Source organism: Corapipo altera, unplaced genomic scaffold (genome assembly GCF_003945725.1).
Source record: "Corapipo altera isolate COAL_440 unplaced genomic scaffold, ASM394572v1 52b, whole genome shotgun sequence".
Classification (NCBI taxonomy): domain Eukaryota; kingdom Metazoa; phylum Chordata; class Aves; order Passeriformes; family Pipridae; genus Corapipo; species Corapipo altera.
In genome coordinates this window covers 2,565,968-2,854,325 of record NW_020884922.1, presented here as the reverse complement: position 1 = coordinate 2,854,325, position 288,358 = coordinate 2,565,968, and the positions used below count along the sequence as shown (strand labels likewise).

General features: G+C 43.5%; 2 protein-coding genes and 1 long non-coding RNA gene across 11 annotated transcripts; 1 reads left to right on the top strand and 2 right to left on the bottom strand.

Moving 5' to 3' along the window:
* The first annotated feature begins 81,258 nt into the window (after nucleotides 1-81,258).
* On the top strand, nucleotides 81,259-139,864 carry NCALD (neurocalcin delta). Of its 2 annotated transcripts, XR_003529964.1 has the most exons (5): nucleotides 81,259-81,422; nucleotides 122,225-122,621; nucleotides 129,352-129,457; nucleotides 129,693-131,869; nucleotides 131,974-139,864. XR_003529964.1 is itself a non-coding variant. In XM_027657004.1 (4 exons), exons 2-4 carry the CDS (start codon nucleotides 122,244-122,246, stop codon nucleotides 129,788-129,790), a joined length of 582 nt encoding a protein of 193 aa, XP_027512805.1. In that variant the 5' UTR covers nucleotides 81,259-81,422; nucleotides 122,225-122,243; the 3' UTR covers nucleotides 129,791-139,864. The 2 variants fall into 2 exon arrangements, 1 of the variants encoding a protein (XP_027512805.1); XM_027657004.1 differs by having other exon boundaries at nucleotides 129,693-139,864.
* Nucleotides 139,865-144,385: 4,521 nt separating this feature from the next.
* GRHL2 (grainyhead like transcription factor 2) lies at nucleotides 144,386-209,230 on the bottom strand. 8 transcript variants are annotated; one of them, XM_027657086.1, is made up of 16 exons: nucleotides 208,875-209,230; nucleotides 196,143-196,332; nucleotides 193,084-193,151; nucleotides 191,139-191,523; nucleotides 188,574-188,626; nucleotides 184,959-185,115; nucleotides 182,358-182,469; nucleotides 177,155-177,249; nucleotides 168,278-168,436; nucleotides 162,837-162,924; nucleotides 162,615-162,751; nucleotides 160,589-160,620; nucleotides 159,056-159,150; nucleotides 153,525-153,610; nucleotides 147,909-147,973; nucleotides 144,386-146,712 (listed from the first exon to the last, which is right to left on the bottom strand). In XM_027657086.1, exons 1-16 carry the CDS (start codon nucleotides 208,892-208,894, stop codon nucleotides 146,598-146,600), a joined length of 1,857 nt encoding a protein of 618 aa, XP_027512887.1. In that variant the 5' UTR covers nucleotides 208,895-209,230; the 3' UTR covers nucleotides 144,386-146,597. The 8 variants fall into 8 exon arrangements, with proteins under 8 accessions (XP_027512887.1, XP_027512883.1, XP_027512885.1 ...); XM_027657082.1 differs by lacking the exon at nucleotides 208,875-209,230 and adding an exon at nucleotides 206,322-207,610; XM_027657084.1 differs by lacking the exon at nucleotides 208,875-209,230 and adding an exon at nucleotides 206,322-207,610 and having other exon boundaries at nucleotides 159,056-159,147.
* A 53,850-nt stretch (nucleotides 209,231-263,080) lies between these two features.
* On the bottom strand, nucleotides 263,081-268,340 carry LOC113953627. The gene is made up of 3 exons (XR_003529955.1): nucleotides 268,222-268,340; nucleotides 263,681-263,809; nucleotides 263,081-263,284 (listed from the first exon to the last, which is right to left on the bottom strand). It is a non-coding gene; the product is annotated as an uncharacterized LOC113953627 (long non-coding RNA).
* Nucleotides 268,341-288,358: the final 20,018 nt, after the last annotated feature.

The window sequence follows — 288,358 nt, the reverse complement described above, 5'->3', positions numbered from 1 at the left end:
ATGAAATAGTCAGAAATGGAATAATCTGTTCACTGAGAAGGAATCTTTCTAGCTGCCATAACTTGGCAAGGACTTATGCCCTTAAGCTTGAAGCTTTATTGAGGTGCATGTGCAAAGAGCTGGAGAAAATTGTCTTGCCTTTGACAAGGCTACAATTTTACAATCAGGCAGAGAGAGTACAATCTCATGTCTGGCCAAAGAGGCTCACTAATATTGAAAGAGATTATTATTAGTGAATCTATGAGCACTTCTTCACTGTTAGCCTGCTGCAAACCTGCAGCATTTAATGGACTTTGGAGATGGATTTCCATGCTATTTGATCAGTCTGCCATTTTTTAGCATGTTGCTCTCTGCCTGCTCTCCTTTCTGCCTGCTACCCTTCTCCAGGCAGAGCAGCTTCATTTCCCCACACCTCATCTTTGTGCCTCACTCATGCTCTGCAACCTTTTTCCTTTACATCGTCCTCTGTGTTTTTTTCTAGTTGCTACCAGACCCATCTCATTTTTTGAAATTTACCCTTTTTCCCTTTCATTGAGGCAAACTCTGAGGAATAAAGGAACATCTGATGTGATGGTGCAGTGTTGTAACAGCTGAGGAGACGTGAACAGTGTAAATGATCAGACATGAAAGAGGAAGAGAAGCCGTTGGCCTTATTTTCTTGCTTTCATCAAGATTGCACAGTGTCTTTGACTTTGTATTTTCCTTGGGAATTGTGTAGAGAAATGTTAGCAGCATGAGTGAAGTTACAGTTCTTCTGTATAAACCAAGAGCTACTGGAAGTAAAATTAATGTTTCTTGCATCAAATATTTCACTGGAGGGTCATTAATTCACAATTCTTAATTTTTTATTTTAATCCTAAAGAAATGTAAGCACAAGGCATACTCTAAGTAGCAACCGTCATGATGCAGGAATAATACAATTCCCTGTGTCTTCAGAGATGGTCAATATGTTGTTCATTGCAGGTTGCCATAGAGATACAGTATTATTTTCTTAGCTGAGTGATGTGCACTGAATTCTAATACTTTTACAGAAGTGGCATAAGTTAATAAAATTCTTTATGGTTCAAAAAAAGCTCTTCTTTCTCGTCCTTCAAATAACATTTCAAATCAAGGGTTTGTCTAATGCCCAGTTTCCTTCAGTTTGACTGAAGTGTGGTGACAGAGTAACGTAATTATGCCTATGCAGCTGTGTTTAAATGTTCTGACACACATTTTGATTTTGTTTGTGAGGAATGATGTTGCACAAGGGTGCAGTGGATTCACTATAATGGGAGCAAGGGGAAAGGAAGCAACAGAGAAAACAAACCAATAGCTTCCCAGAACAAAAATGCTTCCAGTTCCTTCCACGTGGCCTAAGACTACATATGACCAACCACTTTCCAAAAGATTGTGAACAACATTCAGTTATCTGTATGAGTCTCAGCACTCCTCATTATAGAATCATAGAATCATAGAACAGTTTGGGTTGGAAGGGGCCTGAAAGATAATTTATTTCTAACCCATCTGCCATGGGCAGGCACACCTTCCACTGGACCAGGTTTCTCAGAGTCCCATCCAGCCTGGCCTTAAACATTTCCAGGGATGGGGCATCCACAGTCTGTTCCAGTGGCTCACCACCTTCAGAGTATAGAATTTCTTCCTAACATCTAATCTAAACCCGCCCTCTCAGTTTAAAACCATTACCCCTTTGCCTGCCACTATCTGCCCATAGAAAAAGTCCCTTTTTATAAGCCCCTTTTGGCATTGGAAGGCAGCAGTAAGGTCTCCCCAGAGCCTTCTTTTTTCCAGGCTGAACAACTGCAGCTCTTTCAGCCTGTGTTCATAGGAGAGGTAGTTCAGCCCTCTGATGATCTTCCTGGCCCTCCTCTGGACACTCTCTAACAGGTCCACACCTTTCTTGTGTTGTGGACTCCAGATCTGGATGCAGTACTCCAGATGGGATCAGTCTCATGAGGGCAGAGTACAGGGGGAGAATCACCTCCCTTGACCTGCTGGCCATTCCTTGTTTGTTGTAGCCCAGGATGCAGTTGACCTTCTGGGACGCAAGTGCACATCGCTGGCTCATGTCCAGCTTTTCATCCATGAGAACCCTCAAGTTCTTCTCCACAGGGTTGCTCTCAGTGGCTTCTTTTTCCACTCCATACTCATGTCTGGGACTGCCCAGACCCAGGTGTAGCACACTGAACTTGGACTTGTTGAACTTTGTGAGGTTCTCATGGGTTCACTTCTCATGGGTTCACTTCTCAAGTTTGTCCAGGTTGCCCTGAATGGTATCCCTTACTTCTGTTGTGTCAGCTGCACTGCTCAACTTCATGTCATCTGCAAGCATGCTTGAAGATACACTCAGTTTCACTGTCTGAAGATATTGAACTGGCTGAAGATATTGATACTGGCTGATGAAGATATTGAAGAGCACTGGTCCCAAGACAGAGACCTGAGGAACAGGCGCTGGTCCCAAGACAGAGACCTGAGGAACAGGCCTCCACCTAGACATAAAGTCATTGACCACAACTCCGGCTGCATCCATCCGTCCAATTCCTTATCCACTGAATAGTCTATCAACCAAATTCTTGTCTATCCACTTTGAAAATAAAGATGTCATGTGGGACCGTATTGAAGGCATTACTGAAGTCTAGATAGATGATATCTGTCAGTCTTCCCTTGTTGACTGTTGCCATCACTCCGTCACAGAAGGCCACCAGATTGGTCAGGCATGATTTGCCCCTAGTAAAGCCATGCTGGCTGCCTCGGTTTACCTCATAGTCTTTTATATGCCTTAGCATATCTTCTAGGAGGATCTGGTCCATGATCTTTGCAGGCACAGAGGTGAGGCTCACCAGTCTGTAGTCCCCCAGATCTTCCTTACTCCCCTTTTTAAAAACAGGAGCAAGGTTTCCCTTTTTTTTTCCAGTCACCGGGGGCTTTGTCTGAATTCCATGACTTTTCAAAGATGATGGAAAGATGCTTGGCACCAACATCAGCCAGTTCCCTCAGGACCCTGGGATGCATGTCATCAGGTCTCATAGACTTGTGGCTGTTCAGCTTCATCAAGTAGCCCCAAATCTGCTCTTCGTTTACACTGGAAGGGATCATTAGATGTTTTGGGTGCCAGCTTTGAAACTGTTTCGAGAAATTATGAGTTAGTGTAAATAAAATCTGCTACTGCTGGAATGGAGGGTCCAGGAGCAGGCACAGCATTGTGGCTGGGACCCCCTGGTGGCACATACAATATGGCAGCCAGCAGGGATGAGGCGAAGATACAAAACTCCACTGTGACTGAAGATGTCAAGCCCTGTACCCTTACCTCAATAAATAAGGAAGGTAGGAAAGGCTTTTGGTTTGTCAGAGCCAGAGCTGTGGTTTAGATACGTTTCTGGTAACTAAAGTGAGCGAGAGGAAGGTGCAGAAAGCTCAGGCTGCTGCAGGCAACTCTCTGTCTGGTTTTGTTTGGTTGGTGGGGAAGATAAGTTTTGTTTGCTGAAATGAAGCAAACTGGCTGAACATTAAGAGGCTACAGGTAGCTGTTGCTGAACGTATGAGTTTCCCATCTGCTCAGCGCTCCTGGAGAAGTTGCTCATGGAAGTTCTCTGGACCATTTTGCACGACAGCCACGATGGTTACCTGTATCTGCAGCTGCCTGGGGCAGCAGACCTTGAGCTAAACAGTATTAAATACCAATATTTAATTTGCCAAGAGTAATTTGAAGAGGAATCAAATGAGTTTTTAGATAACATCAAAGTGACTGCCAGAGCTGGAAATGCCAAAACATTTCTTGGCAAGAAAAATCTGTACATCACCAAGAAATATTTTACTCATAAAATCATCAGTTAGAGGTTGTTGGCCCATTTCCTGTGTTCTGCAGGGGTGGAGGATGCTGCAGGGAAAGGCATGCAAGGGCTGCCACAGGGTAGGGAGCACACACACACCTGACCAGTGTCCTCACTCCATCCTGCACGCCCTGGGGACAGAGGGGACAGATGAGTGCAGCGAGGGATGTGCCAGCACAGGAGTAAGCCGAATTCTCCCTTTGGATCCTGTGAAGTGGAAGGCTGCTGGCATCTCATAATGGCTAATGTTCCAGGGGAAGGCTAGTGCATGTTGGTGTTTATAAGGCAACTAAATGGCTCTGGCTGAGCCTTTCTTGAAAGGCTATCATGGCTGACCTCCCTGCTAAAAGGCAACATAAAGGAGGGAGATTTCAGAGGGAGATTCTTTGTTGAGTTCCAGGTTTATCATTTTAAAATTGGCATACCCTGGATAAGCACTATCCACCCTCTAAATTCCAATTGTTAAAGTTTCCAGAAGGTGTTTCCCAGAACGGTGTTTTCAAGTTTTACAAGTTTAGCCTTCAGCTGTTCCCTCCAGTTGCCAGCTTTCTGTGAGAAAGGCCTGTTTGTGGCTGCTGCCAGGTGCCAGGGGAGCAGCCTACCCTCACTGCCTTCCCTGAGGATCCTAGGGTACCTTACCATCCATCTTCTGGTCTTCTGGGGAATGCTGCTCTGTGACCCTGTTCACATGAGTGTTTGATGTGCAATACCATCATGCCTGACCTTCCCTCCCCTGACATGTGTCCAGGACAATGGTGCCTTGAGCCCTGAGTACTCAGCTAGTTGGGAGAACTACGGAGGATACAGCTGAGGGGGGAGGATGCCGGGGACTGCGGTTGGATGGAGGTTCTTCATTGGAGATACAGATTTACCCCAAGTTAGGAAAGAATGTACTCCTCCTCTGGCCATTTTCATTACAGTTCACAGACAGAAATTGCTTCAGCAGAGCACTGCCTCTTTTGTTAGCAGTGGGTGTATCAGGAGCCTTAACATGTGAGAGGCAAACAGCCAGAATACAAAGGTGAAGCACCCTGCTGAGGGGCATGCTGTTGTATTGCATGATGGTGAGCAGGCTGAGGGGTGCACCACCAAGCCAACCTAGCAAAGAGCTTTCAGCCCTTTCAGCCCTGCAGGGAAGCAGCACCTACACGTGGTGGTAACATCAGGGCAGGTGTCTGATCTGGAGTCCAGAGCTTATCCCTTGAAGGCTCTCTGAAACTCATGCTCTGCGCAGTTTTTATTGTAATTAGAGTAAGATAGAAAAGTTAGATACAACCCAGTGTAGCAGATATGGAATTTCCTATATGTGGTTAATAAATGCCTCTACCATGGAGTACGATGCTCTGCATGCTTTGGGAAGACTGGGAGTGTCCCACATAAGACTGTACCACAACTGGCTGTTGCTACAGGCCATGGGCTTTAAGTGCTTTGCCTTGCTCTTACATATCTCTGTAAAGCCACCTGTGCCATGTGTGCCAGACAGCAAGCAAAGGTGACTATCACACTGTTCAGCTTCATTTGTGTGAGACTAGACATTATCCATGACAGGCTTTCCTTCTTCCAGGATAAAACAGTGCAGAGCGCTAAGTTCTCACTTCCTCTGAAACTGAGATATGTTAACAATATTTCAGGATAGTTTTTTATATGAATAAGTGATTTAAATTTGGTAACTATTTGATTTAATACTGAATGACTGATGACATCAGAACTGGACCACACTAGCTGCTGTACAACTGCCTGGGTAAGAGTCAGGTCATTCACTGCAGGTTAAAGACAGCTGGTCCAAAAAGAGGAGAAAGTAAGTGTATTTTATTCAAGGTCACACAAATGTTTTGGATATTGTACCTCCTTCTCCTGTGTGCCAGCCTAGTGCTCTCTTTCCTGAGCCAAAGTTTCTTTCAACAGATGAGCAGACACAGTCTGTGCCCTTATCTGAAGTTCGGATATATGATGCAAAGAAAATCTCTAGTCCTATCTGCAATAGGATATCAGTGGAGAAGTTGGGGCTGGTTTTAGTATCTAAGTCTTCTTGTCACTGTATTAGAATTGCTGACATTTGTTTAAGTGTTTACATGCTGACTTACAATTCTCCTGGTATTTATTGGGGCTTAATCTAGAGACTAGACTATAAATGTAGATACGATGGTAGGCTTCCTGTTTCTTTAAAAAGCCTTAATTTGTAACAGCTCATTTGACTTCCTTTACAGATAATACCAGCCCACTACTTTTTACATAGGGAGTGAAATATTGGCAATGCCTGGACACCAGTATTACTTCCTACAGGGTTGCAGAATTTGTTTACATTTTCTCTTGTGAAACCATATGCTAGGAGGATTCTTGACCTTTTTTCGGTAGTAATCTAACTCAAAATTATGGGGCTTCACAAATATGAAACCCCAAGGTGATAGTGTGTCTTTGTTACAGGGAGTTAAATTCAATCGTTCTCCAAAGGTTTATTAAAATTGAAGTATTTTAGGAATGCAAACTCAGGCTTACAAGCCCCACATGATCTAGCTATGTGTTTTTCTCCTTTGCATAAGTCAGAGCATCTGAAACATCCAGCAGCAGATAGGTAAGCACAAGGCATGCTGTTTCTGAGGAGCTTTAATATGGAAAGAGGTCCCTGGTGAAGGGCAGCCCACGGGTAGGACACCCCCATTCACTCTTGGACACATAATCCCCATGGACCAATTTGATTTTATTTTTCAAATGAGCCTTGCTTTGTCACTCTTCTTTTGCTCTACTGAGTGCCTTCAGTTCTCACTCACACTGAAAGCCCTGGGCAGGTTACAACCTGGGGTCTGTGCCAGGCACAGGGACCCACAGTTTGCCCCTGGCTTCTGTGCAGTGGGGCTAATGAAGCCCAGCAAGGTCTGTGCTGCTGGGAGCTTTCTGCAGGCTGCAGGGATCACTGACAGAAGCTTAGCTCTGACTTTTTTAAGCTGACTTAGCAGCATTTGCTTCACTTTCCACCGCACGTCAATAAAATCAGTCAGGCCTTGTATCTGACCCAAATCTGTGTGACTGCTCCAGAACTGGTACCTGCTTGCATCAAACGAGGGCTTGCACTGCTGCATCCAGTGGAAAGGTCTCAGATCAGCTAAGAAGCCCAAGCACTTGGCACTTTGGGTGCCTGTGGATAGGATACAGAAAGCTTAAATCCTGGCATGGTTGAAACTTGGCACCTCAGCCGCAGAGAGAGACCTGACTTCCTACTCTCCCAGTCTGTGTCCCCTTCTGCAAACCCTTTCCTGCAACATCCTCAGGTTGCACACCTACAGATGTCCATTCTGGCCCAGGGGTGCCCACACTGGGGAGGTGGGCAGCTCTCCCACCTGAGGTTTCATTGCTGCTGGGCAGGTGTGATCTGAGCTGTGGTTAAGCCAAGTGGGGAAATCCAGATGAGTTTAGGCACATCTGTCTTTTGCCAATGGATTCAACGGGTAGCGCAACAACCCAGGGAACAGAAAGCCTGGGTTTTACATTCAAAAGTCTTAATGAGACAAAAAGCCTTGCCAGTAGATGAGCAGGATAAGATCTCTGTAATTGCATTCCTCCTTGTAGATCCAGCCACACATACACTGCAAAACAAGACTAACCTTCCCCAGTCCTAGGGCAAAACTGACAAATTCACGTCAGTAATCTGGGTGGCTGTTTTGAAACACAACTAAACTCTGGGTTGGCCTGTAGGTTTGCATCCCAAACCACAGAGCAACAGAGCCGAGACTATTGTGGGGTCTTAAAATTGCCTAACACTTTCCACTAAAGCATCATAGTTTCTCTTTCTTTTAACTTTGCCAGTTTTCAATTGTTCAGGCCAAAATTTTGCATACCAGGTGTTTCCCTCGGGCTTAGAAAATCTGGATAATTTCAGCCAAAAGGATGTGTTCATTTTGTGCAGGGATGAAGTAGTGGGAGCATTCGGGTAAGCTGCCCATCCAAGAAACCCTGGAAAGGTCTTCTCTGTGTGGTTCCTAGATCCTGGTTCTAGGATCCAGGTCTCTATCTCTGCCATCCCACTATGTGTCAGGGAGTAGCTTTCTGCCTTCCCCAGGACTCAAATGAGAACCAGTCTGTGCACACACACTGATTCCAGTAGTTGAAATAGCTGAGATTTCCAAAGTATGGTGGAAACCTGCCTAATTCTGGGGCTGGACAGTGATTGAATATGTGCTGTCCTGGGCACCCCCAGTACCCTGAAACAAAGAAGGAGAAGTTGCTTTTCCCTTCCTGGCCATGATGCAGTGCCAGAAGGAAAGCACTGATCTTGGAGGAGGTGCAGGAGATGGCAAGCTGTGGGTCAGACCAGCACATTGATTTTGCTTTGAGGACTGCCAGAAAAAACGCTACTGTTCCTTGTCCTGTCCTTTGCACCTGGGGCAGAATGGGCTGTACCCCTCAAAGGAGAAATCAGAAAGTGCAGACAGTGCAACTCGAGTTGCTACTGCCCAGTTGTGCCCCACCAGCCGTATCCAGCCCATGTCCTGCTTGACTCTTCACTCCAGTCACTGCCCTCTCACTTCCCTCTATACTGGAGAAGGTGGATAACTGCTTCCAGGTGGCAGCAAGGTGACAGCTTTAAGCCTTCAGATGCTAGAGAGTAGAACAGGTAGCATGCAGCCACACTCACACCTCCTTCCATATTGTGACCAGCTGACCTGCCCCTTGCCCATGCACCCCATTTGCAGTAACCCTGCTCAGTGTGGGCAATTACCCAGAGCAGTGCTGGGGATGTGGGAGAGAATTATTTCCTAATATAGATTAAAAATATAATTATCAAGTCAAATGGACAGTCTGCCAGCATGGCAGTGAGCTTTGTCTTTTCTTTCTATTTTTCTTTCCTGTTTCCCCATGACTATATCTTGGCTGGCAGAGTATGTCTCCAGGATGAAGGACCACCGCCTCCCTAAGATCTTGCTTTATTGTGAACTTGCCACTGGCTGCTGCAAGAGAAGAGCCCCAAAGAAAAGATACAAGGACTCCCTGAAACAACATCTCAGCCTTGGCCATATTGATCAACAAAACTGGTCTACTCTGGCCTCCAGTCGGGAGGCCTGGAGACACACCATCTATAACGCTGCGGATGCCTTTGAGAACACACGCAGGATCACCCTTGAGGAGAAAAGACAACGCAGAAAGAATCATGCCTTGCAGAATATACCACCTAAGGAGTCTTTCTGCTGTGCCTTTGGCAACCACACATGTCTATCTCGTATTGGCCTTTTTAGCCACCAACGCGCTTGTAACAAATGTGGGTAGAGCCCTTCCCAAATTTTTGTTCACGAAGCCCAGCCATGCTGATGATGATCTTGGCTGAAATCCTGCATGGTGGGTTTTGGAAAACTCCAGTACTGCATCCAGCCAGAAACAGATGCAGATATGACTGTGGCAGTTATGTGCATCAAGGGTTCCACCCAAATGCCTCCCACCAGAAAGTGGCAAAGATGCAGATTGCATCAGAGGATACTGAGAAGATGCAGCACCAATGAAAAATTGATGTCTTATTCTCTGTGTAGACACATGCACCCCTGAACGTTCTTCTGATTCCTTCTACTTTATGTAAGGGTGCTGAGTGCTGTGTCAAACCCAGCTGGGGAAAAAACAGAAGGAGGGATCATTGGAGTGCCCAAGGGCTTGTTCTCAAGGCTGTATGTGCTCTTGCCTTCTCTGTATCTTTTTGATCTCTTGTCAGCTTCTTAGGCTGTGCTGTCGGTCCAACCTTACTCATTCACGCTTTCATAGTTTATCCAATTACTGCATTACTGGCAGTGAGGAAGTGCAATAGCCTCTTTTCTGCCCACTGCTAAGAGAGAATGCCAGGGAAAAGTGTGTGAGTGAGTGTGTGTGTGTGTGTGTGTGTGTGTGTGTGTGTGTGAATATAGATTGCTCAGAACATTCTCTAGAGCTATATGGTAAATTAAAGAATATGTTGAGTAGGTAAGAGTGGGTAGGAAGGGTTTCTTGCTAGAAGGACTATATTTAGGGAAAGTAAGTTGCATTAATAAAAACACATTCATAATTTTTTGTTGTTTTTTTCTGGCTGAGTTCCTTACACTTTCTAACTTGTTTCTACTCCTGCAGAATGACTCTCCATCCTGGAAAACTTTCCTGATCAACTAATTTTTTTCACAGAATCACAGAATATGCCGAGCTGGAAGGGACCCTCAAAGATCATTGAGTCCAACTCTTATCCCTGCACAGGACCATCCCCAAGAGTCACACCATGTGCCTGAGAGCATCATCCAAACACTTCTTGAACGCCGTCAGGCTTGGTGTTGTGACCACTTCCCTCGGGAACCTGTTCCACTGCCCAACCACTCTCTGGGTAAAGAACCTTTTTCTAATATCCAACCTAAACCTCCCCTTACACAACTTCAGGCCATTCTCTCAGGTCCTGTCACTCGTCACCACAGAGAAGAGAACAGTGCCTGCCCCTCCTCTCCCTCTCATTAGGAAGTTGTAACTGCAATGAGGTCTCCCCTCAGTCTCCTCTTCTCCAGGTTGAACAGACCAAGTGACCTCAGCCGCTCCTCATATGGCTTCCCCTCAAGGCCCTTCCCCATATCTGTTGCCGTTCTTTGGATACTCTCTGATGGCTTTATATAGTTCCTATATTGTGGTGCCCAAAACTGCACTCAATATTCAAGGTGAGGCCGCACCAGTGCAGAGCAGAGCAGGACAATCCCCTCCCTCGACCGGCTGGGGATGCTTTGCCTGATGCCCCCCAGGACATGGTTGGTCCTCCTGGTTGCCAGGGCACTGCTCACTCATATTCAACTTGCCATCAACCAGGACTCCCAGGTCCCTTTTCAAGTGCTGCTTTCCAGCACCTCATTCCCCAGTCTGTCTGTATATCCAGGGTTGCCCCATGCCAGGTGCAGAATTCAGCACTTTCCCTCGTGGAACTTCATGTGGTTGGTGATTGTCCAGTCCTTTAATTTGTCTAGGTCTCTCTGCAGGTCCTCCCTGCCTCTGAGGGAGTCAACATCTCCTGTGAGTTTTGTATCATCTGCAAACTTGCTCCGTATCTCTTCCAGTCCTGCATCCAAGTCTTTTATGAAGATGTTGAAGAGAACAGGGCAGAGAGATCCTGGAGAATTCCTGGTACAATCCCGTCATTTTTCTAGTGCTGACCACACTTCAGAGCTGAGGTATCATCCCTCATGCCCCACTGTAACACTCACCTGCCTCAGCACTCTCTCCCATTTGCTCTTTACACCACTATGACCCTTGATTTTGGGTCCAAAAGGTATTAGGGAATGGTAAAAAATAAAGAAGCTCACTGATTTCTTGACTGCACTTTGATAGCAGTGCTGAACACCAGATCTGAAATCACTTTACAAACACAATTTCTCTGCTATGTATTGGCCATTGCTGTTGATGGGCCAGTGGAGTGTCACACAGCACTGACTCTGAAATTTAAGCCTTTGTAGCGACCTTTGGTTTGAATCAGTTTCTAAATTGTTTCACTTTTAGGTCTTGGGGCTCTGTTCTCACCTGTGCTGTGCTATTAACAGTGGCTGCTTGGGGCTGGAGGAGGTTTTGATCACCACCACATTCACATAATGACAAAGAGAGCTGAGGAGGTGCAAAGTAACAAACACTGGGGCTGCATCTCCTTCCCTGGGGCTTTCTCCTGTCCTGCTGCCTCTGCCTTGCTCTTCTCCAGCACCACTCATCTGGTCAAACCCTGCAGCTGAGGTGCCCTTGTGCTTCCCCAGTGCCATCTCCAGAGGTAAATCTGCATCCCCTCTGTGTTCTGCCACTGCAGAAACTACAGCTCCTTTGAAACTGTCCACAAAGACACGCTCCTTCTGTGCCCACCGCTACACCACCTTACATGGGATTGATGAAATCCATCTCCTCGAGCACATTTTTCGCAGGGTTGGGATTTTTTATGTTAGTAGCTGATGACTGGAAGAGTTAACATGCACATCTGGGGCTCTGTTGCCTTCTCAGCTCAGATCACAGGCTCCTTATGCTGCTCTCTTTTGACCTCAGAGGCATTTTACCAGCCTCGCAGCTTGGGAAGTTTGACACTGCACTGACCAAAGTTGTAGGGTCAGGGAACTGGAATAGGTGCTTGGTGGTTTCTCCTACCCATTTGATTGTAAGTCTTCCCGGAAACACATTAAAGACAAAGGTCAGCTAGATGAGATGTCCAGATCTTTCAAATGTGTAAGAGTCAAATCCTGGCAGGATTTTCCAGTGATTCTTTTTAAGATCTCTTTCTGAGCACACCCTTGCACTTGTGTTTTTGGAGGGAGCACCCTTGGGGTGACTGAGGGACAAAGTGAGGAGATGGAACATTTTCTTGTTTGCAGTATAGAGGTAGTATAACCTGTGGTGTGATGTGAGCAGGCAAAGGGGAAGATGACCTTTTGGTTTTGTTTTTCTTCCAGCTGCCTGCAGTGACTATTTTTCATTTCCATCTTACAGTGTGCTCACTTCTATCTTACGGTCTGCTCACTTCTATCTGAAAAGAAAAACATATAACTGAAGAGCTGACTGCTAGCTAGGTGAAGTCTTTATGCCTGTCACCTCAAAAGAAATAACTCATCTTAAAAAACTAAACCTGAAATGCTCTGTGACAAATTATATTGCTGAAAAAAAAATATTTTTATAGGAACCATTTTTTTATAACAGGGAGTTAAAAATAATTTTTATTAAAAGTATTTTATTAAAAATAATTTAGATGTTGGCCTGATTTGTGAGTGACAGTGAGAATTTGCAGCTGTGGGAATTAAATACCACGGGCCAAAAATGATACTCGCCAAAAACCTAATCTAAAGAAATGATGTATATAAGGAGGCCAGAATAAGGCTGGGATGAAAACCAGATTTCATATCTGATGACATTTTTAAGCTTCTGTCTTTTTCAGTAGAGAATAGACCAACGAGGGCAGTAACAACTGGTAGCTCTCTCCTGGAAGTTTTAAAGTACTGTCGAGCTCTGAAGCTCTTAAACGAGATTTATTGCATCTACCAGAGTAAGGTACAGTGGATCCTCTGGATCCTCTGCTAAGGCTTTACATGTCTGTGGTTTTCAGTAAAATATTTCTTCAGTTACAAGGTCATCAAATTGTTAATAGAGACAAAATGATACCCAGTCAGAAGCAAACACAAACTATCTTAGCTATTGTTGAAAGAATTGTTTGAAAACATGTAATTTATCAGTTAAGGACTATTTTCTTTTGGGTGATTTAAAATGCACAGCATGGTTCCTGATTCAGCAGAAAGATCAGTATCAGGATGTCATTTTGGAAAATAGATCAGGTGAAAGCAGCAGGCTTCACTTTTAAGTAGAAATTGCAAATATGGGGTACAGGTTATGTGACCAAGTACTGGACACTGCTATAAAAATAAGGAATTCGGGCTAAAGTTGTGTCTTGTCAGAGCTTTGGGATACACTGAAAAAATAATGTTGTTGTTCAAGACTTGTAAAATACTTACCAGACAAATGTTGAGAGGGTCTTGTTAAACTCTCATAATTTCCAACACTGAATCTGTAAATTGCAGGGGTGAAATTGCCTTCCATCTGATGAGCTTCATTTGATCTAAAAATAGCCTGTCTAGGGCCTCAGGTACCCATCACCATGCTGCTGCATCTCCTGTTGTAGATAGATGCTGGAAGGGAAAGATACATATCAGTGCTGGGGGGAGGAGACCCCTTTTCCCACTTGTGAAGCAGACACCACCAACCTGTGGCTCCGCCCTTCTGCCCTCCATCAGGTTTAGGTTGCAACAGCAGTTGGTGTCAGAAGGCATTTTTCGTGGTATTGCAAGATCCCAGCAGCATGTCATGAACAGTCACTTCCCAAAAGAGTCCTAGGGTCAGAACAGAAATACTGTCTTCTGAAATGGTTTTCTGATGTGAACAGATAGGGCTGAGGTTGAGCCTTCTCACTGTAAGGCTTCCCGAGAATCCCCCATGGGAGTGCTAGGCTGTGCATTCAGCAGCAACAGGTCCCACAGACATCACACTGTCCTCTTCTTGGCCGCTGGGAATAGGAACAAGTGGAAGCTACCACAGGACATGAGAAATGTGCCTTCATGGATGTCTGGAGTCAGAGTAAGGTCTCACACTGCATCTCAGCTCTGTGCCATTAGGAGCCGTGTGCATGAAACTTGCATCATTTTCCATTACTAATTTGTGAGGGAGACAGCTTCTGGGCAAGACTGGATTTGACCTTGTGCTGAAACCTTGTTCCATTGATTATTCTTTGCCATCTAGAAAATACCGGAGAGCTTCCTTAATGATTTCTTTGGTTATTCTGTGTTTTGTGACAGGTCATTGTTTCCAGCTTCAAACCAGGTCACAGGTCTGTGACCTCAGAGCAGCTGGACCACAAGTCCTGCACTTTTTTCCTGTAGGTAAAATACCTGTATTTATTTCCACTATATGCCTTGTTCTGACAAGGAGATTTCCATGGCTATTGAGCTGTCCTGTGGCTGGCTTTTTTTTTTTAGCACATCTGATTTTGTTCTCATAGGACTGTTGAAGTTGTTGTTGGTGATGGAATTTGCGTTAAAGCAATTTGCAAAGAACACCAGCCCAGCCATGAGTCAGCATGTGGGTGCCAGGGCATTTATTTCTGATGCAGTCCTGCTGTGTGAGACTGGTGCTTGGGACTGTATTTTCTAACACCTGTGAATGTTGTTTTTCTTGACATCTTCAGTAAATGGACTGGAACACTCTTAGACTTAGGAAGAGGAAATCTGTATGAAGTAATTTTCCTTCAACACTGCTGCAAAAGGATCCTTCCCCCTTCTGCCAGTTTTACTCAAAGCTCTGGCATGAGAAAACTTTGCTATTGTTCCTTAGATGGCAGCTGCTAATGCTGAAATAAAATTATCAAAACCAAAAGCTGTATTTGCTAATTTGGTGCATAGGAGTTATGATAGCAGCCCATTTTTGAGTGTGTGCCCTTAGCTGAATGGCACAGTACTGCACCAGTGCTCTTTCCTCTATTTCATCACTGTGAAGTCCTCAAAGGTTTTTTCTTCAACCTTTTTGTAAATTAAGATGCCAATAATTTTTTTTTCTCTAGTCAAGTGTGTCCTTTTTACTTCTGCCAGTATTTCTGTCAAGACACACTTACAAGCTGGTAGATCTGCATTCCATCCCTGATAGCTGCTTGACAGTTGCCTGTGTATGGGAGTTCAGTCCCTGTGCCCTCTACTAAATGTTAGGCACATCTAAACAATTGCTTTTGGAACCAGGATGTTTACCTGTTGAGAGGTTTACATCAGTGTTCATAATTATGGTGTACTAAGTGCTCATTTTCAATAAATTTTTTTTTAATATCACAGTTTTGATTGTTTAAGATGCAATGCTTGGAACAGAAAAACAGACTTTTTTTACATATATTTGGATTTCCCCAGTTTATTAAATACGTTCATTGCAGTTGATATCATTGAATCACCTTTGCTTTAGGCCTTGCCTTTTAAAAAGAGCAAACACATCAAGCATTAACTAAACATGAAATACTTTGTCCCAAAGATGGATCATCACTGATAAAGATTAAATAGAACCAAAGCTCTACAACAAAAATGTTCAACACCATAATTGTCATTAATGCCGCATAATACCTTCTTTTGGCTTAGGACTCTATTAATGCAGACTAGGCTGGGGCCAGTGGCATTTCTGTGCCTGACCCTCCTGGCAGAGCCAAATTTGTGTCTCGTCACTGAGTTACCTGCTCCGCAGCGGCTCTGAAGAAGTAGGTCTATAGGGTCTATTTGCACTTTGAATCAGAAAGCCACAACCTGCTGTGCCTTGTGTGAACACCCATAGCAGGAGCAGGCTCCTGTGTGATCCACCAGCATGCAGATCCCACCGAACAGTGAGTCTATAGACTGGCTTCATGTGAACATTATTTAACCAATTTATTGTGTTTGCATGGATACATAAGTCTTGACGGGAGAGATGTGAGACCCTTCATCACTTCTGTTTGACTTGATGCAGTAGCAAAGAGCTGCAGCAGTTATCTCCAAGCTGAGATGATTGACTAGAAGTGATTTTTCACCAGGTGACATTTGCAATAATTACATGGTGCTTTGCTTGCCTGGGAGGAAATAATCAGCACGACCTTCAAAAAGCTCTGCGGAAAGCGGCTCTTGTAAAAACAATTATTTGAACCTCCTACTATGACGGCTCCCGGTACAGTGAGGAAATGAGGGGAGTGTACTGTGCATACAGGAGCTGCTGATGGCTGCTGGAAAGACAAGAGCCAGGCGGGAGAAGAGGTAAACTCAAGGGAAATCAGATTGCCTTCTGAAATCCTGCATCTTTTCAACCTTTGCTTCTCTCTGAAAGGCTGCAGGTGGTGGAAAAATCAAAGTGAGTGGCTGGGGGATCTGGTTTATTACAGAGGCTGGAGCAAGGCTGTGGATCTGATTCCCTGCTACAGCCTATAGAAGAAAGTTTTTTGAGTACCCACTTATCCCAGATTTACAGTAGAATGTGGGACAAGTAGTTACCTCACATGCTTTCTGCCCTGAGGACAGGATTTTCCCCATATTCCTCTCATGCTGCCTCTCTGAAAAACGACTCATTTGTACCATGGTGAAACTGAGGAGCTTTCAGGGGATCTAGGGGTGGGTGATTAGTGTGTGGCCAGCATCCCCCTTTATGTTCTGGGACACACCCTGGTCACATGTGTGCAGCATCCCTGCTCCAGCCTGCAGTAATATGTCGGACCCAGTGCATGTTTCCTCCCTTCTCCCATGCCAGTGACTCTGAGGGGTGTTTTATCCCCTGGGTGCCATGGGGCAGCCAACATTTCCAGCAGGTGAAGGGATTGTGGCAGGAGGAGGACACCTGGGACATCCCCTGAAGCCTGCAGCCTCACAGTGCAGCTCAGGACCCTCCTGCCGCCCCTATGGGTGCCTGGTGTGCCTGGCATGGGGTGAGTTGCTTCTACATGCAGTGTGTGGCAGGCACCCTCCTGCCACCGCACACTCCTAATGCTGGGCCAGCAGGGCCATTGCCATGGCTTGAACAGGGCAACCATCGTTTTCCCTAGCACAATGTTAATGCCTGGTACTTCAGTGCAGCATCAAAACCTTTGCCTTGCAAGGCAGCTGCTATGTGACTGCTTTCCTACAGCCCTAATGGCTTTTTCAACCCTGGACAATGGAGCTTTGCTCCAGCAGAGCTACAGGATGAAGCCTCAAGTGCATCTCCTCTCCCCATGGCTATGATGATGGTCCTAGCCGAAAACTCAGCCTGGGTTGTCTGTCAGGGTGCCATCCTTCCAGGTCACTTGGTTGGGATTTCAACAGGCATTGCCTGCCTAAACACTATGTAAAGAAAGAAAGGGTCCTAGGTGGCTTTTAAACCTCTCCGTTTATCCTGACCACTGTCCCTGTGTGTGCCATGAAAAGCATCCCCACACTGGGGGCCTGTCTCCTGTAACTCCAACCTATGGACAGAGATGTTGGTTGCAAGTGCTGTGTCTGAAGACACCTGCTTTAAACAGGGCAAAGCTACAGCATGTGCCAGCCCAGGTTTCACTTTTCTGAACTCAGACCTCTTTTAAACAGAGTAATGCCAACTGAAAATAGCAACCTATGGCTAAGTGATTTATTGAACCACCCAGCAGAAACAGCTAGCGATGAAGTTACCCAATATAAATAATTTTTCTGACATTTCCACACCTACCTTCTTGCTGTCAAGCTGAGACCAGCTTGGACTATTTAAAATGGGATTTTTTCTTTTCTTAAGTGAAAGTATGCTTATTATGTTTTAATTAAAAAAACCCAAAAAACCAACAAAAAAACCCCACACCAAAACCCAGCAAGACCAAACAACAACAAAAATCTGAACAGACTTTAGATAAACAAACGTATAAATAATCATTCTCAAACTGAAAGACGGGAAAATTGCTCATTTTTGTTAATCCTGAAAAGGAAGCCAGAAGTCCTGCATCCTGTTCCAGCCAGTAAAACATGCTGTCTCATCAGAGAAATCTAATTAGCTTTTTGTTTAAAAGGGGGTTGTTAGACATATGATGTCAAGGCACCAGGGCAGCCTGCTGTTGTCCATGGCCCTCCTCACCTCCTGAGACCAGTCCCTGCCTCAGTCTCCTAGAAGAGGTGCCAGGAAGCAGCCCATGGTGGACCACTCGATGGAGAGGGGATGTGGGTTTGGCCTGTCAGCTGTTTGAAAGAAAGCAGAGGCCTGCCTTGGCCTCCCCTCAGTTTCACGAATCCCGTAGAAATCCCTGGTGCTGGCTTCAAGTCTGTGCGGTGCAGCAGGAGCTGCCGCTGGGTTACTGAGCCATGTCAGCACCTCATTTTGCCAGACCTGGCCGTACCACCAAGTCACCCTGGCTAAGGGCAGCTGAGAGATGATGAGTTAGAGATTCAGCTTGAGGTTCTGCATTATTTCCACAGCATCTATCCCTGGAGGCACTCTTCCCATTGGTACGGCTGCTGGCTGTCAGAGAGCCATCCCTCAGATGAGGGATTTTAGCCACATTTCTGAATTCACTTGTCTTCTCGGCAGCACTGGCTGCACAGTGCTGGAGGTCTCTCTGCTCAGCTCTTTGGAGAGCACTGGTTGTGTTTACTTATAGCTGCCCTGTGCAAAAGCTGGCTGCACTCCAGTGGGAGTCCCCGAGCTCAGCCCAGTATGTGCCCTCTCTGCTGCCTGGGAATTCCTCTCTTCCTTAGGACTGTGCAGACTTTCTTCCACCTTAGGCTCTGCTTCAGTGCACAGATCCTGAGGGCTAGAAGAACTGCTTTTACCTGCTCTGCAAGTAATGCAGAGCCCATGTTGGTGCCCCCTAATACCAACTCTCTGTTAGTGAGACTACTGTTTATCGTTTTCTGAGGAGCACACCCTTGTAAGGCAATGGATGAGGTCTCCGAGTGTGCCAATGCTTGGAATTAAACGTCCCACACCTTCTGAACTGGAGCCCAACCATCTGCTGTACATCTGTGGATTGGTCAGAAAACTGCTGGTGACTCAGTAGAGGAAGCCAAGGCATGGGCGGTCTATTTTTAGCTGTCAGTAAATGTACTAAAGTGGCTTACTGCTGAGTTGAAGAAAGGACAGACAATCCCTGCTTGCCCTATTTAGGGAATAAATGTGAAATACTTGCATCCATTTCTAAAGCCTAAATTATAGGTGCTGCTGGGGAGAGGTGTGCTGGGGAGGACAAATCTCTGGCCATCCTGCTGCGTGGCTTGGGGTAGGCTTTGCTTCATGCTGCAGCAACAATCCGCAAGGCATCCATCACTTTCACAGGAAGAAAAGTGGAGGAGGAATGTGGGCAGTCACCTGTAAGTGTACTGCAGCTACCTGGCAGTGCTCAAGCCAGTGCTCAATCTTCAGTCCTTCTTGAAAAGGATGTAAATAAGTGATGGGTAGCAATGAGCCCAGGGGGACTGTGAAGCTTTTCTTTTACAAAGGGGAACAGTAAGAAATAAAATTATAAAACAAATTTTATACACATATATATCTCAAATAAAATATAATAAACATATATAAAATGATAATAGTAGAATCATAGAGTATCCTGGGTTGGAAGGGACCCACAAGGATCATCAAAGTCCAGCTTCTGGCCCTGGCCCAAGAATCACACTATGCATATATATATATATATATATATATATATATGTAAAAAAGCTTTTGTTCACCTTGTATCAGAATATGAGAAGATGTTTGGGAAACTAAGAGCTTGTAGATTTGCAGCCAACAACCATGTTTTGCTCATCTAGCAGAGAATTGGCCCATAGATACAGTAAACTTCAAGAGTATAGAAAGGCTGCAAGAAAGATGAGCTATTAGTGTTCATGAAAGGACACATAGAGATGTTAGTAAATTTTAACAAATCCCATTTTTCCTGAAATTTCTTGTGTGACTATCCACACTAATTCTGACTTTGAAAACGAGAAGAAGGAAGTCACTTTTCTTTGTATGTGGCCTTGCCTGTGCCATGTTGCCACAGTTCCTTCTCTGGTCTTTGTTTTCAAGGCTTTCACACAACAGATGACTGAGAAGCTTTTCAGATGGAATAAGAGCTGACATCCCGGGGCAGATATTGGCTAGGATAAAGCGTCATCCCTACAACTCTCATAAATCTGCTTTGGAAAATGGGCTCGCCACGGTTGTTACCTGGATAAGATGCCACAAAGGAGTGACTGGACCAGTATGGGAAATGAGACAAATGATAAGGAGGACAGCAAATAGGGCTCAGCAGGGCACTAGCATGTGGGTGTCTGGGGATGGACCAGAATCTTCCTTCAGAAGGGGTTTATCTGATGGGAACTGAGGCATAAACTGGGGGAGACACTTGGGGTTTGTTCTGCAGATTGTTGTTGCCATTGCATCAGTTTTCTAAAAAGAGACCAGGAAAGCATATTCCATCTCCATCTGTCAGTGGCAGCGGGAAAGGCTGCTCTGCCACAGGCACTGCTGCTCTTCAAAAGCTTCCAAATGCTCCTCTGCTGAAATGTTGTTGAGTTTTATTTCCTTGCAGTGGCTGTGGTCACAGAGTGATGTGATGGGCTCACAGTGGTAGGAGGTAGACCATCTGAAATGAAACAACTTCAGAACTGTAAAATTATTCAATACACCTGAAGAAAAAAAGCTGGTAGGGAATAGAAAGGAGCAATGACCCCTAAAATGGAAGAGGTAGAGAATAAACAGCCTCTTGGGTTTTTTAAGCATTAGCAGCAAGTAATGGAGGTCTAGGGGGATCTGTGCAGTACAGATCAATACTCTAGGGGAAAGGTTAATTAAAGAAATGTATTTTCTCTTTGGTGCCATTATATGCTGGAGCTGTAGGAATGGCCTGTTGGCTCTCCAATGCTATTCACACACTGTTGCTTGCAAAGCTTATAGCTTTGCCCAGCAGGTGCCTGTGACCCACACCTGACAGTGTCCTCACAGAAGCTGAAGTGGATGTGTAAAGAGCTTGTGCCTGAACCAGCCATGTCCAACCCCATGCTGTGCTCCTGGGACTTGCACGGCTGATAATTCAGCATGGCATGTGCCTGTTCTTCATCCTCACCTGCCTTCCTCCCATCACTTATGTATCTGGAAGAGCAGGGCTTCTTTGTCTGCTTTGGCAGAGGAAGACACAGGAGCTATGGAAAAATAGCACTTTGAGTTTTCCATATTGTATTATTGGTGTAAACATTGGTTAGACACCAAAGATTGAATGTTTACAAGCATAGGAGGTATTAGAGCCTACATGGGTTTGGTGGTTGAACCACCCCACAATAATCTCTTTGACTTCATGGGCCAGGATAAGAGTCACATCTCTAGGAATGCCACATCATAAAAAATCAATTTTAAAGTCAGTATTCTTAAGTCTTCCCTGCAGAGAGCCTGCCTGGGTTTTCACTTCCTCACAGTTGGTCTTTATGTGCAAGATGTTCCTCACAGAGAGCTGCAGCTTCTGTTTGCTGTGTGTTCCCAAAGCTCCAGCCCAAGGCTGGTGAGGCAAGACACCAGCGTTAAGAAATCTTGTGCTGCTGTGAAATATGACATTTATACCAGTTCCTTCTTTTCAAAAGCAGTCTTTGCAATCCTTTTCTCTCTGTGTTTGTAAAAGAGATCGTGCTGGGTGTGAGCAGGCTCACCATGCCCAACTGTCATGGCCATATCCCAGACATAGCTCACTTCCCTCAGGTACATTCAGGCATTTGGGCCTTATAGGGCTACTCTGCAGCAGAGCTGTGATTGGGTGGCTATACAAAACAGGAGAGCTTGAATGTTTGCATTTTTTAGAGAATGATTTTAATGTTCAGCTCTGACCACCTATACTCTTTATTCCTCGTGGGATCCTGAATTAGAAAGGTTTTTCTTGTCATTTTGCATTGGAAGAAATTGAGCACTGGTAAAAGCACCAATTCTGGTCAGCAGAGGTGAAGGAGATGGTCTCTCCTCTCCCCTTGCTGCATCTTTCCTGGCTTCCCTCCAGTTTCCATCTGTGCAAAATCAGGGGGAAGACTGTGAAACACTTCAGCATACAGTGGTGAAAATATCTTCCTCTCTGAGGCTTTGTCAATTTTGAATAGAAATGGGTTATTCCAGTGCTGGACATTGCACAGCCCAGCCTTATCTCTGCTGATGCTTCAGTTCCTGTCTTAGACCCAGCAAGATCATCGAACTTCACATTGCCCCTGGGACCTGTCATTAGGGGTATTTTTGACTTTGAATCACTCAGTCTCATAACTTGGCTCTTCTCTTGCACTTATCATAAAGTTGCATAGTCTGGGATCTCTTGCACTGGGATCTTTTCACTGATGTTTTCCTTTAGCTTACTTTTGTGAAGTTTTATTTATCAAATCCTTCATGAAGCTTCCTGTTACTGCAGACAATAATTATTCTTATGTGTACAGATGCTGTGCTAAAAAAATTTCCATTAGCTCTGAACATAGCATCAAAATGCAGATTTTGGCAATTGTCTTGTAATGGTCTCTGCTGCAGAGAAGGTATCAATCAGTCCTCTGACCACTGACTTTATAGTCAATATGTTCATCTCTTAGACCCAAGTGTTCTGTTGCTTGTTTACCATTGCCACTACTCCTCCATCTTTAGACATTCATTTCCTTCTATAGCTCTGAAGAGTAATGTTTTATTTAATTATTTTTCTTCTGTTATGTGGACAAAAACTTTTTTGTTGTTTTGGCCACTTGCACTTTGAAACCTTTTGCCTTGTTTTCATTGTTTTGTTATGTCTTGGCTGAACCAGTGTAGTTCATCAGCTTTAATTGGAGAGAAAGCACAGGGTGTGTTTGCCTTTCCCTGAAAACCATTTTCTGCTTCATAACAAATTTGGAAGGCTTATAAAATGCAGTAATAGCCTTCCCAAATGCAGCTGGTGCTGAAGAGAGCAGGGGGAAGTGCAGCCTTCCCCATCACAGGGCAGCAGGGAGTCCACCATCCTCCTCCCACTCTCTGAAGCCACCATGTGTCTTTTGGGGCTGGAAATACTCTAGGAGTAACTCAGTGAGCAGCTGAACCTTTGCAAATCAGTGGGATTTCTGTTTGGAAAGGGAGATAGAGTACTTTTCCTCTGGCAGCCCCTTTGCAGCTCCCACCGCAGGACTGGGGGACCAGCATAACTGAGGGGAGCAGCCAGGGAGGCTGGCAGTGAGACAGTATGATTTCAGTCCTCCTTGGGGATAAGGGAGTAGAATATGCCTTTTTTAAAATTTGGCTGTAGCAGAGCCTGTGATGCTGCCAGTTGTACCTGTCCTGCATCCAGACAGACACCAACTGCTTATGAAAACTGCACAGTGGGAGATGGCAGCTTTGCTCCTTGCGCCATCGAGGTTTCCTCTTTCCCACACTACTGCAGTCCCACAAGCCCCACAAGTCTGCTCAGGTTGGTTCTGGACCGAGTTGTGCTGCCCACTGCCTGCTGCACAATGGGACAGAAATCAGGCATGGTGGGGCAGGAGGAAGAAATGCCTCCTGCACAGAAAGCTGCCATCTGCCTTGTAGTAGGTCCAGTGCCGGTTTTTTGGGTCTCTCTGCTGAAGACACAAGGATTTCCTTCTGAATTAGAGCTTAAAATAGGAGGGGGATGGCCTAGGTGCGGCAGAACTGAATATGGACATGTACTTCGGGAGGAGATCAGCTGCGAATTCCTGAGCTGTTCCTCACATGTTCCTTGCAGGAGGACAGGTCCACCTAAGGATGTCATGGCTGGTGTCTGGTCTACACCTCATACTGCAAGGTGCTCATTGCACCTTCAGCTCTTGTGCTGCTCAAAGACCAGGCGAGCAGTAGCTCTGCACACATGTGGGTTAAGTGGCAGCCGCAATTAACGCACCTCTGTGCAATTACAGCACAGCACCTGGCCATGCCTATGAGGCTTGGGTAGCAGCCAAGAAGTGTGGGTGGAGGGTTTCCCCAGAGGTCCTGGCAAACGTGGGGCCAGGCAATGGATTGATTACAACTGTGTGTGAGGGGGTTTAAAAATAGCTCTCCAGCTTTCCAGAGGAATGTATTTGTTATGGAGTCACTGAAAGGCTATAGTAAGAGATCCAGGAGCAGCCTCTGGGAGCAAGCCAAGAGACAGAGCTTCTTCTGGGCACGGTGCTCCCTGGAAAGCCAGACTTGGGCTGCTGAGCAAGGAACCTGCTTCTGTTTGTTTGCTCTCTGTGTTCAGGGAAACAAGACTCTGTGTATGTTTCATATGATAAATAAACACTGCTGCACCAAGGAAATGTTTGACGTATCATTCCTTGTATTGAAGTGGAAACAATCTGACAAGACCTCGCACTATTGGCTAATCCTCAGGCCAGATGGAGGTAACAATATGTTTCAAATGTTAATTAACTACTTCATTACGTGTCTGATTTTCTGTTTTTAAACAAATTGTTAAGAAGGCTTGTTTAACAAATATATTTACTGCTGCATCCTGGTTCACTCTTCAAACCCACAAGATCTCAGCCTTAACAGCAAAATTGTTAGCTTGGGTGTAACAGCAGTGCTAATCACTAACACATGCGGAGCGCAGAACCAAAAATCTGCAAACGGACAAGGAGCATGGCAGGGAAGTGAAATAAGGGACACACATTATGCTACTCTGCAAGAGGAAGGTTTCCATCTTTTAGAAACATACTGATCATAATTAACTCTTCATGATGGGTATGCATTAGGATGAGAACAGCTCCCATGAGTGTGAGATTAATGCACATATTCAGGCGAATGTTTTCCCAAAGAAGTTCTCTAAAACCTATCCAGCGTACACACTGGGATGGAAGAGCAGGAAGCAGTGACATTCAGGTTGGTTAGGGCAGAAAACCTATATGGCTTCAGTGAAAAGGATAGTCGCCCCCGAAGAAGGGGTGAACTAGAAGCAATGGGAGAGGCAAAAAAAAGGAATGGAACTGTTGTGCAGGGCGGGGGGAGATCACAGAGGCCGGGCTGGAGGGGATGCACCATGGAGCTGCAGGGTTTTGTAATCTCAGGGCTTTGATAAACTCCAGTGGAGTGTAGACTTGACAACATAGTGGAGCAGAGACATCAGCTGTGTGTGCAATGAAAGGTCGGTTAGTCCTATTAGGAGTGAGAGCTTGCTGAGAGAGAGGGGAGTTGATTTAGATCTGTGGTTTACCCTACATAAATCTGTGGAGTCACATCAGTGTGTGTGAAAGATCTGTTTGGGTATTGGAAATGTATGTTACAGGAGAAGTTGTTTTTTTATTTCAGGGATACGTTTTTGGGCATGGTCATGAGGAAAATAACTTTAATTGGAAGCAGCAGGGACTTGCCTGGGTGTCTCTGAGAGACAAGAGCTCTCACAGTGCTCTTGAACATGGTTTTGCAGATGATAACCTCAACCTTTGGCCAAAGCATGCTGGGAGTTTACCTGCAGAGCTACATCTGCTCAGGGCATGACAGCCATGCTCCCTCATGGAGATCTCTCTCTCTCTCTCTGTAGTTATATAGAGAGAGATATCTCACTGTATTGACTAGGTGCAGGCAAGACATCAGGTTCTCTGAAGGCTTTGTGCCTGCCTTTCAGGACACTCCACTAGTGGAAAAATTCTTCCTATTGGTGTATCTTACACGCCAGAAGCTGACTCAGAAACCCATGTCAGAAAAATATCCACGCTGGAAACTGCATCCTTCCAGCAACAGTAGCCTAGAACTTTTATTTAGTCTCACATCTCGGGCAGTAATTTGCCTACTGCAAGGAGTCACAGGGAGGAAAGGTTTCTCATATTTATGATAAGATGGTGTTCATCAAACAGCTTCCAGACCTGTTGTAAGGAGGAGTCATTTTGGAAGACAGAAGGAACAAAATTAGGTTATATCCTTCCAAAGAAGAAGCGATTTTTGAGTCTTGTATGATCAGGTAGTACAGAAACGTGACTGTTTCTTCTCAGGTTGAGCCTTGACTTCTGTTTCCTGCAATAAGTGCATTCATGGAGGTCTGAGTGTTCCCAACCAGATGACATCATCATTTAGGCTATAAATCAGGATTTTCGTGAGCACTGCATCAGCTTTGATTTGAGAAGAGTCTGTGAGCTGTCTCAGAGCTGCACAAATATGGCAGAATCATTATTTTGTTTTTCTTATTTAAAAAAGACACTTCTAAACATTTGTTACATCAAAATCATTCAAAATTTGAGACTTCAAACCAGAAATATTTCTCTCTCTATGGCTTTCTCCATAGCATGAACACAAACTTGGGTCTGATTTTTCCCATGAGCCTGCCAAGATCCCAGCACCACTGGGTCAGCAAGAACCCCTGGAACATGTCCTCACTGCCTGTCCCTCCTCTCCTCATCCTTGAGCACCCAAGGAAAGGAATATGTTGGAAGCATACACAGGTGCATAGAGAAGTAAAATAGTGCAAGATATAATTTTAAGACATGGGTTAGGCAGTCCCAGGGCAGCTAAACCACACTGTGTTTTCATATGCAATGGCACTTGTGCCTGTTGGTCAGACACCTGGCTTATTGGGCAGCAGAACTATATCTAACCTGAAAACAGTGGTGACAACAGGTCAAAAAGAGCAGGAAGGACAAATAGCAAGTTTTGTTTGGTGTGTCAGTGACTGGGCATGGCATGTTTTGGAAATATTGCAGCAAGGTGAGCTTTGAAAAGGAATTTGCAGGCAAATATGGCAGCTGCAGGTTGTGTTTTTCTGGAGTCGCTTTCATCTTATTCTTTTTTTAGGTGGAAAAAAAGGTAAAAATGGAGATAAAAATAGAGATTTTATGTTGGCTAAGCAGCCCTTAAAAGGGCTGGAAGAGAAAAACCCAAACAGCAGAAGTATTGCTTAAAAAAACAATTGCATGATATTTCACAAAATCTGAATTTTTTCCGTTGCTGCCTTTAGTTACATAAAGACCTTTCATATACCCAGGTCTGTTATCTCTTATAAAACTGCACAAAGGAGGCAGCTCTTTAACTCTCGTTCTACACTGAGCATGTTTTGATGTGCAGATCGCTGACAGCACAAAAAATCCTTTCTGGCTGTGTGTGCAGGGATAATAGCAGTATTGACAGCGTGTACCTGCTGCAGGCAAAACACAGAGGATCCTCCGTCTCCTCGGCATTTCATCTTAGGAGTAATGACCAGGGAACGTGAAGAGTGATTGTGGAGTTGAACCTAATACAAAGCTCCTGTACTTGAATGCCAGTTACAGTGTCTCAAGTCAGACTCTTAAAATGAACACAGTTTTAAAAATTCCTGCCATTACCAGCTAGTTATTGATTAAAATAATGATACCTTTTGTTTTTATAGAGGTTTTCAAGCTCTCTTGTGTGCAGAAGGCTTCTCAAACATCTAAAAATTCTAGGCATGAACAGTTTATTCAAACATTTAGCTTGCAACACTGGAGATTACAAACAAAGCACTGTTGTGTTAGTATAGGGAGGTAGAGAGCAAAACTAATCCACATGCTTCAGTTAACTAAACTGGTTGGAATTAAACAGCATAAGTAAGAAGAAAGTTACATTTAACGGATAATGTTTTAACTAGAGGATGTTAAACATCAAAGCTGGTATCTTTTAAAAGAGAAATTGTTGGCAGCACTCCTAAGTGTGTGCATGATGGGCATGCAAGTTTGTGGTTGTGCTTTGATTTCTTTCTTTCTGCTTCAAAATCTTGTAGGATCACAGAGAGAAGTAAAATGGCTACATTAGAGTTAAATGCTGGTGTTCACTGATGGAACAAAGATAAAAAGCAAACAACAAATACATTGCTATGATGACTTGGTGCTTCCTTCTCTTTCTCTAAACTAGGAGAAGATGGTTTCAGGCCCATTTAAGGTGGGATCAGTTTGTGTCTGTTAATAAAAACATGCTGGCTCTGTGGTGGGGTGCAGAGATAGAGAGGCTGTGCAGTTTTGGGGTGGCTGTTGCTGAGACAGAGCTAATCCACCACACCAGAGCTGCTGGGACAGCAGAGACCATGGTCTACCCTTCCCTCTCACCTGCATTGCCATGTACCCAAGTCTCAGTTAGTACCTGTCCTAGTACCCTGTGTGCTGACAGGCACAGTGAGGCACACCTGCAGGCAGTGACCCTGGGAAGGTAACGCCCATAGCAGGGAGGTGGTGATTGCACAGGGACCTTCCCTGGTCCCTGACAATCACAGAGTCATGCTGGTGGCACAGCTCTCCAAGCACAGGATGGGAGCAAGCTGCTTTTTTCCTGCTCACAGCCCTTGCTGATGCCCAGGTACTCACTCCAGTCTGGCACAGCCCCACTGTGACCATGGCGCTGTGGAGATAAACAGTCACGGTCTGCATCTGTGCTTCCCACAATTCCAGCTTTATTGGTCCAAGAAATTTTTTTCCCTCCATGAGTGGCAGCTGAAATTAAACCTGAGGAAAATTCAAGTTTAATGTCAAATGTCACTGTATCATTACGTACATTTTTCAGAGCTGCAGCCAAATCAGTCCAGTGCTGCTTAACTGCTTAATACAATAAATCATGGATTTTGCCAGCTGCTTGCCTAATTATGTATTTTATTAGTTGTAAACATCAGCTCTGAGATGATGGAAGGGAGGCCGCACAGAGTTTCCACAGCCAATCTGATGGGCTGGAGTACAGCAGCCATTTCTGAAGCTTTATTTATCTTCCTCTCAGCACGTGACTGACATGGACCTCCAAGAAGTTATCTTTTGTACTCCACTCTTCAAAATGAGGACTCTCTTTGTCATTTCTTCAGGGAAGCTGTGTTTCTGAATCTGTTATAAAAGGTTATTCATCTTATCTCCCAAGGACTTGCATATTTTCACAAAATATAATTTGGTCTTTTGACATGTTTTCAGTTCAGAGTGTCAGAGGCCAGTCCTGCTTTGGTTAAGAACTGGTAGGCTCCTTTGTGTCTTAACTCCTGCTGCATCACACTTTGATTCATCATACCAAGATTTGTTGGGGTTTTTTTGAGTTTGTTTTTTTTTGTGGATTTTACTCAGAGCCAAGCAATTCTGACAAACTGGAAAAATTTTGTTTCTGAAGCCACTAAAATTTGAATTTCGAGTCTGACCAAATTTAGCTTTTTTAAGCTGTAAATGAAGGGACAGATTGAAGGTGGCAAGCACATGATGGTGCTGTGCAGCCCAGAAGGGCATCAGCACTCTCCCCTTGAGAGCTCACAACCTGATGGATGTGAGCAGAGGGACACTGCCTGTGACTGGTTCTCTGAAGGAAGGGGCAGGGCACTAACTGGGGTAGATGTGACCTCAGCCCACCACCAAACCCACTCCTCTTGTCAGGGTGGCTGCTGTGGAGAAGCACTGGTGGAAGAGGCAGGGCACTAACTGGGGTAGATGTGGCCTCAGCCCACCACCAAACCCACTCCTCTTGTCAGGGTGGCTGCTGTGGAGAAGCACTGGTGGAAGAGGCAGGACCAAGTGTGTCCCCACCACCACCTAGCCACAGGGTTTTGCTTACACCACTGCAAAAACACACCTATCCAGCAGTGCCTCATGAACACAATACAGCTTTCATCTATAGAAATTCCACCGAGGTTCATGCATATTAGTGCTCATATACTGACTGTTCCTTCTGATCTGCTTTAATCCAAAGATAAGCTGAATTTCTTATTTTGTTCTGCAGTAGTAATTGAATTTGAAGCAGTACATTTTCCTGCTGTGTTCCAACTACATTTGAATTAAACTTGGTCATAGTGGTGAAGAAAGCACCAACCTCTACATAAAATCCATTTGTACCAAGGGAGGTGTATAATGCTGTACTTTAAAGTGATGATCATTAGAAATAACTATTTGGGACATTATAGCTGAGGATAAAAGCATACAAGTCATCTGTATTAGCACAGTGAAATATAAATGTCTGTGTCTCATTTATCAACTGCTGAAAATGAAAGATGTTTAACTACATAGGATTTAACATCAGTTTTCGGTCTGGTAGTGCACAAGATGAACCTTGCTTGTTTGAATTTTGAGAACACAGTTCCCCTCTTGCAGATACACTATACTTTATTCAGAGAAAGCAGATCAGAGGAATGGAGACCAGAGGTCCACTTACAAAGGTATGTATATAAAATGTGAGTATAACTGCAGAAATGACTATTAGAGTCACACGTGACAGCTGAACAACGCTGCACACAATTAGGATAAAAGGGCAGTTACCCCTGGCCAGCAACTGCACGATGGATAGCTGCAGCTCCCTGCACTGCAGCTGCACAGGCACCCCTGGTATCCATTTTATGCACATTTATTTCATCTGAATGGAGGCCACGCTTCCTGTGCTGAAAAGTACTTTAAAATATATTTCCATAGAAATTCCAAAAGTTATTAAATTTATTCTTGCATTTTGTGAGCAACGTCTATGTGCTTCCTGGCTTTTTTCTTCTTTCCTCTCTTTGTCCCTTTTTCTGGAGGAGATGAATAATTCATCATAGAAGTAGGCACATGGATTTTCATTTTTTGTTTTCGTAAAACAGTACTTCAAAGCAAGCACTGTCAGAGGTTTGCTCATTGTGACTCACAGTGGAAAAGGCACTGCAATGTCTCTGGGATCTCGTTTTAGCATGGCCATATTTGTAGCGTACTCTCAGTCTTATGTTTTCTCAATATCATCTTGAAAAAATATCCTCAGATTTAAAAAAATCCTCAGATTTTGTCACTAAAATCTCTGTATATTTTGACTGAAAAACACCTTAAGATTATGGATTTTTATTCTCTGATAGCAGCAGAAATTTTTAAAATGAACAAAGCTATGTGCTGTAGATCCATACCTTTTCTCTTTTATGTGTGCCTGTGTGTGTTAATCTCATGCTGAATAACTTAAAAAGTTTCATCAAAATAATCTGAGAACTCTTCAGGAGACCTTCCTAGCAATAAAACTGCCATTGCATCCCTTTTCCATATTTGCCATGTCTTTTACCATTTTAAAGCCTTATTCTGTGTTCTGAAGGCCAGAAGTATTGGTCTTCAATTGTCCAAAGATACTTTCAGCTGTGATCTTTCATCTGGTTCAGAAGATCCTTTCAGAATCTTCTTGCAGCCAGAAAATCTTATTAAGACCTTGATAAGCTATAAGTGAAGTTAGGAACAGTTCTCAAGGCTCTTGTAACTTCCTAGATGAGTCTGGATTGATTTGTACAAGTTTCTTGCAATTCTGTGATCCCTGAAATCCTCTAGTTGACCTCTGTCCTTCTCAGAAAATAGGTAACTGTGTGGAAGACAAGGAGTGAGAATGTGTATCTGTGTGGCTAAGGAAAGCCCACTCATATGAAGTCATCAGTATCCTCAAGAGTCCCAGGGGTTTGGAGTCTTTTCCATAACAACAAAGACAGCTCTTGGGAGGCAGCAGCATCTGTGCCTTTCCCCAAGGCTGTGGGCTGCTGGCCCCCATAACCTGCAAATCTCCCAAACTGTTGCAACTGTCCATTACAGATCTACATGCTGGACTCTACAGCTCTGGGTTTGGTTTGCTGAATGCCTCAAGGGCAGCAGATTTTTCATCCAAAAGGTTTTCTACTCGTCTAATGGTGTCTCATTTACCAAACTGATCACTACCAGTAGTCCATCTCTAATCTCTCTGGGCCAGCGCCCTGCACATCACAGGTAGTCAGCCCACCTGTGCTGACTGAGCAGCAGTCCCCCCCATCACTGGCATTTCCATCTCATCTGATAGCCTGGAGAGTTGGGGCATGGCTGTACCATGTAGGTGCAATCCAAGTTGTGGGAGGTAGTGCAGTTCTCGCCCCCTGCGTGTCACGCTTCCAACTGCTTGTCCATGGGAACTAAGGTGTGTGGAGAAGGCAAGGTGGGAAGCCATGTACAGACAAGGCCATCTGGTAAATTGAAGCACTTGAGAAATATCTGTGCTGTTTGAACACACCATATTTTCACAGTGACTCAGGATGACACAGGGCTGTCAGCAACTACCTGGAGTGTGGTCACCCCACCCTGTGAACACCATGCCCTGAGCAGCTCTGGATTCACAGAATACAAGCAATTAGCAATTATTTGCTTGCTCCTGAATGGCAGCAGGGTCTTAATCCAGCCTTTCATTAGAAGTTTCTCTCCTGTTTGCCCATGCCACAGTCTAGTCCTTTTCTTAATACATTCACAAATTAGATCACACTCTTAGTGTCCGTGTAGTGTAGCTCTTCAAGACAAAGTGCCAGACCCATTGAGAGGTCAGAAACAATGTCTCTGCAGTATTTAAAAAATATTCCTTCTACCCTTGCAGCCTAAGAGCTGTGAGATGTCAAGCACAGGACATACTTTTGGTAGGGAGAGGCTGTCACACAGGCTTCTCCAGATCCCTCACAGTGTCTTGGCATAGCTAAATCTGATGGGGACCAGTTCAGAGGCTCAGAGGTAGATTTGTTTGGTTTTTGGCTCTGCTGTTGTCGGGCAAGTACAACGCACACTTAGGTACTCATTGCACACCTTAGGTACCCCTTCTTTTTTGAGTATTTGCCTTTTAAAGCTCACTGTTTAAATACCTATTTTTTTCCTAAAAGGTTAGCAAATCCTGCTTGCCTCCTGTCTCTTTGGGCATCACTGGCATTTGTCAGGGAATGTGACAGACTTGAGTGCTTTGCTCTTCAAGGTGCAGAGATTCAGCTCTCCATTGAGAGCTATTATTTAGGGCTCAATTAATCTTTTGTTCATTTTCGCCTTCAGCAGCTGAGCAAAGCCCCTCACAGCGCTCGCTGTGCCGTGTGGTGGATTGTACTGGCCTTTGTCTGACACACTAGCTTGTCTCACTCTCTCCTGGATTATCTTCTGGCTCTGTAGTTCTTATCCAGCCATAGCTGTCCTCAGGATTTCTCAGAGCCAGCAGTGCATATGGTGTTTATATATGCTCAGAGGGAAACCCTCTGTTGCGAGTGTGTGGGGGTTGACAGGGCCCTTTGTGTCCTCCTTATGCTTTGCATGTGGATTTTGTATTGTTTCCAGACAAAGTGAGACTCGGTTGTGTGTGGTGTCTGGAGCCCAATACATTTTTTCTTTTCTTTCTCTTGGAATTACAAACTTGACAAATGGTGTTATGCTCTTTTTAGAAGAAACTGAGCTCATCTATCTGACTTCAGCAGCAGTTACGTGGGCGGTGAATGGAGCCCCTTGTGCTTGCAGAGAAGTGCAGGGTTCAGCGCAGGGCTGCAGGCTCAAGCCAAAGCCCAACTGTGACTAACCCTGATTTTTCTCACCCAAACTCTCCAGCTACATCAGCTGAGGATGTTTTTTTAATGGAAAACTGCATTTTTTAAATGACAATTCAGTGGTACATTTGAGGGATGGATCTTACCTCCTTAAGGAAGAAAGGAACTGAAGCACATTTTCAAGCACATACACCTCAGCAAAGTGCCCACAATACTGCAATGAGGGAAGATGCTTCAGAAAATCCCAATTTGGATTGTTAAACTTTTGTTCGTTGTGGCTCTTACTTTAAGACTTACGAAGAAATCAAGGCTATGTGAGTGGTGTTAAAAAATGTCTTTCAGTAACATTTAAAGCCTTTTGAATTTTTTCTAGTAAAAGCAGATCCCTCATTTTCCTACAGGCTGGAGTGGAAGCAGGATTACCCCAAGCTATGCATGGCAGCTGGACAAGTCTCTGACGCTTGTCATTTGGCACCAGAAGTGCAGCTCAGTGCATTCCTTCTCAGGTGCGTGGGGTTCGTGCTCACCTCTTGCATAAGCAATCAATTAAATATTTAATCTTTGTGACTGTGACAACCTCTTGAGTTGTTTGTGATCTCATGTTTCTTTTCTGACCAATTTATGCATGTATTATGCAACAGAGAGCAGAAGTGGTTTGATGTGACAGAGACAAGTGCAGTTCCTCATGCAGCATCCACTTGTGCCTGAGCCAATTACCTCCTCCTTTAAATGCTGTCAGCCTTCTCTACAGAAATAAATGTCCAAGAGAGGAGGGAGACAGGGGACAGGAAGTATTTAGGTGTGGATATACATGTAGAAATGTTTAGAAGTGCCTTCAAGGCAGGGAAACATAAAATTTTTGACTACCATTTCCTCTACTCCCTTGCTTGGGGCTTGTTTCCTCCTACTTATGTGAAGTGCAGAGCCTAAGCTGTAGACTGAAAGCAACGGAATGGGACAGAGAAGCCAAAAATCTAGGTGAAATTTAGTCCAGCTTGTCGTGCCCTTGGGAAATCAATACGATGGGAAAACCAGTTCTTTCCCTGCTCTAATTGCAAATGTTGGCCTCATGCTTCACATTCTTTGTTCTCAGTTTGCTTGATGGACAAAAGAGCAAGTGAATTTCATTGGGTCATTATATCATAATAGCACTAACAAAGATAAAATAAACAGATCCATACATCCTCACCATCATTCAGATGAGTTAGTGGTTGGGTGAGTAAATGTTTGAGCCTCCAAGTGTGTCTCTTTTTTGCTAAGAAGTCCTTGAATTCTGGTAGATTATTTTAAATGTTCTGATTTATTCCTCATAAGTTCATAAAAGTAATCTGAAAGATATTTACCAGTTAAGTTTTGTATTTGTTCTCTGTGACTGGTCTGGATTCTGACATCAGGATACATTTGTGTGGGCGGTCTAAGGCCTTCTCTGCAGCCAACTTTTGCCATTATCCATGCAAGGGAAAATGCTCTGAGAAGCCTTTCCTGATAAATCAAAAAAACATTTATACTTCCAAAATGGCCTTTTCAGTTCCAAGAGAGAGTAATAACTATTTTAGCTACATGCTCCATTAGCCTAGTTATGGTTATTAACCACTCTAAGGCTAACAGCTTCAGCTAATAAGATGCAAAGTTTGAGCCTCAGGAACATTTCTAGTAGTGAAGAAAATATGAATATTTATCAGGGGCTAAAATTAGCTCTCTCTAAAAAAAAAAAAGAGACAAAAAGAAAACAAAAAAAACCCCCCAACTAATCATGTACCTAAGCTAAAATACTGACCTAAATGTCTAAGTTTTTACCCTGAACCTTTTGCCTTTTGTTTCCTTTACCCAAACAATAACATATAAGGAGGATGCTAAATGCAGGGCTGCACATGAGGTTTTCACAGTGCTCTGTAGTATCATAAGTCAGGCTCCTGCCCCTCTGCTCTACCTGCACCAGGAAGGTGGACTTTGCCTGATGAAGAGCACAGCACTACCAGCCTCTTTTGAGGCCAGAAGAGAGGTGTTTATTGCTAAAAATACTGCCCTTTAAACTAGCTGTGAAAGGCTGAGTATGGACAGGGAAGAGTTTTAGAAAGTTGTGGAGCAGATGAGCATATTTCTGCTTTCTCCCCTATGACATCTGGTAGCATTTTTTTTCCATCCCCATATCAGATATGCCAGCGGGTTAATAAACTCAGGTGCAGGGCAGCAGATTGCCTGATGAAAATGAGTAATTACATTTCAGTTTCCCTGACCAGAATTTTGATTGCCACTGACATGATTAATAAGATTTTCCAACCACTGCATAAAGCAAGCTGTAACCCCTAGGAAATCTTTTAGTATATGGGAACTGTAAACAGGCTTTAAACCATCAGCAAAGATGAGGGATGAATAGTGAGTGACTGAGGGAGCGGTAGCATGAGAGGCAGTCTGCTATTTTATAAATGTCTCGGTGAATAAGCTGTTGAGGAAGGACACAAACAGCCCAGTGACAAACTGGACACGCAACATTGCATCAGGTGAAGCTGCAAGACATGGAGATCATTCAGAGGAAGGTGGGAGGACTGGGAAATAAAATCAGCCTTGCAATATCTTGGAGAAAGTAATACCACTCCTCCTTTTAAAGGGTTTGGGGAAGAGAGAGATGTTCATGTTCATTTATCAAATAACTTTATTACAACAATAAAATACAGTTGAATAAAGTGTAGCTGAGTGTCAGTATGCCAAGCATGAAGGAATTGCACTGCATTCTCAGAAAGCACTTTTTAAAAATAAGCCTTTTGTCTTCTTCATGTTCAAAATTTCTAACACTCAGTTTTGAACTAGAACTGTGGAAAAAAACAGAAATCAAGGGTAAAAGTCCTGAGGACCATGGTTTCCATTGATATATGCAGCTGTGCAGTTTTCCTGGACATGACATGCTGCATGTGAGGAAGTCTGTCTTAGCCCACACAATTCCACTGGCACTGGAGCTATTCAAGCTTGGGTTTTGGGGAAGTTGGGTCTTAACCACTTGATTTTGGTAAGCAGGAAAAGGCTAGCTTTGGCAGGAGCTTCCTCTGCACTGGGGTTGCCCATAGGAACCCTGGAATCCTGAATCATTGGAAGATCTCCTGCAGGGACCTTCTGTACTTGGGCAGGCAAGGAGCTCTGCCTGGCTGGCTGCTAGCTCAGACCTCCCACCTGTGTTAGAGCATTTGACCTCCCTTCACCCTCCCTCCAATAAATTTACTTTAGTGCATCTGCAGTCATGCTTTCAATACTCCTTTCTCAAACAGCATCTTCTCCCTATCTCTGGGCCAGGCAGATGAGGAGCTGTGGGTCAGTGTAATCAGTGCCCTGCTTTCTTGTTCTTGGCAGGGGAGATTTCTCTTTACAACACGAAGAAAGTCCAGGAGTTGCATTTCAGGAGCTTTTATTCTTTTATCTCCTTCTCTTTCACTATATATTTGGGTGATTCTTTGTCACCAAAACAGCTTTTGATAGGCTTTCTGCTTGTATTTTATTATTTTGGAGATTCTGCATTCCTCCACTCAGACCATTTACTCATTTGCTCTCTGAAAGCCTTCCAAAGGGGAATCCTTCCACCAGCTTCAGTGAGATCTCATACTATGTCTACACTTTCCCACTCACTGCATTCCACTCCTGCTTTCGCCATGGTAGTCTTTCCTCCTCAATCTGCCTCTCCCACCACCTCTCTCTGACACCCAAACTTCCTCTTCAGCCTGCTCATCTCCTTTGCAGTCCCCACTTCCATCCCCTTTCCTGTATCCCAAGTGTTGCAGGATCCCCTTTCACCCCCTGAAGCAAATGGGTCACGCCCTCTCCTGCCCCACCCTGCCACTCCCTTCATCTGACACATCCTCCAGCCCTGGCACTTGTTCCTCCTCAGCAGCACCCAGACAGGTCCCTCCTTCAGGAGCTTTCAGGTGATTGAAAGGACATGGCAAAGAGATTCCTTGTTCCCATTTTCAGCACTTGACTTCCCAGAGGGCTTGTCTGTTCCTGAAACGCCTACTTCCTCAGGGCATGTGGAAGTACTCTCAAGAGTGGTCACCAACATCTGCATCTGGCCAGGACGGGAAGGAGACATGCACCCAACTAGGAGAGACTCCTGGAAAAACTTTAGTTGTTGAGACCTTGCAGCTTTTTTTAAGATTGTACAAGTGTGGTTTTTCAGCTAGCCAGGATTTTGAGCTCTGCATAGGTGGGAGGCAGCCCAGAGCTGATAGGGTTGGTGCTGGTACCTCCAGATGGGTCACATGTCCAGCCAGAAGGGCAGGAGGGACAAGAGTCTTACAGGAGAAATTACTTGAAATTTCAATGTTGGGAAACAGTTTTGTTGTAGTCTTGCTTGTGTCAAAACAGCAAGAGCAGCTTGGATTTATTTTTCCTAAAAAAAAACTAAAATAAAAAATTCAGCCTGTAATAGCTGAAATGGGAATTTGCAGCTGAATGGATGGGAACTGCCATTCATTCAAACATCTCACTGTGGCACCTCATAATGAGAATTCTTGGCAGTGTTAACAACATCAAATGTACTTGGGCAACCTGTCAGAGAGATTGGATGTCAGCTGTATAGCAAAATACCACTCCAGCCTAGTTATGGGCCTTCAGGAGGAGCCTCATGATTATGTATAAAAAGTTAGAAATGCCCTATGACACCCAGTTAGTTCTTCAAAATGTTAATAATTGTGCAGCCATGATGAAGACTGATAAATTGTATGATTACTTGGAAAAGGGTGTCGCTGTTGTGAATGTCCAAACTGAGTTAGGCACATAACAGGATATGAGAGGGTTTCCTACTTGATAATAACATTCTTCTTCCAACTTCAGTTACAGTGGCTCCATGATGCCTCCAAGACATTTGTCTAAATTTCCTGGGCCAGATAAAACATTGCTGATTAAATATTGAACTGTGTGTGGGTGCACTTTAAAAATATCTGTATAAGACCAGAAACAAAATACTTCAGTAAAGAAAAGTATTTTCTTTACCATTTATCACTGGATGGAGGTAGATGGCAGGGAGTGTGCAGGGATGTGTGAAGGGCAATGGAAATGATTGGGGGAGCTGGAACAGTTACAAAGAGGTTTGGAAAAGATGCAATTAAAAATCAGTTTCATTTCTGCAACCTTTATATGCTCCCACTGCTCCATCCGACAACCTCTTGTCACTACACTCTTCCCAGTTGATGACCTTGTCTTCTTGACTGGCATATTCTGGAAATATAGAACTCCCTTGACATGTAGGATGTATGCAGGAAGCAATCACAGGCATCACCCTCCAAAGATATGCTGCAACACTCCTGCAGTACTTTATTATTCTGAAGACATGGGCCCCAACTTGGTATTAATATACATCTTAAAGATTTTTTTGTGTATCCTGTTAAGTTACCGAAATGCAGAAGTGAGGAACAAATAGATAAAAATTCTGATAAGCAATTCTACAACACAGTCAAATGTACTAAAATATTCTCAGCTGAAATTCATCATCCAAAATTCCTGTCAGTTTGAATTCTGCTAAATGACCTTTGTAGTGATTTTTTTTTAATCATTCCTTGCATGTTATGCTACAAATTGATAGTTTTCTGGAACAATCATGCAAACCTCACACTAAAGGTAATATACTGGTGTGACAAACAGCTCAGAAAACACAATGCAATTTGCCTGGATTTGAAGGATAACTCTTGCAATCCAGCTTTTGAGGGGAGGTTTGTGAATTTCTGCTTGTTATTTTGGATCACATACTACTCCACTTCTCTGAGGACCTTTGGTGGGAATACAGTAGGTTGCATTTGGCTTTTCACAAGTGGGACTAAAGTGTTTAAGATGTTGCTCTGAATGACGTGTGCTTGCCACACTAGACATCCAGGGTTTTTAACTTAATGACTCAGGAGTGAGGAGCATGCCACAGCTCTCTAGAATCTGCCCATCAGTCTGTGCCAGTTGTGGAAACAACAACCCAAAGGGCTGTAGGTTGTGGGCTGTGCACATCAGTGCACAGATAAGCCATTGAAGGCTATGAAAAAAGATGTTTGTGCTACAAATGTACTTATGTCCTTTGGTTTTAGTGCATTTTATCTGGCTCTTTTGAAACACAGTCCTGGAGCTACATAGGAGGCAGGAAGGCTTGTTCATCTTCTCAGAAACAATGTGAATTCTTGCATACAGAGAACAGCTGATACAGAGAGAAGCAATCAGTTTTTTCGGCACGCTTGAAAGTAGGTGGTTCCTGTTATGAATACCAGATGTGCCACCAAGTGTTTGTACATAAAACCATCCGGCAGTTCAGGGCCATGTCACCACTTTCCCTTGGCAAACAGATTTACATCTGTTGGGTCTGTCTGGTTGCATCTTGTGCTGTCTGAATTTGGAAGACAGAAAGGGGAAAAATCTCAACTGTAAAGGGACTAAAAGAATTTCTGCCTTGTTCTGGACCATTTTACTCCTCTAGCCCCCTTCCCAAACCCTTTTCCTGTGCAAATATCCAAATGGATTTGATCAAGTCCATTTATTGAATTTTCTGTATTCCCTTGCCTGCCTTTGAAGAGAAGACCACGTCTGTGTGGAGCTTAGATGGAGGAAAGAAGGGAGTTGTCTTGCAGGTACTACCAGAGAACAACATGTATGATGCATGAAGAACCCCCTCCTGACCCCCATCGCCTACTCAGGTGCCCTTACAGAATAGTTACTAGGGCTCTGGATCTAGATGGTCAGACAGATGATACTTGAGAGAAAAATCTGTCTGGAGGGTCTCCCAGTTCCACTCTGGCTACCAGACAGATCACAACATCAGGTATTAAGAAGAAAAGAAGGGTAGTTGTAGTAGGTGACTCCCTTCTGAGGGGAACTCAGGGCCCTGTATGCCAACCAGACCCATCCCACAGGGAAGTCTGTGGCCTCTCTGGGGCCTGGGTAAGGGATATTACGAAGAGACTCCCTGAACTAACTTAGCCCATTGATGAGGTTGATAAGAGGGGTATCAGGGTAATTAAAAAGGAGTTCAAGGCTCTGGGTCGATTGGCTGATGGGACAGGAGAGCAGGTGGTGTTCTGCTCAGTTCCTGCAGTAGCAGGGATGAATGACGAAAGGAACAGGAAAACCCATGCTATTAATAAGTGGTTTAAGGACTAGTGCCATCAGCAGAATTTTGGGGTTTTTTTATCATGGAGCAATTTTGATTACACCAGGCCTGCTAGAGTCAGATAGGCTTCATCTCTCTAGCAAGGGAAAAAGGATTCTAGCCCATGAGTTGGCAGGGCCAGTTAAGAGGGCTTTAAACTAGGTTCAAAGGGGAAAGAAGGGACCTAGGGGTACTGACTGACAGCAGACTGAACATGAACCAGCAGTGTGCCCAGGTGGTCAAGAAGGTCAATGACATTCTGGTCTGTATCAGGAATAGTGTGGCCAGCAGCACCAGGGAAGTGATTCTTCCCCTGTACTTGGCATTGGTGAGGCTGCACTTCAAGTGCTGTGTCCAGTGTCTGGCCTCTGAATTTAGGAAAGATGTTGAGGTGCTGGAGCAGATCCAAAGAAGGGCAATGAGGCTGGTGAAGGGTCTGGAGCATAAGTCCTATGAGGAGTGGCTGAGGGAGCTGGCACTGTTTAGCCTGGAGAAGAGGAGGGTCAGGGGTGACCTCTCTACAACTGCCTGAAAGGAGGTTGTAGCCAGGTGGGGGATGGTCTTTTCTCCCAGGCAACCAGTAACAGGACAAGACGACACAGCCTTAAGCTGCACCAGGGGAGGTTTAGCTTAGATGTTAGGAAGTTCTTCACAGAAAGAGTGATTGGGCATTAGAATGGGCTGCCCAGGGAGGTGGTGGAGTCACCACCCCTGGAGGTGTTTAAGAAGAGATTTGATGAGGCACTTAATGCCGTGGTCTAGTCAACATGGTGGTGTTCAGTCACAGGTTGGACTCAATGATCTCAGAAGTCTTTTCCAAACTAGTTGATTCTGTGTGATTCTGTGTGATTTTGTGTATGGCTTGGACCAGGCTGGCCCAATAAGTTCCAATAAGTCAGTTATGGTAATTCAGAGTTTGTTACTAGCGTTAGTTTCATTAGCTAGTGAGAATATGGGATTGTGGTTGGCAAGCACCTAAAAATGCCTCCTCTTCTTTTTTGTGGTACATGGGGACAATTGCCTTCTTGCAACCCCAAGAAATAATGCACCCAGTCTATATCACATTTTGTGAATCAAAAATGCGGCCAGAACCTAGACTAGAGAGAAATGCATCTGCCATCTCATTGGGAAGTGAAGAGAGTGCACAAGACAGATTTTTCTATAGGCCCTCATTCTCTCTGATCCTGTTGTAGGGTTTTCCCTACGTTAGCATCCTCTGAGTTGGCTGTACCATTAGATCAATCTCCCATTCCCCTTTTCTCTCTATATAGTGGAAGAGACTCTTTGTTTCCTTGGAAAAGGAGCTGTCTTTCTGCTGATGGTTGCGTAATTCCCAAATTTGGGTTCTTGAGCTTTTCTCTACCCAGACTCACAGGCTCTGTGGTATTTAGAAGGGTGGCCCTGGAAATTACAGAAATGGTTGTGTCCTTGCTCCTGATATGTGACTCATGCAGACTGATTTCCTGGCACAGTGCATTTGGGTACTCAGGGTACAGTGCATCCGGTTGGTGTCTGCCAGCATGAGTCTGATTTTGAAGGTGACTTTTCCCCCTTGTGTTTGGTGGAGATGCAATGACTCCAGGGACCAGTGCTGAGTGACATAATTTGGATGGATTTCATCCTGGGAAGTTTTTTTTCCCATGACTGGTATATGCAAATCTGCATTTCTTCTTCAAATCTGCTTGCTCTAATAGTAGTAGTATCTCCCCTCTAGCCATCAACAAAAATTCAAGATGCCTAAAATACAGATCTTGTTCTCCTCCCTAGACTGCACATTTCTCAGGTCTTGGGCAAACACCTTCATCCTTGCATTTACAGTCAGGTTGGATGCCTCTGAAGGTCCTCACAACCAAGCAATGCCCACATCTTGCGGAGTCTTTCAGTGTGACTTCTGCTCATTCCTGTCTATCTATTCTCCATCCTAAAATTGTTATCTGGATTTTCAAATGTCTCAATTATTGCAAGGTTATTGTCCACCCAGATCCTGCTAGGAAGTTTATTTTCCTAGCTTGATATTTTGAACACCTATCTACCCTACCATCAGCTTCCCTCCTCTCTTGCAGTTATATTCCATTCCTTCCCTGGGCTTCATCTCTCTTTTACTTTCAAAACATCCGTGCCTGCCCCAGCAGGATTGCCTCCCACCCTCTCTCCCACTGTCACTCGCATGTTCAGTTTTGTTACAAGCATTTATATGTTGTTTGTGCTGGAAGAAACTCCCTGCAGTCATCCAAAATATTTCTTTCTCAATCCCTGAAAACTTTCTGAGCAACCTCTTTTGCTCTGTCTTCCATAACCAGCTTAGAACAGGAGAGTGGCTGGGATATGGAGGGGAGAGAGCACTCCCCTTGTATTGATCAACATTTTTGGGATGCTTCCCTGTATTTATCTTTTTTTTAATAGATGTTAGAGTGTATGAACTGACCTTTTGTGCCAATAGGTCACTTAGAGCAGTGCTTAATTCTCCTAGGCACAGTGTTAATACCAATGAGGAGAACAAAAGCTCTCCAAATGCACCCCTTCTCTGACACATTTTAAGAACTGCCCATTGCTTTCCTCCAGCCCTTGGTGGCAGTCTGAACTTTTCCCTGCAGATATGTGCTTTGTGAGGCAGCATCCTCTGGCTCAGAAAGCCTTCAGTTGGGATTTTGGCTGCTTACCACTCCAGGTGTACTAGCTCAGCATAGAAGCAGAAGGCAGTGGGAAGGAGAGGTGTGCATGTGCACACCACAAGGCAGCTGCCCCTCTCCTCTTCTGTTAGCACTGACCACAATGTGTCCTCTTGTGTCCCACGGTGGGGCAGTGGGACTGCAGTCCCCAAACCAGACAGTCCTCTTCCACTCCCTTAGTCATCTATGGCTTCCCTCAGCCTTGCATACAGGGGGGACAAAACAGTTGTAAAGGACCTCTAAAGTCATCAAGTCCAACAATTTACCAAGCACCACCATGTTCACCAATAAACCATATCCCCAAGAACCACATCAACATGCCTTTTGAGCACTTCCAGGGATGGTGATCTCCAAGGTTAGAGGATCCAACCAAAGACTTTCTAAAGTACTTTAGCTGTGGAAATAAAAAAGACCATGACTAGATAGAAAAAGTAGTCTCCTTTCCTTTTAAATATTCACCCTTCTAAAAAAAAGTTAATGTTTGTTAATATTAATAGTATGAATTAATAAATATCCAAGTGTTGAATGCTTGAATAAAGTGTCTCTAAGAACATGCCGCTGTAGACCTTCATTTCAAAAACTTTTTAAAATACTACTTTAGTTCATGTCTGCATAGCTCATAGTATATTATTACATCTGGGTCATTTCCCAAGTCATCAGAAGCCCACTTGAAGCACCAGCAACTGTCACACTGTGCTACTGCTCTAAAGGTCCATGTGAACCCTCAGACAGAGCTATGCAGACCTGTCTATTCCATTCTTCACAGTAACTGTTCTAAAATACCTCTTTCCCCAGGGTTAAAGCAGTTCCTATTTTCAAGGCTGCCAGGGAAGGTGATACCCTTGGAACAAAGTCGCATGCCTGACTCCTCTGAGTCATCATGGTCATAGGTCCCATGGCTGAGCAGTGACTGAAGCCACGGCTCTCTGGAGCCCCAGTCGTGAGATCTCAGTACTGGTTTGAGCACCCTGGCTCAGATATTTGCTCCCTGTGGTGTCCTGCAGTGCTCTTTAATGCTCCACATGAGATAGATGAAATCACAGTTAGCAAATGGCACACTAATCACGTAAATGGCTTCATTATCTTGATTAGACCCAACCACAAGCATAACCCAGCTTACCCTGCAGTACCTGGCAGTGCTGCGAGGCAGGTCTGGGTCAGATGGCAGGGGACAGGGTGTAAGGGCTGACCTCCACACTAAATATGGATCAAGCCCTCTGCTCCGTGAAGGAGTTTGTATCAGACATATATAGAGTGAGAGGTAAATGTGGTGGAGGTGTCCCTGGGAGGATGGACTGAGCCAATCTGGGCTCATCAGTTTGCAAATGGGATGACAGGGGAGCCTGCGATGCTACATGATCCTCTGGTGAACCGCATGAAGGAAGCGGATGGAAAGAGACCACTCACCTTTAAAACACTTGAGTCAAATTTTCATGGGCAACACGTTAAAAACAAACAAAAATACTTTTCTCTCATACTCTCACTTAAGCCAAAGATCCCACTGCCACAGAGACTTCCAGACATCCGCTGATACTGCCTTTAGCACGGCTTCAGAGAAATGCATTCAGGAAAGGTCTATAGAGGGCCATTTGACACAACGGGCCAGCTGTTCTTATGCACTGACAGAGTCAGATGTGGCTTAAAAACTGATGTTAGTGACATCTCAGTGCCTTTGGGACCATACCCTTGGTGTCAGGTCCTTCTGTCTTCTACAGTTCCTTGAAAATCCAGGAGAAAAAAAAAGTACATGAGAACTTAGAAAGCAAGAACTAAGAGTTCTAATTCTTGAAATATATTGTACATTTCTGCTTTATTCTGTAAAGTTTAGAACAACTCCTGCTTAGGTAATGTTTAAACAACAAAGCTCATCAAATATCTGATAATTTAGGCACTAAATGATCATATATTTGTTAATGGGTTTGAATTCGGTATGGGATCACATGCTAATTCATCCTCCTGCTTCCATTCTGCAGGCAGGATTGATGACTTTAGGAGGGATTTCTCCTTTCACATTCTAAAAGTATAATTTGGAAAGATAAGTAATGTCTCTTTTAAGGGAATATTTTGGGAGGCAATGGAGCTTGATAAAACAAGACAGAATGTATGTCTTGTGTTGGGATATTTTTTATATGAATACAGAGAGATTTTGTTGCTACTTTGCCCTCCTACAGCACAGGAATCCCTATTGCTGTGCTGGCCCACACACATTCCATTACCTCAGGAAATCAGATACACAGCAGGTTTTGATGAGTTTTGTCTTGTAATGGAGATTTATTCCTAGAATGAATCATTCTTCCAGTTTAAAGGTAGTAAAAGTTGGTCCTGAATTTTTGGACCTCCTTCAGTGCTAACAGACGCGTGAACTTCGAATATATTGCTATATGAATTACAGTCTCATATTGTACTTTTTGGCAATTGATACATTAAGGAGAGAGAACACAGCCTAATACAAATGTAAAAATTGCTTTATATAGCCTAAAGTTCTGTTTCATTTTTAACTTCACATCAGCTATCTCCAAATATAGACTGCAGTGAAATGCAGACAGGGGAGAGAGAAATGAGCTTTCCTGCCCCTGTGACACGTTGGTGCAGCTGGGAGTGAGGCACCTGTCCTGCTGCTCCTCTCATTGACATCCCACACGCTCCTCTCCTTCACAAAAAACAAGGAGCGGATCTTGGACCTACCCTGCACTGGGCCCATTTCTCCCATTCTGCACCCATTTGCAGGAAGTTGCAATGCAGTGCGGATGCCAGTGGGGTCGGGAGGAGTGTGTGGCACAGGAGTGGTGATATTTCGGCAAAAAAGGCAGCAAGTCAGACACGCAGTGAGATGTAATACTCCTCCAGTCCAGGCACCCTGCTTCCCACAGAGCCTGAGGGGGATGGTGTCACCCTGAACGACTTCACAGGCAGCAACAGATTTGGACTTTGACTTCAATTGTATCAACCTTCACTCTTCCCAGGGACAGACCAGCCGCTTGCAAGCTCCCCCGCTTTCTCTTGCCTCGTCTCCCCAGTAGCTTGTCTCATCACCTAGCCCTGCAGCCACAGCCACTTCCATGCATTTCCCTCACACCTTACAGCCCTACGAGTGGGACCTGCAGGTACAGCCCTTGGGACTGAGGCCCGTCTACACCCCTGACCCTGCCCAGCAGGAAGGAGCACATGGCTTGTCTGCAGATTGGAGTGGGATGTGCTCCTCGGGAGGAGGGATGGGACCCCAGGAGGAAGGTGCTTTGGCCATACAATGATGAGGGGGGAAACTCATGTGTGGGTTTCTTCACCATAGGACACAGATTCAATCAGAACACTGGAGAGCATTTCTTCTACTTTGCTTGTCCATAAACTGGTGCTGGACACTTTTTTGAGAAATGAGTTTTCAGCCTTTCCATCCACCTGGCTTTTGAACAAGAAGGGATGGATAAAAGCTGCCTGGGGAGGTGGCAGCCTGTGTCCCTGCTGTGGGTGAGCAGAGACACTGCGCTGGATGGGCATGAGCCTGATGGGCAAGTATTGAACCCTGGGCTTCAATACTTGCTCTGGTACAGCTACTACAGGGCCTTGAAATTGACTTTCCTTCAGCCTCATAATCATCTGTCCATGCAATATCATAGCCTGCTCCTCTCGCTCAGTTTTGTCTCTGCTTTGTGCTGGGAGCACTGTGCAGGCTTGTGAACCAGCTCACCTGAAAAGCAGAGGCCTGTAAACTGCGATCCCTGGTCTGGCTTGGGAGCAGCAGGCAGCACTGCTGTGTGGCATGCTGAGACATGGCTGCCAGTTCCATCAGATGTGGGTGGGAGGCACAGGAGAACCAAATTCTGCTGGGAGAATCAGAAGGGGAGGACTCTTCTTATTATTAGCCATGTCACCCGATGACAGCCGCACCTCAGACGTCCACCCACATCACTTCCTACTCCTCTGAACCAGCTGCTCGGCTTGGCTCCGTGGGGAAATGCTCAGCCAGAAGCTCATAATCCATATCTGACTCCTCAGTGTAAAATTAAACCACTCCACCGTCAGAGCAAGGAGGAAGGCACAGCTGGTGCTCAGCTTGGTGGGGTGATGGAGAAGAAGGGCTCCTCATGACCAGGACCAAAGGGCTTGAGGGAAGTCAGTGGAGCAGTGATGTCTGTGGACACCCATTACAGCAAAGTCATCACTGAACTCCTTGTCTCTTTGCTGCTCTGACTTCAGCTCACTTATTTTTGCTTTTTTTGCCTCTCCTACATTAAAGCTTCTGTTAAGCCTTGCACTTACCTCTAGGAATTCCTCAGCATTTGGGATGACAACCAGGATAGCTCTCTTTGTATGTAAATTGACTTAGTCACCTCTCAAGTTCTTAGCATAGGTGCTATGCACTACCTGGCAATGTTAAATCGTACATGGGTTCTTCCAGGGGAATTAGAAATAGATGAGAAGTTGGACATATTACAGGAACTCTCCACACAGAAAGCCTGGGGGACCATCATGACTATCAAGTCTAGTAAGGATTCCCCAGTGGCCCAGTAACACAGATTTTTTAAAAACAATTCATAATTAAGCTTTCTTTATCCTCCCCTTGTAATGGTGCTGGTGCTCCTAACACTGTAGGCAGGTATCTCTAAGGGAACTTGTATTTCTTAAAAACTCAGCTCTGCATGACATCTCACTCTTCTGGAAATCTCTGGGGCAGAGGGTATGGCAATCCAGGGGCATGAGATAATACAGGTATTTCCAACCATCTGTGGATAAAAGGGACCTGATCTTAGCCTGATCCCAGAAAACACCCCAGGATGTGGACTCATGAACTGCACCTACGCTGCTAAGTACAGAGGAGATGGGACAGCGAAAGTCCCTTCCTCCATTCTTCTGTCCCTTGTATTAAACCTGCTCAGCAGCCTGTTTAAATGCTAATCATTACCACAGAGCTGTTTGTTTGTCATTATGTGTGCCACATTCCCAAAGGATCACAGCAGTGTCTCACTCACAAGCAGGGTGGTCTTGGGGTTGTCCTCCCGTGAAGGTCAATGTGTGGTTTGTAACTGCTCTCCTTGCGGTGACTCTGCTGCTCTCCTGGCTCCTGGGGCAAATGGTGTTTTCACCCTGAGAAGGGCTTAGCAACCCCACCTGGGCTTAATGAGTGAACTTTTATAACATATTAAGTATTTTATAGATTTTACAGTATTTTAATTTTATGAGGTAAGTCTGTGCAAGATAAAGAACTCCATCATCCAAATTCAGCTGCCCTGGGGTTTTGTTGGCAGGTGAGAGGTGGCATTGATTCAGCTCTTTGGAGCAAGAGGAAGGATACTGACTGAGCATCAGTCTCAGGTTAAGCTGCTACTGAGGGGTAGGCAGGGGAAAGCGGTCCCTTCAATAGCCCTCTCCTTAAACCTCCCTTCAAGGTGAGCCTCCTGTGGAGAGAGAGGCTTACTTAGCTGCTGGTGAGTTACAGCGAAGACTTAAGAGATTTTAAAATGATCCCTGCCACTGTCTGGCTGCCTCATCTGAGCAGGATGTAAATTTTCCTAATTGCTATTAACAGTTTGTCACTTGGCATGCAAAGTCTAACTGTGAGTTCAAATCCCTGTGTATAGTCTGGATCTCGACCTGACCACTTCGAGCTCTGTAATTTTTATAAATTTTTAAAGTTTTGTTACTGGGCTATTTTATGCTATGCTATGTTCTTCTAGGTGTTGTGACTGGTTGTGACTTTGCATCCTGGGCAGTGCTGCGGGCCCTGGGTGGAAGGCAAGATGGGCATCCTGTGCTTAACACAGCAAAGGTGCCTGACACCTCTTCTGCAGGGCTTCAGGGCAGCAGAGGTGTTTTCCTCCTAATGCAAGGGTCTATACCAGGCTTTATGGCTTTATTTTAACCATATGCATTCCCAGTTGCAGGAGCTGTTCAGCACAGGATGTGTCTTCAAGCATGAAGGTGAAGGTGGTGGTAGGTGAATGGGAGCCCTCAGCACGCTGATGGCTGGGGCTGAGGATGGATCACCCCAGTGCATGATGAGGATGCCTCAGCTGGCAGAGGAAAAAGCAAAGTACCTGGTGTGCCTCATCCCAGTCTTAGCTTGACCTGGTTCAAATAAATCCTCTGCCAGGGATTGTCTTCGCTGCTGACTTTAAATAGCAATATCTCCATTAACTTAAGCCTTCTCTTGAGCTTTGTGGCTGCTCTGTCTGCTGAGCCTTTTCTGTTACTCCTATCTCAGACTGACAGACCAATCCTTCCTGTGCCTGCGCTGGTGTTAAAGACTACAGGCTCAGGGAGATGGTTTAAAGTCCTGGAGTGTGGTCCATGGGCAGCTGAGATTTGCACTAGAAGAATTTCTCCAGCAGTCTTCACAGAGCAGCAAGCATCTCTGCAAACCAAGCATCACAGAAGCACAGATGCTCTATTTTTCCTTCCTTCCTTCTTTCCTTCCTCTGGATCCCTTTCCCCACCCACGATGTGGGGCTGCCCAGTTCTAGTTCCGTTTCCATCTGATGAACCATTCTGATGCCTTGAAGGATGGGGAAAGGGAACTCCACAGGTTTCTTCAGGGGTCTCTTCTGGCCCTGAGCCTGGAGGGGAGAGGTGCTCCCCCCTCCTCCCCCGCATGTGGCCCCATGGCCAGCACGGAGACAGGACACCAGGCGTGGAGAGGAGGCAAGAGCAGGTTTATTGTGGGGGATGTTACATTTATAGGGTTTAGGAGGATTCACAAGAGTAACCAGTTAGAAGTCTCAAGGGGCTTACAGGAACACCCAATCACAGGAAGGGGTTAACAAGGACCAATGAAAAACACCTCAGGACACCTTCCCAGGACATTCCTGAGATAACACCACCGTGGGGGGTGTTGGGAAGAAGAAGAATGTGTTTGCAAAGAGACCACAAAAAGCCATTTTAAGACATGTTTAAACAACAGTTTTCCCATATAATGCAGGTTTAGTGCCACACCTTCCTTTCTTCCTTCCTTCCTTCCTTTCTTCCTTCCTTCCTTCCTTCCTTCCTTCCCTTCTCCTCACTCTTACTAGTCTCCTCTTTTATCCTAACCCATAAGGTCCCAACTTGCTCATCATCCACCCCAGGACAGAGCTCAAAATCCCATCATTATAGGTGTGATTTCCCTGGGACAAGGATAGGCAGTTGTACTGCCACTGGGTTTTGTAAAGCCATAGCCATTTTCAGTGTTAAGAACTGCAGTGGGAGACAGCCCCACCCCACCCACTGGGGTTTTTGGGAAGGGAGGGAAATAATCCTCAACCTTGCATGCACAAGTACATTAGTCAACTCAGGCAGACAGAAATATGGAGCCATGAACCACACTGACCATCTCCACATGACCTCTGAAGAGGGTCATGAAACCATCCCAGAACCAAAAGAAGCTAGGATGACCTTCAGGGAACGCACTGAGAGGGATGAACCCTACAGCTCCCTTAACTGTGAAGGAGAAACCAGACTTCAGCACAATGACAATTCACATCCACTTAGAGATCTGATCTGTAGTGTTTGTATCTCTGATAAACTGCCAAATAACCTCTCAGCATAGTGGCTGTGGAGTACAGATTCACCTGCTGAGATGGGTAAGTGCTGTAAAAATGGAATAATTTAAATTCTCTGTTTGCCAGAGTGAAGCAAAGTAACAAAACCCCCATTCATTCTTTTTTGTAATCAATATGGGTCAGATCTCTTTTACACAACACAAGGCTCTAATTCAGCTGAGTAAGAAGTGTAAAGTAATTTTGAGAATCTATAAATGCTCTAAATGTGATGCATTTAATAACATCTATCCTGGCTAACTAGGCAGCAGAAAAGTTACTTCTGTGACCATTAGAGATTCAGTTTACTAATCCAGAGCAAACACCAGTAATTTTATCTCCCATATGCTGGAAAATCCAGTGCCTTCCAACAGTGTGAAACACATGTTCCTTAACCCTTTACTGTGTTGAAACAGCCATTTAAAAACAACTTTTGAGTCAAGGAGTGATCTGATCCTTTCCATTCTTCTTCAAACGCATTCACACCCAGCACTGCTTGGTAGGCTAACTTTATCTGGAACAAAAATTTCGCAGTTATCAAAAGCTCAGTTTCAAGACTGGAAAGAGTTTCACTCCTAAAGCATAGCAAATCAGCTGGGAGAGAATGGAAGTGACTCTGGGCAATCTTCCTTTTGCAGGGTAATTTACTTTCAAATAAGCAGAGAGAGGTGTTTATAGAATCCCTGCCATCACCACTGGCTCTGTGACAGGCCCTTGGTCCTCCGAAGCCCTAGCCAACAATTTATTCTCTTCCAAGGACTGTTCAAACAGGATGGAGGGTGGGGAGTACTGCCACTCTGGGCAACCCCCCACAGCTAGCTATGGTTGAGTCTGCTTCTCCCTGCAACTTCCTTCCACATGTCACACGCAGGACAACTGCAGCACCCTGTGAACTTGCAAATCCTGGAGATAACCCAACTTAGTGTATTCCCCAGAATTGCTACACTATTGGGTTTTGCAAACAAAAAGCGGCTCAATTCCCCAGCTGAATCCAAGCTGTAGTTTGTCTTGTCTTTCTTGCGCTCAATCACGGCTGCAGAAATGGAGATAAACTGTAGAGTTGCTCTCAGGGCAGGAGTGTCACCACCAGCACTGCAGAGATAGGCCAGTAAAGAGGCTAAAGCATTTTCCTACACACCTTAGAGTAGACTTCATAATTTAATTCTCTTTCCTTTACAGTTATGCACATAGCTAAGAAAGTCTCCTGACACAGGCAGGGCTGCCAAGCAGCCCCTGTGTAACTAAACAGCTGCTCAGCACTGTTGGCAGTACCTACCTGTGGCTGCCGGCCCATTGGACACAGCATCTTGCCCAGTGGGTGAGTGACAGCTTATTGTGAGCACTTTGCTAAGTGGAGGTAATTAATGGCTTGAGAATGACATTTAAATAAGTGTTTGATACTTTCTCCTGGAATTAGGACAGAATTACACTACTTTGCATTCTGATTAATTCTTTTAGCCTGCAACTGACTTCAAATTTGCATAAGCAGTGTAGTTCATGCTTTCTGCTACCAAAAGCCTAAAGCAGGCTACTTTTCAGCTATTATTTTGTTTTCAGTATTTCACATTCATTTCCACAGAGCATTTGTCTTTGTTCAAGCATTGTCAGTTCTGTCATTAATGCCCTCTCAATAGTGTCAGAACAATGATGACATCTTGCTTGCATGAATTCCAGATTTTCTGATTAAAATAAAAAATTCTCAGCCCTATGTGTAATTTTTTTCTGACCCTGTATGTTACCCTCTGCCCTAAGGACCATCTGCTTAAGCCTGTGAATGGATTCCCCCACCATGGGTGGAGACTCTCAGACCCGAGCACATTGCTGGTACATTTGGTGCTCACAGTTTTAAAATTGTTTATCCAAACAGAAGCTAGCAGCTGCCTTAATAAAAACCATCACAACATTACAGTGAGAGGTTTCAAGGTGAAGTTCATGCTCTCTGCAGGCTCCCATGAGATGCTCTGGGGTATGTACATCTGGCAGTCACTGCCTGTCAGCTAAGCAAGGTAAAAACAAAAGCACAGGCAAATTAACTAGGGAAAAGGAAGATCCACTTTCTGTCCTCTAACTGAAGGTTCTTAGCTAGAAGAAAGGACCTCTTTCATTTACCCCAACTCCTAGTTCATTAAGTGCTTCTCCTTTCTGCCCCATGACACACACCCTATTCTTCATTATTCTGTTACCCTCCAGTAAATCCCCAGAAGAGAGGATATTTTCTTCATTTGGGAAGTGTAATGAAATGGCCTTGATTTAAAGTCACATTTCCATACGAATCTTTTATGCTTGTAACAAGTAGCCCCTTCATCCAGGCATGCCACTAAGCCTTTACCTGCCAGGAAGGAAACAGGGAAGCATTCCATGTTTTTCTGCTGGAGGACAAACACTTCCCTGTAAAGAGCATTGGGCACTCAAGCACAGAACCCTGCTGTTCAGACTGTTGCTTGTCTGTGAGTATGACAGGATGACCTTGTGTTTTGGGATGTTGTAGTTGGTATTTCAGTACCAGTTGAAATGCCACTGCTCAGGGGCAGTCCCCCGCCCCTTCATGCTGGCTGTCAGGATCATGCCATCAGTGTGGGACTCATGAGGGAGATAAGGCATTTCCTGTTGTGGTGGGGGGAAACAGTTTTCCCCCTGCAGTTATAAAATGATAAAACCCCAGGGGGTGGTGACCCTTGAAGTTTTGAAGTTTTACCCAATGAGCGCTTCTGCAAAATATAAACATATCACAACCAGAACGGAAGAGAAGGTAGTTGTAGTTGGTGTTAGAAGAGGTAGCCATGTTGTGAAGCCATGAGCAGAGAGGCAAGAGCCCCTCTGGGGGGGCTCTGGCCCCCCAGCCCCAGCTACAGAGACTTGGAACAGTGTTAAACTGGACTATGTGTCTGTACCTATAAGCCGGGAGATGTTTCTCCACTGTGAGTAGCAACAAGAGATACTGAAAACAGCAGCAGACCAGCACTGACTGGAGAAACGGTGGCACAGAGCCAGAAGAGATAAGACGAAGCAGCAAACAGCATGCAGCCAGGAAGACACAGGGTTGTCCGAGAGAACGAGAGCCAGCAGCTGAGAGACAGAGTTTTGGGGGTAAGAACTGAACCAGACCCCCCAAAACCCTTTTGAGACCCCTCTTAAGTTGGGGTGGTGGACTCCTACTGGATGGAAGCCCTAAAATGCAACATGCAGCACCAGAGAGAGAGGAGTTGAGAAGCTCAAAGCGTCCTGGAAAGTTGGACCGGGCTGGAGAAGGAATGCAAGTTGGCAGCCTGAGACAGAGCACAGGAGCTTTGGTAGAACTCTCGAGGCAAAGGCTTTCAACTGAAAGCTGCCCAAGACGTTCTGACTCAGGGGTGAATCCCCTGAGGAAGGGACTTTCATGAAGATGCCCCTGCACTTTGTGATATGACCGTGGTGACGCGAGCTTGTCCCTGCTACGCAGTCCACAGAGAAGACCCTCGCTTGAAGACGAGTGGCCAAGGGGGCTTGGATTTCCCCCTGTGTGTACTGGCAGAGATCCAGTCACGGCTGCTGCATGCATGAGAAGAGGATAGATGATTGCTGCCTTAGAGAAACATTGCTCTGAAGAAGGATCTTTCCTTCTTCCCTTCTGGACTTTTATTTGGAGGGGAGAAGAGATTCGATCCATTGTAAATATTTATGTCATGGTAGAGATAATTAAGATTGTATATAATGTATTGTAGTATTTATTTGTACAGTCATTGTAATATATTCCCTTTCCCCCATTTTGAGTCTCATGTGGTTGTCTGGAAAACACATCTTACACTAGGTTTAGATGTGGGAGAGGGCTTGGACCAGGGAATTGAATTTTTGGAGCTCTCAAACCATGACACCTGGTTTTCCCATATGTTACAGATTGAGAGAGATGCTCCAACTGCAGGCTCCCACAACTGGTGACAGTGACTAACCTCCCTGTTTGCCCAGACAGGTATATGAAAAGTAGAATCATAGAGTAGTTTGGGTTGGAAAATGCCTTAAAGACCATCTAATTCCAATCACCTGCTATGGGCAGGAACATCTTCCACTAGACTTGGCTGCTCAAAGCCCAGTCCAAAGTGGCCTTGAACACTTTCAGGGATGGGGCAACCACAACTTCTCTGGGCAGCCTGTTCCATTGCCTCACCACCCTCACAGTGATGAATTTCTTCCTCACATCTCATCTAAACCTACTGTCTTGCAGTTTGAACCCACTAGGAATCAGTAGAAAAGGATGCTGCTTTGAGGCATTGAACAGAAAGGGAAAAGTGAAGAACAGAGTTGAAACAGCAGCCACATGAAATTCCTTCTCAAAAACCAGAGCTCTCTCTGAACTCAGGGTATGTACTGACTAAACAGACCAGATCCTCTCTGCTTGGGAGGTGTTGCTATGGCACTGCAGTTTTGCTGGCTGTATGCTCAGTGTGGATGCTCAAGTTCACACTGGTGCAGTCATGATGTTACAAGTCAAACACCTCTTTTGTTGGGCTGCAAGTCACCTGGCAGACCCAAACACCAAACCATCCTTACTGCCTCTGTATAAGTTTAGACACAGCAAACATGGAAGAAGCCCCAGCGAAGTTTTATACAGAAGTTCACACTGACATTTTTATCCCATTACAGTCACACACACACACGAAGAGCCCAAACATATCCGGTCAAAGGGCATCACAAGAATTCAGACAGTTTTGGTCTCTTCTGCAACTGCTCAGCCATGTTATATCTCAGTGTTAGTCCTCATAGAATATTCAAGCTACAAATTCAGACACAAAATCTGTTCCTTCCCTTTCCTCCCTTGATTAAGCTGTGTGGCCAGATTGAGCCTGTGCATGAATGTTGTAATTTCCATGAGTTAATGTCAACCTTTCCTGAAGAGCAGTGGAAAGCTGCTGGGCTGTCCTCAGCCAACTTGTTGGGCTCTGAATTTATGGTATCGTTTATCAGATTTCTCAATATTTACACTCAGTTCCCATTCCAGTAAACAGATGACTTATTATATGATACTACTGTTCAAAAACCCCAAGGAAATGAAAACCAGAAACTCTCTGCAGCAGAAACCCACAAATTCAAAATACATTGAATTTAGGTTCCTACCAATACCTTTTTCTCTGTCCATTGTTTATAGATAACATGCAGTTCATATGTATATAGAGCAGGCCTGAGCACTGCTGGCAGATAGGCATTGCTTGACTGGTTCAGACTCTCGGTATTTTTAACTCAGAACCTCTCTCCAACAGTGACAATTTCCAGATGCTTTAGAAGAAAGATTTCTGTAAGGAATGATAATAGGAACGTCAGCCCCTAAATCAAATTCTTCTTTACTGAAGGAACTTGGTTTGTGACAAGGAGCATGAGGAATTTTTTTTGAGCTCAGTTGAGTGGAGGATGAGAAAATGTCCCTCTTTGTACATCACTGCTTGGCCCTGTCTGAATTGTGCCTGGTTCTGGCATGCTCCAACCTTCCTGGGCACTGAGTTGCCCAGGTGAGTGCCTTTCTATGAATGTGCTTGGTATTTTTCTTCTTTTACCAGAGTATGGTACCAGCAGTGCCTTTCATTTTTCTTCATATCTTTTTTTTCAGTATTTTGTTTATCTCTGTTGGCAGACAAACCTTCAGAGCTTGGCAATGCCATTGCATATCAGCTGTCCATTGGCTTGTCCACCTGCTGCACAGGAAAGCCTTTTGGTAAGAGTGTAAGATAAAACCTCTCTCTTACAGGGTATTTTGTCTGCACTTTAAAAGCAAGGAGGACAGTTCATGAAATAAGGTAGTATTTCCAAATCTGTGCTGCCTCCTTGTTTTAACTGCAGATTCCCCACAAGGCTGCCGAGTCTGGGCGGTAGACCCAGCCTTGCCCTGGAATGGACCAAGGGAGGGTCTGTGAACCACACAAGATAATGCTGGTGAGAACAGCTTCAGAGGAGCCAGGCACTGAGAAAGTCCCTGACTGAGGCAGGCCCATAGTATGTGGCTTTTGCCCCAAAAGGAGAAAATGCCTCTTGCTTAATTGCAGGAAAGCTGTTGTTACTTCCATATTGCACTTTTCTGTCCTTAATTAAATTGAATAGTTTTACATAATAAATTGAGCAGTGCATCTGCACTATGCAATGTAGGTTTGGCAAAATGTTAATTTTAATTATTCTAAGTTTATTCAACCATGTTAATGCCAATATCTCCATCTGGTTGGAGCACCAAGCATGGTTTAGCATTTGTTTCCAGGTATATAAAGCTTTGGTTTCTGTAAACTGAAAGGAGATGAACCATTGAAGGGAATTAGACGGCAATGTTTGCTTTAGCAGAATAATCCTAAGTTTCAAGAAAATTATAATGGCAAGTAATGTTGTATCAGCTTCATCTGCATCAGAGTTATAGGGCAACATTTCCAGCATATAAATTAGCTTAATAGAGCAAAAGTTTTGGCAATGGCTCTAATTCATCAAAGAGTTAAAGAAATGAGGGGATTTTAAGCATTATATTTGATTGAATAGTAGTGTGGTACTTTATTATAATAAAGAATAGCTGCTAAGGTGTGACAATTCTCTTTCAGGTTTCTTAGTTTGTATCCATTTAGTTTTTGTTAAGAACAGAAGTTTTCTTCTTTTCTGATACGCAGAGGAAAACAAACCACTCAAAGACAAACACATTTTCAGAGATGACAGAGCTGTTGTTACGAGCTCATTCATTCCGTATCTGGACTTTGAAGCATCTGCACAGCTACGAGGACCCTATATGAAAGCGCTGTGTGCTACTTTTTAAGGGAATAAACAAATGTACCACCTCATTAACATGAGTTACTGTTGTTAAATAGCCAGGAGATATGGAAAGCAGCAGCAAGTTGGCAGGCCCTTGTGGTTCATGTGCCAAATGAGCATGGAATTGAAGAGGTTACCATGAAAAAGAGACTTGCATAGTGATTTACAGTGCAAGTGTCTAAACATAAACCAGAAATACTTAGGGTCTAGGAAATACTGAGATTTAATATGTATTTCTGTGATGATAAAAAAATTCTTCCTTTTTTAATAGCATCTTCTGTAAATCTTCTTTTTAAAGAGGTTGGTCCACTAGATACACAGCAGATATGAAGATATATGGGATATGAAGAGCTCAGCTTCCTAAAAGCCATTGCAGATGCAGGCCCTAGTCCTGGTATCTGTGGCTAATCTCACAAGTATTTATACAGACTGTGACCAAAATACAAGATTTACAATATACACTATAATACAAAATGGTCTCTTTATCAGCTTGAGGTTTGCCTAAGTAATACGAAGAGTTACAATGCTTTTTTCTCAGCTGATTTTGTGGAAAACAGAAGACCCAGGCACTCCTGGCCTTCAGGTTCAGTGTATTTCACCACAAAGCTTTTACTCTTTCATTAGAGAACCCCAGTGCAAAAGAAGGAAGAGCTGAATTGCTTATCATATATGGGACCATTGCTGCAAGCAAACAAATCCCCTCCGGTGACCAGGGCGAGGTGTTATTCAAACTTGTGCCGGACAGGACTGCTCTGTTTCAAGGAACTCAGTAGACTTGGGAAATTAAAAATATGAGGTAACTGCAAAGAAATGGTAAACAGAGGCGTGTGTAAATAGCATTGCCAGTGCTGGACTGGGCTCAGCTTCACTGCAAAATTATATCCCTAATGGAGATGTCACTATGAAGGGAAATGGTAGAAAAATAATTAATGTTAATGGCAGCTCACTAAATTAAACTTGCAGACTCAATTACTTGGTACTCCCATGTTTGTAGGTGCTGTGAGGATCTCTGCTATGATAGATAAATGGGTCTTGATCATGCAATCACCAGCTGATGTTTGAATTGAAAGGTGAGGACGACGTAAAAATGGAGACACAAGTCCCACCATTGTAGCAAACATGGCGTCCTTTAAACATGTGTTTTGGATACTAGCTTGTGGGCCAGTGTGGTGAGTTGATCCTGGCTGGAGCAGGTGCCAACCAAAGCCATTCTATCACTCGCCTCCTCACCTGGACAGAGGAGAGAAAATATAACAAAAGGCTCATGGGTTGAGATAAGGATAGGGAGAGATCACTCAGCAATTAGTGTCATGGGCAAAACAGAACCTACTCGAGAAAATTAATTTATCCTCACTCAAAATCAGAGTAGGGTAATGAGCAAATAAAAAGTCCTAAATCTTAAAACACTCTTCCCCCATCCTTCCCTTCTTTTCAGGCTCAACTCAATCTCGAGTTGTCTGCCTCCTTCAATAGCACAGGGGCACAGGGAATGGAGGCTGTAGTCAGTTCATCACATGTTGTCTCTGTCGCTCCTTTCCCCTGAGGGGGAGGACTCCTTACACTCTTCCCCTGCTCCAGTGTGGGTTCCCTCTCATGGAGACGTCCTCCATGAACTTCTCCAATGTGAGTCCTATCCACAGGCTACAGTTCTTCACAAACTGCTCCAGTGTTGGTCCCTTCCACAGGGCGCAGTTCTTCAGAAACAAACTGCTCCAGCATGGGTTTCCACAGGGTCAAAAGTCCTGCCAGCAAGCCTGCTCCAATGTAAGCTCCTCTCTCCATGGGTCCACAGGCCCTGCCAGGATCCTGCTCCAGGTGGATCCTGATCCACCCCCCTTCCTGTGGGGTCACATTCTCCTCCAGCATGGGATCTTCCAGGGGCTGCAGGAGGATCTCTGCTCCACTGTGGACATCCGTGGGCTGCAGGGGGACAACCTGCCTCTCCATGGTCTTCGCCAGGGCTGCAGGGGTATCTCTGCTCCAGTGCCTCGAGGATCTCTTCCTCCTCCTTCTTCCCTTAACTTGGTGTCTGCAGAGTTTTTTCTCTCACATATTCTCACTCCTCTCTTCCAGCTACTCTTGCACTGCCATTTTTTCCCCCTTCTTAAATACGTTATCTCAGAGGTGTCACCACCAGAGCTGATGGACTTGGCCTTGGCCAGTGGCAGGTCCGTTTTGGAGCCTGCTGGCACTGACTCAGTCGGACAGAGGGGAAGCTTCTAGCAGATTCTCACAGAAGCCACTCCTATAGTCCCTCCACTATCAAAACCTTGCTACACAAACCCAAACCCAATACATTCAGGGACCAGGGAGAGAGTTTCTCATCCCATGATGTATCTCTGAAGGAGCACAGAAGGATGAAGGATGATGCAGAGGCTGACCTTCATCTCTGAATTGGGATTGGGATGCAGTGCCATAAGAGACAGAGGGAGTACCATGCAGATCACTCTCTGTCATTGAAGACGGTAGACTGTCCGTCTTCAGCAGAGCATGAAGCACATGCTGGAAAAAATCTTGAAAAGGAGGAAGGGGTCTGTTTTGGATCATTGCTATGGCAAAGTCTGCAGAATAGGACTGACATTGTGGTGGAGGACAAAAAATAATAAAGCTCTGTTTGTTGGCCCCTGCAGAGCTTAGAGAGGCAGTGGGAGCTGGGCTGCTGCCCGGGCCTAGCATGCCCCTGCAGTGGCCTGCATCTCAGGTCATCCTGGAGAGGACAAGAACTTTCCCATCCACCCAGGGTGGTGGCCATGCCAATGTGCTCTGAGGAACATAGCAGCCCTGGCAGGGCAAGCAGGACAGTGGGGCAAGGGACACCCAGGACAGAGAGCTTCTGGTTTTATTAACTTTTGTGTGGATGGTGATTTCCATCATGAGACCTCTGTCCCCTGTTGGAGAGAGTATTCCTGTCTGTGCCCTGCAGCTGTCTGTGCGGTGCACGACAGGCGCTGCAGCTCAGCCAGCAGCAGCCCTGACCCCAGCAGCAGCCCTGACCCCAGCAGCAGCTGTGCTCCCTGGCCAGGGGCCCCTCCTGCTAGGACAGGGATGGTGCCCTCACAGCCACTCAGGGATGTTGTGCCCCCTCACGCAATACATGTTTTCCAGAGCAGCTTTATTTATAGGCAAAGATGCAAAAAGGGGGAAGATGAGTATTTCTGATGGCATTGGGCCGTCTACTAAGACATTCTCCTGTACCTCAGTGCTTATTTTTGTTTAATATATTGTCCTTCTGTGTTTATTTTGCAGGTGTTTATTTTGGAAAGGGCTCTGCTTACATTTCTGTTTTTACACAGAGTGCACATATGGTGATATTTGCTTTGCTGGGACTTGGCATTCCTCCTCCTCCTCTCCCATCCAGCCCTCACTTTGGCTGAGCCGCCAGTTACAGCTGGCAAGTTAAAAGCTCTTTTGCTTTCCAGCCCGGCTCTCACCCACCAGGCCTCAACCTCCTCACTCATGTAGCTCTGACAAAGCATGTTCATGCTACAAAGTCCTTCCAAGTGTGGCTGTTATCAGGACTCCACAACCTCTCCATCTCTTGGTGTACCAGAGGAGGACAGACATGACATTCTTCACACGTAAAGCATCTGAATTACGTCACTGCAGAAGGCCTTTCTCTGTCTTCAATCCTTCCTCGCTCAAAGATCTGGGCTCAGCAAGAGCCTCATGTCCTCCCTGGGCCATGCCTGAGCAAACTCAGCTGTAGTTTTTCCACTGGTTTGTGCTGAGGTGGTGGAAAAGCTGATAGATCAGATCTTTCCCATCCAGCCCATGAAGTTAGGCAGGTGACGCTTAACTATTTCTTCAGAGGGAAGCAAGCCACCGAATACCTTGCACATGAGGTTTCCCTGTCCATGCCAGCTGAAAAAACAGAATGAGGATGTGCTACACACCAACCAAGCTCTCACTCATATTGTTTTTCCCACCAAAAACCATGGCTGAAGTTTCTAGGAAATGGGGAATAACATTCATTCAGCCTTCATTTGTGGTTGAGTTCACTTCTTTTCTGCAGCAGGGTCCCATCAGTGGTACCACTGTTTCACTGGCAGCTGCTTCACATTTCTTTTGTTAGAAGTTTCAGGTTCTTGACCTCTTGCCTGATGTGTGGGCTTTGCTCTGACACCATGCCACCATTCTTGTCCTTTTACAGTGATCCTTACCAGGTGCACCAGAGCTCTGAAGATGGGAAACCCAGCTGGTCACTTGAGGGCATTGCAGACCTCTTCAGAGCAAACCCTTGGAGCTGAGGAAGGGCTTTGTGAAGTTTGCAGCACAACAGATGAATACACAGTGACTCTGCTGGAAGAAAATCCACGACACCTTTATAACTCTTATAGGTGGATGTTGAGGTGTGACAATTAAATAAAAACTAGTGACCTCTTGTCTATTTTTGTGAGTTTATGTAATTCAGGAGTAAGAGCTGTGTATGGGTTACATGGACTCAAAAAGTCATTCAAACGAATGTGCATCTGTCCTACAAATAGTGTGCATGTGCATTTAAAACTACTTGAGCTAGCAGAGTCTCAGTCTCACTTTAGTCTATTTCCTCTATAGTACAGCTGATTAACAAAAAAATGAAATTATGATGGGAGAATTGCCTTCTGAAAACCTCCTCTGGCCAGACAGGACAATGTCCTAGACCTCAGGTCTGTACAGAGCCCACAGCTCCTCACACTGATGGTGGCAGAGGACACCAGTCACCCCCTAAGAGTGACCTCCTATCCTTCAGGTGCACCAGGAATAGCTCAGGTAAAGGAAATTTGTGTTTCCAATTAGAGTAAGACTGAGGAACAGTTATAAACACTCTGGTCTGTCTCATGAAGAGTCCTTGGAAAAGATAGTGCAGGCCCGATCTGCTTTAGCTCTTCCAGAGACACCTTTCCTCACGTTTTTTAGCATCTGTCGGGTGCCTGCAACCAGGATACTCACAGGAAGATAAGAAGTGAGGAGCCACTTTGGAGTGGTTCTTGCAAGAGACAAGGATGAATTTGGGTGAAGGAAGAAGGATGACTTTCTGAATCTGGAAATACCTATAGCATGAGGCCAAAGTTTGGGTTTGTGTGCTTTAGGGACATGCAGAAGTGACAAACTGAGGACAGATGGATTCTCTCTGGGAACAAGGAGAGTCTTGGACCTTAAAGGAGGAAGACTCAGTCATTGTCTCACTAGCACTGGTTTCCTTATGCTCTCTCTAGGGCTGAATTTCTCTTGTTAAAACCAAGGTCCAAACCTATAAGAAGAATTAGACATTTCAAATGGTCCCTAGCCGGGAAGCTTTCACTTATGAACCCTCAACACCAAGTCCAGAAAATGTATAAAATACATAATAACTCAACTGTATAGATAATTTATGTATTTTACGCCCAGTTGATCTTTAAGTATCCTAGATCACGGAAATCCTTGAAATGGCTATTTGCAGGGGTCTGTCTGTATGTTTGTTGACCAGCATTTTAAAATTCTTTGTTTATTTTGTGACTGAGCTTATGGAAAAAGCAGGAGGAGATTTGCATTCACCTCCCTCCTGTCCCTGTCTGCTCAGAAGTACAGGAATGTCAGCTTCTAGGAAATATGAGAATAGCCAGATTGGGACTTGAAAATTATATGGTAGTTTGTAAATGAGAGCTAAAGATGCAATTCCTAATGTGTTCATGCAGCTTCACACTGTTATTGTACTCTTATTTCCTTGGGAAGGGTTCATAGGTCTCCGCTGCCCAGTGAGATACTGCTGACAACCTCATGGAGTGCTCACAGTGTAAGTCAGAGCCCTAAAAATGGTCCCCAGAGGCTTTCAGACTGTAGTGTCAGCAGAGAAGCAAAGCGGGGAATGCACTGAATGCAGAAGACATGGTGCCCACTCAGTCATACAGACCCAGTGAAAACACAGAAATAGTCTACAATCTTTTATGAAAACACATGAATTAGAAAATTGCCATTTCCTTGTGAAGCATGAAGTCTGGTGCAAAGGCAAGCTACTGACCTGTATCCTGTGGCTCCTTCACATGGTGCTGTGCATCCTGCTAGAGCGGGTGTCCCTCTGCCCAGCCCGCAGCCCCCTCAGCCCCCACAGGAGCCCTCAGCTTCCACCCTGCTGGTCCAGCCACCTCCCTGCTACTCTGCACAAGTGCTGTTTGGGAGGACACCCCTGTCTTCTGGGAAATCCTGCATCTTGGGAATCCTGCCGGGCCTCAGCAATGCAGGGATGACTCCTGCTTTGTTCCAGCCCTCATTTCCCCTGCAACCACCAGACCCCTCGATTTGCTACTCAGCAGCAAACAGATGGTTATGCTCATTGTAAGGGGACAGGGGGTCACTCTGAAGACTCTGGCGACCTTGTACTGTTTTCTGTGTGTTTTGTGACATACATGAGGCACAGATGAAGTCAAAATACCTTTAACTTCACTGGGAAGGGACAAACCACTCTCTGCAAGCACCTTTCCTCTATGACTATAACAGAGGTTGAAGCAACCTGCTTAGGATCATGCTTAGCCTTAATATAGGAGCTTTAGGGGTTGTGATTAAGCATATTGTATATAGTTACATGGTTATATACATATATACATATACAGAGTAATATGAGCCCTTCCCAAATCTTCGTTCACGAAGACTAGCCATGATGACATGGTTATATAATTAAAACTAATTTCAGATCATTATTGGTGAGCTCTGGCACCTGAAGATCTCGAAAAAAGTTATATTGGTTCTAGACTGAAGGAATGTCAAATTCAGGATTTTTAATAGGATTTCTCATTACACATTCTATGACCTCATGGAGCATCTACTGTGTTCAAAATAATTGATTTCTTTGTATTTGAATTTATTTGCAGTAATACTTGCTTCTCTGTCTCTGCATACCTCACCCGTATTCAGATAAAATTTTTTGGCTCAGAAATGGGACAGTTTTGGTGCCCTTCTTACAGACTCAGCGTATTTGCAAAACAGTGACAATAGACATATTTTAAAGTTAATTACTGAATAGAGACTAAATAGGGGTTCTTCTCATATTCCTGCAAATATGCCCCACGCCTCTATTTCAAATATTGTTCTTGTTAGCCACTCAGGCCCTTCCAACAACTTTTAATATCAGTGGAAAGACTAATGCTGGCAGCAGAGACTGCTGGATTAGGCATTAGAGTGCAATAGCACTGACACTTGCAAGATTTTTTAAGCTGTTCTTTCTTACATTATTCTGAGATGTGGGGCTCATTATGTTCCCAGCATCATGTATAAGGGGCGGGGAGGGAGCTCAGGGAGGGATCCTGGTCACATGCTCCTCATTGCCATCCAGTTTTCCAGCTTCCCAATTTAAGGTAATTAAGAGGTTTGGTCCTCACTGCTCCAGCAGGGGCTGTTTCCAGTCAGCTAAACGATATAAACTAAGCAGACACAAGGCCAAGCATCTTGCAGGGCATCTGGCAGTGGCTGGAAAACCTTTGTAAAGGTTCCTCACGTCCCAAACACTCCTGTAAGTCAGCGATTAAGTGCTCAGATGGCAGATTAGGGGAGGCTCTGGGGACATCTCTCCTGAGCCACCACTGGCATCACCAGCAGAGGCGTGAACAGGCACAAGCAGCAGAATGTGTCTCCTGAAGGGTTGCAAATACGTGAAACCAAGTTCTCAAATCATCTTCTCAGTGCCTGAATATACCAGAGATGTTTTTGTGTGCCAACACAGGCTGGGTGAGAAGAAAACTGCAGCCAGGTCTTGAGCCAGCTTTTGAAAACCAACCCCAGCCAGGCACTCTCTCTGATGCCACCATCACCACTGGAGCAGAACTTTCCATAGCAAACTTGGATCACTCTCCTTCTCCTCCTTCTCCTTCTCCTGGCTGCCCATACGGGGCATCCCACCTCCCAGTTCTCACTCACAGCTCTCCATCCCCATTCCCAGAGACAGTTGATATTGGCCATACATCCCTGCTCCTGATAGTTATTAAACTGATATCAATTTAGAAAATGTTCTAGAATTTAACTGAATTTTTGACATTTTGCTTTTGAAGAGGACTTCATGTTCTGAAAGGCAGCTAAAAGGCCGTGCAGGCCCAGTTTTACAAAGGGACCGGTCCAGGATGCGGGACGAGGGTGCAGTAAGCCGTCCTTCATATTTGGGTGAAGGAACAGACTGGTCAGGAACCTGGCAGGAGCACTCACAAGGGCCATCATTTCCCATCACTGTGCTTGCAAGGATGTTGAGTGTCCCACATGTCCCTCAGCTGCATAGGCTACAAGTGCATGGATTGTCTCTCATCCTTCCTGACCTCCTGCTCCTGTGACAGCTGCTGACACCCTTCCTTTGTGGGATGTATTGATCAGGGGTGGTTTCTTGTTGAAAGGGATACAGTTTCACTTCTGTTTCGGGCTCAAAATAACAGTAATGCTCTGTCTAGGCAGAGGTTTAAAAGGCATGGTGGGAGGATTAGAAATAATAGAAACAGAAATAGAAAAAGAAATAGACATCTAATATTTTGCAATGTAGGTAAACTTTCAGTAGGGTCAAGGCCACTGGGAGGGGGATGCCAGACCTCCCTGTCCTACCACGCCTGTGATGTCTGTGGTGCTGGTCACACACATGCTGAAAACAAGTCCCAGTTTCCTGAACTTGTTAAGTATGACAGCACAGCAGAGTTGGACTGAAACACCTTTAACAGTCTGACTCTGGATACATTTCCACACTTCTTGGTCCAAACTCTAGCTATGGTGAACTAAGCATTATGTGCCTGAAAAAAACCAAATAGTTTCCAAATGTTTCAGGGTTGTTCATGTAAAGAAGTCTTTCATAAATATCACTGAGACTTTAGTACTAACCTCTGCTATAATTCATTTACTGAAATCTGGTTCTGACTTGCAGCTGTAGCTGTATTCCGAACCACTGTGGATGTACCTAGATGGAGCAACATCTTTTTCAGGTGTCTTGAAATGCTCTCTGAGGGTTTTTTTCATCTTTGAGTACCCATATGAGCACCTTCAGAAGGGCAGTGTGCTCTGCAACAGCTGCGTTGCTCTCCCACAGTCTTTCATCCCTCTGTTGATTACATGTGAACAAGCTTCACTGGGTAGGAAAACCCAGTAAGAGAAGGAATTAGCTCTGTGTGTTGAAGGATCTGGCAGAAGGTAGGATCTGAATTACAACTACATTGCATTTCTGTAACGGGGCCTCTGGTGGTACTACTAGTGAAAATAACTAGCCTATTTATTGCTTTGGTATATTTTCCCCTGTTCCACAGTAAAAGTCATGTATCATAACAATGTGGGGGGAGCAGGGACCTTTAGGCTGCCCAAAGTCTTCTGGTTTTGGTCCTGATCAGCCCGGGCTCCATGTGATGCAATAGGAATCTGTCCTGGATCCAGCTGCTTTTTGGTACTCCAGGGAACCTCCTGTAATCTGGGCAGAGTTAATCCTTGCTTACACCCACGTAAGTAGGAACAGGACTGCAGATCATATATTTACTTTTCTTTTTTTTTTTTTTTAAAGCTGACTGGGCAACAGAGAGAGAAACAGAGACAGATTTGGTGATAGTGAATACTAGACTTTTCCAGACTTCTGATGTGGTTTCCTTGCAAGCCCTAACTTCTGGAGTGTCACTAGACCTCCTGTTTAGTAGGATGTAGTGGGAGCTAATCTCAGCGCACAGGAAGGAATGCCCTCCAACCCAGGTCCTAGAGCTGGTGTTGATTTAGCTGAGCTACTGTCTAGGAGCGCTAGCTCTCAGTGCCAGGGAAGCAGATGAACAGGGGGTAGAGAGCTGTGACATCCATCTCAGCAGGTTTGCAGGTCTATTACCTGTGCTCTGACCCAATTACATTGGCTCGTACATTATTTAGAGAGAAAGTAGCAGGAACTGCTAAGCTTTACTTCAAGACTAAGAGGGTGGAGCAGCATCTGGCAGCTCAACACAAATTGAGCTCAATACAAGTTCCATGTGCATTGCCCAGAAGACCTTTGCACAGAAAAATCCCCTGAGAAGAGACACTTGAGCTGGAGATGAGAGTAGATACCAAAGTGAAGATCACTTGCCAAGAAAGCTGCAAAAATTACAAACAACTTTTCCATTTACGCTGCCTCTTGCCTCTTTTGGAGAGGGTTAAATGACCAGCTTGTGCAAGATGCCAAGGTGCTGTAGCTTTTCTTGACTGCATCAAAACCACCTGAAACTCTGGGACTTTGCCTTGAAGAGAGCTCCAGGCAACATGGGAAATTCTTCTCCATGGTTAATAGAGGCTTGAGGTACTCCCTGGGATTATGGTTCATGTCAGAGGATAGCCCAGGGACACACAGAAGACTGCATGCCCCAGTGGTGTCAGTCCCTTTTCCAGCATGGTTATACGGGGTCTGCCTGGGATGGAATTAACTTCCTTCAGTCAATCCGGCACAGCAATTATTAATGGGCTCTAGAGTCAGTATGCACAAGGGAGAAAATTAGGCCAATAGCTTTCCCAACATGCAGAGTATTCCAGGATGTAGAGTGCTCTTCTAAAAGGCTCTGCCTTTGTTGTAATGCACCGCTGTTGAAAATGATGTCCCTCACTGCAAGACTCAGTTTTTTCTTGCCAACTTGCCAGTTTCAGTAATTTTGACACCTTGTGGCTTGTTTCACAGAACCTTTGGATTGTTTGAGCTCCAGTAGGACTCCTAGTACAAGTAAAGCTGCATGAGAGGAGCATGCCCTGCTCCATTACCTTCTGCAAGAGCAGTATGCCAGTCTGGGAGCCACATCCAGGATCTGCTGTGCTATATATTAGCAGGAGCAGAAAATTGTTTCTTTTGCCCTATTTGCCAGCTGGGGCAAATAGGATTTCTTTGAATGTGCTGTCTCTCTGATCATGTCTTCATCTCTTGCCTCGCTGTCCCTCACAAGCAGCTTTCGAAAACACTGCACGAATCTAATCAGACTGTCAGAAGTCTCTCTTCTGGGGAAATCTGCCCTGAAAATACAAGTTCCTCTGTATTTTGTGAAAACTAATAGCTTATTAAAAGAAACTAAAATTAACAGTCTTCCACCCAAGGACATACAGAGAGACTTCAGGCCTTCTTTGTGCAGTTTAATCAGTTCAGACATACTGCTAAACCTGCTATGCAGCATGTAATAAAGTCCACCACTGCTACCAGCATCATATCTGGTGGAGCTAACATGTCCAAAAACATCAGTGTGGAGCAGCAGGGGGGCAGACAGAGCACAGCTGGCCTATGGGCCCTGGGGGTGAGCTGAGTGCCCCATGGATGTAGCTCAGAAACAGAATGGAAGAACTGGAAGGATTCTGGAGCTGCCTGCAGATGTGAAGGAGGCTTGGGAGCCTTGTAGTCAAGACTCATGCGGGGCATGGAGCAGGTCTGGAGTCACTGCAATGGGGTGCACAGGGGCTTTAAGACATGACTCTACAGGAAGCCAGATATTTGCTTCGCCCTCTTTCATAGCAAAATAGACTTATTTCAACCAGTAGTAGGAATCAGTTCCTACCTATCCTAGGAGCTTCCACTGTTGCCATTACTAGAATTATTTTAATTTTAGGTGTATTTCTAATGGCTTAATTTGCTGACTGTTTTAAAAGTCAAAGACAATCATCATGATAAGGCAAGGCAATGACTTTCCCCCTTCATTTTGGCCTACTCCCTTTCTTTTGATCAGATACCTTGATCTAGTCCTCTCCTGTCAGTGTCAGGGTGGCACCAACTTTCTCCATTGTGTAAATGCTGTTTACTGTGTAGCCCCAGTTTAACTGGCTTATGCTATGTTTATTGTTGCTAATCCACCAAAATCTACCTTAAAATCCTCTAAAAATTACCCCTTGGCAATGTGAAAATCTCCCTTATCCAATTCATCTTCCAACACAGAATTTCCAGGAGATAAATCCAGGCTTATTTTATATTGTTTCTGTTTTTGCATTGCCTAGTTATGAAATGTTGCGTGACAACAGTTCAAAACGGTGACTAACTACCAGCATAGTGGAACTTGCTTCTTTTGCCTTTTAGGAATGACTCCTGCCTTTTTTTCAGAACAGAAGTACCTTTGGGTAAAACAATTCAAAAGACACAAATATGCAGACAGTTAAGAGAAATCAAATGCTTGAACTGTTTCTCCCTTTTGTTGTGGACTGTAGCTTCAAGGAGTTGATGCTCTTTGCCAAACACGTATCTTGGAAAGGAAAGTTTTGAGTCAGGTCTAACCAACCCAGCAGTAGAGTGAAAGGGGAAATGTGTCATCACTTCCCTTGTATGCTCAGGGAAGTGCCTGTGGGACAAGCAGTGACTGGTGTGCTTAGAATCACTGATCGTCACTGCTCCATACTCTCAAGCCTTTTTGGAAAATGTGTTTTAGCTCATCCAGTCTGACCAGAGCCAAAGGGAACAGAACTAAGAGCTCTCTTTGTTTCCCCCAGCCAAGTAGGCTTCCCATTTCCCAGACATCTCTGTCCCTTCCTAGTTTGAGTTTGTCTGTCCATCCAACTCTCTTCCTCTGACACTGTGATCATCTTCCATGTAGGCAATGTCTTCATCACTGAATTTCACAAGCAAATATTGCTTTTTGTGCCACAATAAATTAGAGCACTCCCAAGTCCAGCCCTTGAGGAACTCTGCCATTGTCCTCTTGCGAGCACCTTCCAGGTTCAGGAAGTTGTTGCCCACAGTCCAGTTCCTCCTCACCTTACAATTCTTCTGTTAGCTTGCATAATCTCTGTTTTATCTAACAATAACCTGTGTTGGGTGGTTTAGCAGAGTTTAGGTAAATAACACATCCTTTGACCAGTAAAATCCTATTATCAAAAACAGATATTGGCTAATCTGAACACATCTGTTTGATAAAGATATGAGATGTATTATGTTTGTTCTTCTCTTAAAATTTGACTTTATGTTTTGCATGCTACACAGACCAGATAAAGGGGCCCATATTTGTGAGTATTACTTACAGTTCTTTGACTAGAGACAGCCTGAGATACAGTGAAGTAGAAATATTTGTTAGAAACACTTCCTGCCAGACTTACCATTTCATTTGCCAGCTCTTTCATTATTCTGTGGTTCTTAGATACAGATCATCTGGTCTTTTGATTCAAGAACATTAAAATTCTTCAAATTTTATTCCATTTCAGGATTGGTAATTTTCATCCATATATTCTGAGTCTAATTAGTTACCCTATCTTTGCCTCTCTGTTCATTGTCCTCTGGTAACACAAAGTGAGATGAAAGATTAAATTTGTTTTGGGACTATACCGAGATCATCTTTAATTTGGTTGTTACTCTCTCTCTATAATAACTCCTCTCCTTGTTCTTTTCTTACTGGAGTGGCTTACAGCACTTAAATACTTCGCTAAGTTTCTTTTGAAAAGTTTTGGGGCATCCCTTACTCAATGCATTTCAAAATTTTCAATGTCTTTTTTACCAGTTTTGGGTAACAGTTCATAAAATTCAGCATTAATAAAATTTCACTCTCCTACTTGAATCTTCCCGAAGCAGATGAAATATGCAGCTGTAACACCTTGCACAGCCCTGGAGAGGGGAGCACGGGGCTTTGCTCTCCGGCCCCATGATGAGGCTCCAGGGACCTGGGCAGGGAAAGAGGGAGGCTGCAAAGGAGCAGCCTGCAGCAAACAGGTGCCACTAGATCCCTTGGGGGCCTGTGAAGACCCGGGAGAGAGGATGAGCAGGACTAGGTCACAGCAGTGCTCAGACTCCATGAGTCAGAAGCAGAGGCTCTTGCATCTGTCCGTTTTTGTCTTCTCTTTGCATCTTAAAGAGTTAATGCGTTTATAGCCTAGAAGTCATCCTCAAACAACTGGGTGGCATTCACCTCCTGAATTAAAAAACAGGGTACATAAGCTGGAAAATGCTGCCCTTGACAGCACTGGTGAGGTGATGGAGGCGAGGGCTGGATCTGTAGCGTCCAGCCATGGTCTGTCATCTGGCTTGCTGAAGTCGTGTCCCTCTCGTTACAGTGACAGCTTCACATTTGCTCCAGTTTGTTTTGTTCTGATGAGTTCGGTTGCTGGGATTTAGCACAGCTGGGTAGCTCATGTTATCCCACTCAGAGATAACGTGGGAAAACAGCCTGAGCTTTCACTTTCTATGAGGAATCCAGGGACAACTGTTGTGGCTGGATAGGGTCATGTCTACAAAAGACAGGAAGGTACTTCACGCAATGAGGCCTTTACTCAAAGAATGACATCGTTCTTAGTTCCTGCTAAAGACAAATGACAGCATTAAATGCAGCAGTATTGGTAACTGAATCTTACAGAATTTGGCTGTTCCTAGGCTGGTTTTGTTTTATTCTTGGGATATTTCTACATGTTTCTGGCAGGCAGTTGTCGACTTTGTCTTACTTGTGCTCTACAGTAACCAAACATTGTCTGAGTGTGCCTACCCTCTTTATTTGGTTTTGGTGGATTTTTTTCCCATGTAAACCCTATTCACGGGGTTTCCAGTCAGTTCAAAATGGAGTGAGCTCATACCTGCCTGCAAAACACCGTGTGTTCATACCCACAGAGTCAACTAAGTCAACAGAAAGACTGATTGTGTTGATTTGTGGGAATCTGCCTTTACATTCTGTTTCACATAAAGTCCTGCCAGCAAATGTCTGCCTGTTTTTCTGTGGGATCCAGCTATGGAGCTGCCTTACATGAAGGATTGCTTTTATGGTAGAGCAAGCTCTAACACCAGGTCTGATTTCAGGATAGACACAAAACACCAACTGGAGCCTGAGAAGGTCTAAAACATTTGGCTTAGTGTCCAGAGTCCTAACGGACTCCATATTTGTCATCACCCATGGAGAAGGAGTGGAGGATGACTAGGGAGAGTCTGTTTTGCTCTCCTCTCCCCAGAGATTGACAGCTTTTGTTTTCATTGCTGCCACAGATGCCTGGCCATGCAGTAATCGCTCCTGCTGCTCTGTGCCCTCCTCTTGTTGCAGTTCCAGGCTGTGCCAGGGCTGCAGAGTCTGTGGTATGAAAACAACTCACGTGCTTGCCTTTGGGCAATTGCTGTGAGCTTGCACCTCAGGTATGTGCCTAACTGGTGTCCACACATCTGTCCTTCTCACAGCAAGGTTGGGAACACAGGCAGGTGCTGGCAGCAGGTGCCGGAAAATGCAAAAGTGAGAAGTGGGATGTCAGAGGGATGCAGTTGGCCACTGCTGGCAGAGCTGCTGCTCAGGCACAGCCACTGCTCAGGCACAGCCGGGTCCTTCCTCTCAACTTGGGCAGAGTAGGTGCTGAAGTAGCAGGGATAGTCCATGTCCCAACACAATAGCCTCTCTGGCTTCTACTCCTGTGTTTAGAAAATGGATGACAAATTTATCACCACTTATCTTTTGAGTATCAAAGAGAGAAAAGGGAAAAGTGTAGTGATCAAGGAAAGGCCAAAGACACTTGGTGTAAGGCAGAAAACAGATGCCAAAAATGCTTTCATTCCTATCTCTTCAGCAGTTACTGACACTAGGAAACCTTTCTGTATTATCTGTAGGAACAAGTTAAGGAAGTGCCTGCCAGAGATGCTGTATAACAACGTGTGCAAGGACAGCAAGTTCCATTCCCAAGAGCAAAACTCCAGAGCATTCTTCTGAACTAACCTTTCATTCCACTCTGACCCCTGGCTGCCCACCGATAAAAAGCCAGGCAAAGATGGCAATTTAGTCTTTACCTATCTATCATTGAGGAGCAGAGATTAGCTGCTGGAGAGGCACCAGGTGGTTGGGAAGGACACAGAGATGTCCTGATTGAGACTGGCAGGGAATTTAAGCAGAGTGAGTTGGTTATTGTGTCTCAATTCAACCCAGGTGAGATTTTCCCCATGGCCATATAATGTCTGGGTGGCAAGCTGGGGCTGGGTGGGGAGGGTGAGACAGTGACCAGAGCAACCCAAAGGCTCCACTCCCCCTGGTTCTTTTGGGGATGGTGTGTGAGCAATGGCTTCCTTTGCAGGGATGTACACACAGGCATCAGCTGGGCTCCTGGAGTGGGCTGCAAAACACCACTATCCTCTGATGGTATTGTTTTCCTCTCTGAACCTGAGAGGAAAACAGGTTTCCAATGCCAAGAGCTGACATGCCCCTGAGTGCCTCAGAGCCATGGGAAGTGCTGGTACCACTGTGTCTCCATGAAAGAAGGATAATGTCGCACTCTTGTTCCTGAGAGTGGGGCAGTGAAACACCAGGTTAAAGGTGTGCTGAAATTCAGTTTTTTATGAATCAGGCTGGTATATTTAACAGGAATGTGATATGTGAGATGTGAGACTGCAGGCTGGTGATTTGCTATTACAAATTAAATACTAGCAGCTACTCAGACAAGATAAACTACACATAAGTGGATAGCAACAACTCAAGGAAAGGGGGAGGAAAAAGAGGAAGTCAAAGCACAGGAAAAGAAAAATAAGAAAAAAGCAAAAACATTTGAAATTTGCCAAATGTGATTAACACTGCAAAGAGTTTTTGAAAAACTGGAAAGGTTCCTTTTTAATATAGGTGGGACTTAAATACATATGATTGAATTCCTGTTACTGATTTCTCTTTCTTTCTCCTTATTGGAGAAAGATTTCTTTGGGAGCAAAAGGGTATTTCCATCTTGTTTCTTTGTTTTTCTGCACTTGCTATCACTGTGTGCATGGTTGGTTTCCACAATGCTGTCAGGCACTTGGGCTCTCATCCAGCAAATACTTAACCACACATGTAACATCCCAGCCACCGTAAGGTTATCCATGTGCTTAGATGACTTTGGGTCAGGATCTTAATATCTCTGCAGCTCAGATGTGACTTCCACACAGTAAGGAGAAGATGCAGAAGAGCCAGACAATTAGAAAATGTTATTGTGAGACCACAGAGATCCTGGCAGAGACTCAGGGAGTAATTTGCTACCTGAAATATTATTTCAGTCTGGATGAAAAATTGGTAAATCAATTATTCTCCAGAAAGTGCTGCTTTTGGGCATTGGAAGCAATCAGCAAATTCAGTCCAAATGAACCAGGTTAGGTTAAACCATAAAAATATCAGAGTTTGAGAGGAGAGGAGGGGGTCCATGCTTCCCAGCCAAACAGGCCCCAAGGATGAGGGAGGGTGACCACCAGCAGGGTAAGCAATGGTGGCCCCTCCTGCCCACACAGCTCTTTGCTGAAGTCCCACTATAGATGAAGACCTTTGTTTCCCAATATCCTTGGCTTGTTTTAAAAATGCCCTAAAAGGTTTCTTTTATCCAAAGTGCATTTTTTCTCCTGCATGTTACCAAGTAATCAATTCTTGTTTGATCCAAATTACTTTTCCCTATTTTCTTTCAGTTTGGCCCCCAGATAAGTGCATACAACTTAAGTGCATCAATTAATGGAAAGCATCCACATTCAGCAGCAAAATCAGTCTTCTGGCTGATCCCTTAGGAGTCACTGATTGTGATTGGTAGATTATGGGATATTTTTCCAGATAAGAATTTTCAGCTTTTATCCAGTCTCTTCAGTTTTTGAGCTGGTCTCCTGATGTTTCTGTGCCAGTGAGGTGGGATTCCTGCAAGGGTGATTCCAATCCCACACACCTGCTACTACTTGGAGGCTAAATGTTTCTCATGGTGGCCAACCTCAACTCCTCTCGCTCTCCTGGCTGTGATTTAGGGGACAGCACAGGTTTGAGGTCTTTCATATCAGGCAGAAAGGGATGAGGTCACCCTCTTGGGGGAGAGGCTCATTGCTGTAGGCTCCAGTGGTTCTGTGACCTACTGTGACCCTGGTTCTGTGACCCTGGCCCAGAGACCTCCCTAGTCTCTGGGCCAGGGAAGGAGTCTTGGCTCCTTTTACTCGTTGGAGTAGATGTAATCCTGGAAGATGTGCACGGTGGCAGAGAGCGAGTTTCATCTTACTCATGGTTCAAAATGCTTTTCACATCTAACCAACAAGTGGTACAGAGTGAAGGTGAGGGCATTGCAAGGGAAATCAAGGAGAATGAGTAGAGAAAGGAGAGGATGCCGAGACATTGGCAATAGGGTGTGAGGTGCAGGAGGGATGTACAAAACCCAAAAGTGATCAGCTCCTGTGAGGCAGCAGGTGCAAGCAAAAGTTTTATAGGATCATGTGAGAAGGTGTTGCACATCTTAGCAGGAACAAAATCAATGCAATGCCGCCTAAGGAAAGATGATGACACTATTTATGCTCAAATATCAGTTGTTGCAGACCAAGTGATCCGTTCTACAAAATATATCACAAAAGGCAAATCAGACTGCAAGAGCTATTCCCCACCCCTCAGCAGCACCCATCAGAGGTCTTTGTTTAGGAACAGGTCCTCACTGTTGATGCTTATACCCTTCCAGAACTTCAGTCTGGTGGCTCTTCTCACTGCTAGGAAGGGTGCTGGGAGCATCCCCAAACCACTGGTGCTGTAAGGGAAACAAAAATTATTGCTTTGGAAAGCAGAATCATTCACCTTCCCTGGGAGCAAGAATTAGTGGCAGTAAAGAGCCATGACAGATATATGCAGAGCACAGGATCTTCTTACAGTGCTACATTCCTGGGAAACCATCTTCCACCTGATTTGATTTGAACAATAACTCTTTCACTGGGCCACCATCAGTGAATGGGGTGGGCTGAACTACCTTCTCTTCTTGTTTATGTTTCAAAGTCCCCTGTGCTGGTAGTGTCATGTCAGCTGTATCAAAACTAAAATGTCTTTTCCTGTGGGGTTTTTCCACGTTGTTTTTCTACAAGAACAAAAGTCAACATGACAACTTTGCTGAGCCCTGTTTCTCTCTTTTTTATCTATGTAACTGATGCCAATGGAAACATTAGCCACTCTTTCAAACAGCAAGCTGCAAAGGCCAGCAAAACACATGTGGTTTGTTCTTTATATGTATATTTATTACATTGACATCATGCCTACTTGCCTTTTTCCTTCCCTTTATTTTTAAAAACACTAAAAAGTCATGGATATTTGAGATGAAACACTTTTTAGGTGTTGTTTTGATAAAATGAAAGCCAAGAGTAGATTCTCAGCTGCTTGCATGGATGTGCCTTCTTCCTGAGAGTGGGGATTGATGCCAGGGAAGATCTAGTCTTGTGGGTTCAGAGATCAACCCATATAGAGTTTCTGCTCCCTGTGCGTCTTCCATTTTATGGGCAAACATTATCTATTGTTAGCTCTGTAGAGCCAAAAGAAGTACAGGAGGAAAAGCTGAATTGTGTCCTACCTTGTAGCTACGTTGTAGCACTGTATTTGTGTGTAAGTTATAGCATAGGTGCCGATACACGTATGTTATAGGTTTAGGTATTAGAGATATCTGTAGGTATATTATGATACATGTAACACACTTTGCTGCAGTCAGTGAAGTTCTGGCAGACTGTCCATCATCTAAGAAAGGGGGAGCCAACCCATGTTCCCTAGTAGAGCCCTCCATGGGCCCCAGACTTGGAGGGGTAGGAGGGATGGAGGTGGTCCCAAATGCAGGTCAGGAACCTTTCCCCATGAGGCATCATGTTCTTGTAGCAGGAGGAGAGTGCCTTTGTGTCATGGTACACAGATGGATGGAACACATTTGTTTCTCATCAGGCTTCGGCTTTTAAATTATAGGATATTAAGGGTTGAAAGGGACCCTAAAGATCATCTAGTCTCAACCTGCCCTTGCCATGGGCAGGGACACCTCCCACTAGACCAGGTTGCTCAAAGCCCCATCCAACCTGACTTGAACACCACCAGGTTTGGGGCATCCACAACATCCCTGGAAAACCTGTTCAGTGTCTCACCACCCTCACAGTAAAAATTTCTTCCTAATATCCAGCCCAGTTTGTACCCATTACTCCTTATCCTATCACCACAGTTCCTGACAAAGAGTCCCTCTCCAGCTTCTTTGTAGGCCCCCTTTAGATACAGGAAGGTTGCTATGAGGTCTCCACATAACTTTCTCTTCTCCATGCTGAACAGCCCTAACTTTCTCAGCCTGTCTTCATAGCGGAGATGCTCCAGTGCTCTTATCAAGTTCATGGCCTTCTTTTGGACTTGCTCCAACAGTTCCATGTCCTTCCTATGTTGGGGATCCCAGAACTGCATGCAGTACTCCAGGTGGGAGTCTCAAAAGAACAGAGTAAAGGGAGAGAACCACCTCCCTCAACCTGCTGTCCAAGCTCCTTTTGATGCAGCCCAGGACACAGCTGACACTTTCTGGGCTATGAGTGCACACTGCCAGCTCATGTTGAGTTTTTCATCAACCATCACTTCCAAGTCCTTCTCCACATAAAATATCTTTTTTGTATATTTCCACTCAGTGCCCATGTTTCATTGCTGTGAGCTCATTCAGTTGATTAAAACAACAGAGGAAACTGGTTTTATATTGAGAGTTTTACCATAGAAAAGTTAAGCTCATTCAGGGAATATAGGTTTTTCTGTCACTTCTAGCAGGATACTTTGGCTCTCTGATGGACAGATGCCATTACTTTCATTTCTGCATCTGTCTGCACTGTATAACGTTTCCCTTGACCCTAGTCCTTCCAAGATTTGAATGTTACAGCAAGTGCTGGGAATAAGTAGGGATTTCAGTCAGAAATTCAGAAAATCTCCCTGTGGAGGAGCCATCCCCAGCCTCCATCATTGGGGAAGTGCAGGGAAACCTCTGCCAAGCCCTGAGAACTGGGACTATCTAAATTTACGCTGCCATTATCATATGTTCTTCAGAGCACTGGTCTTTTTTTTTTTCAATTAACATCTTTCAACTGGCTGAAAATTATAACCTTCTCAAGATATAATTAGTATGCCTTTATAAACACCATGGATGGTTTAAAAACTCCTTCAGGTTCTTGTCCAGTACCAGAAATATCCTGTAAGGGTGAGTGCAAGGGTTACTTTTATGCCGGAGGATGAAGATGCTCTCCATACCCATGTCTGCAGGTGTGGAGATCAGACTTACATGGAAGCAGAGCAGATGTAGGTCCCCAAGGGGTTGAGAGAATTGGAGTTGTTCAGCCTGGAGATGAGAAGGCTCTGGGAAGACCTTAGAGCAGCCTTCCAGTACCTGGGGGGGCTACAAGAAGGATGGAGAGGGACTTTCGACAAGGTGACAGGACAAGGGATATGGTTTTAAACTGAAGGAGGACAGCTTTAGATTAGCTATTAGGAAGAAATTATTTATGGTGAGACACTGAAACAGGTTGCCCAGAGGAGTTGTGGAAGCACCATCCCTGGAACTGTTCAAGGCTAGGCTGGATGGAACTTTGAGCAACCTGGTCTAGTGGAAGGTGTCCCTGTTCATGGTAGGGGGGGGTCGGAAGTAGATGATCTTTAAGGTGCCTTCCAACCTGAACCATTCTATGGTTCTATGACCCTGCCTGGCCATCTCTGCCAGCCCTTTAGGGCATCAGCAAAATGGCTATTGAAATGTTTTGTGACCATTACAATGCATGTGTTGTAGTGTCCACTTTTATGAAAGGGCTTTTATAAGAATCAGAAACATTAAAATCTCCCCCAGGTGCACATATTTTTGTCAGACAAACAGAAAGGAATGCACTAGTAGTGTAGAGGCATATATTTTTAAACTGCAAAGCCAAACTTTATGCAGTATTGTACAAACATTGCCATTAAGTGAAAAAATACATCTGTATGTTATGATACAATTTTATTGGTGGGTGTTGACATGAAGTTTCAGCCTTCTATATTGGATTAATATGTGGGATTATGTGCAACACATGTAGTAATCAGTGGGGTTTTTAAAATTCATTGCATTATTCTTGTTCTGTTAAACAGCCACTGGTTTTGTAGTAATTGTGAATATTTTCTTTTTAAGGCATGAATTTTAGACAGTGGGGGCTGCCTTATTCTATTGTAATAACTTTTCAAGCCCTCATCACTGCTTTGCACTGAGACCTGGGGGCAGCTCAGGATCTCAGTGGGCTTTCCCCCCTCATACCAACTGTCCTGGAAAGCCCCAGTGCAGCGCCAGTGCAGAAGAGGTAGTTTGTAAGTTGTGCTGGATAGAGATGCCTTTCCCACTAAAGGCTGCATAAATCAGCACTGGCCGTTGTTGATCACAGAGTCACAGAATGGGTAAGGTTGGAAGGGACCACTGAAGATCATCTAGTCAACCTCACTGCTCAAGCAGGGTACCCCAGAGCACATTACTTGGGATTATGTCCAGAAGGCTTTTGAGTACTTCCAGAGAAGGACATTCCATAACCTCTCTGGGCAGTCTGTTACAGTTCTGTCATCCTCACAGTAAAGAAGTTTTTCCTCATGTTCAGTTGGAATTTCCTGTATATCACTTTCTGACCATTGCCTCTCATCCCATTGTTCAGCACCAAGAAGAGCCTGGCTCCATCCTCCACTCTCCCTTCAAATAGTTGTATACACTGAGTGTCTGCCCACTCAGACTCCCCTTCACCAGGCTAAACAGGCCCAGTTCCCTCAACCTCTCCTGATAACTGAGGTGCTCAAGTCCCCTCGTCATCTTTGTATCCCTTCGTTGGACCTGCTCCAGGAGCTCCACATCTCTTTTGCTCTGTGGAGCCCAGAACTGGACACAACACTCCAGATGTGGTCTCATTAGGCCTGAGTAGAGGAGCAGGATCACCCCAGGATACCGTTGGCCTTCTTGGCCACAAGGACACTGTGCTGGCTCATGGACAGCTTGTTGCCCACCAGGACCTCCAGGTCCTTCTCTGCAGAGCTGCTTTCCAGCAGGTCAGTTCAGCCTGTACTGGTGAAGGGGGTTATTCCTCCCCAGGTACAGGACCCTGCACTTGCTTTTGTTGAATTTCATAAGGTTCAGCTCTGCCCATCTCTCCAACGTGTCAAGGTCCTTCTAAAGGACAGCATGGCACTCTGGGGTATCAGCCACTCAGTTTTGTATCATCAGCACACTTGCTGACAAGGCATCTGTCCCTTTATCCAAGTCATTGATGAAGAAGTTAGATAATACTGGACCCAGCATCAACCCATGAGGAACACCATGAGCTACAGGACTCCAACTAGACCCTGTGCCACTGATCACAACCCTCTGAGCTCCACTGTTGAGACAGTTCTGAATCCACCTTGGCATCCACTCATCCAGACATGATGCTAAGTACCCCAAACACCTGCTGCTCTCACATTCAGGAGAGAGATGCAGAGGAAGGCAAGGGGGCTCAGTGGTCTTCCCACTGCCCACCAGTCCCATGTCCCCTCCATCCTCCTGCTGCCTTGGATGGGGGGAAGGCCTCCCCAGAACTCCTTTATGCCCCACCTCAGGTTATCTTTTAATTTCTAATATTTTCTCTTCCCTTCTTGCAAAGGGGCCAAAGCCAATTTTGGCTGAGGATGCCCCAGTTGTTGGCATTTGCAGATCCCATGCAGCTTTACATCTGCTTCCACCTTCACCAGAGACATCTATTGAGGTTGGTTCCTGGTATTTCATATCCTGGGAACTAGTCAGTAACCATCACTGACTCAGATGAGCACAGGAATATTTTCTTGTTGCAGACAATTTGTCTTTCCTCCCTGCTTCTTCCAGATTAAAGTCTTTCCCTTCTCCAGCATATTCCGTGTCCTGCCCCTGGTGCATGCACGTGCTGGGGGCTCTGGTAAGGTGAAGTGTAGAGAGAAAAAAAAGGAAATTTTGAGGAAGGAGTAGATTTTAGCTAGAGTTACAAGGAAATCAGAGACACTGGTGTGATGTCTCTTCCTGTAGGATAAAGCTTCAGAGGTTGGTCAGAACTAGGTGAAAACAGACAGTGTTTTGTCCCCCTTACTGGAATGTTTTGCTGGGAACAGCTGGAGAGGCATCATGGGCAGGGTAGCAGAGGGACCAGATGCTGAGGCTCAGGGATATGAGGCCAAGCTGGCCAGGCAGCTCTGGGGGCTGGCCCACAGCCCTGCATGGCTCCTGCTCCACATCACTTCAGCAAGGACCATTGCTGCCTCGCCCCAAATCTGGGCAGAGATGTTGGTGACCAAGAATGTGTCTCTATGGCTATGAATAAAACTTCAGCTGTGTGTCATTTAGAAAGACCCTAATTTTAGCTAGCCCAGCACAGTGTTGAGCTGCATGTCACTGAGGTGCCCCAGCACACTTGAAGGGCGGCGCTTGTGCCCCTTTGCTTGGGCAAACCAGGTGTATAATGTTTTGTTTTCTGCTGGAGGTTCGAGAAGCAAGAGGAAGAGGAAGAGAGAAGCGTTTTCTTACAGGGACAGGGTTAAGAAAGCGTCTGGGATGGGACCAGCCCCCGGCGCAGCCAGCTCCAGCAAGCCTGTGGTGTTTGGGTTGTCCGGGCGCCCGTGATGGCTCCAATGTGCGCGCAGTATGACAGATGACCTATTGAAATAATTTCGGAGCAGTGCTGAGGTTGCCAGGACAACCAGTGCTCCCTGGGCCTGCGCCTGGCCATGTGACGGCCGCCTTGACGTCAGCTGGAGGCTGAGCCTGTGGTCCCGGCCGCGCAGTCAAAGGCTTGTGAGAACCCGGTGGATGCTGGATTCATCCCCACCGCCGCCGCCGCCACCGCCACCGCTGCCGCCGCTGCTGATTCTCAGGGGCTGCCAGAGCATGGACTATTAAAAACTTGCATTTCTGCAGTGTGAGGTAACCATTTGCTTTACGTTCTCATCAGGTTTGGATTTTTTTTCCTTTAAAAAAAAAAAAAGAAAAAGAATAGAAAGCAGCTTATCGTGACTGATAGTTTTTTTCGCTTGTTTGTTTTGGCTGGAAGTTTGCCTTGATGAACAAGCCCAGCACTATCAGATAAATGCAAAGCAGCTTCCAGTTACTAATTTTGTGTGCAGACTGCAAAATGGAGTTAAATTTAGATTAATGATCCATGAAAGGAGAATAAAATGATATTGTTCTCATTTGACACTTTAGGAATATAAATGAACACGAGTAATCCTAGGCTAATGCATTTGGGAGTTAAAAGAAATGATATCTAGGTATTATGTTGATTTGGGCATCCCTACAGCTTTTTTTATACCTCTGTTGGAACTTGTAGTTTTTTAATGCTGCCCAATTCAGGCTGTTTTGTACCCAGTGTATTCAGTGAGGGGAAAGCCAGCAGTCAATGCAGCCAGGAACAGCGTAAAATCCAAGTCTCAAAGTTCCAGCATTTAAATCATCTTTGTTCACACGGAGTCCCTGCTCCCCGCGCGCTCCCTGGGCTTTCTGCCCCTCTCCTGGGGCATGCGGCACTCTTGACTGTATAGTGTTTACAGAGGAAAGGATCAGGAGCTTCCTGAAAAATTATCTGAAATATGCCAAGAGAGCAGCATTGCTGTTACACAGGCTTTTGCCCTTTTTCTCACGCGCGCACACAAGGCTTGTTTTTTCCCCTTTTTTTTTTTTTTCTGTTGTGCATTGAGACCAGTTAGAATAGCTAAAAAAAAAAAAGAACTGCAGCATGAGCAGCATGATTTTTCAATCGCTGTGGTGATTGAAAAATGAAATGCTATTTGTGTCTCTTTGTAAAAACGAGAGAGTTCAGGTCTGTTTCTGTACTGCACTTACTTCGAGGTGGCTCTTGTGGGGAAGGAGATCTCAGAGCTCCTGAAGTTTAGTGCCACGGGCTGAGTTTGTGTGGGAACATATAGATTCATTTTAAGAACAGATTACAGCTGAAGCATCGTGTGTGTTGTTTCCTGGAAAAGTATGTTAGATTGTTCTTATCTTCTCTAATTATATACTCTTGTTCCCTTCCTCCTAAAGTTCAAAGGGTTTATTGATAATGGTAATGATTCTCCAAAGCAGCTGCCTGTCTGAAATGATCATGGAACTACAAAACAATTTAAAACACAGAGCAGTAAAAGATAAAAAAAATTCTATTAAATTATACTAATGTTATCAAATGAAGCATAAATAATTTTTTCAGAAAGGCAGCCAAGACAGACATTAAACCTGGAGGCACTTTCTAAGGAAAGTTATGGCTTAATGCTCTGGATTTCACTGCATTTGACATTCTTAGCAGAGCAATGAGGATAAATGCATCTGAAACCTTTAAATCATTTCACTTGGCGTTATCTCATCAGTTCTTTCCAGTTCAACTCTTGTGCCTAAAACATCACTCTTTTGGGGGGCTGAGATATTAAACATTTTCTTTATTAAATTATTCACCTGATGCCGCTACACTGACTCCTCATGGGTGACTTTAACCAAGGTTTACAGGAGCCTCGTAGCTTTGGTGTGGAGGTGCTATAGCACCCCAAGTACAGCCTTCTCTTAGGGAATGGGGCTCTCGATGTCCTTGCCCAGGTGACCCACCTGGGCTGAGCTGGGCATGGCTTCTCCTCAGCTGGCACAGGGAGCTATGTTTAAGCCGACAGCAGTCCGGCCCCTCCACCTGCATGTGAGTTCCCCCAGATTCTGGGCATCAGGGTGGATGGGGAGGGCAGGGAGAGGCAGTCAATGCGACCCACCACCCTCTGAGATCTCCTTGTTCACCACCTTATACTGGCAGGACAAGTCTAGTGAGGGACTGGGGCATGGAGTGTGGGTATAGATTTGAGCTGAGCAGCACCTGCCATTCAAGAGAAGTCATTCACTCTCATGCCTGAAGGATTTGCCTCCATGTATAGCTGCAGTCTCCTGCCAGGCTTGACTTGAGTCATCAGTGTGGCAATGATGCTGGGGGTGTGCTGGGGCTTATCCTCATTCATTTAGGCTTGAATACAGTGTCCTGTAGCATTTGATGCTTTGAAAACACCTGCAAGGGGAAAAATAATTGATGCAACTTTTGCTGAAGAGCTATTAATTAGAAATATTTTTAAAATAGGTTCCTCATCTCCAGATGGAATGGACATATCTTACTTTAGTGATACTGACCAAGTCTTCAAAAGATTCTAACTTGACCTGACAGATGAGGATGATAAACTGCTTCCTAGTCATATTGTGGCAGAGGTCTGAGAGACAATGTTACAGGGGAAGCTGGTGAGTGCCAGTGAGGTTGCACGGGGATGCGTCCTGCAGTGCACATGGAGTCCTTGCACCCCACGTACTCCCTGGGCTTTCTGCCCCTCTCCTGGGGCATGCAGCACTCTTTATTATATGGTGTTTACGGAGAAAAGGATCAGGAGCTTCCTGAAAAATTATCTGAAATATGCCAAGGGAGCAGCATTGCTGTAACACTGACTTTTACCCTTTTATTCACATGCACACAGAGCAACAGCTCTGTCCCCTCTTGACAAGTCCTTGGGGCCTTTGGCATCCCGTCAGTCCAGGAGATGGGGATGGATGAGCTGCAGGCAGGCAGGCAGCTCACAGACAGCGCCAGAGTCTGCAACTGGAGAATGCACAGGTCCCTGCTCAGAAGGGCAGGGAAGGAAGGGTCTGAGAGTCATCCTGGAGCTGCATGCCTCTGCTCCATGATTTCATGCTCTTGTTTCTGCTGGTCAGTGAAAACTTTTGTACCAAACCCTTTTGACAAGCACTTGGATTTTGCCTTGCAGTGCGTAAAGTTGTCAGGCAATGTAATGCTAAGCATCCTGCCGTCTGTGCCTTGCCATGGTTTCACTCACCATGAGAAAAGAACAAACAGCCTGTAGGTTCCTTGCAACCACCGAGAGAGGGGAAAGTGGCTGCAGCCCATCCCTTACCTTCTGCCCAACACCACAACTGTGCCACTGCCAGATTGCTCAGACTTGAAATCCTCTGACATAAAGAGAAAAAACATGAGATGCACACGGGCTTGGCGACACTTCACCTTCTTCCAAGGAGGCTAGATTGACCCTCATACTTCCCATCATCCTTTATGTCATTTGCAAATGTCACCCTGTTTGCACGCACACAAGAAGGGGATGATCTCTTCCGACAGTCTCCTTGTCCATGGCGAAGGGTGAGCAGACCAGCAATTCCTGAGGAATTCGGGCACTTTACCTTAGGAGATACCATGGGCAAAACAGCAGGACTGAGATCTCCTTACGCCTCCTCTCACACAACTGGATACAGCAGGGAAATTAAAAACAAATGGGAGCTGTTCATGCCTCTCACCTCATAATAATAACACACTCAAGCCTTTAGTGTGCTCTGCCTTTATCTGGTTGATGGGCAATGACAATCTAAATTTAGGCTAGAATCATAGTAAAACCTAAAAAAACCTTGCAACACAGAACACTTCTTGAATTTTTTCAAACAGAATGTGACTTCTGCTGTCTTTTTAAAGGTTCTAGCCTCTATCTAGGCAATATTCATCGGGGGAATAAAATCCTCTGAATGGGGGGGAATTGTCAGACAGTGGGAACTGATGTTTCAGTATGGAATTTTAGGATCTTAAATTACTTATTGGTTGGTTACAATTGCTTAAGTTGGTTCCCACTCTGCTACAAATCATTACATTGTGATAATTTAATGCATCAACATTAGCAACAACTAGTTTAAATGACAGCTGAGCAGCAGTAGAGATTTGGCATTTTAACCAACAGTTACTTTTCCAATTAAACACAGATGCCATGCGTAGGGTAATCTGAATGCAAAATAAAAGTTGACCTGGCTGTTGGTTCCAAGCTAAAGGAACAAAAACCCTAACTCTGGAATGTTTTTGGTAGTCATATTTTAGAAATAATCTTCCATGGTGAGCCAAAATCTAAGCAGACAGTTATAGTCAGATAACAGTTTAAAAAATAGACTATGTTTTGGCTGTACTTTTACTGCTGTTAAATTTATCTTCTTAAATAGCAGGGAGTATGAGTTGAGGTTTGAGAAACAGTAATTTTGTAATTATTTTATATGGATCGAATTATTCTGTCATCAAATTTGCATTTCAGACAGCATTACAGTATGAAAATATAATTAGAAACTGTAATTCAGGAATTGCTGAATGTGATATTTCCCAGAGGGAGCACTGTCAAGAAGCTGCCCTCACTACAACTTTAGCAAATATTGAAATCCTATAGGTGGAAAATGTGAAGGCTGAGTTGTAAAGTTCCTGTCCCTTCTGTGGTCCTCACACGCTGTCAACTTTCTGCTGAACTTCATTTTTTCATAAGATTCATTTCCACAGAAACATCTAATCATTAAGAGCTGAAGGGCTCAGATCCTGTTCTGCTGAATTTCAGTCTGACTGTGCTGATAGCTGCTGAATTGCTTTCAGCCACAAAATGACACTGAGATAGTGTAAGGATCTGATTTACATGCAGAAAAGGCAAGAAGCTTGTCGTTTGGTCTGAAATGCTGGTTTTAATTTGCCCAGCACACAGAATTCCCAAGCAATGCCTCTTTTCACAGAAGAGAGCTGAGGATGGGACTCAGTTTAACTCTGTCTCTCTCCTTTTGTAATTCAAGGTTTTTCAGCATACATGTTCACAGTGTTGTGCAAAGTTTTGGCTGTATAAATCTCACTCATGTCAATCTTTATGGTTTTTACTATTCTTGTTGCAATCTTTGGCTTATCATAGACATACTAGCTGGAGACAAACATGCCGTGTCATTTTTAGTTGGGCTTGTGTTGATAAATCCCATTCACTTTTGTCTGAGACTAACACTTCTTAGGAGAGCATCATCCATGGCCAATTTTTTTCCCACCACCTTGTTCAGGCATTGGGCAGGTCCCTATGTGGAACTAAGCCTGTGATGCCCAAAGCAAAGCCAACATTGTGAGGAAGCAGAAGCTGAGTGTGGGGCATACTTGATGCTTTGATGCCCCCATACATCTGTCACAGTCCTGCTGAGAGACAGTCGCAGTGCTACACCAGGACAGGAAAAGAAGAAGTGTGGACCTGTGAACCCAGGACTGCATGGATAAATGGGCTGGCTGGTGACATGGTTCCTAGTGACTCAGAGACACTGTCACTCACAGTGTGCTCTGAGGATCAAGACCATTTTCTGTGCCTGCCCAGAGCCATCTTCCTACACCCACCTGCACTCAGCCCTGTCATTTTTCCAGGGTGCTGGGGAGGACGTCTGTCCCATCACTCGCATTTTGCATGATGCACATCCCGCAAGCTGTGTCTGGTATTTGCCATGTGAACACAGGGCAGGAGCTTCAGGGCATCAGTGGAGATGACCATTTCTGTTAGGGAGGATGCAGTAAGCTAGGTTGGCTCTTTAGGGACAAGTAGCACCTGGGGTGCAAGTGCTGGTTGGCAGGTGGGGAATGAGCAGTTCCTGAGCATCACATCCACAGTTTTACACATTTACTTAGAAACTGCAGAGGAGCAGGAGGAAGTATTTCAACTGGCTTTGTCTGCACATGGGAGCTGAAAGGCTTTGAGACAGGTTTATACCTGCCACATTTGTCACAAAGCTTCTTAGCTGTGTGCTGAATTTCATTGTCAAGAGAATGTGGCTTAAGGAGTGGGCCAGAGCCAGGCTGTCCAGCCACAGGGGAATAGTGGACCAGGAGGGATGGGACAAAGTGGGAAGGAGAGCCCTTGGCAGGACTAACTGACTGGCTGCTGGCAGGATGCAGCCAGGGCAGGCTACTGTCATTGTTTCTGCACTGCTGTGTCTGCCCATGCAGGGAGCTCTGGCAGTACTGCCCCGTGTCTTTGGGCATCTGCAGAACAGGCCAGACAAGACTTACGTGAAACAGAGCTGCCTGAAGGAGCTGGGAGAGTGAAATATGCTTCCTGCGTTAGCAGTGGTGCCCTGTTGTTTAGCTGCTGTGTGATGTAACAGTGGCTTACAGGGCTGCTCTCTCTGCTGGGTGCTGGTTCAAAGTAGGGCTGGAGGAATGCTGTACAGTCAACTCTTGTGCAGTAGCTGCTACTGGAGAACAGAGGCTTTGTCTTTAATAGTTTCATGCTTGTTGTTGTATTATAGAAGAGAGCAGGTTTTGGAGACACCCAAGAATAAGCGTACGAAGGTTTTATTAGACAAGCAGACCAGGTGGTTTATAGGCTATCACTTGAGAGAAGACAACTTACAGCTGAAGAAGATCAAAGTTAGTTTCTTTCCTTACCAAATTCCCTTGCTCCTAGAGCAGGCAGATTATGCTTCACATGACCTTTCTGTGTCTCCTCCAGGACTGCAAACACACAATGGATCCAGCTCATTTGAAGTGTCTAACTTCAGCTGAATAACACTCAAAGAGACTTCATCGAGCAATTCAGCCTCAAGAACCTTTAACTCTAAAAAAAATATTCCACTCATGTTGTGTGTGTGTGTTCCTAATTGCAAATCCAAGATACCAGGGTGAAGCGAGCACAAAGCCGTTGATTATTTCCACAACTGCTGTGTGCTTCCTATCACAACAGTATTCTTTTGTGCAGAATGGCAGCATGATTGCAGACTCCTCTTTAGCCTTACCATCTTAGCGAGCCCAGGTCCAATTAGAGCAATTATATCTCAGCAGAAGCACTATCTGTTGTCCTCTGGACTTGTCTGTCAAGTGTCCTATTCATCGCTGTTTATGGTGTGTGAGGCTTTTCACATAAAGTCGTTGTGACCTGGCTGAAACCATCCCATCAGAAGGGTAGCCTGCATTTGTGAAGACTTATTTCACAGGCTGATGTGAACAAGAAGAGTACAAAGTTACAGCTGGCCAAGGATAAATCTTCAAGTCTAGCCACATTTTCCTCTTGCTTGAGCATTATTGCTGATTTGACACAGCACACAGCTTTCACTTTCAATTATTTCACTTCACCCTTCATTTTCAATTACTTTACTGCTAAAAATTGAGAACATTATCAGAATTCGCAGCTCCTCCTTGCTGTGTTGGAGGGTTTCCTTAATCAAAATCCCCAATGTGAGTTGCAAGACATGTAATGTTTGATGGCATATGCTATTAAACCACTTACAGCTCTGAGGTCTGTGTGGAACTCTGTGGTCTTTGAGTTGTTGAAGAGCTACTGGATAGTGGGAACTTCTGTTTTGCTTTACTTCTGCTATCAGAGCATGATGCAGGAGCTGAGTGATTCCTGCCAAGGAAGTCCCCCTTGTCACCACTAAGGTAAAAGCTGAGAAGCAGAGCTTGGTGAAAGGCAGAAGTGCTGGGACTTGGGAAGGTCAGGGGCAATGCAAAGAGGAACTCTTTCTGAACTAAGATCAGATTTTTGTTTTCTCATACTTCTCTTGGAAAGGAAAATCCATGGAGCAGTGTTTAGAGTTTTCTTTCTGAAACAAAATGAACTCTTTTCTGACAATTAAGAAATGAGATTACCTCTGAAAGAGCAGCCCCTGTCCCTGCTGCTGACTCAATGGCATCCCTGGGAGTTCTGGTCAACATGCACAGCAGTGCTCAAGCAGAAAAGGATCACTTTAAGAACTGGAAACATGGGCTCGGACCTCGGTCATTCTTCCTCCAGCCTCATCAGGGCAGAGGCTCCATCACATTTGTTTCCCATTTTACCTCTGTTCTGCTAGGTTTTAGCCCACAAGGGCTAAAGTGTCTGGTTGGTTTTGCCAGGAGGAACTGCAGAACCACCTGTATTTTTGGTCCAGATGTCACCCCTTGGCACAGGATGCTGCAGGCAGGAGAGTCATGCCAGCTCAGACCAGGGCTGCAAAGAGACCTTACTGATCTGGTCACACTGGTGGCAAGAATAAATGAGAGCTGATGAAACAGCAATATAACATGCTCCACACCAACTCCATGGGAATCTTGGTGAATTTATTGAAGATAAGTTTATACCATTTACCTGGATCTGCAGCCTTGGCAGATTCAGTTTCTTTTCTTGCAGCGATGGCCTTTTCTCTGAGAACCAAGGGCAGTGAGCTACAGTGCTCACCATGGACACATAATGCATGTGATGGTTCAGTTGGGAAAATACAATTCTTTCAGAGGTGACAAAAGGTGACAGAAACAGGGCGACTGCTTGCCTCACTTTTTCTCTTTTTGTTAGACACTGGGACCCTTGCAGAAGCCCCCACCTCTATTCAAAGCGTCTGATTAGAAATTGGAGTGTATTTCACTATTAGTTCACCATGTGCCAGTTATTAGCAGGCTGTGGTGTTGTTCCTGTACTGACAACCTGTAGTAGAACAGACCTTTCCTGTGTGCTGTTCCCCCCATGCTTGCGGATGGCACTCCAAGCAGGGTGGTGGAGAGGCAGCTGGGAGATAAGAGGTTAAAACAAGCCACGGTTCCAATTTGAGACATTTTCAAAAATAGCAGCTTTTCTTTTGTTTGCTGAATTCCCCATGCTTTTACAGTGCTGTTCCCATTATTCATCTCTTTCCCAAAATAACTTTTTTAAGCAGAGGAATGGCTTGAGTGGGGAGAGGAGGAGATCTGCAGCCTGAGCGGGACAGCTGTGTGCTCCTGTGTCTGCAATGAGGGATATTTCAGTCTTCAGGCAATTTTGCTTCCTCAATGGCAAGCCCAGTAATTCCTTCCTGACAGGTCTCAGTGGTGGTTCCTGGGGGCAAGCTTCAGGCTCACACAGCTTGAAGCTGCCCTTGCAGAGAAACATTTATTCTTCTTCTTTCAAACGGGAAGCCTGAACACATCCAAATGGATTCAAGCTACAGGGGGATATGCTCTTGGCCAGCAAGGTGGGAAGATGTCTTTCAGGAAGCATGCTCATGCTGTCCAGCATTTTTGTAGCTCAACTTGACCAGAAGCACTTCTTCCTGGTGGATGCTCCTTTGAAGGAGAAGGAAGGGGTGCTTTTGGGAAAATAAGCCCAAGGCAGCCTGGCTCCAGGACCTGTGATGCAGGCAGAACCTACTGAGCCAAGATGCAGCTTCAGCCCTTGAAGCACCTTGTGTGTCCCATTCTTGAATGCTAGCCTGGGGAAGCAGCTGCTATGGAGGGGCTCCCTGACAGCATGCACCAGGGCTGGCCGGGAACATCCCTCACTCATCCCTCACAGTCAGGCATGCAGCCAAACAGAAACACCATGAGCTCCAGAAACGGGTGCCAGCAACCTTCCCCTGGGATTATAGGGAGAGATGGTAGAAAAGAAGCCCTGAGAGGAATTAAAAATTAAATGCTCATGGCAGCAGCTTGCTGTCACCACATTCCAGCAGTTCATCTTCACCGTGGCTGGCCAGACGCCCAAGCGATGAGCAGGAGCAGAGGAGTGTCCCATTTTCACTGCCCTCACTGGAGATCATCCAGCTCTCCTGAGGCCTTTGTGGGTGGATGAGGATGAGCTGCCCCTGGCACTGGCTGCATATACACAGGACCCACCAGAGCCAGCAGCACGTGCCTCTTTGTGGAAATCCCCAGAGCCATAGTGAAAGGCCAGCAGGAGGTGGCCAGACCCAGATGAGTCACATGCCTGTTGGAGAGATGCTGCTGTCCAAGTATGGGGTGGTGGAGAGCTGAACCACAGCCCCTTCTCTAGTCTTAAGATCAGGAATAACCCCAGCAACAGGCTTGCTTAGTGCAGATGGAAGCTGAGCCCATAGGGGCTGGGATTTGGGAAACAAGGGTCAAGCCTACCAAGGTTGGTATTTGGGTGTACAAGGACTGAGCCCCACGGGGGCATTTGTTCCTCCTTGGCATTCAGTCCAGCTCCTTGGTGTGCAAATGCCCTGAAACCACTTCAGAACCACAGCAAGCCCATAACTGAGCTCAAGGCCGCTTGCCGACCATATCCTGAATGATTGGGCCTTGGGTCTAGTTCATAATCCCCTCTCCATATCCCCCACTAGGTAAGAGTTTGCTTCCCCCAAGCCTTGGTATTTCTTGATTTGGCATTAACATTCAAGTAGGTGACAAGCTATCCAGTTTCCTGAGATAATGGCTGTGTCTCTACTATGGCTGCTGGCTGTGTCCATACTGCATGACAAAGGGAGCAACCCCAGCACCAAGAGCTCAGTACTTGAAACCGCTCTCTGTCTGGAGTGGTCTCTGTCCATTTAGCTCTCAGCCAATTCATATCCTCCCAGCCTGTGGCACTGGGCCTCTTCCATGGGGCAAATGGCACATGGTCACTCTTAAGGAGAGTGCAGAGTTCAACAGCATGGGTGAGGGAACTTCTGTTCCAGTTGGTCCTCCATGCTGAGAAAGGCACCCAAATGCATTTACTTTGTAGTCACATCATCATCATCATCATCATCATCATCATCATCATGGCCAGGCTTCGCGAACGAAGACTTGGGAAGGGCTCTACCCACGTTTGTTACAAGCGTGCTGGTGGCTAAAAAGGCCAATATGAGACAGGCACGTCCGGTTGCAAAAGGCACAGCAGAAAGACTCCTTAGGTGGTATATTCTGCAAGGCACGATTCTTTCTGCATTGTCTTTCCTCCTTGAGAGTGATCCTGCGTGCGTTCTCAAAAGCATCAGCAGCATTATAGATGCTGTGTCTCCAGACCTCCCTATTGGAGGCCAGAGCATGTTGTAGTAAATGTCATCATGCATAACTGGGTGGGAATCCTGGGAGGAAAAAAAAGAACCTTAAGAATAGCAAAGTGTTTTTTCTGAAACCCAGGTCTAGGTAGAGCTCATGAGCTTCAAGCTCTCACCACAGCCACCAGCAGGAAATCAGCCCACTGGAGCATGACAAAAAGACTGGCAGCTCTAGTCTGTCAAACAAAGCAGTGGGGCTCTAATAGGAACAAAGTAGAGGAAGCGAGGAATCTGGCTGGAAGGAAGGATAAAGAAAAACCTTTGATCTACAGAGAAACAGGCTCTTTACTCATCTGTCTGTACAGAGGGACATTATCATGTACACAGCTGACCTGACTCTTTAAAGAGTGTGGGTTTGATGCTGATTTCATGTCGTATCTTGGTACACACACTTCCCCCTGTATGGTTCAGTTTTAATCCTTTTCTAGTTTACAATCCATTTAATTTTAAGATGTGAAAATTGCAGAGGTCAGTATCCAGTACTACACCTCTTCTGCTCTGGAGTTTCTCCAGAATGAGTAAATTATTATCATCTGCATTAACCTTCTCAATGAGAGACCAACATGATCCACTTTTCTCTATCACGCCTAATATCTATTTTCCAAACCCACCATTGCCTGAAGTGAGCATTGTGCACTGCACGACGCCCCTCCCAGCTCCCTGGAGGCCTGCCCAGTCCCCCAGCCCCATGCGCGGCACTGTCTCTGCCACACAGCGCTGCCAGGTATTTCATGTTTCCCTCTGCAAAAAGGGAAGTGGTGTCCAGGTACTGTCTTCATAAAACTTCAGGGTTGAAAGAGGTTAAAAGCAAAGGAGATTTCTGACTGCAGTTTTCTTCCAGTACTTCTAGTTTTGTTGAATTCAACCTTTATGTGTTGACTTTGGAGCATAACGTCAGTAGGATTTGAGAGCCAAGGGAGCATTTGCCTATCTCCTTGCCTGCAGCTTTTCAGGTAGGTTACTTCCTCTTTTAGACATGGAGTGTTTTCCACTTTCCCTGGATTTCCCAGTCAGGTCTGGCTGCCCAAGCCTCTGTCCTGGTGCAGCAGCCTTCTGTCTTTGTGGCCATCATGCAGCCAGTGGGATGGGACGTGCCTTCCACTTTCCTATGTGCTGGAAATCCAGCTAATTTATCAGATGCCAAGCAGAGTTAGACTATGTCACTTGGTAGATGGGAAAATCTATCACTCTGGGACTATTTAGGCAAGGGGCCTCATTTAAACCCCTCCACGGACTCACTTGTCGCCACAGGCAAATCACTTAGTGTCAGTGGCTGTCCTGGTCAGATGAATGAAAACAACTACCCTGTCTTGGCAGGTGTTTTCATGGAAGCCGTTGCATGGAACTCTGATATTATTTGCAGATTTACATCACAGTCCTGCAGAGCATGAGCATATTGGCTGAAAACTTTTGAACAGCGGGGTTTAGCAAGGCAGGATCCTAGCTTTTAGTGAAGCAGGACTTGGGCATGACTGTGTGAAAGGATAAGGTTTTCCCGTTTCACTTGCGAACAGGAGCTGCTCGTATTGCTCTGCATAATACAGGGGATTTAGGAAGACTAGCAGTAAGACATTTTTTCAGATTCATTGAATATGTTTTAATCCTTATTAGCCTTGAGCAATTGGCTCCCAGTGAACTCATGGAAGGATAGGTATAATTAAAGATCTGTCTTGCACAGCCTGCTGTGCATTTACAGCTCCACAACTGCTCTTGGTAGTGAAAAAGAAATATGTCTCTCAAAAGAAAGCTCAACAACAGGAAATATTTCTTTCACAAATATGAACACAAGTGTTTCTTCCAAGATTCAGCAGATAAAAGCAAAAACGTTCTTAAATTTCTAGTTCCACTAAGCACCTGGCTCCAATCTACAATTCCTTGACTTTGTTAATTTTTTAACTCAAATGTGATCCTATTTTAAGACATTGTTGTTTCTCTGATAATAAAAGTCTATTCAACCATCGGCATGTTTCATCAGTGTTTGCATTTCTTGTTCTGAAGAACAGGGTTGTCCAAATTGCTGATGCTGAACAGGATGTAACTCCCTACTCCTTGCTATTTAAAGTTCGGTACCTAACTCTGCCGGCGGGTAATTTTGGTCAAGATTTCACAGAGTGCTAAATTTGTCTGCACAGACAATACAGTGAGTGTTTTTTCTCCCAGCCATTGCTGAGATCCCCCACCAAATCCATTGCAGAGGTTTATGATCGCTGCCTCTCAGGTGTCTGGCATAAATGGAAGTGGCGCCATTGTGGGACGTGCTCATTACTTCAGGCATTAGCCTTGAGAAGTGCTGGGTAATAGAATAGTTTGTCATGTCTGTTTAAGCACATTATTCCTGAAACTGCTCCTCCTCCAATCAATAAAAGACTTCATAAAATTGTATAAACATATTAAGAAAAATGTGATTTACTCAAGGAATCTTTATTGCATTTCATTATAAACTACTGAATCTAATATACAAAGAAGATCACTTTAATTATAAGTGAACAAAAGAAAGATCTGCTCTTATGTTCCCACTAGGCAACTATGAGCAGCATGCACCTTCTCCATCTAATGTGGTTACATAAAGTAATTAGATTTGGTAGTTCTAATGGGAACAGCAGTTAACTATATTACACCCAAGAGAAATTGATGTTAGGTGGATTTGTTAGGTACTGTGGTATCTGTTCTCAGTAGTTTTTTCTTGCACTGGGGAAACTCATGAGATAACCAAAGGTAGGCAGAGAGTTCAGGTGATGGGCTGCTGATCTCCCCATTTCATCTTTAATCAGTTTCACTGCACTCAGTGCTGCCCTCTGGAAGTTCATCAGGTAGCAGAGAACTGTGTTAGTCCTCTTCACTTGCAGACCCATGAATGGCTTGTTTTTGTTTTACAAAGTGAAGTGCCTTGGTGCCATTCACTGTTGTTTTGTACTTTACTAGTATTTCACCAGAATGAGTATATCATCCTGGGCAGTTAATTTTCAGAGGAAGAAAAAGGAAAGCTCAGTCCAAGGTGGCATCCTAGGACAAGAGCTCCCTGCCACTGTCTTCTTCCCTGTTAAGTGAATGTCTGACAACTGAGTGAAGGTTTGATAAGCAGAGGGATTCCTCCATATCTGTCATGGTGTGGCTTGGGAGGGAGCATGAGGCAACATAGTGCCTTCCCACTGTCACAACTGAGACAGTCCTGGGCATGCCCTGGGGCAGAAGGATGGCTGTTGGGAGGTTTAAGTGCCTACAGCCTCTGTGCCCTGGTAGGGTCAAGAAGCATCTGATGAAAGCCTGTTCTGTGCTATTTCCCTGTGAGTCTCTGCCAACCCAGGAACCTTCAAAACTGACCTCAACTGGTTTGGGAACACAGGACTAGCTGATACAAAAAGCCAAACAGATGAAAAAATTGTTTCCTCCCTCTTCCTGTGCATCAGTTCAGTCAACACTGAAATGCAGCTGTCGACTAGTAATCTTTGTGGTCAGAAATCTTCAGATGAAAAAAATATATGATATTAATAAGTTATTATGGTCCCTAGAGGAAACAAAGGGGTCACAATAAAGAAGTAAAACTTTGTAGAAAGCGTGAATTACTCTACTCCATCAATACTGAATAGAGATCAGGCACATAACTCCCTTTCAGAGAAAATTAAAAGCTTGCTATTTCATGATTTGGACAACATAGTCTGCTAATCCTCTTGGCTTCAAGGTTAAGCCCAACCAGCTGTGAATTTTATTGAGGTTACTACTAAATCTTAATTTCAATTAAATTTTTTGCAGTAATCATATTGCTGCGCTCAGTTCTGTCTGATGCTTGAGCTGACAGAGCTGGCCAGTTTTCCTGACCTGTCTGCTGTGTTCTGGTACTCGTTCCTCTGCTTGCATAAACCTCCTCTCATAGTCGTGCCACTGCCCTTGACTGATGTGTAGTGGTGGGTGATTACATACTGCAGACAAGACAGAGATATCACAGACTTAATGTCACTGCCATTGGGTCTCCTTTGTGCCAGAAAGACTCTGCCCACTGTAAGAACCACACTGGTTTTTTTTGGTTCCAGAAGAAGGCAGGACAGTAGGAGACCTCCTGACTCCTCCAGGCCACTGCAGGTATCTGTGTCATATAGACCCTACTTGTGGATTTTTCAAATTGCATTTTCACATGAGCTAGTCTGTTTGTCTTGTGATCTTTGAAGAAGGCTGTTCCACAGACTTCGCTGCTCCAGTGGTTTGAGATTTGCTTCTCATTCCCAGCCAAAATTTATTATGGGTAGTTTATACTCATTTGTTCTTGTGCCAGCATTGTCCTTCAGTTTAAACAATTTTTCTCCTTCCCTAGTGTTTACCCCCTCTGATGTATTTATAGACTACAACCATATCCCCTCTTGGCCTTTCTTTAGCTGGGCTAAACAGCTGAGTGCCTCTGGTCTCCTCTGAGAGCAAAGGCTTTCCATTCCCTTATTTGGCTTAATAGCCCTGCTCTACAGCCACTGTGGCCCAAAATCCCTTTTCCTCAGCATGCTTTCCTGGCCATGTACTACAGTAATGCAGGTGAGCCTTCGTATTTTCAAAACCTGCTGTGTTTTCATTAATAGCATTGGTATTTCACCCTCCATGGGCTCACCAGGTCAGTCTCAGCAGGTTCACTAGAAAGCATCAGTTGTTTCCTGCAGGACATGTCACATTGCTGTTTTCCTGTTATCTTGTGACTGTATAAGATCACCAGCTCTTCCTCCTGCTCCCTCATTTCTAGTTAAAAGCATAAATTCTTCCTACTGGTCACTCATATACTGCATTTTGCAATAATGAATTTCTTCTCTTTGACTATTCCAGTACTAAAATTATCCCATTCTTCTTGTGTGGTAGTCTTAGCTTGTCCAGCTGATGGTGCCTCTCACCTTGGTGTCATCAGTAACTGCACTGCTTTGAGATTATGCATCATGGTTATTAATGAAAACGTGCAACTATATACATCCCAAGACTCATCTTGGAAGAGTCCTACTGTAAACATCTTTCACCTGAGATTTCCCCTTTAATTTCAACCCATGATCCATAAAGAGGAAATATCTGCCTGGCTCTTCTAGCACATCCCCTAGAGAAATTCTTTGCTTTGATTTTAATCAAATACACCTAATACATCTATATACTTATTAAAAATGAGTACTTATGTGCTGGTTTGAAAGCCAGAGCAGGCAGACTTTCTGCAGGGTTTCCATATAAGGTCAGTTCTGCCAAGAAAACTTCAGTTCTAACCTCTAACATTTCAACAACTTTAGTTTGAGATCTCACTTCAGTAGCACTTGCCAATTGTGGAACTCAAGTCGGGGTGTTAGCAGATGTGTTTTGCTCTGCTTCAGTCTCCCAGTGGGTTATGAAGCCAAATTCAAGTTTCAAATGACTACACTTATTTTTCAGACTTAGTGCACTTTTTTTTAATGTGAATTTGGAATGGGGTGAAAATTCTTTTGTGTTCTGGCCTATGTCCATCAGATCTTAGCCTGCAGATGAATAGTAAAATTATATTTGTACCCTTTACATTCAAAATTTGTGAGACTATAAATATCTTGTAGTCCTAAAACATTCCTTCTACTTCTTCAATTAAGACTGTGATACTTCTCCTGCAACATATCCCTGTGTTTCCTAACAAAGATCTGTCTGTCTTCTCTTCTTCTTTGTGCAAAAGCATTTAGAGACTTTTGGAGAAGTTGGTACTGATGTCCCCTAAACCAAAGAACAGAGCTACTTCTCTTTTAGGCTCAAATAGAGCAACAGAGAAGAAATTACTGAATATTTAGCTGCCCTTTTGATGACAGGAAAAGCAGTCCTTGTCCTCCTTTCCATGAGCAGATCAAGTTTTGGATATTCAGTGTTATCAACTGATTCTTCTGAGTATGTTGTATAAATGAGAATTGAATTAACTGAATAAGAACTAGTTCCTTTAAAAAGAAGAGGAAAAAGGAAGAGGAAAAAGGAGAGAAAAAAGCCTTCAGAAATATAAACTCCATCTAGTTAAGTTTGTTCCCTACATTATAATTTAGCTCTTTTTAATGAATATTAGAGCCTTGTCTGATCTGAAGAATAAGCTTCACCTTTTCATACTGAGGACTGGCTGAAAAGCCTTGACCTAGTGCTACATCTGAGATGTTGTAAAGCCCAGGACCAGATACTCCTATGGCACCCCAGACTTCACCGTACTTGCTTGGTGGACTTGCTTATCATGGATGCAGCTCTAAGAATAATTGATTTGAGGATTTGTCTACTGAGCAATCAGGTAGAAAAGGCTTTATTTTGGCATGAGGTTGCATTTTTCCAGCTATTTTTGCTAAAATGAACTCCACATCAAGAAGAAATTATATAACTCAATTTGACATTGGATGTTGAGCAAATTGAGACCGTGTTCTCCTTAAACAGTTTTGTGAAACTAGTCTCTGATATTTCTGTTTCTGCCTGACACCAGACCATGAATTTGGAGTTTGCTCAGTCACTGTCTGGACTCCAGAGATGATATTGACTAGATTCCACAGCTTGTATAGAGACAGTGAAATTTAGGCTTCTGAATTCTTATTTTTCTGTAGGTAACTAATGTGGAGAGTTTGATATTAAAATGATCCCTTCCTGAGCTGTTGTCAAAGGATGTAACTGGTTAAAGGTTGATTCTAGATTCAAAGCATGCAGTGTGTACCTGCGCACATGCTCTGGCCCAGTCAGCCCCCTCGCTCTGTTCACGCAAAGCTGGGGGCTGTAGCTGTGAATGCCCAGCGGCAGATCCCTTTCTTCAAGGAAGCTCCCTGCTGATCTGAACCCAGCAGAGGGAACACTTTTGCTGGTCTCTGCCTCTCCTGTCAATACAAGACACAGGCTGAAGATAAGCAGAGCCAGACAGCTGGGTACTCAGTGCATACAGAGCTCATGGTATCAGTCAGAGATGTCCCTGGGAGCTGCAGCCCCCAAGCCAACCTAGTGGCTAGTGCAGAGTCACAGTGTGCATCCATGTGCCTGGAGCCAAGTTTCTCTCCCTTTACTCCCCTCCCAGGGCATCATCTGTTGCTGAGAAACTTGGATGTAGGAAGCATCCAAACCAAAAGCATAGGGAGGGGACTGTACCAGACAGCAGCTGCTTAGGACCTCAGAGGGAAGACTGAATTCCTTGTATCTGACAATTGAGATGCAGGCAGTCACTTTATTGACAGAATTAGCTCATATTCCAGTCCATCACGTGTACAGATAATGCACTTTGGGATTAAGCTACTGTAGCAAAAAATTTCCTAACCTAATTTTAAAAGATAAAAGCTCCAGTGAAGTGAGACTTCATGGCACACTCCACTCCATTCAATTTCCAGTGCTTCAGGGGAGCAGGCAAGAAAGCCCTCCCTCAGGGTGCTGCTCTGTACCTCTGAGCTCCCCCTCTGAAAGCAAATCTTCCAGGGAAAGAAATAGAGCAGCACTAAATCTCTCCTCCCTCTGGGTACCAGCATCTGCTGTCATTCTTTGCAGCTTATGTGAAAGGTCATATGGAGCAGGGCTCTGAGAACCCCTTTGAGTAAAATAACAGGAGTGCTGTCCTCCATCAGGAGAAGACCTGCTTCCCTTTGTCCCCTCCCTCCCCACTTCGATTCCTGACCACCCTACTCTCCCCATGAGTTTTGGATAGCCACAAGCACTGCCAGTCCAGTCCCTGGACCTTTGAACTGGAAACAGGTGTAGTCTCTGAGTCCTGATGGCACAGGAGATGCTGATTTATATAGGCTGTTTTACCTCAGCATCAGAAGGAGGAGGGAGAGAGCAGCCTGTGGCACAGCAGTGCTGGGAAGATATCTTAGGGCTTTGTTCATGTTTTGGAGTGAGGGAGAGTTGAATGCACTGGGCACTGCACAAGGTCAGATGGTGTCTGGGGATTGCTCAATACCCACAGGCCTCCTGTGGCAGCAATAGAGGGACAGAGATTGCAGCCAGTAAGGAAACCCCAAGAGCTGAGTGTTTTAGGCTGGATGACAGCTCACACCTCAGCAGTGGAACATCTGAACTTGTCCATCCCTTCAGCCTCAGAGGTGGAAATGGCTCTACCACAGTGTGGTCAAGCCCCAGGGAACAAGATGGTTGCGTGTGCATAGGGCAGCTGTGCCCAGAGGCAGTCAGGTGTTTTGTGCTCTCCACCCCCACAAGGCATCACAAGTCACAGAATCAGAAAATAGTTTGGGTTGCTAGGGACCTTTAAAGGTCATCTAGACCAACCCCCAAGTTTTAACAGGTCATTGATTTTCATTCATGATTGAGCTGCCGTGCATTGCTAGTGAGACCAGAGTTTCTTATGCAACTTCACTGAATTAAATTTTTTGTCTGGCCATGCTGCAAGGATGGCATTGTTAGAAACCACAGGCATGAAGCCCATGTAATGCTGGTGGCAGTAGCTTTATTTCTCTTGGCCATGGTAGGGGAGTTCTCAAGCTACACCAAACTTCCCTGAGCAATTGGTTGTCTTCACATTTGAAAGGCAGCATTTACTTGAAAGGCAGCATTTACATAGCAGGCTCCAGCAATGTTCTTGGTACATGCTAGTTTAACATAATTTTAAATCACTGATCAGGACAAAAACAGATCCGTGTGTTAGTGTGTTGTCTTCCTTTATGTACAATGCTTTGAACAGTGTGCTAAAAACATGTGTATTAAGGAGACAGTGGTATCTTGTTCATTTGGAAACCCGCACAAAAAATATACATAGCTTCTATATTACCAAAATCCAAATAAATTAGTACTGTTTGTGCTGTTTGAGTGCTTACAGTGCAGTTCAAAGGGAAATCACACACAAAAAGGTGATGTTCTTGGACACTCATGGCCTGCCCATAATTGTTGCCTGCACAGAAAGCTGCAGCAGCCTATTTACTTGCACCAGCTTCACAGTTGGTCTCCAGCCAGCAGCTGAGGTTCGCCCTAGTTCTATGTGAACCTCAGACAAGGTTTACAGGAAGCCTTCAAAAATACTAGTCGGTGGTTTCAGTAGGGTTCAGCAGCACCAGCTCCCCAGACCTTCCTTTTTCTGCTTATTTTCATATCTTCATTTCACCATGCATATTTCAAAGAGGAGTGTTTGCAATTTTTTTATGAACCAAGGTTGATACTAGAAAGTTGAGTGGACAAATGCTTTTTGCCTGGATTCTTTGGCCAATATGCACATTGCTTACAAGCTTCCATTTAAAATAGTTGTCACACAAGTGTATAAAGCACTCAGAGAAGCCGTTTCCTTCAGTGCTGGCTCTTGGTGCAAGCGGTTCCAGTCATCCAGTCATCTGGTTATGAGCTCTGTGCACAGCACATCTGTGTTATCCCCCTCCACCCCTGCCTCAGCTTGTCCTGCCCCTATCTGATGTGATTTTTATTTTATTGGGCTTTGTTTGATTAATGGTCTTCTTCTCCACTAGTGCCTGAGGATCTGCAATGCCTGGCGGGATGAAAGGTGGGGTGGACAATCCAAGCCATGGCCACAGGCAGGACAGTGTTAGAGAAGGCACTGCTGGCAGTAGGCCAGTGAGTAGGGTGTGATAAGGGAAGGTGGGTTTGAGGAATTGCATCTGTTTCTGTCAGTTCTCCCTCGGACAAGCCAAAGAGGTCTCCAGGCTCAGTTTTTCAAGATCTTGCAGAAATGCTGCTTGTAGCTGCTGGCCTTCACGCTGATGTGAGCAGCTATCACTTACTGATCTAAGGGAGGAAGACAGCTGCATGTTAGGGGAAGATCTGGCCGACTTCCATCATGCTGCATTGCCATTTTCCACAAAAGCATTTACCAGGAATTGTTCCAGCCCCTTGCCATAAAAGAGCAGTTTTTCTTGCTTCAAATAAAAGTGAATTTAGAATTTGAACTACATATACTTATTCTTATACATATGGTAGTTTCTCACAATAAATGTGCCACATGGCATAAGATGAAATTATATTAGAGGGACCAGCACACACGTCAAAGCTTTGATTGTAAACTTCCAGCTCAGGGAAGGAGATGAGCAATCTTTATGTTCAATTATAACTGCAGATATTTCCTTTTTCCTAAGCTAGTGTCTGTTACCATGGCCACAACCTTCAGAATTTTCTGGCTATTTTAAAGTCATTACTAGGAGTGAAAGAACAGATGTTTAATTACGTTCTTCTTATTCCATTCACTAGGTACAGCTGACATTTTAGGACTAATCCATAAAAAAATAAATCCTTTTTTATTGTTTATAATTTTCCTAGAGAAAAATAAAAAGAAGTTAATTAATATGTGCCAGTATGCATTTTGTATACAATTTCTAAGCAGGCGTGAGGAAACCAGTTTCCTGACATTTTAAAGATTGATTATTAGCCTGGTATTAGCAGCAGTCATAGGTAAGTGAAAGCCATGCTGTAAAAAATAGACCAGGAGCTGCCAATTCTTGTCCTAGCCACTGACAGTTCCAAAGGACTGAGCATTTGAACACTCTGGTTTCCATCCAAAGAAACACTGTTGAGCCAGAGCCCCTCTCTCCAGGTATTTGCACATCACCAGCAGAGTCCTTTATGGACCCTGCTGCTCAGGTGTTGCGACTGTAGGTACACTCTCAGTGTCCCCACTGTACATACAGTCCTCTGGGATTTATCAAAACACATGACCTCACAAGAAACTTCTTCTCCACCACGTTGTGGCATTTCATGGTTTGTGAGGAGAGACAGTAATTACTCAGGAGATTGCTCAGCCAACAGGACTGCAGTACATGTGGTCCCCTAGATCTCTCATGGTCTGCTCATACTGTGTTCCTCTTAGACAATGTTACCACTTGTGTCACAGTATAGAAGATCTGTTCATTAAAGGTTTCTGGACTTAGGGTTGCTTAAGTTTAACATTTGTCTCTAATGGTGGTGACCCCAGTATGTGATGAAAGCCTTGGCATCTCCCTGTGCACACCTCCCTGCTAGACTGTCTCAAGCCAAAGGAACAACTTGATCATAAGAAAGATCAAGTATGATGTGCTGAATCCTACTGAGACTGGTATGTAACTTGGTTTATAATGAGAAATGTGACAAAAACGCAACCTCAGATGTCTGCACACTTCCAGGGAAAAATGGCTGCAAGCAGGCACTTTTGAATGTTTGGCTTGAGCACATTTGGATAGAGGGATTCCACTTCTCATTCCACTCCTACTTTCACTGCCTAAACTTATTTGGATTTGTGTTTTGTAGCTCTGTGCCTGAGCTCTTCACCAAAGACTTCCTTGGTGGACTGAAGTGTTGGGAAAGTGAATGCCCTAGAGAAGTGCATCATGAGATGTGAATTCAGATCTCCACATTTAGGCTGTTCTCCCATTCCCTTCCACAGACAGTTGCTCTAGACCAATGATGTTTAACTCCCTCTTTAGTATTTTCTTGACTTGGAGCTGCTAGGTGTCAGCTTTCTGACGAGTTGCGAGATTTCCTAGTTTTGCTGTTGTTGCTCAGCTCCTCTTGGTGGTGGAGTTTGTTCTAGCTAGTACTGCTACTAACTTGAAGCTATTCATGTACTAAGCTGATCATAATCTCCTCAACAATTATGCTAATGAACACTAATTTAAATACTGTGCAAACTGGAACAAAGAACAGTACTGTCTTTCCCTCAAAAGCAGAGCTCAGGCTATGAAGGGAGATCCAGCATGGAATTCTCACTGAAACCCCAAATAGAAACTGAGATGCCAAGAGGGGGAATTTAGGTCAAGGCCAGTGGCTGCAGAAAGTCCCACAATGAGAGATGTGGTCAGCGTCCAGCAGCTTCTCACCATCCCTGCTACCATGTAATGCTTACAGAATCTCACCGCACAGCTGCTGCAGGGCAGGCAGTGGAAGAGCTGACCAGCAATGGATGTGCCTCTCAGCCATGGTGGGGAGTGGACTGGCTGCCCAACAGCCCCCTCTGACCATGGTTGGCTGTCATGTTGCCTTTATTTTTGGTTATGCAATTATTTTGCTAAGTTGCAATCCCTTGTGTTGCTGTAAAAGCTGCTTTTGTCTATGCAGCCTCTGTAATTAAATATGTCCCCTCTCATTATATCATGCCTGCAATGCACTATCCACTATCCAAAACTTCCATTTCCTTACAGTTTTTCCCATTTGCCTGTTTCTCACAGATGGCAGTGAGTCCAGCAGATAGAGGGCTTAAGCTTCGGGCTTTAGGAACTGATTCTTCCTACAATAGTAGTATAATGCTGCAGACTTATTCTAAATAATTTGGTGATTTATCCTAAATAACTCAGCCATCTAGCCTGGCTGAGTCAATGTAGGACAGAAACAACCTGCTACCTACATAGAGCAGAAACATAATCACCCTGAAGCAGGAAAGGAGGCAGGAAGGGGTCCATTCGGCAGGCAGCACATTTTTAGGCAATCCAATTTAGGCAAATGTACTTAAGGCACATTTTTATTTTGCGGTGATGGAAGAGAAGCAAGTGCCTTGCTTCCAACATCTGTTTCATGCTCCATGCGTGACTGATCACATCTCTCACTGCAGCAGCAGCTCAACAGAGCTGCAGCCCCAAGGTCATGTGAAGGTGCTGTTGGTTCTGTGCAAAGCAGCTCTGACAGCTGACCTCAGAACTCTCCCATCTAACAGTTCTGAAGGACCCCTTTGGTTCTGTCTTCAGGGCATTCACAGTTCAGTCTGTCATCCCACTTCTGCAGCCTGCTTCCCACTCTGGGTTGTACTACCTACCTGGTAACCTAATCAGGAGATGTCTTGTTTTCTCCTCTGGAAAGTGTGTCCATCTTTCTATATTATTTAAGATAATGCTATATAAAAACACTTATGTTGTATACATGTACATATACATACATAACATGAAAAGACAAAGGTGAATTTTTAAAGTCAAATAGTTGGAAATGTTGAAATTTAGGTGATCTGTGCTTTTATCTCTCAGCTCTTCTAGTTTGCATTTATTTTCATATAATAAGAGCATATATATTATTGCAGTCAGATATGACTTTCCATTATGCTTCATTTTTGTGACACCCCCTTGGAAAATAGTTGCAGAAATCCAAGAATGAATAATCTTTGTGAATAAGGAAGATTGCTTCAGAGAGGGATTTACTCATAGTTCAAAAGCTGTGTGCATTGCATCTCAGCTTCCCCCCCCCCCCCCCCAAATAGTTTGAGTGTACAAGGGCCTCACATGCATTACTATCCCATAAAGTGTAACTTTACCTGTTTAATTGAGTATGGTCCTGTGACAATCGCAAGAACTATCTGAAGAGCTTCCTATTTTGAACAATCCAGTCTATGTGTCTTTCTCAGAAAGAAGATGCATCCTTGTTCTGTGGTGATTATAATGCACCTTTCAGTAGGGTCTCAGTGTGTTTCTAGAAGATCATCTCATTGAGGAGCCACAGTTTCCTCTGTAGATGAACTATTCTAGACATTTTTCAGTAAAATTTTAGTTAAATATGCTTCTGTTATCAGCTAGCTTTGTAAATGAATGGTTTTCAATGGATACGAGAGTGGTAATCTACTGAGATAGACTTCTGCAGAAAAAAATCAACAGAATGATGCTTTTTTATTTGAGATTACTTTCACAGTTCACATACAGAGGCTCCTTTCTTTGAGCGTCTCACGCATATTCTGAAGAAAGAATACTTTAAAGATAAACCTGAGCTGTCTTATCTTCCCTGAGCACCCTTGTTTACTTTGGGCCCACTTCAAAGCTATGCCTGAAAGGACTGGTATTTAATAAAGAGTAAAATTAGATTCTAGGTGAAATGTGCAAAATACTGCGATGTTCATGCTTGTGATTGTCCAGGGGGAGCTGGACAGCACATGCTGTGCTCAGTGTAAGGCCCTGCATGCTGCCTGGCGCAGAGGGCATTTGGAGGTATGTCTTCACATGGCTAGTACGTGTTTGGAAGTTCTGCCTTCTACCTTGGGGCAGAAAGAAGTAAATTCTCTGCATGTGTGCACAGATGAAAAACTCAGACCTCCTAGTTGGTAAGATGATGGCAAAACTGAGCATCTGCTTGTCTATGAGGTGTGTGTGTTCGGCCCTGTTACAGCATTTGGGGTTGCCGTCTCCTTTTCTTCATTGTAATCAATCAAGAATTAGACAAGTGATCATGTGTGCATGGACACACCTGCCCATATAGTGTGAAACAAGTGTCACCATGGTGGTTTAAGAGTATAAGAGACTTGTAAGGGAGATAATATTTTCATTACATTAGTGTATATGCTGTGAAAAAGCAGAATGTACCTTTGGCATACACTGTTGAGTGTTACACGCTGGCATCTACATGGGGAAATCATTAAAGAATTTCTGCCCAGACTGGAATGAGGTCACACCTGGAAATAAATTTTTTCCTGAGATCTCCCACTTGGCTTCAGGTAGCCTCCATCCTTACCCAGTTCATCACCTGAATTCAATTGTCCCAAGAAGCAAGAAACATCAGGTGAAATCAGGCCATTCCAGAGCCCCCAGTAGTCTTCAAAACCAGCAGGTTTTAGTGAAAATGAGACTGCTCCACAGAGGTTAGTGACAACCTCCTTCTCCACTAATATCCTGCTTTGCTCCAAATGTGCTAATTACCCTTTTCTGTCAGCTTGTAGTGCATTAACAATGATAAATTTACAGGCCACCTGTTCCGCTCCTGTGTTTAGCTTGGAGCTGACTGCTTTGTCTGACCCATTAAAGCACCTGTGAGGGTCCACTGATTTTTACCTCATCAGGTGGTCAAAGACTCTCCTTCACACAGTTTCTTAGCAGTGGTATTTAACCATTCTCATCCAGTTCTACAATACTTTGCCTTTTCTGCCAGTATCACATGCAAAAGTTGGTGAGGACACCCAAGTTTTGTGCTGGTGAGAATTACCTGCTGATCTCTGCTGAGGGGCAGCATGTGGGGCCTCTCAGGAGCACTAATATAGACCTCCAGTCAGAAAGGAAGCCCATTATTGAATTTCCAGGTGCATACCTAAGCAGCAGGTAGACGAAACTTGTTTAGAAAGGCCTGGTTTTTTTCCTGCAAAAGCAACAGGGAAAATCTAAGTGATGAGACATGCATTATTTCACAGCAGCTCCCCAACTTTCAATTTTGTGTTTGACGTGGTGACAACTCTTGTGCCAGGGCTCCATCAGACCATGTCACTGCCAGCATGTATCCTCACTTCTTGGCCCATACAGGCTATCACTTGCTAGCCACATGCTAAACTTAATTATGGCTAGCCAGCATCATGGGGCACGGCTTGTCCTCCATATCCTTGTGTTCCTGGTAGCTGGTAGCCCCTGCTAGTGATCCTAGTATGTCCATGTCCTCAACTCCTTTGGAAGGTTCTATGGATATGTGGGCAAGAAGACTGCTTCCAGGTCTCTGTGAGATAAATCGGGATTTATTCAGGGACTGGGAATTGAGGGCTCGTAATGGGACACCCCCACCCACACAGCACTGGTGCACACTTGTTTCTGTGCACATATAAAACTCAGAATACAGAGATTTCATCATTTAAGTGAAGTACATGTAGTTGAACTTTGGCCTCCACTGCTTTGACTACAGAAGAAAACAAGGGTCTAAAAATAAGGAAATGTTTGCCTCTTGGAAATTTTCTAAGCAATTAATCTAAGAATTATTGATGTTTCTAATTTTGTCAGCAGAGGGTGGACCATCAGTTGCACTCAAAAAATTCCAGCTCTTTGCTGATAGCTCATAAAGAATGGCTTTTTAATGAAGTTGCCAGAAGAAAGGTTTGGTGCCAAAATCAAGGATATTGCTCTATCCCACTCCTACTCCTTCATCAGGGAAACTTCCAAGAAAATTCTGGCTTTCTCTCAAAGATGTTGTGTGGGATTTTTTTTTTTTTTTAATTTCAGTGCCTGAAAACCAACTCCAAAGCTAACTTTACTGCCAATCTTTTAAAAATCAGAGTAATGCTAATAGGAGGTTTCACAAATCAGTATGAGATCACTGAAACCAGTTCCCATCTGATCACACATGAATGAACGTGTTTGGATTTGAACTGTGTTCATGATATCATGATAGCTACATCTTTCATTTAGATTGAGATCAAATGAATCTTACCAAGGGCTGGGTGGTAAACTGTTGGTAAGTGGTCGTTTTATCATTCTGTGAAGACTAATGTGAAAACATCCTTATTTTAATTTAACCAAGTGTTAGATTTTACAGCACCTTGCAATGAAATATGTACTGTTTCTTTATGAATGGCTCCCTTTCCTAGAACATTCATTAAAAAGCAGTGAGCCTTGTGAGGTATATCCTTCTTTTAATAAGGAAAAAACAAGTAGAAAATCAGAAGTCTTTATATATATTTGCATAGTTATCAATTTCTTAATTTTTCTTGGAGGATTCCTTTGGCAATTCACAGGAGGATCCCTGTTTTGCTCACTGTGATTTTCCAGTGAATTCATTTGAACATCAAGATATGAGACATATTTGGTGGAACAGGATGTGCTTTTATTATTGAATAAGTGATTTGTATGGTGATTTTATATGGTGCTTTACAAACAATTCTTTAGTGTTCATCTTGTTTCTAAGTAGTGGAGTTTCACTGGTTTTCATAACATTGGTAGCAGAGAAGAGAACTGGGAAATATTTGATGCATGAAGTGAGAGGAAGTATAGAATATCTAGGGAGTGGGTTGGGACAGAACTTATTGGTGAAGACATGGAAGGGAAAATTGTCGGCCGAAGATATTTTAAGGACATCTTAGGAGCTATATGTAGCAAGCAGGGAGGGGGAGACATTTAAAATGCAATTTATTTTATATTTTTATATATATATTTATAATATATTTTTATAAGGCATGATACTGAGAATGTAAGAAGTTAAGGTTACTGTAGAAAAAATAGGCCATATGGGGCATATAGAGCAAGAAAAGATACTGGAACAAATAATACCAGAAACAGAAGTCTCTATCTGTGAGATTATGATTACATAAGAACATATGGCACTGAAGAGATCTGAAATATTGGCCATCAAGTAACTGGTGAATCTTCCATTAGCTAAAGGCAAAATGTTCTCATTAGAGTCAGCATCTCTCATACTTGCATACATCTCCACTCCTCTCCATGTCTGAAAAGTAGTGCTTCCCAGGAAAAGAATCAGATCTCTGCCATAGAGGCAAAAGCAGCAAGGCAAGACATGGTAGATGAAATGGTAATATTTCTAGTAATTAGATACCAAATACATCCTCCTTATACATTTCTTTTGAATGATTTAATTAGAAAAAGACACAGAGATTAAGCCCATAGATTAACCCTTCCAAGGTTTCCAAACCCTGTTGCTTTGGACATAGTATATCTCATTGTTAAGATGCTATTTTGACACAGGATATGGTGTGAAAAATGCCATATTTGCAAATGTTAATAGCTGGAATAGACATACATAGGAAATAGAGAAAAATGTAAGAGAAATTTTTTTTATTACAAACTTTTTCAAAGATAATAGAAAAACTAAAAAAGTTTGTGTTTGTTTTAGGGAGCTAAGAAATAGCAGTGAAAAGTAAGAGGTAAGGGAAAAGGATAAATAAAACATCAAAGAAAGGACGAAGTTTTATAGACTAACACAATGAGTAAGCCCTAGGAAATGAAAAATCAGAGAGGCACTAGAAGTCACATACAAAAATGTCAGAGAAGCTGACATCCTGAGAACAGCAAAGAGACAAAAGTAAACCAGACTGAAAGTGTAATAGGATCAGCATTTCTGTTTATTTACAGTCACTAGGAAGTGGTGAATGGTGACATTTTATTCCACGTTGGATAAAATCTGGTTTTCCTATAGTTAAAGTTTGGAAAAATATTTTCTGGTTCTGCCACTTCTACTTTTTTACAAAAATGATACAAGTTGTTGTTCACAGGAGAAAAAACAGTTCGTTTATTTGAAAACAGTTGTCTGGTGGACTTTGTTTGCTTCCTTGGAGGATGTTAGTAGTGAAGGCAGAAGTGCTATTAACCCGTTCTTTTGTGGAGGAATTCATCTTAGTTGAATTTACAGAAAATTGTCAGCGATGGCAAAAGAGTTTTCAATCAGTAATTCATATTTTTCCATCCAGATTCAATCCTGGGTTTTATACAGTATTTCTCATTGCAGTTTGTGTAATGCTATGAACATGTGAATAATTACTGTTGACTTCTTGTGAACAATTTTTTTACTACACTCTGTTTATGACTGTATGATGCGTGCCATTTCAAAGGTTCCTTTGTAAAACAGTATTGTTTATATGAGTGGCTACTACCTACACTTAATGTAGAGAACTGCCAGAGGTTTGTTTACTGATAGCAAGTAATGGTAAGAATATCAAGATTATACAAGCATTTATTTATGTGTGTGTGAGAGACAGACAGAGGAGCACGGCAAATTATTTTTGCACTTAATTTGTCAAATGTTTTTCTATGCCTCTTAAGGGAGTTTGCTTACCGACCTTTACCATGTTGTCCAAACTCCCAAATTCATTCCTGTTGAGTAATTTCTAAAATCAGGCAGCACACTGTGTTATGCATGAAATAGCAGTTGGGTAAGACACGGGTCTGTGTTTTTCACTGCATGTTGTCATGACTAGATGTCATTCTGACTTTCACGGTGAATAAAAATCAAAATCTTCATCCAGGAACCTTATAGATTATATCCAAGCAAAGTTTCCCAAGCTAAGCTTTTTCAGGTTTGTACACATATGATGCTCAGTGGGAACAGAAAGCAGCATCTCCACGTTAAATGCCTGTTGTACACCCCTAGATCCAGCCCTTCCAGGCCAGGTGTCTTTGTAGAGTGAGGAAGAAGCAGGTGCTGTAAGGTGGCTTGAGTAATCATCAGATTGTTAAAAGAAAGAGGAGATAGTGTCATCACCAAAAGTAACCCCATTCTTGTCCGTGGGAAACTTTTCAGAGGGCACAACAAAGCATCTGATTTGGGGTCCATGGCCGAGCTTAGAAAGGTGACTGTATTGCTGGGCCAGCTTGGGGGCAGTTATGTGGTTTTCCCACACCTTATCTGCAGCATGAAGGTTATAACTGTGAAGGCAAAGAGGTTTTAGGGAAAAATAGCAAAGACATTATCTTAAACCAAAATTAAAATGTTGCTTTATTTTGTTTGTACTGAAGTCTTTCATGTCAACAAAACTTCTCAAATACAATTCATATTGTGACTCATTTGGTTGAAGTTATCTTTGAAATCAAACAGATTTAATTTACTGATAATATTCAAAATTAGGCATTTATCATGGAGCAAATATCCTATTTAAATTGTCATTTTAAAACCTTTGTAAAATGGAAGTAGCTTACTGCACTGCAATTTGGGAATTACAAGTTCCTTTCAGATGTAGGAGCTGTAGGCTGTGCCATATGTCACTGGGAGGATGTTTTCTCATACATTCACAGGAAAATCTTGGATTTGAATGACGAATTCCATGAACTTGGCAATAGAGCATGAAGAATAAAATAGAAGTGGCTAGCCTCAGTCTCCCCTAGACAACTAGAAGCTAGAAACTTGCCATATGTCAGTGACTGCCATGGGCAATGCCCAACATTAGAATATCACCCTGTTTTGCAGCATTACATACTGCCCCAAGTCATTAATGCAAAGCAGATGGCTTTGTTGTTGATTAGAGCTGGTTAGAATCTGAAGTTCCCATACCAAAGGAAATTTTGACATTTATATTTATTTTCACTGCAAATTGGAACAAAACATCAAAATTTCCCAGTGGGATGGAAGTTAAAAAGGACCTGGAAACACCAAGTTACTTCACTTCATTGGAAATTAATTGTTTTCTCAGTAATATCAAACTACTGTAATTCTAAAATTAGTATCTAATATAAATGCCAAAACAAAATTATTAAAGTTACACTGAAACCTTTTTGCCTTGTTAAAAGGAAAATATTAAGTTGAAACAATAAAGTCTGACATTTCCCCAGAATTTGTTTTCTTCAGTGTGACAAAACATTGTGATTTCAGCTAAGCTGCATTACCTGATGGAAATGGGTTCTGCTGAAAAAATGTTCACATAGTGCTATTGGTCCAGAGCGAGTAATTCACAGGATCATCTTGCAAGTTCAAGGACATAAAAATTCTCAGAAATAAGACATGCACAAAGAGAAAATTAATGCAATATCTTCAGTTTAGAAACTTCCTTGAGGACTGCTTTAAAAATTCCTGCAACTCCCACAAAATTTCTTTAGTCATCCAGATCCCTCATATTAAGTCTCTTGTGTCCAGTGCTTAAGTGCTGGACAAATCATCCCTGGTGTGGACCTTCATATTTATGAACTTGTAAACTATGACATTATCTTTGTGCATCTTGTTTCCATCTCCTTAGCAAAATTCTGGTCCTGGCTGCCAGAACCTTCCACTCCCACTCTCCTGTTGCCTACTTTCCTGGAGAAAGTTCCACTAACTCTCTTCAATATGGAACAAAAACTTGCAGTTACTCTCCAGGTAGGAACCTCCACAATCATTTCTTTCCCTATGACAAGAACATCTTTAAAAATATCCAGTTTGCCAGCTAATGGCTCCATTTTTTCCAGTATCGTGCTTTCATTTTTTTTTCTGTCAATACCAAGTCTCTGCTGTGGGATAGGAGACCATCTGTTAATTTTTTTAAGGGTAGACTAAGCACGAATGTCACTCTTTGGGAGTCACATGCTACTTATTTACGAAGATAAAAAAATCAAGATCATGAATTCACATCAGCTTCTCGTCTTACTTTGTGCAACAGTAGCTTTCTGCTTTAGTTTCCACTACCCTCCACCAAGGTATTGCATATATGGTTACATAAAAGGACCAAACAAGATGTAGGACAGATTAGAAACCTGATGAAGTTGCTGCTAGATGAGTTTGATGACTAGTGTGCTCAGGTGCATTGGGGAAGATTATGTTACTACTGGTGAGTGCCCTACACAAAGGAGAGAAGCCCTACAGAAGAAAGGAGAATAAACAATTTGACATAGCTGGAGATTTGAATATCAGGATAAAGACAAACAGCAGTGACGCAGGTGTGTAGGAAGGCTGGCTTTTCTAAAGCACTCAGGCCCTCATTAGATACCAAAATCAGTGGTGCTATTTTCTGGCAGGTCTGAGTTTACTGGATACATCTGCTAATTGAGAAGTCACCTATTACACAGGTGCCCAAATGGAAGGTGTGTTTCGTTTGAGAAGCCCGAGTTTAACTGTAGGCATTGGGCACTTGGAAAAATGTGACCTTGAGTATTTTATGAAATGTGATCCAGAAAGGAATTGTTAACCAAAGAGACTTTAGGCTCACACGTTGCTTAACAGGAGACACAGTAACTGCAGAAAATGTCCATCGTGTGGATCTTGATATATGGTCTTTATTTGAAAGGATGTTAATAGGTCACGTAGAGAGGATATTCTGAGTTGGAAGGGACCCATAAGGATCATCGAGTCCAGCTTTTAAGTGAATGGCCTGTACAGGGATCAAGCCCATAACCTTGGCATTATTAGCACCATGCTCTAACCAACTGAGCTAATCTCAGGGTAAAGTCATCTCCACCTGGAACAGGTGAGAGATTTTGCCAGCTCCCCTGCTGTCAGATTAACACCCGTGTTTATAAATACTGCAAGTGTCCTGTGCTTAGTGAAACAGTTGAATGCAGTAAAATCTGGAAAAGCAGCCTCCTGGGGGTGGATGTCCTAATGTGCTGTTAGCGAAGTGCCTCTTGCCCTTTGCCATACAAAATTAGGCAAAGGCAAACATACTTTTAAAAAATACTATTTCCATAGAGTTTTAAGAAATGAAATACGTAAATATATATCTAATTCCCAAACGAATCATCTAAAGTCTGCCAAGACAAAGAGTTCATTATTTTAAAGACCTTAGATGGTTCTACTCAGGATTAATGAACAAAATGTTGGGTTTTTTCTTACACAGCATATTGTAAACTGTTGCTTCTCAACTTCACAAATGAATGACTATGAACCAAAAAAGTGTGTGAATATTGGCATGGTTTTTATTCTGTGAGTTCTAAAAGAATTGGGAAGAAATTAAATTAAATAGTAAGACCTTTTGTGAGTGTGAGAAGAAGGCTTAAGCATATCTATATAAATTGTCCCTCTTTTGTCTAGTTTCTAATTTTTATTTCCCTGTTTCTCATTAAGGAGGAAAAAATTACTTTCAAGCTGTTCTGGATGGGTGAAGTCTTTGCTGGCCCTGGGGAATGGCTGTCCAACACTTACTGCACCGTTTTTCACACTGCTCATAGGGTGGTGGCATCACTTCCCAAAGCACTCCAGACAAAGCCCACGACACTGAGAAAGGTTGGATTACCAGATTCCCCCCCGTGTGCTCAGGGGAGCACACATTTACACCCACTTACACCTTGGAGGGTCACTGCAGGATTTGGGAACACTGATTGCTTTGCATGTAACTCCAATCAGTCCCTTTTCCGGGTGTCTTCACTGCCTGCCTACCCTGGCCTGAGGTTACACCTTAACTGAGCTCGAGTGAACTCCATCTCCTCTATGCTAGGGGACAGCCAGGCTGTTGGCACAGCAGCAGCGAGTACCTGATTGCCAGTAGGTTAAGGACAGACCTGATTGCCCCATGCAATCAAAATCTGATGAGTGGAGGTGGAGCGAACAGACTCCGTCACATGAGCAAATACAGACACTCCTCTTTGACGGATAGATGTGCACCAAAGTTCATTCAGGAGCAGCTTCACAAACAGTCTCTGAGCCCTAAATGTAGGGCTTTAAGATGGAAAGAGTTACTAACCATGAATGTGAGAGGAGTCACTGCACAATGTGCCACACTCTACAAATGCATGTAACATGCTCTTTTCCCCAGTTTCCAATACTAGAAATACTCATGCCTAGTCATTCTTTTCCTAGCACACACTCAGCCTTACAGGAAACAGAGACCTTTTCTGGAAGCCCCAATGATGCTGAAGGTGATGCAGAAGTGAGGGGGTGTGAAGGCATCAACCCTTTCACTGCACGAGGCTGAAACTCTGCTTATTGGTTTCAAAACAGTTCCAGCTGAGACTGTGGGCTTTGCTGAGAGTAACGTGATAAGCACTAGGCTGTTATCTAGTTAAGTCACTGATGCTGAAGACCACGGTAGTAGTGTGGTAGCATTTATTGATGGGGCATTGCCTTTCTGCTGCTTCCCCCTCCTTCACCCTTGCATCAGCCCTCATTGCTAAACTGCACAAAGGAATTACGATGAAGAGGAATAGGAGACAATGTGGAACAGCTGTAGCATTTCTCTGCCAGAGCAAATGTAGGGGGAGAAGAGCCTGGGCTTTTGATGTTCAATATCCATAAGCGCCTCCAAGTTTAAAACACATGAACTCCACGCAGCTGCTCCTGCTTCTCCTACTTGCACTGCCCACCTCAACCAAAACACAGAGCTGTAAAGGTTTTGCTTTTAATTCTGGTCTTGAATTTCTCCAGAGGTAGCAGGAAAGCACAGAATAAATACTGTTAAAGGAGCGATTAGGGCTACCTTTGGTGGAGAAAAGATCCCCAGTAAGGGGGCTGGAGGAGCAGGAAGGTGTCACTAAACAAAACGGGAATAGCAGTGAAAACATCAGAATCCTGGAATCAGACTAAGATCCTAATACAAAATGAGTGAAATTTATTGTGATGAACAGGTTATGAAGTACCAATGGGCAACCAGATGGCACATGTGTCCCCTGTTCCTTCTGTTGATAAATAAAGCATAAATGATCCCATCCACACCTTTTCCTTGGTTTTTTTCATCTTAATTTCTGCATTAGTCTTCATTCCTGTTCTTTGATGTCAGCTACAGTTTTAGCCAGAAGTATTTGGGTACTTGTTATACTGCACTGCAAATCTGTTTACTGCTGCTCCTTCTGAATATTAATAAGAGAATGTCAGATTTTTTTAATGAATCTGGCTCATGAATTTCATCCCGTGTTTGCTGTTTGCCAATATAAACAGATAAATGGAGGGTGGCAAGGCTCAAAATTTTATTCTGCATATATTTATTTTTTTGCTAAGTCCCTCTGTGATTTTTAATAAGTTTGGTTTTCTTTCAAAAATGTGTTCCAAGATGCTGTTAAAAAAAAATTAAGCAAAAGCCTTTCTTGGCAAGCATCTCCACACTGGTTACTCAGATGAACGTGTGAAAACAAACCAGAAATGGCCAGAAGGAAACAAAGTGGCTGCTTCCAAGAGCTTGTGGGGTAGTTTTCTGTGGAATGGAGAATAAAAAAAAAAAATCTCTTGATTGGGTAGGACTTAGACAGGAAGCTAAAACTGGAGAAGTTATTCTTCCCAGCGCTGCTGCTGTAATCAAAAAGCACTATGCTGTGGCCAAAAGCACTATGTTCCACTATTGGGATCCTGCACTGGCACTGGAATTTCCAAAGGGACAGTGCAAAGCAGTGTTGGAGGTGGCTCTGAAGTTGTGAGCACCAGAAGGGCCAAACAAGAACAATGCAAAAGAAGAGCGCTCTGCCAGCCTGCTCTTCAGGAGCTCAGGGAATGGTCACAGAGTTTCCTGGTGCTGGAGCACATTAGAGATCACCAAACACGTCCCTGCCTTGATCACCTGAGTCTTGCTGAAGAGCTCAATGATGACAGACAGTGCTTTGCCCACATTTACTGTTGGGTTTGCGTTCAGGACCAGACCATGGCAACATCATTGTTCCAGCCACAGGGAAAGAGCATATGCAGATGGAAAGAGAATGTATCATTTGAGATAGCTGTTGCTTTGAACTATCTTATTACATAGCTTGTACAGCAGTTAACAGTATTACAGCCCAAAGGAATAACTGACCTTATGAAAGAAATTTGGCTTTTATGCCAGAATGTGTTCACCGAGGCCTTGACTTTTGTAAATGCACATAACTTCTCCTATTTTGTAAGGGCAGGGACATAGATGAACAAGAGATGCATTTGGAAGTGTGCGTACACTGGATCATAGATAACAACAGAATTTGAATACACTGCCACATGCTATAATTGGTGAACTGATATTTGGTATCTGAAGCTCTACCAAGCAATGATAGCAGCTGGCAGAGGAGAAGGAAGAACGTAGTTCTGATGCTGTGAAGTGTTGATAACAGAGCAAAATTTTGGCCTGGAATCCCTGGGGACACATCCCCAGGGAAAGTCCTGTGCTCTGAGACGCACTGCAGTCTCCTCTGACATCTTCCCACTTATTGCAGGGTAAGGGTCAACCCAAGGTTTGCTCAACCAGGACATAGCAGCACCCCTTCTTTGAGCTTGTGACGGAGTGGAGTTGCACAGTGACAGGCAGAGAAAGAACTGGTAGGAGTGACAGAAAGTGGTGACAGGACAATTTAACTTGGCAGGAGCCCTGTATGCTGTGCTGGGAAGCTGGTAGACAGTGACAGGAGATGACTGCTGCTGGGTAGGACATGAAAGAAGGTGAGATCCCTGCTGCATGCAGATGTGTAGGCAGCTTGAGAAGTAGATGATGTGTCTGAGTCCACTTGTCAGACATCCAGGTTTTCAGTAACAATCAACCATTACTCTGGAGGAAAAAACACAGCGGTGATGGTGATGGAGAGTCGCACTTGTACCGTAGTCAAGTCATTAGACATTGCCACGAGGGACTGACTCATGCTGGAGTGCTGTTCTCTCACCACTGCCAGGTAGCAGAGCTGGGTCAGATTGATGCTGTTGTCCTGCTTGGCCTTTAGTTCATTCCAGCAATCATCAGGAACTTGTACAGCTGCTTGGCAAAGATTGAAATCCCACGATTGCTAATCTCAGGGAAATGCTCAAATTATATGTTAGAAATATTAGAGACAGCATTGCACCCATAAGCAGATTATTTCTTGGAAACAGGTCAAATTGTGTGTGTTAGAAACCACAAAAGAGTAGTTTCTGAAGACAAAGTCACAAAAAGGAAGTTTCATTGCTTATTTCTGAAAAGTTTTCTGCTTTCACTTTTACAGAGTTGGTATCTGTACCCAAGTCTGTGGTGTGATTCACCTTACTATTCCCACTGGAAATAGATCAGGCAGGACTTGTCTTCAAGCTGATTATTACACCTTTCAGGTGCTTTGTACCCTCTTAGCTATGAAGTACCCAATAGCCTAAATTTTCCAATTTTAGAGTAAGGCTTCTCTGAACAAAAGCCCTTTTCTCATTATACTTTTTCTCAGCAGTGGACTTCCCCTCAGATTTAAGCCTAAATGAAAATTAAGATGTCTTCTTGTCTTTAGCAGACTGAGCTCGATTAAGAAAAAGAATACATAGTGTTTTCTTTATATTATGGTTGTCAAGTTTCAAGGGCAAAAGCACTGTTAGAAATGTGTTCCCAGAAGTTGCTTATTATAGCAAACCTTCAACAAAAAAAAAAATTATTTCTTTTAAGGAAATATGTTTAGATTCTTGCATTGCGTTCATGCAGCAATTCAAGAGCTGTGTGCTTGTGGCTGCTGCAGCTTCCACAGCTCCTGTGAGGATGTTGCTTAAGCAGACAATACGTTTGTCTTACCCTGGGGTTTCAGATTGAGGTAACAACTCTGTGAGCAGTAGCAAGCTGCTGACAAAGAGACACATGATGGAAGAGGTGTTCATTGCCTTTCTGTCCAGTCAGTCCTTCCAGTTTGAGGAGAAGGCTCTAACAGCATCACTGTCCTGCCTGCACAAAACATACTCCCCTGCAGGGAAAGCCAGTCGGTGCAGTGTCACTGGCTACTTATGCTGAATTGTCACAGGCCTGTTGTCTGTCCAACAGCTCTGTCTTCAGTCTCATCTTAAAAACACCTCATCTAGACCTAAATAAAAAAAGCTCTAAATATTTCCTTTAAGGAGCGTTGCCTATGACATTACCTACGATAATCAGTGAACAGGGATTCTTTCCATAGCAACTGCATAGCAGTTATGCTTTAGTTACTGATCTTATGTAGTTATTGGCTAAAGTGGTATCAACTCTTCAAGCCATAAACATGTTACATTCTTTTTACTAAATAATATTGCCTTAAGAATTAGGACCTTAATATTTTAATATATTGTTATATCTAGGAAGTCATTCATATTATATCTAACACTGTTGTATCAGATGAAGAAATTGTAGAAATGGAGTTAAACATAATTATTAAATGCTTAATTTGCCATTTTTTTATACCTACAACATCCATTTCTCAGTACTGTCAATATTTTACTTTGCCGTTGTCATTGCTGTTCACTATTTACTTGTTGTATTTTTAACACCTAGTCCTACATTATAAATTTGATAGATCTACACAGGTGGAAAAGTGGGAAAAAATGCCTAAAATCAGGTTCAATTTTATTTCATTCTGTGCATTTATTGCTGTTATTGTTAGCTGACATTCTCTTAGCTCACTGCATTCTGCCCATAATCTAATCTATCCTGAAGAGTCAGGCAGCAGTCTATGAAGCGATTATAAAGATCTTCAAGTGTCTTCAAGGATTTTCTGTACTTGGACTGCAAAAGAATTTAGATCTGTTGTTGATAGAATGGACATGATAAATTCCATTTTGACAGTTCCTAGAATACCACCTATTAATAAGGAACAAGGGCAAAGAACACAATATAAATTCATCACAAGTGGACTCATAAATAATGCTCCTGGTTTTGTCTGCGTCACCTGGCATCACAGTGGCTGTGGATTTCAATCCTGGATGGCAAGTCACGTGTTGTTAGCTGTCCTTTTCTGCCTGGAGAACACACATTTTTCTGGTTGTGATGTTCTGCAAGGCAGTGCCGCCTTCTCTTCTGTATTTTTTATTATTTGGTAAAAATATACTGCACCTACAACCTTGTGTGGCTATAAAGGCATTATTTTTTGGACTGAAATATTTTTTTGCTACCTCTTGAAGAACACTGCCTGCACCTTACCTCACTATTTTATTTTTGAGAAGACTCTGGACTGGAAATGTGCAGGTCGAGTTTTCCATTTTCAAATGTTTGAATCATTAAAAAGCAGGAGGGAATTATATGGTTAATGCCAGCTCACTCCTACCACTGCTGACTTACACCTTTGTCAGGAGTCTTCCCTCCCTGCTCTAGTGGTCTGGAAATTGTACTGCCCTTGAGGCTGCAGAAGAGCTGCTGACTGGGGCTGTGGGCAGCTGCCAGCTACTCTGGGGATTATACTGGGGGTTTTTGTGTTAAACTGATGTCACTCTAAACTAAGCCCTAGCCACCTCACTTGTCCACTTGCTTTTCCATCCCACTGGCAGAGTGTGATAGTATTTTGTTTTGCCTGACATGAAGCCCTCTGGCTGCCTTAATGTAATCTGTTCGCTCAGCTAATTCCCAGGTTGTTTATTGTGGGCCCCGTCCAACACCCGCAGAAGGCCACGCAAACTTCAGCTGCCTCAGCAGCTGTTGGAGTGGGCCTATAAAACAGGGACTTATATGCTATTTTCAGGACATTAAGAGCTTGGATTACTTAAAAACTGTACAGTGGTGTGTTTTGATCAGGATAAAAGGAGGAAAGGCAGTAGAAAAAATTACCTTTGAGGTGGTATCTTCTACTTTTCAAGTGTTTTGGAGCCACTTTGGAGGAAAAGATATTGTTTGAATCAAGGAAGTCACCCAGGTTATCTCCTGACCTGAAATGGTGAGGAGATGAAGAAGCTCCCATCAGGCAGGACTCTTCACCCTTTCCAACCTCCTCTCTGTAAACAGGGGAGCCCATCCTCCATGCAGTGTGTAGGCAATGAGTTTAGACAGGACATCTAGTTCCCAGACTAGATATCTAGTTACCAGACAGCCATCAGTGGAACCTGTGGAGGCACAGGTAGATCTAGGATGGATCCCATATTTTTCCCCTTGAGAAATAAAGCTTTTTGGTCATTCTGGTCCAAGAACACAGGAAATACAGCCCTCTAGCTGCTTTGGAGAGTTCAAATTCCTTCAGGAGAAGGGGAGCTTCTCATCACAGAAAAAAATTAGCCTCAATTTCATCTGCCCAGTGCCAAATAGTAGATTAGGTTCAAATGCTGGTACATTTCTCAGTAGCTGCCTGTGACATGTATCGATACTTTATTCTTCTTCGATTTTTAAAAGTGATACCTTTGTTTAGAAAGGACATATTATTGAATGATCATCAGCCTCTCCAGTCATTGCTCATAAATACATTTCTGGCCCAGAGACTTCATTCTGACAACAGTGTGAAAGTCCTGTTTAAATTATTTTACAATTCTGCTTAAGTTATCCGTATATCAGATCTCAGTTGTGACTGTCACTTGCATGACAAATTCTCAAGCAGGTTTCTGTCAATAGAGAATGGCTTCCCACAAATCAGGTATAATGGTAAGCTTCCAGTAAAACTGATGTTGCCATTTGAAGTCAACATACTCCAGCTCCAAAACTTAAAACGCAAAGACATTAGTCATTAGTAAATCTGCTGTACAATGTGATATGTAGCAACTTACCTTAAATGAAATATAATTAAGATGATTTGACAGAGCCTGTATCCAATAAATACTTCTCAATGGTTGATTTAAGGGAAACGAATTTACAATTTTGTTGTCTGGGTACTTTTTCTTCTTCCTTTTTTTTTTTTTTTTTAGAGTCTTTTTCAAACAGCTATGACCACCTGGTTTACTATTACGTAGTAATACATCCAATTTTTGGTTACAAGGAAAATTTAAAAACACAAAAATACTTTGAGGTAGGGGAATCCACCACTGATAAAATCTCTTCAGATTTTATCTTCATTTTGAAGTAAAGTGGGAATTGGTCCATACCAAATAACAGAAGCAATTTCTGGGTTGCTCTGTTTGATTTTGACTACAAAGATATATCTAGAAGGGCTTTGGAGCTCCTGGTTTCAGCATACACTGCAGTTGCACTTTGATCCCATTTTGAAGCAAGACCAAGGGAATATAGCCCTTTGTACCTGCCTGGTTTCCACCAGAGGTACAAAAATGTATCTCATTATTCCAGGTCCTCGACACAGTTGGGTGATTGGGATGGAGGGTGTGCTGCAACACCCAGCTACTGGTCAGCTGTACCTTGCAACATCCATTGCTTACCTCATGCTTTCAACGTCAAAGTAGGATGGCAAAAAATCAGTGTAATCACAGTTCTCCAGACTGTCAAGACTGTGTAATCAACATGTAGATTAGGCTTGGTGATTTTTCAGAGTATATATATATATAGTGGTAGACATTGTCCAAAGTGTCAATTGATTCCCAAGAGTGAACTGTCATCAGAAAACTCAGAAACATCAGAAAACTGTTTTTCTACAGCCTCCAAGCTAGTCAGTATTAATAATAATTCATATGCATTTGTTTTTGCTCTGCAGGTAATATTTTAACTCCAATATGGGAAAGCAAAACAGCAAGCTACGTCCTGAAGTCATGCAAGATTTGCTAGAAAGTACAGACTTTACAGAACATGAGATCCAGGAGTGGTACAAAGGCTTTTTGAGAGACTGTCCAAGTGGTCATTTATCTATGGAGGAGTTTAAAAAAATATATGGAAACTTTTTCCCTTATGGGGACGCTTCTAAGTTTGCGGAGCATGTATTCCGCACTTTTGACGCCAATGGAGACGGAACAATAGATTTCAGAGAATTCATCATAGCCTTGAGTGTAACTTCGAGAGGTAAACTGGAGCAGAAGCTGAAGTGGGCATTCAGTATGTACGACCTCGATGGGAATGGCTACATCAGTAAGTCAGAGATGCTGGAAATCGTGCAGGTATGTGCTGCTCAGAGGCACCCCTTTACCTCCCTCCTTCCCAGCAAATTGGGAAGCAATGTTGCAATGAGACACAGAATTAAAAAATAGCAGCATTGCTTTATGATCTTGTATAGCTGCTTGGATATAAAATGCTATTTCATTTGGCAAAGATTGTGTCACAATTCGAATTACAGCATTTGATATCCACTGCAAGTTTTTCCTGAGCAACAAGCTGCATAGGCATTTCTGTTGGGCTGGAGCACAGCAACTAACCTGCTGATAAATGTAATTCTCTCCTCTGGGAAATCACCATCAATTAATTATGATTAATTACAGTTGAACAAAGTAGGTATATTAGAACAACCAGGCAACGTACTTTTAAGGAAGGCAGACTTCCTCCACAATAAGAAACAAATGTCCTTTGATTTGTTACTGATGTTTACTTCATGTTATTATGAAGAACCAGCTCCCATATTTTAAAGGTGTCTATCTGCCTAATTCCAGTGAGGTCTGTGTATTCAGAATCATACTAGCTGTCTTCCTATTAAGTTGCCAGTATAGATAAATCTTATCTGGGTAGGTGATGAATCCACACGCAGCCCCTTTGGTTGTGTTTTCTTGTGGTGTTAGTAGGAGTCCGATCTCACTTTGGCTTTCTCTAACATGTTTTTGCCCTTGAGGCACATCACTCTACTGAAACATTTTAAACATTTTTGATATTGTTGTGTATTTACACAGCTTGAATCTGTATAATGCAGCACTGTTAAAAAAAAAAAAAAAAAGGCTGTTATCAAAATCCTTTCCGTGGAAATTTTGATGTGCTAACAATGTGCTGTATTATTCAGACTTATATTTGTACTGGAAATCAAGGGAAAGGAATGCACACAAATTTCTGGCTGTGATGCCAAGCTGCATGTAGGGAGTCAGCCTGGTGGTACTCCTGTCTATCAGGGCTCTTCTCACGTTCTCCAAAGAGTGGCCAATAGCAGCACTTGTGCTGCTTCAGCAAGACCAGATACAAAGCTCAGCTGCAAACCTGGGGGTGCTGTGTTGTCTTTCACTTAGTCTGTTTGATGCTCCTGTGTCTGTGCTGAGGAGCAGAACTGAGACCCCCCTGTCTCTGTGCCATGACAAACCCCATGGAATATTTGCATTAGAAGATTCTCTGTTCCTTACAAATCTTCCTCTCCCCCAGGCAGGATAAACAGCCTGTCAATTATTGTTTTTCTAGCTGTATTTCTCCTCATGAGAAAGCAAAAAGAATCCCAAAAAGAACTAACATAGCACATAGCAAACACAAAGCGCCAAACCCAAGTGACCGCCTGCTCCTCAGGAGGAGGAGACACCCTGGGTGCTGCAGGACCCCTCCTGCTGTCAAGGAGCCCGGGAAGGCACTGAGCTGAGAGGCAGCACAAACCCCCCAGGCCACTGGATTTATGAACAGGGACAACAAGGCCACAAATTTGTTTGTGTCAAATTTAATGAAGACATCAGTGGCCGGATTTTCTGTAGTGAGCCAAACAAGAACAGGCAAAGCCGGCAGCTTTTTCCAGTTATCCCAGATCTGCTTGCCAGTATGTTTAGAGGCTGAAATACTCTGCCTTCTCTTCATATTCATATCGGTACCAAATCGTAACGGTGTCCTTTACAGCCATCAAACAAAATTGCAGCCTAGGGGTCAGCGTAGGGCAACATTCTATTGATGTGTGTATCCAACCCCAAGCAGCACTTTGGCTGCACACAGCCCTCAGCTTGGCACTCCAGACCTTCCACTGCACTTCTTGGGAGGTTTGGCTCTCTCCTCCTTTCAGATTGAACCTGAAACTCAACCACATGATGCTTTGTCTCATATAATGTCACCTCATTTTGAGGGATCACACAAAAAGCAGTTATGGAAGTGAATAGCCTAATAAGCCTGAGCAACAGTTACCATGGAATACCATGGAATATCAGCAGTTTTCCAGTCAGGAAAGCTGCCCTTTCTGTGATGGAGCTTCCTATGAGGCAGTATGCTTGTAGATCTGACCCTGTTCTCTTCTTTCAAGTTTTTTTGGATGCATTGATCTCCCTGTATTGCACTGGTCACTCACAGCTCCTCCCAGTGGGGTGGGATTTGTTGTATAGTCTCTGGAGCGGTGTTCAGCTGATATCTGAAACTGAAGTAGATTAGCATATTTTCTTGCTTTGTTGAGAGGTTCCTTTGATGTAGAGTGATTAGATACAAAAAGCCAACAAACAACTATCACTTTCATTTATGAAAGATGATTATTTTTTAATATGGAATGACAGGATTGTGTATCACATGTCTTCCTGGGGGCCTTCAGCTGTCACAATCTGATAGTGAAAACCAGAACTCTGTTGTAACTCTGATATATGTCTCAAAGGAACCTATTACAAATCCCTTATCTGGCATAAATTTGCATATCGATAGAGCAGGATTATGTTTTCATTGGATTTTTGCATAAGACATTACACCAAAATGAATGTTAAAAAAAACACTATCAGTCTAAAAGTCTTAGTTTCACAGAAAAATACTGTCCCTGTTACTGTGGGATTACTGTATCTTAAATAATATAGGGGCAAGGCACACTTTTCTTCTTTTTCAGTCTGCTTTTTTTGTGCTTTGAAAGCCCTCTCTCAGTGATTTTCACTGTTATGCTGAAGGTTCTTTGCATTTCCCTTCCATTGGTCTGGCCTAATCTAATGCAATGCAGGCATTGCACTCTTGCTCAGTGTTGCAATAAGGAGCTTGAGGTAACAGTGGTAGCAGCAGCAGCACTGAAACAGCAGAACTGCTGTTTAAGATGCCCCACAGGAGCCCTGGTGACTGTTCAGCTGTCAAGGAGATGAACGTGAATGGTCCATAACAGCTCTTTGAAGCCTGTTTTCTTTGCAAAGTGATGTGCTGCATAGCAAAGCACCTGCATTCCTTTAAACTCCATTTACCATAGTGCTGTTAACCATGTAGGCATAGCCCAGTGCTGACTCACCACACCTGCCCAGGAACATCCCTCCAAAAAGCCCTGCCTAGAGACCCATGAGAAGCCAACTGCACAGTTTGGAGGTTTATATAACTTGAAGGACTTTAGTGGTGGGTTGATGGTAGTAGAGCCTAGAGAAAGAAGGTCCATGATACACTTACCAGGCACAGCACATCTGCAAAGTACTGTGGGAAGATGCTTCATAGCCTGCCCTCTTGACAGACCTTGCCACAGTTCCTCTTAAATTCATGTCTCAGGCTTTTCATGTCTCCCGTATGTTTACCTATAATCTAAATAACCCAGTCTACTCAAAAATAGCTGCAAACCAGCTAGAAGATTTGTGTTTGTTCCCCTTGCTGAAACAGGACATATTTGGCTACAGTCTCTTAAAATAAGAGTTCAAATAAGAGATGGAAACCTTTTTCTAAGGATACATTTTTTCACTGTATGGAGTCAAAAGCCATCTTAAGAATACTGAGCAGAGAGACAAGAATAACACTTTCAGTTTAATAAAAACAGAGCACACACGTTTCACTTGCTAGGCTAGCTTATTTGCAAGCCAGGAAGAAACAGAAGCTGGTATGGGAAGAAGCAGAAGCTAATATGGCTTTGTAAAGACAGTGCCAAAAATCTCCATGAGATTGAGAGGAAAGCAATTTTTTTCGGGCTGATTATTCACCTCATGAGACTTTTAGCTATCAAAATTTATTTCAACAGAGTAAAAAGGATCGACTGAAAATTCATATTGTCATTGCTGCCATCACCATAAGGAGGTTTTTGACAGTTTGCCAAGTACACAGGGAAATGCAGCCCTCACCAAGGCTCCTGGCCTGAGTGCAGCAGTGGCAGCCAGCGACTGGGAGCAAAACCGGTGTGTATAGGCAAAGGGGATGAGATTTGCACTAAATCACCCACTGCTGCTCATCCACATGCAGCTGGAAAATCAAAGGGCAGAGTTCAGCAGGGCAGCAGATGAAGCTTGAACCTGTGCTTGCTCCAGTGATGTACACAAGGTTCTGGAGGCACAACTTCTTGGTGGCATTCAGGGGTGCCAGGGAGCTGTAAGGAGCGCTCCTGACAGAAGTTCACCTGAGAAAGCTGCCCTGACTCAGGAGGCTGCTGATATACAGCAACCTCCAAACTTTTTCCTGTTGAGTGCCACTGGTGGTTTTCAGCCCAGGTGCTGGGAAGCTGAGGAGTCACATTCCATGTGGGATGGAGTTCCTGCAGCCTTTCAGTCCCAGGTCCCAGCTCAGGGTTAGTACAGCCCAACTCCACGTAATTATTGCATGAAACCTACTTCCTTTCAGAGCTTGCTCTTTCAAACATAAAATAAAAAGCTCTGTGTAGCTGCACTGAATTAATATGGGGCAAGTCTCAAGATTCCTAATCAGCTTTAACTGGCTTTTATTTTGGGAAAACTTCCCACTAAAGTTCTGAGTAAGGACATAAGAATTTGTCCAGAGTAACCATTTTCAGCATGAAAGGAATGCTTACTATGTTATTCCCATCTGGCTTTCCTAGAATATCTCATCTGTTATTCCCTTCACACGCCTCTGTGAAAAGGACCCTGTAGGATGAAGTCATCCTGAAGCGCTTTTTTTTGTCCTAAAAATCTGCATATTCTTACTATGGTTACTTTGATCAGGGTAAACACCCCTGCAGTCCCAGGCTGGCGCATTCCTCCCACACTTTCAATACAGATTCTCTGCTTTGCCGTGCTCTCACCCAGAGTGAGAGAATGACCCCTCCACCTCTCTTCCTACTCCAGACAAAAGCCAGACCGCTTCAGATGCTTAAACGCTGGCAGAGTTATAAGCCTCATCTCTGCTCTGACCTTGCAAGCCTTGCATGCTGATGAGGATGAGTAAGGTGTAAATTCTCAATGTCCACCCTCTCCTTTTTTTTCTTCCCCTGTTGCCTCCTTCCCCCAGCTCCCTCATCCCTATGTTTATGTGCTTGCATGTTCGCCATTTCTTCTGTTCTCCTGGTATCAGAGTATCTTGGTTGTGTGGACAGCATCCCTGCCTGCTCTGAGGCTCTGCCCAATACTCTGAACCCTAATTCCCTTGGGAGTCTTTGGGCACTCCTGCCATGCAAATCATGATGACAATGATTAAAAGGGTGTCCACCACACTTCCATTCAACCAGCAGCTGTTCGTGCTGAAATGTTCACCTCTATTCCTCTGTTTCAGTCCTGTGTTACAGACTAACCAGAGGGCAGACCTGAAAATCCACAGCCACAGTCTTGGTGGCATAACGGGGGGAGCAGATGTTTGATTATGCTGAGCATAAGTGAGGGATAATTAATTAAAAAGACAAATGCCTTTCTTAGGGCGTAAGTCTTGAAATTATTTACGGGCCAGGAGATGTGAAAGGTGACCTGTTGGCAGAGGAGAAGCCAGCAAGAATGCCAAGGAAGTGAGTTCTACCTAGTCTGGGTGTAAAATGTCTGTGCTGCTTAGCAGTGTCCTCCACCTCTGCTATTACATTCCTGGAGCCAATCCTTGGGGATCCTGGGCCAGATGATGTGAGCTGCTAGGCAGAGTGCCTTCACGAAGGGGAAAAGGGGAGAGGGGTGACCCAGTGAGCAATCTGGGGCTTGTGCCAAGGACCTCCCTCCCAGAGCAGAAGGAAGAAGATAACAAATAACTAAAGCAATCACATCTTCACCAGCTAATTAACTGACCGCTGGAGAAAGCATATTGGGTGAAAACAAGCATTTGACTCTGTGGGCAAAAGTGATCCACATCTACAAGGCTGCAGGGCAAGGCGATGCCTGGTGCAGCACCAATGAGCTGCAATGGGAAGCAGAAGGAGCTGGTTAGACAGGGGCAATGCTGCCTTGGGCTGAGATGTCCTGCCCCTCCAAAAGGACAGGAGGATCACCCAAGGCCACCACCCTGAAGCTGTCTGGATGCTGCTGTTCTCCTAGTTGCAGCACTGCAAAGATACCTGACACAAAACCCACTTGTTTATTGGTGCTGCGTGCTCATGTTTGCAGGCAAGGTTTGGATAAGCATTTCAGAGACAGACCTTCATCCTTGTTTTAAAATTAAATTGCCTCTCTTTCAGGGGAGCTAGTACCAAACATGACTAATGGATTTGTCTGTGCAGAGAATAGCTATGGGTAGTTCCAGTGCTCTGTGAGACCAGAATGAATTGTGAGTGGGATTTTGAGTTGCGTATGCACACCAACCCCCAAGGAAAAGGCCAGCTCCTTGATGGTCCAGTCTTTGTTATCTGTGAGACACAGCAAATGCAGAGAGTGAGTCACTGACCTCTCTGCCACAGGACAGGATGCTGACCAGGGAGGGAGAGAAAGGAGATGGGGGAGAAGCAAAGGCAGGGTGAGGAGACAGGTGTAGTGAGGATGGAACCTGGGAGGACAAAGCACAGAGACACACCACAGCACGGAACAAGACCTTGGTGGTCTTACCATTCCCCCAGGCTCTGGGAGCTGCCAATGCCTAACATGCTGCACAAATGATAAATTCATCCAAAGACTGTCTTAATAAGGAAAAATGTAACCTCAGTCCAAACCCAGATGGTGTTCAACTGTGACTAAATGAAGAAACACACTGTTTCATAAATGTGTCCCACTGAAGAGGGAAGCTGCATGTACTGGTGCCACCCAACGCCCTCCAGCATCTCAGAGCAGGTTCCAGCTGATGTTCCCAGGATATTTTCTGCCTGCATCTGTAGTCATATCCTTGCACTGAGATAATGTGTTTCTTACCAGCTCTTTGCTCCTGTCTATCACACAGGCAATCTATAAGATGGTTTCGTCTGTAATGAAGATGCCAGAAGATGAGTCAACACCAGAGAAGAGGACAGAGAAGATCTTCCGTCAGATGGACACCAACCGTGATGGTAGGCACCCTTCTGGTGGGGTGGGTGGGGTGTCCCACCCACACGGGACGACCCCACAAAGCCACCACCATACAAGGCCAGCAGAGTGCAGCCAGGCAGGACTTTGCCTTGAAGGGCTGCTTTCCCAGAGATTTTCCTTGGGCTCCCTCAGCGTCCTTACACCATGTTTGTCCAGAGGCTTGTCAGGTGTACTATGACCCACGGTATGAGCTAAGTAAACATGTTTCTTTTCTAGGAAAGCTCTCTTTGGAAGAGTTCATCCGAGGCGCCAAGAGTGATCCATCCATAGTCCGTCTCCTGCAGTGTGATCCCAGCAGCGCCGGCCAGTTCTGAACCTATTCTTTGGATGAATTATGTATCTGCTTTTTTTTTTCCTTGCCAAACAACATTCATGGTAGTGTTGCCTCTGTATGGCCAATTATGCCTTTATTTGTGGCATCTTATAGCTTCTTTTGTTGTGGATTAATTATAAGAATGCTGAATTGCTCTTATCAATTTGTCCAGGGCATGGGCAGTACTGTTTTAAACAGATATTGTGGTGTTATCATTGTTTTAAAATTTTCATTTTGTTTTTTTTGTTTGTTTGTTTTAACGTATCTATTTTGGAAAGTACCCGTTGAGGAAGAGTAAACCAACAACAAAACCCTTGGCAGCAAGACACGCTGACAGATTTTAGATTGCTGCTTTAGTTGTTAAGTATTCACCTGCAGGACCTGAAAAGTGTTGTAGAGGCTGAACCAAAGGTGTTGTGACAGGTGGGGTAGGATTCAGCTAGAACTTATCCAGGAGGCACCAGTTAACGTCAAAGACAGGACTGAGAAAAAGTACAAAAGTGCAAAACGTATGGGGTATGTTGTCCACTCCTATACCTCCTTGTTTCAATGCTGTGAACATTTTCCAGGTTGTGAAGGAGAAGGGACAAAACAAAGGTTGACATTTTTTTACTAGGTTTACAGTGGTTGAATTCACATGGCTTTATCTGAAAATTCAGCAATTTGCAATCCTGATCTCCAAATCCACAACTGACAATACCTCTTGCCGTTTAGGATCAGCAAAGGCAGACACAGATAGGAAAAACTGGGTCTTGACAATGAATTTAAGGGAGATACATGTTGAATGTGAAATTTTTAGGTTAGTAATAAAGCAGTTGCTACTAAGGAGAGTGGGCATTCATGTGAGGAACTCACGGACACCTGCAAGCATCTCCAGCTGAGGCACATCTGCTATTCTGAATGCTCTTGCATAGGAGGAAATTTTTGGAGGTGTTTTTGTCTCTCTCCACATAGGTAACAGAGTTTCTGGGCCTGCTCTTAGGGGGAGGCTCTCATCAAAACTTGTTTTAAACATAAAATTGTAGCATTTATATTTCATTTATTTTAGTAAAGTTCAAAAAATCTGTACTGAAATGAGGAAATGGTACGCTTTATGATATATTTATATATATAAAAATTAAAACAAAAAAAGATCAGCTCTTGAGAGAAATGTTGAATGTTTATCTTTTCGCCTAGATGCAGGAGTTCTGAAATTTGCTGCTGAAAAACTTTATCCTTTGGTCAAAGTTGCTGTATGCAAGGCTAGTACACGTATGTGGGATTTCTTAGGGACTTTACAAGCACTGTTGCAACGGGAAGCATTATGCTGAGTAAATTGGCATTAACCAATCATTGGCTAAAGTCTGCTCTGTGATCCTGTTGGAGAGGTATCGATGCAGGCAGCACACAGTGTTGGGAATTCATGAGCTCATTAGAGTAACCTTTGTCTGACAGGAAAGGTTGGCATTTTGTCAAGTGACCTTGTAGTTGCTAATCCCCAGTAGCCTTAATTTAAAATAAACTAAGTAAAATAAGTCTGCTTTACAGATAATGATTAGCTAAGTACTAATTAGAAGTCATGAACAAGTAGTTATGAATAATTTTATGTGGAACACTAGCTAGCATGTACAATAACTGACAGAAACAATCCTAGACTTGATTTTTTCATACCTTTGCTTTGCCAGGTGTGAAGTGCAAAGCATGTTAAAAGACAATAAAAATAAATTGAAAATAACATTGTTAATTGGTTGTACTAAAATTATTATGAGTGGCTAATTACACTCAATAAATGTATTCAAGAACACACCTTTATCTCAAACAAATCACAGAAATCTGGTTGATGATATATTCCCCTCACATTAATCAAAATACTGAGCAGAGATGAGTGGGGGAAAATGAGAAAGCAAAAGAGGCCCAAACACAGATGCAAACAGATTTTAATACCCAGTGCTTTCAGCTGTTATGAGCATCAGTGACAAGTTCTGCACCAATTCTTATGGCTGATGGAAATGTTCCCTATCTCTTTCTCCCAAAACTTCATTAGACATCCTGTGCACAAATCTAACTCTTCAAAGGAGAGCCTATGCCTACTTTCTTCAAGGTAATTTTCTGCTTTATCTGGAGAGGCCCTCTCTCCCGTATCCATCACCTCATGGATAGTAAAAGTTATGTTCCCCTTTGAGTGCTTTGAGGGTTGTTTTTCAGCAGGAGAAACTTGGACAGACTGCTGGGGATTGCTGCAAGAAGGTCAGTGGGCATGCACTGATCAACACCCCCCTCTTCCAGACGAGAATGGCAAGTCCCGCCACCTCAGCTGCTCCTGGGGCGCTCCATCACCACTCCAGTGTGGGCAGCAGGACAAGGTGATGCCAGAGGATCCCTGCTGAACTTCTAACCTCCCGGCTCAGTGCAGGCACCCACGTCCAAAGCAGCCCAGACCTATGGAAGCTGGCATTTACTGAAGGTGAACTCGGATACCTTCTATGGTTCCATCTTCTTCTTAATGCTGTGAAAGCAGTTGCATGTGACTGAAACTTTTAAAACATTGCCTTTCATTTAAGCGAAGGTATTCCACCTCTTTTTCATTTTACAGGATATTTCCAGCCCAGAACCTAATCTCTCAGTTTGTTTTTGCTCAGAAGTTTTGGAGTTCTGGGGCCAGGATCATTTCATATGTTACTACCGTACAACATGTGTTTGAAAATACGACCTGCGCTATGACCCCAGGCCAGTGGAGATGTGATTCTTCCCACAGTTCACAAAATTTGAAACTATAAAAATTAGGCTACAGCTGCAGAGAACATAGCTGGAGATAAGAGTATTGTATAAATATTTGCAGAGTGAACTAAGGTTATTCTTTTACCTGACTACCACTGGTGGGTATTGTTTTAAATTATTAACTATCTCTTCCTTTCTCTGCTTCTGCATGTACTTAAAGAGTGATAGCTGGAACTGTGATAGGAGCATCCACAGACCTCAGATCAGCAGGACTGCAGTGGTATGCTGTGCCTCAGACTGGAAATTTCTGCTTTGCTGCCATTTGCATTTGCAATCATAACTGCCTTCATAAAGCTTTTGAAGGCAAAGTGGCATATGCTGCATAAAATAGCACAGCAAGTCAGACACTTTCAACTGATCCTTTAGCACTGTCTTCATATAGGAAGGATGGCAGATAGCACATAGTGTTTCATATCACCTCTCTATTTTGTGAGTGCATTCTCTAGTTTTAGTTGCACGTGCAAGAGGCAACCTTCACTCACATGTTGTCCAAAAGAATTAACAAGTACATCCCACATGTAGACTGAACCCAGGGAAAATGCCAGTCCCATTTATCCAACATTCCCAGTTAGCTTGCCAAACTCTGTGCCAGAAGATACGAAGTGAGGACTATGGCTTGTGAATTTTGCAGCAGACTGTCTTTGTTTTAGGATGCTTTGGGAAGGGAAAAGGGTTGGTTTACCCTTGTAAAACCAACACACGTGTTTCTGTGAGCACTTACAGTTTGAGAGGGACTGAAGAAATATTTTTGTTTCAACATTATTTGAAGCCCTGTCAGTCCACAGCCATGGATGTTCCTGAGGTACCCAGATCTGTGCTGTTCCTCTTGCTGTTTTTAGAAGCTTGTAGGATTTTTCTTATTGCTGGAGCATTTTGTCCTTTGTTGTTCTGTGCTATAAGACCTCCACATTTTTTGCTGCTTAAAACAGTAAGCCAGTAGTGTGTAAATTCTGTAACTGGATGAGGTCTGTGTGTAGCAGTATGGCACACCAGCATAAGAGGTGGTCACACACAATTTGAACGCTCCCCCTGGGGGCTGAGCCCCAGGACTTTTCAGCATGTGCTCTCTTCACTGATGGCAAAAGTGCAATAATGCGGCTTAGCTTAATTTTCTTTCACTGCAGACCAGGTTAAGTCACATTACCTTTCATTTGCTGTGGGCAGAACCTCATCTCAGCTGACTCATGGAAACTTGGTGAACTGTGGTAACTTGATGTTAAGCTCTAATCTGCAGATTAAACCGAGATGAGAAGATGGCCTTGGCCATACATCTCAGTACATGTGAACTAGGGAACACAGTGACAACTGGCAGGTCCCTAGAGGCACGTGGCAGTGAGAAGGGAATCTCCTGCCTCTGAACAAATGCCCTGAGCTGAGGTGCCTCCTTGTTTTAAAACTCTCTTTTTTCTCTTAGCACCACTGGTGAAGATGCAACATGATAGCAATATAGCATGTCAGGATCAAGGAAGCATCCTTCAAAAGAGTTTCCTTTTGAAGCTTAGTGTACAAGTGCCAAGTGAAACGATCAGAGGGGAGGAGGGCTGGACAAGTCTTCCTGAACACCCACTACACCAGAACCTCCTTTTGTCTCTCTCATGGTGCTCCCTGTTTCCTGGCAAGGCACTTGGTGCAAGACCGGTGGAGAAGAATATTTCACCTACCCTTCACACAAGCATTTGGATGCATTCTTTGCTCTGTGTCTTACTGACCAGGATCTCATGTAGGAGTCTTAAAGTGGGGGAAGTTTGTTTCATTGGTATCACAGGCAGAACTTGTGCTTCAAAATTTGGAGAAACTTAGTAAACACCAGACAGCTGAGCATTGCTCAGGGCTGCATGCAGAATTTTCCACTGACTGTGCAGTAGGCAGATAAGATACAAGGCAGTGATACATCAAACTCGTGGTGTGATGTGCTCTGAGATAGGGCTAGATCAGAAATAGCACCTTCTATCTGAGCAGCTCTGTTGCTGCTTATGCCATCATAGGCATTGACGCTCTAAAATACCTCCAGCGTGAACATGCATCTGCAGGAGTATAATAACTCTGCTCTTCCTTACATACAAGCAGCAGAGCTGTTCATTATGCCCTGGCAGGAGCTGAACAAACAGCTCCTAGGATGAACATAGGGCTTTCCCTAAGTGTAACTGAGGGCAAAACATTGCCTGCAGGAGTTTCCCTCCCAGTCATGATAGAAAAGAATAGAATGCTCTGATTGATTCTCAAAGCCCAGGTGTTATTTTGCAGGCTGGGGAAGGTGGGAAAACAGCTGTGTTTTAAGCACAGGGGGGAAAAAGCAGTAGGGATTGTAAACTGTCATGGAGAGCAGTGACACTAGAAACCAGGACCAGCACTGAGGGGCTGCAGAGGCTGTTAGGTGCCTGTGGCCTTCGGAGCAGTAGAACAATCAGTTGGATGTAAAGTCAATCTCCTTGCCCCTTGCAGAAACAATCCCTGTCTGCTATGGGAATCTCAGTCATCAGCACCCCTTATTCCAGCCTGGCGTTTGCTGCTGTTTCTTCCAATCATCCATACTGAGAAGTTGTTTCAGGGATGAGGATTTTCCATTTCTTAACAAGTAACAGCTGGAAAGGCCAGGTGTGAGGGGCTTCTTGCCACATACAACTTTGATTTCCTTATTCCTCCCACAGGTCATGTTATTTTTATGTATAGTTGGAATTAAGCTATCATATGTAAAATGCTGATTAATGCACAATAAGCAAGACAAAAAAAAAAGCTTGGGTTATAGTGAACAATGCAAAAAGACTGCGTAAAAGACTATGAAAAGACTACAAAAACTATAAAAGACATCACTGCCTTTAGCCCTGTGTTTGAATTTGCAAGGTGAAATCCTCTTGGCAGTAGTCAGCACAGAATAGCTCCTCTGCACCAGCCCAACCCATGGGCCTTCCTGGGCTGCTTCATCCCCATGTCACCTTGTGCTCAGAATGGGGACTCTGGGTCCTGCCACAGAGATGGTCATCGGAGCTTATTAGACCTGCTGAGGGCTTCCTAGATTTCGAAACACACAACAGCCATCCTCTCCCTACTGTTCACTTACTGTGCAGCTGAGACATGTTTTAGATCTCCTCTTGCTCTGACCTTATACCAAAGATGTTCTCACCTTCCCAGGGCATGCACTCAGGGTGTCTGGCTCTCCGAGTTTTTGCACCCACCTCCCAGTTGCCATCCTTAGCATCTGTATGAACAAACACCAGCCCTTGACATCTGGAGGAGCCAAGTTTGATGCACTTAGAAGGAACAGCTTCTGATTTGGTTTCCAGCCTTTGAACCACCTGTGTGTACCTTGCCAACTATGCTATTTGCTTCCCATTATTAAGTAACAGCAGTATTAAACATTTCAAGGGCACACTGGAACAACATATTTTTTGTTATCATGTATGTGTTTGTTGAGGCACAGCAGACTGAACCTGACTGGTGCTCATTCTCTGCTCCCATGGTTTCTTCCAGGCTGGAGCAGCATTCTCCTATGCATCACCATTCAATGTGTAGTGCCCAATCCTTCCTGGAGCTCCCAGATGCTGTGGACCAAGAGATAATTCTGGCATAGTAATATCATCCAGAAACTCTTCCTGCCATCTTTCAAAAACATGTGTTGAGGGTGTGACCTCTGGGTTTCTCCTGCCTGGGGACAGGGGTTTCAAGGTTGGCCTCATGTTTCCCCACTAAACAGGATGATGGGATGATGGTGATTAGTAAACCCACCTGAGAAAATCCTCTTAGATTCTAAACTTCATTTGTGCTGCTCATTGGCTGCACTCAGAGGGAAGATTAATGAGTCCAATGTGGTTGTTTGGGGGAGAACTTGCAGCTCCTTTCCACCATCACTTTTTTATTTCCTGTCATTATCTTGTTCCCATTTCCAGGGCAACCAAATATTTTTTATTAGTATCTGTAATAAAAAGAAAAAACAAAACCAGGGTTTTAATCTGATAAGGATCTAAGGAACACTACTGAAGACATCGTGCTCCATGTTAGTCATACAAATACTCTACAAGATCATATTTCTTTGGTATTTTGTGCTTAATTTTCTTATTTGCATTTGAGGTGTGTTTGTGATGTATTTCATTATCTTGGATCCTCTTATATTTAGCCCCACTGGTCCTTCAGCTCTTATGCAAAAGTCCCAATGATTCCAAGAGCAGGGCTGTCTGAGGTATTACTACCAAGGTGGGCTCACAGTGCGTGGTAAAAGTGAAGTGCTTAATTATGTTAGGGGTTATTTTTGTCTGCACACTTGTTGCAAGGAAACAGAGCTGCATGTCAATGTGTTTATCTCTTCCAATTGCTCACTTCAATTCCACCCAAGCAGTTTTGTAGTCAATATTTGTGTATTCAGCTCTATTTCACACTTGAACCCAAAGTGACCAATATTTTCCTCTTCTGACGGAAGTACTTCATATCTTTTGATTTTTAAATATTGACGAGTGAATGACGTGATGGATGCAAAAGTAGATAGTTACACTTTTGTGTTCTGGCTTTGGCTGTGGTAGAGTTAGTTTTCCTCACAGTAGCTAGAATGGGGCTGAGTTTTGGATTTGTGCAGGAAACAGTGTTAATAACAGAGGGATGTTTTCTTTCCAGTGGAGCAGTGTCAAGGACTTTTGTGCTTCTCACCCCACTCCATCAGTGAGGGGGCTGGGGATGCACAAGGAGGTGGGAGGGAACTCAGCTGGGACAGCTGACCCCAAATGACCCAGGGATATCCCAGACCATATGGTGTCTCAGTCAATAAGCAAAGATGTGAGGGGGAAGAAGGAGGAAAAGAGGGACATTCAGAGTGATGGCATTTGTCTTTCCAAGTCACCATTATGCGTGATGGAGCCCTGCTTTCCTGGGGATGGCTGAACACCTTCACCCATGGGAACTGGGGAGTGAATACCTTGTTTTGCTTTGTTTGTGCATAGGGCTTTTGCTTTCCCTATTAAACCGTCTTTAAACTGAGAAAACCCGTGAGTTTTCTCACTTTTACCCTTCCAACTCTCTTCCCCATCCCACTGGGAGGGAGGGAGTGGCTCTGTGGGACTTAGTTGCCAGCTGGGGTTAAACCACAACAATTTGTTTAAATTTGGGCAGGTACTTTTGATGCTGTAGAAACTAATAAATTGAGATAAACCACAGCCAAAAGCTGAATGGATCAAAGTGTACAGTTCCTATTTAAATCCATGACTATTCCACAGGGAGAGCTTTCTCATCTCTGTTCCCTCAGGCTGTTGCCTCATTGCAGCATAGAGATACCAAATGAAACTTTAAATAATCTACCATAGGCAGACTAACTGCAGCAGCATGGAGTTCAGCATATCCTGTGTCTTGGCAAAATTAGATACCTCTCTAGATGAATGCTTTGTAAGCAAACCTACATATCTTAAGGAAGACTTTTACCACTCAGAAAGGAGAGGGACAATTATGAATTAAATTAATTTGGTCTGCATATTTTTCTTATGGCTGTCTAGAATTGCTAGTGTCCTGAGTGTAGTTGCCTATAGGTATTGTGATGTGTTAATTTCCCCCCCTGGTTCTGTTGTAAGCTTATCTGATGGTATTCCAAGTCTCCAGCTAGTTCTTTGCCAGGCAAAGCCCATGAAAGGACATGCAGAGGTGAGCAGCCTTCAGGCATATCGGGGGCAGCTTTTGAGGATATAGCCCTGTGCTGCTGTGTGCTTTGGGATTCTGTGCCTGCAGAGCAACATGTTAAACCTACCTGGTAAAATGGAAGTAGATGATCAGGCCACTGAAGGAGATGCAGAATTTGGTGGAGGGTTGTGTATGTTTTGTGCCCCTCAGCACGTGCACGGTTCCCCCTGCTATTAGCTTCCAGTTAGGATCTTTCTTGAACCCTTAGCGTTAAAGTTTTCTTATGCTGATAATGTATTTGTATTATGCAACGTACTCAGAAAACAGAAGATTATCTCCCTATGACTGTCCTCTCCTCTCGAGAAGCTGTTATCTTCTGTACATATGATATGCAGAATGTATGGGAGTCTTACCAGCGTTGGTTTGCATTTTTAAGACTGTACTAATTAATGTGTGATGCTATTGTGTTTTTGTAGTGGCATCTTTGATGTAGGATGTAAAAACTATTTAAATTTTTTGTTTGTTTGTTTATTGTTCAGCTTTTAGAGATAGCACCAACGACTGCATGTTCACTAGAATCAGCCTTTTTCAAGGGCCATCATAGCTGCATGCAGGCACCGGTGTTTCACCCGGCGCGTAGCACCTGTGCTCTTCTTTTAATAGGGGTCAGTTTTGAGTGGAAACTAATTCTTCCTGAGAAGTCTAGATTTCTGTCTTACACTCTCAAATTCAAGCTTCCTCCTCCCATGCTGTGTGCCAGCCCTGGCCCCAGGAGGAGACCTGGGAGGAATGTCTCCTGACCAAGGGCACCCCGCTGGCATCAGGCTCCCTTCCCCCTCAGCTCATGCACATGCACATCCGGTTTTCCTTGGAATTGCTGGCTATACCAGGACAAAACCCATGGGCTCACATTATGAGACCATTTGTGCAAGTGACTTTAAAAGTAGTTAACTAAAATTTGGGGAAATCAAGCAATTAAGGAAAAGAAGAGCCTGAACAGCAATTTTAAGGTCAGAATCTTATTGGGGTGCTTAATATAACAAGAATTTGGGGTTAGTCCCTAAAAGACAGGACCCCTTGGGGGGCTTAGGTCTATATTTCTTGTCAGGTTTGGAGAGGGAAATGGGGCTTGAATCCAGCCTTTTCGGCAGGGCTGATTTACTAGATGGACTAAGTCTGAGAGACACTTCTCCAGATTGTGTCCTGGGCCAAAAGTCAAGACATGCTGCAGCTTAGGAGTTATTTTTCTATTAGTTTGTTTTTTTCTTTTTAATGGAGAAAGCAGTTCAAACTGCACCTGGCAAAATGACTGACTTCAAAAGCATGTTTTTCCTTGTTATATAGACACTCACAAAACAGCATTGTGTGGTTAAAAAGGCGCATTTGTGATAGTTTCTTTTTCAGTGCCAAAATATATAAGCAGTATTGTTTGAAGGGAAATAAGAATTTTTTTACTGTATTGTTATTACTGTTGAACAAATATATTGTTTTTAAATGTTAGATTTTGAAGACTTTTGTATTGTAAACTGTTTTGTGACACGGTGCTTTTTCATACTGGAATTACTGATTGCACCTAAATATGAATTATTGTTTTCTTATATAAATATGTAACCTTGAACAATCTTGATGAAAACCAATGTATGGTGGATACTGACAGTTCAAACAAATTGACCTACTGAAATCCCCTAAATGTTCTTTCCTACTAATAAACATTCTGCTGCAGCTAGCTATGGTGTGCCACGCGCTGTTACTGCCTTCATGCTGGAGCCTTAAAGTCTCACGTAGCCCTATGGTCTGCTGAGAAAACCTCAGAGAAGCCTTTGCCTGCTGTCTTCACAGCTCCTGTTCCACTCACTGCCATGGGCAAAGGGTCAGCAGCTGTGAAAGCCAATTTGGAGGGCTTAGCCAGGGCTTAGGCGGTGCATGGGCACTGTGCCGGCACGTTGCAGCCGGCTGGGCTGTCCACTGCTAACACAGTTTTTCCTCCAGCAGCTAAAGCCAGCAGCTGGGTACAGAGTAGGGTAGCACGGAGTGGATTACAAAAGCAAAGGAAGGACAGCATAAGGCTGAGAGCTCTGGTCTTCTGGAGCTGGAAAGACCAGCTTAGCTAACTGACAGCAACTTTCCCTGCCACAGATAAATCCCTCTCCAGGTTTAGGGTGTTTTTTTTTACCCTAAGGACTAGCACACCATCAGGGGGGCAGGATGTGGCAAGGGAGCTCGGGCTGGCAAGGTGGTAGCTGTGGTTAGTCGCTCTGAGATGTGGCTCATGAGGCAGCAGCAGAGCTTGTCACAGCAGGAACTCCTGCCAGCCTCAGACAGGCTCTGGAGGGGGCTGGCTCTTGTGCATGCTTCTTAAACTCCACAAACTTTTACCTAGGCTAAATTTGGAGCTGGGATTAGCACCAGAGTGCTAAAAGTAGTTTAAATCCCACGGGAAGGTAACAGAAACCAGTGCCTATTTCCTCTTGAGATTAAAAAAAAGCCTATTTGTGGAACTGCACATTAATATAAGCTTGAGACAGGCTGGAGCCTGGAAGAAGCATCAGTTACAGTGTCCAGGTATCCCCCGTGCTCAGTGCAACTTCAAACCACCTTTATTACACAAACTTCCAGTGTGCCAAACTCCCTGTGATATACATTCTCCTCACTCTCCCATTAGGGCCCTAATACAATTTAGCATAAAAAGGCTGGAGTATATGGAAGTATTTATTTGCTCAGGGATGCTAAGATCCTCCACTTTACCACCTTTGCTGGCCTGTGCATCTCACTGTGCAAAGCCCATGGCTCCCGGTCATGGCCACCACCGGCCACTGGAGCATGTTGCACCCCCATAGTCTGGGACTGGACCTCCGAGTGCCTCAGGGAGGAGAGAATCTGAGACCCTGTGTCTCATCAGCTTGTTAGCCCTGGATATGGCCCCATCTGGGAAATAGCATGCTCCAGATCCTATCACTGTTTCTGGCAGCTCGAATTGAGCCAAGAGATAGGGAAGGTTCCAAAAACCACAGCTTTGCTGCTGCAGTGAGTCCCCTAAAGTTTCAGTCAGGAGTCAGAGGAGGGGTGTTTTGCTCCCCACTCCTAGGAGAGGGTCAGTTCTTCTTAAAGACCTTGTGAGTCACCCTGCTAAACCCTGCCTCAGCCATGCCAGAAACAATCGGGCCTTTGAGCATGCAGTGGGTGCAGCAGTTCCCCTCAGCTGACACTCCTCCATGGCCTCACAGATGCAGTACTGCCAACCACTCAGCTTCAAAGCATTCACATTTTAAGAGCCACTCAGTAAAATTACTTCCTATAAAACATATTTAAACATCTACCACAGGCATTGTCCAGGAAACATGATTACCCTAAAGAGCCCCGTGGGAGCTGGTCCTGGCTCACCCTAAGCCATACAGAGCACTGAACTCCTCCACCTCACTGTAAGACGGCTGCCCTGCTACTGCCTAGGGAGATTTCCTTTGCTGAGGCATATGCTTTCCCAAGCAATGTCTCACTTACTTAGATGTTCTCACCTCCTGGATTCTTGTTTGAAAAGCCAAAGTCAACCCTTGAAGAATAAAATGGTTGATGAAAATGTTTTACTGCAAGATGCATAGCCAGGTATGCTTCAGTGCTTTGGGCACCCAGGGCACAGCAGGAGCAGATGCAGGTAAGGAACTCATTCAAGGTGCCTTGGAGCCACAAAGATGATAGTACCAGTGCTTCCAGCTAGGTTCCCAGGACAGTCCAAGTCGTCACAGAATCATGGAACAGTTGGGGTTGGAAGCGGCCTCCGTAGTTCATCTGATTCAACTCCTCTGCTCAAGCAGGGTAAGTGAGGGTTTGTTTTCCAGGACCGTGTCAAGGTAGCTTTTAAATATCTCCAGGGATAGAGGCTCCACAACCTCTGTGGGCAACCTATTCAAGTGCTTGGTTACACTCACAGTAGAAAAACTGCTTCCTGACTTCAGAGGGAACCTCCTGTGTTTCAGTCAGTGTTCATTGCCTCTGGTCCTGTCACTGGGCACCACTGAGAAGAGCCTGACTCCATCCTCTCTGCGCTTCACTTCAGGTATTTGTACTTACTGATACTATCTCTCCTGAACAGATGTAGTAACACACACACCACAGCAACAGAAATATTATCTCATACATAGGAATATTTATTTTTTCCTTCTTAAAAATGTACAAAAAATAAAATAACTGTATTTACAGTTTATCAAACCCCTCTCCCAGTTGCAACACTATTAAGTTACATGAGCTATATTCTTAATATAAAAGCACACTATTTATACATAAAGTTTCCTTGTTTGCCAGTAAGACAGCTTGTCACAATCTTTGGCACAAACATTCTTGTTTGTATCTTGTCTCAATAGGAAATGGAAGAGCATATAAACATTTAATAAGCTTTACATTTTAAAAGTCATAAGATACTCCTTTCCAGTTCCATTTCAATCAATATACAGCATCTCTGACAGCTATAGAGTTTAGATTTTACTAATTGTTTGAATTAATTTACAACATTTAAACAACCCATAGAATGAAAGAGGAATATATATAGGAAAGATATTTGATCTCTGAATTCCATTGACTAAAAACTTCATGAGAGAGGACACAGAGGAAGAAAACATTCTTTTCTTCGTAGTTTACATTCAGTGGTAAAAATCCTCCAAAATGTCTTGTGAGGATATCACTGTTCATCCACAAAGCTTCATTGAAAGGATGCACTTTATTTTGGGGGTATCAGCACCTGACTGTGAGAAATAACTAAATTTGAGAATTTTAATGGGGTTTCATAATAAAACATCAAATGGACGGAAAAAGTACCAAATCTGTAGCAGGAATCAAAATTTTAACTTAGAAGACTGTTCTCCTTTCATACATCTCTATCAGATCTTTCAAAACACAACATCTACAGACACTGCACTACTCTAACTCTTCACAGGGAAAATGCTCTGAGCAACAAGCCACACTTAAGCTGCACTAGTTAAGATGCAAGACTGCTGCCTTGAAGAAGGAAAGGAAATGAAAATTTTGTTCCTTTAAATAAACAAGCACAGCAGTGCCACAAAGAGACAACAGGAGGCAAGGCAGATATTCCTGTCCCCCGCTGAACAGTAGCCAAATCTTACTTCCATTTAAGTCATAGTACTTGGAAGATCCAGTAATAATCAATATTTTTCGTTGTTTAATGAAAGCGACATGTATATTTTAACAATATACATGCAAGCACTATGTACTCCTCAAGACATTTGAATCAAGCAGGGCACAAAGCAGGCCACTGCTCCAGAAGTTTGCAGTACTTGTACTGTCCCTTTCCCATCACTCTGACAGGATGATTTAGACCAACAAGGTGAACTCTGAGAACTTGTAGCTTGCCACAACCAGCATCCAAGGTTCAGTGCTCCTCCAGCAGCTGATGCTGAAGGGGTGCAGGTTGATATACTCTTTGTAATGTCTTAGTGCTTACGATGCATCTGCATCTAGAGCAGAGAAACAAAGCCCTTGGACCCTGGCAGATAAAGCTGAGATCATCCTTACCTAGCTCCAGTCATTGTTTTAAAATAATCTTACCACCTATCTACTTGTCTTCCTCAATGCTACTGACTTCATTGAGACTGTAAGAAGGAACTAAAGGCAGGAGTATTAGTTTTCTACTATCAGGAATTCACACACTTTAAGACGTATTTAGAATAGCTTTCAGTTAATCTTGGAAGCAACTTTCCTTCTCTGGACAGTGGCTCACTGAAAGCTCCTAAAATGGCAATGGAAAGACAGCTCCTTAAGCCCTAGTATTTCTGGACATTGAGCTTCTCACTGATCCTCCTTGGTGCAGGATGCTGCAGCACCCAACAGATCCCAGCTCATCTCCACGCAGGTGTAAGACAAGAATGTCCCACTAACCTGAGTGCTGATGCTGCCAGGACAGCCTATCCTTCTCTGTGAACCCTAAATTCTCACTGTCTCTTCTTAATGCAGCACATGCCAACCTGGGCCAGCCCCAGGCATCACAGGCACTCCCTGTAAGAGAGCTTAGACAGCAGGTTTGTTGGGAGCAGAATCAGGACCCAATTCCTGCATACATTTACTCCTGTGCTTCACCTGCAGCTTCTTCCCAGATGTCATTATCAACTGAGAGATCCCAGCTAACATCCTGAGGATTCCAAACACCAAGAGAGAAATACAAGAATTAACAGCATTGCTCACCAGTCCTATGTGCTGGACCCAGTTTCTAATGCCACCTGTCAAAACTGTTCTCTTTTTTTCCTTAGGAAAAAAGTATCTGGGGTAAGTCAGCATAGATTTTTTTATCTTGGTCTGAGCCAAGTAGAAACACACTGAACCATCACAAATCCCCTGTATTCCCAGGATGTCTGCTCTTGAGCAGAGCAGTAAGAGCATCTTTGCTGGAGTGCATTTTTATAAAAAGTTAAGGAAATTACTACAAAACTCTGCATCAGAAGGCAAAAGAGTGCATGACAAAAAAAGAGAGTAGGAGGAAGACAGAACACACACTTCGCTTTACAGACATATCTGGATTCTGGGTATGTTAGCCCTGACACTAATGGCCTGAACCTTTTATAGTTTCTGGTCCCACAGAAACTTTGACATGTACTTAACATTTCTGTTGGGAGTAGAGACTTTAATGGGATGCTATTGCTAATAAAGTTAAGAAAGTGTGCAATAGCTTGCAGGAATATGCATGGAAAAACTTGGCCAAATCAGACTGGTCAGCTATCCCAGCTGCTTTGCTTGAATAACAAATAGCTCCACACAGCTCAAAACACTAGAGAGTGAGCCCTGTTAAACTAGGCAGCGTTTCTTTATTCCACTAACCACCTAATAAAAAAAGGTTGTGTGACTGAAGGAAAAAATGTTTCAGAAGGAAAAAAAATAAACTCTAAAGGCTGCATGTAAGAAAGGACCCACACTTCTGTCTGTCACACAGGACTCATGAACAGTGCATAGAGAATAAAATGCAGCTGAAACTCACAGGACTATACCCCGAGTGAGGAGCTCCCTACAATAGCCAGAGGAGCTGGAAAGGAGAGAGAGAGGTACTGTGTTTGGATGCGCTAGGGACATTCAGGCCTTGAACCCCTTTCCTTGTGATCCTAGCCTGCACAACTTTATTTCTTCACAGAACTCAAGAGACAGGGTGGAATTTGATGGGATAACCATGTACTTCAACTTGGGTTCGGATCCAGCCCTTGTGAGACTGACCTATCTCCACGCCTCAGTTGTGGGATACTTGGTCTGCACAGGCAAAATTATTCCAATTTCGATAAAAGTATTTACATCAAGCCCAGGTTTATACCTCACTCAACTGTCTCAGAAATCATTAAACAGAGATACAAGAGCAAGTACCCTTAAGAGGAAGAGTTTGAAGTCCTGTTTCTTACAGTCTAGAGGAATGCTTTAATGAGCAGGCTGCTGCAGAAAGCACCTTTCCCACCACAGGCTTGAGAAAAGGCTGCTTTGGGAGCCTTCCTTCTGAGCCTCTAGGCACATCAGGCAGCAGACATGTGATGCCTCTTGGATTTGGTGACAGCTGGATGGGAGACTCAGGTATCTACAGCGGGGAGGCGGGCACCTAAGGTGGGCTCCCTTGTGCCACAGAACTCAAGATGCTGTAGCATGGTTTGCTCTAATATTTCAATATATAACTGTGTGAGCAAGGATAGAGCATATGAGTGCAGATTAAGTTATCAGCTTCTCAGTACACAACCTTAACAGATTGCAGCAATTTAATCCTCTAGGAAAGATTCTGTTAAACCCTAAACCCAATACATACAAAAACATAGTGGCAGTAAACGTGCCCACATACAGTAGTTAAAATATATTATTGCATATTATAAACATTATATACAAGGTTAAAATGGTTTCTTTACCATTTAATTACAAGTGACATTTGTAGCTGAATGCCTTACTTACAAGTCCTCATTGCTACGTGCTGAGAACTACCAGAGGTATTTGGCAAGACTATACACTATATAGAGACACAGATCAGTCTGAGCAAGTGAACTCTCAGCCACTTTCCCCATCTTTAGAAGTGCAACAGCTTTGTAGCACTGATGGAGACAACTATTGGTTAAAGTAATTTATACCAGATTTCTGGAACTAGACCAGCAGGATTCTTTAACATGTTTTAGAACAAGCTTATCCACACTAAAGTATGGATTAAAATGCCATGTTTCACATTTGCAGTAGGTCATCTGATTACAAATCTGGGGGCTGGTAACTGCTTGTACACTAGAGAGTGGGGAACAATAAATAAGGGACCAGGTTAATGTGGGTGGCTTTGTGCTTGACAAACCCAAGTCTATATGCAGTGGGTGCACATGTGCAGAATGGACAGTATTTTAAAAGTAGTTTTGTAACAGTTTCTCTGATCAACATCTGTCAAGTTCCTGGGAAATCTTCTGCTTTCCAAGAAGGATGAAATGCTGTGGTTCCTTACAAAAAGGCTCTGCCTGAGGCTAGATCTCTGTCAGTGTGATCTTGAAGCCTTCAACCATGCTCTCCATGTGCAGGATGAACGTGTCCTCGTTGGAGTAGTGCTCAATAATGTTGTCATCCATGTTTACCAGGATACTGGTGACAAAGGCAAAAATCAATGTTTTTATGTACTGAGACACTGGAAGAGAAAGTCATGCACTCTGCCACATATGCTCGCTTCTCTACAACACATAAACAGACTCCAGCACATGCCAGTACAGGGTCACTAGTGGGAATCATCATCAAGATCTGCCCCATAGTCCCCTACAGTCTTTGGATTAGAGGCTGCTCCTTGCTAAAGTAGCTGAGGTAAAAGTGCCAGTGCTGAGATGCTAACACATTTAAGCTGCCTACAAGATGAGCTGCAGTTCAGATCTCTGGCAGACCAAGCTAGCTGGTGCTTCCCATGCCTGGTGCTAGCTCCCCCAAGGAGTGCTGCTCCATGCTGCTCCTCAGATATGCTACATGAGCTGCTGCACCTCTGTGTGTGTGAGCTGCTAACACAGGGAAGTAGCATAATTTGTGGTTTGCACACAGCTCACAGACCGAGAACTCAGTTTGGATGTGAGAATATAAACAACAACTATTAGAAGTGCATATGAGTGTTTTCCTCACTCTTTACCTAAAGTGTTTCTTCTAACAATAACCTCAAAATGGTATTAGAAAGAAACAAACCATGAGAAATTTCACCTGTCTTCTCAAAAGCTAAGGAAATTCCCAGGCACAACAATGCCCTAAGCTAGAGTTACAGCTCTGTAACGAAAATAAATGATTGGTTTAAAATTATATCACTACAATATTGTGGTTAAATAGAACTGAAAAAAAAAAGTTAAAATAGAGACATTTAGATTTATGGCAAGGAGTAGTGGCCTAGCTATTTTAAAATCCCGGCTGTAATATTCATGTCTAAATTTACTCAGCTGAAACCCCTGCAGCAAACACTGTCTGCCTGCCTCCACACTGCACTCACAGCAAAGACAGCATCTCCCACACTGGCCCTCCATGATGTTATTAAGCATATTGTGTACAAAACAGACTTTATCCAGGTATCTTTTTCCAAACACAAACTCTTTCTTCACAGTAAGTTTATGAACACTGGTCCAACATATACTGGAGATCCATGTTTCCTCCTCTGCAATCCCTTACTGTCTCCACAGACATGAAGATTTCAAGCACATGGGCACATCTACTCAAAGTAGATGCCCAGCATCATGAAGCTCCAAGCATAACTGGGATCTCTGAGTACTCCTAAAGGATCCCGCAATAGACCCTTAGTTATTTAATTAACTTACCCCTTTTTGCTCTTCTTATAAAGTTTTGCAATCTTTTCAACTGGTAGCCCATATTTCTCAGAGATCTGAAATAAAAAAAAAAAATAAAAGAAATATCATTAAAGACAAATGAGAAATGTAAAATCATCACACCTTATGTAAGGCATTAAAACAAAATCTCTGCAAAGTTTAGAAGGATAGCTATGCAGAAAAGTCACTCACAACCATACCATGGTTGCATTTAAGGATGACTCGAGGAGGAATAATCCTGAACAGCTTGATCAAAACCCACAACTGTTTCCATCCAGAAACTTGAAGGCCATAGTCTTTATAGGGTGTGAGTCATCAAAACTGCCCCAGCATCTCCTACTGCTCTGCTAAAGGAGTCAACACTCTTTCCAGTTTCAGATTTTACGAGAGATTTTCAATCTGATCTTTCCGTTGTTTCTTAATCTGATTTTCTGGGATCATGGGAGCAAAGGCTTCTTCCAGAAGGCAGACACATGGCAAGCCAGTAAGAGCTGATGGACTGATGGATCAACAAAAACATGTGCATTTCTATTTCTCAAAGATATTTCAAGGTTTGTTAAGCTAACAGGACTCTTCATGGTGGTACTTTTCTCTGAATAGTATCTTCAAGGTACTTTTTATTGTGGAAGGGCTACCAACATGCTACACAAGTGACTAAGAAGCTTCTGTATTGTTGGGGAGGTGACTCAATCTAGTTACTACAGTGGCAAAACGAGAATGCTTTGTCTTACAAAACATCATCTGAGTGTACAGATAACAAGATGAGATGTTGTAGAGAAGCGTGTTAACAAGGAAAAGGGCCTTGTAAAATAAACCTCTTGCCATCTACCCAAATGATAAAGCAGAAAATACAGGAAAACTTCAGAAGGAAGAACTACTTAGCTGACAAATTACCAGTGCCAACAAGTACTTCACTGCAATGGTTTGGCACTACTTTGCAGCAACATATTAGTAACTTTTTTGGATGTCCATTCTTCAATGAGTCTGTGGCGTGCTCATGAAGAGGGTGTGCCTGAGCTCTCCACCTGAGCCACATTTCCTTTCCAAATTATGACTCTTCTTTGAGGGAACAGGTCTCACAGCTCACACTTTAGAGACGGATTGTCCCAAAAGGCAAAATAATTACAGAAAAATTATTTTTTTGTCAGTGATTAACGTTTTGTGGTACTTTACTGCCAAGCAAAGTAAGTTTCCAGCTCTTCCTAGGTGAAATGAAATTGCAGCTAAATAGCTGACTACTCATCTTTTGCATTAGAGAATTGAAATGCACAATTAAAAATCCATTTAAAGACTGCCAAACATCAGTCACTGTAAAATCCTTTCTTTGTGTTTGCATTCAGACTTACATTGAGAAAACGTGGTATTTTCAAGAAGTAAATTAAAGCAATTATCATGAAGTAGAAAACAGAAAGCAAGCAATGGATAAACTCAGTACTGAGGAAAGAATCAAACAGCCACAGGTTGAGCCCCAGGCACGGCTTCCTTCCAGAGAGCCAAGATTCTCTGAGAGAGAGAATTAATTAGCCTGTACTTGCCTACATCACCTATAATTGTATAATTGTCATCTGATCCAAGATACAATTTTGTGCTTAAAAAGTATAACATAAGTCCAAGATTCTGAAGAACCAATAAAATTTCTTTTACACTGCAAACACTCTCCTCTGACGGTGTTAGCGTACACCTGTGGCTAACAGAAAGGGAGTAACTGATAAGGTACACTAGACCCATCCACTCCCTAAGCTTTCCACCTAGCAGGGAACAAAATTCAAACTAAATTTGGGTGGTATTTGTTACTTCAGTTTTACTGATGTAACTTTGGATATGGTGCTGGACATACTGGTTGTAGTCCTGGTTCCATGTTCTCACCTGCCTGGAGAGAGGCCTAATTCTGCATCAAGGCTGTGCAAGCTCCCATTCTGTACAGTCACATTGTCCCTGATGTGGAGAGTGGTCCACTTTGCACATGTACGAGAACAAGAGCTTCACCCTACTTGTCTCATATCTCACACAAGCATCCCCACTACCAAACTACAAAACAAATCTTTTCCACTCTGAGCTCCATGTAGCCTATGCAAAAGGCTCTGTGCAGCCTATGGAAAAGCTATGTAACCACATTACTCTTTCTTATCCTCCAGCTTTGCTTACCATGAACGGAATTATTTTGTTGTACCCTTAAATTTAAGCTTTCACATAAAGTAATAATAAAAATGGCTCAATTTCACTAGACTGTTGAAAAAATCCTCTGTAACAGGCATCAGAGAAAACCTGCCACCTGAAACTGCAGAAAACGTCACAACTGTGTGAACATGAGGAAACAATTTATCTTCCTTTCTGGATTGTTAACTCTGAAATCTAGTGATATTGTAAAGATCAGTACTTGAAGACACTTTTCACTGACTCCATGCAAATAAACAAGCAGGGCAAAACATTCCTGTGCCAAGGAGGTTTAATAGCAGCTAATATACAGCATTCTGCACATTCCAGCATAAATCTTCTCTAGGATGTTTGGGATATCTAACACTCATGCATTCCAAATGTTGCCTAAAGCAGTTTGGGACTCTGGGACATCACTTCCTACATGAACTATGAGAGGCTGGGCTGAGAAAGTCTTGCCTGTCACACCGCCTATGACAGGTGTAGGATTTATATAACATGCAGGGATTAGTGAGCTTTGCGAAAGACTTCCAGCTGACTGAATAAGCACATTTCTCAGGAACCCCTCAGGATTTGACCAATTATACCAAACAGCAAACTGTGGAAGCAAGGCTCAAAGTGGGGGTATGGGAGAGCCTCCTCCTCACAGATTCAGAAAACAAGACTCCAGCACAAATGTGCTAAATCCTGCTGCAGAATCCGAGAAAGCAGAGCCAGCATCTGCTAGGGTTTCTCACTTAACACCCTCTTCTCAGCATGTTTGTTGCCAATGAAGGAGAACACCACTACTGCCAACTTCCATACAAAACAGGATTTCTCACCTGACCCCAAGCAGGTTACACTAAATTTTAATGACATCTTTATTTGGACAAATATTTTTCCTTATCACGTCCATTTCCCATTTGCCAATCTTCTGAGCAGAGAATTCTTTCTTTCCCTTGGGATGCTCAAAGCAGTGTGACAGCCTTCACACTGGAACTGAAATAGCTGTTTGGGTGCCCCTTCAGGCTAAGGTCCCTTGGTATGGCAAGTTTGCACAGTTTGATTGCACAGTCCAGCAGAAATGCTCTCTGCTGGAGTCAGGAAGACAGAAAGGGTAACATCTGGGCTGGTCAAGACATGTAGGAAAACATGTTTGCCAACTTATTTCTATGAAAATAGAAATTTGAATGGAATATTGAAAATAGAATCGGTCTGGTCTGTTGCCCTACATTGGTTGGAATATCACATATATAGATATGTACCTCATAAACTTCTGTCTAAGCTACGTTTACTGAACTCATCTGTTAGTTTTTAATTACAGAAAAACTTTGGGACATTCTTGAATTTTCTCAAATTTGTCTACCTTCTGCAATTTGAATAAATATGTGATTCTGCACAATGTAAGACTAGAGTATCTACTGAGATACCCAGAATTATCCCGACTTTGGATCAGGCTGAAAGAAGGATTTAGAGCTGGTCAGTCACCACATATGTGATATTTTGTGATGGAAAATTGTTTCACTATTTTCTGTTGATCAAGACTGACTAGTGAAAACCAAACATTTGCATCACTTCCTGGGAGGTACTGTATTTCTGAAACCTGAGACCTCCAGATATTTGCCAAAAAAAAGAAATCTGAGAAGGAATCTAAGTGTTCATTTGGAATGGGGGTATATGTGAGAATAAAATAAACATAGGATCTGAGAAAACAATATCATTAATAACAGAAAATTAGAAGAAAGCCACAGACCAGGAATAGGGACTAATGAAAAGAAAAAAACCATAAAATCCATAAACAGAGAAGGAGGGTATGATTCAGGATCACTGGAGCTCTCTTTCAGATCTGGAGTTCTGTAATGTCCGGAGGCTCAGTTTTTAAGTTCTTAGTACTAAGTTTAGAATTGAGCATTTAGGATGTGCACAATTACAAAATGACATGATTTGCTGAAATTAATGTAGAGGCAGTATCTAAGAATATGCAGATTGACAGCTTTCTGGCACTGGTTTATCTACAATATCCTACCAAAGAGAATTAAAATTTTCTGAATGTGTTCCTTCCAGTGAACTGAGACACTTTACAACAGATTAGATTTCTCTGGTGCCAAAACATGCCAATGAGTCAGCAGCTGTGCTGACTGAGGTATGCAGAAACCTTTCCTGCTTCTGCACCAGCTTTGTTTTTGTTACATGGTGGCTGGAGAACAGGCATGGAGAAGCACAGACTACTGGAGATAAAATATTCAGGCAAGCTTGAAAGGTTATAGAAGGATTATAACATACTTTCAACTTCCATACAAAGACAAGATGAAATCCTGTTACAGTTTACCATGAATCAGACTGCAGTCTCTTCAAGCAAAGCCTGGTTTTTGTTACACATGCGCTCTGCCTAACAACTGAGCTAACAAACAGTACTTGCAAAAGCACAGTTAGGACATCCTTAGCATGCTGCTGACACTCCTCAGAGATACCCTGATCTAAAAAGGTGATTTAAACAACTTCACTAACCCACAAATCTTTTTCTGCCTTCTGCTACTGGCCAAATATTGACCAAATTATTCAATCTTCACTGCATTAGAAGTGTTTGGTACATGCAACAAGATACTGTGACAGTTTTAAGAGAATATGAATATACACACTTCTAGCACTTGGTTGAGCTCTCTAGGGACACTTTCATCCATTCCCGTCTTCTCTCCTACACGTAACCAAGGCTGGAAATCAACTCAGCATCCCACATGTCAGTCTCAAATTAGTCTCCCCACTGAAGCAGTGAGATACATGGTTACTTAACTCTTCTCTCACCAAATTTCACATATCTACTAGCCATCAGCTCATATAACAAGGATTAAATAGGGAAATAGCAACTCTACTGATGACAGCTTATGGGTAACAAGCAAATACTCAAGTTAAAGAAGCAGCAAAGAGGCAGGTGTTAGGTAGGTCACTCCGTCAGTGAGGGCTAAAGAAGGAATTTGAGACAAGGTATGAATGACAAGTCTGCATTGGCTCAGCACCTGCCTCTTGCATGCTGGAAGAGCAACTGCACAGAAGCCATGTGAAATTCACACAGAAAAGGTTCATCTTTGGACCTCTTCTTGAAAAGATGGCTGTGAACATACTGATGGGCAGTATGGGAAAAGATACAACAGGCTCTGAGCCATCAATTAAGAAAGAAGTATTTCAGAAAATGAAGCCTGCACCTCTCTGCTTCCCTGACACTGGTTAATTACTGCCATTCCTCAAGGTTCGTGTCTCCAATAACCAGCTCTGTGACACTTTAATCCCAGCAACCTGATGACAACACTGAATTCAAAATATACCAGCATTTAGAGATGTGCTCCAAAAAGGCTTTGTGAAATGCTTTAAATGTACCTGAGAACATCTTTATGTTATGATTAATATCAATACTACATGGAAAACCTGAAGATTTTCTTGCCAAGAAAGACAAACAATGTGAGGACATTGGATACTTACAGCTTCCATTAGCCCCTTTACTGTGGGTGATTTCAGCATCAAAGCATCAAACACCTCATCTGTCTCCTTCCTCACATACAAAAGCACTGAAATAAAAAAAAAGTCAAACTTGGAGCAGGTTCAGTCAATTGCACAGATGAAACACCCCATGCTGAGCTGAAAAACAAATATTAATCCATGACAGATAGAATGAAGCACTGAAGACGGTTTGCACTTAAAAAAAGGTACTTTCAATATCATCAGTGATCTAAACATGAACAACAAATCATAGTTGCTTTGAGAACATAGTAACGAAAATTCAGCTATTTTAATATAATGTGAGGAATCTGTATCTTCCAGAATCTAAATCTCTATTTACAGCAATAGGTTAAAAAGCACTTGGGCCCTGTCTCTCAGTCACAGGACAAAACACACAAGTTAGGTCTTCCTAAAAGCTGTGTCTTGGCTTGTACCTCTCCAGGCTTCATCTAAAAGGCTGGGAAAGGACATTCAAAAAAAGCAAGTCTGGTTTGTCTTAAGCTACGCCTTTGAAAACAAAATCAATGAAAAAGGAAAGAAATAGTTCTGTCTGACATGACCATGCAAATGACTACAAACAGCCTGACCAGTCTGAAAATAAACACTGGGAAAATGAGTTCAAAGTCATTTGAGACTTTACAGAGGAGACATTCAAGAGCTGGCAGGCAGGCATTTTCAGGTACCCAAATGCCATTTCTGTTCCTATTCCTCCCTCAGACGTCCTGCCGGGTCTCAGTCGTTCACAGGTGCCCTGCCCTCTCTAGCTCTTGTTTTTTCCTGACTGGTACAGGTAAAGGGAGGAAACTTGCTGCTACATGGCAAAAGCAAAGCAGGCAGCTACAAAGCAAATAAGCATAAACACTAGAAAAGTGTTCTAGGCATAATCTCACAAGACCAATAAGTAGAAGGTTAAAGAAGATGTGTTGCAATTTATTTGGTTCCTAAATAAACTGCCTTTTGAAATAGCAGTGCTGTACGTGAGGTACAAACGCACATGCACTGTCAGGTATTTTATGTCACAAATTGCACTGGTAATTTTTTTTTTTTGGTACACATCTTTTGAAATTGCAAATTCTTGCAGTCCAAAAGATATCTTCACCAGGTAACTGAATAGATGACATGCATATGAACCAACAGAGATTTTTCATACAGAAGTAAGTGTTTTGAAGCTAATTCTCAGGTCAAGACTAGCAGGGTGGACTCAGGCCCATAGGCAGAGAATTGTAGCTTCTTTGCCCAGGTTTTGAAATGATTGAAGAAAGACCTAAAATGTGGGCAGATCAGTGCCCTGTCTTGGTCTACAAACCAGAAATACAGGACAACAATGGCTTTTTTGCATCTCCGATTCAGAAATACAAGCCATAAAACTGCTACCTGCATTCAAAGCCATATCCTTTTCACCTACATTTTAGCAACTCTTTGGGACCTGCCTGAGAACATCCTTTTAAAGGTCTTAGAAGCTGAGATAACTTTGAGTCACAATCTAAATAACTGTCAGAATGTAAAAGAACAAAAAAAATCCACATGAGGAGCTAAATTTTACGGGGTCTGATATGTTTATTTGCATGAGCAAGTGCTAATTTTACCAGTACTAACACTTATATTCATTTAGTAATTGTTTCCTTGTGACTAGAAGACTATCCTGTAATTCCTGACTTTACAAACATCTGGACCTCTGTCAGCCTTAACAATTACAAACATATCAGAAAGAAGTAAAAAAAATCACTTGGTCCGAGGTTCAAGTTGGGGACATTACACAATCCCAGTGCTGAGCTTTAAATCTCTCTGTTCTGCTTGGTGTGGCAGGCAACATTATGCTGAATGAAGGATCCATTACAAGGATAAGGAGGAACTTGAATCACTATTATGCACACAGAGAGCCAGGATTAGTAAACTATGGAGGCTTGTTGTTTTTTTCTTTTCCCTGACAGGTGTGAAAATCCTGTTGATTCACTAGAGCACTTTTTCCTAAATGACTTCTGGTGGCAGTGATGCCTCAGGAAGCCCCTGTCTCATCCCCACACTTTCGGTCTGTTACTCTGGCCCATCTCAATGAATTTTCCTGGATGAGGAACTCTTTCAAAAAGCAGATGTGTGTGAAAAAATAACCCTTTTTTTTGAGCCGGTCTTCAAACAGATCAGATCCCTGCTTCAGTGTATAACACAGCCCCACCAGCCTCCCTGCTGGCAGAGCTGTGGAGAGGTGGCCAGGTGGCCTGGAGCAGGAAGCACAGCCAAGGCAGAGAGAGAGGGGCTGCAAAGATTCCAGTGGACTCAGCAGCAGCACTGCCACTGAATTCCTGTGACTATGTAACACAAGTCATACTTATGCCCTCTGATCCTACTGTCCCCATGTTCATGGCATCTAGATGGGTTCACTTTAATAGTACAGATTACAATACTTGGAGGGGGGGCAGAAATCTTGTACCAGGTAATGAGCTATTTTTGACTGAGTGTTAAAAGACAAATTCAAATTTGTCTGACCTGTACACTACCTGGCCTTATTCTTACCACTCTTACCAATACTGAAATCCACTGTAGTCCCTAATATTCTTTAGATGTTTAAAAGAATTGCAGAAGATGGGGAGTAATAAATTTATCTCTAGTTACTTAAGAAATAGCCCCGATACACCAAATTGCAGAGTGGCAAACAGCCTTTGCTGAAGGCAAGCAATGTTGTTGCACCTGGGAGATTTTTGGAAGCCAGGCCACCAAGCAGAGGATTTATGTGTGAATGCAGAAGAACAAGGTTAGATACCTCTTTTAAAAGTGTTAACAACAACAGACATGTGGCAAAAATGAAACTAAGGACACAATGGGACAGTAAGACTTGGGACATTAGGAAGGTCTGAGCCCAGGCACTACCAATGCTGTGACTAACACCCTGTGAACAATGACTAATGACTACGGTCTGTGTAAAGTGGTCTCTGGATGAAGATGTGGTACATCTTAGTCAAGGACAGTAGGGCTGGTAGCTCTGACCAGGCTTTCCTTCCTCACATTTGGAGTTTTTGCTATTGCCCAGGCACAAATTCCCTTGGTGACAGTGTGAATGCTGTACTTCACAGGGATGGTTCACAAAACTCCAATTGTTATGAATCCAAAATGTTTCAGTGTAGTTTAACATGACTTTCCTGAGAGACAAAGGCTAAACAAAAATACAACTTTCTTTAAGCTGAGAACTACAGGACTGGAAATCAACCTGATCTCAACTCAGCTGCTGGATTTATAATTAACAGGAAACTCCCTATGAAATCTGAAAGGGAAAGTGATTTGAGAACTCAAAACAGGGAAAGACCATAAGTCCAGCCAAGTAACTAGCTACCTTGCACATTTGGTACAGATTAACATACTTCACATTTCTGTGTTGGTCACTTGTACCTCTCTTAGAGGTCAAGGAGAGGAAAGAACAATCCACAAAGATCCAGCAACCTGAGTGAGAATATGAATCTTGTTTTTCTGTAGCTTGCAAACCCCTTCTAACCTGTTCTCTTGAAGGCTGCCCCTTAATACCTTTGCTTCTGCCAGTGTTACAATTAGGTCCATCAGGCAGAGGTGAGGCTACACACTGTCACTTCAGTTCTTCAGCTGGGCTTGGACCCCTCACTAGCTGCTACTTGCACTGCTCTGCTAATGAGCCACCTTGGGATTACATTGCTTTTAATGCATATTTTCATGTATCAGATGTGCTCTCTCTCAGATGTTACACCAGTGCCCCATCTATACCAGCTCTCTAGGACTTTTTGATTCCACTGTACCAAACAAATCTGGGAGAAAAGAAGCTTCTGATATGGCTAAGCTGGGGGTAAAAATCCCTAAACATTTTAATAGTTAGTGACTCCTGTGGCAAAGACAGCATTATCAAATGGGTAGATTCAGTTAGACTCCATCAGCACAATCTCAGATGCAGGGTTCCGGAGGGCAGGAAGTTCACCAGAGCAAAGGCCACGCTGGAAAAGGCTTGGCCTCCAGCCAGCATAGTCCAAGTTGCAAGAAACACTGAACAGGAAGGGGATGTGAAGAGAGTATCCTACAGCTTCTCTAGTTCTGTGCCTCTCCTGGATTTAATTAGTTAACATAGTTTTGCCACAAGTTAAATTTTTTTTGTTTCTAATCTTACCCTTGAAATGCTTGCAAGTCCTGGACAACATTAAAACAACTAACCACAGCAAGGGACAGGAATAATCAAAGCAAACCAATACCTCCTTGGCAACTTCCCAGACCTCCAGCTGGGAAACCCAGGTGAAATTTTAGGAAATGACAGTTCTTTACATAGCCCTCGTAACTGTCCTCTTCTGCTTGACAGAGCCCTGATAATGTGAATTTGGCCAAGGTTTGAGTCAACCAGATGCAAGTCTGTGGTCAGTGCTGACCTCAGAGGTCAGCATAATTAATTTAAGATTTAATTAAAATAAGAGTATGTTCACATTTATTCCAAGAAGACATCAGCCTCCATCCTATAATCTTCCTCTGGTTCAAGTACACCACTCTAACCAACCCAGAAACTTGGCAAATGTAGGCTCGTGGGAAGTTATTTCTATAAAGCTCAAAGGAGTCTTACAAATGGTCAAACTAAGAATCACTTCTGTGCCTTGTTGATTTGTTGTCTCACAAACCGATGGGTGAACTTCAAAATAGGTGAAAGTTTGAGTCATGTAGGTTGGTCAAACCCCTGGAGTCTCCAATAAACTTATATAACAGAACTCATGAGACTGAAGGAATGGCAGATATTGTCCAGGGTGTTTAACTGTGACAGTGTAGGAAGTTATCACCGATAGCACTGCACTGGAAGGGACTGCACACAAAACTGATTTTGTGAACAAACCCACCTTCAGTGCAAAGTTTAAAAGCTCTACCTAAACCATTGCTTCAATGTTATTCAACTTAAGCTTAACTTGTAGCAGACTGGCAAAACAGGAGTTGGTAAAGCATATGAAATGTAATTGTAATAATATTCACTCAGACAGTAAAAAAAGTTAAGGGAAACAAATTCTTTAAAATTCTGTTAGTTCTAATGGAAGATGTCTCTCCATGCCTTATATTTCTGATTGGGTAGGAAATTTCTAAGACTCTATTCCAGCTAATCTAAGTCTGCAGTCAGCAGGAGCTTGCCTGTTAAGGTCTCTGTATTTGACCTAGTCCATCTTGCATATTTGCTTGTGATCCCAACCAGAACAGAAAAGATGAGTAAAAGCTAAAAATAGACAATCATAGATCTGCTACTGGAACATTTATGAACTATGTAGCTTGGCCAAGGATCAAGAAACTTTCCAGCTTTTTTATATTTTATATACACTTGTGTCCTGATCCCTTCTTGAGAAAGCACAGTCTTTTTTTTTTTAATTATTATTTTTTCTGCTTTTAAGTCATTTCTAGCATGCAAAGATCTCTTCTCCCATCTACCTACATTTGCACTAGCATTCAACAATTAACTCTGTCCGAGCCACACCTCCCTTCCAAGCTTGAGGGTTCGACTTCCACAGAATTATTTTTAACTGCTAATTGACTGTTACCTCTTTTCAGGCCTTCTTCTTTCACTTGTTTCAATGGGGATGGACCAAATTCCTCCTCCACAGGCCGGAACATCCTTTTGACCAGGACACTGCTACTAGAATACACAAAACAGGAACCATGTCACAGTAAAACTACGCTCCCAGAAGAAGAGGAGACAACAGCAGCAGTCATGACTCACTTTGTACTCTGGCAAAAACACCCACTAGCTGCTCAAGTGGCACCAGAACAGAAACTGCAAGGATTTAGCTTTTGATGCTTATCTGAACTATCCAGGCCTCTTAATTACCCAGATTGACTGGCTGGGACAGGTGACAGGAAAATATGTTCCAATGTTACTCACTAATTTGAAAATTCCAAAAGCCCTTAACTGTTAAATACTGAGGGAAGGGGGGTGAGGAGGAAGAACCAAATCCACATCTGCACATTGATTCACCTCCTCTTTGGGGTAAAGGACACAGCCTCAGGAAACACAAGCAATATCTCTAAAATCCAAGACCATACTAGCCAGCAAATTCAAAAGGAATAACGTGCTGGGTCAGATCCAACCCAAAGCTGCAACATGCTCCATCAGGGGAGTTGAGGGCTGAAGGAACAACGGCTGCCCCCTCTGCTTGTCATAGCTCTGGCAGGACCTGGAGTCCTGGAGGAGAGAACTGAAGCTAAAGTGCTTGGCACAATAAACCCCTTTGTTTCTCAAATTACACTGTGAGCCTTGTGAAGAATATAAGTTTCATAAAAGAAATAAAAAGGGCCTCACGTTTTCAAGTCCATGTCAGCGGTAGTGCTTGGCCACTCCCTACCACAGATCACTTTTTGCAGGTTTATGGGACTGCAGTTGTCTTACTCCAGACTCTCAGATTTAAGGGTGCTCACTTGGGATTTAAGCAACTCACAAAAGTACGGGACTTGCGCACACTGCGGGCTGAACCTCAACCACCCATATTAAAGCCCTTATTTCATGGCATCTCTTAACTATTAGAGGGACTTCCATCAATTCTTCCAGTCCCTCCAAAGTCAGATAGGGGGTGCTCCCATTTCTAACCCTCCCCCTTTCCAGGATCTCCCGCTCTCTTTCTGCTTCTGGCACTTGGCCATTCTCTCTGCAGTTCCTGTATTTGTCACTTGTGTGCTGCTAAACAGCTTTCAGGAATGCAGTGAAGTTTGGTGCTTCATTAAAAGATTCCTGGTTTTTAAAGTATTTGAGAACCCTTGTGCACATATAAAAGGCATTTCATTATCAAATATATTGTCCTATCCCTGTTTGAACCTTATGGTCCTTTAAACTGTTTTACTTAGAAATGTATTAAAAAACAGATATAAAAACCAGCCAGTTCACATGAAGGAAAGAAAGCTACACCACAAAACAAACCTCCCCCTACCAGTTCTACATATTATTCACCCTCCATAAGCATTGGGAGAACATGAGGGAAGGGGGAGAAAGGATAAAGTTTTATCTTATTTTGTGTTTTGTGTCTTCTTTCTATGAGTTTGAACCGCTAACTGTAAAGCTTGTGAAACAATGAATGTCTTACCCTTCTCTCTCATCATCTGTATTATAGTAAACCTAGAAGGATAGAAATAAAACCCAACAATTATTCCCAAAACTCAGACATTTCTTTAACAGAATAACTTCAAAAGGCAGAAAAGATGAGTGGTTTGCAGTTTTTCATGTATTAAAAATCCTTTTCCTTCTATAAAACAAAACCATCTCAAATTCTAATAGTGATATGGAAAAAGGGTGGCTTAGAGAAACTGCTGTTGAATATCTAGTGGAAATATATCAAAGTATTTTTGAAAGGCATTGTCCTCTCCCCTGGTTCATATATTTTCCCAATTATTTTACAGTCCTCTAAATCAGATCATCACTACTCACCTAAATTAACCCTAATACAGTTTAAGCCACAACACTTTCAAACTTTTCTATGTCTTTAATACTATCTGAAAATCTAATAAAACTGTAGAGAGCTACATTAAACTACAGGTCTAATGGATATACAATTACTAATGGTAGAGCTGAACATTTTTTGTGCAGGCTGTGAGCAGAAGCTCAAATCCAGACCACTGTTTTGTGTAAATCCAAACAGCTCACAGTCACTGGGACCAAATTTACAACAGCAGCAAATGCTGCTAACAATAGCAGGGGAGGTATAAAATCACAGTCTGCTGTCAGAGGCTTTACACAACAGTCAGCCAAATTCCTTGCACTGTGCCAGCACTGCAGGACTGCACCAACAAGTGTACCAGCCCTCCCGCTGCTGAGCTACTGAAGGCAGGGCACCAGAGCTCTGTGTTCTGCTGGGGCAGAGCAAGGCATCTCAGACAGATTTCTAGCACTTGTGCTGGCAAGACTCAGAGCACACTTGGCTCTCACTGAGAGCCTTTGGTTCTGAACCTGCACAATGAAAATAGCTCAGAGGTGTGTGTGTGTGCAAAGCCAAGGTCTGTAACTCATTCTATGAGTTACAGCAATAAAAGACATGGCTGAACATTGCCTAAGAGCTAGGAAACTGGGGTATCTTCCAGTTAGTTTAGAAAATTATTTACAGGATTACATTTACTAAGGAATGCTTCCACCTTCTCCTGTCTTAAGACAAATCCACATTCTGGTTTGAAAATCATGAGGACAGAAGGTACCCAGCACTGATATGTGAGTGGGCGTCTTTCCAATTTTGGAGAGTAAGTCAGTGACAGCTGTGATTGCAATGGCTGCGCTCTTTGTGCTTTGCTCTACCACAATTCTCACTGCTTTAAAATAACTGACAATTGCAACAGTGTCATTGAATCTTCATCATCTTAATATTTAAACACATGCATAAAAGTCTCATTCTACTCCCTGAGATGTTAATAAATAACAAGTTCATAGTAAAAAAATTGTCAGAGCTGACCCTCCAATTCAGGTTTGCAATTTTCCAGCAAGCAATAAAGTAGAAAAAAGTCAAGTCAGCAAAGACTTCCTAATGTTTACTGGTTACGATAATTGGCAATACTGAATATTAACATTAGCATGACAGAGTTTTACTTGGTAGAGTGAAAATATTTTTTCCAAGGAATTTCCAGTTCTCTAGATAATGCCAACAGAAAACGGACAGTGGTGTTCAGTGACCCTGCTCTCGACCTCCCCTATACATGTAAGAGCTCGGTCTTTGTCTTCAGTTGTGACAGGGAGGGGGATCTCTGCTACCACAAGGTGGCACTTCATTTCATCTAGCCAAAGAGCACACTCAAAACCAGACTTTGTTTCAGTCACAGATCAACCTATTTCAAAATTCTTGACTATTTGTTCCATTATTTCTTCCCAGCAAAAGAATAACAAAACCATAACAAACACAAACTAGTCAGTTGTCAATGAAGTATAAACTCCTTCTTCACACCCAGAACTTGGAAAGGTACTTATCCCTTTTAAACTCTTGTATATGTGACACCAAAAGTTGTTTTTATAAAAACGAGAGCTGAAACAAGCACCCCCAGAACAGTGATTTTATTTTCCTGAAACCTGCCCTAGAGCAGAGGCAGACAGATGGCAAGTGGGCACCAGCTCATCTCATTATGATTTCCTACCTGTCCAGTTCTTTGTAAGTTTCCAAAGTGAACATCTGGTATGAAGAGAACTGGCTGGGAATCCAGGTCAGCCATTGTTTTGAAGAAGGTGATATCACTCTTTTTCTGCAGAGGGAGTGCACTCAGCTTCCCTTCAGCTGCAGATCACAAAACAACATGGTTGTGAGAGGAGGCATGTTAAGCGTGACTTAGCCCCAAACCAGAAAGGCCCATCTTACTCACCATTATTACACGAGGCTTGGGATGCCTGGCCTTTGCCTTTCTTCCTGTTCTGCTTCCTCTCTTCATCTCGGATTTTCCTTTCTGCTCCCTGTGTAAAAAAGACAACCCACAGATATTATTACCCAAAGAGGAACCACTGGGAGCATCGTAGTTAGCAATGCCTGGAACTACAGCGGCTGACATATAAGAAATGCTGAAACAGAAACTGGTTGTTCCATTGCAGATAAATCTGTCCACACTGTTGGAAAGGTACAAGCTTCACATTGATCACCTGTGCCTGAAACTCAAGCTGGCACAACCAGCAGCTCCCAGGGCTGCAGTTAGCAAGGGGAACATATCCATACACTGGTTTGGAAAAGCCAGGATGGACAGTTTATGCAGCGTGCAGTCTCTAGCAGGACTGATGCCACCACAACTTTTGCAAAGCCCAGTGTCTCTGCAATGGACAGAATGCTCAGGCCAAATACTTTGTGTATATAATGGCATAAAACACCTGCAGGATTGTTATCATCCTAGATCATGTCTGTGATAAGCTTTTCCCTAAACTCTCCTCCACCCACTTTGTCTAGGGGTGGCATTGCTTCCCTGTGGCCAACTGTGCAGAGGCCTTTGAGATTTGACAGTGCAAGAAGCCTATGCTGACAGGTTACCAACAGTGCAAGGATTCTTACAGAAAAATACAGGCATTTCAAAGAGGGAAAAGCTCTCCAGAAATGGCAAAGCAATGTAGCACTGCCCTACTGCACCAGGAAGTCCTGGGAAGTTGCAGGCTTCTGTTATGTAAATACACTCTCAACCAGTTTAAAAAATAAAATTTGTTATTGACATAAAAAGCAGCAACACCTCCTTTGAAGTTCTCTGGATTTACTTTATAAATAATACCCATCACATTGTGAAGAGTATTAAAGATCCATATGCTCACAGACAGTCGGCATGCAAGATTACAGATTTTTTTTTTCCAAATTAAAATTGGAAGTTTCTTGAAAAGAAAGGGGGGGGAGGGAGGTAAGGAAGCCAAAAATACCCACTCAAGATGGCAAAATTCACACATGAGCCAATGAACCAAGCTTGAAAAGAATGCAAGGAAAGATGTACTCCTGGTTGTGATCTAGCAATAGATTTCCAGAAGCTGAAATAAATGGAGGAAGAAACAGCTCTTTAAAAAACATGAAGATGTCAAACAGAAACCTTGTCTCCAGACCCAGGTCCCAGTCCAGTTGTCACTGACCTCAACTGCAGACGCCAGAGTTGTGCCCTTATCAAAACTGTTTCTAAGGGTACATTTGTATCTTTAAAGGCCATCTGTTCTTTGTAAGAAAGGAGCAAAAATATGCATCACAGCCACTGTCCTGTGGCACATTTCTGAGAGCCCTGTGCTGCACAAAGGGCTCTGCCAGGTGGCCACAGCCCTACCTGCCCTCAGTGCTGCCTCTCTGCTGCTCACGGGGAACAGGAGGAACCATGAAAGTATTTCATACATGGCAGCAAGCACGAGCTTCCTCTCAGGCAAACAGAAACTGAGGAGGACTCAGACTTTGTACACAATAAAAAAATATGTTGTACTGATTTTCTGTGATATTCTTTTTAATTATGAACTTGGTAAAGGTTCACAGCTCTCTCATTATTCATTCAAGGCAAGATACCCCGAAGTTCTCTTGCACACAGGCAATCTCTGAGCAGGGCAGCCATTCCCACCCCCCAGTGTTTATTTGTGCCACAGCCACTTTACAAATGAGGCAACTGCAATACCCACAGAACTACCTACCAGCCCTTTTGAGCTAGGAGCAACCCACAAGGCACATGGCAGGGGCCAGCCAAGCCTACATGATGTACGTCACTGTCATAGGGGCTGAGACAATGGACCACAAAATGATTTTTGCATACAAGAGTATTTCCGCTGCACAGTTTTGACAGCTGAGCCATCTGACACGTATCCAGTAAACCACAGTTTGCATGTCTCTTCAGAACACAAGAAATAATCCTCTCATAGGGGACTATAAACTAGGCTCTGAACGGTGAAATAATGAAATGAGTTTTTCAGTTTTTCATTGATATATATTGACTTTGTATAAATGCAATTAGTACTACTAGTACTTCTGCTACTAACCATTAGTTAAATGCGGCCTATGAATTTCAGCTGATTGAAAATATTTTTTTCTTAAGTTTTCAACTCATTTAAGCTGAAGTCTTGCATTCCAGCTCCAGCCTGGCAAAGCCTTTGCCATGGTAAGGACCACTCCCATCATCCTTATAAAAACTCATGGAAACACCTGCTTGTAGTTCTAGGCCAAAGTATTTCACATCTGGTAGGGCAGGCACATAGACTTCAGCCTAAAGCTGCAGATTAATAGGCAATTGAAATTGCTCAATACCCTATGATAATCCATGTTCTCTGTGACGATACATACTGAAGATAAAGAGGCAGGAACTGCATATATTTTAAAGAACATATGGTTTTTCAGAGTAAAGAAAACTGGATTCACTTATTTTATTTTGGAACAATGTTATGGTATCTGCCAAGTCAAATGCTTCTGCTTCTTTTTAGCAAAGCTAATCACATAAAGAAAATCAAAGTATCTCTGAAGCCCAAGTTCCTTCATACACAGTGGCTAAAGTATCTTGCAATATATAAATATAAATAAATCTGGTAGCAAGTTTCCCTGACAACCTACTTAAGGAATAAAAGTTATATATTCTTATCATAACGCAGCATAAGTAATCTGCACAGGATAAAAAGACTACAAGGGCAGAGAGAAATAGCACTGAGAAAATGAGATGTGCACTGTAACAGATGCTTTGAAGATTGCCTATGGAAAACAAACACAGACAAAAGACTGCAGAATGAATAGAGAGTAAGGACACAATTACAACCTCTGCAGCATTTATCTCCATACATTTATGTCACAAAGCACACACTGGATGTAAGTTGGTGTTACTCCCTAGTTTATATATGTAAATTAGTATTACAATTAAACAATTGCCAGAGTAAATACTAAAATACATGTAATACGTACCACTTAACTAAATGCAGTTTTATTTCTTCAGGGATAACTCTTTCCACAACAGCTATGCTGTATTTCAGCTACAGGACATTAATTTATTTACTGTGCAGTTCCACTGATCCAGATGACTGTAATAAATCAGGCTCTTTTCTCATCAGCTTCTCTTTGAGGTTGTCAGATTGGGGCACAACAGCGCAGTTCACGCTTTTATCATTATAAAAATTATTATATGTTTGCTGGGTTTTTTTAAATGGTCCTATTAATACCTCTTTAATTGATCATGACAAAGAGGTGGGCAATAACCATCTCAGCTTCATAGCCTTTTCCAAAGAGGCAGAAAGCCCTGTTCATGTCCCTGGAGGGTGAGCTACAGGCTGACAAGAGAAGCTGAACCATTTAGCACCACCTTAACAAGTGCCAAGGTTTTATTTTGACATACTGGAAAGATAAGGATGCCAAGCCCCACCAGCTACCTTCTTCTGAGCATGATGAATTCTCCCAGCACTACTAGCAAATGGAAATTTTCCAACCATTTGTTTACTTATGAAAGCCCTGTGACAAAGGGATGTTGGTAAAGATCTGGCAGCATAAGTCAAGGGAGAGGCAAGCCTCAGTCTCCTTCCAAGTGCCAATTAGCATGAATTGTCATGTGAATTGACCTCAATAATTTTGACCTCAATTCACTTAACTTATTTTCACACCTACATTAAGTTAAAAAGCAGTATGTGTATGTATACATTTATATTAAACAGATATATATCCCATTATTGATACCCTTGAGCCCTTCAGTTCCCACTTCCAATACAGTTTTAATGTGTATAATGCTTTTACAACCTTCTGATCTTTTCTTCTGCTTTGATACAGTTTTGATTATTAGACTCAACAATTATTTCCTGCTTTCTAGTCTCGATATTTGAAGCATCAATTAAGCCAATAGATGCAACCAACATGTATTATTCAAAATCTCCACCAGCTGTATCTACAGGTCACCCTTGACGAGTTTGTGCTCCGAATTTCCTTCCTTTTTTTAAATAATTCAATTTTTTTCTAATTGCTCTTCAAAAGCAAGTATATGAAAATTACTTGTCCTTTGATATTTACTGAGCTTTTAACATCCAGCTGTAGCTTCAAATCTCTAAATATTTGACATTCAAAGTTACAATTAAAAGCATAGCATTTTGACTGCAAGACCTCAGTGCATACATTTACATTCATTACTTCCAAAGATTTTGCTCCACCAACACAACTGACTGATTAGCCCTCAAGATCCCGTTGTCAAGACTGCAACAAGGGAATGAATTGAAAAGGGGGAAGGAGCAGCAACACAGAGTCCTGGAACAGTTGAACTCTTACCCTTTCCATTAAAAAGTTAATGTTACATATTGCCTGGAGCATGGCCTTTGTCTTTCTATTCCCACCTGTAAGATGGCAAGACTAATTTGGATAAATTTCCCAGTCACTTAAATAGATGTAGACTCTTGAATCCCTGAACCTTGACTAGAATTCAGGCATCAGCTCCCCCATGGAAAATCTTTCTCAGCAGGGATAAAGATGATAAAGATGATAAAGATGTTAAACAAAAAGTGGTCACACTCTCTTCTAAGAATTACCACTGACATAACATTTCTGAGTGACTGTTTCTACGTGGTGATATATACAGCCGACCACGAGATTGTCTAACTCATTAAGGCATGATCCATGTTTGGGTGCTGAAAAATCTTACCACTTCTCACAAAGGAGCAGTCAAATGTACTGTAAAAGAACAAAATTTTGCAAAAGAGGGAGTGAGTACACACAAAAAGTAGTTACTGAACTACAAAATGGGAAAGACTAATCTATTTTTGCAGTTTACTTTTAATAAGAAAATCCTAGCAACATAAAAGTCTCATTGAAGCTTCCAAAATCAGGTCTTGTAATTAAGGGAGATGGGAAATCCATCAGCTGCATCACTGTGACTCGTCATTTTCCACTGCATCAGAAGAAAGTTTAGCAGACCTTTACTGAAAGGTGCATTTCTCTGTCAAGAGCATCTCCACAAAGTTTACATGCTACCTATCCTGGCTGTTAGAGCCAGGAGAGAAAACCTCACCAGACCAGCACTTGCATGAGCCTATCGTCAGCACTGACCTGCCAAGCAGAGATCTTTACCTTTGTACTTTTTCACTTTTTTGATATTCCAGCATCATGACCTAAAACATGCTGTCCTTAAAAAATCCAACTATTCCTCACCAGATGAGGAATCAGGGCCAAAAAGGCTGCAAAGCAGTAAAATAATTACATGATAATCTGCTAGATTTGTGACATAGCTTGTACAAACGCTACCATGAAACACAATTCTCTAGGGAAAGAAAAAACATTTAATTAGGTCTAAAATATCGCAATAATAAATTGTCTAACAAGGTTCCACCTCCATCCACAATAATTGTGCTTTCCACTTACCTTGTCACAAAAGACCTTGATCTGGCAGTAGGCTCGGTGGATGGGTTTATTGCTGCGGTTGTTGTAGCTGTACGTATCGATCTGAATCATCAAAGGAAGCCCTTTTACTCCTTTTTGTGAGGAGAAGTCTGTGCTCAAGCAATTCACTGTGATGAAAATCTGTGTGCCAGAGAGATTACTTTTAAAATGTGGTACAAACAATGATTAAACTTCCAGAAACACATGAAAACAAATGGGAAAACAAAAGCAGATACACCACCCTACCCACCCCCCCAAAAAACCCAACAGTTACTAATTCAGCTATGATGCATTCTCTGGCAATTCACACATTTGTTCTCCACTTCTGTCCTAAATCCAACAAAGATGCTTCCATCCTGTGAAGTAGGACAAAATTTTAAGGCATGTATCAGCACTTCAGTTTGGATCAGAAGCTCACATTTGAGTTGAATCATTTGGTTGTCCCAACTTACCATGCTTTGGTTCACACCAGAGAGTTCAGAGTACATGAGCTGGATTCTCTTTGGAAGAGCCAGACCAGAAGTTGCGTTCTGTGAGCACTCCTCAGTTGCTTCAGCTGCTAATGGTTGCTCAGTCCATGGGAACTGACTAAAGACAATCTAAAACCTCCTAAAATGTGGTTCGCGTGGATGTCAAGTCTTTAGCCCTGACTTGCTTCATTCTAGAAATCTGCTCTGTATGTTTGCACTGTTTGTTAAAAGTGCAAATAGGATCAGCTGGGTTGGAAAGGACCTCGGAGATCATCAAGTCCAACCCTTCATCCACTACCACCACGGCACTAAGTGCCACATCCAGTCTCACCTTAAAAACCTCCAGAGACAGAGATCATCTTGCTTTGTCCTTTCCAGCTGCCTTTGGTCTGGCTCGTTCTTCTGACAGCTCACAATTCAAATTCAGTGGGGCAATGATAAGCCATACCCTTTTTTTTTATTTTACAAATTTTCTTCACACTGTCATCAGGGGTACCCCTTCCTCCATCCCATCAAGAGATACCCTTGATTTTTACTTCAAGGGTCCTTCATTGTCTTCTTTCAATTTCAAAAATGCATCTCATCCTGTCTTTCAAACTGGGAAGCTCATTGATAAAACTACTGCCTACCTCTTCTCAAAAATCCTCTTTGTCACGTAGTAACCACTTAACTTGACATTGCATTCTGTTTCTGGCAAGCCCCCTACTTGTCTGTGCTTCAGAAATCCACCTCTTGCTCTTCTTCTACAACCACTTATGTCAGTTGATAGCCACTAGTCACCTCCTTCTCTCTAACTCCATTGGTACCATGGGACGAGGTGTGTCTCATCTGCCTGTCTGTACAGGACCTGGGAGAAGGATCTCCCACCACCAAAGTCTCACAAGGATTATTCTGATGCAAAGCAAGCATTGTGAACTCAAATACCATTGATAGCTTTCAGTCAGGATATTGTGAATGACACTGGATAAAAATCCAGTTTTCTGCCCAGTGAGGAATATGTGCATTACATAGTAATTTGGGGCAATTATGCACTGACCTGATTCTACTTTTAATTTTTCCTCTGTTTTAAAAAGAAAAACAAACCGCCAAACAAACAAAATCCCAAAACTGTGAACTAGGGAAAAGGACAAAGAAAACTACCAGTATCTCCTGAAACAAGAGGATGTGAAACCTGACACTCAGGAAGGAAGAGATCTCAAACAGATCTCTCAAACAGACCTGATGCACACCTTGCTGGGCAGAGGAGGGAGCAGTAGGCCACTGGTCTGGGAGGATTCAGGAAGGAAGAGCATGAAGGAACCCCTCCCTAATCCGCAAACAGGGAAAATAAACCAACTGTGTGGCTGTTCAGAATGCAACATCCCTAAGAAAGGCAGCTGAGAATAAAGAAGGTCTCCCAGGGCTGGTGGGGCATACTTCACCCTCATGGCAGAAGTTACCATTACAGTCATGGTCTTTATGATGGAGCCAGCTTGTTTACCTGACTGAGCTAATGGCCCCTCCGCTTTCTGCTTCTGATTCTATCACAGAACTGCATTTACAAACGAAACAGTTGAACTTTAACTGCGGGAAGAGGAGGGAGGCGGGGAAGGGCCCTAGGTGAAACTCTGATTTTGAAGCTGATAGTGTTCTTTCTGTTTCAAATTACAAGTTGGTCTCTCCTCCAGCTCCAAAGGTAAGCATAAATACGGGTGCATATGCCTTTGAAATATAACAGCCTGAATTTCATTTGCCTTCAGACTCCTTTACAGTGTCAAGGCAACAGTTTAAACTGTATGTGAACATACAGGAGTGGAAAGAGGTCTGGCATAAAACAGAAATCTGGTCTCACTATACTTTAGCTCATACTTCTGCACAAGGATTTTCCAAACTCTAAGGTGACACGTGAGAGGGAACATGCAGGCTTTGCATCTACTCAGCAGTTTGTACATCTGCAACATTTGCTGCATGCTCAGCTGAGAAGTAAAAAAAGATCTTGTCCCACCTTAATCAACTACATACACTGTGTGTCATCTCTTTCACTGCCTCCACAATCACAGAGCAGAGTAGGAGCAGCTGGGGAAGATAGACTTTATTGTTTCAAGAGTCCCTATACAGCAATAACAGATTATTCAGCATGAATAATAGATATGTGCTGTAAGATTCAATATCTTGTCCTGACACGGTAATACATCAGGATCTCTCTGAGAAGCAATGACTGTACGTTCATGTACATGAAATGTACTATACTTTCTGCCATATCATTTGCACCTCACAGATAGACAGATGGATTCGAATTAACATAGATCATTCATTTGGGGGAAATTTTCTGTCTCCACGCAATATTCTATTAGCTTTCCTGTAAAGCACAACACTGACTTTAGATTCAGAAAACATGGGAAGTGTGCAGAGGGAAGGGGAAGAGGGTGTATTTCTGTTCTTGAAGTTGATTTTAGGGTCTCCTCTTTTTTTTTTTTTTTTTTGCACAACTAAAGATTCGCACCAGTTTTAATACAGTGGTGCAGCGGGCTGCTATGGTGAAGAGGACCTGGGGAAAAACCTGGACAGTCCCTTCTCTCTCCCCTGCTCTGACCAGAAACCACCTCCACAACACAGTGATCTGCTCTGAGCAGCAATGATTTCAATTGCCTGTCCAAGCACAGCCTGCTTTGCCCTTTACAACCCTCATCTTCCTCTCTTTCTACCTCCTGTCCATAACACAGGTACTCCCACTCTTTCTGAGACAAGGGGCAAAACAACCCCATCTTCAGACATGAAAAGAAAAAGCACTGCTTTACTTCTCCTGGCAGATACCCAGGTTTAAGATCCTCCTTCCTGAGGTCTCTTGCATAGTAGAAATGACAGTAGCAGGAGTAGAAATCAGTTTCCCTCCCCAGCTCTGTCTACACTTGTCTTAGAACTCTATTAATAAAAGTGACTATAACTGTCTATCTGAATTAATTTACAAACTTTTTTTTTCCCCTGTGCAAACTGGATTTTAACAATGTTTTGCTATCAATTGGGTTGTCATTATAGTGATGTCTTTTTTTTTAATGTCAGTATATCTCAGATTAGAGCAATTAATGGCAGCGTTCCACCTATCTAGTCTCCAGCTCAGGCATGCCGTTGGTAATGAAATACTAATTTGGAGAAACATCTGCTGCTGAGAAAGTTTCAAAAGTGGCCTAAGATAACGACAGCTCTTCTGTTTGATATATGGCATGTCTAGAAAAAGCACTCTCTCTTTCAGGGAAGGCACTCCTCCATGGTGTAGCTGCTATTATGCGAATTACTGACTGTTTGTTAAATACTGCAGCATAATTAGGGATGTACAAGACACAAACACAGTAAGCTGCCTTAAGAGAAAACAAGGCTCAGAAGTGCATTTCCCTTTTTATCATTTAATTCAGCCAACATGACTCCTGCTGTGATCTCTCAGCTTATACACCTTAAAGGTCTACAGTTACGAAACTTTTAATATAAGCCTTTCATTACTATTTACCTTTCTGGCTCCCATTGTCTCAGAAAGAGCCAGGGGCAGAAGGGAGGGAAGAGTGTGTTATGGCACAAAATCAGAAACTTACAGCAACTTCTCTACTGAATACTAGTAATACATAGCACCTACACCTGGATGATGGGTCTTTAAAAACCCTGTTTTTAAAAAGTTCATCCCTCCAGACTGTAACAACAAAGAGTTAAATGACGCGTCTCTCAAATGAGTAACATCAATCCCATCACTCCTCCTATACACAATAAGTGTGGTTTTATAGTTTCTCCTGCCAGCCGTTACCTTATAAATCCCACACAAAGGTAAAACCTTTGTTTTATTTCAATATAAATGTCTCCAGCAAATGTTTGCACTACTCTTTTGAAGCTTCCTCAACCCACACCACACCCAGGCAACTACATAAAAATGCCATTTGCCTTGAATCTCAGACGCATACTTACCAAGTATACACTGGATTTCAACATTATGTGCTACCACAGGTTAACTCTTCTTTAATATATACACGTGTGTGTGCATGTCTCACATATATATATATATGCACACTTGCACAGACAGACATGGATTATTAAAGTAGTTGCCAAGTCTAATCCTACATAATTTCTGGTACTAACTCCCCAAAATGAAGCACCTCTTCCTTCAACCTTTAAATTTTGAGAGTAGAGAAAATGTTAATTTCCTTCCTAATTAAATTAAATTAAATTTGATGTAACTTAAGAAGGAAATTTGTGATTATGAACAAAATAATTCTTATACTAGTCAAAGCCTGTCCTAAGTATCACTAGCAATGTTAAAGAAATATGGATTGGCACAATACAAATCGCTGCTAGAGATAGTTCTGCTCTACAAGCTTGATTTTACCATTGTGCCTGCTGGAATTGGAGCTCACTATGGTCCACAATATCCAAGAACCTAATCCTGCAAATCACTCACTCTTTGAAAACAGCTTATTACTGTATGGGCTATGCCAAAACTCATTAAATAACTGGAAAGGTTCCCAGAGGCTTCAGCATGCTTTGGATTAAAGATCTACATTTCAGTTAAATATAGCAGGACAATGACTGCACGCAAGTATACACAGCAACTGCAGAGTGCACGAATCCTGTGCACACCAAAGGGCATATGTCAGCACCTGCCTCAATTATATATCCACCAATATGTCTCTTTACCACATGTCCAAGTTGTGGTGCTCAGCAGAAACCAGTAACCTCTTGGTATCACTGAAAGTAATTTTTTGTGTCTTTAAGGTGACATTTTTCTTTAGCAACTGCTCACTGAAGTAACATCTTTGAATTTAAGGTTAAAAAGCATTTTCCATAAAAATATTCAATTAATGTATTGTTTCAGAATTAACACCGTCCTAACCACTTTAAATTAGAAAATTACCAATCACAGAAAAGGCATATCTCAAGGAATTGGTAGGATTTATGACAAATATATTCTCCTTTGACCAGGAGAATTCTAGTTCATAATTATCTTTCTTGCAAACTAACTTCTCAGCGATTAGACTGTAAGCAGACAGATGAACGTCTATCAAAAATGAAGCTGAACTCTGTTCAAAAGCCTCCACTAGAACTTTGTCAACCAGCCAAATGCTGCAAAAAAAATCTTCTGTAGGGCAACAGCAAGGCAACTACCTACCTTCTAGCATATTATAAATAGACTTCTAAAAGTCATTCAGTTCTTGTTAATTGTTGTTTGTTTCCTCACCTTTTTTTTAAAGAACTCCTTTAAAAATACCAAACACAGCATTCAGGTTCAACCAAAGGGAGCTGACAAATCACCTTGCCCATAAATGTTGCATATTTATACACAGAACTAAATACAGAAGTGAAACAAAGATGGATTGTACAAAATTGTTCTTCTCTTCCTACCTCTGTTCCCTTACAGTACAATATATTTGTCTTAAGGAAGCATAAGGTAGAATTTGACATGGCTACAGTCTTCCCCTTATTTTCCCTGTATCCTGCTCTGAACCACAAGCCCCACAGCGACCTCTAGATAGGGCCCCAGTAGAAAAGGATGTTGTTCTAGAAAAAGGTAAGAATACACCAGGACAAACTCTGCTCTGCCAGAAGGCAAGGGGACTGCTGTCAAGCAGATACAGCAGAAGAAACGCCAGCAGAGTGGCGTTTCTGATTTTGGTGCCATTTCCTAAGTCCACACAAAGCAATAGTGAGATTATTCCACAGCTTGACATGAGCTTTCCATTGACTTGTTCTGCCAAGCAGCAGCTGAAAGACAAGGCACCAAGCATGGGGAGCTGGAGCCGACAGCTCAGTTCCAATCACATTACTGGGGTAATAGAGGGAGGCCTCTACCTCTGAATTCCTGTTTCTTCCACATAAGACCCACATGAGATGCTGCCTTATCAACCCTTAGCAGGCTCACTGTTAGCAGGCAGACTGGCTGCCACACCCGTGCTCTTATACCCTCATCCTGAAAGGCTTGGAGGAGGAGGAGTGTCTGCTCTGCTAATGTGTGGGAGGAGAAATCCGGCTTTAAATGAGGAGAAATAGGGTTTAAATCAGCTGCCCTCCAGGTGGAGTAGGAAAGTGAGAAATCTAATGTTCCAGATAGGTCTTCCCAGATGCGAGATTTAGTCTCCCAGGAGAGACAGGCATATTTGGATATGCGATTTCTGCTGCTTTTGTTTGATTTTCCAGATCACTCCCCTGTGCACTTCCAACAAGAAGTCCATTTTCTTTCTTACTTCCTAGGCCAGCAGAGCACTTCATCACATCCCATCTCAGAGGCCCTGCAAAGAACTGCTCTGTGCTACTCTTGTCTGACTCCAAAGAGAAAAGCCATTGTGCCTCTGAGTGGGTTAAGTTTTAATCTTGAAATTGTGATGGAAAAGGGAAAACAACACTGAGCAGAAACAATGGAGCCAGTTGAAAGATCATCATTCAAAAAGCTTAGGAAAAGAGTCTGTAATTATGCCTTGAAATTCTTCATCTCTCTTGGATGAGGTAATTGCTGGAGAAAAAACAGCCTTCAGTGACGTGCCTCAGAGTTTACAGCTTTCCAACACCACAAGGGCATCCTGTGGGAATCCCCAGACCCAGTGCAACTGGTTGTTGTATTGGACTCTCCCACAGGAGCAAGCAAGTGGGTACATGTACATGTGCAGGGAGGGAGACACTTTATTGCAGGCAAGGTGGTAACCTTTCACATACAGCCTGATTCATGCTTCATAGCTCAACACCAAAGCGTGTTATGAATCCTCTTACTTTTATCAATACATTTGCAGTTCAAGTTCCTAAAAGATCAGATATTTATTAACTATCCCCCAAAATAAATATGCATAAGCTAATTTGCATTTTAATTACTACTTCCTGCAGAAATACAAGGGGCTTAAATTTCACTCCTGACAGTTTTTTAGTCCAGCAACAGTAAGAAAGTCTTTATTTTACAATCTTAGTATGTTTTATTTCCAGTGATCATTGCAACAGTTGTGTTCTTCATGTAGTGGCACCCAAGGCAAGAGCAATGTGAATGGTGTGAGATTAGAACAAAATGTCCCAAGGTTAACACCTGACATTAGTGGATGTGACTTTCTTGTTTCTAGATCAACATGGTGTCTTGCTAAGTCTGGCTAGCAGCTGCAAATGCAAAGAACTGCCAGCCCTGGCAGCAGGGACAAGACTGCCATGCTCTAGCCCTGGTAGCACTTCTGTAAAGGTCCCTGAGAAAGTCTGTTTGTGTTGAAGATCCCAAATCTGTATTTGCTGTATCTCCTTGCATAATGATCACACACACACACAACAGTCACCTCTTGTGACTGCAGAGGACAACATACAGCTGTAGTTCGAAATGGAATCACAAAACAGGGAAGTATCTGAGGCGGTGACAATGTAATCATTAGATGAGTAAATATAACTACATTAGCAACTGGCCAAGTACAACTGTTTACCAAGGCCTGCTTTTGAAAGAGCTGGGTGGTTTTCAGAACTATTGTCTTTTTTTTTTAAGATGTGCATCAGAGATGAAAATCCCTCTTACCACAAACCTCAGCACCTTCAGTCAGCGAGTCAGGACAGTGAGTATTAATACCACCGCCCCGTGCTCGACACAGTCTCTCACAGGACTCACTCACTCCAATGCAATCTCTCTAATTCTCTGTTAGAAATGCAGTGGGGAATTGTGCATGAAGATGTCTCTGTATTTGAAAGATTCATTGCATTACTTGAACATTGGGCATTTTGTATTCAACATGAAAATGGTATCTCAGGAGTTTGCCAAGCTCAACAGTGTTTGCTGTTTAGTAACTCTACATCCCCAAGAGTACTGTATTACCCTCACTCATTTTAGACAGCCTATTTCCCTTGTTGTTTGCCTTCCGGGGGCCAACTTCTTCTTAGAATTACCGGCAGCTTTCCACTTCTCCCACACTAGTCCATGCAGCTGAAGCACTCTGACAGCCTTTGTACAACCTTATCTGTAAGAAACTCTTCTGTTCTGGTTTATAGGTCCAGTTGTGACTTAGCAGTCACAACCCTGAATGAAAAACTCCATGCCTGAGGGTACTTGACCATTTAAAAAAAATAAAAAGTAAAAAAAAAATGCATTCGTCCTCAAAAATACATTTGTTCCCAATTGCAAGGACAGTCTGTGTAACACTATGAAAAATAATGGCACCAACACAAGGGAAGGTATAGTCTAACTTACAGAGTATTGATTATTTGAGATGTTCCTAGTGTAGAAAGTTGATAGTTTACAGAAAGAAAACATTCACCTTGTGTCCTACACCTGATTTTGCAAATAAGAAAAAAATTTCTACTGTTTCTCAGGCTGGGCACCTACCAGCAACCCTTCTTATATGTCAAAAAGTAGGGAAGTGAAACAGTGACTATGGATACATGGTATTTATATAGAGATACCATCTGCATGGCTTTTCCTCACCTTTGCCTCCTCATTGACATCCCAAGTAAAGGACACGGCATTAAATGCAATTTCTTCAATATTCCCAATGGTATTAAAACTCTCCTTGTAATCAGCTGTAAGAAAAAACAAACAAACAAAAGACCCATGAAAAAAAATTGAACTTTCACCGTTCATAGTACATCTTTGCTTCTTCATCTGGGTTCTCTAACACATCAAAACTACCTCTTGTGCTGTTTATAATTCATTAATAACCTTAATTGCAAACAGGTAATACAAGGCAACTTGAGTCATATGCACAGTATATCACTGGCTGATGTTCTAACAAAATATTGCTTGCTCTCAAAAAGAAGTAAGTGTGACTCTAGTGACAATGAGCAGGTGCATTTCATTAGCTTGGCCAAAAAATGGCCAAAACTGGAAAATTAACTAAAACACTATTGAAGCATTTAAAGAGACTGTTCAAAACTTGACATAAATAAATAGCATTACAGTAAATCCTAAAGAAGCTTTCTAAAAGGCTAAGAGCTATAATTGAAGGATATCATTAGTAGTGTACATTTCTTGCAAAGCTCTTTCAACTTTCCTAGGAACTGCACCAGGTGCTGGATCAATGTTTCTCTATTAAAAAAAAGGAAAACAAAAAAACAAACAAAAACCAACACCACAACAAAAAACAAACCAACAAAAAACTGCAAAGAAACAAACCCACAAAGATCCTTTTTCCAAAGTTTTTATGCAACTAAAACAGCAACCAAACAAATGTATTTTTAAGTTGTCTGACTACACAGTCTGCACCTTCTTCTCACTTCTTCTGAAAGGGCTGTTAATATTATCAATAAGGTAGCTTTTAGCAAGGAATGAAAGCAAAAGGGAGGAAGATTTCATAGTCGACCCAACAGTCCCCCAGAAATAGTAAGGGTGTAAAACCATGTAAAACAGACAACTCTCAGGTCTTCTTTATTATTGAAAAGAGGAACAAGCCACCTTTTTCTCTCCCTTTGCTGGTCAGTTTAACACACTTTCTTCTTTTTGTTGACAGATTAAGAGAAGTGCCAGGTAATATCTGCTTGATTAAAGGAACTTCCAGATTGTTCACACAAATGCATCAACTCTCTCTGGGACATATATATTTCCTAAGAATCCCCCAAGGGTTGTAACTGGACTCGGTGCCAGAAGGCTGAAATTACTCCCTTGATCTAATGTTTGCCCAAGTCTGTGCCTTAGAAGCATGCTGATTCTTAGCTTTGTAATAAGTTATGGAGAGAGGATGTTTTTGTATTCTGTGAGGCACACAAATGGTTTCAATATTCATTTCCTTTGCTCTTCTAAACTGTTGGTCTCTAAAAAATAATTTCTACATAATAATTGCTATGAGATCATTTACAACAAAACCATTTCTGCAAGGAGGATTATTTAACATTTGAGACATGCAATCAGTATACTTTTCTCTCATCTAAAACACAAGAATGCTGACATCTCACTGGGCAACTGAAACTCTGTCTCTGGGACACATAAATGGTTTGGATACAATAAAAAAATCACTGTTCAGACCCTAGGAACATCACGAGATATTTGGTAATGTAGTAAATTAACACAGTATTTGAGAGGGCAGGCAGGCTTTTCATTCCCACCAAGAACTCAGATCTCCTTTCTAACTGAAGTCATTGGCTTCACTATCTAAATTCAGTATGGGAATGCAAATGAGAGGAATTAGAAGACACATAAGTAGTTTAATATGCATGTGCACACATCCACCCACCTCTAAATTTATGATTCACCAGAAAGTGCCTTGTGCAACTGACTGCTGCATATGGGCGTGCTGTGTAGGTGCACTTTGGAAAGACGTGAACAAGACGTCTCGTAAAGACACTTGTTTTCTTCTCCTAAAAGGCTGTCAGAACCTCACATCCCACCAACCTTTCCCTTCCCCCCACATATGCCTCTGCTTCCTTAATTGCCATACACAAATCTCATCGAGTGTCTATGCGACATGCTGTTAAAAAGCAGAAGTGTATCCTATTCCTCTCAATTTACAGACAATTAAAGAAGGATCTTCAGTTGATTAAGAAAGAATTTACATCCAAGGATATTTGAAAGTTGTTAGAGTGACTACAATTTTTCCTCTTCTGCTGCTGTGAGTTACCAGAAAGTTGGGGTTTTTCAATATTCAAGAAAATGGCTGTACAGGAATTATTTCCTCTTGTGTTACATAAACTGCATAGTAAACAATGGCAAATTTTTAATGTTAAATACTAATCATGCATTACATAACTTTGTAGTAGCCTTTGTAGCTTGTATATATATATAGCAGCAGTGCACATAAATAATACAAACTATCCCCCAAAAAAAAACCATAGGCAAGTTTCTGGAGCACAAAGATTCCACACCTACTCTTCATATTTGAACCTGTCCTGGTATTTCACAAATTATTTTACTGATTCTAAATAATCAATATTTGCTGCAACTTAGTATTGAATTATTTATTTCACATTATTTTAAAAGAAAAAGCTAGTGATCAAACGTCATAGCACTGTGAAAAAGACAGCTGGTTTTTTTGCCCTCTTTACCCATGCTAAAAAGAGTGAACATGCCTTCCTCCTTCTTCAGAAAAATCAATTATAGCACACAGCCTAAATTTTAGAAAATGCCTTACCTTCTTGCTTAATAAGCATCAAGCCTTCAGGTTTATTCCTCAAGCACTAAGGACTTGCTTACATGTAAGTACAAGCTTATGCTATTAATATCAATGCATCTACAGACGGGGTACTGCATCTAATCCATTCAACCATCCTTTCTCCCAGGAGGTGCACCAGCCAGTACACAAAACAAATTAAAGCAGTGACTGACCCCAGTGTGTCTGGAGTGAAGCAGCAACTCACTATTTCCTCTGATCTCCAAAATATAACTGCAGGCCAGAAGGCAGACAGACAGACCTGTGCCACTGTGGAAAGCAGCACAAGCACAGTCCCCACCCTTATCTGAGGGCTGAACAGCTGGAGCCCAGAACTAGAGCATCCCAAAGGCATTTGATCTTCTGCCTGCTAAAGACCACATCATGCTCTAGATTAAAAGTGCATTCATAAACAATTAAAAAGAATTCACAGATGTTAAACATGCTACAAACATGAAGTTAAAATAATATTAAAGACTATAAACATTTATGGAACAGGTGATGCAGATATACAGACACCTAATTCTCTCTGTTAACTACACAGGGCCTGGACAGTAACTCAGTATTCCTTTACAGGACCCCTACAAGGTCCTGAATTTTTAATGTAAAGGGAAATCTTCATAGAGTCATTCAATATAATTTTGCATGGAAGGAATCCCTAGACATTATCTGGTTCAAGGAGGGCCAGCTTCAAATTTGGATTAAGTTTCCCATTTAGATCATTTGATGGCAAATCTGGGAGATTGCTAAATGCAGCTTGATACTTGTATGGGAAATGTAGTTGGGATCTATTCTGGCCTAATAAACCAAATAGGCATAAGGTAAGTGCCAAAGAAAATTAAATGTACTTCAGAAATACCATACTTGGTAAGGGCTAAGGCCATATTTCAGTTGTTCTCAAGAAAACACTACTGAGCAACATCTGGGTCTTTCTTCTGAAAACTCTGAGGTGAACCATGCTCTTACAGCTCTTACATCTGACAAGGAGTGCTATATCAGTAAGTCTTACTACACTGGGCTGTGCTCATGTTTGCAGTCCGAATAAAACATACGCACCGGAGTGCCTCAAAAGTCAGCACAGACCTATTTCATCTCAAACCAATGGAAAATTAAAAGACATTCACTTTAGCACAGGTAAACACACAGCTCATGTACAGCCCTTGTTTTGCAGAGCACTATTTTACAGAATATGCATCATAAGCTGACTCATTGGGGAAAGGGACTGAAATGTGCCAGGACACTACAAGTGCAGTGGAGTCAGAGGGTGTTGGCATGGCAGTGGAACAAGCTCATGAGCGCATACTTTCAAAGGTATGAGCATTTAGTACTGTAAGCTTGTAGTGACTAGTACAAAAAACTAGGCAGCCTTCAGAAACAGATGTGATGTGACACACTTGCTTTTTTAAGGTGTCACAATAGGAGTCATTTGGTGATTTTACTGCCTGAACTATACCAAAGGGCAAGAAAAGAAAAGAAAAGAAAAGAAAAGAAAAAAGGAAAAAACCCAAAGAAGTTGGGGAAACAGTTCAGCCAGAACAATGATGATAAGAGGCAGAGAGGAGATTCGGGAGGAGGAGCTGCTTTGATAAAACACACTTGACCTTAAGTGGAGCTCTGCGGAGGCTGCAGCATTTCAAAGGCTAAAGGCATTGTGTGAGTAGAAACACTTAGGTACTGATTCCCTGATCACCCAGTTCAATTGCCCCTGAAGTCTTGTGGTGTTCTCTACCAGTAACCCTGCTTTGTTTTCGCACCCCTCTCTGCCTCCTCTCATTCCTGCCATTCAATGGTTTGGTTCCCTCAGGCGGTCAAAACAAGATAGACTTTGTCTGCTTTGGTCTTGCCGACTCCTTTGACTGGAATCCTGCAGATGGCTGCATGTGTAAACTGCACGTGGGAGGGGAGAAGCACTTGATGTCTAGACACTGCCACTGATTCAAATTTCAGGCTCCTCGGTAGAAGGTACGTGTTCTTCCTCTGCTAAAATCTCCCAAGCATGTGGATAGGGCAGCTGTGGCTGAAAGAGGCTTGTAAATACCTTAGATGGGATGAACGGTAAACAGATCTCTCAGGATAGCACACCAGAGCTTGTTCTCCCTCAGTGCTGACACCAACAAGACTCAAAGTCTGCGAGTGTAGAAGTCCTGTGCCCTCACAGTCACCAGGATGATGGCATCCTCACTCTCAGGCTGCACTTCCACATCAATTAGCTAATACAGCTGTTACTGGCTACTATTGTTACTGGATCAAAGACTGGATCAGCCTTTGAAAAACTAAAGAAAACAAACATTCCGCCACTCCTGAGGAGATGCAGACCCCAACTTCCCAGCTGCAGAAGGTGGATCACTAAATACACATGCACGGGGCAGCTCTTCTGTGTAACTACTGAGAAGCATTCCCTCTGCATGCTCCCTATCCTGCTCCATAGTCCCTGTTGTCCAGTCCTAGCAGGGATGAGCCATTGGCAAAAACTGCGGTACTGTGCAAGGTATCAGAGCTTTCCATATCTGAAATCTTCCTTGAAACATCTGGAGATCCTCTTACACTTACCAATGTCGAGGACCCTCTGTTTAGCTGTGTGCTGCCGGGAATGCCAGTACTTCCAGTATTTCAGCTGTTCATCTCTGTTTTTATCCTCACTGAAAACAACCATGACCACACTCTATGAAAAAAACCACCAGAAACCACATTAGTTAAAATAATTAATAGTCAGAAACACAAAAATTAAAATCTCCTATATGCTTCTAATGCTGATCCAGTCACCACCTTGTCCTCATACTTTGGTTGTAAAAGATTGCTAGGTTTTAATCCAGTCCAATACTGCAATGCACTTAAAGACTCCAGGCAGAGGAAATATAGTTGGAAAATAATGCAAGGCCCAGGATTGTGTTCCTGAAAGTCCAAATAAAATTTAATCATATTCTTAGATTTAAGAAGTCTACGTTCCCTTTATTAAAATGTGGTCATTTCAAAGTGAGAGGATCCCCAATTCTGATTGAGTCCAGTCAAAGCGATGGAGTTCAGATTCTTTGTCACTGTGGAAGATAACATTACACTGAAAGGGATGTGTTGTTATGGAGCTTCACCTCACTGGCTAAGGCAGGACATTTTCAGTTTTACCATACACAGTCAAAATACCCTTCTTGGGAGCAGAACTCTTGCATACTTGTATTTAATGACAAACTCAATGTAAGTATTTACTGAGTTTTGCTGAGGTTTTCACTTCATGTTCTAAATTCCCTTTGTTAAACTGTGTGATTCAAAGCAAACAGATTGAAACTTTATGCAAAATTTTATATAAGCAATAAAGTTTTTTTTAAAAATCCCTGCTGTAGCCAAGCAAAACAAAAAAAATAAACACAACACAATGAATAAATAATCCTATCAGGTAAACTGAAGTGAAAATAAAGCACAGAGAACAAAAAAATCACTTTTAAATATCCTCTTTTGTTCCTGTTCTTCCTTTAGTCTCAAGACACTAAGGTCAAACCATCATCAAGCTGTTTCATAAGCTGAGGAGCTGGATCACAATTGATTCGTGATCTGTGTCGCTCCACACAGTCACCACTGTAACCCTTCACGTGCTCTGTGACCTTTTGCATAAAAGCTGAACACCATCACCACATCTTCCATGTCCAGTCTCTGCGTGGGCACAAGGCAATATACGCCATGGACAAGCCCTGAGTTATGCCTGTGCATACTGGCTGGCCATCAGGTACGTGCTGGCTGGCCAGCACTAACCAGATCTGACCATGCCAACCAGCTTTTCCACCAAGGACAGCATTAATCTTTTTCCTCTATGAAACACTTACATGGAACTTGTAGAGGTTTAATACCTTCAAAACCTCTTGCACCTCTGTCAGGTTTGGATGGAATTGGCAATAAATTCAAGAGTCGCCTGAGTAGGGCCCTGGCAAACAGAACATGATCGTGAAAGTTGCACGTGGTTTCACAATCTTCTGTAAACTACATCCTCCAAAAGGATGTGGCCTCATCTCTCTTTTACAACTTCAACCCTTCTGTTGCCACAGCTTCAAAACTCATGTGGCTGTGCACTGAACCAGGCCTATGAGGACTGGTTTTCAGTCAGACCAGTGAGCTCCCGTCTCCTGTTTCAGCTCTGCAAGTGCTAGAGCTGGAACCAAAAAGGGGGAAGGAACAGGTGGCAGGGAAAGAGATTTTGCAGCAAGAGAGAAATCTTACATCAGCTTTAGCCAACAGTGTAACACTACAGCCTCATGCTCTCAGGAAACCAGGCTAGAAATTAACTGCTAATCCAGGTTTCCAAATCATTGCCTCTGTTAAAGACGAGTCTCTCTAAACTTTATGTATGATAGAAACATATAGGTTGTTGTCTGCTTCATTGCTCACACTGACTTTCATCAGTTCCTTTTACTAAAGTCACATTCTTACAGTACTTCGTTTATTTGGATGGAAACATTTCCACAGCCTCATACATATGCAGCCCTGCCAGCTCCAGGGTAAAATTTACAGGGCAGCAACTCTGAAGCTCATTGTTCATTCCAAGGTTACTGGGTTAGGATTTGCTAATTCAAAAACATTACCAAGGCAATCAGGAGGCCCATTCCCCAAAGTAGATTTTGCTGAATACACAAGCTCCAGTCCCACCCCATGGAATTTAAGATGCAAATCATTTTGTCATAGTTATGGGTGAATATCAAGTGAAAGCTCATACTTAAACAATGTAAATGATTTAAAATTTATGTCACAAAGGATGGAGTCAACTCTTCATGTTTTATCTGAAATGCACTGGAAAGCAGCTGATGATGTGCACAAGTAAGTGAAGGTAGACTACAAGTAGATGTAGCTGTTCTTGGATTTCTTTACTTTAATCGTGGCAGTGATAAGTTCATCAGTGCCAAGTGCAGTCTCTGTGTCATAATCATTCTGCCAAACCACAGACTGAGGCAGATATGTATATAATTAACTTGTAAGATCACACTGAAAAAACTAGATCCCAAAACATTTGTTGCCACCATCAGTATGGTGCTCTCCCACCTTTACATCGAGCATGAGAATAAGTTTGCTCTGTCCTCTCCCACAAGAAAAAAATTTATTAAAAGCCAACCAACCACAACTACATCTATGTACAGCGCTCCATTCCCACCTAGGAAAGAAATGGGACTGTACCCTGACTTTGCTGATGGGATGCCGGAAACATTTGTTATCACCCGTCTCACTCAGGGTGATGGCGTAGAACTGTCCTTTGTTCAAGTAGGTCATGGGCCCCTCCCCTTGCTTTTGACGCAGAGACTTGGTAGCTTCTAGTGTATACTGAAAAGTGCTGCTGAAAAGACAAGGAGAGAAACATCAACAAAATCCGTATCACTTTCTCCTTTTCTCTTTGTCCCCATTTATTTACGTATTTCATGCATTGCATAAGGCGTAAGAAGCTAATAATAAAATTCCAGGAAAAGGTCACATGGCCATTTAAAAATGCACTTTTTATTTCAAGTTCATCAGATCTGGCAACAAAATGTAAAAGTATCTGAACTGTAAGTCTCTTGGATCAAAGACTACATCTTTACTTTCTCTGAAAAGAACCATTATGAAGTACAAGACTATGTAACCCACAGTGAGAGTGTTAAATACCAGGCGGGAATTCAGTATGATTTGCAGGAAATCACAAACTCCACAGACATTTAAACTTAGAAGTGTCACAGAAAGAGAAATAAATAAATAATTATTTTTTAAAAACCCAACCAGAATAAAACTTGTTGCAAAAGATGGACTCGGAGAATGAAAAGTCCAATTGCTACTTTCAGCACAGTGCAGGGAAGGAATTCAAGGAGAAGGGACAGTAAGTTTATTTGTTTAAAGACAACATGCAAATCAAGGTTTTTACAAGCTTTCTTTTCAAAATTAGTCAGACAGAACAAAGTGCCTACTTTTAGTTGCATCCTGCAGCCAAGTAACCTCCTTTTAGAAAAACAGAAAAAAAATAGAGAAAAGGTTTGCCCTTGTGCTGAAATTTTAGATCTTCAAAAAGACCCTCCTTCATAGAAGAACTTTTCACTTTTAAATCATGAAAAGTTAAAGCCTTCCTAGTGAACTCTTAGCTGGAAACAATTCTCACTGAGCCTCTTCCACCTGCCTCCTCCAGTAACAGGCTTGAACAATCATCCAATAAAAACGATGCCTGCAGCTCCTCACATTTTCTTAAATGAAAATAATGTTCACCATGCAGAAAAAAAAAAAAAATCTTCTCTTCAAACTGCATAGGAAGTTTAATGCAAGGAGTCGCAGGGTGTCCTCATGAACTGGAGATGTGGGAGAAGCAATTTCACAAAAGTCCTAATTCAACACAGTATTTAAGCAGTGTCAGAGCAGAATCAAAAGGAGGAATATACTGATGCAAAACAACAGTGTATCCTTAACTTTCTCACTCTAGCAAAGAACTCCAGATCATCATAGTACTGCCACAGCAATATAGAAATAAGGAGAAAACAAAAATATTTTTAACTATCCAATGGAAAAAACCCACTAAAATGTATGAAAAATAATTACATTTAAATCCCCACTTGACGAGAAGGTAGAAAAACCCCAACAGATCCACTGTCTTTCCATCCAAAGGGAAGAGTTTCAGATTGTTTAGTATCAATTATTTAGTAGCAATCATTTAATCAAACAAAGACAACTTTTAAGTGTTTCTTGGCTTATAAATATAAATTCAGTCATTTTTCTAGTTGCTTTAAATCAAAGCAAAACTAAGGTAAAATCAAACACTCATCTATACCTATCCAACCTACTGATGGCAGAACTGGCACGTCCCAATAATGCAGTTGCTGCCAACATGAAGGCTCTCACACACAGTGAGAAGGCAGCACAAAGGGCCCCGTGGTCCCCTCCTCTGTCACCTACTGTGGGAGTGTTACCACGGTCCTGTCCTGTGTGCAAGGGGAACAGAAGCACTGCTGACACTGGCAAGCAGTGTGGTCCTGTTGAGTGGACTGGAAGAGCAATACCACTGGTGCTGCAGACCCAGCATCCATCCTGCTCATCCTATGTATTGACCACCCATTAGTGGTAGGGGCACAGCCTTGATTTAGTGTCCCATGAAGGCACTGGAGGTTGTGTGCCACAAGACTGCTTTGGAACACATATCAAGGCATGCTGAGTGCCCTGGGACATGCACCTCAAAACCTCCCACCAGGCAGAAGGCCTAATGATGATGTGTGCTGAGAAGGGCTTAGGATGATCCAAAGTCAGACAGTGTTTGAACAGAGCTGCCTACAGTCTGCCACAGTCTGGTCTTCTGTTTCCTGTCATTCTGGATGTTTCAGAAAGACGTCAAAAAATGTAAATCCCAGACACATCACACTTGGCCAATTTTGCAGATGTGGTCTCTGTGTGGTACCACTTGTGAATTTACTTCTTGTTCCCAGCTGGCAGTCAAAGTGTGCCCTATAGCAGGAGGATTAGTCTCACCCTTAAAATTTATTGCAGTCACTCAAATTATTATAATATTATTCTGAACCTCAGCGCAAGTCTTAACCAAACCCCTGTGTAGTCATTAAGGGATCTTCTATCAGGCTTCCAATTACTTTCATATTCACCACTTCTTTTTTCAGTCTGAAGTTTTAATTTCTGAGCACCTACCACTTCAGGAAAGACATATTTTGTATTTCTTAATGCACATTCAGAGGTTTTGTTCTAACGTGGACCTGGGCATGAAAGGCCTAATGTCTGAGAACTGTTAACAATACCAGTGCTTCAGGATTCAACTTCACAAATATTCCACGTAGTAAGTGAGCAGTCTGCTAAATATCTATTACATATGTTCTGCCTATACAGTGACTCAGTTCTGAGCTCACTGCAGTTAATGATTGTTTTAATCCTCTTCAGAAGAAAGATCAGGCTATAGGGAACCTTCACCACAGATGCATCATCATCATGGCTAGGCTTCGTGAACGAAGATTTGGGAACCACAGATGCAGTCATATGCCTAATCCAGGAAAAATATGTAGGCATGTTCCTGTTTCTAAAGTGAGAGTACTCACTCAGATATAAACAGAACCATTCACAAGCAAGAAATAAAGCACCAGTTTAAAAACTTAAGTGATTACAGTCTTTATTGGTTAAAGGGACTCTGCAGCATTTGCTCATGCTGCACATACATTTCTCTGTGCTGAGGGAGAACACTATAGTTTTCAAGCTTAAATTTTTGAAGCTGTCTAAAAATATTTTAGGAATTCTTAAGTTTTTTTACATGATTTGTAATAGATACTTTGTTTATATTGTTTTATAGGTAAATATGAAGTACCACAACAAGCTTTTCTGTGAAAAGACAGAAAACCTACTAGGAGCAACCAGAAAAAAAACAGAAGGGAAAAGTAAAGATGGGAATTACATAAGGTTGGTGGAGCCAGTTCAACCATCCTGGACATCTGTCTTCTGCATCCTGAAAGGTGGGAAGGATTTCATGACCTGGCTGTCAAGGCTGTGCCCTGTTACTTGGGGGACCTCTCTTAACAGTTTTAATCTCACATATCTCAGTGGGGCTTCAGAAGAGTTACTAATGTAAAACAATACTGAGGGAAAGGTAATAGATGAAGATATAAACTGGTCAGATCTGAAAGCTAATATGAGCAAGAGAACAAGAGGAGAGTGATGTCTGGCAGCATTAAGGAGCCCTGCAGGCACCTCAGGCTGAAGAAAGGGAGGGTAGGAAGTGGACAGAGACAGCCTGTCCTCAACAGATGCCTGTGTGATGCCAGTCAACACATTTCAAAGCTTATGCCATACCTTGTTTGTTCATAAATATATTCTTCAGCCCCCACTGACACACTCCGATACTTCTGAAAAATAAAACCAATTAAATATAGTTTCATGCAATCAAAATGCAAATACCAAGAGAAGTATAATTATGTTTTTTTAAGGAAAACTCAGAAGAAATCATCAGCCATTTAAAGCTTAAAATACCTAAAAAATTGAGTGAATATAAATATGCTAGTCACATTTTATATAAAGGTTAGAGGTTGACATTGTCCAAAATATATAATTTACTTACCCAACCTCAAAAAAAATGTGTTTATACTATAAAGGACTAATAAATTAATCACAGCTAACTAAGAATATGAAAGAGATGAGAATGGTATATTTATATAATTACTGAAATTGTATCTGAAGAACACAGCAAGAGATTGACTGAAGTGTCCCCTACCACAGGGATCTATAAAAACTCAGCACTCCTTCAGTACAACAGAACTAAGTCACTCCATAAATGCTTTGAAACAATTTCTAAATATGTATTCATAATGTGTTTTAAAATTGAGCAGGAATTAGAGCAATTCCAAACTCAGTCATGCTCAGCAACTCAGGAAGTACTTTCCAAGCACTCAGGAAAACTAGTAAGTGCAACTATACTCTACTTCTAAACACTAATTTAGCACACATTTCTTTTGGTGTCTTTTGATATTTTACTTTATGGTCTCCCCACACCTGCTTCATCCAGCTGTCCCTACAGAAACAGTGCGTGGCTGGAGAAGCAGTCAGAGCACACATGGCAGGGACAAAGCGCATCCTGGTATTTGGGTAGTTGAGAAAAAACAAAGGGACAGGCTCAGTGTGGAGCGAGGCTGCAGCAGGGTGGAAAAGCTGTTCCTGCTCCCTGGCCACACCCATGTGAACATTTGGGGCTAGAAGGCCACCAACAGGGGTATACATCTCACCTAACAGCTACAGATGGGGACCTAGCTAAAGTCAGTTGTTCAATCTCCCTTTTACAGTTAAAAGGGGAAGTGAAGATGGAGAGGAGTGAGTGCACCCGGCAAACCATTCCACTTGCTTTTGGCAAGTGGATTTTAACTGATTCTTTCTCCACAGACTGCACAGAAAGTCTAGATGACAGGTACTGTACCCTGCTATTAACCAATAACTTTAAAAAGCATGTAACAAAATATTACCTTTGTAGCAAAATTAACATAACACAGAGTTTGGAATGCAAAGCCAACATACAGATGTAAAGTCTCTTTTTACAGCCAAATTAAACAAGTTTGCATGTTTGATAGCTCTCTGCACAGCACAGATGGGCTGTTTGGGAACCTCTCAGCAACATGTCCCAGAACAAACCAATGTAAAGGAATCACTCTACTACAGCACCCCAGGGAAAGCCATGAGTTGGCACCACCGGGCTCAAATGAAGAGCCACTTACCAGTAACATCAACAGCTGAAAAAATGTGTAATGTAGAGCACTGTCTCTAATTCAAGGTTTGATCCTACTGATTTTACAATGGCAAGCTAGATTTCTTCATTAATTATTCACTTAGTTTACCTACATGTGTTCTATATCTGAAAATTGATTTCACCTCCAGACATCCTCATCTATTGCTTGTGAAGACCATGTAGTTTTCTACAATACACATAAACAAACACACAGTAAATTTCTCATATACTCAATCAGAGTAGCTCAGCCTTAAGGTAGCTTGCCTTGCACTTTTGTTACATTTACCATTTTGTAGAGTTGGGAGGAGACAAACCCTAGGGGAGATTTACCACCTAATATCTCTAATTATTTGCAGAGGTACTGTGAGCTTTAAATAGTCTTTACCCTTCTACATTTCCAGCTTGTTTGCATTATTCTGCAGCAGGCAAAAGCAGCCAGAGGGTACTCAACCATACTAAAGCTGACAGTAAAATTACTTTGACTCAGCATAACTGTAAAACAGTTTAAGGAAGCTCCTTTTCTCTCTTCTCCTCCTCATTCCTGTACATATACATGCAGTTTTTCCTTGCCTGTTATATTCTCCACTCCCCTCTACTCATCCAATGCAACTACTTTTTCTCACTTGCCCATGTTGCAGAATACAGCTTAGTGCAACAGACAGCTTCTGAACAAATTAGTTGGGTTTATCCAACAGCAGAGCTGACACTGCTCATTTGCATTTTCAAAAGAGCATCTAGAATTTCCCCATCACAAAGCAGCTGCTATTTCTTACTGTTACAAATAGGTCTGAAGGCAGATCTTGTTAATGGTAAATAAATCTTCTTTCAGAATGGCAACTATCCTCTACTTGACACAATATCCCAAAAGACAAAAAGATCAATATTTATTATTCTCAGAATTTCCAATAAACATCTTTAAAACTGTCTTCTGAAGCGCCTCATGATGCTCCCCTGTAATCAGAGCACAGACTGACAGGAACACAGCAAGGAGCAGAAATGAATTTGTTGAAACAAGCAACACTGTTCTTCTAATGGCTCTTGAGGACAGTTCAAATCTCCTTATCTTGTTTACAAGCTCAAATATCCGTATCTTGTTTACAGCTTTTTATTGAGTCTTAGATGGTAATTTGAGGTGAAAAACTTACTTCTGTTCCTCCATCCTTGAAGGTGTCGCTGTAGGTACTGTCAGGAGTACTGCGCTGGTCATCTTTGAGATAATTTGTGTGGGGAGCAATATTGGACACTTCGTATGGTTCAAAGATAACCCCTCGGTGCTCCTCGTTTTCTCCTCTTGCATAGTGTGTTTGTGGGGTTATAAAAACAGGGGTGAATTCCTCTGCTTTAACCACAGTCACTCCGGTCCCTGTGATGGGTGTTGAGCTCCCAGACACATTTGTGTTGTATTCCCTTTTGGATGACTCCAAAGGATCTTGGTTCAAGGAAAGGTTAACTGGCACTGTCTTCAGGACTTGCACACGGTTCTCTCCCCCACTTAAATTACTCTGAGCTTCCGTGGTATTAAGACAATTTCTGTGAGACAAAACCAAAAAATGTTATGAACTGTCCTGACACAGCAAATCTTCTCCTCAAGTAGCTTAACGTTCTTAGATATCAGGGAAGGAGGTCTTTCAATTCTGATAAGCCACTGCCATAAGAAGTAATACATTAACAAATACTAGGCAAAAGAAATTGTGAAGCAAGCAGAGAGGTCCAGAGCTCTTTACAGTTCGGGAAAGACAATACATTTGGTTTGACCTACAATCAGTAAGGCTTGTTACAATAAATTCTGGGTATCCGGGCTTGCTCTTGCCTTGGCTTACAATTTGGATGTAAAATCAGTCCAGCAGTGCAACAGCCTTTAGACACAAAATAAGAATAAAGAGTAAGGCAAGGTATGGATTACTCACAGTAGGTAATTTGCACATGAAATAGGCAGAATATCAACAGCAAAATTCACACGCTGATGTATGCTCTTCTAGGCTGTTGACAGGCCACTACTGTTTGTGTAACTCTGGTATCAATGCTCTTCTGAAAGAGCAAGCCCAGGAATCCCATTGTAGCAGAGTAGATCAGTAACTATAGTGGCTGCAAGGTAACCTCCATCAGCATTCCCACGACTAACCACAGCTGTTGTTGAAAGCGATTCATTTCTGACAGTAGTTGCACTGACATAACATTATTAACTTGTAAAACTTCTAGTAGGTGTAACACTGCTGTTTTCAAACCAGGAGAAATGGTCTGACACTGCAGTTCCTCTCTCTTGGCTTTTCACTGAAGGCCAGTTTTGTCAATCACACTCAATTTAGGAATTTCTCCAGTGTTCATAGAAGAAAAACTCTCCCTCAAAAAACATTTCATAGTCTATTTTGAAACAGTAAATTTATACTACTACCTATTTAAACTTTCACCTTATCCAGCTAGTGGAGACCGTCTAAGGCTGTCACAAATTAGCTACATTGATATAAACCTTGTGTAGCTTCTCTCCATCATAATTCTACATAAAGATACCTTCCTGTATGTAAAAACTTAGTTCTTTCTACATAAATATACACTCTTTCTTGTCCGCAGTAAGGCAGGAGGAAGCTTCCTCTGAATCAAGTCACTTTTAGCCTACAGAGAAAAGCTAAAATCTGAGAAGAGTGACAAAAACATTCTAAGTGGATGATTTTAAGAGAGTTACCTTATTTGCTGGGCAGACCCTAAGTTATGTTAAATAAAACTTTATAAATCAGGTTACTCAGGCCAAACTACTCATTTTTTGCCCTAGAAGAAGAAAACAGAGTAAAATAGCCCATAGCCAACTGTCAATATAACCTGATTTTACTAATATCAGCAGTAGCAAAACAACAAAACCAAACACAAACAAATAATGAAACTCTCTGTTACTTTGAAAACTGCATGTTGGATAATACTACACAATTTTTTGAATAAATTAAAAGTAAAAAGGAGTAAAGTGTGCTTCCCAAAATAGCCTTCATTCTTTTAACTTTTGGAAGAAAACCATAAACCCTCAGGCTATCACAGTACCTTCAGTTCACAACTAATCAACACTGTTAGTAGCTGGGTGTATGATTTTGAATAATACTGTACCTTTTATCTTGGTCTTCTTGATTATCACTCACTTTGTTAACAGACAACAGCCTTTTATCTCTGGGAACCTGAGAACAACACCAGGCATGGGGTCAGGTAAATGCAACTGTCAGGCATTTGCAGCTTCAGATTGCTCTACTGCAACAATTAGAAAAATGTAACAACTAGTGTTGTCTAGGTCACAGGTGCCAGGAGCTGTTTTTCTTTGGGAGACTGATTGTGAACAGAACGAAAATTTCCAAAGGGAAAAAATGTAGGAATTGTTTTCTTTTCTAGTTCTTGGGCACACCAGTCTGGAGCAAAGTGCTCTGCTATGTTGTCCTTTGGAATATCCAGCTAGGCCAAGCTATCTCAAAATCAAAGCTCATATTCCAAAAAACACTCACACACTTTTCACTGAATAATACAAGATGAGAAGAAAGATAGGATGCTTTGATGAGCTCTGCATGGATACCATTTTAGCTCAGACGAAAAAGGCTTTTCAATTAAACCATAAGCACCAGCTAAGTCCTCCTGTTACAGACCAGCCTGGAGGGTGTAGCACTCATATCTAGGGAAAGTTTGTGAATCTTTCCCTTTCCTAGTATGGGGACAGGTCAGGGCACGCTAGCATGCCATCAGAAACACTGACTTCTGCTCTGTTGAGTGCATCAACAGCTACGAGAACTAAAAATCCAGTCAAATCTGGCTGCTTGACAGACTCAGAATTGACAACAAGTGACTTCAAAGATTTGTATTCCCACATACAGGTTTCCTGACACCAGCACAGATATGAAATCACCAAGGGCAAAGTTGCTGCCATGACCATATTTTCTTTTCTTGCTGAACCAGCAATTTGAGATCTAAAACTTCTATATTTTGAACAAGAGGGCATATCCACTCCATCACAGCAGTTAAGTTTAAAGAGTAAGAATAGACCTAAGAATGCGCTAAAGCCATGCCTTTTATCTTTAGACATTTTAAAGAAAAAAAGTATCAGGAAAATATCTGAATTTAGAGGAAAAACAGTCTTACAGTGAACCACAGTAGCCAACAATAATATCAACTATATCTGCAAGACAGCAGCAGAGTCAGAGAGTGCTAGTCAGAGCCATTCCTTCTCTTAGAGACATCCCCTCTCCCTATTAAGCATCCTGCTGGTTAAAAATCCTCTTTCATGTATTTTTGAACTGGGATAAAAGCCACAGTCTGCACATGTTGATTCCCCTTTTAAGATCATATATTTATCCCTGAAGGAGGGTCTATGTTTATGTAAATATCACTATAAGAAATAGAAGAAGTTAAAAAAACTAAACAGCTAAGGTCAAATGATTCCTTTTGACTGGAAAAACTACTTCAAAAAATATTATCCAGCATGTCAGAACAAACGAGCCAGACAATAAATAAGGGCAATTCAAGAGTCTGGTGCACTGGAAGTCCTCCTTTACACTTCCACATTATGGTACAGAAGTTAGGTTTTAAGTTCCTATTTGAGAGTAGAGTATCAGCAAGAGTTATAATTTCTTCCCAGTTTAAGACAAAAATAGTTATGACTGAATGCTGGAAATGGCTTTGAGATGTTAATCTCATTCCATCTGAACCTCAAATCTTTTGCAACTGCCTGGAACAAGGAACAGCATGTTTCTTAAAACATAATTTTGAGAAGGAAAAGGGCCATTTTCTGGTTTTATTTTAAAAATCTATCAGATTAATGAACTGCTTCATACAAAAGTAAGACAGAAGCCAATACTCCAGTTGTTCATATACATCCTGAATTTTATGAATCCACATTAATTTCACAGATTCTGGCACTGTCATAACTCTGCTAAGTAGAGAAAAGGACCTTTCTTCTTTCTCACTGGGGTAAAGCTTTTCTTTACTGACAAGAACGCACAAAAGCAAGAAACATCTCTTGAAATATAATCAGTAAAAAAATTAAAACAATATTTAAGGTTGGTATATGGCATCTCCCCTACAACACCTTCTCCTGAACACTCATCTAACTACTGTAGCAGAGAATAAGAAGAAGAACCTATTCTCCAAAAGCATTTATACTAATAGCAACGTACTAAAAGCAAAAGTTTTTAATTTCCATTCCTGTTACTTCTTCATGAATTACAAGAGGAGCTGGCACTGCTGTACTGGCTTTCAGAGAAGATCAACTGTCCAAGGCAGCCATAGGTGGCTTCAGGAGTAAGGAGACAGTTTAAAGTGAAATGAACAATTTCATACTCTAGTGCTTGGGAAGCAACACTGATTCCATTTGGAGAGTGCCAAAGGGTTAGCATGGGTTTCAGAGTGATATTTGTGCCTTACACAGAGATGCACCCTGTAGGATTCTTCTCCAATTTCAGCAGAAATCTCAAATTCTACTTAAACACTATAAAATATACAAAAAAGGAGTTATTGAAATGGTAGGTAAAGCCCAGGGTTTAGAACCTGACATAAACTGAAACTGTGTGTCAGTGCTTCCCCTGTAAATTGACTTAGATCTCTGTCTCTATGTCCAGCTCCATTTCTGTCTTCCACCTTTCTATTTGGACTGCAAACTTCCAGTGCAAGGGCTAGATCTCACTAGCATACCTCACTGTATGTTTGTATACAGCCTACTGAAATCATTATACAAACAAAAATAACATGGGAAAACTGTCAGATGAGAGATACTCCAGATAAAGAGCAAACTAAAACACATGTGGAATGAACCAGAAAAGCAGACAAACCTACAGATGGACAAGGCTTCTCTCCCCTTTTATACTTTAAGAATATTGCAGGCATCTGAGCACAAATAAAAAGGGGGCTAATTCATGTTCTTTCAAGGGAAGAAGAACAACACTATGCTCAAAAAGAAAACACGGTTGAAAATTTAACATGGGAGTTCTGATTTTGGTTTTTTTCTCTCTAGAACTAAACACATCAAAACAGATTCAGACAGGCTTCCTATAAAGGAATGGGTGCTTGTTGCAAGTATCAGAAAGAAAACAAGATGCAGTGACTTCTGTCTTTGAAAACTGACTCTTTTGATGCCTCTTAGAGTAGTCCCTGCTAGCGCAGCAGGGAGGGATAATGACAGAGTTACCTACTTTATAATAGTCATACAATAGGCCAAGAGCAGCAGCACTGTCCTCATCACCATTTATGCTCATCATAGCCTTGGTAGCTGCTGTTAGGGGATTCTCCAAATACGACTTCCAGGCTTCATCTTCGCTGGTGTAGGCTCGTCTGGTGTTGAATGAAGTGTCATTTGGCACTAAGGCCACAAGTCGCTTGTTACTGCATAGACAGGAAGAATAAAATTGTGATCCGGAAGGGATTACTTTATTCACAAGGCATGGTAAAGAACATCAAATAGCTCAATCAAAGTTATATGATTACATCAAGCAAGCATCTCTGCATTACACTTGGTGACATAAATATTTATCAGTATTAGGTATCTTCAGTACTTAACAAAAAAAATGTGTGCAGATCTTGAGATAATATTTCAAATGTATTTTTACTAATATACAGACAGAGTTACCAAAATATTTTAAGACTATTTGGAAAAAAAAATGAAGTAACAATGTAAGAATATTTTTCCCCAGTATTTTTGCTAGGGAAAAAACCCCAACATTTAACTGACATAAGACATGAATGAAAACCAAGAAAAAGCATCTAATACTAATCTAGGGTTCACCTAAACAGAGTAATAGTTCAGTATTTAATAACTGGGTACACCTTATAATTGAGCTACTCTCTGCTTTTGGAATACAATTTGTCAGTAATTTCAGAGAGGTTTTCCGTAACAGGACATGAGCAATGGGTCCAATGGATGGAACAGAAGTTGACATATTTGGTCTTAATTCATACTTTATCACTCACCACATCTAGTTACAGACCCATGGTAACACACACAAGACCATTAGCGAGTGGGATTTGCAGCAGAGCAGTTTCCTCCAGCCTGAAAGTGGTACAAACTGACCAGTGCCTCTGTACACCGTGAGAGAAGCTGCTGCACCACAGCCATGGCTGAAATTTCCAGTATAATGGAAACATAAATGAAGATAATAGCACCTGCTTTTGTGAACTGTTCAATAAATTTATGGATAGAAGAGTTATGCAAAAAAAAGTTTGCATTCCTATTACACAAGACAGTAGGATTAAGCAGAGAAATAATAGAGTGAAGGGTGTGCTGCTTAGTGGGTGTTGCAAGAGTGCTGTCAAGAATCGTGGCTTAAGTTACAAGGACCACAATGAAACTTTTAACACATTACATCTCAAAAATTTGAAAGCTGCAAAGATGGCAGAATAACTAAATATACTGACTTAATTGGTGAAACTAGCAGTTATTCTTGGTGACCTCCATAAAACATTTCTTGCCATCTTCTACGTGAAAACCAGTTTGTTACTCAGTCTCCTTTTTCTGCTCTGCCCTACCTGCAGCAGTGCCAGCTCCACAGATCTAACCCAACCAACCGCCACTGTTGCACAGAGAGTGGCATTCAAACACTGTGCAAACGAGCCTTTTATTTGTTTTCAGAAATAGGATTTGATAAAAGCACAACTGAACCCACGCAGTAAATGCTCTCGGACGCCGGGAGCGCGCCTTGCCCGGCCCCCCAGCCGCAGTGATCAGCAGCAGGCTGGGGCCTCGCCAGGAACTCCGCTGTGGTCTGAGTCCAACCTGCAAAGTGCGTGCTCCAGTGTTTAAGGAAGAGGAGGGGGATGGTGGAGATTATAATCTCTACGGTACAGAGCACGGTTTACAAGTTTCTTTATTTAATGAAAAACAAAATAATCCATCTGGTACACAGAGCACAATTATATGAGCTCCACGGGGGAAGAGAGCATTCTGTAGCTTTGTATCAGAAAATACAGCCAACAATTACAGTACAGATTATCATTTTCTTTCACCTAAAATAACTGGACTTTTAGAATTTTCCTTCTTTTTTTTTCCTGAGGACCTTTCTGCCTGACCTTTTGCTGCCTCTTCTAAAGACTTTTGTCCTTCGTGTTTCCACATATATAGGTGTTGTAACAGGCCTGCTTCTGCAAGTTAAGATGAGCATAAATTAGGAGCCCAGGGAAAGACAGAGAGAACTACTAGGTCTGCTTGCCTTTTCAATGCCTTATTGTTAGTGAGTCAAATCAGATTTGCAACAGCCCCACTATTTGTGCCAGAGGTAGCTGAAGGCCTGTTCCCACTCTGGAGTAGTCAATTCTCCCTGGCTCAGAAGCAATTATTCCAGGCAAGGATTCTCCTTTCCTCAACAAAGCTCCCCTTCAGCTAAATCCGGGCTGTTTCGCCGCATGGGCGGCTGCCCATTGCAATGCACAAAATACCACTCACCCTTCTTCCTGTAGCAATCTTCCCTTACAGTCAATAACTGCCTTTTGTTACTCAGAGCACTCACAGCCCTCGACAGAACCAATTTATGAGCACTAAAGGCAAGATGCCCTTCAAAAACTTATCTTCTAAGAGCTGGGCTGTGCTTGTCCGTAAAAATACTGGAGGGGAGGATTCAATCTCTGCTGCTCTAACTTAGTTAAAACAACCTTAAAAGAAACGACCAGAGTGCAGTCTCAGAGGTATGTATATGACTGTGTTGGGTAGAAACTAAAGTAAAGGGGATAAACACTCTAGAAACAGTCACTCAGTAAGTAAACAGTTGAGATGGCTGGAAAGGCACAGGTGCATAGACCTAGAGCCTTCCCAACACCTCTGCAGAGCAAATTTTCTCTAAAACACAAGTTTTCACATTTCAGAACTAAATAGCCGACTCCTCCGGCTTGAGAGATGGTCTGCAGTGTAATCAACCGACACACTCATTGTGTTTACTCTGCAAACAGACTGAAACAATAGCACTAAGAAAAATAAAAAACTTCCTCATCACCCCATCCCCGTAATCAGCTCTGTGGGAGGTTAATGGTCAGACCTAATTGTCATGATTTAACATAGTCAATCATTTCAAAGATTATATCCCAAGCAGTCAGCCAAAACAACTGGGCTCACTTTAAGAAAACTTCTCTATTAAGTAAGGCCATTTGGATAGGAGGGAGGGTTTCTCTTAAGAAATGAGATTTGTGTGTGCACATGCATTCCCTTTCCTTTTCCACATCTGCGGAACCTTCTGGACAATTTCAGCTGAACGTGACAGAGGGGTAGCAAAGTCCTCCATAACTAAAAGAGATAAATACATTGTATTTTAATATATGCCAAGAAAACCCAACATCCTGAGTGAGGCTATGCACAGGTAAGCTCCCTGGTCTTGTCAGGTATCCTTCCATGCCAGGACAATCCCAGCTGTTCCAGCTGTGTAACTGATGCCAGCAGGCAGCTGCTTGGAATGACTCTGGTGGCACCTAGACCACGTGGATGACAAAGGTGGACAGCTACAAGCAACCACATTCCCAGTGGAGAGAGCTGCTCTGAACACTGCATCTGAAAGAAAAGCCTGGGTTGGAGCCTGCAATTAGCAACACATTTATGGATCTTACCAAAACCTGCAAATCCATCAGTGACCCCACCCATGGAGAATCACTCACTTAAGGAGGGAAGATGGGCCAAGACTGCAAGCACAAGACTCCTGTTGAACCTAACCAGCAACACCAGCAAATAGCCACTGTAGCCTCAGCTACAGAGCCTGCCAAGGAGCAATGAATGAACCCAATCCCTACTGTGCCCATCCCTCACACCAGCTAGCCCATCACCCCTCCATGCTGGAGTCAGGATGTGTGCTAACCAGAACACAGCTGGGAGAGATGCACCTGTACAAGATGAAAGCACACCATTATTTTGTCACGAAAATAAAGTTGAAGAATTGAGGATTCTTTGTGTCTAAAAAGTAAATGGTTCTTTTCAAGCTATCACTTGAGCCTCTAATGAATGCAAAATGTTTCAACTGTTTTACCTTAAACAGTACTGGGTGTGTGAAGATGAAAGGTATTTTCTGGGGCATGGTCTAGCTAGGAGCTAGACTGCTCTGACACTTGAGTGTTTATGTCAAGACTGAATTTCAGATGGGCTTTATTTTGCAATCTTTTTTCCTCCCAACTGTTTAGAAGATATTTTCCTGTTCATACCATCCTATATCCTATAGGATCTGTTCTTGCCTAAGAAAAGACATAAATTTTCCAGATTTACAACGATTAGGGTGATTTGAGTTTATTTACAATTAAGATTACGGAATTTTATAAAACCTATACAATGTAGTCTATAAAGATGTTCAAAACTTTCAGTTACTACAGTACAACAGTATAACTTGGAAAGGTACATTGTACTTAATGTTAATAAATCAGCTAGAAGGGCTGGCCTTGCAAGCTCTTCCTTGGATTAAAGATAGTGAACATTCAACAGCTAACACTTGGGGCTATAAAATCCTACTACAGGCAAATTCTCACCCAACTTGATGCAATTTGTGAATTAGTTTACAATGAATCAGAATTAACATACTCATGAACTATGGTGAAAGGTTTCATGATCAGCCTCCTTTTTATTCAGAAACAAGATGTCCCACCTGCCAGTCTCTCTCAGACAAATTTGGATGCTCAAGAGCTTTCTACTGAATTTGCAAAGTTCAAGCAGCTCTCATCCTCTCTGCAAAATTTGCCCCTGAACATAAAGCAGACTGATGCAGCCGTGCTGCATTAAGTACAGTGCATCTTGCTCCATCATATGCCCAGCATTATATCCTGATCCAGTTGGTGCTAGTGGGGAAGAAAGCCTCTTCCTCCCTGCCCCATGTCTTTTGCCTTGCCCAAATCTGCAACCCAAAGCAGATTGTTTAAACTGCCAAGGTGGGCACCCAGCCCAGGCATTTCCACGTTTTAATTGCGCTTTTTTTTTTTTTTTGACATCGCATTTGTTCTTTCAACAAGCTTAAAAAAATAAAGTTACAATGAAGCTGCTCCATCAATATACCTGCAGACTTCTTCGCTCCCTGACAATGCATGAGGACTTTCCCTTCCCTGCAGGGGCTAGATGCCAGATGGGAACACACAAGCAATGTGTGCAAGATAGCAGAACGGGAGGAGTCCCAGTTCCCAGGTTTCAGCCCAGGCCCAGTCCATTCTTACAGGGCTGAGATAAGAGCGCCAAGCACATCCATGCACATCCTCTGCAAACTATCGCTTCACGGGAAGGGATAGGGGGTTTTGGTCAATACAGCTGTTACAAAGCACACAAATTTTGGCATTAGTCAAATAACTGGAAAAGGCAACACGTCACTCTGGTTCCCTGCCCAGCACACCAAGGCCATAGGATATTGACCATAACCTCCTTGTTAGTTGGATGATAAGAAGGTGAAAACCGCAACTGTCTCCAATCCATAAACCCTGGCAGAAACACGAACTCTAAAACACGATGTCAGCCAAATGGACCACTTCCATGTTGCATGCAGACATGCACCACACACCATGTTGCACCCTGGGTTTCTGATCCCATAATTGTCCAGATCAGAGACCTGGCTGAAGTATGCTGTGACCCAGTGGGCTACGGGAACAACACCTGCCTGCTTAGTCTTTCCTCCAGTGCAAAGTAAGAAATGGGGAACTTCAAGAATGCCTGTGTTTCATTTGGTGTGACAAAAGGTACAGGAGCACACTTCAGACACATCCAAGAAGAAGAAAAAGAGAAGTTCCCACTTCAGTTTTGACATAGCTAAGGACAGTACAGTATGATCATTTACAAACGTTTCAGTAGCTCTAAAACCCTTTGTAAGTTTATTTTACGCTTATACAAATCTCAGTTCAGCTATAAAGCAGATTTAGAACAGATGTTCATACAATTTGTCTTACAACTAATGCCCATACATATGCATTCACAGGCACAAACTGAAGTACTATGACCATTTAAAATGCAGGACAGATCCCACAGAAGCTGGATAAGTTAACAAACTTTAGATTCCAGATCATAAATTTCTGTCTGTGCTCGTTACACAGAGAAGTATAAATCAAAGCTAATCCCAGTGCTTGAAACCATTTGTTTTAAAGATTCTAATGTTAGTTTTGGCTCAAGTTTACTACCCTCAACATACTACTTTGTCTAGACATCAAGTTATAAACAAAAAACAACAACAAGAAAACCCAAAAACATGTATGACTCACTGCAAGTTTTGATTTATTTAGTTAAAAAAATTTTGAGACTCCTCAGGATTTATTGCCAAAAGTATAATTAAATAGTCAGCAACACTGTTGTTTCAATTAGATAATAGGGTTCTGTTAAAACTACAAAGGAGCGTAAACGTTTAAGGAACAGGAAAATTATGGCCCATGTGTCTCAGTATTTTGTCATTCATAGACGACAGTCACATCATTCCCAGAAGCACAACAGGTCTCCAAAAATGCACTTAACCAAAGCCAGTGAGTATAAAAATATACAAATGATTTGAGAGTAAAGGAAAAAAATCAAAGCATTTAGACCACCAGGAAATGAAAAGGCAAGATGCCCTCTGGCCCAGCCAGAAGTCCATACCAAGGAAAAAACTCCCATTAAAGAGGCTGAGTAATTTTGCCTGCTAATGAATGCAGGTTTGGGACTCTTCTAATTTTGGGACAATTATACTTTTTTGAGCACAAGACAAACCCGAACACATGCTAAATGGTTAAAAGAAATTATTTAACTTCACTAAACACTCCGAGAGAAAGTAAAATAATATACTGAGAGAAGCAACAGTGAATGGGAAAACAGACTAGTTCAACAATTAGATGCCTAGTAAAAGTTTTATTTGCTTTTACTCAGAACCAAAATAACTTGGGCATGCAATAGTGATTAAAGAGATTAAAACAAATAGGTGATTCATTAACATTGACAAAAAATTAACTATGTCAAAGTGGAAGTATGAAAAAGAAATCTGACACAAGGATTAAATATATACAATAAATGCCTACTGAGGACTAGTTCAAGCAGGCAATTACTCACCCTGAGACAGACTTTTTATACCTGTCATTTCAGAGACTTCTTTGTTTCATTGTAATTAAATATTATTTCTACCAGACAATCTTTTGTTACTAGTGCACTACACCTGTTGCATCCTTTTTTTTTTTATCCAAGAAGAAAACAGTCTCAAAAAAAGGTAAGGTTTCAGTACATTTGTAAGAAATCACTGACATCTTAAAAAATGAGGAAAAATTCAAGCTCACAGCAGTCCTTCAGGAGCTAACAGAGTTGATCAGAATTAGTAATTACTTAGCAGCTTCGTAACAGGCTGTGCTGTTTTGCTAGGAAGCATACTTCCAGTGTGCATAGCACCCAAGGGTGTTTTAGATGACTTGAAGCAGCCAGAAGAGCCTTTAAAATTAAAAACAGGTTATAACAAGGCTTCCCAGACCTGCTGCCGTTTAACCTGACCCTTGGCCCTGTGGTCCTTGTTCACTCACTGCTTCCACAGAGTTAATGGAAATGGAATAGTTACTGCACTGATAGCACTGATTGCTGTTTTTTCCAGGATATTAAACCTTTTACGCAGTCAGAAAGAAAACATGAATTCAACAACTGAGCAATCCCGGAAGTCAAGATTTCCCACAAACATTTTTAAAAAGCTTACAAACCCAAGACTATACTTTACAGAACAATTAAAATATAGAATTATGGAGTATGCCATCACCTCCCACAATTACGAAAATTAACAAATCTAGGCAGATACAGATATAAATATATATAAAAATAAATCTATATAGGTAATCTTTGAGGTTGGAGACATTCTCAAGCTATAGATATGTTGCAATATTTGACTTCACGGTTCACATGCAAACAATATAGTTTCCTTGGTTAAATATTTTGTAAGCAACCACTGTCTTTGTTATGAAGTCAGTACTAGAGAAGAATAGAACAGTATTCCTGTATACCAAGATGTCCGAAATAATTACTTATCTTCTTTTAATTAGCCAGCACCGTCCCAGTCACTGATTAAAAAGCTAATGAACATTCATCCCAGGATGAATTCTTAAACCAGCATTTGAAAGTGCTGTTTTGTGTGTGTCCAAAAAAAGGGCAGTTTAATTGGCTGCTCCATAGGAAAGGAAAAAAGTATTTAAGGCAACCATCAATGGTCTGCACTGGATTAATATTTGTGAAAATGTTTGACAACAAATGTCAACTGGTGTAATATCATTTACCCTTCAGGTGTCCCTGCCAGAACAAGAATGATGATGTCCCTGCTGACCCTTCCACGGGAAAGAGGTTATGGGATCATTACAATCAAGTTAAAGTGACCTGGGAAAATCCCCCCTCCTGTTCTGCTTTGATCTTCAGTCTAGTCTCAGACTTCAGCACCAGAGAGACAGCAGTGTTAACAGTAAGACCTAACCATTTGATACCCTTACTCCTCTCAGTTAAGCTTATAGTTGCAAGCTCTGTGAGGTTCTGCACACTGATTTTCTGCCTTCCTTGCACAGAAATGATTTTCTAGGGAACATCCACAACAGCATGTCTGACGTTTGAAAAGTGGAAAACTAAACACATCTAATTCCTGTTTCTCCATTTGTTCCCTGATGAGTAACACTTTGGAAAATTCATCTCAATGGATGTTCTATTCAGACACTCAGCAATGGGGAAAAAAATATAACTGAGTAGTCTGTCACCTAATTGACACTCACAATCTGCTGACAGGAAACACATTTGACCCTCAAAGAAAAAATTAAGAACAGTTCATAGAATTACATTGTAAACTACAAATGCCCTTTGTATTATAGTACTAGATGCTTAAGTTAAATATTATGAGGGCAGTATATTTACACACTAAGGAGAAAACAGTAAATCAAAATTACCCTGTGAAGAATCCAAGATCAACTTCTGCCACAGATACTACCAAGCAGCAAGCTGCAGAGGTGAACATGCCTCCACTGACACACAGGAACAGGTCTGAACCCATTCCCACCTACAGGCTCACTCTCCCCTCAGTTATTTACCCACAAGCACATGTTCAGCTGCAGACCCAGGGTGCCCCAAGCCCTCCTTAATGTGGTCAGTCCGAGCATGCCCCAGCCCCATCTACCTGGTGTCCTGAGTAGCTCTTGCACATCCCGGCCTGACAGACAGGCAGTCACGCGGCTGGGCATCCAGCAGAGCCACAGGGCCAGCGTGCTGGGCCAGCGTGCAGGGGCCTGCTGTGAGCCTGCTCCTCATGCAACTGCACTCCAGCCCACGAGGGACTTTACACAACATCAGGAGCAGCAGGGACACAACCGTGGCAGATCACAAATGGTTGTACAATTATTGCTCCTCACAGAAGTATTGTCAATGTCTAAAATCCAGTTCAGTCTCACAAAGTAGAGAGCTCACTGATTAGCTTCACTAATGCACTAGAGCCATTACTCTGGAATTTTGTAATGATCTTTTTCTCCTGTACACTACATGTAAGAACAACTTTTCAGCCTATAAATGCAGAAGTGAACCCTGGAATCATCTTTAAACCACGCAAAGGGGATGCTCCCTCCTCCCACCTTATGTCCCCCGGTCTCCATTTAATCCCCAGTTCTCCTCGTAATGGGTCTGGAAATTGGGTAGTAACAGAAGCAGATGCACAAACCTCCAAAACATTCATAGAGAGGCAGGGACACACATTTCCTTCTGTAGAGATTCTAGATTGAGCAGTTCTTGTCTTTAACACCTGCAATTTTCTTGCACCCCTCTGCATATGAACTCAGACCAATTAAAAATGAATGTCAAAAATAACCTCCAGAAGATCGGGCTACTCTCAAACCAACACTCCCCTGAGCCAGTTCTCTAGCTGCACAAACAGCTCTACTGACACAGCTGAGAGGGCAGAACAGAAGCAGGAGCAAGTGGCTACAGCCTGCTTAAGTCGGTACTACCTCTGAAAAAATGCATGTGCAATCATGCCTTATCTCTCCCGACCGATGGGAGTTTGTGGAAGCAAGCAGGCAAGACCCAGCTTAGCCAGAAAGACTAAAGGGAAAGACAGGAATATAGTGTGACTATCTTAAGGATAATCTCCCCTTCCAAGCTCCTCAGTTAGCATTAGAATCAAACACCTGGTTCTTTAGCATTTTCACCTAACTGCCCCATAAAGCACTACAGAATAAAAGCACTGTTCACCTTCCTCCCTTAAAGGACTATAGAACCGATGTTCCTGCTCCTCCCTCCGAATGTGAACACTGCAGGCAGCCCAGTTGAGCTACACCTCTCCAGAAAAGCTGGCAAGTCCCATAGAACGTGTTTTCCACACTTTCTATATCCCCTCAGCTGCTCAGTCCTCTCTACATCAGCACTTTACCAGCACAAGCCCCACAAAAACCCGTCCAATGACACTGACAAATTAAATGACCTCGAAATAACGAGCTTCACTGTCCAGTCTTGCCTGTAGGGAAGATCTGGTTTTAACAAAAAGAAAGACCATGTGGAGGAGAATAATGTACTCTCTGGATTAGGTTTTAATTGGATATCATTAGAGCCTAAAAACAAACAAACAAACAAAAACCTTCCCATGCAAATTCCCCCTATTACCTCATTCCACCTGGTCATCTCTTCTGGAAACAAATGTATTTGTCTTCTCATGTTACACTTGCGCATAGAGAGCACAGGAGACTTCTTTACTTTTTATTTCCTTTTCAAACTCTTAACTATCACCTATGAATTTTCTAAAGACCTTAACCAGAAAGAGATCACAGGCATACGTGCAACGGGGCAAGTGCTGTTACTTGAGGTTGCATGCCACTGCCACTGCTCTTAAATTCCTCCCAGCGGTAGCGGCAGCAGCACTACACAGAGCTGGGTATGAAGGGCATTAACGCTTCTGTCTCAATAGTTTACACCTATGCCATACTGTTCCTGTTGGAAAGGTCCAGAACGGAACCACTTTTGCCCTAGTTTCTTACAGGTTTCCACTGCACTGTTTTTCCATTTCAGTGTCGACTGTGGTGCGAAGCTGTTCTTCTGACCCTCCTCATCCCTCCGTATTTCCCTCCCACTCCCGTTAAGTGCCCTTGATCTGCCGCAGCCTAGTTTCTGACTGCTGAAACTACCGACAACTAGGTTGGGCCAGGGAGTAACTTTCAGCTTCGTGCAGTCCTGGAACTGCCCGTTGCTTTGGCATGCCTTCCATCGCGTCACCTCTTTCACAGTTAATCTGGTTCCCTTCCCGACCTCAACGACTTGCTCTTTTACCTGCTCCTCACCGGCAACCCTCAGGGCTGTATCCTCATTCCCTTCTTTGCACTTACTTAAATCATTTACTGCTCTAATCTGGCCACCTAAAGCATTAGTTCCCATCCCAGCTCAGATGAACTCCTAAACTCCACTCTGTTCCCAGCTCCTACCCCAACCATTTTAATTTCATGTCAATAACTATCTTTGAACAATTCCACTGTCACTGATGTTTGAAAAGACCAGGCCTAGTTTTTTTTCTTAATCTTTCTCCTCTGAACGGTCCTGTTTCTTCCCTATCAGGGCAGCCAACACTGCTGTTCTCTTTTGTCGGATAATCTCCTTCTTTCACTCCTTGACAGGCAGGTTGTCACCAAGCCTCCCTCCAGCATCAGGCTCCTCCTCTCCACCTCCTTTGGCACAAAGGCTCCTGAGGAGCCCAACCAGGGATTCCACCTGACTAACACCAAGCATAGCCGAGATCACACCCGTCTCTGTGGCGTTCCTACCTGCACCGGGGCAGCAGTAAAACAAAACTGCCACCTCCCGCCCTCCATCTTCCTTTGCCCGTAGCTCTCCCCAGCTGCCTCCTGCAGAAACACTAATCACCGGAGCAAGGAAAATGGCCTTCCCGCCTGGCTGCCTCACGGCGGCTCTGGGCGCCAGGCCGAGGCACCCGCCGCCATGGCGGGAGCGCGGCATCGCCCGTGCGAATTATTTACCGGGGGTAAATGACCCACCCGCGGTCTGGGCCCACGGGCCCCGGGCGCAGCCGGAGCCGCGGTGGCGGGAACGGCCACGCCGCGGCCTCGGCGCCCACCGACGGCTCCTGGCGGCGCTGCCCGCGGCGGGACACCGAGCCCGCCGCTGGCCCCGCCGCGGGCCTGGATGTCCGGGGGGGGTCCCGACACTACGGCCGGCGGCCCTGGGGGGCAGCGCGGAGTCCCCTCGCACCGCCGCTCTGCCCCGGCCTCGCTGCGCCAGGCCCGGGCGAAACAGGGGCTGCGGCGGGCCCTGGGCCGGCGGGAGCGGGCGGCTTCCGTCTCCTTCTCATCCTCCTCCTCCGGCCCCGCTACTGGGAAAGTTACTTTTTAACCCCGCCGGTCTCCAGGCAGCCGCAGGCCCACCGGGTCGTCCCGCCGGGAAAACAAGGTCAGGACGGCGAGGGCTGAAGGCGCCGCACGGGGCAGGCGGCGAACACCTGGGCCGAGCCAGGGCCTTCCTCCCGCCGCCCGGGCCCCCTGCCCACCCGGCCCCAGCCCAGGAGGGAAGATGGCCGTGCCCGGCCCTTGGGGGATAAAGCCCTTTGTTGCGCCAACACAAAAGCAAGGAAGCACTTTCCCTCTGGGGCCTTCGGCGGGCGGAGTCCGCTCCGCTCTTCCAGGGCGAGGAGCGCTCCCTCCCGAAAAGCGACCCTTGAGGTGAGGGGAGAAAAAAAACCCAAACCAATATAAAAAACCCAACCAACCAAACAAAAACCCTGAACTAAAAGAAGAAAAAACTATTCGCGCAGCCCCACGGCCAGACGGAGAGCGAGGTGCGAGGCGGCGAGCCGCAGCCTTGTCCTCGGGCGCTTCGCAGTGTCTATGCGCCCGATCCGGCATCGCTGTAGGAGGGAGAAGAGGGAGAAGCGCCGTCCTGGCGGGTCCGCGTCCGCCACGGGCGAGGGGGAACGCGGCCAGCCCGGCGGGCCGCCCCGCTCAGCGGGTGCAGCGGCGTGCCTGCGATCACTTACTTGTCCGTCTCTTGTGACATGTTTGATCCAATGAACTCTCTCCCCTTTTCCCGGTGCCTCCGTCTCCCTGGCGGAACTGGACTTTCAGGTCTGTGCAGGTGAAGGTGTGCGTGTGAACGCCCGGGACGGCAGAACCAGAGCTACTGGTAATTCTGCTTTCCTTCCCCCCCTCTCCCGGCTCCGCAGCCAGCCGCCGAGGCAGGACAGGTAGAGCCCCCTCCCCCTGGCATGTGGGGAGCGGCGGGGCTGGGGCGCCGGCGGGGCTCGGCACGGGAGAACGGCCGGGCCGGACGCGCACAGGTAACTTTCCCGAGCGGCGCTGGATTCTTTCACTAAAGGAGCGGGGAGAGGGACGAGCCGCGCGCTGATTGGGCGGCGCGGCCGCCAGGTGCGCTGCCATTGGCAGGGGCGCGCACAGGTGAGGACGGAGCCGCCGCCGAGCGCCAGGTAACGAACGCACCGCGCCGGGAGGCACCGCGGGGCCGCCGGCAGGGAGGGAAGGGAAGGAAGGAAAGGGGGAGCCGGCGCTGGGGTGGCGGGCAGTTCCCCCGTCCAACAACCCCTCCCTGCCCGCGCCGTGAACGGGCGGCCCGGTCGGCCGCGCTCAGGAGGCGAGGCGAGGCGAGGCGAGGCGAGGAGCGGCGCAGAGCCGGCGGTGCCCCTTTGGAGGCGGCCCCTGGCCGTGGTCCTCCTGCCTCACCTGCCAGGCTGCTCTGTGCCCGAAAGCGGTTGCCGTCGAATAGCGGCCAGGGAGGCGTCGGCCAACGCAGAACAGTTTGTTAGATCGGGTTTTTTTCTTGGGTTTAGGGTCATTTTTACCATCTTTTCTTCCTCTTCTCTTCCTTTTTTTTTTCTTTTGACCTTGCCACGGTTGAGACCAGACGGAGCTGACGTTGGTGAACGTCGTGGTACAGAAGGCATCTCATGGCAGCAGGATGAGATGGTGCCAGGAGATGACAACCACTGCGTGGATCTCAGAGCTGACAGTTGAGCTAGGGGGGTTGAAGGGTTTGTTTTGTCAGCGGGGGAAAGCTGGAAGAGAATGGGAAAGCTGGAATGGAATGTTTATTGAGGAAGGCTCTGTTATGCAGAGGCAAGGTGAATGGAGAGTCACCCTTCAGTCCAGTACAACCTGCTGCGTACTTTGCCAGAGGACCAAAGTGGGTTTACAAAGACCAGGATCAGGCTGTGGGAGCAGCAGCTTTGCCCAGATGGAGAAGGTGAGGAAGAAGAGCTCTCCCCATATTGGGACAATTTGAGAACAGGGAGTGGAAGGGTGGCAAGGAGACTTCACCCATTCTCAGTCCCCATTCCTCCACCAGAGACAGGTCAGGACCTCAGTAATTCTTCCTGCTCCCACCTGTCCTCCTGTAGACATCTTTCTGTACTAGGTATCCACCTTGACTGCTGATAACCTCTCCTGTATAAATTGTGCTGAATGTGTAAAGAATGCACCATTACGTAGGGTTGACCATTATGTTACTTAGTCATCTTTGCAGGAAAATTACCTGAATGATTTAAAAGTTGCATCAAATTTATACTGTATTAGGTGAAGAGCATTTTCCATTTTCTACCTTTGATTTCACAGAATCATAGAATATCTGGAGTTGGAAGGGAACCACAAAGTTCCTGAAGTCCAACTCCCAAACAGAGGAGTTTCCCTTGACAGGGGAACATAGTAGAAAGGATATTCATGGAAATACGTATTTGTATAACCAAATATATATGTATACATATACATATATATATAAAAAACATGTAGTCTTGCAATTTGGGGCCTGATCTTCCTTCACCTCCTGCTGTCATTGAAATCAAATTTGACTGTTAAATCGTTGGTATTAAGGGATCACAATCTGGCACAGATATCTATTACAGAGTCTCAGACCTTATCTATATTCATAGTAACTAATAAAATCAAGAAAATCTATTATAAATCATTTTTAAGTCAGCTTAAACATAGCCCCATGAAGATTTCTGTCACTTTAACTAAACATAATTAGAAAAATACTTTACCTAGATCGATGGCCCTTTGATTAAGCACAGGATATTAGTTAGCTGTTCTCTTTCTCCATTCACTACTCAGAGGAAAGAAACATTACTACACAATCTGTAAATCTAATCAAAAGTTGCCAATATGGCCATTATTCATGGCAATGTTTGTATGAATTATTTTGTATAATACATTTTGAGGAAGCCATAAGACTTCATAAAACACAGAAGAGAAACAGAGTAATTTATTCATTACAAATAATACAGTAATTTTGAATACAAAATTACTATGTAATCTTAAAACAAATTGAACCTCTCAGATATATTACTATGAGTTGTTTTGGAGAAGGAGTGGTAGAATGCTATAACAGTTTAAGTTAGTGAAGCTCTGTTAACTGCAGAAATGATAAGGTTTCTTTCCCAAATGATAAGGTTTCTTTCCCAAATATTTGTTATGCTGAAAGAAACTTTGAGACCTGAAAAGGTTTCTTGTTTAAGCACCATCAATAGGATCAATAGGACACCAATTTGGGTATCCTCTTTCTCTTTTTTAATTTTTCAGCTATGAGAAACATTTGGATGTTGTCATATGTCTTCATTCCCCCTTTACCCCCACCCCCCAGCCCATTTTTCCCATATGAAATGTATAGGAAGGAGAGGAAGATCAGTGATGAGCACATTTGAAAATACCACCTTCCCCAAGGTAGAAATGCTGCTGATAAGTGATTTTACAAGAAAGAAGACTGCCTTTGATGCCATCTGTAGTCCTGGACCAAACCCAAACTGTAACTCAAACTGAAATGGAGTTTGTTGTTCTAATACTGGGTCAAATACAAAACTGCCTTTAGCAGCCTGCTCTCAGGAGAGATTCTCTTAGAATGAGGTAGTTGGGAGACTGAATTACTGCTCACTGTCTTAGGTGGCGTTCCAAGGTCAAAGTTAGGAATTTAAGTGGAAAATGCAGCAATGAACTCTCAATTTGAGGTAGTTGGAAATGACAACTATTATTTAGTTGGGAGTTGCTTAGATAGAAAAATTGTTTTAACTAGGCAGATAGGCATAGGGCTCATAATTTTCTGGTTGAGCCTTTTGCTTCAGAATGCAGACTGGAATCAAATTGTCGGAGTCCACCTCTAGCTGAGCAGGTCAAACGAGTCCTACCTAATCCAGCCTGATGCTCATTCTTCATGATCTACAAGATTATTATAAACTAATCTGTTAGTCATTGAAACATCAGGTAACGTTATTTCTGGCCAGACCAGTCTCGCTTCCTGTAGAATAAAGGCTGTGTAGAGCAAAAATGGAATAGTCATGCCATACATTATTGAAGATTTAGGACTTGTCTTTGGAGTGTACAGAAAATATTTTAAATAGAAAAATACTAGTTTTCATACTGTGCTTCTTTGCACAGCATCTGATAGGGTTTTTTATGGCGTTGTAAGGATTCAGTAGTAGAATTCAACACTCTAAAGCTTTACCTCATGTTTACACTGTTCACTTCACGGCAGCTAGCACCAAAGACATTTGGACTTGCCAGCACTAGGTAGAGGAAATTGAGTGCACAAATAAGGCTTAACTAGGCTTACTAATTGCACTAAGTACCTGAAATGTATTTCAGAAAACTATTAAAATAAGTCTATGAGATAAAAGATGTTGGAGAGATATTTATGTCAAAACAGTGTTGTAAAGAGTTCAGTGAGAGAGCAGATGTTTGAATACAACTGTTTTCAGTAGGCAGTGATTACGTGGTATTTTTATTTGTGTCTTTCTATGTCATTGATGGCTGTTGATATAAAATGTACTCTCTCACAGTAAGTTCAAAGACAACCACCTACCTACTAATTTTGTGATATGCAACATGTACTGTTAATCGTCCTCACAGCCGTTCCTTTGTAGTCCTCTGTATGAAACTATATTTATTGGAATTTGTGCAGACCTTGATCCTCAACTGACTTCAATGAAGCCATCATATACATCAAAATAAGCTTAAAAGATTGCAGTGCAACCCTCCTATACCACAAACAGATCCTTGTAATGCTCTAAAAATTGATTACTTTGCACTGTTAACTTCAAGAAAGTAATTCTAAGTAACCGTGATCCTGATAACAGTTGACTTTTAATGCTTCACAATGAACTGTAAAAGTCCTGTCACAATAGAAGATTTTGTGATTAATGTCAAGTACTTTTGGATTTCTTTCTGTACTTGTGGATGCTGCCTGGAAACTGCAATTTGTGCTCCCCAAACACGTATGCTAGAAGCCCTTTAACAGCCTCATGCTCTTGGGTACCTCCACATCATGTATGACAGCAGCAGTTCAGCCATGTGGAGGACCATGGAACATCAAGCATTTCCTGGCCACAGGGTAAGGTGTGGAGCTGAGCATGGCACTTTCCGTTTGAAATGCTGATTTGCATTTCTTTTATATCCATCAAAGCAGTATGGAAACATGTAAGAAAAAAGGAGGGGCTTTATTTATTTTTGTTTTGTCATTATGAATGTAGACTTCATGGTTCTGAAAGATGACAAAGTTATAACATGACTATCCTGTATATCTGCAACACTGAACTGAGGCAGTGTGCCACACACTGTGTTTCAGCTTAAAACAGAAACAATTTTTAGTGATGAAAATACCTCACAGTATGTAAATCCTTTCAGTATTGAGATGAGATATTGAGACAGCTAAGAAGGCGGTAAAGTCTGAGAATAGGTTGAATTATTAGGTTTATACTTGATTAGCAGACATTAAAGTACCAATCTATTTCATAAAGATTACTCACAGTTTTGGAACCAATTCAATAGAATTATGATAGAACGATGGCTTTTCAGCAGATGCTGTGATCTGCATGATAGAGTTTTTTTAGTTATTCATTCAAGCATTTATAACCACTGGGAAAATACAGATAGATCATCTAATGATGGTAATTTTACTGTTAGTGTAAAACTGTAGTGTGAAAAAAGAAGATGACACCTCTGAAAGACAATTTAATGTGATGTGGGATCCGAGACTTTGGAAATACTTTGATTAAGCTGACATTAAAAATGTGCCGTGTCTTTATGGGGCAGAGCTAGAGAATCTAAATAACCTGACCAGTGAGAAAAATGTTAAGAGTGCATCTTCCTAAAGCTTTGTCCAGCTTCTTGTGTTAATCAGCAAGCTCTTTGCATCATAAGAGAACAAAATTGCAAATTCATAGACACATTTTGAGTAATCCTAATTTGAACTGTTTTGTGATGAAGGTTTAATGCTATTAGTTTGTTTAGGTTGTGAACTATATATATATACCCTTTTTTTTTCTTTAATTATCAGAACAATTTTTTAACTGCCAGCGGTATTTTTTATCAAAATTAAAATTTTTCCTTTTTTCTCTTTTTTCTTTTTTCATTCTTCTTTTTTCTCTTCTTTTCCTCTTTCTCATTTTTTCTTTTTTTCTCTTCTTTTTTTCTCATTCTTTTTTACCTTTTTTTTCTTGTTTTTTTCCTTTTTCCTTATTTTCCTTTTCTCCCCTCCTCTTATCCCGTTTTTTTTCCTCTTGATAACACAAAATTTCCTCAGTTGTACAAAATGAGCCCACAGTCATTCTTGGTACTGCAGTGGGTGCCTGGGGGAAATGGTCTTCTCCAAGTTTCATGGAGGCCCGGATTGAAGGTTCTCACTGCAGAGTGGGAACGACCAGGTCTGTGTTTGCCACCAAGGTTGCTGCTCCCAGCTGTCATCAGTGGTCTTTGAACCATTATTACTGACAGCAGCTTTTTAAAGGAATTTGAAATAAGGATGTCATCAACATGAGAGAAACCAAGAGCTTCAGATGTCTTTACTTTGACTGTAAGTATGTTGAGAGTTTTAAAAAATACAGAAACTCCACAGGTCTAAAACATTGCCCTGCAATAATAAGCATTCTAAAACCTGTGACGACCGTGTCTCTTTTTGCTCCAACAGTCTGTTCTGAAATAGGCATAAGGGTTCCACAGTGCAGAAGGTGAAGGATGGCATATAAACAATTGCTTATTTACTTTTCCCACACTCAGGAACTAGTGTAAATGCAACCCATAGAATCCGCAGAAATACTTTCCTATCAGAGCATCAGGAGTTGGGAAACAAAGCTATGGACTTACCATCCTGTTCGCTTAAAATCAATGTGGTTTTCCCTTAAAATAGATCAATACTGTAATCAAAGAGCAAGGTACTTAAAAAATCACAGCAAATGGAAAAAGCTGCTTTCAGAATCTGCTGAATAAGAGGTGGGGTTGACAGCCCCTGGGCTGTTGCTCATTTATCCTTGTGGCTGCCCTCAGGAGCAGGCAAATGCTATTTTATTTGAAGGGCAGAGGATAAAGAGGATTGTGTGGTGGCACAAAAGAAACCAGTGTTGGAGCCAGGAGATCTCTGCCTTGCCTTGTTCTGTGGAAAGGTCACCAGACCCTGTGTCTCTGTGTTTCTGTGTAAGCTTTGTCAGCTCTGCTATTAGTACATTTATGGACAGGTGTAGCGGTGTCACTTTCTACTATTTTTTGGTATTCTCTTTTGAAATACAGAAGTATTTCAGAAGAAAGCCTCCTCAGAAGAAAACCTCCTTAGGTTCGTTCATAAACATAAAGGCAGTATGTGATATTACTCCATGAAGCTTTTTGAGCAATTAAAGGATCAGAGCTTGTTGACATAATCTTTGGCCTTTTTTATTGCTTAGATTTGGTTCTTCAGTACTCAGGAGCTGTAAGATCATTTCGTCCATGGCTTAGGGAAGACCCCAGTTCTAGATCCCCTGCAGTTGCTTTGTCAGCCTGTCCTGTCAGGTTCATCATCCCAGTGACACCATGTTTATACCATGCACATGCCCTGCATGCACCTACAAGCCTGCTTTTTCTCTACTCAGACTGCTGCAAAAATCGATTTTGCTCTGCTGCTGGAAAGACTTCCCTGACACCCAGGGAGATGTGATAACTATTCTATCTTGTTCTGCCTCTGTGTTGTGGGATAGCCAGACCCAAGAATCAGGCTCTCAGTGTGTCACTTTGATGTGTTGGTTCCAAATTCCTTTACACTTCATTTTTCCATTACAGTATCTCTGTTACCTGTGTGCACTACGACACTGCCTAATTCACTATTGATTTTTCATTGTTTTTTAATGCAGATTGAGGATCCTATGTAATTCCAGTGCCTTTAGCTGTGTTAGTGGCTGCTTTACTTATGTTGTTTGTTGTTGTGTACATAGCTGTGTTTAAGAGAAGGATCAGACAAAACATCCATGTTTTGTCAATTTATTCAGGATGCAGAAACTTCTTAACATGTCATGCCTTAGACACTGTATGTAAATAGGAGTTGCACTGCAAATTTTGCCTCCTTGGTTTCAGTAGAGAAACCAAATCTCTTGGAATAAACAGATTTACAATGTCTATGCTTTTCCAATACATTTTTGTTGCTTTTCCTTTTTCCCAAGTAAGTGGAAATCTTAGCTTCAGGAAGAAGCAAAGTAAAAGTATTTTGCAGTGAAGAAGTTTTATGTGCTCCAGGACAGAGATGTCGAGTATTTGCTTGTCTCTATTTGACTTGAAAACAGTACCTGGAGATGACTGTTTGTTTATATGGAGTGTTTGGGTGTGAGGGGCAAAGCAGGCAGATTTACATTTACATTTCTTCACTGCTTTTTTCTCTAGCTCCCACACATGAGCAATAGCCCTGCAGGGAAGGGTGTGGGAGAGTTGTGCATGTTGCTCCTTATTTCACCATAAACTTTGCTCTGAGTACTAGGCCTTTTCAGGGGAACACAAACTCTGCATTACCACAGTTGGGGGATGAGTTACCCTTCTGCCTAATCAATACCACGGTTAAGGTGCTTGGGGAGAGAGGTAAAATCATATTCTTGGGTTTTGTCATTCCAGAGTGAACTACGTGCAGGAGGACACTTTCAAAGGTTCAGGAAACCTTTGTGAGAGGAAGACCAAACTGACACCACGCAGTCTCTTAGCCCCAAGGCAAAGACATTTGGTATCAGGGCAAAGTTGCTTAAACTATTACAGCCCAGGCACCATCTGCCAGAGACAGTTCTTGACCCGTGGAGCTTTCAGAGGCGTTGTGCGAGGCTGATGTGGGGAGGTAGGTGCAGCACCTCTCCATTTTATACGTGAGGGTTTTTAGCAACAGGCTTGCCAAAGGTTATGTGGGGAGTGTGTGCAGAGCCAGGAATTTATTACCCCTTGCCCAAATCTCAGGCTAGTGCCAAATGCAGATGGGTAGTTTGATGAATGCTCCAGCCTGACTCCTGGAAAGTACTCTTGCATTCCCAGTGAAACCAGTGGGTTCCCCAGTTTAGAATGCATTTATTTTTAAACTGCACAGGCAGGGATTACATGTTTTGACAAATGTGCCAGAGTGTTGAGGGCCTTGTGGATTCTTAGCCTCTGAAACATCTTCATGCCTAACGGCTTGTTAAACCTGCTGCCTGGCAGAATCCCTCTGCCCTCCTGTGGGCTCCCAGGCAGTGCTTGAATTGCACTCACAAAACAAGCTACATTTCAAATGTGATATTTTAAACCCAAATGTCTTTACCCCATTTATCAGAGCGAATTGGTTCAGCCTATGTGCAGCATAGGTTGAATTTTTTTATGTCGCACCAATAGCTCTGAACTGGTACCAGTATCTACACAGGACAGCTGATGATGCAGTATCATAGTTGGCTTCAAGGACAGTGGAGTCCATCTCATCAGAGTTTTATAACCCTTAATAAAAACTTTCTCAGTCTTAGGTATGTATGAAGTGTGGGTGGTGGACACTGAGCATGGTACCACAACACAGTGGAGTAAAGTAATCCTGTAGCACAGATTCCTGTGATATCTATCCTCAAGGTCACAGTGCTGAGCAGGCAGCAACTTGAGTAAAAAGCAGGACACAAGTGAATGTCAGAAGGCCCTGTAATCCTGGTTCTTCTGGGATCTTGTTTGTATGGTGAGCAGAGATAACTGCATGCTTCAACCCTTCTCCTTACAGTATACTTGAATAAAGCATCTTTTGTTGAGATCCATAACAGATAAATGCGTAGGAGTCACCACTGGTTGGCTGAGCCCAGTAGAAGAGCATGCAGCTGCCCAAAGGGGCTTTTTCTCTTTCTTACCCTAGGTCATGCGTTTCTGCCCTCTGGTGTCCCAGCAGCAGTCTTGCTGTTTCATCTGCCTGAAACCTCTTTTCATTTCGTTGGAGTTTTTTAATAGGGTTAGTTTTCAGGCATGTAAGTGGGCTGGTTTGACCCCTTAAAACTCCATTCCCAAACTGTGGGAATGCTGGAGCCAACAAAAGGGAAGGGATAGTAGTTATAGGGCAGGCCCACCTCTTTTGGCAGCAGCCTGGTTTTAGCTTTGAGTTAAAGTGGTTGTGAAAGTACATGCAAAGCAGTCTCTTCTGTTCAGGGTGAACAAAAGCCATCCAAGTGTAAGCATGGGGAATTAATCACAGCATTTGCACAATCCTGTTCTCCTGGAGTCTCACACATAGCTGGCTCACGCGACATCTCTTGGCGTTAGAGAGACCTGGCATCACCAGCAGCTCTGGCAGCATCTGTTTCTCGGACCTTTCAGCCTCCTCCAATGGTGGGGAATTTCTGCAAGTGCAAGACAATCCACAGCATCAGCCTCACATAGAACCAGTGAAGCTTCTGAATTCACAGAAGTGTATGGATGAGTGCAGTTATTCGGTCAATAAGGTGTTTTATAAGTCACAGGTGAAATGATCTTATTTTCTTAGAAGGATGTACATATAGAAGGTGTTTTTGTGGACAGTATTATAAAGACTGTCAGTCATTCAAGTTGTCCTTTGCACTACATATCCATTCATTGCTTTGGAAGTGTCTTCACAGCTGGCTAAGTGCTTAAATTTTGTTAGCTTTAGACAGTAGATGCCTGGGGTTAAATTCGATGCTTTGGCCTTCCAAACCCAACACTGCAAGATGAGGTGTGAGGAGGGGGAATTTCCCCTTGATCTGTGCTATTCCCTTTGGGTTCTCCAGAGCTTCCATCAGAGCAGGAAGGGGGAAGGGAGACAAGGATATCTGAAAATCTTTATTGTAAACAAGGCCAGTTATACACACACCAATTACCTCAGTGTAAACAACCAATCGCACTATAATGGGGAGAACCTTTTGAGCCTGAGGAGGGTACTTTGAAGTGCCTCTGCTCAGAGAATTGCACCAGCAGCAGTTCTTGGCTTCAATGACTGGAATTTGGTGGCAATGACAATGGAGCTGGGCAGATTGGGAGATGGATGGGAGTGATAAGACAATATAGGAGTTGAAATTTCAACAGCAATGAAGCAGTAACCAGTAGCCAGTAACAACCTGGCTGTAGGCTTGCTGTATCAGTCAACACATATCCTTGACGGCAGTGTGAAGAATTGGAATTTTTTGTTACATGTATGTGTAGTCATTGCCTTTGTGTCCAGGAAACTGCTTAACCTGCACTTTATTAACCAGTCTCTTTCCCAGGAATTCTGCAGCCTCTTCTGGCTTTTGTCTCTCTAAGCTCTGTGTCATTTTCTCCTTTGAAACACTACACTGCTTTTTTGGAAGGTCCCATCCTGTGGTGGATGGAGTCCACTGAGAATCCTTCTAATTTTGTGAGCTGCTGATCAGGCTCTATATGGTTGAATTCAGTCTGTTTGCAAGTGAATGCTGCTACCTACTCCCCATGGCACATGGCTGCTCCTCTTCTTAGTTTCCCTAATATTCACTGCGTACAGCCCCTGTTCAGTCTGAGATCAGTGTGCTGGGTTTGCCCTCCTTGGCTCAGCAGACCTGCGTCATCTACCTCTAGACATGACACAGCAGTGCAATAAGGGTAGATATTTCTCCTCTACATGCAGAACTGAATTCCAGTTTTACAGCAGTACCTATGTGATTTCTTGCATTTTCTGTGAAAGAATACAAGTCACACCCAGGTAATATAAATGTGTCTAAATGTGTCTAATTGTCATCTAGGAGAGGACTATGTCAATTTAGGCTAGTAGCTGCCAAATAATAGATATGCAGATATTCTTAAATTGGTTTAATTTATGTCTGCCGGCCCTGACAATTGGAAGAAAAGATAAATATACACAAAGCATTCAAAGCTTAGGGTGTTGTGATGCTAATTGAAAAGTCGCCAAAGGAAGCTTGCATGGTGTGTGGGAATCTTAGTGCAAGAGATTAGTGGCTAATTAGTGGCTGGAAGCTGGGGTGCAGTCCTCCTAGCTGGCTCACACTAAAAACAGGCAGCTCGCCTGGCAGTCAATTTTTGCCCCTCTTACCGGCAGTGAAGCACCTACTGTGGACAGCACAGTGTGGTGATGAGAAGATACAAGTAGTGTCAGCGCTGCAGCAGACTCTCCCAACGTGCACAGAAACAGTGCCAGAGGTACTGCTGCATCGGTGGCTCACTGTGTCCTGAGCCACAGCAAAGATACAGGCATTTGAGAACTGAGCTTTTTTCTTTTTAACATACACACAAATCTTGTTATCTTACTTTCTGCTTCTTTCTTGCCATGTTTGCAGCAGATGACAGAACATGCTCTGGAGGCCCTGAGCTTCAAGCCTTGCTTTAGAGTCTGAAGTGAATGTGTACAGGTGGTGGCACCTCCTTCCTTGCATCGTGCTTTAGAATCCTGACATTTAAAAAAAAGAGGTTTCATCTGTCTGTCAGTGTCCCAGTATTTCCCTCTAAAGCTTTTCCCTGATGTACAAATGAAGTATAAGAATCAGAGATGTCTGTCATATGATTCTAAGAGTTTGGCCTTTAGAAAATTGTAGCAATTAGTATCACTGATGCATCAAAAGCTGAACTAACTGGGGCTTGCTTTGATTAGGCAAGTCTCTTTCTCAGTTGTGTTGCATTCATTTATGAGTTTATTTCTTAAATTAACAAAGGTTGTTTTGTAACACTGAAGAGTTACACATTTTCTTCTTTTCCCTACATTTGCTTCTTCAAATCTGAAATGCGTAAACACAGCTCCAAACTATTGCACACCCTCTCAATTAAACTCACCGATATCAAACCTCACATAGGCATCGAGCAGCAATACCAGGATGGTTCACTTCTGAACATCACAGAAGCTAGAAAACTTTCTTTCTGTGTCATGAGCCATGTGAGTAACACAGTTTTGCTCAAGATGGAGTCACAAATGGGATAATGTAATAAGGCCTGTGGTCACCAGCAGTGTGGCCTGGCACTGTGTGAGCTGCTGGTTGTAGTCAGCTTTTCTGGTGATCAGTGCATGAAAACATCTAGTCCAGTTTCTTCAACCCTCCAGTTAACCCTCTTCTCTAGCTGTTGAGAAAAAGCTAAATCACCCATGATCTTCCCAGTAAGAGCCAATTACTTCATACAGTAGTCGCATTGTTGTAAAAGTGATGCTTTGGGAAGAGGTAAGGTTGCTGGCAGAGCTAATACCTTGTTTGTTTACACACATAGTTGGGAAAAGTTAAGAGACTTTCAGACACAGAAGTTCTTCTATAGGTCTGAAAAGAAAATCAAGCTATTCTGGTCCATTCTCAAAAATCGTATAGAGAGAACAGACATGACAGCCCTGGACAGTCAGCTCTGCCATGGATAAAGCTAGCTTGCAGGGCAGCCATGGGAGCCTAGGTGCTCCAGGAATCTTAATAGCCTGTGTGAAGCAACAAATTCCTGAAACCTTGTTCTTCGTTCAGTAAATGTTTGTCAAAACAGGAATGAGCAGCATTTTCTGGCCAAATTATTTCCAGCTAGTTCTAGGTGGATATTAGTAATGCAGCTGTCAATTTTCACATGATGATTTTTAAACAGACACCCTTTCATTACTCATCTTTTAAGATATCTTTCTTCTAACCTGAGCAAAATACCTGTGGATACCATTACTGATGGTTTCAGATACTATGGGACATAACATTAAGATGATTACCAGTGGGAGATGGTCTGTGTAGCAACTGATACAGCATGGGAATCTGGTGACAGTGCTACAAACTGAAGGACACTCCATGCTGGAGCCTAGCCAGGAGCTAGAAGCAGATAAGGCATTTTATAATCTCACTGTGAGGTGAAAAGGGAGAATAATCCCAAATCAAATTTATTCAGATGAATGGAGCTGTTTGCTTGAACAGCTTTTGAGAGGAATCTTAAGAGGACAGACTGGCCTGATGGGCAATTTGCCTTTGCCAAGGTGCCACTTCCTCTTGGGAACAAGAGAAAATATTTGCCCTTCTTCCTGGCTGTATTGAAACAGCCCCTTCTCCTTCCCTTCTACTCTCTGCCAAGCTTGGGGTATCTCCTGCTGCTGGGCAAGAGTCAGTGGGGTCCTAAAGAGCAGGAGCTAAAGAGGAGTTTCCATTTCCTGTAGGAATATGTGCATGGCACTGTGGGTCTGCAGGAGCCCAAAGCTGTGCTCAGCTCCATGAAACCTGTTAGCTGAGATGTAAATACCAGGATTTCTTCTGGTTTCTGAAAGGAAAGAAGGTACTGGACTGAGCTGAAGTTCTACAAGCATATCTGATCTCATGTCAGCTAAAAACTCCTAAAGATCAACTTAAAGCACTAGCCTGTTCCAAAGAAAAGAGCCAAACCTCAGTCTGGAGCTTTTGTTAGGTTAAAAACAAAAATGCCATTAAGATGTTCAGATGTTCGTAGGAACACCTCTTCTACGAAGACAGGCTGAGAGAGTTGGGATTGTTCTGGAGAAGAGAAGGCTCCAAGGAGACTCTTTAGAGTGGCCTTCCAGCATCTAAAGGGAGTCTACAAGAGAACAGGAGAGAGACTTTTGACAAGGGCATTTAGTGATGGGACAAGGGGGAATGGCTTTAAACTGAAAGAGGGTACATTTAGATTAGATATCGGGAAGAAATTCTTCACTGTGAGGTGGTGAGGCACTGGAACATGTTGCCCAGAGAAGCTGTAGATGCCCCATCCTTGGAAGTGTTCAAGGCCAGACTGGATGGGGCTCTGAGCAACCTGATCTAGTGGAAGGTGTCCCTGCTTATGGCAGGAGGGTTGGAACTAGCTGGTCTCTAACCCAAGCCAAACTATTCTGTGATTATATAAAGCAAAGTATAAAACTTAAATGGTTCTTCAAATAAAGTATAGAAGCCAGTATGCCTTGCAAATGCTCTAACAACTGCTTTCTCCTGGTAACTTCCAAAATAAAACTCACCCATTCCAAAATTAAAAAAAAAAATCACCTATTAAAAATTTTTAAAATTATCTATTCCAAAATAAAATTCAATGTCTAAGGTGACATCTGGGAGATCTACAGAAGTCTAGTTTAACCAGGGTAAAGCTAAGGTGAAAGACAGGTCAAAATCAAGCTTAACCTGGCTATCTGCAACCTTTGTGGAGAAAGATTACCATCTTACTGGGCAGATCTTGTTTCTGTTATTACCAATAACAATCTGGTTTATACCATTTACTCTCCCCTCTTTCTTAGGCCTCTGACAGCTGGGAGACTCACACAACACCTGTGGTGAAGCTCTGATGAGACTGAGTCATGTTATTGAATCAGAAGTGTCTCAGATCATATCACACACTGTGAGAATGTGTAGGTCCTCGCCCCAAGGCACTCACAGTCCAAGCCAGAGAGCTTGTAAGGAGGAAGGTCGTGGTAAAGTAGGGACATCTCTGCTATTTTGAATGTTGTGATTTATAGCTGTATTTTTTTCAATAAAGCCCATCTTTTATTTCATTGCATTTTGATGTTGAAGCATATTAAATCTTACTGCTGTTACAGTGAAAACAAGCTGCCTTTCCATGTATGCCTCCTCCATGCTGTGGAGGAATGTTTTTTCTGTGCAATTAGCCAGGAGGATCAAGCTTTATGAGGGAGCAGGTTGGTCTGAGCTGCTGTTCCTCACTGGCCTGTTCAGAAAACACTAAGGGGAGCAAAGCCAGCCATCTCTACAGCCTCACTGGGTGACAGGAACAGGCTGCTGCCTCTGGCTGTGTGCAGAGACCCTCCGGCTCCACAGGAACTGATCCTGTTATGCTCCGTGGAGCAAGTCTGAACAGGGTGAAATGAAGAGGAAATGCCAGTTCCAGCCCTCCCAGATGGCTCTGGGCTACTTTGTACACTAACTTTTTCAGCCTCAGGAAGTTTTGCATGTTAGTTCCTCACCATCCACAAACTGCTTTTGGATCAGCATTGGAAAGCCACCCCACTTGTGTGATTCGGGGGATGTGAGTTACATCGTGTTTACTGGGCTGCCTGCTTTGCTCTGCTGTTTTGGTAATCTGCTGCTCTCCTGCAGGTATTAACATGTACAAGAAAGCTTCATCACAATAAATAATACCACAATGTGCCACTTTTTTTCCGTCCGTCAAAGATATCAAAATACTTTTAAATCAGTTCCAGTGAAAATCATCAGTGGGGCTGCAGAAAGGTCAAAGGTTTGCTGGTTTAGGATTTCATGGGAATATATGCTTGTTTGGACTTGGCCCAAAAGCTTCGTTTACCTGTTTGACAGGTAACAATTAGCGAGTAATAGCTCTGCCGGCTGGAATGTGGCTGCGAGGGCCAGCAGGCGCTGGGTTACCTGGTGGGCAGGTGTGGGTGCAGCGCCCAGATAGGTATGTGCATGCACAGCATTCCTGGGAATCAGTTTTCCCTTAAAGATGCAGCGATGACTGCAGGGCACAAAAGGGCTGGGCTTAGCCCAGGCTTCCAGACACTGGAGCTGTTTGCAAGGTAAAGAAGTAAAGTAAATAGTGGAAGAGAAGAGGAACTGAGGAAAGGGCTGCAAGAAGCTGCCCCTGTTTTTCCTTCCCTGGAGAGAGGAGAGTTTTGATTCTTCCCTAAGAATCTTAATAACAGAGAATTTAGTGATTACAGTGTCGTGGGAGATAAAAACAAAAAGAAGGGAAAAGCCAAGCTCAGTTGGCATGGGATAGATGTGAAGTGGGAAAACCCTTTCTCAACTGGTTTAGAAATGGTTAAACAGCTTATGTGCAGTTACCTCAACTCTGCCATTAGCAAGAATTCAAGCCTCATCGGTTTATCGAATAAAACCACTTTATCTGTGGTAAATGGCCCCATTTCCAGCTCCTGTAGCAGTGAGGGAAGACTCCTGCATCAGCTCCTCCCTAGAAGGAGTCTGGTATAAATTATGTTGGCAGTTGGGGACTTTTGCAGGTGGTTTTAAGATGTTTGATTTTTTTTTTTTTTTCTTTACCATAGCAGGTGACCCTTCTCTTTTAGAAACAGAAAGGCTTGCTCATTCTTTTCATATTTTATTCCCATTTGTGAACAGACTTCTCTGTTTGTGTATTTCCACTTAGGTGTTTCAAGCTTGACAATTGAGCTATTGTGTGACTTTGGAGAAACCACATCCCCTTTCCTGGTCTCTGTATTTTCACCTGCACAGTTGGAGCAGTGAATCCCATGTTATTAACCATGAGAGACACAGATTATAAGTACTGCTAGTTATAAACACTTGTGCTGTTACAGATATATACTACATCATACAGTAATTCCTTTGAATCTTATTTCACTGTCAAAGTATCTTGTACTTTTAGTAAAAAACATGTCCTTTTTTACTTATAGACAACTTCTCTGGCTGAGAGGACTTTGTCCTTGAGGTACTAGTTGATGTCATTTGAGGAAGAAGAAATCTAAGTATAATTAGAGACTATTTTCCTTGATCTTAAAGGACCTGGCATCACTTTGAGTCATTAAGCACTGTTATTTGGTAGGACCTTCATTAAGAGGGAGTCTCTTTGCTCGACAGTGTATGAGCCAATAAATGGTCATTAACTCTGACTACTGGCTGACACAATAGCAAGGTTAGTATTTATTCTCACAAACTCCACACAAACCACAAGCAAGCACTACCAGAAGCACAGAGACATCTCTGCACTGTGGATCAAACCAAAGTAAAATACAACTCAACCCAGAAAGTGCTGAGAAATACATGACAAGCCCTGTCCCTCTGCCCACTACCACTGCATCAGAAAATGCAATTCTCTGTCCTAGTTTGGACCAGAGGCTCATACTGCACACTGCACACCTCTGACAGCCCCTGCCCTGGGCACTTGGGAAGAAGTGAGCAGCACTCTTTCCCTTCCAAACATCCTCCATTCTGTGCCCGAAACTTCCTCAGCCTGAGCTTGGCTCTGCATCCCTGCATTTCACATCTCTGCATCAACACTGTTTCATGAATCGGTCTGACCCCTGTTTGAACCCCTGTATACTTTTGACCTCCATAATGTTATGCAACCATGAGCCCCATAAGTTATGAGGTACTTCAAATAATCATTTTGTTTGTTATAAACCACATTTTTGACTGTTGCATTTGGCATCCACGGTACTGTGTGAAACAGCAGAAAGATGTTCCTTCTGTCTGTCATTTATTGCTGGCCTATACAGCCTGCAGAGTCATACATGTTTTGATGTGTCTTCCTACCACAACCATTTTGACCTTGTAACATTACTGATTGCCTGCCCTTTGGGCATGGAGGACAGGAACTGCATGCAGTGTTCCAGACTTGGGACACTCTACATTTGCCTGCAACTTTCTGCCCACCTCTAGGTTTTGTGTCCCTCTGCGGGCTTCATCACCTTGTCACATGAAGTGAGTAGAAAGAGCTCCCCTGATTGCAGCAAGACTGGAAATCCTGGGAGCATCCCTCATTAATGACAAGGGGAACTGCACAGAGAAGCTGAGCCATGATTAGTGCTGAGTGATGTGCTCCTCTGGTCCTAGGAATAGGAAATTTTATGCGCATGGGGAGACTCATTAAGTGATTACTCATTAAGGAAGAAGAGAAATGAAGAGCAGTACCAGCAGCAGCCTTGTGAGAGTGTTTTGTCTCATTTTTCACCTTTTATAAATGTTTTTGTGAACACAAGAAGTTCAGCCTTTCAGTTTGGTGCTGCTTTCTGCTATATCAGCGCTTTAGCCAGAACAGTTGGAAGCATTTAAAGAGTTGTATCAATTTTAGATGATTCAGGAACAAATGAAATATGAAGAACTTAGAAAGACTGGAAGAGTAGCTATTGTACAAAATTCTTTTCTAAATGGACACCTAGAGGAATGAAGCTGTGGAGAGGATGGTTTGGAAGGCAGCCTTCCCACTTCAGCAGTACAGTCATGGTGATTAAACATACCTTTTGGAAGCACACACTGTTTTGAAGGAGCTTTCAACTATCACCAAGTGAAGGTTACAGTGAATGACCCATTGAGTATTGGAATGACTCCACTTGCTACCTGGTTCTGTACAAAAGGTTAGCAATACTTCAGGCTGAACAGGGGGACTCTGAAGAGTATGGCAAGGGCTCTGTTGTTCACTGGTAACTACCAATAAAGTAGTGGTAGTATTGGTAGTTGTCTAGTGGGTCCAGATAAAGTGGGTCACAAATGACATCTGAAGTAGTATTTCACCCCATATTTCCAGGAAAGCAACATCGGAAAAGGATCAACTTAAAGGACCTCACCACCACAGGTTATTCCCACGCAGCACCACACTGTGTAAGGAGGAACAGAAAACACGTGGCTTTATTCTCTGTGAAGTGTTTGTGGAATTTTTGTCACCATAGCGCCGAGGCACCAAATACAGAAAGGTCCCTCCCATGATTCATAACTGAACCCACAGTGGCTGCTGCTGTTTCTAGTCGACCTTCTGGCTCTGCCAGAGCTGTGTAACTGCTGAATGGAGCAATGCTGAGCAGTTAAGAGGCTGCTCCATCCTCCCAGCATATTGTAAACATTACTACACTTAGCAACTTTTTATGGGCTTTTTGTGGGTAGGTGAAAAGAGCAGATAGATCTGTGGATTATTTCATACAACCATAGGTCTGACAGATGTCACCAGCAGGTTCAGAAACACTGCATTATGAGACCTTGGGTTCAGCTCCCCATCTCCAGACTTGACCTACTTGGGAGGCAGTTTTCTGAAATAGTTATCAGCTTGAGGCTGATAACCTAAGAGATTTTTAGCCAAAACTGTTCTGCTGCAAGTGGCAGCAAGGATAGAGAAAAATACACTATTTATTCCAGTTTTGTTTTTTTCATACTTATGAACAGTTTCCCCATTCCCATGCTTCCGAGGAAGATGCTGAAAGTTAGCATGGTATCACAAGAGGCGTCTGGAAAAAAAATACTGCTTCAGGAGTCTGCTTTGCAAATCTCTTTGAAATTCAAATTTACTCAGCAGAAGCATTGTAAAGTCAGCAGCTGAATACATCTGGACTTCTATCCACACCGAGCACATGCCAGGCTATGTGTGGCCTAAGAGCAGGCACCTCTGGCTCTCCAGAGCTCTCCTACTGGGATGATTATCCTGGAGGCAGAAGTCCCCTGTGAAGACAAACTGCTCAGCAAGGCTTTCTGGAGCTGGGACAGAGGAATGGACCATGAAAAACAGCACAAGGGGGTAAGACAGGGACTGAATTCTGGGAAGGTGGGCAGACAGACTGTAGCTGGGAACCAGAGCACGGGGAGCACTGGACTGCCTGGATGAGACTGGAGCAATGGAGGGTACCTCCAGGCACAACAGTAACAGCAGGGCTGACTGAAGACAGACATGGGGGCATGGAAAGGACTAGGACTGTTTGAACTAGTTGGTGAGGCTGGTCTGTGAGGAACAAGGACTACTGATGGCTGTGGTGGGGACCCAGTCTGGACAAGACCAATGACTGTGAGTGGCCTCCTGCCTCAGGCACCATGTTTTCTGCCTGCCCCTGGTGCTGGATTGTCCAGAGATCTCAACATTACTGACACTAATTACACTACCAGGAGCTTCGCCACTGCAGGAAAGTCACTTCTCAGATGCCAACTGGACCACAGATGGATGCTATTTCAAATGCTAGAATCACAGAATTATAAAGCAGCCCAGATTGGAAGGAACCTTGAAAGATCATCTGGTCCAACCTTTCACAATAAAGGGTACCTAGATGAGCTTATCTAACACCCTGTCCAATTGCATATTGAAAACTGCTAGTGATGGGGACTCTACCTAGGAGGTTGTAGAATTAGACACTTTGGGTAGGACAATGGGAAACTGTATTAACAGCAAGTGGATGTCAGTGCTGTATTGATCCAAAACATGAAAGTCATCAGTCAGACCAGGAGGCCAACTAGCTTTCCTTGACAACAGCACAATAACGGGCAAAGTGCTGCTGTACTGCTGCAGGACAGCACCTGCTGAGGCCACTGTGGAAGGGAGTGCTGAGACCCCATGGGCACGACCTGCCTCATTCTGCCCTAGGACAGTGTCCCAGACATCTTCAGCACAGACAGCAAGGGCTGCAAGGAGGTACTAATACCTCAAGGAAGTAACTACCAGGAAACAAATGTGATTTAAATTAAAGGGCAATGTTGACACAAGGACAATAGGGTACAAACGGACTTTGACATATTCCAGGTGGCAGAGAAAGGGTGGCATCTAACCAGGTGAGAAATGAGTTACTAGAAGAGATCCTGCAGGAGGAGCAGTGAGAACAAGGGCCTGAAGGGCTCAGGGATGCAGTTTGGTTGGGAGACCCTGCCAGGACCAGCCAAAGCCAGAACTCAGTGGGACATGTGAGCCCTCCCAGACCAATTGCTTGAGCAACTTCCATTTTGGCATTTCCTAATTTTTGAATTGTCTCTGATCTTCCAGGGCACTTGCCTAATTATATACTAGTAGTAGGAAAGAAAAAAAAAAAAGAAACAGAAAAAGGTAACTATCTGTATTAACATTTAAGTTCTGACACAAAGAACTTGTCTTACTCAAAACTGGTTGGGACAAAGCAAACAGTGCACTGTTTGACTGCAGTTCAGCTAGTGATGGCAAGCCTTTATGGAAAATAAACTGCAGCCGTCATAGCTCAGGGGATTCTTTCCCTGCCAGAGATAACAGAAATTATGAAGGATAAGTAGAAGCATCCCTTGGATAGTCTCTGTAGGATATAGTCTCTCCTCCAGACTGGGGAAAGATCAACATGAAGAGCTAGTGGTTTTCTAAGGAATGTTTTATGATGGAAGAATTTAGATTGTAAAGGATTTGTTTCTTAAGTGACACATAATTTATTAAATTTCGTCAGTTCTGTGAAATAAAAAGCAAACACAAGTCTTCACACCCAAGCAAACACAGAGATAGGTTCTTATGCAACTCCACCCCCCGTGGCTGCTTTTTGCCAGTTTCCTCAATGGTTTAATTTATACAAAATCCCAGGACAGGCACACTTCAGAAGGCTTCAGTGTAACCTCAGCCTGAGCTTCCTTTTAATGTGGCAGGTCCCCAGGTTTTTCTTCAAAGGCATGCATGCTTATTGGCATCCTGTGTTGTCTAGAGGAGGGTATTTTGAGATTGGTGTTGGCAATGATAATAGCTGTACTACTTGGACTGCTGTTGATGTTTCTTGCTTTGTAAGAATAAAGGGAAAGTATTTGGAATTAGCATGTCATCATACTAGTTTCTTCCCTCCTCCCCCTACTGCAAGGCTTACACAAAGAGCACAATAGCACAACCTTTGCATTGCATGAAAGTAATATTCAGTCTAATATTTTGTAAGTAATTGATAATTGAGAATTTTTATTATATCATTGCTAAACATAAAATAATGTTTTCCTTCTATAAGCAGTGTATGTGACACTATATAGGAGTTTAAACCTCAATCACAAATATCAGAGATTAATGCCTTTAGCTACCAGATCATCAGTGTGGAAAGGCAAGCTCACAAGTATTTCTAGTTCTGAGAACTGCCACCCTATGCTGTGTTGTTCCTTCCTATCACCTCTCCAGGGTCTTCCAAGCCTTCTTTGCAGTGGCTTCTCTAGTGGCTGTCATGATGCTTCCTAATCAACAACTGCGGGAGTCCATGGGAGTTTTTCAGTATTTGTCAGCAAGATTTGGAGTCCTGTCCCTAAGAATGGTGGGGATACTGCTCTTGGTTCAGGCCCATGGTGCTGGATGGAAGCCATGGAAGAAATGCTTGCTCCCATTAGGAGACTTGATGGTTCTCATAAAACAATAGATAACGTCATTTTCCTCTCTTTATTTCAGCTTTTGACTGTGTAGAGGACAATTATGATAATTTACTACATAAAAAGACATACAGTTCTGTCTTTGACTACAAATACCAGATGCTGCAGAGTCTCAGTCATATAGATTTTTTAATGACAAGACTCCCGTTGTCCTTGGCACAAAGGAAAAATACATTATACATGCATTTTTAAAAGATCTCACCACTCCACACTTGGAATATGACATTCAAATGCAACCTGAAATTATGTTTCAAATGGTAAGCTAAAAAATACTAACCTAAAAAGATGTAAAGGTGGAGGTGGCTCAAGAAATCTGTCCCTGTTCCATCCTGTCCCACCCCATTCCATCCTTGATGCTGGGAGACGAGCAGTAGAGCAGCGTGGTCTGCAGGAAGGCACTTGGGACATGAAGGTGGATTTTTTTTGTGCACCATTAGCAGCAGAATAATGTCTCTGTCTGGAAGGGGGGTTGCTGTTGGAGGTAGCAGAAAAAAATAATCACCAAGTGCTTTGGGTAATATTCAGGGCTTCTGTCAACACTACCCAAATTACCAGAGCACTTACCATAGAGGCAAACCTTGGGAAATCACGTCAAGTGTTTAGCAACCAGTGATCTCATACCTTTTCTTATTTGAGCAGTGCAGGATGAAAGCCTTGTACAAAGCTTGAGCAGACAATTGACATGTCCCAGCCTGTTTCCTTCAGTGACTAAAAGAAGTAATGGCAGACATTTAAATAGAATCTCCCTCTGTCTGTGCAATTATCTCTGAAAATACAGTGGAGGATGATATGGGCAGCCTTTTACAGGTAGGAGAGATATTTGAGGTTCTATGCAGCACTTTGGGTTTGGGAAGTAGTTTAATCTGGTCTTGGAATATCTCACCACACTCATTTGAAGGAGAACACTCGCCTAGGATGTCTAACTTTTGAGGATAAGTGGTTTTGCACAGGTTAGCTCATGCAGGAGATGACAGACACTTTGAGGAGGAAAATCCAAGTGTGTTTCTTTATAAAGCCTTGTCCTCCAAGCCCTTTTAAGCCTCCTTTTCTGTTAGCCAGCAAGCCCCAATGGCTATGCCAAGGCAGGGGTTGCAAAGAACAATTATGTGACAAGAGTTATTAGGAAATAAACCAGGAGCATCCCACAAAACATGCAATACAGATTTATCAGGTTCAATCTCCACACCAAAGCCAAGGGTTAATGTGATGTTGGTGAGCATCTCTGTAGTACACTACTCCCCTCTTTTAGATGCTGCTGTGTAAATCTAGCCTTAGGACCTATGATAATTTCAATTCCATTTATCCCTATTATCTTGTGAAAACTCTTCTGGTCTTTACAAATGCTCTCCCTGAGAGGCTGAACAAGACAGGGAGTCAAAAGGAAATTGACCTTTCTACCCCTGAGAAATGTCCTACTAAGAACTGAAATAAGCTAAGAAGGTCACTTCCAGAATATTTTTTTTTCATAAATTCACAGATTGGATTTTTTTTTTAGAGGAAATTTTTTATTTCAGTGTAAGAAATTTCCCACTAGATTTTACTTCAGAGTCTAGTGATTCAGAAATCCTTAGTGAAACATCAGACATTTTCAGACAGGTTTTGTAAATGATTTGGAACTAAATCTTTTAAAGCCTTCTTTCTCTTTCCTCCAGAGCATAGCCAGCACTGTAAAATGCCCTGGAAGAAAGGACTGCTGTGCAGTAAGTTACAACTTTATAATGGTGTAAAAATAAGAAAAACAACCTAAACAATTAATGTTATACCTGACACTTACTTATGAGCACACAGAAACAATTTGACACCCGTAAAATCCCTTGCCAGCCTTGTTTAAACTCACTCTGCGAAAGACATGGATACTAGTCACTTTTATTACCTGCAGTGCAGAGACCATGTATTTTAGAGCCTATTAAATAAGCTGAGTCAGATCCACAGACAGTGTAAAACAAAGTTTTGTAGTTACTCTGACAATCTGTGGTCACTGAGGTCTCTCTGAAGTCATTGCTGGTGCTGCCCCAGGGAACTCTTACATCAGGTGCAACCTCCATGAGCTGCAGACACACCAGTCTCCTGCCTCAGATACCGCAGCTCCCCACCTTGTGTTCCCAGTGGAGGTGCTGGAAGAAGGGGCTGAGCTGCTGTGCCAGCAGCTGTCAGCCAGCCAGGCTGGCATTTCAGCCCTGCCTGGGCCTGGTTCCCAGCCCTGTCTTGCTCTCCTGAAATCTCTTCTGAAGCCTTGTGGTCCAACCCCATCCACCCCCATCCCCTCACTGCTGTAGTGCTACATTCATGAAAATGGCATATTTGAATAGATCTAGCCAACAGCGGAGAAATGAACATTTTTAGGGGAACAGAAGGGCAGAGACCAATGTCTGTAATATGTTTCTCCCCAGTGGGAAGGGGAGGAGAAGTTGGCTGCTGGCCGAAGTTTGTGTTAGCACAACTCTTAGGATGACTAAATCGCTCAAGGTAAAAGGGTGGTGAAATTTGGTTTGAGTTGCTGTCAACTGTGAAAATGCACTTATCACAGACTTCTCCCCGTTCATGGAAAGAGTCTGCATCCAAGACCAAGTAAATCCAGCAGTATCTGGTACAGCTCTTGCTCTGTCCAGCTCTCAATCCCATGAGATGAGAGTGACAATGATGTCATGCTCCAGCCACCCTCTCCCCTCACTGAGCTCAAATCAGAGGCAACTGGATGCAGTCTGTAGCTGGGTTCTTAACTGCCATGGAGCAATACAAGTCATGAAATCCACCTCATGTGACGTTATAAAATGAACCTCTCAGCTCTTTCCCACAACTTCCAAGGTTTTATTCTCTATTCATGGATATCTCTGCTCATATCATCCTCACTCTTGAAAGTGGTGCCCATCAGTGTCACAATTGCATCTCAGCAGATCCCCGCCCAGCTGAACTCTCCTAAAGATGCCACAGGGAGTGTTTGGTGTGGAACTGCCCCCCCTCAACACATTAATGGGGAGGCCACTTCTTGCAGTCAAAAGAGATAACCCAGACTGTTTGTCTCTGCAAATCTGTAAATCCCAGTGACTGGAACTTCAGCCTGCAGCAAACTGAGCAGATTTGCTTTTAGTTTTCTCTGGAACAGCAGCATCGAAGGTTACAGCTCTTGTGGTGCTAGTGCCATCTAGTCATAAATTTAAATCAGAGTTTGACTCTGCATCTTCCCTTATGGATTTTATGTCTCAGGTCATTCTTTCCCAGCAGTTGAGGGATAAGCAGTTACATGTCTGAACTTGTAGTCATAATTCTGCAGCCAGTTATCAGACATGATATGTCAAGTAGCTGCATCTGATTAAAAGGACTGTGTACACATGCCTCCTTTTTAGCTGCAGTATTCTTCAGTCATGCTAAATGTGTGAACTCATGAATAATGCTCATGTGAATAGTCATCTAGAACAACTAGATGCTTTTCCAGCTGGCTAATCCAGATCTGCCTCTGCCTTTGTTCCAGAAGGTTCTTTTTCCCTTGTTTCCAGTGTGAGCTCTTTCACTTAGCTTTGCCTTTATTTTAGGTACATGCTGCAAGTGTCACTGCTTTCTCTAGTGCCACTGGCATTTATCCTAGATTCTTCAGTTCTGACATGACTTTCAAATGTCCTTTTTTCCTTGCTTTCATACACTCCTACCTGATTTTGATGGTCTGGAGCATGCTGAATTTCTGGGTTTAATTAGGTTTTAAATGCACTAACACAGTTCTGGCCTTTGCTCCTCAACCGTTTGTCTGGGCGCTGGAGGCTCCTGCACCCACCAGCCTCTTCCACGTCTGCGTCTGATTTTCAAATAATGCATCAATTGTTGGCAGCATCCTGGGAGAGCTGATGTGTTTGCAAAGCTTCTCTTGGCAAGGGGACAGGGTGCTTGCAATTGCAGCCAAATAACACGGGCCTCCCAACAATAAAAATGTTACTTTTTTCACCTCTGGACTCTGACGGAGGTGAGGAGGATGACTTTGGCTGCAGCACACTACCGGGAATCGGATGAGTGTCAGCCACCCAACGGCTGTAGGGTGCGAGAACATCCACACCCCTTCTCCTGCGAGCACAGCCTGATAGGCCACGGCCCGTGGCATGTTTTGTGTCAGATTAATCACTGGTATTTGCATATTGAAATGCACAAAGCCTGCCAGGATCTTAACTCTTCAGACATATTTTTCACACCACTACTGAAATCACTTCTAGTGAGCAAAGTGTGAGACCTCCATAGGTTCCCTTGACATCACAGTGCCAGAGTGATCTCTGAGAGAAAGCTGGCAGTCACTGCCTGCCTGTGTCCCTGGCACACTGGCTGCCTCACCCTGCACAGCACAGCAGGCAGCCCTTGCTCAGAGCCACAGCTTCTGTTTTTCTAGGAAGCACCTCAGCAGCATGTAGTGTGTCAGGGCTTCTTGGGAAATATTTTTGGATTGCTTCATGCCCCAAGTAATTGCTTAAGCCCCCCCTCCCTCCACTGCTCACACACATTTTAACGCCTGCCCCATCCCGCTTGCCAATTTTCCTCAGGCTGGTTATGCAGAGTAGGATGTTACGTGCTGCAGCATGGCACCCGTTCCTCCCACCCTTTGGGAGACCTCTCCCCTTCCCCAGCTCCCCCTGTAAGTGGTGGCAGTGACATTTGGGTCATCATGCCCCCTTTGGAGCAGCTGACCCCACAGCCAGGCAGAAGGGCACACACACACACACACACAGCAACCCTCTCCTTCCTGCTCATCTCCAGCAACACTCCATCTCCTTGTTTTTCTTCACAATCCGTTGTGCCAAAGGGCTCAATTTTGGCACAAGACCTCAGGAGACAGATGGCCATGTCTGGGGTTTGCGATGTGGAGGAGGCATGGCATGGGTGTCCCTCAGGACTCTACTGCTGCTGGCAAGCTGAAGAGAGACAGGGCAAGGACTCACCTGCTGGCCATGTCATTTCAATGGTTATTACTTCATACTGACATAGATTTGTCCTGGCCAAGTAGCAGTCTCCCTGCAAGGGCCCAGACTTGAGCAGGGGAGAGTGGGATTGATCAGGCAACCCTTTTTTGGGATGGGATAGAACCTCACCATATGGACAGGAGCTGTGCTGAACCACCTATACCCAAGCCAGAAAGCAAACCCAGGCTTATTTTATTTACAAGTAGCTACAGAGGCATCTCCAGCTTCCTATCCAACGCCTGTCTCTGTGCCCAGCGTGGATGCAGTGCCTTGTGCAGGTCTGCCCCTTCCCAGTGCCAAGTACCCCCCAAGCCCTCACTCGTGGAACCTGTTGCAGCACTGGCTAATGCTCAAGGCATCTGATCATCCCCAGTGTCACCCACTCTGCTCCTGATAAGCATTGCCAAACTTCAACTATTTTAAGCTGAAACTGTCCTCTGGGTATCTCGCATGCATTTAAGATTTAGCCAGGACTAGTGGGTTAGCCATTTCAAGGAGGAGGCTTGGGCCAGGCACTGGAGTGCTCACCCTGGGAAGAGCAGATGGTTTTATCACCTTTTTCTTGAGATGTCCTCACATCACTGCTAAAGCTGCTAAAGCTTGGCATGAGACATGGCCCTCCCCATGCCTGTGAAAATGCACTAAATCCCAGTCAGGTTACAAGCTGTTTAAAAGCATCCTCTTATTGACACAGCAGACCTGAGTTCCTGTGGGGTTTTGTGTTACTAATGGCTGATCTGGCTTCCAGGAACCAGCAACTGCCAACTGGAGGGTTTTTTGCAGGAGGAACATTTTGAAAACTATCCTATGCATATCCTCTGGTGAGTGATAAATTGCAAGCTCCTGTGGCCACTTTTTCTACAGTTGGGGATTTTTCTTCTTATCTCCCTCCTCTCTGTACTCCCTTATTTTTCTGAAACTAATAGGGAGTTAATTATATGTCTAACATGCAGCTGAGTCAGCCAGTGGCTTCACAGCTCAGCAGGGGATGACACACAGATAAACCGCCAGACAGACAGACACACATGCTCACACACGTATGCACGCACACACGCACACTCCTGACTGCATACGCTGTTTCTCTTAGAAACCTGGATCTACAGCAACAATGGATTCACTGTGGTTTTGGCCAGTGGTGGACATTTGTCCCAGGCAGTGACTCTTGGCCAGGCTAGTGAGATGTCACCTAAGGAAAATGGGACTGGCTCTTCCTTTTGCCCTTAAAAAACCCGAACAATTTCCTTGGAAATTTTTCTTCAAAGGCTACTCTGGTGGCCACACAAAGTACACTACTCAAAAGTAAGGAAGTGGAGAAGCTATTTGGCTTGACAGAGGAGGCACTTATGCCAGTGGAACCTCTGCTCAGGCCCCCCCCCAGGCTCTGCATGGGTCTCACATGGAAAGGTGCTTTTGGCTTGGCCCGAGACTTTGTGAACACTTACTGTATGTCCATGCCAGGGCCTTGGCCCTGACACTGCCGAGCTTACATGTGCTTTTTGTGCCTGTTTTGAAAGCCATAGTAATGCTGTTTTGTTTTGACAACAATAATTGCACTGCTCTCTGTGGGGCACATCTGTGCTCAGGTCTGGAGCACCACTGGCAAGCCCAGAGGAAAGGCAATCCTGAGTTCAGAGCAGGTTTTAATTAGGGAGTTATAAATTGAGCACAGGGCTACCAAATGGGAATAGATGGATTATCAATTGCAGTATATGGGCATACTCCACATTTTCACTGGCTTCAGCTGAGCTCCTGCGCAAAGTGGATAAATAAGTGTCATTGAATGGATGCAATGAGAGAAGTAGGGGAACCTGACCTTTACAACCACCTACATTTTGGGAGATGACGCACAAATAAGGAAAGTTGATTTTTTTACCATGCTGATAATCTCATGCATAGGAGAAGAGGGTCTGCTGCCTGCAGAGATTGTGCTTCCAAACAGGCTGCTTGCTGCTATGACATCTAGTCCTGGTGCAAAAGATGACAGCTTGAATCTCTTTGGGAAAAGCAAAGCCACAAGATGTAACAGCCACAAGTTAATCAAGGTAGCTTTTGCAGCACAAGGCACAACATGGTAGTTATAAGATTCAGGTTTATTTTGATTGCAGCATTCCTGTAGGACTGATTGCAAGTAATAACCATGGTTTGGCACTCAAAATAGATAGTGATAGAACAGAGACAGGGAGACATCCTGCATTTTGTAGGTACAAGGGGAGGTCACTTGGTCCTCAGCAGCTGCCTGCCCGTCCATTCAGGGTTTGTGGTTGTGTCCAAAGCCCTGCGAACACCCAGGTTTCTTAGCCCAGAGAAATGAGACAGCTGGCAAGAGCAAGGAAGAAAGTGAAGGATGGGAAGCACTTTCAAGGCGTTCTTGATTGCTTTGATCTCACAAGCAGCATGCAGAAAAGCCTCAGCCAGCTTCACATCCACTGGCTGGAGACCTGTTGCGGTTTAACTCCAGCTGGCAGCTAAGCCCCACACACCTACTCCCTCCCTCCCTCTCTGTGGGATGGGGGAGAGATTTGGAAAGGTAAAAGTGAGGAAACTCATGGGTTGAGATAACGACAGTGTACAGCAAAAGCCCCATGTGCAAACAAAGCAAAACACAGCGTTCATTCACCACTCCCCATGGGCAGGCAGGTGTTCAGCCACCCCCTGGAAAGCATGGCTCCATCACATGTAATGGTGACTTGGGAAGACAAATGCCATCACTCCAAACGCCACTTTCCTTATCCCCCTCAGCTTTATATGCTAAGCATGATGCGTTATGGTATGGGATATCCCTGTGGTCAGTTGGGGTCAGCTCCAGTACCATCTGCCAGAGCAACGACACATGTCCAAAGCTGTCTGCATTGGGCTCAACCAGGAGCTGATCTCAACATGGGCTGTTGAGACACAAGTCCAAACACTTCAGAATTGCTCAGTCAACCTCTAATTGCTGAGTTTAGTAATCATGAGCCAATGAGATCTGAAATGTGGATCAAACAACAGCTTAAGCAAGTGAGCACTGCAACAACAAATACACAGAATCCACATACGGACAATATTTTTTGCAAGAATGAATCAAAGTTCCTTACTCTGCCAGTACTGTGCGACAGCGCTAGTTACTCTCAGAAATCGGGTTGGAGGTGCTCCTGCTCCACGGAGGTCTTTGCTCCAACATAGCAAGGTGCAAAAGATCCAATTTTAGTCTGAGCCAAGATGACCTATAGAGCCAGGTCCTTGCACCTGTCTGCATTTAGCTATTTCTGACTTCATTCAAGAGTACGAACACGGGGCACTTGTGCAAGCCGTCCCTGCTAATGCACTCGCACATTTAGAAGGCAGTGGAGCAAAACCACACTTGAGTCATAGCTGAACATACTTGATGGGGGAGGCATTCATATATTACACTATATTTAGATCAGCCTAGATCTTAAAAAAAACCAACAACAACAACAAAACAAACCAGCAAAAAAGGAGGCATTTTCTTTCATAGGGCTGTTAAAGAGTAGACAGAGAAATGAAAAGGGCAAAGAAAATACTAACATTTACTTCGCACTTCTGGCTGCATTCGTGTGTGTCCACTTTATTTAGAACTGGAAATCTCCTAAATTTGGTAAAGTAATGGAAGACTTCACAGGATGCATGCAGTTCCAGCCTGGCCTGTCTCTGTTGGAAGAACTTGTTGAAATAATGTTTCAAAGTCAGGCTCAGAGACATTCTGGGGACGAAGGTTATATCCTTATTACCTTCTAGGTAAAAAGGGAGTTATTTAATGCCTGGATTGGAACAGGATCTATTACAGAGAAATAAAAATGTTGATCACAATTTTGAAGTTCACTCCCAAAGGGGATCTGGAAACAAATTTCTGAAAGAAGCAAAGCAGTGTTTTATGGACGCCTTCCATGTTCAAGAATGCTGAATACTTCTACCCTCTAATCAAAAGTAAACTGGGAGAGTAAGGAAAAGAGATTTGCTTGGAAAGCAAGCAGAGGCTGGAGACACAGCATCTCCAGTATCCCTCTCCACTGGGGCTACAATGGCACGTGCAGAGGGCTCAGAGCAGGACAGACCCACAGCGTCTCTCTTACATCCTTTGAACTGCTCCTCTAATGAACTGCTTTCCCTCCCCATCTTGCCACCCAGGTCCATAATTCAGAAGTGGAGTCTGCCTCCAAAATCTCTACAAGAAAACCCAACAAATGAGGCTGCAGTTCCTGCATTTCTCTTCGAGTTGCCTAGGCCTTGAAGAAGGAGTGCTTTCTGCTAGATCCTCAACTGGCTAGGGCTTCACTTAGCAAAATCACAACCTGGAACTGCAAACAGCAATTCTCAGACAGATCGTGTAGCCTTCAGCTTCAGAAGCAGTAAGAGATATAAGTGTTAATTTGTGGTTAAGGCCTATTTATCTGGAACAGCACTAGAGCGTGGCTTGGGTTTTCCTGTAGCACAGCAGTTGGAACTGCCAAAAGAAAGAGGCATTAAAAGTTAATAAAAAGGTCTGAAACAAGCTCATTAAAATACTTGGAAAACTTCACAGTTTGGCTTCATACCATAGGACGAGTATGTGAGAACTTGACTGGGCTTGCCTGCCTCCCTAACAGACTGTCTTGACTTAATACTTATAAAAAAAAATCACCTGGCGCCTGATGCCGTGTTAAAAAGCCCCTACCATGTCAGATACTGTTGTAATTTGCCCTGGAAAAGCATCTGAAGCAAAGGAATGCGTGAGCACAACTTTAGAGCTCAAACAGGGGAAATACTGGTTGTTACACAAATCAGTGGATACAGATGGCATTTTATTTATTTTAATCCTCAGCCCAAAGTTTCAGGGGCTGGTAACTCTGCCACCCCACTTGGGTTCATTCTACCTCTGGATGGACGGATGTCATAGCGGAGTGCTCCCAGAGCAGGTTCTGTGGATACCACATTTTCTGTTGGCCTGGCCATATCTGGAACCATTTCAAGTAAAATCTAGCCCTGTATTTGACCTCGTTGTTCTATTTACTCACCACAGTAATTAGGCTGGGCAGAGGGAAGGCCAACAAGACAAGGTAGGATGGACTATTTGCATAGCTGCAGGCGGCTTCTATCTGATTGAATGGAGTGGATTGAACTGTAGGCGGATTGTGGGTCAAGAGGTTGTTTGAGTTTCACATTCATGGATGCCCTCTCCAGAGCCAGTGCTTTCGTTAGCCACTCCATAGCACTCTGTGTTTGCTGCTAGCTCATGAACTGAAGGCTGGATCCCAAGCTGCTGAGGATCAGGACCACTGTGGTTCTGTATCCATGCGGCACCCCAGGAACAAACCCTACACTGCTTCAGTGAAGGCTGCCCATCATCCATCTCGGCCTATGGTCTGCCTGAAAGCCTGAGCCCTGGTGGTATTGAGACTCTGATTTATCAACAGCTGAAGCCATCTCTGATCTACTCTTTAGTTCTAGGGTAAAAATTAAAAGATATATGAAGCACCAGCTTGCAATTGTTTGCCTAATCCTTGTCCCTCCTACCCCAACTATTTCTCTGGGATGCCAAGCCTTTGGCTAACATTCCACTATCACATCTGGGATTAACCTGCTTCATAATGTTTATCCTGCTTCCTTCAAAGTGCAATGACTACCTTTGGACCAGGACATAGTATTGAATTTTTCCAAATATTGTAGCCTCTATGAGCACAAGGTGTTGGACTTGGTGGCCTTTGGCCTTTTCCCAAGACGAATTCTCAGAGTTTTCATAATATAAATATAATATAAGAAGACTTATGGCTTTTTTATGGTAGGGCTTATTTTACCAAGGAAGGTAACTGGTTAGCACTTTTCCTTTTGCCTAGGCTGTATTCTGAGTGTATGATTACACAGCACTTCTTCAGCAGTGGATTGTTGTTCCCAGACATGCCTCCTTTGTGAGCCTGCTGTAGATTTGAGCTACATGTCCCCCATTGTGCCAAATCAGAAGGCAGGGCTATGTGGAGGAACAGGACAATTTCAGAACAGGCAGGCTGTGGCAGAGGTCACTGGGATCCATGGGATCCATGGAGCACCATGGGTAAGGAAGACTGGAGGGAAAGGATTTTCAGCCTCCCTATCCGTGTGCTCTGCCCAAACTGACTTCTGCTTGAAGGATATCACAGAGCCTGAACAGCCAGCACCTTGCTTAATTTGGATTACTGAACCCAAAATCTCAGTGCAGGAAGCACATGTTAGCATCTCTGTAAGGCAATGGCAGCTCTTAGGGCAGTCATACTTGTCAACACCACCACAGTCCTCTGCACCCTGCAGTACATAGTATCAGGTACAACCTGTTCCCAAGGATCTCATTAAGAGGAGAGATTCCTGACAAAACCAAGAGCAGTATGCAGCTTCTCCAGACCCATTCACCGTGTCTCCTTTCCTCACAGGAAGTTCACTGAAAGACTTCTTGGTAGGAAAAGATCGCTCCTGAAGGAATGGAAAGGAGCCCACACAGTGGAAGGTATGCACAAGTCTTCCTTCTATACCTTCTCTATTATCAGTAAAGAGCAAAGCAATAGCAGATGTATATCTGATGTGTTTACATGAAAGCTGCAGTATTTATGGATGCTTTTAAGGTCATATTTTACTTCAGTCAAGCATAAAAAAAAAAGTAGAGAATATCTTGCAGTTAGTTAGCTAAACACCTTTTCCTGCCTTTGGATTGGGTAAGACAGATACTCACAATAAACTTTATCTAGTGGACAGTTCAAGGAAATGGCAGGAGAGTCCAAAATCCACTAACTCAAGGTCACTTATCCACTCAAGGAGTCTAGGCTGGCTGAGCAGTGACCATAAATCATCACATTTGACACTGATTCAGTGGCCTGTGTAATGCATGAGTGAGTCTGCACACAGCTCCCATTGGAGGAGCATCGTATCACACCAGCCAGCTACAGAGGCTTCTGTGAAGAGGCTCAGACTCCACTAGGCATGGAAAGATAATTTTCCACCTAATCACTGGGAGTTCTAGTCAAAGCATGTATATACACAGGAGTGTGTATATACAATTCTGTCACCTAAGCCCATTTTGATGGAGCTATAAATCCAAGAAATTGAAGTCTGCAAACACAGCCAGGACACACCTTGGGTACTCCCACATGACACCAAGTCCTAGTAGGAGACATAATGTCATGGCATTACCTCTTGGCATCCTAACAGCTTTCTGGGACCTATGTGGGCACCATCACTGTGGTATCCCAATATGTCCCAGTGACCCAGCAAGACAGGGAACTTTACAAATGAGAGACACCAAAAGTGACTTGCCTGTTTTCTTGACAATCTATGATTCAGACAAAAAATCTTGGGTCTCTTGAATGGAAGTTTAACACCTTGCACACTGAAACACCCCTCCCAACAAATGCACTCTCAAGCTTAGTAGTTAAAGCTCCCCACTCATTTTTTGAGGTGTCAACAAATCATTCATATGGCCAAGTTGTTCCCACAGGCAGCTCTGAGGCGTATGGTCCTGGTCCATGCGAGAGACAGGGTACTAATTAAATGGTCCAATTCTGATCCAGTAGTTGCCCAATTATGGTGCTATTTGAAGTCTCCATGGAAAAATCAGGAGAAAAAGCAGACAGTTCCTTTTAGTCCTTCAGAATGAAAAGTCTGAAGCCATTTTGCTCTGTTGCATCGCTGCTATCAGTCTAGACTGTCCACAGTCTATAAAAACTGATGTAGTGTGAGCTAGAGCAAAGCCTATTGGGAAGCACTAACACAAAAATAGAAACCTCCTACACTAAATTAAATGAGTGCTGTGCATGCACTGAAGTCTCTGTGAGAGAGACTGCTTGTAAATATTCTCTGCAGTCTGCGTAGGAGTTGTGTGGAGGCAGCTTGAAGACCTCCAGCAACAGAAAAATGAGATAAATGGTCACTTACTTGGCTGAGCGCCTCGGGAGAAGGGTTTTAATATGTGCAAGAAGAAAGTGGGGATTGAAGCTATCAACCTGTGTCATGATGGACTTAAATAATAAAGGCCTGAGCTGTCTTGTACAGCTCTCACCCCATGAGGAGGGTTTCAGAAAAGTGAGAAAGTGTCTCTCACCATATCTTTTCTCTCTTCATCTGGCAGCTTTCTGTGTTTCTTTGATAAAATCTCACAGAAAGATGTCACAAATTCACTGCATGTAGTAAACTTCCATTATCTGGAAATGCCCTTCCCAGCTAAGAGACTCCATAAAGTATTGGAAAAATAATTAAGCCATGTAAACAATATTCTCGTGCTTTGCCCAATCTGGGCTTATCCCAGCCTGCTGTTCTCACAGGAGCACAGGAGCTCTGCTGTGCTCACACGCAGGTGAGCGCACGTCCCGATGCACGTGTGCAATAAGCGGCACTGGTGCCACCTCATCAGAGGCTGCTCTGGGCTCCTGCACGGCTCCGCTCCCCTACGGCCCTGCCAGACACTGCCTCTTTGAGATTAAATTCTTCTGTGCTGCCTCAGGCAGTTTCATTCACTTTTCTACTTATCTGGAGCTTATATTTTCAGCCAAAGAGTTCAAGTGTTACCAAGAAAGACAGAAAGAGTAGGAAAGAAGCTATTTACCTTAATTTTTCTGAAATTTGGTAAGTGCAAGCAATTTAAATGTGAGTTATGGAAAGGTGGCTTCTTCACTTTCTTCTTTTTCCTTCCCACCAATACCTAACGCTACAGTTCCCAATACCTTCCCAGAGCCAGAAAACACGTGCTTTTCTTTAGTTTTTCTTAAAGACAGTTCAAGAAACAACTTTAATTATTTTCTTTTTAAAAATCATACAAAAGCCAACATCTAGGATAAAACATTTCAAATAAAAAGCCATATATTTGACAAGGGATAGCTAATGAAAAATTGTACTATTAAGAAGAAATTTCAGACATCTCTAGACCTTTCCCACGAAAGGACAGATCAATAGAAGGCCCATCCATATTAGAATAAGGATTGAATGTATATAAGCTGTTTAAATCTATTACATGAGTTTATTTTGTTAATTGTAGAAGCTCTATAGCTTCAGCAGATCTTAAAGTTCGTGAATATTAAATCTGAGCTCATCTCACAGAGACAAGTGTCTGGTTGCATTTCATCTTTTCTTCAGCACAGCATAGGGAAGGCCAGGTGCTCACAGAAGTGTGTCTGGTAGCTGGACCAGTGCAATGGGAATATTTCCATTATGCAGAATGGGTTGGGAAAACTTATGTCAGCTCTGGGAAAAAAAAAATCTCTGTGCATGCTACAAGTTGTCCATCTATAGCTGTAGCTTGCTATGTTGACACAATTAAATTGCCAAGTATGGGCACAGCCTAAGCAGGCTCCTTAAATAAAACAATGCAGCATTTTTTAGGTGCTGGTGCAATCATATGTCACAGGACCTGTGGATTTGAGAGTCTCACTTGAAAGCTGGATCTTACTAATACCTGCAAGGATATAGACAGGATTTCTCATACCCTTGTCTTTGGACACTGATTTCCATCACTCTTCTGGATGTGATGGATCATGTGCTGTCCTGGTGTCACAAATGACATTGCCGAGGAAGCACTGGAATGTCCTCCCAGGCATCATTGTACTAATGTCTGTAACTTCATTTCAATGATATCTTCCCAGTGGTCTCTCCAGAAGAGGAAGTAAGATCATGTTTGACACTATAATGTCCTATGGTGTAGATATGTAAAATTAGTGCATTTGAATGTAGACACCTAGGTGTTCCAGGCCAGGTTGCATGGGCCTTTGAACAACCTGATTTAGTGAAAGATGACTCTGCCCAAGGCAGGGGAGTTTGACTGGATGATGTTTAGAGGTCCCTTCCAATGCAAACCATTCTGTGATTCTATGATTCTATGATTCTATGATCTCCTCTCTACCCCTGCACTCATTTTAGATGCCTATACATGCATGCACATATATGTGCACAAAGATACATGCATTCACTGGTCAAAATGTGACTTCAGAAGCACCAGTGTGAACACTAGTGTGTGCAAGTACTGGTATGAAAAAACACACAGCATGTTCTTTTTCCTATCTATTCAGTGCAGTGTTACTTCTGGTTGGCATCCCAGTGTCTCCAGGGCCATTCTCAGCCTTGCACATGGACACAAGTTTATGGGTATATGTACCCAGGAAACAGCACTGGCTGAGGACTGGATAGAATTTATGAATCAATGACAGGAACTGCATCATTTCCTCCTTGTCTTTGCGATATTCCCAGAGACTTCGGTGTTTCAGGAAGAGAGGAATATTTCTCAAATTGATGCAAGGTCATTTAAAAGAGCCCTGAATCAGGGCATTAAACCTGCCCTTGCTTTGCCGGTCAGCCTTACATTTTATACACACTAGAACTATGCTTCCCATATATCAGTGGCTCTTAGTTATGCTGTGACTGACTAATGCAGCACGATGCAGCTTGTGCACCCGCTCCAGTGAGACACTCCCCTTCAGCCAGTCATCTCCTCCCCATGGTGAATGGCTGTATTCATAGCAAACGGTGCCCAAGAGATGCATATCTTCTCTCTTAGAGCAACTAGCTCAAAGCCCATAGCTTTTGCTCCACTAGCACATTTCACTTCATTTCTGTTACCCCTCTCCACTGCTCAAACCAACAGGATCTCTATGGGTAGCATCTCATACACTCCATTACTGACAGTACTCAACATTGTGTCATCAGGTAATGTTACTGTCTCCTTTTGACTTCTGGGAATAAAACATTAAATGAAGTTCATGTTAAGTCCAGTTCTGGAGATATTCCACCAGTTTCTGGCATGTTTGTTCTCATTCAATCATAACCCACTCTGATCCTCCTGTTTGTCAGTACTTGAAATTCATGTTTCTCCAACATAACAAAAAATTTATTTGGTTTATTTCAACATCTTAGTGCAAATTGCATTTGTCTTGCCTGAAAAGGTCAGCTGTCTTATAAAAGAAAGGCACCATATTAATTTGGTGTGATCTATCTTGAGCAAATTCATGTTGTATTTCATTCCATTTCCAGTTATCTCCTGTCTCTTTCCTTTGGCATAGTTTTTGTGTTCAAATGATTCACCTATCTAATGCGTGATTGGGAGAGGAAAAAAAGAGAAGAGAGTTGGTGCCCGATTCCCCTCTGTCTCTATGTCTCTGATATTGCAGTTGCTGAAGTTCATACAGGCAGCCTAAAACAGAAGGAACAAAACAAGAAGGAAAGTCATCAGCTCTCCCATGACACTTTCCCATAGAGCATGGACTGTGCATCCTTCCTGACAGAACCTGTTGCCTCATGAAACTCAGAGCCCAAGGGGCTTAGTTAAATATCTTAGATGGAGATGAAACACTAGCAACTATTAAAAGACAATTAAAAGGATTATCTTTCTTCATACTTCATAAACTGTTCTCTAGCTGGCTTGGAGGACATGAACTCCTCAGTTGAAGAGCTCTTGATTAGGTGCACAACATAAATTTAACAACATTCTCTGTTCTGTTTGGCCACCATCCCAGAGCAGATATCACTGCATATGAAGCCTTGCTATTCCACACCAGGGCCACGGCTGCATCTTCATTATAAGCTCCACACTGCATCTCCATTTCAGAGACACACCATTTCTAGGGAGCACAGGGGTTTGAGGATACAGTTTGCTTTTCACACACTGCATTTGGAAGTGGACAGTGTGGGAAAGATATTGTGTACACTCTATGCCCAGCATGAGCAAGCCCGGCTAGAATAGGTGCTGGGCTAGGTGATCAGGAAAGCTCTGTATGAACTTGTTGGAATGCTTCAGGAAAGGATGGTGGCTATCAGTTAGGACATGGAGGTAGATGAGCTGCAGACACAGAGCAGGGCTTAAGGCTCTGCAGCTCTCTGGGAATTACTTGTTTGTGAGAATGCACCTGGCAGGTGCACCACACCAGCGTGTCCAGCTCTGCACAGCAGTACGGCACTAGTGCAGGACATGGCCCAGAGAGGCCCTGCCTGCTCTGCCCCCCTGCACATAGGCATGTGTCCCACACCAGCAGCACAGGGAGCTGCCAAGAAGGCAGATGCCAGTGGTTACCACACCACCAGCTTCCACTGTGCTGGAGAAGCCTGGAGTTGAGTGCTTCAGGAAGGGGTGCAGTCCAGACAGGCAAAGCCTGTATATTCCCCTCCAGCTGGGTAGCGGTGTGGGAGATAGCACTTGTCATAATCTATATTCCCAACTGACCCAAACGTGCAGAGGTAGGCCCAGCCTCCCAGGTAGGCAACTACAGTCTTGCCAAGCACGTCCGACCCCAGGCTATTCTGTGTGCGCAGCCACTCGGGGAAGTGCAAAGCCTTGTGTGCAGCCTCCCCACCCATTCCCACATACCCAGCTCTCCCACTAGCATTTTGGAGAAATGGCAAAGGGTCTGCTTCCAGGCACCTCCCAGCTGCTGCTGTAGCCAGGTCCCCTCTGGGGAATCAGACCCCCAGGAGCAGTGCAGCGGCATCCTTTCACCCCACATGTTGTACATTTCTTAGTCTCAGGATATGTCTGTATTCTGCAGATCACAATGCCCAGGAAGGCATCCTGAGGCAGAACCCAATGTGCCCGGGAAGGGCAGTTTAAGACTGATTAGTCCTTCAAAACCACTCCACATGTATTTATCCAGCTGCTGCATCCTAAACTGACAGGGCTTTCTACAAGTGCAAACCCTTCTAACATTCAGTGATCAACAATAACAGAAACAAATAAAAAAAAAATTCTCACTTCATCTTGTTATGAGCTTGAATTTTACAACTGACTATCACAAAGCAGAGTAGAACCTTTTAGCACTTTTGATATTGTATAAAACCTTTTTTTGATACTGTATAAAATCTTTTATTTAGAAAGAAAGCTTAAAACATACTGAGAAGAGAGCATTTTCCTTCCTGCTGTGAAAGTAATGTACTGGCTCCCTCACGGCCAAGTGGTAGAGAAATATAAAAGTGATTTTGTCCAAATACTGATTTCTCTGTTGCACTTTGTTAAGTAGAGCTGATACATCACTCCTGGTGCTTTCTTCAGATAATGTCAAATGATAATGAGGGAGAACATGCAGACTTCAAATAAGAGAGGACAATAATACTATAATAAAACAATTGCCTCTGAGTTTCTTTAACAACATTTATTGTTAAACAACTGCACTGAAATCCACCTCAGCTTACCAGCGTTTAAATGAAACAACGAACAAACAGTCCCAAAACTGCTGACATTTTGCCTACGACTTTTAAAATACATTCATCTCTATAAAGGTTAAACTAAAATATCTTGAGAGCTCCCTCACTTTATTTCAATTTATTCTAGTCCCTCGGCGACCAGGACATAGTCACTCCACATAAACTATGCCTCCTAGGTGCTAGATTTGAAGAGGATCTTGCCTCAGAAGAGATTGCATACGGTGGCAAGGGACAACTCTGTTTTTCTCGACATTTTCACAGCTTGGCATTTCAGAGAAAAAAAAGCTCACTAAACAGCTAGTTAATATGCTGGGAATGACCTTGCAAAGAGGAAAGAGGATGAGAATAAAGTTCTCACAAAACTCATACTTATGTATGTCATCTTGGGTTGACTGAAAAAGGATGGAAAATGGTGTGGAGTGTCCAAAGTCCCAATCCACCTGCCTCTGACTTTACCCAAGCAAGCTGTCAAGTTGCCTACCTACCTGTATAAGGAAGTGTTTTATGGCCAGATCTTCCTTATCTCTGTACTTTGCAAGAAGCTGGTATCCCATGACAGCCACCCTGGAGGTGGGCTCCAACTACCGCCTTCATTCCAGTTGGTGATCCCCAGTCTATACTGACCACAGCAATAGCAGTTTCTCCCAGTACAGGATTTTGTGGCAAGGAACACACCATGTTTCGATTAAAAAAGACTGAAAAATGGAATCCAGCCTGTGGAGAAAAGGCTTTGGAGAAGACAACATGGCTGTGGTCTGAGGCCAATCAGATCCCTGTCTTGCTACAACTGTTCGAGTAGAGAATACTCCCTTTACCGGAATATATCCTGTCCCTGAGAATTTAATACAGACGAAAACTTCAGAGATCAGATTCTTAAATGGTATAAATCAGCATAATTTCATTAACTGAACCAGTTAGACCCTAATCTCTGGTTGCTGCAAGCTACATTTGGGATACTTCTTTTCCTACACTTTGCTGGATTAACTATTATCCTTCTGTCTGAGCATCATTACATTATGTTAACCACAGAACAGTGGTTTTTGCCCTAGACATGATTTTCTATCTAACCACAGAAGAAAGCATTGGCAGAAGCCTCAGGAAATCATCTAGTCCGTCATCTACCCTGCAGCAGGATTAGTTGTAGTTGCACTGTAGACTTGTTCTGTATCTTCAGGTACCACAGCCTATGGATATTCCCAGGAGGAATTTTTTTGACTAGGGAATTCATCCATAGCAAGACAAAGAGCAGAGGGAATCTGAACCCTCGCAGGTGCAGAGCAGATTTAGAGGCAACTGTTCACCAAGATCCCACACTGATGTTAGAGCAGGACTGGACTGGGAAGTAGCAACAAACTCAAACCGCACACAGAGATTCACCAGCAGCACTTTTTCACGTCTGCATAGGCAAGGGTAGCAAACTGGTTCTGATTGTAGCAAGCTGCTACTGTCAGTGACATTCTGAAAGCTTGGAAGAAGTGGAAGATATCCTTTGTGGTTTGGGCAAAGGATTATTTGAGTTCAGCTGATGTGCATAGACTAAGGACTCTGAAGCTACGGGCCCCTGTACGCTCCGCATAGGTGTTTAATGGTCATTCTCTGTTTTTCTGTATGCTGTAAACTGTTTGTTACTCCAGCTGTCACATGTCTGTCCCTTAACTTTCTCCAAACCTATTTTTCTTAATGTGGCACTATGTTCCTGATGGATTAATTCAATGACTTATCAAGCACAAAACTAGTCAGAAGTAGAAGACTGAGATTTATGAAAGACCATTTTTCAAGTAAAATACATGAAACTGAATTTCTGAATGCAAAGAGTTCTCCAGGGAGAGTGTTTCTATGCCAGAAGGAAATAATTGCCATTTTTCATTTGTTCTACCAACTTTTTTATCTCACACTCAGCCACAGTTTGTACACCTAAACCAACATCAAGACACCAGATCAAGTGTCCTGACTTTGCAGCAACACACCCACAACTGAAAAATAGAATCCAGTATGCTGACTGCTGACAAATGGAAACAAAACAAAAAAAAAGTCTTCCTTGCCACTAGAACCATCACCATATGATTATTAATTTACTAAAAATTTAGCAAGTCACCCTCTAGAGTAATTTCTAAAAACACAGATACCACAACAAACATAATAAATCAACCAACTTGCACCAGCACCAAACACATGAACACATCCACAAACCTGAATGGGGAGTAATACTTGACAGAAGTTCTCAAGAAGATGATGTTATCTGTCATTTCTATTGGAGCCTCCCTGTAACTTAAATCAAAACACAACGTGCATGGACTTGGGCACCGTCCAACACATATAAGGGCACAAGTCATAACCAAAAAATTTCAGTCACATTTTTCTGGAGCATCCACAGGAAGATGGTATTGTGTGTTTTTCACTGCTCTAAGGGCTTTGTAGAGATATTTCTGTGGAATTGCTATCCTTCAGGATTTCTTCAGCCCAAAGATGGACACAGCTAGTAAGACGCAGTCTACTGAGGCTTACTGAGGTCCTGAATCTGGGTGTTTGTATGAGCATGTCCATGCTTGTGTGTGGAAGGGGAAGGCAAATAAAGTCATAAAACAATATAATGTCTCACGACATTAATTATTTTTTCCAGCAATTACACGAAGTCTACACCTTTAATTAAAATTAAATTAAACTAGCTCAAGATCTCTTACCCATGTCAGGAAAGACAGTCATCATCTTCCTGATGGGGTAACATCAGAGCAGACGGGGGTTTTCTATTCTCCAAGGGGTCAGTCGTAAGCTTAAGATGTCGGCTGAACCACCACTATGTATTACTTGGAAAGCAGCCTCCTCCTCTCTCAGTGCTGTAGAACTACAATGAGAATTACCACAGCAGCTCATAAAAAGCTTCAGGGCACAACTAGACTGCCAGGCCCCTGTTCCTACTGTGTGACACACACCCCTGTAAGGGGGGTGATGCAGTGGTCCCATGCACTGAGTAAGGATTACAAGGTGCAGCCTAAGATCCCAACCCTCTTCTCTTTCCTGCTCTACTTTGTCCTCTTGAAGTCCAGAGTCTTCTCCTAAGGGAAATGCTTGTCTGAGCTGAGCATTACTTTTCACAAAAGGAAGCCAAAGGAGAAGGTAGAAGTGACCATCACCCTGTTACATGGTAATTCAGTGGTTATAGAGCACTTGCCTACACTGGCCCTCTCAGTTCCCCCTCCTCAGCATGATCGCGGTCCAGGCTTTCCTCCACCCACCTACATATATCCTCAGGCTTTCTCTCTTCCTGCTCCAGATCTGCCTTCCTGTCTAGGCCCAGCTCTGCTTTTGCCACCCTCAGTCTTGGTGGTTAGAGAATACAAATCATAATGAAAATTGTGTGTTTGAATGCCTTCAGGCTGAGAAGAGCATTAGATCCAGGTGCTTCCCAACACTAGCCAAGAATGTCAGCCATTATGCTTATTCCCAGTGGCAAGAAGAAATGGCACCAATAAGGGCAACATCCTAATCATGGCAGCTACAATGCTTTGAGATGAACTCAGAGTATGTGTACAAGCAAAAACAGGCTGTATACTGGTGGATTTCACATTTCTTCATGCTAGAAGTCTAGATGTTGAGGGAGTTTATATGTGCCTACTTTCTCAGTGCATTCCCTTAGTTTCCTGCATGCCTAAGGAATACAGGAATACAGGAAATATAGGAATGGGGATTTAGGCTGTGCTGAAGAGCAATTTGGATTGCTTTCTAGAGGTAAGGTACTTATATTTCACCAAAATCTAGTTCCAAGCACTCTGGCTCTCACTGAAAGTTGCTACTAAAACAGATACACAAGAGCTTCATGTCACAATAGCAATAGAACATCTTGGTTTATTGAGATAGGAATTCAAAATAGCATTACTTAGAATTGTAAATGAGCTCAAGCTAAACATGAGAAGACAAATATTGTCATTGTGCCACTGTGCTTCAAATCATCTGTTTCATGCTCAGTTTTAAGCCTTGGAGCCTAGCTGTTGAAGACAAAAGTATATACTGCCCCAGGAGAGTTCAGCAATCCCTTTTTCTTAAAGGGTGGTTCATGTAACAACCTAATTTAGCCTAGTATAATTCTGCTGCTTCCAATCCCAAGAGTTCATTTTGTTTGCTGTGTGTTTCCAAGCTAGGAAAAGACTCAGGAAACAATATGAAAAATGCCTTTCCATGTGACAGCAGGTCTCTATGCTAAAGCGTAGGCATACACACAACATCTGTGACGTGTTTGGTGTACTGTGGACCAGGGAATTGTAAGGGATCTCCCAAGATTAAGCCTCAAAACCTACTGTATGACCTTGGGAAAAGCATTTCATTTTTCTCTGGCTAGGTCTATTGTATAAATTAAACCCTGCCAGGGGGATGTTCCAGGGCATTGGAATTCAATCCTGTATAAACTGTTGACATAATCCTTGGCATCAGTTTCGCTGAAGAAAACTGGCAGTGTCCCAGACAATTCCCCACACAGCTCAGGAGTCAGTGCAACCCAAGGCCATCGCCGGCAGACATGTAGAAGGCAGACACTCTGCTTTGGAGAGAAACACAGGGAATACAGACCACTTCATGCCAGCCAGGCTCTGTGCTCCACAGCGAGCCTGGGCATGTTTTGTTGATGAATACAAACACAACTGATGCACCTAAAATGCGGATAATGTGTCATTTCCTTTATAAAGAGCATTGTGATTGAGGCATGCAACTGCCGTTATAGTTATTGGATACGCATAGCTGGACTACTCATAAGACTATTTGAAAGCACTTGTAAATAAAGCTGTCTTTCCCCTCTCAGAGTACCATGGAACAGCTGCCAGAAAACACATCCTATAGGAAACTCATGCTCACACCTACAGGCAATGCCTGCCAGAAAAAAGCCAAGGGAGTAGCGCAGTAGCCTATGGGGGCAAGATTTCTAATTTCCTGCTTGTTGCAGGTGCAGGAGAAAAGATATTTATACACTGCTCTCCTCCTTGTGAGAGAGCAGGGTGGTCTTGTCCACCTCCAGAGATCCTTTGTTTAGCTGGAGCTCTCTGTCCCACCTGACAATCTTGCCATGGTCATAGGAGACATCTGTGCTTGTGGGATGGATGCGCTTTCAGCACTGCAACAGCTTTGAGCCAACCATCCTCTCTTCCAAAAAAGAGCTCAACTGGAGAGCACTTGGTGATGCCGCAGATCTGTTCTAGAGAGCAATGAGCAATAACCTGCAATTAATGCAAAGGAATGGAAAGAAGGTAGAAGCAGAGAGAAAGCCCCCTCCTCCTTCTAGAGCCACTGCTTCCCTTCATCCCTGCCAAGTCTACTCAAGCTCCTCATCCTGTTTGAGCCTGTCACACATTTTACTTACAAATCCTTCCAGATGCACAAACATTTGGCATTTTCTCCAACTGCTTTGGACTTCAGCAGGCTAGGAGCTGGGTTCAAAACACAAGTCATGTTTGATCCACCATATTCCAGCCCTCAGTGAAAGGCAGTCACTCATGGAATGGGATGCTGGAGCTTTGTAACATCTCCTACTGGCATTAATTACTGGCCTCCACAGTCAAGGGCTACCTTTTCGGCCAAATGGACACACAAATGATTGCCAATGCTGACTCTTCTGTTCACTCAGAAGAATCAGGCTCCATCACCTTCCCACAACTTCCTGCTAAACAGAATCAAACTAGCCACTCCTGATTTAAATTTGTGCAATTTTATATGTATGTGGTCTTTCTAATAAAAAAAATACATATATTTGATTAGTAATGTAGGGTAATACGGTGTACAGTACAATACTAATATATTCAAACAATCCTATTTTTTAAATGGGCTATTCTGAGATTTTTATTTACAGCAGCATACACACTATTTCCTTCAGAGCTGTCAACCCTCAATACACGCTCTGCGTGTAGGTGCATTACAGCCCACAGCTGGAACTGTTTTGTATTAAATACCTGCTGTGTAAAAAACAGCAGAAAATGGAACTGGCAATAACTATTATGGCAGTTCTTTTTCTAAGATTTTGGAAGAAACCAGTCTCTGCCAAAAGGAGGCACTCAGATATGTCTTCACTCAGTAAACAGTTGCCTGAGTGTTCATTAGCCCATTTTACAGAGGGGTCGTGTTTGCAAGAGGCTTTTGTCCTAAAATCAAGCTCTCTGCACAGATGATCCTGTCGTCTTCATCAGCCACTGCTCTCTCATCTAGTTCTGAATAAAGGAATAAAAATACTCTTGCACACTTCAAAGGCTTTGACCAAGTTCCAAGGAAATGTTATCCAGCTGCATAGATGACAGTTCAGCCAGTGGAGAACTGATGGTCTGGCTGTAGCACAACTAACTCCATTACCACACTTCTCTTCTGATGGCAATATAGAAGTAAATAATGACCCTACAAAAGGCTAGTTTGGGCAACTAGCCTTCCCTAAAAATTGAGGATGCTTCATTGCTCTCAGTAGTTGTAAAATTAGATGGCTTATTAGCTACTAGGCTACATTTTTTTTAAGTGTGCTTTTGGCCAAATGCCCCTGCAGACTGTCACGAATTGTCCAACTTCAAGACTTTCTTCTCTTCACTATTCCCAAAGCTGCAACTTGCTACAGCATCTGCAAACAGCTGCACTTTTCAGCAAGGCAGAAATACTCTCAAATTTAGCTACGTTTGGCAACACCTGTCCCAGACGTTCACAGGACTTCAGCCATTGCTTCTCCCACCTCACAAATGGAACTGCTTTTGACCAACACAGCTTGCATCTACCCCAACTAAGCTCCTTCCACAGCCATACCACAGCGCAGGCACATAAAATACATGGCCACTTGGCACTAGCTCACTCCTGGAGTTGATGGTACCTGCCCTTCAGATTTTCCAAAGGAGAGTAACCCTTGCTTCACACTATTCAATGCCTCTTTTGTTCTGGTTTTAATTCTGTGTCCAGCCATGGGTTTATTTGACTCCCAAAGTGCTGTCAGCAGGAATGATGCCATTCGGTACTATTTACAAGAGATTCAGCACCTGCAGGCTCAAGCTGTGAGTCAAGAAAAACAATTATGGGAAAGTAAGTTATGCACAGAGCAGGAAAAGCAAGTATGTTGGAGTAATACATTTTATTCAGAGAAAAGCCAGTGAGATGAGAGCAACTGTACTGTCAAGATTCACAAGCAGCAGAAGAAAATGTAGGCACACAGGCTAAAACCAACTCCACTTTTATTCTTTAAAAAAATCCTGTGAAACAAAAACATGTTTTTATTTTTCATGGAAAAGGAAATACTTGGTCCAGTTCACATTATTTTCAATTATTTTCAAGATTCAATGATATCACGTGTTTTTAATGGACCCGCTGTGGAAGAGGACGGTCCGGGATGGCTCGAACGGGCCTCGGCTGCGCGCCGTGCTGGCCTCTCAGGAGCTCCCCTCCACCCAGCCGCAGCCATTTCCTAGATCTTCACAAGTCTCAGCTCTTGGGAAGCCGCACGGGGCTCGGAGCCGCCCGCGAAGCTCCGTGAGGCGGAGCGAGCGGCCCCGCTACGGCACCACCTCCGCGTCCACCTGGCCCCGCCGGCAGCAGCGGCACAACGCCGCCATCTCGCGGCTGCGAGCGCGGCAAAATGGCCCCCCCGGCCGCCGCGCCAGGGCGGGCTCAGGGCGGGGAGCGTGAGTGTGGGGGCGCTGTGCGTCAGGGGCAGCGAGGGCTCCGCAGGGAGAGGGAGGGGAGGGACGGGGCACAACCGAGGGACAAACCCCACAAGGTAAAGGGCGCCAGGTGCCTCATCGGTAAACGCCGGGCTGCGGTATGAGGAGCGCACCTCTCGCCTGACGCAAGCAGGGCGGCTTTTATTTTACACAGAAATTACCATCTTCCCGGAAAATTTAGTAAGGGGCATGAGGAAAAAAAAAGATATTAGGAGAAATTTCAAAACTATGAAGGCAGATCTATGTCTGATGAGAAGAAAGAAGGGTTTTCTCGCTCTCTGCTTGTTCTGTAACAGCCAAATGCACTCTGGTGTTATTTCACAGAATCACACAATAAATTAGCCTGGAAAAGACCTCTAAGGGCATCGAGTCCAAGCTATGACCAATCACCACCATGTCAACTAGACCAAGGCACTAAGTGCTACACCCAGTCTCCTTAAACACCTCCAGGGACAGTGACTCCACCACCTCCCTGGGCAGTCCATTCCAATGTCTAATCACCCTTTCTGAGAAGAAATTCCTCCAAAGGTCCAACCTGAACCTCTTCTGGCATGCCTTGAGACTATGTCCTCTCATCCTGTCACTAGTTACCTGGGAGAAGAGGACACCCCACCTGGCTGCAACCTCCTTTCAGGTAGTTGAAAGCAGTAAGGTCTCCCTTGAGCCTCCTCTTCTCACAGCTTGCAGATGTCAGCATGTAGGGAGAGGACCGCTCCACCCCATTTTCCTGCCAAACTTCATTGCTTTGAAATTTCTCATACCACGTGACTGCCTCCAGCTAAATTTCTGCTTGAAATTTTCCAAAAAATAGTTCTGCCAGGATCAGAACTGGTTAGGGTTGAAACACTTGTTCTTGCCCATGTTAAAATCATTCACAGTCATTTTGTACCATCAAACCTCACACATTTGTGCAAAGCAGAGTGGGTCCATGCTTTGAGGCATGGATTTGACAAGGAGCCAGGGATGCAGCTTTAGCCCAAACTATTAAAATGTTAAAAGCTGTAGAAAATATTCTTCTCAGCAGGGACGTTTTAGACTTTGGCAGCTAAAATCTTTGAAGATGCATTAAATTCCAGTGTAGGACCACCATGGATAAAGGTGCCTTTCCCTTCCGGTGCTGTCTGCAGCTGCTGCAGACTTCAGCTTTATTACTGGATGCCTCAGATACCTCAGTTTAGTGGGTTTTGTGCTTAACTTGCCTTATTGATGGCTCACAGAGAGAGTGGCGGCTCCGTACCATCAGCTCAGGGCCTGTTACACCCTCTGCTCAAGCAGCAATGAGTATGATACCATAGATGTTTCAGCCCCACACCCGTGACCCATATAGGTGTAGATGTGAAGCCATGGGGTAGATTTGTTTTCTATTTGGTCTTTAAAAACCTGGGCAGTTAAACATTCACAGAAGTTAATGTTGAGGTCACAAAGCCACATAAACCACTCCGGAACACGGGGATTGGCTGTGCAACCATCATTCCAGCCCTTGTGCATGAGCATGAAAGGGCATCTATACCACAGGCTTCTGGCTTTGGTTGGATGGTGTTCAGTCTGTGGTACCCGTGTGTCATGGTGACGGAGGCCCTGAGCATATAAAGCTCATCACCTTAGCAATCCAAGTGAAACTGGAGTGACAAAGTCAGGGAGTCGTGCAGCTTAGTATTGCTCAGTAACTGAGCATCAGGAGCTCAGGCACAGCCAGACCTCAGTCCTGCTCTCTGATAGCTCCACGTGCCTCACTTTCTCATTGGCTTGGGAGGCTCATGTTCTTCGTGGGCATGAGCAGGACAGGTAGCTTTGTGGTCTCTCAGATGTCAAATGTTTGCAAACCTAAGGTGGGCATTAAGAACCCAGTATTTTCTGCTGTTAAAGGAGTGCATCTCCGAAATAAGAGAGATCACTGTAATTTATACAAAGATGCCTTTTTTCACTTTGCAATGAGCTCTGCTACTGAGACCTCTGTGACTTGTCCGCCAGGACACTCAGCTTCTGTCGGGGAAACCAACTTTCACCCACCACAAGCACACAGCAGTACAGTCTCAGAAATCCGGGCCATTGCGTCCTCCTCCTCTCCCACCAAGGCATAACTCGGACAGCGGCAGGGATTTCCCTCTCCCGGAGCCTCCGCAGCTTCTTCCAGCGCGGTCGGAGCCCACCCCCTGCTGGGGACTCGGCTCCGTCTGCCAGAACGGCCGCATTCCTCCCCTCCATCCCCGCGCTCCGCAGGCTCATGGCATTTGCATACGCATCACACAATTTCCGTCTGGCTGCACAGCAAGCAGTCCTCTGGAGCTCACAAATACCCAGTTTGTAGTTGACAGTGCATTACTTTCCTGACACACAGTCATGCTCTGCTGTCTCCAGCAAGAGCTGGGGAGAGACTGAAGTTGTCTTCAAGCCATTAATTTTGAGGACTTTTTAAAAAATTTATATCAAAAGAATCCTTCCTTTCTATTCTTTGTTATATGCATTTAATAGTGGGTTTGGTTTTGTTGGGTTTTTTGTTTTGTTTTGTTTTTTAAATATATATTTTTACTGCAGTTTTGGACAGCTTTCCTGCAGCTTCAGCAGGGAAGCAGTTTATCTGGAGGGTCAGTGAAATCCCAATCTCTGGTTGCCCTGGTTTCTTTCAATGAGGAGGGAATGCTGCAGCAATGAAAATTACCTGCTCTTAATCGCTGGAAATCTTACGTATTTGGGAAGTGACTAAGCTGTCCTTTCTATACAAGGACACTGCCTTGTATAGATGAAGAAGAAACAATTTTCAGTTTGTGGAAAGTTAGAGATCAACAAATTGAAAATGATAGCAGAGCTCTCGAAAACCTCAGGAGTGGGGTTGTCTATAAGGGCCAGCAAGAAGGAGACAAGGTGCAGCAGGTGGTGGAAACACTGCTTGTATAAGTTTGGCTTCTGTCATTAATTTTTCCCATGAACATAGCAACAATTTCAAGCCCTGAAACACAAGTTTTTAGTGAGCTGCAGATTTTCCTTTCTGTATCCAATTGAGACATACATGAAAATACTGCTTGGATTTCACCAGAATAAATTGACTGTGGGAAGAGAGTCCAAATATGCTTCATAGGGCATGCAATGAAGATCTTACTAATCCTATATCTAGAACAAACCAGAAAATGCTGGTCAATTGACCAGTTTCCTTTCAGTCAATTTCATAAAATCATGTTACCATGCAGTTCCCATGACAAATCAGTAACACACTGGAGAGACCTTGCATGAATTTCCATCTTGCCTATTTGGGAGCACAAGATATTTCTCTGTGAGCATCTGGTGGGAAGACCATTTCCACTGTAGCCTGAGATTACCTGGTCTACAAGGCTTCAAGAAGAAACTGCTGCTCTAGGAGGTCCTACAGATCAGCTGTGTAAGCAGAGTGAGTCTTTCTGCTTTACTTCTGTTTGCAGTGAGTTTCACCAGTGCTCATGTTTCTGCCAGGGCTCACTGAAGGGAAGGCCTGTAGGGATTTAACTGTCAGTTTGAACTGATTTTGTGCTGACTCTTGGACCCAGAGGATATAATTTCTGGTCAGCTGTAGCCTTTCCTCCATGCTGGCACATTTAGTGGTGGCTTTCTGCATTTCTGAGAACTGCAGGTTATAATTTCTAGTAAAATAAACTGTTTCTTATTCTTTTTACAGAGTCAGTCAATAGCTGACTGGAGCTCCAATGTCAAGCATTGCTGTACACTGCCTAGAAGCCTGAACTGGCAGTGAGGAACTTTCATCTGCAGGACTCGTCTTACCATGTACTTCTGTTCTCACCTTTGGTTCGTCCGAATATAGTACCCCTGGGGCAGGAGCTGACTTCTGCCTTGTGTTTGTCCCACACCCTTGTGATCATTGTGGTCCTTAAACAAAAGGGCTTCTCATTCATCAACACATTTGCATAACCCCATGGAAACCTTCAAGCCTAACTGAGATAAGAGGTGCCACATTCCCAAACAGCCGGCAGGCTATATGATGGCTAATTTATTGGCACAAAATTACAGGATGACCCAGGCTGATCTGAGCCATAGCTTCTTGATGCATATCCAGCCAGGGCATCTGTGGTGTTCTTTCCAAGTTTTCCAATTTGCTGGTTTGGCAGGATTCAGGTTTTTTGATAAAGTTGCAACCTCAGTTGACAGGCTAAGCCAAAATGAGGTCAAAGTACACAGAAATTATAACTGGAAATAAATGTTGGCAACTCTGAAATAAATACCAGTTTTGACTTCTGATTTTTTAATAAAAACAAGACACTGATTTCTACATCACTTCCACCAGGGCAGCTAGCAAGGACAGAACAGTACACAACTCAGACTAGTCGTGTCTGTCCAACTCAGACTATCCATGCATAGGAGCCAGATAGTGAGCAATGTTCATAGCCCAGAGGCATGGAAGCAGCCTTCAGCTGGGGCTTCAGGGCACTGCTACAGTGTGAATTAGATGTAGCTCTGTTCTGTCTCCACCCTAAGTGATAAACAAGGCATGAAAGTGGTAAAGTTAAATTATGTCATTCTTGAGCACTCTATGCTCCTTTTAGTGTGCTGAAATTTGTTCTAGTAGCTTTGGAAGTTAGCATGCAGATATTTCACGGTCTTGGCTAACTATGCATTTGTTAACTTCTCACATGTCACATGAAGGGCCTGCTCTCTGTCTCCTTTGTCTGTGACGGCCTTATAGGCTGTGCCAAAAATACAGCCAAGACAAGCACTTTGCTCCAGATGTAAGCTGCCCCAATTTTAATTTGTGCACACTGTTAACAGGCTTCAGGAAGTTTGGAAACCAGCATAAAACACAGATTTCTCTGAACTTCCAAACTTTACAGTTTTTGCAGTGTGTTATATTTCTGGCAGGAAATCTGGATTAGATGCCAAGTTCATAGGAAATTCAATATCCCAGTATAAAATGTTTATAGTTGGGTGTGTATCTCTAAGGGCACCTTCCAGTTGCTAAGTTAACATGATCAAAAGAATCCCCCATCTGAGAATCAATCAGCCATCTGTAGAATGCAAATTGCTTCCAATAAATAGTACAAGTGTGAGGGAGCCTTTCCTGTCATGGCCTCAGATCCAAAGTCCCTCACAGTATCTTCTGCAAGACCTCAGCATTTCCTGGTGTCTAGACTATTTAGTTCATCGTTTTAATAGTGAAAGAACAATGATTAAAACTCTAATAGGACATGTATTTGCTTTCACGGTATAAACCAGAAGCTTGATCTTACCCTAGCAAAGGCAAATCCTTAGTGGTTCTAGATTCACAAACATAGCAATAACTAAGTGGCAGTCTTCAGATTTCTTTATTATAAATACGTGCTTTAATAATTTTTCCAAGGTACAAAATTTGCATATACATTTGTAAATTATATATTTGACCTGGTTGCACAATACATTGTATCTTCTCATACTAGGTAATATATTTACATGACACTATTACTAGAACTACAGGGTGGTAGGAGGTTAGCTTTACAAATACCCTGTCCTTATTCATACCTTATAAGGACAAGCTAAAACATCTCCATTATGTAGATTGCAAACATGCCAAACTAGTGTATAAGTATACTCCATGGTTAAATGATCTTACTATTCCATGAGCAGGAACGATGTGATAGTCCTTACGTTAAAATTGACCACTTTACACCTATTTCACTTTTACATTGAAAAATATTTGCTCATTTATAGAAACTAAAATAAATTTTAGTGAACCTCTTCAGAAGTGTTCTTGATTTCCATTTGTTACCCATTTTTGTGGAAGGCCTTTATAGAAACAGTTAGTATCTTAGTAAGCAGACTTGACAGAGCAGGCACACAGATGTGAGAAGTGAGCTCCTCCCCGAAGCTGTGATGTCTGGCTGGAGAGGCTGAACCTCCACCAGCCAGCGACTGCCCCAGCTCCAGGTGTTTTTCAGTCTGGGTGCCTTCAGGAGTTCCCAGCTGCTGTTCCGTGTCTCAGGCCTTGCTGAAGTGTGTTTGATTGAGGAGCAGATCCATGATGGCTGTAACCCCTGGCTGCATGGTGGTTGTGTCACTGCCATCCTGTAGCCTGTGTGCTGCTTACAAGATGTCACTGATGACAGTGCATTTGGTCCTATCAGAGTCCCTTTTTATGTGTCTCAAACCCCCCATAGAGCACAGCATGTTAAGCAATCAGCTGAGCAAATTAGGCCCAGGAGTGCAGTAGAGCATACTGCAGCGAAAGGCAGCAAGCTGCTGGGAAAGCTGCGTGTGTGACCTTACACAGCACTTGTCCTTTTATGGCTGGCTGAGGCCAGCAATGCTCTCAGGAGGACAGCTGCACACTCCCTTCTGGGGGGCTGTTGCCAAGCCACTGGAATTCTGCCTCTATAACTAATGAACTCACTTAGGAACCTCTGAGTTAGGTTCAACACTTTGCAAAATGCATTTATTCCCAAATTCACTGGTAAAGATGTCCAGCTGGTCTGGATACACATGATTTCACAGGACACAGACTTCACAGCCAAAGGTTAAGGAAGTTAAGGTACAAACTTAACATCCCATTTGTTCTTTGAATAGTTCACCAGATCATGTGATTTTCCACCAAATTAGTAGCAGATGAATTATCAAGGTTCTGTTGTCTTGTCTGACAAAAAAACTGTGCTTGAGGAAAGGAGGAACTTTCATACACTGTAAGGGTGCTGGAGAACATGCAGTTGGGGAGCAGTGGTACCTTATGGTGAATTAGACAGAAGGATGCCCTCTTCAGCACAAACTCCAGTTCAGCTAGAACACTCGCTCTAACAGTCTTTGCCAAGTTCTTCATCTGTAAGAATGATCAGGAAGAAGAGAACTGGGTGCATTTAGTCTACTGTGTGCTTCTAGTAATCTCTTATGCTGCAGTTAGTACCTGGATAAAGTAATTTGTGACAATCCGTTTCCTTGGCACCAAACAGCCACTAATGGCCATGCAAAAGAGCATGTAGGAAGTTCTGTTCAGCTCCAGATAAGCAAAAAACAGTCTGCAAGCACAGGATGCTATTAAAACCAAAGGGAGTTTTGATACTGACTTTGACTAGCACAAAAGCACACCCTTTACACGGGAGACTCACTCTGTGGTGAGGTGGAGGAGGCCTCTTTGCCCTCCTACTGCCCCTTGTGGATAAATTCATGTGTGTTTTAGCCTCTGCCTAAGCCAAAGGCTTTAACTTCAGAGCTTTACCTTTATTCTCTGATATAACTGCTTCCTTAGGTACTTTGCCAGTAGCTTCCTTGGAGTTTAATATAACATCTTCATCTTCACATTGGCTGGACTTCTCAGCTCTCTCTCAAAGTTCATCAATAGAGACGTCTATATATTTGTAAAACATTACGGTGATTTAGTAAGTGAAAAAGTGAATAGCAGAAGGTTGTTCTGTATGTAACACCATCTCTACATGATCATTGTTTATCTTCTCAGAGGGAACCTGCAGTAGCTGTTGTAAATTCACATAACAGAAGAATACTTCCTTTCCTGCTCTGCCTACACCAGAAAATAAAGGGTGGCTGGCTGGAGAAAAAGTGAAGATACAGGAATGACTATAAGGGAAGTGGCTGAGAAGCTCACAGCATTTATTGTTCTCAAACTGAGAGAAGAAATAAATTTATCTGCATCAAGAGTTTTGAAGAATTGGTGTATAAAACAGAGATTTTAAGATTTAGGAGCGCTGCAACCTGACAGCAGAACAGTAAGCAACATACCCATGCTTATTAGAAAGACAAAGAATATCTTGACAGTCAAAGACTTATCAGTCTTTCTACAGTCATGGGCGATCTTTAGAACAATTTTTGAAGGAAAGAATAATTAAGACCTGAAGGTAAGTAGAAAATGATGTAGATAAATTTATTAGGGCAAACTCAGCTGGTATCTCTCGTTGATTTCCCAGGCATAACTCATTTATGTGGATGCTAAACTGAAGAGCTAACTTGCTAAGCCAGGTTAATTTGATCCCTTGTGATGATTCTTGTCTTGGACTGGACAAATACCCTTAGAACTGGGTATCAAAGTGAATAAGGAGCCAGCACAAGACAACTCGGGCAAGGAATTACTTAGTGGGAAGGAAAATAATATCGCTATTCCTCAAGGTGTTGTGCCCGATCATCTTAAAGGTTTTCATTTATTACTGTGGTGCATGTAAGGAAGTTCTGAAGTATTGTCAGCATGAAAGAGGGATGGAACACTCACTGCATGCTACTAGTGGCTAAAGCAGTGTAAATAAGGTGGAATTTGTGGGGGAGAATACAAGCCATATATGAGGATGGGAGCTGGATTTGGATGTTGGATGTCAAAAGTGAACAGTTAATTAGGCTTATTTATTGGTGGTACAGAAAGAGCAACACTTCTGTAAGTTCAGTCTTACTATTTGAGACAATTATCTGGTGTGAATCTCCCATGGGAGGTGCCTTCTGCACTCACAAGGTAGGTGTGAACCCTACTGTTCCGTCAGCTAAAGCCATGTCAGATGAGTCTGACCTTCAGAAGAGTGTCTGCTCCAAAAAGGCCACCCATAGCTCTGAGAGGCCTGCAGTGAGGAAGGAATGAGGGTAATAGTGGATCATATTATGACTATGATGGGTTGGTGATGAAAAAGGCAAACAGATGATTTATGTATCCAAAAAGGTTTTTCTAAAGCAGAGTACTGACATATTCCCAGGCATGTAAACCCAGAACTCATCTGTGCACAGTTCAGGTGACCAAGGCTGAGATGAGCCCTTCCCAAATCTTCGTTCGCGAAGCCTAGCCATGAGGATGACAGTTTAGGCGACCTGTATTCGAGGAGGAAGAACAACTCAAGACCGCACCATGTGCAGAGAAAGCTGCAAACATCAATGTGAGAATGGAAAATGTATTTATTAACAGTGCCTAAAGGAACTGGGCTTGTTTAGTTTCATAGAATGAAGGTTGAGGGGCCTCTGTTGCCTTATTAAATGTATCATAGCAAAGGAAGATCTTTGAAAATTCTTAATATGATATTGGTAAAGGATCCTAGTCTGGTTAAGAATGAATTTGAACTCAAAATACAAAGTTCTGGAACTATCACAGCAGTGGTTATTGTCCAGCGTCCATTTTCAAAGTGTTGCTTGATATGTTGGTAATTCAGGTTTTTTGGTTTTTTCTGGGTTTTTCTCCAAGATAAATATGATAGTGAAGAGTCCTACAGATACAGAATTTTTCACTATTAATAAGATGCCTATAATGAGATCTTACTGTCTCTTTATTTTTGGTTCAAGCTTCAACATTGTACCTTCTCCAGCATGTTCAGTCTATTAGAGAAGTTTTAATTGTAAATGTTATTTTCTTATAATGGGGGAATCTTGCTGAGCTGCTAGTCTTGCCTGAGAAATACTTACCAGCAGATTACCCCCAAGAACTCCTGTGCCCAAGAGGCAAGATGTCAGGGGAGTTCTAATGCTTGGTATACATAAATAGCAAGTGACATTAGACATCAGAAATCCTCGGTAGGCAGTAAACTGGTGCTTGTTTGTGACAACATAAATGTAAAGGTAAACTTCCAGTCCGTTTAGATTTTCCTTTGCCCTAACAGCCAGGAGTTGCTTTACAAATAAGCCTATTTTGGAAGCTGAATGAGTGAATGATGCTTCTAGACTGTTTGCAAACATGCCAACTTGTGGCTGTCATTAGGAATCAGCCCCACATCATTAGTCTGGGTTCAGTGTTTAAGAGATACTTCCTGTTGTGCTGGCATTTTTACAGCATCCTGGGATGGAAATTTGCAAGTGCAAGTAAAGTGTAGGGAAGAACAGGAACATGTTAAAAATTTGCTTTGAAGAATTGAAACCCAGTTCTTTTCAGGAGCTTTTAAAGATCTTCATTTCAGTGGTACAGGTGGTACCTAATGTTTGATGAAAATCTAACATACAGATGGATTAGAGCTGTGAACTCTAAGCGGTTGCCACAGATCAAGAACTGAGGACTGTCTCCTCCCAGCAATACAGTCCAGTTGGTCCTCTCTCTTGGTACAGGGAAAGTCAAGGATTTGCAAAGATAAAAAAAGACGGAGCCAGACTTTTTTTGGCAACCAGATAGCTCTGAAAGGAAGGGTGAAGTGGATGAGATGCAACAGAACAAATCACTCTGTTCTCTGGGTTTTTTCCCCATCACCCTGTTCCCCAAGGATCATGGAGACATGGGCAAGTGTGTCTTGCCACCTGTAGGATGAACATTTGCAGGTTGAGTCCTGTAAGCAGGACACCAAAATGCTATTTACATAGCATTTTGTAAAGAGTAGACAGAGGTTTCCAGAGAGGCCAGATTTTACATCTTATGTGCAGGGAAGGTGTTTGGGAGATAGCAGTAAAGGATAATCTAGAGGGTTTATCTCTCGTGCTCCTTGATAACTAGAAATAATCTCTCATGTCATACAGGAAGGGGCTGAACAGAGCCCCTGCCCTAACAATGTCTCACTACCCCAGCACAGTGCTTGAGCATCCCCATTGCTGCCCAGCTCTACCTTTCCCAGAAAGGGAAAGGAGAGGATGAAAAGGAGAGGATGTTCTGGACCATGAGGCCATATAAAGGCTGGGCTCTCAAGTTTTCCGGTGGTGTTCTTGATGGGTCTGTTGTTGATGCAAACATCTATGGATAAGTGTTGGTGGTACAGTGACAAAACTTGGCCTCTGACCAGTAATGAAGGCCCAAAGTGGAGTTTGCAGAATGCTCCTTCATCCTCTCTGCACCATTGTTTTCTGTACAGAAATGAAGAACATTCTTGTTACACACCTGTGAGATTTACAGAAACTCCCAGGTATGCTCTTTCCCCACCTCATGCAGCTCAGGCTCATCTCTTACTCATGTAAGGAGGAGCGTGGTGAAAACTGTTGTCTGTCATCCTTAGATTTCTCTTTGTGCGGTTTACTGAGTGCTGTGATAGTGCATGTTGCTCAGAATTGCTGTTGGGGGCATTGTGAGAATACAGTGAACTTTTGCAGCTTTCCTAGAAAGTAGGACAGGAGCAAAGAGGCAACAATGAGCAGCTCTGCAAAGCAGAAAGATGTGTGAGACTCCTCTGCGGGGGCTCTTCCTCTCTGACTCATCTGAGAGCTATACTCCCACTTTTCATTTGAAAATGAACCTCTACCCCTCCCTCAACTGTAGTTGTCCCTAACAGTGTTGGCGTCACCTTTACACCTCTTTCTCTCACAAGCATGTGTGGGTGGTGCTAGCTTTGCACATGAAAACACTGGGTAGTGCTCAGCCCTGCTCTTTTGTTCTGATAGTGGTCACCATTGGATACACTTTCTCTCATACTGTCAGAAATGTTTCCACCATAGCAAACAGTAAGGATGGAGACTGCTGCTAGGTGAGCTGCTCCTCCTACCACACAGTGAAAAACACCAGCCAGCAGAGACAAGGGTGGAAGGTCTCTACTCTGGAGTGCTGGCAACTGCCTTGCTATTGCTTTTTAAACACTCGTGAGACAGTCTTCCATTACATGTGAAATGAATCCATCAAAAGTGATGACAGGGGAACATGGATCAAACTGCCAGATGGAGGAAAGATATACTTACAAGAGTCCTTGCCAATCATACCAAACGTTTCAGATGGGAGCATGGTGACTCACAGGAGAGAGCTGCTTTTCTGCTGTGCTCCACGCAGGTGCACTGAGAACGACAGCATATTGCCACCCCAGGTGGGTGGAGGCTCTTTGAAACACAAAAGGAAGGAGTAAAAGACCCGAAAATTTGAATTTTGGAATTACTTACCCTTAGATTAATTCAGTCCTTCTGAAGGCTTTCCATTGCCTTCCTCAGGAGAGAAACAAATGTTCTGGTTCTGTAGCTGAGTGTGATGGCCAAGGTACAATTTGACAAGTCTGGCATTACCAAGAGTCAATGGCCTGAGTCATAAATTCTGAATGCAGGCACATCCCTTGCAGGGAATCACCTTTCAGGGATGTGACAGACGTGACCTCACAGCCACCTCCCAGCCATGGGCTCCTGCTGCCCATAAGATCCATGTAAAGCATCAACTCATGTAAACCTGTAATCTCTTGGCAAGTTTCTGAATGGTGCTTAGCCTTTATAGATCGAATCCTGTATAAAGATTAGAAACAAGGAGTTAAGACATCCTTGGAATCACAAATTCCTTGTTCTTAACCCAAGGCCTTTTGCTGTTAGAATGGATGCACATGGACCTGGTAACAAAGCTCAGCCCTTCACTCCAGCACAAACAGGATTTGGCAGCAACACACTCAGAAAGATTTAACAACAGCTCACCTGAAAAATGAGTCAACAGATCAGCATTTTGAGGAGTGAGTGGAAAAGTGAAACTTTCTGTTCCCAGGACGACAACATTAAGCAAGGCTGAAAAGTGATGTTTTCTGTTATTGTGGAGATGCAGTCTAGTCTCCAGCACCCAGGATGGAGTCAGGCTGATTTCAGCATTACAGTCAGAACTAACTTAATCAATGGCAGTTTAATATCCTTCTCAATTGCTAGTGTCACTGCTGCTGCTTCACCTTTGCAGGGACCTTGCAGCCCAATCCATCACAGGTCAGTATGGTTGCCGAAAGGATGAGCCTCTTTCAGACATACCCACTGCAAGAACTGGTGTCAAATGTAAAGAACAAGATCAGGGCTGCGATACCCAGCATGAAAAATATGTAAGAACTCAGTGGTAGTTGGAGAGCTATTTCTGTGCACAAATGTTTCATGGGTGTTTTGGGTTTTTTTTCTCTAAACTGTAAAAATAGAAGGCATGATGCTGAAGAAAGATCTGCTTGTTTTAGGCACTGAGGAAATTGTGCAGCAACAATTAGCCTTTATGCAAAGATTAATCCTTAAGTAGGGAGGTATGGGTCTCTTTTAACACTGCTTGACTTTTCCACAGGAGGTTTTATATTTATAAGTGATTTTATATTTAAAAGTGATTATTCCTGCTCACACAGAAAACTTCTGTCTCTTCATCTACTTCCCTGGAGACTTCTGAACTTGTCATCAACCTGATATCCCAGTCAGAGGAACACTTCCCCCCTGTGCAATGAATATTTATCAGCTAGTCCTTCAGCATGTCTCAACAACTCAGAGATTATTAACTCATCGTTCAAGTGATTAATGCTCCTGGGTGTTTGAGAGGCATAACTCTGGTACTTGTGAGGTGCATGGAGGCCCTGGAAAAGAAGGCAGAAGTGGAATGCAAAGCACGACAGTTTGTACTGAAGGGCAGACTAACCCTGCTCTATCTTGCATCCTGTACCCACTCCACCTGGGTTCTGTTTAAACTGGCCTCTGTAGGCCCCACAACACAGTGAACAGCCCCTTTTAATCTCCTTCCTTTGTATGACAATCCAGATCTGCAGATTCTCAAGGGAGTGCATCTGAGAAAAAGTCATTTCACTTAGCACTGCCTAATTATAGCCATGTTGACAGCCACAGTTGTAACTCCTCTGCTAAGAGATTTTTAGTATTCATCATCAGGCTCCTCATTGGTTGCTGCAGAGTACCTGTCAGTCATGATAATTACTAATTTGTTTTAACTTGCCTCAGAAGCATTCCTAGAATTTATGGCTGTGCTGTGAGTCGGCACAGGCCTTGTTATTCCAGCTTTGCCTTCTACTATGACAGAGGTATGGCAGAAATGCAACGTACATAGGCATCATGGCCTATCTGTAAGTGATGTCTGACCATGATTCATACATGTTTGAGCCACATACACCACCAGGAGCACCTTAGTATAAAATCAGTCCTGGTATTGCTTTTGTGGCTCTGCTCTTGTTTTGAACATACACACTGACAGGTGTGCGTGTATAATTTTCCAGAAGAGGTGGTCTGTCTGTCCTTGTACCTGTGACTGAGGCAGCTAATAGGGCTGCTGCATTCAAATAGAGTCAGGTCAAGAAAAGGAGATCAAGCAGGACAAACGATAAAGACTATTTCTCAGCCAGGCAGGCATGGGTCCAGTTCTGTGTCCAAAAGATCTCATGTTTTAGCCTTGAGAAAGCAAAGTTGCTTTAGAAGATTGTCATGCCCCCCATTACAACAGGGGATGTCAACAACACCGCTTTACTGGAATCCATTGGTGCCAGTAAAGAGCACCTAGATCATGTAAAACACAGGGCAAGAACAGCATGAATACAGAGGTCTGTGCTCTAATAAAGGACTAATGTTCTAATAATAAAGTGGGAAATTAAGCAAAATTTCCCCTTTTCTCCTGCCACATACTGCAAGACAAGCCTAGACCATGCTTCATCCCAGCCTGCGCAGCATGATTTCTCCACAGCATGTCCTTGCCTTTGCCCAACAAGCCACCCCAGCAACTCTGCTGCCTGTAAATTGCTCCCTCACAAGCCTCCCCTTCCACTCCTCACCCAGCTTTCTGCCTCCCACAGATGGCTTTCTGAGTCGTGATGGACATGGATGAAGCTTTCCAGCATTGCCTAGTAGAGCTCTTCCCCCATTTTGTCTCTAATTTCTGCAACACTGTAGTGCTGAGCCATGGCTGTTAGCCTGGAAAACATGGCCTCTGTGAACTTCCCTGAATCCACGTGCAGCACCTCATCTCTGCTGTGCTACTGCTCTCAGGAGAGTCCTCAAAGCAGGTATCATAAATTGCTTTCAGTGTGCTACAGTTGTGATTGTCTCACAGCTCGGGAACATGTTACCCCTGTGTCCATCTTGACCAGAGGAGGGGATTTCCTTACACGCCCTGCTCCAGGTCCTGAGCTTTTGGAAGTGCCCTGGGCATCTCTGTTTAGACTCAGCAACTCCAGCAAGAGGATCATGACACTGTTCCTGAGGCTGGGCAGGGAGGGGTCCCTGGCAGGGAAAACAGAGTGACTAAGTAGTGGTTCTGCCCAGATCAAGATTTCCCTCTGCCAGCAGCAATCCTTTGCAGGAACACCTGCACCATAATCCCCACAGAGACCAGTGCCAAAGCCTGAAGCATTGCAGCCAGTAAGAATTTCTGAGTTTAGGAGAGGTTCACTCTCTGTGCCATATTACAAATACAGTAATAATTATTTGTAATAATTATTGGGTGAGTACTGAAGCAGTAAGACTTTGCATGTTCCCTGCAGGAGGAGGCTGCTCCAGCAGCACTGCTATGGCTTTTGAAACTATTATTTTAACTCGAAGACCCATCACACAATCAGTTCTGCTACTGGTCCTTGAATCCCAACAATCTCCCCTCCATCAAACAGAAAGTTTAATTTTATGAACAGACAGATGTTTCAAAATGTGACCTTTCCCAAGGTGAAGCACTCAGTGGATGTATTATTTATTGGTTCTCAATTTTTCCGCAGGCAGACATGTCTATTCCGTCAGGAAGCTTAAACAAGAAGATGTTTAAAAATTCATTTAAGTGCAAATGCAGTCCTCACTAGTGTAGTAATGCTTTCTCTTAATGACAAATTGAAGAGCAAGATGTGCTTATACAGGAGGATAAATGATAGCTTGTCTGAGGTACAACTGACAGCTGCAGGTGCAGCTTAACTGGTCTCCAGCCCTGTCCGTGGGCTCGCTTGCCATCCATCTGCTCTCTGAAATTGGACTGTACTGTAAGTGTAGAGTACCTCAGTTTGCCTCAGCATCTAAGTTCATGTTCTTTGAAGGGAACAGCATCAAGATGCTCAGAGCAGCTCCAGCAGTGCCAGCTGACCTTGCAAGGCTCTTGTGGGATGGGCCAGGCCCTTGTGCAGGGGTGCAGATGGAGGAAAACCTCCTCATTTGGAAGCATTGCTCTTCTCTCCCTCTGGGGGAGGAGCAGAGGTCACTCTGGAGGTCACATGCAGGCTTGTGTCTTCTGTCTCCTAAGGATCTTGATAACTGAGTGTGGCTAATTCATAAGGTTCTCTTTTCTTCCTAACCAACGTAGCTGAAATTTTTGCAAACTGGCTCAATAGTAATTCCAAGAGATGCAAGCAAAAACCCCACTAGTGGATTATGGTAAAGTAGAACAGTTTGCTGAGAAATTAGTTCATTTGATTGGAAATAGTACATTTTATGCTGTAGTGAATCCTTTAGAACTCAAAAAATGTTCATGAATCATGTAAATAAGAAAAGCATTTTGTACTCATCTTTCTGGGAAAATCAGTCCTGACAGCTTGTTGGATTTGCCTCTTCTGGCTATTTGTGATGGTGACTTAGAAACTCTTCCTGATTGAGTGTTCAGTCAAGTAAAAAGGAAGAATAAACCCAGCGTAGGCTCTTACATGTTCTGTTATAAAAACTGACAGTGCCTGGCCCTAACACAATGTGTTATTTTCCTGTGCCAAACTGAGGCCAGGCCCCTACACAGACTTTGTTCCCAAGCTCTGACTGCTGACACTATTCTCCAATTTACACTGGGCGACAGAATCATTAACATATGTTGAGCAAGTTTAAATTCCTTCATAATTGGGAGTAATCACTAACATAGGATAAGAATAGTAAGTAAAAGCTGCAGCCCAAGTGATAAAAATAGCCTGACTGAAGCACTGAGGCTGGAAGATAGCAGAGCTTGGGGCTGCAAGACCAGGACCTCAGAGTCCTCCTATGCCTCCCACATGTGCATTTATACTTTCTGCACAAGGTGACATTTAATACCCCATGCCCCATGAAATGGCAGTTTCTGCACCAGGGGAAGAATTTTTCTGCAGGCTCTCTAGGCCCTAGAAAAAAAGGCAGGTTTGATAGTGTTTGCATAGCAGGCATCACAGCCCAGCTCCCTGTCTCACTTTTGGTCTCTGTGAGAATCCCTGCATGAGCAGCCTGCCTGTGAGTCTGACCAGGTCCACCATGGCTTTCTCATACCCATGTCACCTCCTGATCCCTTGACGAGAGCCACCCTGGTGCACACTGGCAGGTGTGTGATCCCAGGTGCTGCACCAGGGAGCAGTGAGCCCCTCCAGTGAGCCCCTCAGCACCCAGGGCGTCAGGGTTGCTGCTCGCAGTCCTGGGGCAGCACTGCCCCTCCAGTGAGCCCCTCAGCACCCAGGGCGTCAGGGTTGCTGCTCGCAGTCCTGGGGCAGCACTGCCCCTCCAGTGAGCCCCTCAGCACCCAGGGTGTCAGGGTTGCTGCTCGCAGTCCTGGGGCAGCACTCCCCCTCTCCCCTTGAAGCCCTCTCAGATGAATCATCAGCATTTTGAGCATGAAGCACTGTCCCCTGGCACTCCCAGAGTCCATGGCACAGCCCTTGTCTTGCTGCTGGAGAAATCTGGTGGCACTGCTCTTTGGGCACATCTATGGGAACTGAGCGGGCTGCAGAGGGGACATCCCTGGGGGTATGGGAAAGAGCGCCTGGCTCTGTGTCTGTACTGCAAGTGAAACATGGTTAGCAGGGTGTGGAGGATTTAAGGACTTCCAGTCCTTTGCAGTTCTTTCCCACATTCTTAGCATGGGTGTGTAGAAAACTAAGAAATTAAGCAGCTTGTTCTGCTATTTTTCCTCTCCTGTGACCCAGGCAACAGTGAGTAAGTGTAATGCCCATGATATACTCTTATTACCATAGTAACTCAGCCAGGAGCTGATGATTGCACAAGTAGATTCCGAAAGGGAAAGACTGCCTAAGGAATAAATCAGCTCTCTGCTACCTGGGTGCATCGTCCCTATCTGCACTTGATACACCTTTGAAGGCAGTGGGATTTCTCTGGCACACAGTGAGAACAAATTACAGCTTGGGTCTAAGTCTGTGCTTGCAAGGCAATCTTCCCAAACGATACAACATGTTACATCTAAATGAAAACTTACCCACCCCTTATTAGAAGGGGCTGATCTTCAGCAAGGTTCTGCACTGCCCTCTGCTTTTCACCCATTTCCTTTTGTGATGGTTTCACTCTAGGCCTTCCTGGAGACCAGCTTGAAACCAGGAAGGAACAAGGAAGGTGAACACGGAAGTATTCCATGCTATTCCTTTATGTAACTGGAGGTATAAATAAAGCCAGCAGGAGGGACCTCGCTCTCTTCCTTTCCGGCGAGGTTCGAGAACGGTGGGTCCCTGTCAGTCTGGCTTATCTGGAGCTGAGGCCTACAGCCACTGCTGTTATCTGCCACACTTGAGGGGAGAGTGCTGGGCTGTGTCTGGCCATCCTGCTTGTTCAAAGGGAAGTGGTGAGATTTTGCTAGTTCTTCAGTTGGCTGGTTGCTGGGTTTTTAGATTGTGTAGACTTGTTTGGTCTTTGTCCCTTTTTGTCCTGTTTTGTCCTTTTCCCTTCTCCCTCCCCCTCCCCCCTTTTGGGTAGCTATTTAGGATTTCTGGAGTTGTGGTGTGTAATATTCTCATTGTATATATCTGTCTCATATGTAAAATATATATTTTTTATTTTTTTTTGCTATAGCTTTGGCTGCTTAGGTTGGTTTTTTTTCTTCCCTCTCTGGGAAGCAGGTCCTTGTTGTCAAGTTTCAGGGACTTGGTGGGAAGCCAGCTCGAAACTTGCACACCTTTGAAGCACGGCCATGAGGTGCAGCTCCAGCCGTGCCACCTCCAAGAGGACAGGCATGTCTGCAGCTCTCCATAACAGCAGCTCCTCAATGCAAAGAGGAGGACAGTGTTAATGTTTCAGGTGAGTGAGAGCGGCTGGAGCCTCCATGCACAAGATGGCCTTAGCAGCACAGTGTCTAACCTCCGAAATCTCTACTGTAGCTTCAGTGCTGTGGGGTGAAAAGGCCTTAGAATGTACTGTGGCCATGAGAGAGCCCTTGGCTCCAGTGTATACCGTCTACCTGAACACCTCACAACAGCAGCTGGTGTTTCATGCGCTTGCCTTCACAATGCTCCGTGGGGCCTGAAATCACTGTCATACCCACCAGACAGGCAAATAAGGACTGGAATACAAAGAAGTCAGCCAGGTACCAAGGTCGTCAAAGGGACATGTATAAGAGCAAGGATTTGAAAACTCATGCCTCGGGTGAATATAGTATGAGTCCATAGGTGATCTCAGGGTCACACTTCCTTTTCTAAAGCAATTCAGATCAAAGAGGACTACTCTAGGTATATGGAATTTTATTCATCTTTTCTTCTTAGTTTTGCCTGTTGTGTAGTAATCCTTGTAACAACGTTTAAACTGCTGTTCTAACATTCACCACTCTTATTCAGAGGCATAAAATTTCTACTTGGTATCCAAGCAGTAAGAGGGACACAGAGGAGCAAGATGAGACTGTTTTGGCAGTCATGGACACCAGGACTCTGTGAAGGCAGCATTAGGTAGTGACCACCCTTCAAACTTCATCCTTCCCAACAGCCCAGGACACCTCCTTTGATAAGACAGGAAAACACATGTCCATCACTGACATTACACCGTGGTGGGAAGTAACAAAGTCCTGCCACACAGTCCTGCCTAGTTGGATAAAAATATTTCAGGAATATTTTCATAACCTTTCCACCAAGTGCTATTAGCAGCTAAAAGGGCAAGGCTCAATTATGCAAGATTTCCACTTGAAATTTCTGGTCAGCAATAGCTCAAGCTGCTCTCTATCCCTACCTAGAAACCTGCAAAAGGAAATCCTTCTCTCTCTAGGGAGCTTCTCTAAAGTCCTGAAGCTGCACCAAAACCAAAAATGTGGAGAACAACCGGAGCAGTCTTTTGGGAACACACAAAACATAACTCATAGATGAGCTGTATATATGTTTACATATATATGTGTGTATATATCTGCTTATTTGTGCATATAAATCCTGAGAGATCTCTCCCCTGCTGCTATGGATAACAAATCTCTATCCTTTTGTGGCACAGGCTGGCAAGGCTGCCTGGGCTCCCGTCCTTGTCTCACGCTTCTCACTGTCTTTGGCCCGTGAAGGTACCTGCTGACATTAACAACCCATTTGAGCAGAATAACCAAAATGCTTCACTGGGAGACCAGAGCAAGTGTATAAGAATCCCGTCACTGAGTCTTCTGGCCAGCTGGTGCTGGAGCCAGGGCCATGCTGCAGGGCCAGGCTGTATTTCAGCACACACAGGACAGACACAGACTACCTGGATGGCCACAGGAGATCTCACCTGCTTCCAGTGCTGGCCACTCACCAAAACCAGGGCCCAAAGGCATTACCATCACTGGGACCCTGGAGAGCCATTCCAGGGCAAAGGCTTGTTTCAGTGGGGCTGCTTATGGGAACCCACAAAATGTCCCCCAAAGCATGGACTGCGGCTGCACCAGGCACGTGATTGATAGGAACACCGAGAAGGAAAATGTGCTGTGCCAGAGTCAAGACTGCCATACCAGTGCTGCCATTACAGTCAGACGCTGTAGTATATATGCTGAAAAATAAGAGTAAACTGAAAGAAAGATGGGCCTTTTATTTCCCTGCACCTGAGCTGCAAGGAGGATACTTCTACTTGAAAGGAAAATGAACGAGTGAATGAGCTGCTGCTTCTGTTACAGAAACAAATAATAGCATTGTCATAAATGTCTCCACATATCTCAGTGACAATTGCAGGGAACTATTAGCATTTGACCTTCCTTGTCACACACCTGTGTTTCTGGGTAGCAGGCACACCTGTATGCCAAAGCCTGACAAAGTGCCCACGACCCAAAATGTACCAAGCAGTGTATGTAAGTTCCAGGTTAACTGAACTCAGTCAGATGAACAAAGACACAAAACTTTTGGTTGTGTGTACATCTGACTGAAATAAAGAAACAGCATCAGTCTGGTCTGTGCTCAGGTCAGAGGAGCTCCTAAGGAAGATCCCTGTTATTTATCTCATTCTTTAACAGATACAACCCTCTTGCCTTTCTCCTGAAATTAACCTTTTTTTTTTCTTACATTTCCTGTATCTTGAAGGCCATGACGTCCACTACACAGTAAAGAGGGTTTGTTTTATACAGATCACCAAGACGATCTGAGCTTGCACAACTTACACAATTCTTACTGGGTGAGAAACACTATCTCTGAGTGCTTATTGCTCACATATGAAACTCAGTGGTGAGCCATTGACCTACAGCAGTCAGGAGGAGATGGCAGGGGAGAACAGACACTCCTGATGGCCACTACTGGCTTTCATAGTAAGGGGAAAATAGACAGGTAAGTAAAATATGGCAGTGAAGAGGACCCTTGTCCTCTGGCAATATAGCTCCCCTGATGGAACATCCAGCATTTGATCCCGAGACAAAACCAGACTTGGACAACTTTCTTTGAAAGCTAATGCATTATTTTACCTACTCTTCCTTTGAGAAGCTAATGTGAACGTACCTGGGGGAATGCCTTCATTTATAAGGCTTACGAATAAATCAGAAAAGTCTTGCTGCAAGCATTTGAGTTGCCAGAGATGGAGCCAGGCTGACTGGCCAGCTCACACCTCCATTCCCTCTGGGGTCAGACACCAGTAGGTGCTGAGTGTGTCCAAATCCCCAGAGTACCTGCCCCTTTCTCTTAGTTGAAATCTCTTTGCAACAGGACAAACCAAAAGGTGATATATGCCAGTCCCTAGCTTGTCTATAAAATACTAGTGGAAATGGAAAACAGGGTCAGAGACAATCTTACAGCTTTGTATTTGACAGCCAGCACTTAAGGAATCAGACTGGAAAGAGTCCAGGGCAGAGGAAAGATGAAAAGGAGAAGAAAGTGGAGATAAAAGTCAGTGGAGCGGTTGGAGTGTGTGCTAACACTGAGGGAGACTCTGCAGCTAATGATGAGATGACAAGTGGTGCAAAGAGATTTGAAAGTGGAAGCCAAACTGGGAAGTCAGATGAAACGCTGAAAAAGGCAGGTGCTGAAGTGTGTGTGATCATGGAAAATAGTGTGGAGAGAGAATGAAAGTGGGAACAGCAGAACAGAAAGGTTTTCAGAAAGGAGAAGAGACATCTGTTGTCTGCTCTGCCAGGCACAAAGGAAAGCAAAAGGAGTCAGCGCATCTCAGCCCTCTCTGCAGCAGGCAGCTTGCAGACTCCATCCCCTCCAGAGCTATAGGGAGTCACAATTAAATGCAATGAAGTGGAATAAGATAGACTGGAGCACTGCAGCGTGGCAGTGCATGAAACCTGGAAGGTAGTCTCTAAATCCACCTGGAGCTTGTTCTTCTGATCTGCAAGGAAAACTGTGCTCACAGACCTGAAAAAAAAATATGGAAAAGTGCAAGTTTGCTGTATGATGGTAAAACATTGAATTCTGTAGTAGCAGGGGAAGAAGCTGTGGATTCCCTAAGTGATGAGATAGATACAGTATAGGCTTCCAGCCCTGGACTTCTTGGGGCTGTAGGGGTCCCAGAAGCACTGATGTCAGAGTGGTCTTCTTAGGAGTCATCTTACTTCTCAAGTAAGCCAATTATGAGGACTTTGAGATCTCTGCACAGCTGTCTGCAGGCTGTTTTCTGAGGAGCAGAGGGCTGTTGTGTGTACTTTCTCTTCAGCAAGGCCATCTTAGTCTTAGGTGTGTGGAACTGGATATTTAAACACCCACACACTGTCCTCACACTGAGTGTCAGCTCAGTCGGTCATTCTCTGCTCTCTGCTCCAGGCCCACATGAGAGGGAAGCCCAGCCCTCGAGGTCTCTCCTGGCACAGGAGTACAAAGATGCCTGCCTTCAGCCCATGCACTGGGATTCACAAAGGGCCTATTTCCATTAAAACCAACAGCAGCCTGCCTTCAGGACAGACTCTGAGCTTCCCTATTCCCATCTCAAATGGCGATGGGAGAAGAAGAGGTTATGAGCCAAGGGCAACTGGGGAGCCAGGTGCCTGCATCCTCAGCTCTTCTTGCAGGCTCCACAGTCCTGAAAGCCTGGATCACTGTAGTGGGTTAACCCTGGCTGGACACCAGGCATGCACCAAAGCCACTCTATCACTCCTCTCCTCAGAGGGACAGGGGAGAGAAAATATAATGAAAGGCTTGTGGTCAACCTAATGACAATGAGATATCACTCATCAGTTACCATCATGGGCAAAACAGACTCAACTTGAGGAAATTAACTGACTTAATTACCAATCATATCAGAGTAGGATAATGAAAAGTAAACCTAATCTTAAAAACACCTTCCCCCCACCCCTCTGATCTTCCTGGGTGTAACTTTATTCACTATTCTCTACCTCTTCCCTCCAGCAGCCCAGGGGGACAGGGATGGGGGCTGTGGTTAGCTCATCACACTATTTCTGCCACTGCTTCCTCCTCAGGGAGAGGACTTCTTCCCCTGCTCCAGCATGTGGTCCTTCTCATGGGACAGAGTCCTTCATGAACTTCTCCAGTGTGAATCCTTCCCTTGGGCTACAGTTCACAAACTGTTCCATGTTGGGTCCAAGTGTGGGTCCCTCCCATGGGGTACAGTTCTTCCAGAACAGGCTGTTCCAGCAGGGTTTCCCCATGGGGTCACAAGTCCTGCCAGCAAACCTGCTCTAGCGTGGGCTCCTTTCTCCATGGGTCCACAGGACCCGCCAGGAGCCTGCTCCAGCATGGGCTTCCCACGGGCTCACAGCCTCCTTCAGATGTCCACTTGCTCCAGTGTGTGTCCTCCACAGGCTGCAGGTGAATATCTGCTCTACCATGGGCTGCAGGGGGACAGTTGCCTCACCATGGTCTTTACCATGGCCTGCAAGGGAATCCCTGCTCCAGTGTCTGGAGCACCTCCCCCCCCTCCTGCACTGACCTGGGTGTCTACAGAGTTATTGCTTTCACATAAGGTCTTTCCAGTCTTCTCTGGCTGCAATTGTTTCTGTGCAATAACTCTTTTTCCCTTCTTAAATATGTCATCCAAGGGGTAATACCACCATCACTGATGGGCTCAGCTTTCCCAGGAGTGCTGCCATTGTTGCTGATGGGCTCAGCCTTGGCCAGCCACCAGTCTGTCTAGAAGCTGCCTGGCACTGACTCTGTGGGACACAGAGAAAGATTCTAGCAGCTTCTCAAAGAAGCCAAACCCTATAGCCACCCCCAACCCCGTTACCGAAACCTTGCCATGCAAACCTAATACATTCACTTCCCAGATCAGGAGTCCAGGACATCCAGTGGTGGTTCCAGAGGAGCGAAGGGAGGTTCATCCCTTAATGCTGAAAGTCTCATAGTGGCCAAACCCACACAGAGGCTGTACTTCAAACAACACGTCCTGTCAGAGCCCATAGGTTAACGACGAGCGTGGTGCTGCCTGCTGGTGGCCATGAGGAATCATAGGCACTCATCAGTTCACGTCTTCCCATCTCAGCCTGGGATTCTGTTGCCCACTGTCCATGAGAAATCAAGGACTCAAAGATTAGTGCTTTATCTATGTACTGGCACCTTTCATTGATGCTCTAAAACTTCCCATGTACTTATAAAAGCAGCCCAAATCCAATGCTTCAGAAGTATGAGCAATGGGAACATGACAGTATGTTTAAGCTCCTTCCTGAGTGAATCATACATGAGCAACTGCTCTGGAATATCCAGTAGCCAAGTTCCCAACATGAATATGCTTCATTAGTTGCATTTACTTTTGTTTCTATTGGAGAAATATTTGTATTTGTCTCATTACATGACAACACCCACAAAGCAGACAAATAGCTTTTGCAAGCTGCTGTTTAGTTGTTTCACACTGGTAAAGACTAGTTATGCTGGTCTCAGGAAGTCAACCTACATCCTTTCGGCTCTTATTATCTCATCAAACAGGCCAACCTCATGCTAGCTAGTTCTTGCCCTTTCTTGTTTCAATCATTTGGCATAGTGGCTCTTTTTTCAAGGATTCACATTTCATTTGCATAAGAATGTTAATGGAATCATTTCAGAAATAAAACGCCCAGCTTAACCCTGCTGTACCCTTCGGAAAAGTTCCTCTCCACTGTGAAGGATTTTTGGCATCTCCCTTCTCCTCCGCTGGCTCATAAAGGCACACATAAGAGAGGTCAAGCTCCTCTTGTGCTACTTTCAAAAACAGTGGTTTTCACAATAAGAAAACACATCCAGTGTTTCCTGTCTGGCTTAGGCAAAAAAAGTCATAAATCGTTTTTTCTTGAGGGACCAAAGAAGTGTAAGACCAGAGCAGGCAGACAAGAGAATCTTACTGCTGGCAAACTTCTGAACTTTACATTCAAGGAGGGTGTGATTAGCACATGTGGCTGGAGGCAGTGCTGCATTCAGGCCCTGTTTTGCTCATTTCACCTGAGGCAATGATGGGTATTTAGAAAAAAACCCCACAATAATCCTAAAAGCAGAAAATCCCAAGTTTCCCTGCACAGGGTACAGAGTCCAACTGTTGGTGTAGAACCAAACTTCCACTGTTTCTTGTTTTGTTCCCTGTGATTTTTGCATCCATGGCCATACTGTAGTGCATTCCCAGTTCCAGCAAGGAAAGAGTAGAAAATCTTTCTTTGTCCCTGAAATAGCTTGCACCTCACTGGTTTCTGCGGGGAGGTAGCAGACATATACTTGGGTCCCTCCAACCTGAGCAGAGATTCCAAGTGTCAGACACCACTCTCCAGCAGGCAGGGCCTGTTTTATCCCACCCTTCTTATTCACTTTCTCTTTTGCTATGAGCTGTGCAGAAAGATTATGCTTTGTCAACCTTAATGATATATTTATTCTACATTTGATCTGTCAATTTTAATCTTAATTACTGCCCTTGAAAGCTCCAGTCCTTGGAAATCATTGTTTGTGTGTACAGCAAAGATGGAGCCCTCAGCTATTTCATACTCCATGAAAGGAGCACCGTGTCAGTTCATGTTGTGAGGTACCTCCATTTTCTGTGAGTTAGTCAATCATAGGTTTTCCTCAAGCACTTTTTACCCCCTTGCTGTCATCCTCCTCCTTCCTTGTTGCTCCCTTTTAAGCCTCTCACCTCCCTTGCTCTTTGATGCACCTGTGAGGACACCCAGCTGGGGGTGTATGGTCTCCAAGTCTGGGAGATCCTTAAATCCCTTAGGGAAAATTTCCTTTCCATGAAGGAACTCCCCTATTTGGTTGACATTCCCTTCCAGAGATGCTCTCAAGCTGTCTGTGACAGTCTGTCCCCTGGACGTGTGCATGCCTCCCTGGGGATGCCTTCCCTGGCATATAGCTATGGCCTTTGAAAGACAAGGGAAGAAAACCCAGAAACCCAAGAGAAATAAAAAAGGCCACTGCAAACACAGGGCTAGCTCCATGTAGAGCACTATTCTGGTGGGCTTCTGGCTACACTAGACTAGAAGAGGAGAGCTGGGCCCTGCTGCTGCTCCTGCTGGTGCCAGTGGCCCACACCAAGGTCTTGTAATGAGATGGCAGCATCACCTCTGGCACCTCCATCCACCCTGGGTAACATGACAGACCCAGGACCTGTAGTATTGCACTGGGGGAAGGGGGCATTGGAGATCTCTGGAGATCTCTGCCTGTGACACCCCAGCACCAGCCCAGATCCTACTGACCAAGGATGCCCACCCAGTAACCTGCAGAGAAGCCAGCATGCCCTGCCAGGCCCCCATCCTGAACCCAAGCATTGCCCTTCTTGCCTTCATTTTTGGGAGGATTAACACAGTGGTGCTCCATCATCATCCAGGGGCAACTCAGCCTCTAGGCTGAGGGATCCTGGGTGTCTCTGGTGACCATCACGGCGTGGGTGCTGCTGCAGCTCACCTTCATTGTCATGGAGGAGCTGGATGTGAGCTGCATGGTGCAGCACCCAGAGTGGGAGGAGCACCAGCACTGGCACAGTACATCAGGAGACTTGATGAAGCCTTAGAAGAACCAGATCACAGTGAATGTTCAGATGGCACTGTGGACTAAGAGCTGCCAATACCTTCATCACATGGCCAAGGACCTCAGGGTGTCAGGGGATGTCATCCTCCCTTGCATGCACGTAACCAGCCCATGGGACCCAGAACCAAGGCATTGATGAAGTTACTGGTGGGGACCTCCAGAGGTTGGGGACCTCCAGATGTTGGGGACCTCCCAGGGTTGTGGGACCTCTAATGGGGGACAGAGACCTCCATGGAGATGTCTGAGGGTATTGGGGACATCCATGGGGACCAGGACATCTAGGGGTGATTGGGGACCACAGGAGGTTGAGGAGATCTATTGGTTGAGGACCTCCAGAGAGGCTCAGAGGATTTGCAGGAGTAGAGGTCAGGAGTGGGTGACATCCCTGCCCCATGGTGGTCCCATCCCCAGCTTCATGTGCCTCTGCTCCCCCCCGGCACATGGCTGTAGATGTTGGGGACTCCTGTGTGTGGGAGGTGTTGGAGGAACCATAACCAAAAAAAACCACATCAGGTCAGAAGCTTCTGCCAGACGGGATGCAAAGCAGCACAGGCCAAACCTCCAAACTGCGTCAGCAGAGCATGTTACGCTGAGCTGCACTAATTAGTAGCCTAAAGAGAAACAGCATCAGCATGGATGAGTTCTTCGAATCAAGTCTCCCTGCAGAGACCTGCTTGTGTATCACCCTTTCTACAGTCATTTCACCAGCTTCCAGCTCTGGCTCAAGGTCATTGTGTTGGTTTTCTCCCCTTGCTGAGGTCAGGTGCACCTGTCAGGCACTTTCTTAGGGGTCAATGAGAGTGGTGGGGTTGCTCAAGCCCATAGCACCAAGATGTGCTGAGCAGGAAGCTGAATGCTGTTTTGGAAACACTCCTGTTCTGGGCCCTGTGAGTTCCAGAGGAGGTAGGGTAAATGGGTCACCAGGAGGTGCTAGCAGTGGCTCCTCAGGTGTCAGCAGGGAACGTTTGCACTGAAATGTGTTTCTGAATTCAGGATTATGTATGTTCTCAGAGCTTTATGTAGTCTCTTCTGTAAAGAGAGGAATAGTCATATGTCTAATGTCTTGTAAGATTTTAACAAGCTCTTCACTAGAAAGTTACTCTGAGCAATTATGTTTTCAATATGGTCCATGAATACATAACTATAAATGATCATATAATAATCAGAATACTGGGGCTCACTCAACAAGTCTGATTCATGGCTCTTTGCAACACACTCTGATGATAATGGAGCAGTTACAACTTGTCAAACATACATAAATTTGACTACGGGCAAGAGAAAATATTCTTAAATGTAGCTGCATGCCTCTTACAGACTTGCTACATTTAAAGGGTGAATGTCCTTCCAAGGCTGCTGCCACAATTGCAATTATTCAGAAGGTAAAAACACACAGCCTCTCTCTGTATTTCAGTTTGAGGTAGCTTGGCGAAAGCAAATCCAAAGAACGTGCCCAACTTGATTTTTCAAAGCTTAATTTTTAACAATTGCTTTGACATAACATAGCTGGTCGTTTAGTCCAAAATGATTTTAAAATTGTAGGTTACCTAAAGAACAAATAGAGAAAACAGCAGACAGCCCTCTCCCAGCACTGGAGGAAGGGAAGAGTTCTTTGTCTCTCTGTATCCACCTGTTGTCCCCGCAGTGCGGAACTATGTAGTGCTGCATGGTTGTGTTCAGTCTTACTAGACAAGCATCAGTTTATGACACTCCACATTCTCCTGTTGAAAACTGCTCCACTCTTGGAATAAAAAGCTTTTTTTAATGCTTGTTCTAACTATCTTTGACTGTGCTACACTATCTGCAACATTTAGTTGAGCCATTTCTTTTTGAGTATCCAAGAATAAGACAGTACTGCTCTTTTTGCAGGCTTCACATTTTTAAAAAATACCCAATTTTAAAAACAAACAAACAAACAAACAGCAGCAGCAGCAACAACAACAACAATTCCAGTAATAACAGAGATGACTCTTCCCTATTCTGCTGCAATAACAAGGTTAAACCATTCCAGATGTCATCACCGCTCTGAGAGGTACTCCTGCTTACGACAGCACTGACGCAGGGAGGGGAAACTCCTCTCAGAAGCGCCAGGACACGCCCAGCAGTGGCGATGTGTAGTGTTTCCTGTTATCATGGGATCGTTCATTAAATATGACAGGAAAACAAGGTGTGTCATGCTGGAAAAGCCATGCATGTTCCGTGTACTGTAGCCGCAGCCCGCGAGGTGGCAGAAGGAAGCGGATGTCATCACAGGCTCAGCCCGCTCAGCAGCTTTTCTCGATTGCTGCTGTTTAGAATTTGAAAAGGAAGACAAAAGAAAAAACAACTGAAGAACAGAAGCATGTTTAACTTTCATGTAAAAACTTTCCTGAGGAGAAGAGGATAAGCTACTAAGAGGATTGTTTACATACATTAAAGACAGAGAGATGTGTGGAAAACAAAGTGCACTCTTTTAGTACTTTTTTAGCACCATATATTTCAAAATGGTAAGACAAATAACAGCAATGGCCAAGAATTATTTTATCCCTCTATGTGAAGTGATGACTGCCAAGAAGATGCCTACAGACAGCTCTCTTGCAATATAAATTTGCACTTTATCAAACCAGCTTCCTACCAAGCCCACCTGGCCTGTATGTTTATTGACTTGTTTATTGATCTGTTTATTGACCAGTGGTAATTATTTAAAAAAAAAAAAAAAACACAAACCACTGAGAGCTTATTTAGCATTTTGGTCTAACACATATTAAAATCTTGAAGGAATGCAATACATAAATTTATTTGGAAATCAGCAATCAACCTCTCAAGCTCCAAGAAACCTAGATACTAGTGAAGCTTCCAGGGGAATTCCACTACACACCTTACCCACACAAGACTGCAGCTCTCCTCCTTAGAGAAGACATAGTGGTAGCATTACTAAACGGCATTCCTGATAGCCATATACTTGGGGGATTTGCTTCCTGGCAGAGCTTGCCTCAAGGAGAAGGGTCCTATGTATATTTGTTAAGTTCCTTTTCTAGATTTTGAGTATGTCCTGCATTTTTGGGATTATCTACTGAAGGAAGCTCATGCAAACACCCAGTTTCATCCTATATTGCAAAGGAGTTTTAAACCACAGCTGCAAGATGCTGCTCTGCACAGTGTGATAGTTCAGCAGTATGACTTTACTATTAGTTTCTTGGAAAACGACCACAGAAAACAGAAAAATAATTTGTTTAATTGCCCCACTTAGCAAGGGGAGGGAGGCCAACATGAGCTCATCACATCTCAGAGAACAGAGAACCCCGTGAAAGACCTTCTGTGTGTCTGTGGCCTGAGCAATCCTGTGCGTGCCCCAAAGGGAAGGCTGTGATGAGAGCTCACACTGCTGCATCCAACCACAAAGTGTAAACTCTGAGGAAACCCAGTTTTACTTGACCTGTCCCTTGCTCCTACACGTGTTGCTGCTAGGCTGGGGTCACGTGTTTTATTTCCTAGATAAAAGTGAGTGAGGTCAGCTTAGACTGTCTTTATCGTAGATCTTAATTAGACTGCTCCTGGACTACATCCCCTCCTTGCCACCTCTGCTCTGGCAAACTTGGCTCGCTGGCCATTACTCCAACATGTTAGGAGTTTTGCTGGCTGGCTGAGCTGCCTGTGCTCTGGAGTCTCTCGAAGAAGGCCCATAGCACTTGGTGCTTACTGGCTCACCCTGCAATGTCAGCTCTGCTCACACAACCTGCAGAAAGCACCCAGGGAAGAGGTCCCCTTTTCTATGAGGCAATTTCTTCGCTATATTCCCTTCCTTAACTTAAATCTCTATAAAGCCCTCCCAGCAGCAGGCTGACACCACCTTCTCAGGAGCCTGCAGTGCTTCTCACAGTTCCAGCACAAGCATGAAGCAACCACCACTGGGAAATGTTCCTGTTCTGGTACTCTTTGGGTACCAGTTTAGGTTCTTCTGCCTTTGGAAACCCTTAGTGCTTTATAATGGGGCCAGCTTGGTGCTTTTCTATCACTACAGAGCTCAGTACACTTATAGCACCAGTGTGTAATTAACATTGCCATCATTTGCTGATGATCTTAATTTGTTTCTCTTGTGTTGGAGTTTTGAGCTAATACATATATCAACAGCAAAAAGGTGACTGTAAGGTCATTTGCCTGGGAGTTTCTTTGGATTTTGAGCCAGTGTTCTTAGTTATAATAAAAACCTTACCTTAAAAAGTTAAAAAGCAGTTGAGTAGCACAGTTAGGAAATCTGTTTTCCCATGGATTTATAGCTGGATTCTCTGGTGTCCAGCAAGGCACAAACTCCACCAAAATTGTGTAGGTGGAATGTAATATCTCTTCCATGTAGATTCTGTGGTATCTGAGAGCAAAATTCACAGTGAAGCTCTCAGGGCCTGGGAAGGATAATCTGTGCATGGGTGACTGCCTCTGCTGATTAACTGCTCCCTCAGATTCTGACTGAAATCAGCCAATGGGTCCAAAATTGCTAGTGGGACAGACTCAATGGTTGTATAAGCCTCCTCTCCATGGGAAAATGCTCCAGAAGAATACATGGTCAGACCAACTGTGCGTGTCACTAACTGTGCTCTGAGTAAGCCAATTCACCTCAACCAGTCTAGTCCTATCAACAAAACATAACTACTGATATATGAGACATGCCAGTAAAGCCTAAGTAGCTCTGATAACATTGTGTATGGAACAGAAAGGTTAAGATAAAGTCAATGGAAAGAATTTAAAGCTGGCTGAGATCTGCCTGAAGTGGAGCCCTGGCATTGTTGGGACCCCTGCACTCAGCTGAGCTCGTAAAGGCTCCCTTGAGAGGAGAAGGTGCTGGGGACTGAGTGCAGGGTGCTACACTCCTCCTGAAGAGAAATCCCTTAAAAATGCAGTCATCATCTTAATTGCTGCTTCTGTCTGTTGGCAACAGAAAAGAGATCAGAGCTACTTCTGAGTTAGTGAGCTTGCATGAACTGGGCCAACGTACTGCAGAGGCAATGGAGGTTGTGCTAGAATTAAATGGGACTCTATAGCTTGAATAGATGCCAAAACAGCAGCAAACAGACCATGAAGAGAAATTGGCAGAAAACCGCAGTGATCAGCTGTCAAGAACTGCAACACATCCTGCAGATGAGGAGCTCGGGGCCAGGTACTGCATTCTCATCCTACATGCAAGTTGCAAATGAACAACTGCACCTCTTTTAAATTCACTTCTGCACCTTCTGGAAAGAATCAAACACAGGCAACGGCACTCAAAACAGCAGAAGTGGGTCGATTTTCTCCAAGTATTTCTCTGTCATCCATAAGACTTGATTTAATAGAGA

Excerpts from the sequence above, each read along its gene's own strand:
- NCALD (XM_027657004.1), top strand. The coding sequence starts at position 122,244 with ATGGGAAAGCAAAACAGCAAGCTACGTCCTGAAGTCATGCAAGATTTG. Across the intron at positions 122,622-129,351 it reads AGATGCTGGAAATCGTGCAG|GCAATCTATAAGATGGTTTC; the intron begins GTATGTGCTGCT and ends TCTATCACACAG. Across the intron at positions 129,458-129,692 it reads GATGGACACCAACCGTGATG|GAAAGCTCTCTTTGGAAGAG; the intron begins GTAGGCACCCTT and ends TTTCTTTTCTAG.
- GRHL2 (XM_027657082.1), bottom strand. The coding sequence starts at position 206,566 with ATGCGCAAGTGTAACATGAGAAGACAAATACATTTGTTTCCAGAAGAG. Across the intron at positions 188,627-191,138 it reads TCAAGGATGGAGGAACAGAA|AAGTATCGGAGTGTGTCAGT; the intron begins GTAAGTTTTTCA and ends TTTATTTTTCAG. Across the intron at positions 185,116-188,573 it reads TATATTTATGAACAAACAAG|CAGCACTTTTCAGTATACAC; the intron begins GTATGGCATAAG and ends TTGTCTTTTCAG.